Source organism: Schistocerca piceifrons, chromosome 1 (assembly GCF_021461385.2).
Source record: "Schistocerca piceifrons isolate TAMUIC-IGC-003096 chromosome 1, iqSchPice1.1, whole genome shotgun sequence".
NCBI lineage: Eukaryota > Metazoa > Arthropoda > Insecta > Orthoptera > Acrididae > Schistocerca > Schistocerca piceifrons.
In genome coordinates, this window is record NC_060138.1 from 367,046,608 (window position 1) to 367,334,965 (window position 288,358).

A 288,358-nucleotide genomic window follows, 5' to 3' on the forward strand; every position below is an offset into this window, starting at 1 on the left:
ATTTTGCGACCACAACTGCTGAGGTGTGTGCTGGTCCATTGTCGTGATGGAAAAGGACTTTTTTGCGGTCCAATTGTCGGCGTTTTTCTTGCAGTTCGATTTCAGACTGTCCAATAACGATGAATAATATACACCAGTAACAGTTTTACACTTTTCCAGATAGTCAATGAGGATTACCCCTTGCGAATCCCTAAAGACAGTCGCCATAACCTTTCCGGCCGAAGGACTGGTCTTCGCTTTTTTTTGTTCCGATTCTCTCTTGGTAACCCTTTGTTTAGATTGTTGTTTGGTCTCAGGAGTGTAGTAATGTATCCATGTTTCATCCACAGTGACGAAACGACACTTAAAAGTCCAGTGGATTCTTCCTGAAAGCTGCAAACCATGCTTGCAACATTTCACATGATTCCGTTTTTGGTCAAGCGTGAGCAATCGCGGAACTCATCTTGCGGATAGCTTTCTCATGTTCAAATGTTTATGCAAAATATTATGTACCCGTTCATCGAGAGGCCCACAGCACCAGCAATCTCACGCACCTTAACTCTTCTGTCATCCATCACCATATCATGGATTTTATCAGTGATTACTGCAGTCGTAACCTCCACAGGGCGTCCAGAACGTTAAGTATCACTTGTGCCCATATGGCCAACTTGTGCCCATATGGCCACTCCGAAAATTTTGAAGCCACTTATAAACCGTTCTAATCGATGGTGCAGAGTCACCATAATGTTTATCAAGCTTCTCTTTAGTCTCCTGAGGCGTTTTGCCTTTCATAAAGTAATGTTTAATCACCACACGAAATTCTTCTTCGTCCATTTTTTGACAATCACTCGACTTCCTTGATTCACACGAATGCCAGACACAAAGAAATAAACCAATATGGTTGAAACTTGGTGTGTGTTCTTTCCAAAGATGCTACTAATTAAACATGACCTCGATACGCGCCGGTGGTGCCCCCTCTCGGACTTTGCACGGACTTTTCAAACGCCCCTCGTATGTGTATTGTTGTAACTCAATACTTGTATGAATTTTCTTTGGAAACCAAACTCTATATGAAGAAATTAACTTCAAAGACAAGCAATTTACAAAATGTTTTGGACGGTTATATGTGTCTTTCAACAAGTGCACGGTCAAGGGTGGTGACATGAACATGCGTGTGCAACGAAATAACTTATGAATATTGTGGCTCACAACGTTTGACTCATGGACAAGTGAACTATAGTTGTTCGAGCAGTTACTCACCTCATCGACAGATGCTGTTGGTCAGGGTTCTCTCCACTGAAAATGCAGGTAGGCGGGTAGTAATGACGCCCGGGCCGTAAAAATGGAGATCTTCCACAGCGTCGGATTTTGCAACAATAAGCACTCACTGCACTCAGAATGAAGACAAACGCCACAACAATTCGATACGTGGCACTCAAGTGAAAGTGTGACACTCAATGTGACATCAACACCAAAAGAACGAGTGCACGCACGTGCAACGCTAGCATATATCATGTTGACCGTTGGCACCTAGTTCTTGCCGCCGAATCAGCCAGTGCGCCAGCGCGAAACCCGGCAGCGAGAATGGAGCAAACTGGACATTATTGTTAACGCCCTAAATTTAAATATGTAATGGACTCACATATTATGTATATAATATTTTTATATTGTAAGCTGACATATCCATTCCATCAAATAAAAAAGGTGACAATAAAGGACATCGACCCCTATCGGCAATTGTAAATACAAACAACCAAATAAATAAATAAGTAAATAAAAATAGAAACACCGTACGTCCCCATACCACCATGTCAACGTACATTGTGGGGGCAATTGTGTGGATGCATGATGAAGGACCTCCAGCATACCGTAAAGTTAATATTTATTTAAGAAGAAAATAAAAATGAAACACCGATTGAACGTGAGTTGTCAGAGACGTTAATTGTGAATGCGCGGTGGGGCGCAGACAAATGAAGGGACTTTCATCAATTATTTGTATATGATTTTGTTTTTTAGGCAGTTCTCATTTGGCTCTCTCGTATGTAGAAGTTTTGTTAGGCTGTACTGCTCGGAGTACGACAGGCTACGAGTCTTTTGTATCTTATCTGTTTCTGAATAAGAGAAGACTTAATAACAGTGTTAAGCATTTTTATTAAAGTGAAATAGAACCAAGTCAAGAAAAATTCCTTCATATTTTGCATCATCTTGAGAGTCACTGGTGTTTCCTGGAGTCGGCTGCCTGCATCTACAATTGAAATGGAGAAAAAGAAGTCCATGGTCATATTTTCATAAGATTAACAGAAGGAGAAGCTTTCAGAAGATCGACACAGAAAAATAAACGACGCAAGGTAAAGTGAATGAACAACAGCACTTTTTTGTACATGCAGAACATTTCATAATAATGCATTTGTACTAATATTCTCTCTTCATTGCAAGCAAAAGGACAATTACCAATCAATTTCTTTGATTGTTTTCCTTTAAATTTTTAAAAATTTTTTATTACATTACACAGCGTATGATGTGTATACCAAATAAGTTTGTCTGCAGCTTCAAATTGAATGCATACACACCAAGTGTCTGTATCAGGATCTCTCCAGTACGACAATATGTCATTGTGCAAGGCTTAATATTGCTTCAAACTGTGGTCTTCTGTTTTAACTGTATTCTCATCTTGTGCCTATGTGGATTTGCTTCATGTAATTCTTTCATGTTTCTGCATATGTCAATGTAGTATTGCCTGCAGTGTTTGTCTTTCATGAGTAAAATGCGACTGCTCTTGTGTTTCTGCATTTTCAGTTACACCTTGTGGTAGTCTGAATAATGCGCCAGCTACAATGTTCTGCTTTCCTACTATATGATTTACTTCAAATGTAAGGCTAATGCCTAACGTGTTAAGTGCGGGTGTAACAATTTGCATGACATCAAAAAACTGTAAACTTGGTGATCAGTATATACTTTTACGTTTTTATCATAAATGTAGTAACTGAACTTTTTGAATGTCCACACATTCGCTAGTGTTTCTAATTCTGTCGCTGAATAAGAATGCTTGTATTCCTTGAGTGTTCTACTTGCAAAGGTAAACACTTTTACTTCATACTTATCATGTTCTTCATCGATCTGAAACAGACATAAGCCCAAATCTATGTTTGAAGCACCTGTAGCGACACAAAAATCTTTGCTCATACCACGATGACACAACATCCCTGAAAAAAATAACGCTTCTTTGATTGCTTTAAAATCATTAGTAGATTCCTTTATTCAAAGGCATGGAGGGGTCTTTTTACGTAAATCTAGTAATGCTGTACTGTTTAATAATGGATCTGGAATCAAATGTCGAGAGTAAGAGCCGAGTCCAAAAAATGCCTGTAACTGCTCCTTTGTATCTGGGTATGGGAAATTCTTGATTGCGCTATTTTATCAGAATCTAGTCATATTCCTTGTGAGAATATTATATGTCCTATAAATATCATCTCCTCTCTTTTAAACTTAGATTTTTGTAAATTTGCTGTGACATCTCTCTGCAAAAATTTCTCTTGGTGTTCTTTCTGTGTATACTTTGTAGATTCTGGTGCTAATTTAACCTCCTAGTATGAACTTCTTAAATCAGAACTTGTGAGGTATTCGACATCATGGAATTTCTGCAATTGCTCATCAAGATTTTCAGGACTTGTGCATACAGGTACAATTATTTTATTTAGGGTTCTTACGCTTAACATGAGACAAATACTTCCATTAGGTTTGGTTACCACTAACAGCGAACTGTAGTATGATGTTACAGACGGTTCAATAATATTCCATTGTGGTATTTGCCTGATTTCATCTCTTATTGCTACTGTCTTTGACCAGGGGATCATACAGGTATTGAGGCAAAATACATCATGTGAGCAAACTTCCATTCTGTAAACAGCGGTTTTAATGACATGCGGTTTTCATGTAAATACCGCAAGAAGTGTAGTAGTAAATCATATAACTTACCTTGATGTTTCCTTCTAATTGTGATAGAGTCAAACATTTAATTGGCTACAAGAAGATTTAGCTACACTGAGGCGCCAAAGAAACTGGTATAGGGATGCCTATTCTAATACAAAGACATGCAAACAGGCAGAATACGGCGCTGCGGTCGCCAACGCCTATATAAGACCATAAGTGTCTGGCGCAGTTGTTAGATCGGTTACTGCTGCTACAATGACAGTTCATCAAGATCTAAGTGAGTTTCAGGAACCCGATAACACATCAAATCTCCGACATCGCTCCGGCAGGAAAAAGATCCTGCAAGAACGGGTCCAAAGACGACTGAAGAGAATCGTTCCCCAAATTGCTGCAGATTTCAATCCTGGGCCATCAACAAGTGTTAGCGTGCGAATTATTCAACGAAACATCATCGATATGGGCTTTCGGAGCCGAAGTCCGACTCGTTTACCCTTGATGACTGCACGACGCAAAGTTTTACGCCTCACCTGGGCCCCTCAACTCCGACATTGGACTATTTATGACTGGAAACATGTTGTCTGGTCGGACGAGTCTCGTTTCAAATTGTATCGAGCAAATGGACGTGTAAGGGTAACGAGATAACCTCATGAATCAATGGACCCTGCACGTCAGCAGGGACTATTCAAGTTGGTGGAGGCTCTGTAATGGTGTGGTCCGTGTGCTGTCGGAGTGATGTGGGAACCCTGATACGTCTAGATACGACTCTTACAGGTGCATCCTGTCTGATCACCTGCTTCCATTCATATCCATTGTGCATTCCGACGGACTTGGGCAATTCCAGCAAGACAATGCGACACCCCACACATCCAGAATGGCTCCAGGACACTCTTCTGAGTTTAAACACTTCCGCTGCCCACCAAACTCCCCAGACATGAACATTATTGAGCACATCTGGGTTGCCTTGCAACGTTCTGTTCAGAAGAGATCTCCATTCCCTCGCACTCTTACGGATTTACGAACAGCCCTGCAGGATTCGTGGTGTCAGTTCCCTTCAGCACTACTTCAGACATTAGTTGAGTACATGCCACGTCGTGTTGCGGCACTTCTGCGTGCTCGCGGGGACGCTACACGACATTAGGTTGGTGTATAAGTTTCTTTGGGTCTTCAGTGTATTTTGTCTTTTTTCCGGCTGCCATCATTGCCTAAAAATAGTATACGATAGCTCCAGCAGTATTTGCTATGATTTAACTTTTATCTATGAAGATTTACTTCAATCTTATAGCCGATGAGCGTCAAGAAACAATTTCCTAAGGTTAAATCAATTTTTGCATCTTTTTCTCTCAGAGAATATACACTTATCAGGCAGTCAGTAACTAAATGATCAATGGGCTTCTATTGCTCCATTACCCAGCTCAGTTGTCACAAAAATCTCCATCCCATCCCCGTTTGACTTAACGCCAACAGTACTCACGATTAGGCATTTCTAGACAGGAAAGTGTAAAATAGGCCTCATTCCCTCTTTGTTTTAATCGTTTCCAACCCACATCCTGTATCATGTCCGTGACATTCTCTTTCCTATTTCGCGATAATACTGGACGTTTTGCTCTTGGTTGAACTTTCTCGACGTACTCCGTTAATCCTATCTGGTAATGATCCCAGACTGCGCAGCAGTACTCCAAATACGGACGGACAAGCATAGTGTAGGCAATCTCTTTAGTAGATCTGTTATATTTTCTAAGTGTTCTGCCAGTAAAACTCAGTCTTTGGTTTGCCTTCCCCACAACATTTTCTACGTGTTCTCTCCAGTTTAAATTCTTCGTAATTGTAATCCCTAGGTAGTTAATCGAATTTACGGCCTTTAGATTAGGCTGATTTACCGTGTAACCAAAGTTAATGGATTCTGTTTAGCAATCATGTGGATGACCTCACATTTTTCATTATTTAGGGTCAGTTGCCAATTTTTGCACCATTCAGATATCTTTTCAAAAATCGTTTGGCAGTTTTTTTGATCTTCTGATTACTTTACTAGATGGCTGCTCAGACTGTCTCTTAAATCATTTATATAGATAAGGAACAGCGGAGGTCTTATGACACTGCCTTGGGGTACGCCAGAAATCACTTCTGTTTTACTCGATGACTTTCTGTTAGTTACTACGAACTGTGACCTCTCTGATACGAAATCACTAATCCAGTCACATGACTGAGACGATATTTCATTAACAGGCAATTTCATTAAAAGCCGCTTGTGTGATACAGTGTCAAAAGCCTTTTGGAAATCTAGAAATACGGAATCAATTTGAAATCCCTTGTTAATAGCACTCAACATTAAACGTATGCAAATAGTTTCACAAGAACGATGTTTTCTCGATCCGTGTTGAACGTGTGGCAATAGATCGTTCTCTTTGAGGTAACTGATTGGTTGATTTGGGGGGAGGGGACCAAAAAGCGAGATCATCGGGAAAAATGGGGAAGGAAGTCGGTCGTGCCCTTTCAAAGGAACCATCCCGGCATTTGCCTGAAGCGATTTAGGGAAATCACGGAAAACCTAAATGATGATGGCCGGACGCGACTTTGAACCGTCGTCCACCCGAATGCGAGTCCAGTGTGCTAACCACTGCGCCACTTCGCTCGATTTCGAGGTAATTCATAATGTTCGAACACAATATATGTTCCAGAATCCTCCTGCATATGGACGTTAATGATATGGGCCTGTAATTTATTGGATTACTTCTAATACCTTTCTTGGATATTGGTGTGACCTGTGAAGCTTCCAGTCTTTGGGTACAGATCTTTCGTCGAGCGATCAATTGTGTTGTTAAGTATGGAGCTATTGCATCAGTATACTCTGAAAGGAACCTTATTGGTATACAGTCTGGACCAGGAGGCTGGCTTTTATTAAGTGATTTAAGTTGTTCCACTATTCCAAGGATATCTACTTCTAAGTTACTCATGTTGGCAGCTGTTCTTGATTAGAATTTTAGAATGGAATGGAAGGAGTATATAGAGGGTCTATACAAGGGCGATGTACTTGAGGACAATATTATGGAAATGGAAGAGGATGTAGATGAAGATGAAATGGGAGATATGATACTGCGTGAAGAGTTTGACAGAGCACTGAAAGACCTGAGTCGAAACAAGGCCCCCGGAGTAGACAACATTCCATTAGAACTACTGACAGCCTTGGCAGAGCCAGTCCTGATAAAACCCTACCATCTGGTGAGCAAGATGTATGAGACAGGCGAAATACCCTCAGACTTCAAGAAGAATATAATAATTCCAATCCCAAAGAAAGCAGGTGTTGACAGATGTGAAAATTACAGAACTATCAGTTTAATAAGTCACAGCTGCAAAATTCTAATGCGAATTCTTTACAGACGAATGGAAAAACTGATAGAAGCCGACCTCGGGGAAGATCAGTTTGGATTCCGTAGAAATGTTGAAACATGTGAGGCAATACTGACCCTTCGACTTATCTTAGAAGCTAGATTAAGGAAAGGCAAGCCTACGTTTTTACCATTTGTAGACTTAGAGAAAGCTTTTGACAATGTTGATTGGAATACTCTCTTTCAAATTCTGAAGGTGGCAGGGGTAAAATACAGGGAGCGAAAGGCTATTTACAATTTGTACAGAAACCAGATGGCAGTCATACGAGTCGAGGGGTATGAAAGGGAATCAGTGGTAGGGGAAGGGAGTGAGACAGGGTTGTAGCCTATCCCTGATGTTATTCAATCTGTATATTGAGCAAGCAATAAAGGAAACAAAAGAAAAGTTCGGAGTAGGTATTAAAATCCATGGAGAAGAAATAAAAACTTAGAGGTTCGCCGATGACATTGTAATTCTGTCAGAGACAGCAAAGGACTTGGAAGAGCAGTTGAACGGAATGGGCAGTGGCTTGAAAGGAGGGTATAAGATGAACATCAACAAAAGCAAAACGAGGATAATGGAATGTAGTCGAATTAATTCGGGTGATGCTGAGGGAATTAGGTTAGGAAATGAGACACTTAAAGTAGTAAAGGAGTTTTGCTATTTGAGGAGCAAAATAACTGATGATGGTCGAAGAGGAGAGGATATAAAATGTAGACTGGCAATGGCAAGGAAAACGTTTCTGAAGACGAAAAATTTGTTAACATCGAGCATAGATTTAAATGTCAGGAAGTCGTTTCTGAAAGTATTTGTATGGAGTGTAGCCATGTATAGAAGTAAAGTACCTAGCGACTGGAAGAAAGCGCAGGTCGTTCCCATTTTCAAGAAGGGTCATAAATCAGATGCGAATAATTATAGGCCTATTTCGCTTACGTCAATCTGTTGTAGAATAATGGAACATGTTTTGTGTTCTCGTATTATGACGTTCTTAGATAATACAAATCTCCTTCATCATAACCAACATGGATTCCGCAAACAGAGATCATGTGAAACTCAGCTCGCCCTATTTGCCCAAGAAATTCACAGTGCCGTAGACACTGGCGAGCAGATTGATGCCGTATTCCTGGACTTCAGGAAGGCATTTGATACGGTTCCGCACTTACGTTTAGTGAAAAAAATACGAGCTTACGGAATATCGGACCAGGTTTGTGATTGGATTCAGGATTTCCTAGAAGAAAGAACACAACATGTCATTCTTAACGGTTCAAAATCTGCAGATGTAGAGGTAATTTCGGGAGTACCGCAGGGAAGCGTGATAGGACCTTTATTGTTTACAATATACATAAATGACTTAGTTGACAACATCGGTAGCTCCGTGAGGCTATTTGCAGATGACACGGTTGTCTACAAGAAAGTAGCAACATCAGAAGACTCGTACGTACTCCAGGAGGACCTGCAGAGGATTAATGCATGGTGCGACAGCTGGCAGCTTTCCCTAAACGTAGATAAATGTAATATAATGCGCATACATAGGGGCAGAAATCCATTCCAGTACGATTATGCCATAGGTGGAAAATCATTGGAAGCGGTAACGACCGTAAAATACTTAGGAGTTACTATCCGGAGCGATCTGAAGTGGAATGATCACATAAAACAAATAGTGGGAAAAGCTGGCGCCAGGTTGAGATTCATAGGAAGAATTCTAAGAAAATGTGACTCATCGACGAAAGAAGTAGCTTACAAAACGCTTGTTCGTCCGATTCTTGAGTATTGCTCATCAGTATGGGACCCTTACCAGGTTGGATTAATAGAAGAGATAGACATGATCCAGCGAAAAGCAGCGCGATTCGTCATGGGGACATTTAGTCAGCGCGAGAGCGTTACGGAGATGCTGAACAAGCTCCAGTGGCGGACACTTCAAGAAAGGCGTTACGCAATACGGAGAGGTTTATTATCGAAATTACGAGAGAGCACATTCCGGGAAGAGATGGGCAACATATTACTACCGCCCACATATATCTCGCGTAATGATCACAACGAAAAGATCCGAGAAATTAGAGCAAATACGGAGACTTACAAGCAGTCGTTCTTCCCACGCACAATTCGTGAATGGAACAGGGAAGGGGGGATCAGATAGTGGTACAATAAGTACCCTCCGCCACACACCGTAAGGTGGCTCGCGGAGTATAGATGTAGATGTAGATGTAGAAACGTGGACAATAAATAGTTCAGACAAGAAGAGAATAGAAGCATTCGAAATGTGGTGCTACAGAAGAATGCTGAAGATTAGATGGGTAGATCACATAACCAATGAGGAGATATTGAATAGAATTGGGGAGGAGAGGAGCTTGTGGCACAACTTGACTAGAAGAAGGGATCGGTTGGTAGGACATGTTTTAAGGCATCAAGGGATCACAAATTTAGCATTGGAGGGCGGCGTGGAGGGTAAAAATCGTAGAGGGAGACCAAGAGCTGAATACACTAAGGAGATTCAGAAGGATGTAGGCGGCTGTAGGTACTGGGAGATGAAGAATCTTGCACAGGACAGAGTAGCATGGAGAGCTGCATCAAACCAGTCTCACGACTGAAGACCACAACAACAACAACAACAACTTCATCTCCTTTGGTAAGAATGGACATCTCAAATTAATAATGAAATCACGCCAATGCCGAACTAGTGTTACATGGAAGCGTTGCGTCTTCCCTGACAGAAATGTGGAAAAATGAAACTTGTACTACAATGAATAATGAAATTAAACTTTTTGACTGGGCGATTAATAATAGAACTATTAAGTAACTCAAAATAAGTTAGCATATTGTGCAATCACTACAACTACAGCTCACAATGCTTACATTACGTAGGTTGAAAGCAGAAAGACAAGTGCTTCTCTTAGTTACTCTAAAAAAATTAAAAAAAATTGGCTGTACCTTCTTTTATTACTTTGATAGGCTAACAACTATTAACAACGACACTAAAGGGTTATTACAGTAAGAAGACAGGCATTTTTTTCATTTGCTCGCCATATGTTCAATGAAGATGAATTTCTCCCATCCTCTGTTACTGTTAGGCCTGTACATAAAAGACTGGAAACAGACAAAGCATCTCACAAAGTCCTTATACCTGAAACTGAGGTTTGACATCCATCAAATTTTGATAGTCAAACACTATGTACGATGACGAGTTCTTCACCACCATAAGAAAGATCTGCATCTTAGCTCTCTCCAGGGGGTATACGAGGTTCCAAAAGGCTAAACGAAGAAAAACTTAGACTCATCATGACCTAAAAGAAAAATAAGGATTGCAACAGGGATGCTATGAAGGAATGGAATACAAATGAAACGAAAACCAAAGGGCATTAAGAGACCTAAACCAAAATGAGCATTATTCCTAGATGGTGACAATGATTCTGACGAAAGTGAATGAGTTTTTCAAGATTCGTAAGTGCTGAGAACTGTAATTTGTAATACCTGTTTCCAGAGCCAGAATTTGTTAACTCTGAATACTTAGGGTGCTCATCCATGTCAGATGATTTTGTTTTAGTAGAGTTAGAGGAAAAAGAAAATATACATATTGTAGGAAAAATCCTTGCAATTGTAGGAGTGTTGTCTGAGTGTGAAGTGACATTTACCAGGAAAAATTTATTTACTCAGTCGAGCTGATAAACACACACTCTATGGTCCATGAGATTATTAGATAGGACTGACGGTGGTTGTAATGCTGAATTCAATTGCAGCTAGATACATGCTGTTGCTTGAGGTGGAGAAGATGAGCATTTGTTTTTGGTCAGGCAGGGGAGTCCAGGAGGAGGGCGCCGTGGCTTATTCTCCCTGAAGCAAGGTCAAGAAAATAAAAAAAGAAGCAGTTCTCACAATTTATTTCGCAGAGTTCCATAGGAATGTGAGAGCGGCGATTGTTGCTGGATGAGTCGAAGCACAGCTCACTGTTTCGGCAGGAGACGTCATATTCTATCCTGCTGCCTCTCAGATCAGTATCAATTTGACCAACGAAAACATTTCGTGAAAGTTTTGTTAGTGGGCAGACACTGGCTGGCAGAGAATGGTGTAGCATTTCTTCTAGGTCACTTGGATGCTCTGGATCACGCGGCTTCCCTCACATCCAAAAGAACAGTGTGTTAATTGGATTGGGGCCTGAGACGTCGGAAATGTCACAGTGGATGCCTGTTGATGTACTGGGATTGGAGAAACGGTTTTTTCCTATCTCTGATGGAGGGAGGAAAGTCACAATTAAAGTCGAGTCATCACCCTTGGTTCAACAGTTTCAACCGCCAATCAGATCTTTTTACCCTAGGAGCGAGTGTGTGTGTGAAATCTTATGGGACTTAAATGCTAAGTTGACTCGCACCTCCGCTGGGACCAGCCGCGCAGGCCATGACTGCAGCGCCCTAGACCGCTCGGCTAATCCCGCGCAGCTTTTTACTCTATGAATATAAAATAGAATATAAGTAATGTATTATATTGACGGATATACCATTTGACTCATGTTTTTATGAATAAATCTGTCGTGATATTCACATCCCAAGGTTCCATCATCACCTTTTATTTATGTTAATTACTTACGTGGAAGATAATAGGAGTAGTTTTACAATTAGGAATGCAATGTGCCGTCTCCAGTTTCTCTACACAGGGCCACATTTTACTGTCACTTGCTTGAAAATTCATGAGTATAATTTTGATAGCAGTGTCACTGATATGGTGGCTCTGTGTCTTTGAGTTACTGACACAGGCTCATTAGAGGCATCCAAATGCCTGTCCACCGGAGAGACATGTTGTAAGTGGCACGCCAAAAAGTGAAACCAAATGCACCAGAAATAATTTAATTGTTTGTGGAAAGAAGCTAAGCTGAACTTCAAACAATAATGCTCTTAGCGATCATATAAATGAAGAGACTGAAGTGCTACATAATCATAGGGTTCAAAGGAAGGCACCAAGAATGTTGTCTTTCAAATGCAGAGTAAGCAAAGTTTTAATGATATTTAATGTACCGTTATATAATATACAGGGTGTTTCACATAAATTTTTCATTGGCAATATTTCTGGAATGACAATAGATGTTGACAAACGACTTTCATGGGTATGATTGTATAGCAGGGGCTCACGTGCTCCATACGCAATCAATAACACTGGAAGTCACAATGATAATGGTGGTGGTCGCATCGCAATACGTCAACTTCATCCCGAGAAATTGGAACATAAAAAGACGCGTGAAATGGATGGAACGCGCCACTATTGCACTTCCCGCAATGCAAGCATGATCTGCACTTTGCTCGTAATTGTGAAGTGATTGATGTACATATTCTTACTTTCACTCTTATAACGAGAGCTGGAAAAAAGGATTCCCACCACAAACGTTGGTATGTACATAACAGGGTTCCTCATATTATGTTGCATTTGTATACATACAGACTACGGAGCAGTACCGGCCAGTGTAGCCTCCCCGTTCAACCCTTTTTACAGGAACGGGCTGCAATCGGTGCTATGTGTAGGACCAGCTCACTACGAAGCAGGTTGTTCTGTGTGGAATTACATACTGGCACATGACACCGGTGTACTGTACACCATAATTGGTATCATTGCTGTAATTGTGATATTAATTCGCCTTTCCATCCATTCTAGGCATTCGACGTGGTATTCACAAATGAGGAAATGGTTAACATGATATTACTGTATGGAGAATATCACCAAAATGGCACATGTGTGTACCCAGTAGTAGCCTAACAGACTCATCCGACCTGCCATACCTGTATGAATACTGTTAGAAATCTTCGCACGACTGGGCGGTTGTGTCCAGGAATGTGGATCCGGAGCAGAGATGTAAAATATAAAGTAGCAGAGATAGCTATTCTGGCACCCACTGCAATACACCTCATGCAGGTATTTGTGAAATGGAGAGAGAGACGGAAATCTCTCGAACAAGTGTGATGCGTATTCTGCACAGGAATAGATACCACCCATGTCACATGGTGCTCCATCAAGGCCTCCATGGCAACGACATTCACATTTGCATGGAGTATGTCAGTGGGTTCTGCAGCAATGCCATGATTTTATGCACAGGGTACTGTTTATCAGTGAGGCCATGCTTACAAACGATGGGAATGTCAACTTACACAATATGCTCTACTGATCACCAGGAAACCCACAGTGGATTCGCCGGATTGAACATCAACGTCAGTGGAGTGTCAGTGTATCATGTGATATTGTAGGACACCACATCATTGGCCCATATTTCATTGATGGCACTTTTAATGAGCGAGAGTATGAGCGTTTCCTGCGGTGTTCCTTACCTGAACTGATGGACGACCTACTCCTTCATCTGTGTCAAATAATTTGGTATCAACATGATGGATGCCCTGCGTATAATGCCATGGTGGTACAACAGCTGCTAAACCAATTCCTACATCAATGGATTCGAAGGGGCAGTCCTATTCATGGATTTCCAGAATGGATGACGGACCTCATCCCCATAGACGTTTTTCTCGGGGGCATGTTAAAGACGTGTTGTATCAGCACGTCCCAACAACAATGGCCAACATTAATGACCATATTACTGCTGCTTGCGTTGCAATAACAGCACAGACGCTGACTGCCATGAGCGGATCTTTGCTGGAGCATACACAGCAGTATTGCCAACCAAATGGTGATCTCTTTGAACATATGTTGTAGCGTTTCGGGTGTGAGACATGTGATTATATATCGGCATACATTCTGTGTCTTTTGAAGAGGATGTATGTTTGATTTTTTAGTACTACTCTATGTTTATGTATGTGTTGCACCATCTGCAACAGTTCAATTGTGTCGCAGTCATTAAAGATGTTCAGTGACATGTCTTGTATGTGGCATGTACCACTGTGTAACTGATGTACAACTACAATCAGATAGCATGTATCCTTCTGTGCGAAGCTTTGCCAGCCATTAATTTTGTTCTTTCTGGTCGGTGGTTATATATCGTTACCGTCTATTTTAGTACAGGCGAAAAGTTCAAAAAGCACGTACCAGTAAACTGAGTCCTTGTTTTCATTGTAGTTGACTGGACATATTCGTATGTTTCGCAGGCCGCGTACTATCAGTGTACACAACAATTTGTAAGATCAGCATTTTTTGCGACGTAGTACGACAATCACATCGCAATTACGCGGAATGTGCGTTCATGCTTGCACTACGGGAAGAGCACTATCGGTGCGTTTCATTCTTTCACGCATTCCAATTTCTTGGGATGTAATTGATGTATTGCAATGCAACCAACGTCATTATTATTGTGATTTGTCATGTTACTCATTGCGTATGCAATAATCGGGGGTGTCCATTAAAAAAAGCGTTAAAACGAATATTTGCATACGTTTTAGAATGTCTCATAGTATTTACTTTCGTGAGCCCCTGCCGTACATTCATACCCGTGAAAACGGTTTGTCAATATCTATTGTGGTTCCAGAGATATTGACAATGAAAAGTTTAGATGGGACACACTGTATAAAAGGTCAATTTGTTTAGAGATCGATCATAACAGTTAATACTATTTTCACGAAGCCTTTTAGTCTTTCTTGTTCAGTCCAAATACTGCTCAGGGTGGTTTAAAACAAGGTGTTTTTAATCACAGGTTAAGAACGCTGTTTAATGTACTTTCTAAATCTATATACCATGTTTTTTCTGTGAAATCAAAGATGGAAATGATAACTACCATTAAGGTGCACTATTAACAGGTTAATTAAATTAATTGTCTTGAAAGTCCCTCAAAGGAAGAGAATATTCGTTATTATAATGGATCTCGGTTTCAGTAATCAGGTTGTTTAAGAAGGGCGGGTGACAGGTCCACCCCTTCCGATTGCCTAGGTGGAGCTGCCACCTTATTGCCCAGGCACTGACGATTTTCCAGATGTTCGGCATATGGGCTTGGCATTTCCTCCTCACCCCTACACGTGGTTTAAACGCCAGCATCGGTTAAATGGGGGAAATGGGAAGGAAAAGAAAAAGGGTGGGCTAGGGATAGGAAAAGGATAAGAGACAGGTTTTCGATAGGTCGTTGTGGGACATACTTGGTCTGGCTCCTCCCCTACGGGCTGTCCGGCATGGGTGACCCTTCGGTTAGCCACGCTACTGCCGGCATAGCCCTCCAACACTTTGTGTTACAAAAGCAGTCTCACATATTTTTTTTTTTTTTTAGAGAAAGAAGATGCTATAAAATATAATTAAACCACTATGCACATACTTAAGCAAATTATATGTTATTGCCATAGAACAACAAGCTAACAAACTTTTATTTTCTAAAATGAAAGATGATGATATAAAATATAAATGTATCACTTTGCACGAATTTAAGCACATTATACGTTTTTAAAGAATATTACTCTCACTTTTTTTAAGTCATATTTTAAGTCATATTTGTTTCTCAGGCTTTGTGTCTCACTGTTTCCATTTCTGCCCTAGTGTTTGTCACATTCCATTAAATGCGGTTCTATTGACGATATGTATTATGCAATCATCTCTTATTTTAACATAATGAATGTATCTGAATTAATTTTCAGTGACATTCTTGTAATTAACTCATAATTCGAATTACAGTACTTCAATCAGCGCAAATTTAATTGTGCAGGAGACTTTTCTCTTGAATAACATTTTTAAATCCTTAACTTCTATACCACTTTCATAAATTTCAAATATTATTCATGTTTGAGATATTTATTCGTCTGTCTTTCTTTCCAAATGTTTCGATTTGAATTACTTCCCCAATGACAAGTTCGGTATATCCTATCGAGTTCGTTAATGAAGCAATCCATAGATGGCGTTGAATCGAAGCACATGGTTCAACTGCCAGTTAAAGTATGTGCTCTGGATCTGTTTCCATGCCAACTATAAGACGCGCTGAAATTTAAATATTACTTTCAAAACCATAAAATATCTATAGAAGTCAATGAATTAGTCATCTGAACGACTTGTTACGTCTTGGAAAAGAAAAGCGTTTGTGGACATCGACATGTTTGCGACTGTTCTAGATTGGAAGACAACGCAGAAATTACGGATTTCTTTTGATTAGAGGACCAAGTTTCGGAACTGGAAACTATTTTATATGACCTAAGTACCAATTTCTATGCATATATTGGGTGCAACATTTAAAACTTTGGGAGTTGCATCCCTTTTTCCGAGAAGGACGTAAAAGTAGAAACACTGCACTGCTAATCACAGAATGCGCTCATAAGATATTTTACCCTCTTATTGCTCCTTTTTTGGAAGTAATATAAACAGAGAGTTATATGTGTCACGACAATTTTCGATGCAGTTTGCGAAATAACCGTGTTGACAGTTCATTGCGCGCTGCGGCAGAAACGCCATCGCACGCAAATGTGAGACAAAGGACAGAAACATTAAGCTTACCTTTGTTTGTTCTTCTTCTGTCGTCTTGAACAGGGGCACTAATGAAGAAAAGTATGATCCGTTATTATTTCGCAAATAATTTGTTGACAAAAATTCCGTCGGACTGTGCAGTGTGACGTCATAGGTCGGTGGTGGAAGAGAGGTAGGAGAGGAAAATGGCGAGTTGTTGCTGTGGGTTGTCCAGTGATCCGTTGTAGTAACTGCGTGAACAGAGACATAGACAAAGTGTGTGTTAAATGTAGTTGTCGAAGATAGTGATCTGAAGTGCTGAAGACGACACCATGACAGCAAATATGTATAGAGTTGGAGGTAGGCATGTATATATATAATGTTTTAAATAGCTAGGCCGGCTACACACTAGACTGCTGGGCGCGCGCATTGATATTGTAGTGCTTTACTCGATTGTTTAAAATGCGTTTCTTGGAGTGAAAATAAACATTCGACTTTTATGTGCACGTTTCACATGTTTGTATTTAACAGTATTCCATTCCATATCAGAAATCTTGCTCATTGTTAATTGTTTGGCAAACAAATTTGCACTATTTTTTTCGGATGAGCACATGAATGCTTGGTGTTAGTTTGGAAGGCGTCTAAACATTAATTTGGAAAAATAATTAGGTGCATATATAATAATTGGAAAATCTGCTTAATTTGTAGCTGTTGTACTACGATTGTAGACGGCTAGAGACCACGCCATAATATTTGTTTACATGTCGGGATGTGTTTGTTTTGATTTGTAATATAATGTGAAGTACTGACAACTAGTAGTGGCTTTGTTATTAGGTATACAGTTATATTAATCGGCTCGTTCCTTTTGCAAAATGGGTTTTGTATCTTTCGACCAGCTTTATTTAAGTGTTCGTCACTTCACCATGTTGTTTGTCAATGAATGCAATGTTGGTTTCCAGTAGTGAGAGATTAATTACAGTTACATGTAGTTATCCAAAATATTAGAACATAAGCTTTCTCCCTTATGAGTTGAATATGAACAGCTTGTTTGATATAGAATTTGTACAAAATTTTAGCCGACCTCTCCTATTAATATTGAACGCCGCACTTTACACTGATTTACATTTGATATTTATGAAGAGCTGTAAGAAGAATGGAAATTCTCTTAGGGATAGAGAAGTAATTTGTGAGTCCCTGGTTCAGTCTATCCAGACCATTACTAGAACCACAGATTCGCTTATGTGAAGTAACCATGCTGCACAAGATCATGAATATCATTACACTTGATTTGTATTGTAATAACAATGATATTACTTAAGTGGATCATTGTGCAAACATAACAGTTTTGAAATTATGGTGGATGTATCTTTTGCAAGGGCTCCCCAGATCACCAGTAACTGCCATTTTCGAGATGCCAGAGGCTGTTGCAGCATTATTTTGGAATCAATGGTTTTTTTTTTTAATTGCATGAGAGGTTTATCATAGACAAATCCTATGGTTAGAAGTAAGGTACTAGCTGTGTAGGGCCCACTCATTTTCTTCACTTCGTCACACTTTTATCAAACCCCGATTTCCTTCTTGTACAACAGTCTATCTTCTCGAGATATAAATGAAGAACACAAACAAATTCTACATTGTAAAGAGCTCTGCAATCTATCCAGTAGTTCATAAGGATGTTTTAATTAAGATTTCCAAAGATATGATGAAAAGTTGCTCTCAGTAAAAGTGTTTGGTGTCATTTATAGTTACAGTACTAGGTTTGGTGAAATAGTAGAAGTTCATAGCATTCGTATTGACTCTGGCAGAGGTGAGATGTCTCTATTAAATGAATTTAAATAAGGAGAATCATGTAATGTCAATCTGTTGTGCCAAGGAGTGGAAATCAACATGACATGAGGACTTCATGCGTTCTGTGGCAAGGAGAAAAAGAATTGTTTACTTGTTGAGAACAAAGCATGGTTACAGTAAACAGGTTCCAAATGACATAGGTTGCCATGGTTACACAGAGATAAAGAAGATTCCACATGAGAGACTAGCAGCAGCAACAACAACAACAACTTGATATGGCATTTCAGCAGTTGACTTGTGTTTCTTACCACATGTGAGGGCTGAACGTGCCCTTGTTACGTATATAACGTCTAGCATATCACCCACTGTTGTCTCACAGTCAGGTGCAAGCTTATTAGCATTAATTTTACATCAGAACTGGAGTCCATAGCTGAAATTCACATTAAAACAAAAGAAACTATCCCATTCCAATGCTTTCTTGCTGGGATTAAACAGATTTCAGTTGCAATCAAACGGGATGCGTGGATGGTTTGTATATTTTACTTAGGTCACTTAGATTCCAAATTAAAATCTTACTTACTTGGAAGCTGAGATTTTCTTTGAAAACTTTCCAGTGGAGATAATAATGATAATTTTGATGACTAACTGTAGGACTGACCAGCAATATCAATGTATTTACTCGTCAACTGTTTCAAGTTGTTTTGCCATGTACATAAAATTGTTGGTGCCTCAGTTTCTTTTAAATATTTTATTTAACTTGGAGCCCATTATTACTGCAATTGTTTAGTGAGGGTTCATTTTATTACTGTGGTTTGACATAGTGATCAGATAACAAGCAGGCGTATTCCAGAGCACATCACACTGTTTGTATTTTAAGTTACTATTAATTTCGATAGGAGGATTTAATTTTATCTTGGAATTGGTATTGTTCCTGCTATGCACGGCCAACCTAGGATGAGGGTTTTTTAAGTATTTTTCTGAAGTGAATGATAGGTTTTATCCGTTAAAGTAATTAGGGCTGTGAACAATACAAGAAAAATGAGAAATTACTACCCAACATAAATATAAAATGTTGAGTTGCAGACAGGCCGAAAGCTAAATGTGTAACGGTCTTTTTGTTGCGCCTGTCTGCAACTTAGCGCATCATGTTTACAGTGAGTAGCAATCTGTCTTCTTCCTTGTTGTTATTAGGGCATGGAGTTTCCAATGTAATTATGAGCTTTATTAAACCCTTTTATCAGAGAGGAACTGTGTAAAACAGTTCCCATTAAAGGAAATAAGTGTTCATTGAAGGTGTACTGTGATTAAGATGGTTACATGATAGTCCATAATGGGACCATAGTGTAATTTGTTGATACTTCTGGACAATGAGCACATCATTACTATTTAAAGTGTTTTCTCTTACAGTATTCTTTTTGGTTCCAGAGGAGTCCAAGTAGGGAAACAAATTTGTTGCTCAACACAGAAGAGGAACAACAATGGCCCACGTTGATTTTAAAAGCTGTAGACGTGACTTAGTTTTGTCTTCTTAGATGCACATTAAAACATTTACATCCCCACCTTAGGCCTAAACACTTGTGGCATAATTTGCATTCATAGTGTAAGGGTAGAGACAATTTCCAGAAAAATAATTAATAACTTTTTTAGAAATTTAGTACCCCATTTGAAATTTTGATGATATTTGTCATCTTCAGAAAGTCTGTAGGAACCATTTGGTCAAACATTTTGCATTTCTGCCATTGTTGTCTTAGCTAGTCGATGTCCTCTTTCCTCAGTTAATTTCGTTATTTTAAACTTTTCTTTACTCCATTAACGTCATAAAACTATATTTTTATATTGTAACAGTGTTCAGTTAAATAGCACTGTGAGCGAATATGTCAATCCATTTGTATCAGATTTCATAATATTAGCTCTGTAGATGTATATGTAAATTTTGATTGCTTCGTAATTTCCATGGCTAAATTAGTGATATATGCGTGGTGCTTTTTGTAGAAAATTCCTTTTATGGGCAACAAATCTTGCTAAAGGAAGGGACTGTATAAAATGTTGTATTATGCAAATGTGTCCTGAATGTTTGGTGGTTCATTAGGTTCATATCAGTGCATGATCAGTCTCCATGTACTCAAAAACTAATTTTATGGTGCCATGAGGTATAGTGTGTGTCTGGGTGGTAAAGCTTTAGGCTTCAGATTGTTGGCAAATGAGGGAAAACTGTTTCATAAAAGAATTTTGTAGCATATATGTCTTTTAATTAAAATGTCTACTGCACTTGTGAAACGTTATCACACTGCTCTTGTTCATGGTTTTGTCAAACTAACCCATTGGTAAGTTCATATTAAGTGTAGAAGCAACAATTTGGAGTCGATTAAGTTAACATTTTCATATCACAGCCGTTGAATGAGGAGATGGATGTTTCTGACTGCCTCTTACACTTGCCTATACTTGAATTTCAAGTAAATGGATGTCCACAAGTCAGACTTATAATCATTGGTAATGGGTGATTTGTTGGAGAGATGAAGTTCTCTCTGTGATAATTTGGAATGTAACAGGGCAGTTTTCCAATCAGCTGCTCTACAGCAATTTGGTTGTACACATTGTCATTTAGAACAGTTAAAGTAGTCATGGCCTGTTTAGTTTGACAGTGAAAACATAAAATGTTGTGGAAGTAGTGAAATCAATTAATTGAGTACACATAAAAGAGTGGGTAGTCAGGGAATCAAAGATTATGTGATTAGCAGCAATGAAACTTTTAAGGTTTTGTGTAGCCGCTGCCCGACATACAAAGCTTAAAAATCTTTACAAGATTTTGTCTGCTGTGTGCGATCAACCCTTGACTATGCTACAGCGAACAAGTAGTGTTAAGATGTATAGATTTGTAAAATTGTTATTGTAGTGTGCATTTTCGCTGCACACTAAGGCTGTGCTTTCTTTTCCTGTGTATATGTTGTGCAGGTATCATTTTAGAAATTCTTTTGTCTCTTCCAGATTATGTATATTTCGAGACATCATCTACTTCGCCATATCAAATTAGGAGGATAGAGGAATTAAACAAGGTAAGTTTTGTAAATGATCACTTACTTATAATTTAGGCGTGGAAAAAATTCATGTCAATGTGCTTACGCATGCACATGTGCACACCCCCCCTCATTGACACACACACACACACACACACACACACACACACACACACAAAGTATATGTAATCTCCAGCATATGAAGTATGACTCATCATGTATCATCATTAAACATTGTTCATGTTTCATTGCTGTGGCACCGTTTGTATGTTGTTAGGCTAACATTTATTTGCCAATAGTGAAAGATGGGTACACCATTACGAATGTGCAGTACGTTCAGCCTCCAACAAAATGTGATTGCAAACTCATGTTGTTTGAGATACCAACTGTTTTCTCACTTCACCTGTTATATTAACTGCAAATATACTTGCAGTTCTGTTGTACGACCACCCCAGCAATGCAGGATCGGTTTTTGTCCACCAGTTGTTGTTAGCTAATAGCGAGTGTATAATTCCCACCCAGCGTTCTCTCATGCAATAACTTTACTAGGGTCACAAATTAAAAGCTTTGTACTAATAATCAGTGCTCTGTTTTTGGGTTTGTTATGTTCGAGAGCATAATTCGAATTACCACATATTTAACTTTTTCTTCTTGAATCTTTTCTTATTCCTTGCCCTCTTCCTCTCTGCCTGTGTCTACTTACATTACTACCCCCATATCATCATTACATTATCTATGTATCAGAATTTAAATCATCATCCTAATTTTCCTTCTACGTATTATTTTGGTGATGCATATACTGAGTGATGTATAGTTTTGTGTGGCAGTTCAGTCCTTAACTTTGTGTACCAGCTCTTTAATTTCTAAATCTGCCTGGTGCTTTTGATTTTGTTTTAATTCAAATGATTTTGATGCTTCGGGACAGACTGTACTGCATTAGCTGCTGCTGAATTATTAAGCATGCTCCCTTTGTTTATAATTTAAGTTTCACTTGTGTGTTCTAAAATAACCACAAAAATGAGCTGGGGGGGAGGGGGGGGGGGGTTAAATTCTGAGGAATGATACAGAACAGGAAACAGGCTCCAGACACTGACAAAAGCCTCAAATTTTTGTATTAAACCATGTTATGCCTACATATATTTAGCTCTTACAGGTTAGCTGAAACTGTGCTGCTATTTCCTGTATGAAACTTGTCACCCCAAGTGCAATGGAAGAAAAGTGCCCTTGTGACAATGCTCTTATTCTTATCACTTTCAGTTACAGTGAGACCTGCAAACATAGTTGGCGTTCAAGTCAGATTTCTTGAGTAGCTTTTAAGATTGTGTCAGTTCAAGAAATGCACCATATCTCCGTTTTTCATTATCTGTCTTTTTATTATTCCATATTTATGATGTCTGGTGTGGTGGTGTGTATGCTTGTGGATAAGTAGTATATGTAACAAGCGGGTGGTGTGTGTGTGTGTGTGTGTGTGTGTGTGTGTGTGTGTGTGTGTGTGTGTGTGAAGCTGTAATGTCTCGTGATTATGTTCCTGACAATGAGATACGTACGAAAGAAGTGAAACCTGCCAATGACATACAGCCTCCCATCACTGATGCTCCAATGCTTAATGGTCTCTTTCAAGTGACATTGCTCTTGGCAGCTCCTCATATTCTCATTCCGTCAGGCACAGCAGAGAACTTTGTAATCTAGTACTGCACATGTTGTACGCAGCTGTTTCTCCTCTTCTTGCGAGCCTGATGTTCAACAGTTAAGTGCCACTGCACAGTCATGCATTAGCAATTTCATCTACACAAATATGTGTGGTGTTTTATTGAAGAAGGAAGGAAAATCTTTAGAAAGTGGAGTACAAGGGACACTTGAGAGTTTCTCTTGATGTAAAGGAAATGCTAAACTTGCAGTCTTATGTAAAAGAGATGAGAGGAATGGTGAAGCATGACCAATGATAGTTTGCAGCATTTGCTACTTTCTGTTTGCTACAAGCTCTAAGGTTGTTAGGCTGCTATAAAGTTGTTAGTTCTAGTTAGATAATGAAAGATCACATGTTAAAAAAAAAAAAAAAAATATTTAGAACACGCCAACAGTAAGAATGATAGGTCTGCATAGGGTAGTTCATCTGACAAAATACAGTTTTTTTTAATATAATTGTCACCTGATACACTACTTTATTGATAGAGAAATCTGTTTATTATTGTGTTTTATGCACCAGATAGTTATTGGAGAAATGAAAGATGGGGTCATTATGTGAACTATAATTCAGTGGCAGTGAATGTGGACAAGTAATGGTGTTATGATCCGCAGAAAAAAGAACTGGAAGAAACAAAAATGTGCTGTACAACTTTTATACAAAATGGTGCAAAAACTCTGGCTGGTAATGACATGCAGCAAAGCTAAACTCTGCTCAGTGTTATTTAGATGTTCTGTAGTCAATCCAGATCACTTCATAGGGTTGCAATGTTGGTTCCATGTACAGCAGCTGGTTCTTTCTCGCAAACTCTCAGATTTGAGCTGGTGCACCAGCTTTAATGAATTAAGTGTGCATAGGGTATTTCCCACCAACTTACATTGCACTGCCCTTCACCCCTCCCCAACAATGAAACTCTGTGAAACTACTAAGGTACAAATATTTTTGAATGTTATTTCCTTCTGCATCAGTGCAGAGTCCAGAACGTTTGTCACCAATGGGCACCATCTTGTGGAGAATTGGATACCGTACAGGCACCACATCGCCAGTATTATGTATCTGGTTATACATGTGCCAACTGTAGCTCTCTCCATGTGTCATAAACTAGTTATACAGTGACTAGAGAGAATGAGGTAGGTCAGATCCTTCCCTATTCTAATGCGTCATCTCTCTGCCAAGAAGCCAATAATAGTATTATGTTGTGAGGGTGAATGAGATGTTTGGCAAGATTCTTACCAGTTTGTGACACACATGATGGCTTTAAAATAAGTAAGAGGATTTGTAAATGTCAACATGTATGTATACTTATATGTAGTACTTTTGGTGGCTTGCTGACCTTGTTGCTAACACTCTGATGAAAAAAACTTTGCTACCGCCATAGTGAACAAATGTTGTAAAGTTGGAAACTTGTTATTATTTTGGGGATGTACCGTCATAATTATACTATCTGCCAAAAATGTAGCATATGAAACAAACATATAAGAACATATAGTGTATTTAAATAGGGGTATTATGAATAGATCTTTCCAGAAGGTGGCAGTGTGGAGTGTAGCATTGTATGGAACAGGAACTTGAAGAATAAGAACGACATGCAAGAAGAGAACAGAAGCTTTTGAAATGCACTGTTGCAGAATACGGAAGATTAAGTGGCAGATCATATAACTAATGAAGAGATACTGAGTCTGATTAGAGAGAGAATAAATTTATGGCACAACTTGACTAATAGTCAGGATGCTGAGGCACCAAGAAATCATCAATTTGGTAATGGATGGAAGTGTGGAGGGTAAAAATTGTAGAGGGAGACCAAGTCTTGACTGCAATAAGCAGTTTCAAATGCATATTCTATGGTCGCACAGAGCGATTTCCCTGTGAGAGGGATGAGAGGCACGGAAAGAAGAAACTGTCCAATATACGTGCCCAATACTAGTGTTAAAAGTCTTGTACTGATTAGAATTATTATGTGGTTGACGTTTCAGTGAGTAAATTGGGAGGGTCCTGTGTACAACCAATTGTAGTTCTCTCTTGAGCCCCACGTGGCTGCCGTGTCACCTGTTTTGTGGGTATGGAGAGCCTTGTGAAGCGTGGCTGCTTGCTGCTGGCAACACTTCCCCATGCCACTGCACTCTGTCAATTCCAAAGTAATTTTAATTGGAGGGAAGTGATAAGTATCCTCTATCTCATTGTCATTGTGGTAAGGGACCATTGTTGGTAGTTCAGGCTATAAGGTCGTCACCAGCTGATATCTTCTGCAAGCTACTATGACTTGTCTTCATGTGAGGATAGTAGGTTGCAGGATTACACAAAGATGAAGAGTTTTGCACAGAATGGACTAGTGTGAACAGCTGCATCAGACCAGTTTTCAGACTGAAGACCACAAAAATGGGCATAACATATTAATGGTTGGAGTTACAGGGAAATTGCGCATTCCTGGGCCGACCAACACTTTCTGAATGGCCATTTCAAGTGCACATATAGACAATATGATAGTGTTGAACGTTGTGTGTTGTCTGCAGTAAACTGAACTTTCCAAAGTGTGCATGTGGACAAGTTACGGAGTTTAAGGTGACTTATTTACTTATTTTTAATTTCTTTTTATTTTTGGAGGGGATGTGTTGCAGTTTTGGCAATGTGTGCATTTGCGATATTGTGTAATTGTGCAACTGCATTCCATAGGAGAAAGGGAGATGCATTACTGATGATATTTGCACTTAAAGATGTAGGGCGGTGAGAATTGGCCCTATGTGTATTCAACTAAATGATAGAAACTTGTTCTGCGAGTCAGTGGAGGAATGTGGAATTTCATTTCTAGTCTTCGCACAATATGGGGACACTGCTACCTGTTTGAAGATGTTTCTTCACTGTGGCTTTTGTACACAAGTAATATTTGGTTCATGGAGACTATGGAACGTGAAAGTATACCTGTTCAGTGTGTTACTAGGACTATAATCCAGTAGAATACTGCCCATTCCAGGTTTCAATAAATTTTTCAGACTTTTTGTCTGAATTGTAAGTGCTTCCTTCTTGGTCTGTCCTTGGTGAAATTTTTACTTTGACAAAACACAGAGAATGGCTCACTTCAGAGACACATTTTCTCAGTGGATAGTTTTATTTGTTAATTCTGTCATTTTTTGTGGACAAAATTTAATTCATTACTGATCATTCCTTCACTATGTTGTGATCTGCACAAGTCTTAACATAGTTAAGGATATCATTGATAAAGAGAAAGTCCCGCAGTGGGCAAGTAATTCAGGTGTACATATGATTAGCGTGTTTGCTTATTCTAAGTTGATGACATTGTAGATATATTTATTCGTGTTACTGTTAGCAAGAAATTGTTCAGATAGTAGAATTATTGAAACCCAGTTCAAAAGTGAAATAGTTGTTGTAACTGACGGCTGCAGTACCGGATTTTGACGTTTTAGGCATAAATTGTTGGGCTATGTACCAGTAGTCTTTTCCGTTTGGATAAAACAATATTTAGATAGATTTTAAGTTTTTCCGTATCGCCCTTCGTTACATTGTGGGAACTGCTACAGAAGTTTGAGTTACAGTCCAGAAATTGAAGGATCAAATGTGGCTAAATTTTAAGAACAATTTAGTGCAGTTTAATTGTATATGAAATGTGTTTGATTTCTAAAAGTGTAGTGCACAAGTAGTTTCATCAAAAAGTAATGTTAGAGTTTGATACAATACTTCCTAATTCCGGAAATCAGTGTTATTAATCTGACAATTTAATTCATGCTTCCAAGATTATAAACAGTGCAGAATTGAATTCTTGTTCAGGAAAGGCTCGGCTGTATCTAGTTTACGGATACAATGTCAGAATGTCTTGTGTTTCATCTCGTATGTTATTATCCACTATGGATGATGAAGAGAAACGGTAATTTTAATTGGCATTCATTTGGGTATGAATCTGCAACCAGTCCCTGTTTTGGACATTTTGATACCGTTTATTTTCTGTACCTTAGCTGGACAAAGTTCAGTTAGACGCTATCGCTGTGCTGGCGGAAATAGCAGAAATTTAGTTATTGGTTACAAAACTTTCATGAAACAAAAAGGTTGTTAGATTTTGGGCACTTACAGTGCTCTGTCTTGCGGTATGTGTGGCTACCATAAGGTATCCATAAAAAATCAGGAGTATGAAGCCGTTTTATTCATAGGCATATGATTCTTTAAAAAACTGGGGATTTATGAATATCAAAATTTAGTCTTTTGCACTATAATAAAGTTTTATTTGGATCACATGCATTTCACTTTACTTAAAATATTTTCAGTGGTCAGTTTTTACTTGTGCATACATACATAGTGTATTAGAGGTAAATGTAGATGTATTCAAACATGCAAATGAGAAAATATTTGATGTCAGTGTAGTGCGGTGTACTAAAAGTCGAATGCCAGTGTGTACAAAAGTAAGTGGAAATAAGTAAAAGGGGAAAGAGTAACCACTGAAGCTACTTTGAATAAAATGAAATGCCTGTGATCCAAATAAGACTTTATTGCAGTGCAAAAGGCATTCCTATGTTACTTTTTTATGTAGTTTTGAGTGGTTTTACGTATTTAATTTTTTCCCGTCATCCTCTTGCTGTTTGTCCTGTGCTCCTCACACGAAGCTGTCTCAGATTTTGTAGCAGATTGCGATAAAATTGTGGGAAATGCCGGCAGTCATTTCTTTTTGGTTTGAAAGCCAAACTCCATTAACAAGAATATTATGAGAAGGATAGATTGCTACTCACCACAAAGAGAAGGTACTGAGTTGCAGGTTGGGGCAATCAGAATACTACTAAATATTTAATCTTTTGGCCAAAAGGCCATCTTTGGAAGTAGGAAGCACATAGCCAATTCCTCAAAAAGGGGGGGGGGGGAGAGGGGCAACACACACACACACACACACACACACACACACACAGCTACTGTCCACTGTCTCCAGCTGCTGTGGGCAGACTGTAGGCTGCAATTGGGCCTGACATGAGCATGCATCGAAGATGGGTGATGGGAGCAAGGAGGCGGAGGGATAGCAGGGATGTGGTGTGAATACCATAATGCTGCTGTTACAGAGTTGGGTCACTGTGCTTGGGCAGAGGGGGCAATAGAGCATAAAAGAGAGGGGGGAGAAATAGAGAAGGGGACAGGGCATGTTGGCGGAATGGAAGGTGTATGTAGTGCTGGAGTAGGAAGAGGGAAAGAGTGTTAAGTAGGTGGAGGACTGAGACTAACGAAGGTTGGTACCAGGAGGATTATGAGAATGAAGGATATGTTGTAGGGAGAGTTCCCACCTGCACGATTCAGAAGAGCTGGTGTTTGTAGGAAGGATGCAGACAGTGGAGCATGTGAAACAATCACTGAAGTGAAGCCCACGATGTTGGGCACCAGCAGGTGTTCCAGCTGTGCCGTGGTCACAGTTTGACAGTGGCCATTCATGTGGGCAGATGACTTGTTGTTAGTTGTCATGCCTATGTAGAAAGCAGCACACTGGTTGCTGCTTTGTTTGTAGATCACATGGCTGATTTCACAAGTAACCCTGCCTCTGATAGTATTGAAGATGCCTGTGACAGGTCTTGCATCTATGTCTTTTGAAGGTATATGGGCCATGAGACAAGGGGTAGCATAGGGACGGACAAAGATATTGCCTAGGTTCAGTGCGTGGCAGAATACTGCAGTGAGAGGGTTGGGGAGGATAGTGGGTAGGATATTCCTCGTGTGAGTGGACACAATGAGAGGTAGTCAAACCCCTGGCAGATACTGTGATTCAGTTGTTCCAGTCCTGGATGGAGTGATATTGAGTCATGAGGAGTGTGCTCCATTGTGGACTGATGGTCTGATGGTGGGTATATTAGAGGTGGTAGGCAACTGGATAGACAAGATAAGGGAAATCTGTCCCTTGGTGTATTAGGAAAGGAACTGCTTGTCACTACAGATGCGTTGATCTCAGGTGACTAGTGTGTATAGAAGGGTCTTCTTGGTATGGAATAGATGGCAGCTGTCAAAGTGTAGAGGTATTGTTAGTGGTTGGTGGTTGTTGGATTTGATGTGGCCAAAGGTACTGATGTAGCCATTCTTGAAGTGGAGATCAGCATTGAGGAATGTGGCTTGTTGGGTTGAAGAGGACTCGATGAAGCGACTGGGGAAGAAAATATTGAGGTTCTGGAGGAATGTTGATAAGATGTCAATACCCTTGGTCCAGATCACAAAGATCTGATGAATCTGAACCAGGTGAGGGGTTGGAATTGTGGGTGGCTAGGAAGGATTCCTCTAGATGGCTGATGAATAGTTGGCATAGGATAGTGCCACATGGGTGTCCATTGCAGTACCATGGATGATCCCTTCACAGGAGAAGTAATTGTGGATGAGTATATATAGTTGATCATGGTGATGAGGAAGGGTGGCTTGGAGTCAGGAAAGGTAATGTTCAACAGTGCCAAGGGCATGGGCATTGGGGATGTTAATGTAGACACTGGGGAGGCATCAACAGTGACAAGCAGGGTAACAGGTGGTAAAGGACTAAGAACTATGAAGGGTCAGTGAAGCAGATGGTTGGTGTCTATTATATAGGAGGATAGGGTATGGATAGTATGCTGAAAGTGTTGGTCCACAGCAGCAGACATTCTCTCTTTGGGATAATAGTAACCAGGCTAATGGGCATCCTGGGTGGTTCGGTTTATGGACATTAGGGAGCGTATAGAAGGTGTGAGTGTGGGGAGTGGTGGTGGTGGGGGGAGGGGTGGAGAGAGAGAGAGAGAGAGAGAGAGAGAGAGAGAGAGAGAGAGAGAGAGAGAGAGAGACCCAGGGATTCCACAACTCTTTTGTGGAGACGTGAATGGCGAGCACGGGATCCCAAGCCCAAGCTTGTGCAGCTCTCTGTCCTCTCTTGGCTGCATATCTTCCCTTTCCACGTCCCTCCCTGTCCCCAATTCTCCTCCCCCCCTCCCTTCCAACTCTCTTTGGGAGTATGCTTTGCAGCTACATCCGGAGACGGATGCTTGTGAATGAATGAAGTGGTTTCTCTTCCTTTCTCTCAACAATGTAAAGTATCTGTCCTTACTTTGTCCTTATTCTTCTCTTTACCTTCTTCTCCGCTTGGTATTTGAGAATTCTCTTCTTTCCTTTTCTTTGTTCCTCCCTTTTTATTTCTTTCCTCCCTGTGCATGTCTGAAGGCCAACCCATACTTTCCCACTACAACTTCAGCCCACAAGAGAAGGCTAGATCAGTCTCGGCCACAGAAAATCCTTCCATCAGTGTCAAAGTTCCTAGTTGTTCCGTGGTTGGACAAAGGTCAAGACTTCTCAACAGTCAACCCTTTCATTATTCAGAAACGTGTCAACGCAATTGCAGGTTGTGTAAAGTCTTGTTCCTGCTTATGAAACGGCACCTAGTCAGAAACAGTGCCATCCAGGCACAAAAATTGCTTCGAATTACACTGCTACACACTTTCCCTCATCGGGTGGAAACACACTGTACTTTAAACTCATCGCGTGGGTTTGTTTATACAAGATCACTTGACAAATTATCAAATGAGGACGTTCAAAATTACCTGTCTGATTAGGAAGTAACGGCCGTACTTCGAGTAATGAAAAGGGTTGAAAAGGAATTGGTACTGACCCGCACTCTCTTCTAGACGTTTGACACAGTTCAACTTTCATCAAACATTAAAATGGGATATGAGATAATTTCAGTTCGCCCTTACACCCCCAACCCTACGTGATGCTATCAGTGTCAGGTTTAATCATACTAGCCAGTTGTGTTCCAATATGGCCAAATGCGTTACCTGTGGCAGGGATGTCCATGAGGGTGATCGCCCACCCCCAACTCTTCGTTGGGCAACCACGCTGCTTCCTCCAGAGATTACCCTATATTTAAAGATGAACGAATTATTCAGAAAATTTGTTCGTAAGTTATTCGCCAGTAGAAAGCCCACTGCGCTCCCAGTGGGTAAATATAGCACTGTCCTAACCTCTCCTCGACCTACTAAGGCGGTAGCCATGCAGACTTGCGATCTCACCTTTAGCACTACGGTCATCAGACTAGCCAGCCCAAAGATCGCCTGTCCAGCCTCTCCACTATCACCTGCTCACTCTAAGGCTCAACCTTCACCGACTCGTGCTAAATCACAGGCCACAATATCGGACTCCTGGACTTCCGAAAAGAGCCTACTCGTGAAGATTTTTTAGCTGCCCCCGAACAACCTGTGGATCAGGATCTTGCAACTCTGGCTGATTGCCATTCCACGCTGTCGGCCACCAGCTCTCAGCGGTTGCTGAGTTGATGGCAACTGTGGTGAGATTTTTCCGTTTTTCTTCCACCTTACGTCGGTTATCCAATGGAATGTCTGCGGAATTTGCTCCAATTGGGATGAACCGCTGATCCTCTTATGATCCTTCTCTCTGATTACTTGCTGTCTTCTGGAAGCAAAGCTACGTCCCAATGATTGCTTTGTTTTCTCTCACTTCCAGTCAGTCTGGTTGGATCTCCCCGCTGTTGCTGGCATTTTGGCACATGGGGGACTTGTGAGTCTTCTCCATGGCACCATCCATTATCACCCAATCCACTTAACCAGTTCCTCCCAAGCTGTCGCTGTACATCTTTCCCATCCTGAATTCACCTTCTCTCTTTGTACCATATACATTCCGTCGTCCACACCAATGGCAAGAGCGATCTCCTTCATCTCCTTGGTCAGCTCCCATCCCCTATTTTCTTGTTGGGGACTTCAATGCCCACTACCCGCTTTGGAGATCTCTGCGTCCTTGACCTCTTGCACCAAGCAGATCTTGATTGCCTGAACACTGGGGAACCCAAATTTTTGTCTGCCTCCACATCAACCTACTCTCATTTGGACCTTTCGGTCAGCACTGTTTGGGTAACCCGATGATTTGAATGGTTCGCTCTTGCTGATACACACTCGAGTGACCATTTTCCATGTGTCCTTCGATTACAGCCACAGCTTCTATGTGCTTCTATGTGCCCAAGATGCTGGAAGTTTTCTCAAGCCAATTGAACACTTTTCTCCTCTCTAGCAACATTTGATGACCGCCAATTTCCTAGCATTCACGATCAGGTCACTCGTGTTAACGGAAGTTATTCTTACAGCCACAGAACATTCAATATCTCGTACCTCTGCTTTGCCCCGGCGTCCTCCAGTTCCTTGGTGGAACAACGCCTGCCGTGATGCAATATGCTAGCAGAGACACGCTCTTCGCATTTTCCACCATCATCCTACGTTGGCCAACTGTATCCGCTATAGGCAGTTACGTGCGTGTTGCCGTCTCATCGTATGCGATAACAAGAAGGCAAGCTGGGATTTCTTTACCAGCTCCTTTAATACCTTCACTCCCTCTTCAGTTGTTTAGAGTTTAATCTGACGGATATCTGGCACGTCCAGTTTTTCCCTGACCTCTGGCCTAACTATTGCGCAGGATACCTTAGTGGATGCAGTTGCAATCTCTAACTCATTTTGTCGACACCTTGCTGAGATTTTGAGCTCTTCTAATTACTCACCAGCCTTACTCGTGAAGAAACAGGTGGCAGAAGAGCTACCTCTTGCTTTTTCCTCTCAAAATCGTGAAAGCTATAATGCTGTTTTTTCTGTGGGGAACTTAGACATGCATCCTCCTCCTCTCACTCTTCTGCTCCGGGACCGGATGGTATCCATGTCCAAATGATGCAGTATCTTACATATCCTAGTCTGTGCTACCTCCTTCATCTTTATAATCGACTTTGGTTTGACAGTACCTTTCCCAGAAGATGGTGGGAAGCTATCGTTATTCCTATTCTGAAACCTGGAAAGGACAAACATCTCCCCTCCAGCTGTCGCCCAATCTCTCTCATGGCTAGTGTTTGTAAGGTTTTGGAGCGTATGGTAAATTGCCAATTAGGCTGGTTGCTGGAGTCCTGACACCTTTTAGCAACTGCCCAATGCAGTTTCTGAAAGCATCATTCCGCAGTTGACTATCTTGTTGCTCTCTCCACTTATATCATGAACAATTTTCTGAGGAAATGCCACACGGTAGCCACATTTTTTGATCTGGAGAGAGCATACAATACCTGTTGGAAGACAGGCATCCTCTGCAAACTGTTCTCTTGGGGCTTTAGAGGTTGGCTACCCCTTTTCATCGGTCAGTTTATGACAGAGCGCACATTTAAGGTGCGGTTGAACACTACTCTATCCGATACTTTTTTACCAAGAAAATGGAGTGCTCCAGGGCTCCATGCTAAGTGTTATACTGTTTTCCATTGCCATAAATTCAATTATGGATTGTCTCCTTCACAATGTCTCGGGCTCCCTCTTTGTCAACAATTTTGCAGTCTACTACAGCACTCAATGAACCAGGCTTCTTGAACGACATCTTCAAGGATGTCTCGATCACCTCCACTCATGGAACATCAAAACTGGCTTCAGATTTTCTCCCAGTAAGACCATCTGTGTAAATTTTTGGCATCATACAGAGTTTTATTGGCCTTCCCTACATCTAGGCCCTGTTGAACTTCTGTTTGCAAACATCGAAATCTGAGGTGGGTACCGTGGTTGCTAATAATCTACCAAAAGTGCATCTGGCACAACATTTCAACACAATGTCTGATGATGTTTAATTGTTTTCTGCAAGACAAATTAGTCCATTTGTGTCTGTTCATGAAATGTGGATTTGTCATTACAATATTCAGAACTGTAACAAAGGCTGGTGAAACTGCACCGAAGAAGGTTAAGACAATTTTGTTGGCTAGACATATGAAGGCAACTGTTTTGGGACTTCCAAGGAATAACCTTATACACTACTTGGAAAAAGGCAGAATAATAACAGGCCCGTATTTTGCTTCATTGTTGAATCATGTGAAAGTTGCATTGGCTGAAAAAAGACCAAGGTTGGCACACCAAAGAAAGTATCTTTTGCCAGGATAATGCACCATCCCACACATCACCAATAAGCGCGTTAATCGGGCTTTGAATTGGTGCTTCAGCCACCCCATTTACCAGACATAGCCCCAAATGGCTACTTTTTATTTCCTAAATTGAAATTTTGGCTTGTTGGGAAGAAATTTTCATCAAAAGAGGAAGTGATAGTTGCGGTCAATGAGTATTTTGCAGAGCTTGACAGAACTTATTTTTCTGATGGGATGAAAAAGCAGGAGGGTTGCTGGACCAAGTGTGTATCCTTCAAAGGAGACTATGCCGAGAAGTAACGTGAGTTGTTTAAGAAACAAACATTTTTTTCTTGCCTTTTTACCAGTCTTATCAAACCACCCTTGTACTTCTGTGGGACTGAGGCTTCGGAGGACAGGTTCATGACTGCGTTCCGGGTCTGATTAGGTTATGGATTCTGAGATGTAAATGCATTAGGTGTGGAAGGCAAGGTCTGTTGGCTTTGTAAGGATGCATATGGGAGGTTTGGAGGTTCTTGTATAGGTGGTGGATAGGACATTTAAGCTTTTGGCTGAAAGGCCTTCTTCAGAAATAGAACCACCCTTCCCACAAACGCAACTTACACACATATGGCCACTACCTCCAGCCGCTGTATCCCCACCTGTGGGCTGCTACTATGTCTGGCATGAGCAGCAATCTGAGATGGGTGGTGGAGGGAATGACATGGCATGGGGTGGGGAGGGGAAGGGATAGAAGGTTAGGAGTGAGGGAAGTTGTTAATGCTGCAACTAAACTCAAAATTTTGCCTGTCTGGAAGTCATATAAAGACAACATAATATAAATAATTCTAACATTTGGATTAAAAGTATGTGACATAGGTAATTGAAAAATTAAGGCAAATGTTTAAAAGTTTCACATTTGTGTGAGTGGTTATTGAGTCTCATCGAATGGACAGATAAAACGTCTAGTGTGTGCATACTGTATATAACATACAATTAAAAAGTAGCACCCTTTGTGGTCTGTATAAAGGCACCCACAAGGAATTGTGTGACCATTGTTTATTTTCTGGTAAAGACGATCCACAGCTATAGTAAAGAACCCTGGTTGTATTGGACATGACAGCAGATACTGTGTTATGCAATCGTTTGTTTATTTGCTGTCAAATGCCCGTAGAAGGGATTGATTTGGTGCAGTGCTGCGTCAAAGATACAATAAGAAAAAGGAGCGTAAGTGTGGATTGGGTAAGTGTGGGTAAGAAGTTGATCTTGTCTATTGCAAAGGAACCGTGTCAGCTTTTACTGCGACTAATTTAGGGCAGTCATGGAAAATTTAAATTCGGGATGGCTGTAAGGGGATTTGTAGTTTGCTTCTCCCAAATGCAAGTATGGTGCTGTAACAACTAAACCATTTGAACCATTCAGCATTATAATGCCTGCAGTTTGTTGCTGTGTCATCTGGGTATCATTAATAACTGTCAGCACTGAGTGAGTCATGTACTTTATCTCCTTACCCCGTGGTATCAAATCTGTTGTTGTCCAATAATAGTCAGGTAGAGCTATGTCGCTGTATGCTACCAGACTTCTTGATGATGGTCAACACCAATAATATTGACTAGGAATGTGTAGTGCAAAATGATGTGACTTCATGAGAAAATGCCTTAGCCTATCCGTCACTGGGGCATGAGAACTACTGTTTGCCCCCAGGGACCAGTTAAAAGTTCCATGTTACATACTGTTAACAGAGATTCGAGCATATGGAATATGTTCTCAGATACGTGAACGGCTTGAAGATGTTTCAAGTGATAGAACTCGGAATGCTGTCCTGGATAACATGTGTTGTTATGAGACAAAAGTTATGTGGAGAATGCCCCAGGGAAGTGTGATAAGGTCACTTTTAATCTATATACACATAAAGGATCTGACAGATAGGGTCCACGGCAATCTGCTGCTATTTGCTGATGAAACTGTAGCATACAGCGAAGTGTTGTCTTAGAGTGGGTGTAGAAGGATACAGATTGATGTGAATAGAATTTTCGTTTGGTGTGATGAATGACGACTTGCTATTAAATGTGGGATAACGTAAGTTAATGTTGATGAATAGGAAAAGCGATCCTGTAATATTCAAATACAGTACTAGTGGTGTGCTGCTTTAGACGTTCATATCAATTAAATATCTAGGCATAATGTAGCAAAGTGACATGAAATTGAACAAGCACGTAAGGTCAGTTGTAGGGAAGATGAATGGTTGAGTTGGTTTATTGGGAGAATATTAAGAAAGTGTTTCTCATCTATAAAGGAGATCTTGTACAAAACCCTTCTACGCCCATTCTTGAGTATTGCTCATATGTTTGGAATCCCTGTGAGGTCAGATTAAAAGAAGACATTGAAGTCGTTTGAATCTAACTGCTTAAGTGATACATGTAGGTTTGATCAACACTCAGTTTTATGGAAAAGCTCCGTGAACTCAACGTTAATCCTTTTCGCAAAATACATTTGAGAAAGTTTATAGAAGCGGCATTTCTGACAAAAAACAGAATGCTCCTACTACTGCCAACATAAAACTTGTGTGATGACCACAAAGACAAGATAGGAGAATCAGGGCTCGTATGAAATTGTATAGACAGTCCTTTTTCCATGGCTGCATTTATGAGTGGAAGTGGGAAGGTAATGACTGTATAGCAACAGTACAAGGGACATTCTACCATTGTGTCATAGGTGTTCAGAAGTCTGTCACTCAGCCTTTGGCACCATTCTGGAGCTGGCACCTGATTGCACTGGGGATTGGAACAGTTGTATGTAGTGATATTTATCTGGAGAGACATTTCTGCGGAGCCGGGGGTGCCTGTTGGGTTAATCCGCTTATTGCAAGTAGCATATAGGCACACTAAGACTTTGTTTGCTATCTAGCAGTGTACCACAGCTTGCTGTTGTCTTATGACATGAGTTACTAGAAATAAGTTTTAATTTGTGTTCGGTGTTTGAAAAAACTAGGAATTAGTTTTAATATATGTTGAAAGGTTGAAAAAAGTGTGACCAATCACTTTTTTATGATAATTTATTTTGCCTTTACCAGTTCATCAACATCTACATCATACTTCGCAAGCCACCTAAAGGTGTGTGTTGGAGGGTACTTAAGGTACCACTATCTGATCCCTCCAACCCTGTTCCTTTTGCGAATAGTGTATGGGAAGAATGGTTGTCAGTAATCCTCTGTATTGACTATAATTTCTCGAATTTTCTCCTCATGGTCGATATGTGAGATGTTTGTGTTGGGAAGTAATAAGTTGTCTGACTCCTCCTGAAAAGTGCTGTCCCGAAATTCCAATAGTAAATCTCTCCGTGATGCACAACGCCTCTCTTGTAATATATGCCAGCTGAATTTATTGTGCATCTCCTTAACGCTCTCTCACCAGCTAAACGATTCCATGACGAAACACGCCACTCTCATTGGATGTTATCTCTCTCTTCTATCAGTCCTACCTGATAGGGATCTCAGGTAGATGAACAGTACTCAAGAATCGGGCGAACAAGTGTCTTATAAGCCACTTCTTTCGTGGATGAGTTTAATTTCCTTAAGATTCTTCTGATTAATTTGAGTCTCATGTCTGCTTTTCTCACTATCTGTTTTATATGGGCAATCCACTTAAGGTCGCTCCGGATAGTTACGCCTGGATATTTTACGGCAGACGCGTCTCCAGCTATTTCTCATCAATAGTGTATCTGTACAGTAGTGGATTTCTTTTCGTATGTATGCGCAATATGTTACATTTATTCAAGATCAGGGTCAACTGCCAGAGTCGGCACCATTCGTTAATTATCTGCAGGTCGTTCTGCAAATTCTTACTATCTTCTGGAGTTGCTACTTTGGTGAAACATCCGCATCATCTGCAAATAGCCTTAAAAGAACATCCGACGCCGTCCACTAGATCATTTATATATAGCCTATTGTGAACAGTGCCAGTCCTATCCCATTTCCCTGTTGTGCTCCTGATATTACCTTTACATCTGCCGATTTAGTTCCGTTACTAGCGACTTGTTGAATTCTATCTGCAAGAAAGTTTTGCATCCAATTGCAGGTCTGCTCCGATACTCCGTAAGCTCGTATTTTTTTCATTAAACGGCAATGCAGGACAGTGTCAAAAGCCTTACTGAAATCAAGGAACAAGGCATCAACCGGAGCGCTGTTGTGCACTGTGCTGTGGATCTCGTGGAGGAACAGAGTGAGCTGAGTTTCGCAGGATCTCTGTTTTGTGGAATTCATGTTGATTTTTATGGACAAGATGCTCATTTTCCAAGAAAGTCATAATTCTTGAGCATAAAACATGTTCCATAATTCTACAACAGATTGACGTCAACGTTGTAGGTCTATAATTGTGTGGAACTGTCTTACGGCTTTTCTTAAAAACGAGAATGACCTGCACTTTTTTCCAGTCGTTAGGTACATTTTGTTGCTTAATCGATCTACGACAAATCAATGCTAGAAGGAGAGCAAGTTTTTTCGCACAATCTTTATAGAATCTTATAGGTATCTCATCTGGGCATGAAGCCTTTCAACTATTAAACGATTGTAGCTGCTTTTCAATTTCGCGATTGCTTATCTCAATATCTCCCATTTTGACGTTCGGACGGCGAATGAAAGGAGGGACAGTGTTATGATCTTCCGCGATGAAACAACTTCAGAAGACCGAATTCAGTATTTTGGCTTTCTCTCTGTTATCTTCCTTTTCGGTGCCAGTGTAGTCATTGAGAGAATGAATAGACGATTTTGACCCACTTACATACAGCAAAATCTCTTAGGGTTTTTACTCAGGTCGATTGACAACTTCTTACTTTCAAAATCAGTGGACACTTCTCTCATTGCTCTCCTTATCCCCATTTTCACTTGTTCAGCTTTTGTTTGTCAGATAGGTTTTTACTCCCCTTGAATTTGAGATGAAGTGAAGTTCCGTGCAGGTTTGTCCATATGGAGATGGTGGTGCAGGTTTGTGCGTATGGAGATGGTGGTTACTTATGTATATATAAAGATATCAATGTTGCATAAATTATTGCTATCAGTATGTAATAACAAAGTTCATAAGGGAAATAGCAAAAAAAAAAATTATCATAAAAAAGTGACTGGTTGCTGTTTTTTTTATCTTAAAGGATATTAACAGTCACATCCACCATGGGGAAGCTTCCACAAAAATTTAAAAATCTTAAGAGTAATCCTCATTCATTACAGTCTAAAGTGAAGAATTTCCTCATGTCTCACTCTTTCCATTTTGTTACAAAGCTTCCAGTAAAAAATTGAGCTAATTCCTGTGTTACATTGATGATTATTCTAATATATACGCAGCAACTTGCCATCTGCATAAGATCCGTGTAAATTTTGCTTTATCTGTATTAATTTTTTTAACGTTGATTTCCTGTACTCTCTCATTCCGTGACCTTCAGGATTTACTCTTCAGTTTTGTCTTGTGGAACCAAATGTATAAAATAAAAATAAAAAATTGGTAAAATTATATTTAATAGATGTGTGCTTTATTTGGCAAAACAAGATTTATTTTTGAGAGAGAGAATGAGTGAAAGTAGTTGCATGTGATTTGTCTGTGATTCTGTTGCAACAATTTTGTGTTGTGTGTCCACCCACACAGATTTTGATTTTAAGACTGTCTCGAGCGGGATGTTGCAGTGATTTCCAAGAAAAGGCATGGCCTTGAGATAGCATTGTCTGTCCTTGTTAGCAAATATTTTACAAAATGTAATTGACATTGTAGACTTCTTATCGTTTACAGAGAATGCCATGAGCAGTAGTCTCTCTTCGTCTCCCGTTAAATTTAATTACAGTGTCTGCAAGGTTGCCAGTGCACTAAACTTCTTTTCAGTTTCTACATAATACCCAATGGTTGTGACATTTTAATCTTTACTGTAATTTCCGTGCTTAGGGCACAAAATTTAGAAAAAATTTAAAATCATTGCAATAATCTCATCATTCTTAATCGCTAACTTCTTTCTTCTATTCCCATTGAAATTTAGAACTGATCAGCCAAGTTGGTGGCTATAGTACTCTGCATCTTCTCCAAGATTTTTTACCAGTGAGTAAACATTTCGGTGAATTTTTAATAGTAATATATTTATCAAACTTCCTGGCAGATTAAAACTGTGTGCCCGACCGAGACTCGAACTCGGGACCTTTGCCTTTCGCGGGCAAGCGCTCTACCATCTGAGCTACCGAAGCACGACTCACGCCCGGTACCCACAGCTTTACTTCTGCCAGTATCTCGTCTCCTACCTTCCAAACTTTACAGAAGCTCTCCTGCGAACCTTGCAGAACTAGCACTCCTGAAAGAAAGGATACTGCGGAGACATGGCTTAGCCACAGCCTGGGGGATGTTTCCAGAATGAGATTTTCACTCTGCAGTGGAGTGTGCGCTGAAATGAAACTTCCTGGTAGATTAAAACTGTGTGCCCGACCGAGACTCGAACTCGGGACCTTTGCCTTTCGCGGGCAAGCGCTCTACCATCTGAGGTACCGAAGCACGACTCACGCCCGGTACTCACAGCTTCTCATTCTGGAAACATCCCCCAGGCTGTGGCTAAGCCATGTCTCCGCAGTATCCTTTCTTTCAGGAGTGCTAGTTCTGCAAGGTTCGCAGGAGAGCTTCTGTAAAGTTTGGAAGGTAGGAGACGAGATACTGGCAGAAGTAAAGCAGTAGGTACCGGGCGTGAGTCGTGCTTCGGTAGCTCAGATGGTAGAGCGCTTGCCCGCGAAAGGCAAAGGTCCCGAGTTCGAGTCTCGGTCGGGCACACAGTTTTAATCTGCCAGGAAGTTTCATATCAGCGCACACTCCGCTGCAGAGTGAAAATCTCATTCTGAATATATTTATCCTTTGGTTTCATCTTCGGAGACATTGAAGTGCAGCGGCGTAAACCCAACCCAGTTCCACATATCTCTTGCCATATGCTCATTATTGAGCCACTGGTCCACAAAACAGTCATAGAAGACCACGGACTTTTGGTTTTCAGGTATATTCCCCTGAATACACTACCAACCATCATCCAACATTCCTGGGGAAAGATGTATTAGATCAGAACAGGCAGGAGCAAGGCCACAACATTGAACTTATTTCCACAAACACTGATTAAAATTATAATTGCAACTCTTAATATCTGTGACAGAAAACCATATTCTAGCTAGTTGGATATAATCTTTCCCAGTGGTATGTGTCGCAGATAATGGCAAACAGGGTGGTGTATCCCACTTCTGGAACAACCTGCTCTGAGGGCCACTACTTGAAGTGTCGTGGGCTCCTTAGAAATTGCGACACTTCCATCTTCACACAACTGTCACAAACTCTACGCAGTGCACCCTTGGGTAGGACCACCTCTGCTGTTGATTATCCCACCTCAGCAACTGCCACCACATTAACAGTAACTTTGAGCATTGATTTCTTTGTCCATTTTCTCCTTGCACAGTTGGACATTTTGATGTACATATAATTCAGTTCTGTCTGTGATGTCCTTCCAGCTCTTTATAAGTAATACATGTATATTGTTTAACGAAAACTGCTTACGTAGATGGAATTTCAGTCTTGCAAAGTTTCCAAAATTTCTTACCTTTTTTCATTCCTCTGTTTCTAAAATTTAAATTTCACGTTTAGTCATATGATCAACACTTCCTGAAATATTTAGTTTAAATGTGATGGAAGATAGGAAAGTAATGCAATTTAATTTTATACAAAAAAGGTTAATAAGTAACAAAACAAAAAAGAATCACAAATGAACTCCATCATTTACCTGCTGTTCTACGTAGTCACCAACTTTATCAACACATTTCTCCCATTATGGTTCCAGTTTCAATATGTCCTGTTTGTGGAAATCTGTTTGGTTGGAGTATAGCCATCTGCGGACTGCCGATTTCACTTTCACATCTGTCACAAAGTGTTGGCCAGCCAGAAATTTCTTTGTGGGATCAAATAGATGAAAGTCAAACAGTGCGAGGTCAGTCTGTGTGGTGAATGCAGGAGCACCTCCCACCAAAATTTAGCCATTTCCTCATAAACAGGAGCAGTAACATGGGGCAAGCATAATCAGGAAGGAGTTTGACTCTGTCAACATTAATGTTGTGCCGTTTCTCACGAAGGCCACAATGCAGCTTAAGCAAAGTTTTAATATAGGCTGCAGCATTCACAGTGGTCCCATAATTGGCAAAGTTCATCAATAACACACCGTGGATATCCCACAACACTGTCACAAGCAGTTTCCTAGCAAGTTGAGTCACTTTGAATATTTTTTGTACTAGGGAACCAGCATGTTTCCAGTCCATAGAGGCCTGCTTGTTTTCGGGCATATTGTGGTATGCCCACAATCACCAGTGATGATTCTTTTCACAATGTCATGCCCTTCTGTGGCGTAATGCGTTTAGTGATCCAAGCTTGTCACTATTCTCTGACACTTGTAGTTTTCTGTCAGGTTCTTAGGTAACCAGCCAGCACTAACATTAAGAAATTTCAACATGTTATGAACAATATTGTACACTACCCATAGGAAATGTCGAACTGCTGTGATAAGCTTCACGGTTGCACACACCGGTCATTTAAAATTGCTGCCTCAGTGGCTGCAACAATCTGTGGAGTTGCAGCTGTTACAGCCCGTCTGGAGCGTGGAGAATCAGAAAGTTTCACACGGCCCTCTTGGAAGAATGCATACCACCTGGAACATTTCTATTCTCCATATAGTCATCCCCATAGACACCATGGATATCCCTGTGAATTTCACTTGTTTTATGCGCTTTGGCTCACAAATAGTGAACTACACTTCGTGGCTCTTTACAAGTTGACTGTGACATGCGCGCCATATTTCTTTTGTAGTTCAGACTTCTCTCACTAGAGCTGCATGTGAAAACAAAATACCTTCTGTAATGCCAACTTCAAACTATATTGTCATGACATTTCAACATTCAAGCTGCAGTACCAGAAAAAAAAAAAATAATTATTGTGCGTTACTTTCTGTCCTCCCTTGTATGAATGGCTGTGAGACACATTGTATTCTTAACAATCTGGAATGCTGCTGGAGGTATTGGTTTTGTGCTGGGAAAGGCATAAAATTGATTTTGTCATGATCGTTTTAGAAATTGGTATTAACTTCCATTTTCATGATTTCAGAAATTTTACCAAATAACTTATGTAAATCATTAGAAGACATTTCATTGATGCATGTATATTGTGATTCCATCATTGGAGACCACATTATGAATTTCTGTTAATATGAGGATGAGTTCAATAATCAAATGTTTCTACACTTGGCCGTCTATTTACATATGATTTTGCATGCGAATTACTGAAATCGAATATCTTGATGCACTTGATGAAGGAACCTCTCATAGTGACAACATCCACCAGTGTTATTTTAGCTTGAAATGGTAGTTTTCGAAGCTAGCATATTACTTACTTTCTGATGAAAGTTTTCACCTTTAGATCAACATACAAAAATTATATTTCTTTCATAGTACCAATTGGTCTCCACAAAGAAATTTCCTAGCAGGTTAAAACTGTGTGACTGGGAGTCGAACCAAGAACACAGCCTTTCACATGCAATCGTTGTACCTACTGAGCTATTCAGGCACAGCTCGTGACCCTTCATCACAACCCTGTGGGGTTTCTGTCATATCCTTTTCCAAAAGACATTTTAATCTTGTATGGCTCTCCAAAGAGCCTTCATACTGTGTCAAAAGTTGTGAAGAGTTATTAAAAGATGAAAGAGTTACATCGGGCACTGAACTGTGTTCTAAATTCTCAGTGGCGAAAACAGAAGTTGTACGCAAGATTGGCTAAATGCTCTCAGCGTACTAGGAACTCATCAGGCTTCAAAGTGTCTGTGGCTGGTGCTAAACAGCAATGTACCAGTCAGTTCAAATGGTGTTTACTGAGAGCAGTTTTACCATCAGGCCATATACTCTGTGTGTAGTACATTGTACTTAGTAAATTACTAACTAAAAGAAGAATGTAATTGAACAGGTGTAACTACAAAGCTAATCCAGATCCCGTTCTTGCAAGTGGCAACTTGCAACTTGCAGTGTCTCCACACAGAGCAATATGATGATTTTGTTACTTTCCGGTTGAAATGACTAACCTGGAACTCTTGTCTTTCTCAGTGCCACGATCTTATGTTGAAGGCAAGGTAAAGAGAAATCGAAGGAGGATGAAAGAAGGTGGGTATTCTCTTTGAATAAAGTGGATTAAAATGTATTTTTTCACTAGTTTTGACAACAGAAAATTCCATTTCTTTCCCCTTCGTGAAGTCCCCATCGCTCTGTTTTCATGTAGTGCCCTGTGTGGTGCATTCATAGCAGCAGTTTCATTACTAGATGACACAATCCTCTTTTTATGCCCCCTCTGTTTCGAAACAATGCGTTTAGTTTTTTCTTTAACTATTTTTGCCAATAGACGGTTGTTTTGCTTGAACTCTGTAATCTCTCGTGGCACTAAAAACAGGCACTCTCATCTTTTTTAAAGATTTGAATGTATTACCAAGGATGCTCTAAGAAGTGAACATTAGAAAATTTTCCTGTGTTGTAATTGACTGGATTCGTGATTTCCTGTCTGAGAGGTCACACCTCAAGTAAAACAGAAGTGATTTCTGGTGTTGCCCGAGGTAATGTTGTGAGCCCTGTGTTGTTCCTTATCTACATAAACTATTTAGGAGACAATCCAAGTAGTCGTCTTAGGTTGTTTCCAGTTGATGCTGTCGTTTATTGTCTAGTAGAGTCATTAGAAGATCAAAACCAATTTCAAAATGATTTGGGTAAGATACCTGTATGGTGCGAAAATCGGCAATTGACTCTAAATAATGGAAAGTGAGCGTTGATACAGATGAATGTTAGAAGGAACTTCAGTCAAATTTAAAGGCCGTAAATTTAACTAAATCCTGGGTGTTACAGTTACAAACAACTTAAATTAGAAAGAACACACAGAAAATGTTGTGAGGAAAGGTGAATCAAATAGAGCGGTTTATCGGCAGAACACTTAGAAGATGCAATAGATCTACTAAAAAGAGTGCCTGCTCTACGCTTGTCCATCTTCTGCTGTGCGTGTGGGATCCTTACAGCACATTTTGTGTTATCAAGAAATAGGGAAGAGAGTGTCACAAACATAATACAGGATTTGAGTTGGGAACCATTAAAACAAAGGTTTTTTTTTGTTGCGGCGGAATATGCTCACGGAAATTTCAATCGCCACCTTTCCCCTCCGAATGCGAAAATATTTTGTTGACGACGACTTACATTATCATAAAATAATGGAAATCAGAGCTCGCACGGAAAGATATCGGTATTCGTTTTTTCCTCGCGCTGCTCGAGAGTGGAAATAATGGAGAATTACTGTGAAGGTGGTTCGATGAACCCTCTGCCAAGTACTTAATGCGATTTGCAGAGTAACCATGTAAATGTAAGCAAACCTAGCGTAATGCTGGATAAACACACCACCACCATAATGTAAGTTTGCTGGCGGCTCCAAACAGCTGCAGAAATGTCACAGTGCAAGAGATAACAGAAAAGAGTGTGAGTGAATGACAAGTCAGAAAACTGTCCGAAAGTGAGACATTTATACTAGAGTGTTGACATTACTTTGTCCATCACTTGTTCTCACAATGGTCATCTCCATCTCACGATCATATGGTTTCAATGCCTTACCTCAATTAAAATCAGAGTACTCAATCAGGAGAAGAACTAATTGCAGCACAATTTCGACCAAGGGTAGTTACAGCTCTCTGCTCAGTTTGTTCGTGCTGGAAACCTGTCAGCTTGAGGGGAGAGCAGTAACTATGAGACAATAAGTTTCGTTTGTCCATGCTCTCTGTCACCTCATCATATCTTGCAGCGTATGTAGCAACAGGTAATAAAATTAGGAATATGTAGAACTTTTTTCTGGGCTCAAAGAGGAAACAGAAGGGAGTATCGTTTTGTGTACACGCTGCAAAGGGAATGGTTGAAGATGTTCTAGATGGTAAAGCAATCAGAGATCGTGTAGCCTCAATGCCAAGTGCTCTGATTGCATACTACTACCTCGCTGGTAAGAGAAAGACGCGTGACAGAAGACAACGCATGAAGATGGAGAGTTACACCTTTTCGAGTATGAATTCAACTATTAAATATGCAGTGAAACTCTTTTCAGGTCCTGTGATGGAAAGAAATTACTATTAATGGGCTAAGAACAAGTCATCATTTCCTGATCCATCCAGGCTGACTTGACTAATCTGTGATTCTCTATCGTTCCACTCCAGAGAAACGCACGGAAAAGTTGACGATTGAAATAACTTGTAAAGAACATGTTGTAACGGAAAATACCTTTGTATTAGTTATTGCCACCCTAATTCGCATGTCAATCCATATCTTGCGGTAATACAGGGTGTACATAAAGTCGGGGAACACTTTCAATTATTTATTGCACAAGAACTAAACATTGTACATATGTCATACATATTGCATTTTGAAGAGAAACTCTGAAAGTTTTTTTTACAAACATTCGATATGCGAATCATGAGTAACCCGGCAGACGTTAGTATGGTAATCGAATTCTTGCCATACCCGTCCCAGCATGGATCCGTCGACTGTGGCAGTCGCTTCCTATTCTCTCCCTGAGCTCTGCTACATCACGTGGCAGAGGCGGTGCATACACCAGACCACACAGAAAGCTCGCTCCGCACCTGAACTCGCCATGTTTGCGACTAGCGCTATCGGCAAATCACCAAACTACGCTGTGGCGGTATACGTGAAAAAAAAAAAAAAAAAAAAAACTTCCAGGGTTTCTCTTCAAAATGACACGTGTATGATATTTGTACAATGTTTGGTTCTTGTGCAAAAAATAATGGAAAGTGTTCCTGGACTTAATGTACACCATGTTCAATAAGGATCTCATATCGCGCAACAATACTTCAGAAGAGGACGGACAAGCGTAGTGTAGGAAGTTTCTTTAGTAGATCAGTTGCATATTTTAAGTTTCCCCCAATAAAACCCAGTGTTTGGTTCGCCTGCCTCACAACTTTTTTCTGTGCGTGATCGTTCAAACTTGTTTGCAGTTGTAATCTGTAGGTATTTAGTTGAATTGACAGCCCTTGAGTTGTGCGATTTATCGTGTCATCTAAATTTAACGGATTCCTTTTAATAGTCATGCGCGTGACCTCACACTTTTCGTTATCTAGAGTCAGTTGACACTTTTCGCATCATAAAGTTATCTAAATCATTTTCCAAATGGTTTTGATCTTTTGATGACTTTACTAGACGGTAAATGACAGCATCATCTGCAAACCATCTAAGAGAGCTTTTCAGTTTCTCTTAAACTGCTTATATAGAGTAAGAACAGTAGAGGGCCTATAACACTTGCTTGGAGAACGTCAGGTATCACTTCTATTTTATTTGATGACTTTCCATCAGTTATTACGAACTGTTATCTTTCTGACAGGAAATCACGAATCCAATTGCACAACTGAAACGATGATACTCCATAGGTATGCAGTTTGATTAGATGCAGCTTGTGAGGAACTGTGTCAAAAGCCCTCTGGAAAACCAGAAGTATGGAATTCATTTGAGGTCCACTGTCGATAGCATTCATTACTTGAATATTTTCTGAACCCGTGCTGACTGTGTCAGTGGATGGTTTTCTTCGAGGTAATTCATAATGTTCGAACATAATATATGTTCCAAAATCCTAGTGCAAATCTACATCAGTGATATGGTTTTTAATTCAGTGGATTACTCCTATTTTTCTTCTATGAATATTGATGTGCACCTTCCTAGTCTTCAGGTACGGATCTTCCTCTCTTTGGGGCAAAGACGATTTGCCTGTTAAATCATGCCACAGCGACCTCAGAGAATCTTGATCCTTGCAGATCAGAGATAGAAAAGATTAATATTTACTAAACTGCAGGAGCATCCAAGGAAAGGTCCCAGAATTAGTATCGCTTATGAAGGTTAGATGCACATAAAGTATTGGGAACAGAAAGCTGGTTGAAGCCATGCGTCAGTGGCAACGAAATACTAAGTTCAGACTGGAATGTTTATCGTAAGGATAGGTTAGTCTCCAATGGTGGCGGTGTGTTTATTACAGAAAAAATTCGATAATCTATTGAGGTTATCACGGATTCGGAATGTGAATTAATCTCGGTGAAATTGAGTATCAAAGAACGGTCAAAAAAGGTGATCGGATGATTTTACAGACCACCTGGGTCAGGATCTTTAGTTGTAGAGCGCTTCAGACAGAACTTGCAGAGTATCATTAGTAATTTTCCTGATCATGCCGTTGTAATAGAGAATGACATCAATTTGCCAGGTGTAGATTGGGAGTGTTATGCCATCAAAACTGGTGCCAGAGACTGGGAATCGTGTGGTACTGTTCTGGATGTCTTGTCCGAAAATTACCTTGAGCAGATAGTTTGAGAACCAACTCGTGAGGGTAACGTCTTACATCTCCTGGCAACAAACCGTCCTGAACTTAACGTAGAGGCAGATATCAGTGGTCATAAGGCTGTGACAGCATCTATGACGTGTCCTGCAAGGGATGTTAAGAGAAGCAGGAAGATATATTTGCTCAGGAAGGGTGACAGGATACAAATGTCAGGATATCTGAGCAACCAGTATCAAATATTCGGTGATGATGACGAAGATGTGGAGAACAAAGGGAAAAAATTCAATGGCATCGTTCAATATGACCTAGACAAGTATGTTCCGAGTAAGGTTTTAAGACATGGGAAAGATCTACCAAGGCTGTTTAATAGCCGTGTAAGAAAAGCGCTACGTAAACAAAGAGCACTTAATCTCAGATTCAAGAGAAGTAAAATCCTAGCTGACAAACAAAAGCTGAACGAAGCGAAAATGAGCGTAAGGAGAGCAATGAGAGAAGCGTTCAGTGATTTTGAAAGTAAGACGTTGTCAGTCACCCTAAGAGATTTTGGTCGTATGTAACATCAGTAAGTGGGTCAAAATCATTCTCTCAACGACCACACTGGCACCGAAAAGGAAGATAACAGAGAGAAGGCCGAAATACTGAATTCGGTCTTCTGAAGTTGTTTCATCGCGGAAGATCGTAACACTGTCCCTCCTTTCATTCGCCGTCCGAACGTCGAAATGGGAGATATTGAGATAAGCGATCGCGAAATTGAAAAGCAGCTACAATCATTTAATAGTGGAAAGGCTTCATGCCCAGACGAGATACCTATAAGATTCTATAAAGATTGTGCGAAAAAACTTGCTCTCCTTCTAGCATTGATTTGTCGTAGATCGATTAAGCAACAAAATGTACCTAACGACTGGAAAAAAGTGCAGGTCATTCTCATTTTTAAGAAAAGCCGTAAGATAGATCCACACAATTATAGACCTACAACGTTGACGTCAATCTGTTGTAGAATTATGGAACATGTTTTATGCTCAAGAATTATGACTTTCTTGGAAAATGAACATGTCTTCTATAAAAATCAACTTGGATTCCGCAAACAGAGATCCTGCGAAACTAAGCTCCCTCTGTTCCTCCACGAGATCCACAGCGCAATGCACAACGGCGCTCAGGTTGATGCCGTGTTCCTTGATTTCAGTAAGGCTTTTGAGACCGTCCCGCACTGCCGTTTAATGACAAAAATATGAGCTTACGAATATCGGAGCAGACCTGCAATTGGATGCAAAACTTTCTTGCAGATAGAATTCAACAAGTCGCTCTTAACGGAACTAAATCGGCAGATGTAAAGGTAATATCAGGAGCACGACAGGGAAATGTGATTGGACCGGCACTGTTCACAATGGGCTATATATAAACGATCTAGTAGAAGGCGTCGGATGCTCTTTAAGGCAATTCGCAGATGATGCGGTTGTTTATACCAATTTTGCAACGCCAGAAGATAGTAAGAATTTGCAGAACGACCTGCAGATAATTAACGAATGGCGCCGACTCTGGCAGTTGACCCTGATCTTGAATAAATGTAACATATTGCGCATACATACGAAAAGAAATCCACTACTGTACAGATACACTATTGATGAGAAATCGCTGGAGACGCGTCTGCCGTAAAATATCCAGGCGTAACTATCCGGAGCGACCTTAAGTGGATTGCCCATATAAAACAGATAGTGAGAAAAGCAGACACGAGACTCAGGTTAATCGGAAGAATCTTAAGGAAATGAAACTCATCCACGAAAGAAGTGGCTTATAAGACGCTTGTTCGCCCGATTCTTGAGTATTGTTTATCTATCTGGAATCCCTATCAGACAGGACTGATAATGGAGATACAGAAGATCCAACGAAGAGCTGCGCGTTTCGTCACGGGATAGTTTAGCTGCCGAGAGAACGTTATGGAGGTGCTGAACTAACTCCATTGTCAGACGTTACAAGAGAGACGTTGTGCATCACGGAGAGATTTACTATTGAAATTTCGGGACAGCACTTTTGAGGCGGAGTCAGACAACTTACTACTTCCCACCACATACATCTCACGTATTGGCCACGAGGAGAAAATTCGAGAAATTAGTGAATATAAAGGCGTACCCATAGTCATTCTTCCCACGCACTATTCGCGAGTGGAACAGGGTTGGAGTGAACAGATAGTGATACCGTAAGTACCCTCCGCGACGCACCATTAGGTGGCTTGCGGAGTATGATGTAGATGTATAGTAGTAGAAGATGTAGAGTAGTAGTATGTGATTGCTTTTATGGGGCTATTATATCGGCATCCTCTGCAAGGAACGTAATTGGTTTACAATCTGGACCGGGAGGCTTGTTTTTAGTAAATTGTTTATTTCGTTTTGCGACGCCGAGGATATCGACATGTAAATTTCTCATGTTTAATATTGATTACGTGTTCTTTGAAGAGGGAACGAGTTTCGGAAAACCGTGATTAGTAACTTAAGTGACACTGTCATCGGTAGCATTACCATTGCTATTGTGCAGTGAAGGTAGTGATTGTGTCTTGTCGCTGGTGTACTCTATATACGACCAGAATATTTTTGGGTTTTCTGCCATATTTCGAGACAGACTGGTCCTCTTCTTTGCGCTGTTAACGGCTAGCTATACAGGTTTCTAAATATTAAAAAGGAAAAAAAAATTGATGTTCTGCAAAATTCTCTGTCGTTAACGAGATCATTATACCAATCCCAAAAGTTTAGAACAGAGGATTAATAAACATTAGAGCAAAATTAAGATGATGATTTCTAATAGTTTCGGTGTTCTACATAGTCTCCCCTCAGTTGAATATGGTGCACAGAACGTTCGTAGAATTTCTTGTAACTGACAGGAATGTCCTTCTTTGAGATGTTGTTCAACTCCTGCGTCACATTGGCTTGAAAGTTGGGTATGTCGTCAAAGCGCAGACTCTTCATCTGAATTTCTGCATTTTGTCATTTTGTGGTACGTTCATATTGATGACTCTTTTAAGTTTCGTCAGCCGTGGTGTGGTTGGCCCTTTTTTTTCCCAGAAATAATTATCCGCCTTTTGGATTTCAACCATCTCGAGGCAGGCGTCTATGTGTTGTTTTTGTTAGGGAGTCGTGGACACACTTTGCACAAACCTTTCTCTTTTTCTTGATTTAGAGTTTTTTCCATTCCGCTTTGTGAAACAACATTGACAGACTAGCCGCACGTCCCCTACTTTACACTGCCTGCTCACTACTGATAACTAGTCCAGGTGTGGGGGAATAGCGGTGACACGACACTGCTGCGCGACGCGCTTGTTCCGCACTTGTCGCGCAGGTCCAACGCATATTGAGACGCGTCACATACTTCACACGCGCAGGTTGGCGACGCTCTGCGCTGACAAACGAAGCGAGCACACAATGTAATTTTTCTCAAACGATTTTACAGGAACTATTCATTTAAAATATTTCATTTGTACGTTACTTATAGCGTTATATGTCAGCTTCGTGGCGAAGTGCCCATCGTCTCGCTAATGGTCATACTTATTGTGGTATACACATTTTAGTAAGACGATGCGCAAAATTCGGAAAGTTTGCAATGAAAAATAGGGGTAGCTATGATTTTGCATTTTGTGCGTATTACACCATATGTTGCTGCGTATGAAATTTAACTGACATGTTGAATTTTTCTTTTGACTTGGGAGAAGGTCTATATCTGCTTCCGATCTCGAGAAAATGGATCCTATGTAGCGCGCACACTTCAAAAAAAAAAATGGCTCTGAGCACTATGGGACTCAACTGCTGAGGTCATTAGTCCCCTAGAACTTAGAACTAGTTAAACCTAACTAACCTAAGGACATCACAAACATCCATGCCCGAGGCAGGATTCGAACCTGCGACCGTAGCGGTCTTGCGGTTCCAGACTGCAGCGCCTTTAACCGCACGGCCACTTCGGCCGGCGCGCACACTTCCGATCTCACCCCATCGAGAATGATATAGTCGCAACATCCCTCATATCTCCTAAACCGCTCGAGAAATCGAAACGAAATTTTGGCAAATGATAGCACGCAAGGAGGAGAGTATTTTGACAAATCGTAAACACGCGGAACTTCCTTATCTATGACAATACAGATCTGTAGTTATACTTCCTTTCCTATTTTTTTCATTCCAGTGACTAATTTTTTTAAGAGCTATCGACAGCTAGTAAAACAAGAGTTTCCTAGTATGAAAATAAACATGAAATTTCTTCTCGTATGTTACTGCAAACAGACACTATGAGGTTTTTCGTAAGTTATTGAGCGCTCTGATTGCCAGTTACTTGTTTAATGAGGCACTCTTTCAGAATTCTGTCGCAATAGCTGCTGTTAGATGAGTTTGTGCAAATTCCATTTTTTTTTTCTTCGAAGGAAATACAATTAAACCTGTCAACAAGAGAAATGTGGCCGTTACTCATAAATGGTGGTGCTTCTTCGAATGAGAAAAGGTTAACAATTCACACAAAATTAATTGCCAGTTCTGTTGGCATTTTGGTTGAATCCCTGTAACCCATCGTATTTTTAACACTGAACGACTGGAATGGAAACTTATCAAAGGATTTTAATCCTTATCTTGATCAGAGCAGTATTAAAATAATGACGAGTGTTCCCTTCGGTTGGAATGATAGGCACATGCCAGATGCTAGTTACTCACCGACGGCTTGCCGAACTTACAATGTGTGATTCGCGAATAAAATAGTTGTTATTGAGAAAAATAAACAATTGATCTGCCGCACAACACAATGGTCAGTGCACTGTCAGCAGCTGAGAATAATGCGCACGACAGGATTGCGGAAGCTATACTTGTGTGGCTTGTGAGCGGGAGTTCCCGTCGTTCGAAAAACATTGTTATGAAAGTAGATCTGCCTTTTGTCAGCAATACATTTCAACAAATTAAATAATCTAATTACCACACTCTGTCAGGATACTCATACTTTCGTAATAATATCGACCGTCTTTTTGATTTGTGTAGCCTGTTGTATAATTTGTTTATTGATGCTGATAATGCAACCATTGAAATACTTTTTCTTGTCACGGCGAACCAATTAAAACATTGTCATTTGTGAGACCTTTTCAATTTTTTCTAGCTTGCAGTGGAAATGCGATGTCCACATGTACATAGAATAATGTCTCTTATTGCATACATATCCAAATAATGATTGTGAAACTTATGTACTTCATATGTCGGACGCTTTTCACCAGGAGCATAAAGGGATCATGCCTGTGGAAATTACGCCTTTCCTACTTTTTGTAACAGATATTAGAGATACCATAATAGGCAGCAGCAGGTAGATAACTTCGTTTTACTTTTCTTTACTGCCTTATTCACTACCCTCCGATGAATAGTGTGACCCTTCTTACGATCTGAAAACATTGTAGAGGCAGATGTAATCCCAGTGGCTAATGGTTCACCAGTTACTGAACTGTGCATCGTTCTTGTCAAAAGAAGAAACAAAACAAAAGAACTGTACAGATATATGTAACTGAAAACTATCATGTACTAACGAAAAGAGATGTAGAGCTTAAACGGCGAAAAACGAAACCCTATTCAGTAATAAAATCCAGTATACAGTAAGGCCGTATCTTTCGGATGGGCAACACTTCCACTGCCCATATGCTCCATGGCGAAGTGAGCATACGGCAGGACTGCCTTCCCGCTTCCTGCCTCCCCCCTACCGCAGTGCTCGCGCGGCGCGAGAAACTGTGGAGCAACCACAACGCCGCGCGACCTAGCGCAGGCGCGTGCCGCGTCCCAGTCGCATCGCGTCACAATTTGCGCGGTCTCATTTGAACCTGTGTAGTTCCAAAAATGTGCGCTGTGCTCCGCTCCGCCGCGCCACTCTCACTTTACGTGTCTCAGTTTGCGCCTAGCCGTCTAGTAGCGAAACTCTGTGGGGCAAAAAGTGCAACCTTTTGACAGCTGCAGCGATGGTAGCGTTCCAAGCGGCTAGCCTGTAGTAACACAAGAAAAGCACGATACAAACGGAGAACTTACGTTTGATGCTGTTACTTTGTATTTCCCTGTCACTAAAGGTGGTAGTGCTGGATTTTTTCCAATACGGATAGCAAAATGCAATTAAAGTAATATCCTATCTCCTGTTAATATCAGCCTATAGTAATGACAATGCAATGTAATACATACGGTTTACAGTAGCAGTGTCGTAATCGTTCAGCTGGAAAAGCGTGTTAAGAGGAGACATGGATTGTAACTGGATGTGTATAAGTTCAAGAAGAACTGAGTATGATAATATCCGCTGCTTGGCGCGTGCTTTCTGATGCTTTGCGCAGATTGTCGATCGTTCCATGAGGTTTTTTTTTTTTAAAGCGGATTTCGGGGGACTCATTTTAATACATTCAAAATTAGACATGATTTTTACATTCTTGGAGTTTAAGTTCTACTTCTCCTTATAAACGCCCTTTTCGCCTTGTCCTTGATTCTATGCCTTACGTTTTACCTATCATGGTTATCTTCCCTGCTTCCCAGGTATCACAGTGACCACCTGTGAGACTTTCTTCTTATTTATGTGCATATCTTAAATTAATGCTTATCCTTCTTCATCAGATCGACCCTTCTCGTTTTTATAAGCTACAACTTGCTCCTGGGGAGTGAAAATAAGCGATTACTTTATCAAAAAAACCATGACGCATGCATATTGGCTCACAATACATTTTACGCCTTCCGTAAAATATTATAAGTATCAATTTTTTTGTAACCTAACAGTGTAACCTAATGCTATCCAGAACGTTTCCTTTCTGTCATGAACTTCTTTATAGTAATTATTTGCAACTAAGCATTTCCGTGTTCTAATAAAAGACCGCAAAAATAAATAGGTATGTATATTTCTGTGAAATTGAAGTAGGAAACTAAGTAGGCCCCACTGAAAAAGTTGTCAATCGCCTATCTGCAACGTGGAAACTTCCAAATATTTTCACACAGTAGTAACATTATGAAATGGAGATTAAGATTTTGCTGTCCTCATTAAGAGCCGAAGTTCTGAAGACACTACGAGTGAATGGAAATGTTTAACATTTTCTCGCATTGACGAAAATATAACTTACCATCCCAAAAATGAGCATTTGTTATCGTGAGATTATTGACTTACTTCTCAGCATCCTGTGGAAATCGAAAACTATCGCGTTTGGTTGAGGTAAGCGCGAGAAGATGATGCGCCAAAGCCACTGCAACTTAATTGACTCGACTATGGTCGAATCCACATTGGTTGTTTTCAATTATTAGAGCAAGCTGGCACCGTAGTTACTGAGCTGATGTCGCTTGTTGTTGTTGTTGTTGTTGTTGTTGTTTTCAGTCCTGAGACTGGTTTGATGCAGCTCTCCATGCTACTCTATCCTGTGCAAGCTTCTTCATCTCCCAGTACTTACTGCAACCTACATCCTTCTGAATCTGCTTAGTGTATTCATCTCTTGGTCTCCCTCTACGATTTTTACCCCCCTACGCTGCCCTCCAATGCTAAATTTGTGATCCCTTGATGCCCTAAAACATGTCCTACCAACCGATCCCTTCTTCTAGTCAAGTTGTGCCACAAACTTCTCTTCTCCCCAATCCTATTCAATACCTCCTCATTAGTTACGTGATCTACCCACCTTATCTTCAGCATTCTTCTGTAGCACCACATTTCGAAAGCTTCTATTCTCTTCTTGTCCAAATTAGTTATCGTCCATGTTTCACTTCCATACATGGCTACACTCCATACAAATACTTTCAGAAACGACTTCCTGACACTTAAATCCATACTCGATGTTAACAAATTTCTCTTCTTCAGAAACGATTTCCTTGCCATTGCCAGTCTACATTTTATATCCTCTCTACTTCGACCATCATCGGTTATTTTACTCCCTAAATAGCAAAACTCCTTTCTACTTTAAGTGTCATATTTCCTAATCTAATTCCCTCAGGATCACCCGATTTAATTTGACTACATTCCATTATCCTCGTTTTGCTTTTGTTGATGTTCATCTTATATCCTCCTTTCAAGACACTGTCCATTCCGTTCAACTGCTCTTCCAAGTCCTTTGCTGTCTCTGACAGTATTACAATGTCATCGGCGAACCTCAAAGTTTTTACTTCTTCTCCATGAATTTTAATACCTACTCCGAATTTTTCTTTTGTTTCCTTTACTGCTTGCTCAATATAGAGATTGAATAACATCGGGGAGAGGCTACAACCCTGTCTCACTCCTTTCCCAACCACTGCTTCCCTTTCATGCCCCTCAATTCTTATAACTGCCATCTGGTTTCTGTACAAATTGTAAATAGCCTTTCGCTCCCTGTATTTTACCCCTGCCACCTTCAGAATTTGAAAGAGAGTATTCCAGTTAACATTGTCAAAAGCTTTCTCTAAGTCTACAAATGCTAGAAACGTACGTTTGCCTTTTCTTAATCTTTCTTCTAAGATAAGTCGTAAGGTTAGTATTGCCTCACGTGTTCCAACATTTCTACAGAATCCAAACTGATCTTCCCCGAGGTCCGCTTCTACCAGTTTTTCCATTCGTCTGTAAAGAATTCGCGTTAGTATTTTGCAGCTGCTTGCTTATATGCCAGAAATAAAAACAGCGTCGAATTTTTTTGGACTGACGGTGTATGTGGATTTTGTATAGAGTTATATAGATTTTTGGAAATGATCAATACACCAAGCAGAATCTGTAGTACATTTTTGCACTTTCCCATGTTTTAACAAGGCTCGCTAACGCACACGTTTCGTCTGTAATGTTTCTAGGAACTGATTTGTGCCATTATTTCTGTGTTGGAGCAAAAAATAATATTAGAACGTTATACGGCCTAGCACCAGCACAGACTACAAAACAAAAACTCAAGTTTTGGACTGGAATCTCGTAATGATAATCCATATCCAAGCCCTTGTTTCCCTATTTTGTCAAAAATACATCCACTAATACATTATTTCCACTCTGCAATCTTCGAAAATTTGTTGGGGAACATGAAGGTTTTGTTTCAGGAAATTAGTGAGATGCATTATATTTGTTTAGAAAACAGGTATTTATCGTGGAACAAACTTTGCCTTACACGGATGTATGCATTTGTTTTCAGAAAATTTCTGTCGTATAGTTTGTGTTTTAAATAAAGATGAGAGGCAGTTACTAAGCTGATGCACATATTCGTTGTTACAGTAACGTGAGCGACATAGTCGTTAAAATGAGTATGAAAGGCACACCAGCTTTGTCTTCCCCTTTTCTAGTTAACTAGGATCGGCTTTCCTAATCATGCGACGCCATATACTTCCCGCAAGTAGGCATCTCCACTAACAAGGAGAAGGCTCGAGAGACGGCCAACCGATTCCTCTCATTTTTGGCAGGTTGCGTGTGAACAGCCTAAAAGGAAAGGCTCTTACGATATTTTGAGTCAAAACTCCTGATTTTGAGAAACGATCCCTTAAGTTCATGAGGCGCAATCTTAAAATTGACGGTAACTGTAGATAACTCACAATGGAGCACTTTTCATCATCATATGTGGGGTCCGCAAAAGGCATTATTTATCGAGAAATCGAGGAAAGGAACTTTAACGACCTGCGCTTATCAGATGGGGAGCAGAAAACCTACGTTAGATACCGACATGTTCTTTCCCTTTTCGAAATTGGTAGCTATAGGAAGCTTAACAAGGTAAGTAAATCAGTAAGGCATAATAACAATGGAAGCAAATAAATTCCTCAACTGACTTGAATTAGTAAAGAATTAAACATTTAATCCTGTTCGCTCTACACCGAGGTGACAAAAGTCATGGGATAACGGTAAGCACATAAACAGATGGCGATAGTATCGCGTACACAAGACATAAAACGACAGTGCATTGGCAGAGCTGTCATTTGTACGCAGGTTATTCATGTAAAAAGTTTTCCGACGTGGTTATGGTAGCATGAAGAGTGTGCGCGCAGACCACATGTAGCCGTGGACCCATGTTCTCTACAAGGCGCTGTGCAATCATGGTGGCTCCATAACGGTGTGGGCTGTGTTTACACGGAGTGGACTGGGTTCTCTGGTCCAACTGAACCGATCATTGACTTGAAATGGTTATGTTCAGCTACTTGGAGACAATTTGCAGCCAATCATAGACTTCATGTTCCCAAACAACGACGGAATTTTTATGGATGACAGTGAGCCATCTCACCGGGCCACAATTGTTTGAGATTGGTTTGAAGAACATTCTGGACAGTTCGATTGAATGATTTGGTCACCCAAATCGGCCGACATGAATCCCATCGAACATTTATGAGACATAATCCGAGAGGTTATTTCGTGCACAAAATCCTGCACCGGCAGTACTTTCACAATTATGGGCGGCTATAGAGGCAGCATGGCTCAGCATGTCTGCAGGGGACTCCCAACGACTTGGTGAGTCCATGTCACATAGATTTGTTGCGCTACGCCGGGTAGCAGTAGGAGATATCCCATGACATTTGTCACCTCAGTGGAGTGGCTCTTTTATTCACTCCGTTACATGTCTTCAGTTTCCTTCCAACAACTAGATGGTTGGTACTTGTCATAATGTAAACATTTAGGTAAATATACTCGAACCACCAAGAACATCGAATGAATGCAGTCCTCGCGCAACTACATCACTCTTTCCAAAGATTCGGCGGAAAACACACTTAATTTACATTTAAAAACATTTCTTTTTCGGGAATTAATTTTGATGCCTATCATGCATACGGTAATACTGCTTGAAAAATCGGTGCTAAAAGTTGAACATGAAATGTACTTTGAATTGTTATTGCGGCCGCATTGTCGTATAATTCCTGCTTGATTTCCAGAAACAAATTGCAATTTTAAGGCTTCAAAAGTAAAGTTTTTAACGTGGCAGTAGAAGTAAACACCACTAGCCGGCACACACGTTTCCAGTGGTATTACTGCTATCGCGCAAGTCGGTTGATTCATGTCATCTGTAAACGTGCTGTCATAACTGACCGTATTATTGTTTGTCCACCCCAGGAATCCAATACCAGACAAAACTTATCAGCAATGTATGGTTTTAAAATATTGCCAATATATGTTTTGTAAATTGAATTTGTCAATTTCCTGGATTTTTTGCAAGTGTCGTAAACAGTTTTTAATGAATAGCTTTAACGATTGATATCTTCTATGCTGAGAGGACCAAATTAATCATTAGTTACTTAAAAGCACAGGAAAACTTTAGGCAACTATTTTCCAAACGTGGAATATAGCGCCATATAGGAACGTGTTACTGTATGTATTCTACCAGATGCGACAAGGTTTATTTTTTCTGCCTTGTGCTATATCGTCCGTCGAATTGTTTTCATACAACGGGACATAATATTTTAATTATGTACTTACCCAAGTCCTTTGAGAAACTTATTTGCTTGTCTCGTTATTATTCCTTTTTGATTTACTTCCCTTGTTAACCCGGGTGTTCCTACCAATTTCGATGCGGAAAAGATGCAACTGAAATACAATCTACTGAATACATCTGAGAATCGAACACAGATTCTCTGCTACGCAAGCCTGCCGCCATTCTCGATATTTCAGCAGCTCTTTCGTTGAACAGCTTTTACCATATGGGTACATAAGCGACAGTCGAAAAAGTTTATTTCCTCATTTCTTAGTGTTCTGTACCCCCCGCCCCTCCCCCCTCCCCATCGGTAAAAACCAAGCCATTGTAGGATCGCTTTATTGTCTGTATGTCTGTCTGTCTGTCCGTCCGTCCGTCCGTCTGTCATGACCCCTTTTTTCTCAAGGGCGGCTAGAGGTATGAAGTTGAAATTCGTGTCACATATTGAAATCCACGGTCCCCCTGCGGTGTAAAAAATTTAAGCTTCTAAGTCAATGCAATCAAAAGATATGGCCATTAATGTCACATATTTTGGTTTCTTGCAAGTGTCAATACTGATAACGGGCAAAAATCGTCGCAGTTCTCGATTTCCTCGGTGGATGAACTCTCCGTATACACCATCGGTGTGCGAATCCTACTCGCACTTATTCCGATTTTTCTAGAGAAATATGCGTTTTGACCCCATATATGATGATGAAAATTGCTCAGTTATGAGTTATCTGTCGACCTCGTCAATTCTGAATCGATTGCGTGTCTTGAACTTAAGGGATGGTTTTCTCAGCAAGGGGTGTGTTTTAGTTTGTACGAAAGCAAACTGCCAAAAATGAGCCAAGTAGGATGGCCTTGTCTGAGGGATTCCTCTTGTAAGGCTCAGTCTCTTCATATCACTTTGAATATTCATCAACCAACTGGTTGCATATCTCCCTCTCCCCCACCTGCCTCCCTCACTAATAATGTAAAAAATGTAAAACAGAGAATATTAGTTTCAAAGATTTTCTTCTCATACTTCTACATGTATTAAGCTTACCTCAATTTTAAAATCCTCCATACTGATACTCCTCGTCCTCCAGGTTTCTCTTCTCTCCCCTTCGAATCAGCTTGGCATGTATTTGCAGGTAAGACACTGATTTGTTAACTTTATTGACCCTGCTCTCGTCGATGGTGTAAAATGCTTCTCTTGTAAACACACCAGGATCTATACCAACTCTCTTCAGTTCTGCCATTATTTCCGTTATTGTTAACATAAAACTGCATCATGGACACCTATTTTGAGTACTTAAAGTCCACAGAATGTCCTTTTTGAACATCTAATCCAAATTAAATTATTGAGGCTTTCATTTGCATTTTGTCTCTCTCCGTGAAGACACTTCCTCAATAAAACAGGGCTTGCAATAAATCTGAATGTGGGCTTAATTGCATTCATAACAGGTTCTGGTAATGGGTTTTTATGTGAAAACGTGTGATTTTTGTTGTTGAACGTACACCAATCGTCTTTTGGACACAGATTGTGCATTGGTGTTTGGCCAGTGGATAGTTTGTGGAAAAAAATTGCCCTCACAGCACGCCTCATCGCTTCTAAATTATGTACTGATGGCTCTCCCATAAACTAACTGAAGATAATCACTTTCTTTCAGAGTAAACTCGCCTTTTTCTCCTAGTGGTTTTCCATCTTCAAGTACCTTTTCTTCTCTTTCAGCTATTGATGAAGCCTACCACGAAGCCTCTTTTGCATGTGGCCAACACATTCCAAATTTTCTATTGTTGTATTTTACAGATTTTTATCTGTTACAGCATTGAACGGAGAGGAGTCCCCATCACCAAGTTATTTAGTGTATCTAACACCATATTGGTCCTCAGATCTGGAGAACATCCTCGCTACTGCAGCAGCCTACATGCCCCCACTTGAGCCACTATAATTTTTAGAGCATTCAACTGCATGCTTCTCTTGCCACAGTTTCTCACTACCTTCATTGTTGGACATTTTACTTGTTGCACACTGGGGCAGTATTTAGACATAATTTCTACGTCTAAAACTTTACCTGAGTCAATACCAATAACATATGCAACTCCATACAGAGTTGTGTGACCCCTTTTCATCCAGGTCCCATATACAGGCACACACATGTCAGTAACATTTGTAGGGGATTCACTGTCATGAATATCTACCCCAAGATCTATTTTTTTATTTCCACCAATTCCTCCACTGCTTCCTTCATAGAAACTTTGGCAGTTCGCATACAACATCAGACATTTCTTTATTTATTTTTTCAAACCTTGCACAAGGTGGAGGCATGTTCAGAAAACTATACAATAAGTTACCTCCTTCCATGCCCTGTTCAAGGCATCTCAGACCTAACCTAGAATTGCTTTCATTGGTACCAATGTCAGTTTTTTTGGAGGAGGAAAATGTAAATTCATAGCCACACGAATTGCAAATTAATTTAAAATCACAAGCTATTCCCACTCTTCTTTCTCCAACAACAATCGTGCATTCCGTATTTTTACAGCTAACACATGAACATGAAAATTTTATAGCCTGGCAGAGAAGCTTTAAATCAATAAGTCTGCATCCAGTGGAATCCATATCAACATCATTCAAGCACTTCTACAATTCTCCTGTCCTAAGTTTCGATGCTGAAGCTTGAGAGCTTATGTTCTTCATTTCGAGCTGCTTCCTCCTTTTTGTTGGTAAACCGATTTCCGTGAAACCTCCATTTCCTAAACACAGTTTTTCTACCACCCATTATGCATAAATCTTAACTTCACACGAAAAGGTTTGCGAATTCAACCTTCCACCTTCTAATATATGTTAGTATTTTCAAAACGTAGACAAACCACGTGACAGAAAGTTTTCAGGCAAAGATATTGATGTCAGCCAAAGATACCGAAAGAAAATAGCCTTCACACTGACAAAAATTCCGCTGAAGCAAGCAGATTCCCAAATGTCGGAAACGTGGGAGTGGCCGCCAATGCAGAGTTAATCAGTTTAACAATTTAAAGGTATTTCTAAAACTGCTGTCACGATGAAATTTACTCACAACGTAGATTAAACTGTGTAGATCAAGGAAATATTTTTGAAAAATCAAATTATTTGACCAAAATCCATTACATCCCTCAACCGTGTATGTTGCTGCGTTTAGCATAATTTGTTTTTGAATCATTAAACGTTACAGACTTAATAGGTGTATGTACCAGGTTTATTTCTCACCGAGCAGATTCCCAGTGAAAGTAGTGCAGAACTCTTGAGGAGCATAAAATAATTTTTATTTATCAACAAATTTGAAGGACTGGAGCAAACTTGGCTGTTACTCTAGCTTGTATGATTCACCTGTCAGGTCAATCCATGTCAAATCAACAAATAAAAATGTTTTTCTACCTGACCCTCTTGGATTTATTTGAAATTAAATATGCAAGTACTGTTCATTAATAGTTATACAGAACAGGTTTTTCACATTTTTCTGACCGGTGGTTAGGGAGTAAATGGGTGCTCAAAAATGTAAAAAAAAAAAATTGAACTTACGATGTGCAATGTTATAGTGATTTGTTCATAACGTGTGTTCTAATTAATCTAGAATAATGAAGTTGAGTTCATTTGAAGTTCTTCCTGAACATCGAGAATCACTAATGTCAAAACCATTCTCCTGAAAACGAGAAAACAACTTTCTGACCGTGCTCTCCAATGGCATCATCCCTACACACAGCGCAAATGTTTCTGGTTGCCTGCGCTGCTGTCGCCCCGCTGTTGAACTTAAACAGAAGAATATGTCGGAAATGTTCAAATTTCTCCCTGTTGTACTCCATTTTCTAGCTCTACAGCTCCATTCACTATCTCCAAATGACAAAATACGTTAACTCAAACACACTGAGGCGATAAGTCAAGGGATACCTCCTAATATCGTGGCGGACCTCATTTTGTCCGGGGCGATGCAGCAGCTCGACGTGGCATGGACTGAATAAGTCGTTGAAGTTCCCTGTGTAGAAATATTGAGCCATGCTGCCTCTATAGCCGTCCTTAATTGTGAAAGTGTTGCTAGTGCAGGACTTTGTGCACGAACTGATCTGTCGGACTATGTCCCATAAAAGTTCGATGGGTGGCCAGACCATTCGTTCGAATTGTCCAAAATGTTCTTCAAACTAATCGCGAACAATTGCGGCCCGGTAACATAGCGAATTGTCATTCATAAAAATTCCATCATTGCTTGGGAATGAAAAGTCTATGAATGGCTGTAGATAGTCTCCAAGTAGCCGAACATGACCATTTCCAGTCAATGTTCGGTGTAGTTGGACCAGAGGACCCAGTCCATTCCATGTAAACACAGCCCTCACATTATGGAGCCACTACCAGCTTTCATAATCTCTTGTTGACAACGTGGGTCCATGGCTTTGTGGAGTCTGCGCCACACTCGAAATACACCATCAACTCTTACTAACTGAAAATGGGACTCATCTGACCAGTCCACGGCTGTCCAGTCGTCTAGGATCCAACCTATATAGTCAGGAGCCCAGGAGTGACGCTACAGGCGATACCGTGGTGTTAGCAAAGGTACTCGTGCCAGTCGCCTGCTGGCATAGCCCATGAACGTCAAATTTCACTGCCCTGCCCTAACGGATATGTCCGTCGTAAGCCCCGCATTGATTTCTGCGGTTATTTGATGCAGTGTTGCTTTTCTGTTAGCATTGACAACTCTACTTCAATGCCGCTGCTCTCTATCGATAAGTGATGGCCGCTGGCACAGCATTGCCTGTGGTGAAAGGTAATGTATCAAATTTGGTATTCTCGGCACACTCTTGACACGATGGATTCGGAATACTGAATTCCCTAACGAGTTCCGAAATGGAATGTCCCATGCGTCTATCTTCAACATTGTTAATTCCCATTGAGAAGCCATAATCGCGTTGCAGACCTTTTCACACGTATCACCTGAGAACAAATGACAGCCCCGTCAATTTACTGCCCTTTTGTACCTCGAGTACGCGATACTACTGCCATCTGTATTTGTGCATGTCGCTATCCCATGACTTGTCACCTGAGTGCAGCAAATAAGAAATAACAATCGATCAATAAACCCATTGCAACCATTATACGAACATGCAAAACAAGAAGGCAACAAACTTAAGCACCAAACAAATATTCTGTACAAAATGTATCAGACATGAAGTGGAATCAAGCTTGAAGAGGAGGCACATGTGTCGGAAGATGGAAATGGGTACAGTATCTTGGAAGAAGAAGTAGAATAGGCGCTGAAGGAGATAAAGAATCGGAAGGCATGTGGAATCGATAAAGTACCAGCAGAGGTGATGGTGGGAAAAGGCTAGGAAGGAAATAGTCTGCATCTGTGATGAGATATACGACAAAGGAGAACGGCCCCTGATGGCTTGCACCGAGTGATACTTTCGTATCACCATTGCTATGATGGGTCTCTTAGACCCAATTCGATTTTTTCCTCAATTTGTAATGATTCGGAGTACTGGAAGGAATGACATTGATTTGTAAAGTAAGCAAATACGTTTTGCTTTAGATTTCAATAAATTTTTGTTTTACTACTTGGTTGTTGGTCTTTCAAAAATGACAGTACAGGGCCAGCTCGTAGCTCGTAAACCAGGTATCCATGCTTAAGTTCCGTAATGTTTTGGAAATCGGATTATACAACTATCTCACGGCATCAGTTTCGGTTACTCAGCTTATAAGGTCCCCATTTGGTTACTGCCCTCAATAAACTTCCAGATTTGAGATGTAAGCTGTTCTTGAACCAACTAGACTGAACACTTTTCATCCCATATTTGAGAGGTTTGGAAGAAATGTACATTCGAAAACATCTCCTCGAAATTTTACAAGCATTTCACTTACAGTTATATATTCCCCATGAGAATAGTGCGCCATGCAGTTTTTTGTGAGCGCATCCGAGATATTTCGTGTAACAGCCTTCTTATCAAATACTCCTCCGTCTGAACTAGTTGACTTATTATCAAACCTTAGACACTATACCAGAAACCTAAACCCGTGTAGAGTCATTGCAGAATAGAATATTTCTAATCCTTTACCATCTCTGCCCCCGGGGTTCATTTAAATTTATCCTAAGCAACCGTGTATAGTCCACCCGAATACATCACACCAATAAAGCTTTCAATTTCAGCTCTGCCGGTCTAGAGAATAAAGGACTGAGAACAAGAATATCTAGAATTAGTAGACATGATGTATAGCTTATTATCAGTTAAATACAAACGCCATATGTCTGTTTCTGTTTTTTTTCCATAATTCCCCTCTCTCCTGTAACATCTAATTTAGCATGATTATCCATGCCAAAAGAGTGTTAATTATTATTCTGATTTGTGTCAATATAGTCTCCACTTTCTCTCTATATAGTCTGGAGTCTGAGTCTACACCTTCTTCACCTGATTATTTGCTAGCCATTTTGTTCAGTAATGCATATTTAACACAGACCTTTCTCTCATCCATTTAACCCTCCTGAGTCTACAGCTTCTTCACGTGATTCTTTGCTAGCCATTTTATTCAGCAGTGTGTAGTTAAACAGATTTTCTCTCTCATCCATTTTAGTCCTTCTTTGAAATAAACAACGTGATTCAGCCTACTGAATGTGTGCGAAAATCGTATTTGTGTTACAAAAAAAAGATGTCACAAGTGCTACTGTGGCTCCTGCAGACCCAAACAGTACTTACCTGCTTGCTTCCGGAGGTTTTGGCAGATCCAGATACGTCAAACTCACTCGTAGACAATGCACTTCAACCCACATTCAACAATCAAATTTCACAACAGTAAAAGATAAGATGTTACACGAAATGCGGCGCGGGTATAGTGTCCTAGACTTAATAAAAACTAGTCACCAACATAGACCCTGGGTCTGAGAGACCTGACAGTATCAATGAAAGGTTTTAAGAATCATCGGGGAAAGATGTACTGAGAAAGATAGAGAAATCTATCCTGTTTTTATTGATTTGGAAAAATCTTTCGACAGATTTCAGTGGAACATCTATATAGATATTTTGAAGAGAACAGGAGTAGATTGGTAGAATAGAATACCGGAACACAATCTATGTTTACAACAGAAAGTTATAACAAGAATTGGAAATTAAATGTCGGGAAGAATCAGCATTGGAATGGGCGTTAGAAAAGATTGCTGCTTGAGCCCTTTGTTGTTTAACTTACCTGGAAGAAATTATTGCAAAAGACTTAGATGGAAAAAGAATAATATGTTTTGGTGGGAAGAGAATAGAATGCTTAAAATTTGCTGATGACATGCTATTAGTGGCAAAAAGTGAACGAACTGTAAATAAAACTACGAAATATCTGAATTAAGCAAGTGTGGAATATAGGGTGAGAATCAATACAGCAGAAAGGAGGAGTATGATGATGATTGGCACAGGAAGGAGACTGCTAAATATTGAAATAGGACAAGTTGTTATTACCAAGTAAGAACATACCTTGAACATGCGATCACTGATTTGAGGTGTCATAAGGAGGCGCAAACTCGCATTGCTATAGTAAAGGAGGCATTCAATAGAGATAGGAGATTAATATGTGGCAAACTAGATAAAAATTTGAGGAATAGCTTGGCAATTTTTCTTTTTGTCAGAAGTGTGGCACTCGATGGGGCAGACGAGAGGATGAAAAAAGTCTAAAAGCATTTGAGATGTGAATGTGGGGCGGAGAAGGGGAAAGATAAGCTGGATGGAAAGATTGAGTAACTAAAGAGTGTTGGATAGGATTGGTGAGAGGAGAAACTGCTGCAGGTTATAAGAGAAGGGACGAACAACTGTATGGAAAATTTGTTTAAACAAGAGTGCTACCTACTAGACGCTTTGGAAGGACTAGTTTGTGGGAGGAGATTGAGAGGAAGAAAGAGATACAAGATGATAAACGACATTAAAGGGAAGCGGAAATTGCAAGGACCTGAAGATATGGCAGAAGACAGGAGAGCTGGAGAGTTACCATGTGAAAACTTGGGCAGAACACAAATGCTGCTGATCTTGCCTTTTTTATTATCTGTTCCTTTATTATAATAAACAATGACGGACGCTGTGAAAAGAAGTAACAGTAAGGGTTCAGTTATGGCGTGTGTTTACTTGTAGTTCTGTCGGATCATACCTCTTTCAAAAGCAACAATGAGTTCCGTAGCTAAAACGTGGGTTCATTATTATTGTAAATTTATATTTCTTTCAGTTTTCATTACGCTGTTGTCGTGGAACTAGTAACATATCGAAATTCAGTGTTCCTTTATTCAGTAAATTGCAAAGTTACCTTAATACTTTCAGATTCGACTTATTTTGTACTGACGGTAAAATATTCCTGGGCCAAATATGTGCGTAGTCGGCGAACTACAGAAAAAAAATCATTCCTTAACATTACATATCTGAACAACCAAACACAAAAATGCAGTTTTCAGAGCTTCTGGGAGGAAGATTTCTTCGCTGCCAGCTGCAGCTGCGACATCGATTCAAAAATCGCGGTGTGCATTCCACTTACGTAAAGCTTTTATTCATACCGGAGTCCCTTTACAGAAATTTCAGAATCCTGCATTAAGACACTGTTTGGGGATGGGTATTTACGATTATTTAGAAGGAGGACAAATGAAAACATTCCTCCTAGTTTACAATAGTGTGTCTAGAAAAAGTTAACAGTTCAACTACCGCATAGTTATATACTAATTCGTTAAAGTCCCTGTGACCTGAAGAAATTCGGCTATGTATTACTCTTCATCTCAGAGGCTGCACCATACGCAAAAGAAGCTATTAAAGTTTTGAAAGTTCTATTTCCAAACGTGCTTCACGTGATCGGCATAGCACATGGTTTTCACAGGGTGTCAGGAGACGTACGAAGGTTGTTTTCGGATGGCGACAAATTAATTTCCAGTATTAAGATCATCGATCGAGCCTGAAGCTGCTTCAGTTGTAGCCTGAAGCTGCTTCAGTTGTAAGAGCAAAGGAACTTCCGAAGATTTCGTAAGTGAGAAATGACTTAACTTTCATTGTGGCCGTGCTCGATTTCCTGCCTCAAGAGGCCCACCAACTTCAAGAAGCAGGACAGCCTTTGACGAAGTCGGTGAAAATTGTGGATGATGCAGTACAAATGTTGGAGTGCTAAGGAAATGGGGTTCATTGGTTAGGGAAAAGTGTACAGTGACTGTGAACACTTTAGAAACATTCCAAAAATTCTACAAGGTGACAATTCTGTTGCAGTAGAAATTGACCCCACAGTGGTTTAGTGTTTTAAGATTTGCTGCAATTGTAATACAACACGATGTTAACATAATATGTCGATTGTGTCAATAATGCAGTCTTGTTAATAAATTGGCGCAATGTAAGATTTTTCTGTATTGCCTTTTATTGCGTATTTTAATTTTTTGTAATGTCTTAAGTTCCGGTGTCTGACCGTTGCACTTGATAATGACGCAAGACATTACTAGGACGGAATTTTACGCGTTTTTTTTTATGTGATAGTACGACGACGTAGCCCCAATAGATTCTTGACGCATCTACGTAGTGTTCGCCGGAATGCGGCTTTCAAATGTATATCGCAGAAAGAAGCAACCCGACGCCATCTGTGTTTAGCCGACAACACACCAAAGAATCGATTTTGCATATGGCTTTTTTCACAGATGCTGAAAATAAGGGAAAAGTGTATCTTTCACGAGATACCAATCTCACCCATGGCCAGAAGTCATTGAATATGAACGGAACGATCGTTACACGTTCCCCAAGATAACCGTATGCGATAATATATTCGGGAAGCAGTAGTCAATTGAGACAGAAATCTGACAGAAATTTTAAACTGAGATCATGAATAGATATGTAGAAGTCTGATGAAACATTATCGCTTAACGTTTGAGATAAAATTGCTTAGCAAGATTCATAGCATGTTTAGTAACGAATTTGCGTCTGGGAATATTTTCACCTACTACTAGTCTTACTGCTACTAGAGTCAAATTAAAATTACTTGATAGTTAGCACTTCACGCGCTGGAGCTAGTTCCCTCCACTCAGAGCACACACCTTCACGCCCGAACCGTTTGCCGTTACTACACTGCGACAACAATTTTTTCTGGTTTTGTGTGCGTGTGTGTGTGTGTGTGTGTGTGTGTGTGTGTGTGTGTGTTTGTTTGTTTGTGTCTCGAATCCTGGATCTGGCCCCCTTACTTTGTATTTCATCACACATAACTACCATTCATAACACACACACACACACACACACACACACACACACACACACACACACACACACGATGCTAACGATATACACGTCTTTCATACACAGCCCTAACCAAACATCCTTACGCCTAACCAAACACCTTTACGCACTAAACGCGATGCAGCGCCACATATAACGTTATTACTATCGCAGAGATCGGCTTACATTTGATAAGTTTTGCATGACATTACGTGAAGCCGAATTTTTGAAGGCCGCAGTTCATACTTACAATTGGGGTGGGGTACCAGAGACGCAAAACTTGACTCAGCGTAGTGTCTTAACGCATTGGTTAGCGCATTAACCTCTCCTGTAGAAGGTTGTAGTTTCGAACCTCGTGAAATAAAGCAAATCAAAATATTACAGTTATTTTTAATTAGTTAACTGCTTAAAATGTAATTTTTTAAATTTCTAATACTTTGCCGCGTCAATTTCATTATGGTACTGATTCTTTTATTTGCTATTATTTTTCTTTCTCTCATTCATTTTCCGGTGGGAATCTGTCTTTATCATCTATAATCTACAAACAAGTGCCAACCAGGACTGCTCTCAGCGGTTGGTAACGCGACAGCTTGTGTAGCCACTGTGAGGGTAGTTTCAGGTAACCAGTGATAGCGAGAAATTACAGTTTGCTTTTAACGCTGAAAATGAATTTTTTATACCTTTCAGTTGGCTCAAAGAGGTTAGCTTTAATCTCCTTGAACAAAGCGGTAGTGAGTTTAGTTCTTCCGCTGATTGTTGACTTGTTTTCTCGGATATATTGCCCGAGGCTGTGGTTAGGATAAGACATCATTTAAAGTCAGGGCTACAAAGCGCGTCGTCTGCCGCTGTTCAGTCATTGGTCACTTAAAATCAGCTGTCGACAGAGCATGCCGCATTTTCGGCGTCGCCGTCGACCGTTGGTCCCAGATCATGTAGCTTATCCCTGCATGAAAAAAAAAAACCCATAATGTGGATTTTCGGGAATTGCGTCAGTTACATTATTAACAGGAAAGCAGATGCCAGCCTACGGGAGTTACAAGCGAGTATTTTCGCACACTCTCATTAAAAGATCGCAAACTTCAATTTGGAAGTATGCTAAACATCCATTTCCAAAAGTCGTTTGTAGGATAAGCAGCATGTAACTGCTCAATTTATTGCTGTTGAGCGTGTAGGAGTGATGGAAACTAGTAGGGGATGATAGCTGCTGAGGGCGATGTATGGTGGGAACTTGTTGGACCTCGAGGCCAGTACGGTAGCCGTGAAGGCCTCGGCAGAACCCTGAAATGCCATCCCTCGCACGCTGGTCAGGTGACACTGCAAGTAATTACAAACGAAAATGACAAAGTACTTAGAAAGAAAATAAAACTCGAACGAAGACTTGAATTTAGATGGGTGTGGACTATAGGTGCTCCGTAAGCAGAAATGCATAGGTCGCCACTTCGAATCCGGCCCGGAGGAAACATTTTTACAACAATAGCTCGGAAGGACAACTGATAAACAAGCTAACGATTGTTCTTCGCGCAAAATTCTCCATCACTGTATTGAATCTTCACTTGGGCCACGGGTAACGCAAGGTGTAGCCTGAAGTGAAGCCTTTACGTGCCATGAGACGACTATGATTATTCATAGAGACCATATGAGTAATATATGAATGATTGATATTAAAAAAAAGTGGGTAAGGCAAGGAACTGCAGTGTCAAAGGCCGTAGTTTCGCATACTGCTGGATACGAAAATATTTTTTCCTCTTTGTGTTTGTAACACATTCTGAGACTTCGTTAATTGTCAAAGTTAAGCACTTTTCTGAAATATTCATAGTTATTTACACGTAAGAGCGCGTTTTCTCAGTAATGGGTATCTTCGATTTCGTGACTTCCGTATGTTTAGAAATGAAAGATGAAATTGCTGCGCGTGAAACAATTGACAGTGACATTTATATTTTTTCTTGTCACAAATAGTTCACCTTTTTTTTTTGAATACGTAGCGGTTTCCGACTGTGTGATCAGACAGGACTCTTTAAGAGCACAACTTAAATTACTGCGATTGAAACTTTATACTCTAGTTTGCCGCAAGTATTTAGCTGCGACCGAATCCCTTAACAACAGTAGACAGAGATGAAAGATTCCCGCCACAATATTTTTAGGCTATACCACAATATGTGTAACATTTTGATTTCTCAGATGCATGTTAATAAACTACAACGAACTTGTATAGTCCACAATATAGTCCATATATATCCACAAAGGTGGACGGTACCGATATATCCGGACGGATGGCAATCCTAGTTGCCCTTCACCGACCACATGCTATATTCGTTCTTGAGAAGGGTTTAACAAGACTCTCAACACTATATTTTAAATTACTGTATCGATGCCTAAGAAATATTACGATACTACTATGAGTATTGCATTGTCGAAGCGTCCTGTAGCTTTTGGACATGCATAATGTTGTTCTTCAATGGAAACGTGATACGTATACTGGAAACGCTTTACATCTGCTAATACAGTCGAATCTTCTCAGTGTCTTTTTCAGAAATGATTATTTTCACATTTACAAGTCTGTGCATTGACAGTCAGTAACACGATCTTAGACACTTCAGGATGTGGCTTTACCTTCATTGCCCTCATGCTTTCTGACTGTAACACGTATTGCTACGTAGTTCCGCCAGTGTTCCGAATTCTTCCTATTAAATTCACACGTAGGACATGCAAATACGTTCTACACAAATAGTATGACATTCATTTGAAATTTTCGTGCTCGTAATAGATTGCGGCATGTATCCAATCGTGTTAGTTTAGAATATTTTGTACTCCCTGAGAAAATCCTAGTGGACTGGCAGAGACCGTTTGTTTTACTTTAGGTTTGGCCGACTTCCTCACAAAAGACAATTATTGCAGTTGTTTGTTCATCCATGAAGGCCAATTGAAGGTCTTAAAGATGCAGAGACACATTTGGAAAATAGTCTGACGCTATTTTATTTGTTTCAGACGCCGAACGGAAACGTAGAAGCTAAAGTGATGTGCTTCTTCAGGAGACGAGATCTGCCAAATACTCTAATCATGCTGGCTGACAAACACCAATGTGAGTATATTGTTTTATAAAAACATGCATAGCATGCACCATTTGCACTTCATAGCTGACGTAGAGTATGTTGCCAGTTAAAATGTCTTTGCAAATTGCCCAAGTATGCCGTGAGGTACAGTGAACGTTTCTATGAAGAATAATAGTTGTTTACTTTCGTCCAGCACTATAAATCTTTTGCAGTAAAACTCACTTTCAATGCATGTGATCTTACAAGGCTATTTATTACTGACGATTCGAGTAGGTATTCAAGAATTCAGGTCCCGTAACTTATTTTTCAGTCTTACTGCGATGCGCTTGTCGTGGACGGTGATGGAGGTCTAAGAACAGGATTCAGTTTTTAGCGTAGATGATCACAAATTGATATTGATGAAGATGATGATGATGATGATGATGATGATGATGACGACAGTGAATCGTAATCAATGCTTAAGAGTGAAGATGGTATGATCTTGCCGACTGATCTTCATGACTGGCGTGTCATTATTGTCGAGTTCGGGCATTTCTGTTGAATGTTATCGAGGAAAAAAAATTGGCTCTGAGCACTATGAGACTTAAAATCGGTGGTCATCAGTCCCCTAGAACTTAGAACTACTTAAACCTAACTAACCCAAGGACATCACACACATCCATGCCCGAGGCAGGATTCGAACCTGCGACCGTAGCAGTCACGCGGTTCCGGACTGAGCGCCTAGAACCGCACGGCCACCGCGGCCGGCTTGTTATTGAGAAATATTGGTTCAGAATCGAATATCTGGGAATAAAACTGTACACAACTTGTATATTTATACTCACACAGGGAAGACAAAGAACACCACTGGACACATCAGTATGTTGGCAATATGAATCTGAGAAAGCAACAAGTGACGTCGTGCGGTGCTTAGCTCATTCCACTCTTAAAAGATTAGCAAAGTACTCATCCTCATCCGATCATACACGTTTAGTTTTGCTCTGGTGTCTCGAAATAACGATGTTTTCCTAGAAACGTCACTCCTATATCCTACCCCCATTCTAGTCCTGTCCTAGCTTATCTTCTTCTTGTTGGTCGAGCGATGAACCATAAACTTCCTTCTTCAGAGGTTCTTAACGCGTTTCATCTAGCTCTGCGTTGGATTGTTTATGCCTGTGGAACATATAAATAATTTATAGCTTTTGCTTACGTCATCCAGTATATGACCGAGTATAAAAATCTACATCAAACAGGTAGTTTGAAAGCCGTTCAGTTACCAGATATTGGTGGAAATATATTTTGAACATACGGTATTGAAAATGGTGTTTGATACATATGTGGTGGCACAGAACTTCGCATTTGCCTTCCAGAAGTAGTGCCCCGACACATGGACGACAAAGTATGCGTCAAGTCTTATTAATTTTAATATTTAATTGCAGGCAGGATTATTTTGTGGAGGAGTTTCACTAATAGACGATCTTTTAACGCCAGCGTTAGTCTCATGTAGCCTCACGTGGCCTGAATCGTTCGTGATACTGAGCTCCGCTGTACACGGAAATAATGTCATCGCGCGGGCGTGACTAGACTAGATACACCTAAATAAAAGGCGTATTTTTCATCCTTGTTAGGATCCGGACTTTGTGCTGGCACTGAAATTTACGTATTTCTGGTGATAAGTATTGACTTCATAAATTGTTGCATGTTATTATTTTTCACCCGAAATACAGAATTAATTTTACATCACACACACGACTACATGTTAGCAAATCTACGTTCTGAAAGGGAACATCCATCTATGCCCGACAATAAAAATTCTTCACTTCATGGAGCAGGATTACAGCCTTTGACGTCTTCACTGAGGCTATCTATTTCTCGGTCGTTGTACGTATAAATTTCCTCGTGGTTATGTGTTAAACTAATTTTTATCACCCCCCAATTGTATTGACACGTTGCTTTCATTTTGTACACTTTTGCTCGTATTTTTCTTTTACGTAGTATATCGTAAATTCTATTATAATATTGTTTCGATTTGTTCTCTGAGGGTGTATCTTTTAATTTTCCCCAAAAAAAATTATTTCAGCCGACTGTATCCCTTTTTGTCCTTCATTAGTTACTACCGAGATTCACTTCCATATATTGTATTAGGATAGCCATTACTTTATAAAATTATAGCTTTCTATTCGTCCTTGTCATTTCATGCATTGTGCTGTGTGTTGTGCCATATATCACTTGAAACTCATTTTACTAATTAGTGACTTTTTTTATATTCATAGTCAACATCATGGATAAATAGGTAAAACAGCAATGCCTGTTCCATTGATTGATCACCTAGTATTATTTTGGAATGTACTGGATGTCTTCCTTTCATGGCCAGCACTTCAGTGTTTTCTTTACTGCAATTTGTAGGTGGCACAGTAGTTCTTAAAATGTGGTTTAGGTGATGTGTTGCAAAGTAGAAGTCATGTTCTGCCCTCTGAATAATTACTCGGTCATCAGAAAAGAGCAGAGTATTTACGTATGTATTTTTCCATATTACAAGATGGCTACTTTATTGACTGTTTCTTCCTTCGTTACTGTTGGTTTTCGAATTTATTATTCATTACCAATTTGGAGTCTAGGAAACAAGAGGAAAAATAAACGGTAAAATAAGCGAAATTGATAATTTCAGTAGAAGTATGCTTATACTGAGTGTTCAAAGAGGAGTGGTCAACATTCAGGAATATGACGGGAACGACCAATCGACGCAAAACAGTCGTGAGCATTTCTTCACTTTCGATACAGTGAAACACTCCCTTCTACTGCATGCGCTTTGTTTTTAGTATTTTGGGAGGTTGTAGTATGGAGCAAAAATCGACGCGCAAGTTGCCGAAGTGGCGTCAAATCGAAAGACTTGCACCAGGCGAGCGGTCTACCCGACGGGAGGCCCTCGTCACACGCCATTATTATTATTATTAATTATTATTAAAACAAAAAATACTGTTTATAGCGGCCATCATCAAAATAGACATGTCAAGGTCATACACGCCGCGAAACGCTGTGATTGGCCGCTTCCTTCACAGATGTGTTGCCCGCCAGCTGTAAGTGTAGTTTCCCATGCGATGTCGTGTGTTCATGTGCGGCTTAAAGACGATTGACGTGTTTTGTGATGAATGTAAAGCAGGGGCAAGCGCCTACACCGGTCGGCGTGCGAAAAGAGCGACAAGATACTCAAAAACAAGCTAAAATTGTCGTATTGAACATATTGCAGGTTTTTTAAAATTACTAATTAGGCCAACAGCGAAGAAGCCAGGAATAATATAAATTTTGCGCAGACTCATATCTGACAGCAAAATATACTGTGATATTTCCGAATGGAAATCCCTTATTAACAGTGCATCGAGACATCGGCAGCATCTACAGATGTGAGCACGTATTCTTATTCTCCAAGAAAGGCATATAAACGAAAACAGAAAGCTACGGAAATTGGTTGTTAGACGTAGAACTGTGCTTGGTAACTACGACAGAGGAGCGTATCGGACGGGCAGAAAAACGGCTGATTTCGGGGGGGGGGGGGGGGGGGGAATTATTCGGGCTCAGAGATCTTCTTCTTCTTCGCTCACTTGGTTTTCGATTCAGAAAGTGTAATGATGGACGAACATTTTTAATGGAATGTAGAATGCAACAGCAAGAGCAAAGCTTTGGTGTGCAATTCTCATATTCCGTGCTGAGGACAGTCTTGTAGCCACTTCGATAAAACGTGAGTTTCACAAAAACTCACGAAGAAATATATTTTGCGTGACTTCAACGGAAATGATGGCCTGAAAGTACCTACAGTTACATTCAAATAGCGTATATCGGCATTTTGGGTGATGGGAGAAGTGATGATTGGTCTGTAACAGTAGCGAATAAAAAATTGCCCTGAGGTAGGACGTATTCTCGATCCTATTACGAGGAGTCGTTTGAGCAAAAATCCTGGCTGCGCCATCCAAGTATACGCGCACTGTCGGGCAGTAAGTGTCTCGTATATACACTCCTGGAAATGGAAAAAAGAACACATTGACACCGGTGTGTCAGACCCACCATACTTGCTCCGGACACTGCGAGAGGGCTGTACAAGCAATGATCACACGCACGGCACAGCGGACACACCAGGAACCGCGGTGTCGGCCGTCGAATGGCGCTAGCTGCGCAGCATTTATGCACCGCCGCCGTCAGTGTCAGCCAGTTTGCCGTGGCATACGGGGCTCCATCGCAGTCTTTAACACTGGTAGCATGCCGCGACAGCGTGGACGTGAACCGTATGTGCAGTTGACGGACTTTGAGCGAGGGCGTATAGTGGGCATGCGGGAGGCCGGGTAGACGTACCGCCGAATTGCTCAACACGTGGGGCGTGAGGTCTCCACAGTACATCGATGTTGTCGCCAGTGGTCGGCGGAAGGTGCACGTGCCCGTCGACCTGGGACCGGACCGCAGCGACGCACGGATGCACGCCAAGACCGTAGGATCCTACGCAGTGCCGTAGGGGACCGCACCGCCACTTCCCAGCAAATTAGGGACACTGCTGCTCCTGGGGTATCGGCGAGGACCATTCGCAACCGTCTCCATGAAGCTGGGCTACGGTCCCGCACACCGTTAGGCCGTCTATCGCTCACGCCCCAACATCGTGCAGCCCGCCTCCAGTGGTGTCGCGACAGGCGTGAATGGAAGGACGAATGGAGACGTGTCGTCTTCAGCGATGAGAGTCGCTTCTGCCTTGGTGCCAATGATGGTCGTATGCGTGTTTGGCGCCGTGCAGGTGAGCGCCACAATCAGGACTGCATACGACCGAGGCACACAGGGCCAACACCCGGCATCATGGTGTGGGGAGCGATCTCCTACACTGGCCGTACACCACTGGTGATCGTCGAGGGGACACTGAATAGTGCACGGTACATCCAAACCGTCATCGAACCCATCGTTCTACCATTCCTAGACCGGCAAGGGAACTTGCTGTTCCAACAGGACAATGCACGTCCGCATGTATCCCGTGCCACCCAACGTGCTCTAGAAGGTGTAAGTCAACTACCCTGGCCAGCAAGATCTCCGGATCTGTCCCCCATTGAGCATGTTTGGGACTGGATGAAGCGTCGTCTCACGCGGTCTGCACGTCCAGCACGAACGCTGGTCCAACTGAGGCGCCAGGTGGAAATGGCATGGCAAGCCGTTCCACAGGACTACATCCAGCATCTCTACGATCGTCTCCATGGGAGAATAGCAGCCTGCATTGCTGCGAAAGGTGGATATACACTGTACTAGTGCCGACATTGTGCATGCTCTGTTGCCTGTGTCTATGTGCCTGTGGTTCTGTCAGTGTGATCATGTGATGTATCTGACCCCAGGAATGTGTCAATAAAGTTTCCCCTTCCTGGGACAATGAATTCACGGTGTTCTTATTTCAATTTCCAGGAGTGTAAATTGGGTTCTCACGTGACACGATACAATAATTATGTTCAGATGTTTCGCTGGACCTTTTTACGAGATCCAACAGAACGCAAATTCATCATCGACGACATTTTTCGTAACACAGGTGAAACAGTTTCACACCTCCTGCAGATTTTATTTTTTATCTCGTAATACTTTTACGTTTACACTACGAAATTGTATTACATACATTTATAAACGTTGAAAATGTTCACGTATTTTATCATCCCAAGTATGTTAGTGTTTCTGTCATTTTCCAAACGTTGATGTAAAAAAAAAAGTTTTTCTTGAAAATGACGTGTAACTTTAAGATCTTATTTTTTCCCATAACGACTGGCAATATTTTTCTTTAAAATACTTCATGTTATTGTAGACTTGAAAAAAGAGGTATATGACAGTTTTCAGAATTTTTACTAACATTTGAAAATATTTACTAACTGGACACACTTTAAGAAGGTGTGACACTTTGATCTGTCTATTTTGCTGAGGGTCACTATAGTAAACTTGGACTCCAAAATGCTTAGCTTAAGAGCTGTGAGCGCTTGTTCAGTACAAGAAATGTTTCCCAGTAGCGAAGATGAAATTCCCATAGCTCTTATGGTACGCATTGTAGAGTCCATGTTATGATCGTTCCTTGATGATCCTGATTAGTTAAACATTTTTATTTCGCCATGTAGTTTTGAACACGCTTTCATTGGTCCTTTACAAATCGAGTCTCTTAATGAAGACACAATCTTCTTGGCGTGTCACTTATGTGTGTCTCGTGTTAAATGGTTAAAGACTGTTTTTGAATCGGCAACTTCATCAGTTGAAGCACGCGTCGGAATAATGCAACGTGTGTAGAACATTGTATTAGCATTAAACGTACAGACTCGTGGATTAGAACTCGACCTCCTCATGAGCCAACATTCTTGGTTTTGGAGATAGGAAGCCAGGAGTCGAGCCCTGCCTTGGGCATAGGCGAGAATTTTGATTCTGTTGTTATCATATTAATCGCGTGGATACTCAATTGACAACAATAAACGAATCTGTGTTCGTGGTGAGTATATTCAAAGGTAATAAGGTTGCAATGTGGATGGCGAAATGAGCGCCGTAAACTTGGGAGGAAATAACGATCACTGATTGAGTACAACAAAACATCATTTTAAATATTAAAGATGCGCATTGGTTGTTCTATGAACTTGTTTCCTGGTCATTTACTGGTAATAGGACATCACGCGGTAGCTATGGGAGCCGTGCTTATTCAGGGATAGCTGTCTACTGCTTTGATAGTCTTGAAAGTTTGCAGACCACATAATAATGCTGTCCTATGTATTAAACACTGTAGCGTGTTTGGCTTCAAGTATGTCACCGACGTTTCTCTCGTCTATACCTCTTATTGTCTCCAGATCCTTTTTATGCTGTGCGTACAAATTTTCGGTCTGTTTCTTGAAGTTTTGGTTATTATTATTATCATCATTATTATCATTATTATCATCATCATCATCATCACCACCAAATTTAATAATATCCCCGACACACTTCCGAAAATGGAATACTTTTCAGTCATTTGCACGTCGTTGCACTTGAACGTTGGCGTCACCTTGTTTTATTTTGATGACAGCGTCACTATTCTCAGGCCTTTTGCGCTCGTCCCAAGCGATCATCAAACCAGTGAAATACAGTAAACGTCTAATTCCGTTAGTCACTGGCATAAATCTGTCAAGACGTTCCCTTGTTGTCGTGGCTCGGAGTCAACGGCGAAAATAGGCGCCTGTACACGAAAAGCGCGAAGACTGCTGGGGCGCGAGCAGTAGCTCACATCGAAAGTCTACCGCGGAAGATAATCAACGGCTGCTGCCATAAATTAGTCATAGACGATGTTATTTTCAGAAATTGGGCGCATTCTAAGTGGAGGAATAAATGTTAGCAGTTCTGGTAGTATCTTTCTACGCGCGTCAATGACCAACGAAGCAGTCAAACAATTTGTTCGACGTTTTGTTCTTTGATGAGACTATTTTAATAAGGAATTATATATGTCAAGTAAAACTTAATAGGCGGTGACTTATAAATTAAAACATAACAACCGAAGCACGTACTTCTAACTTAACCAGTGCTGGTTCAAAGTCCAGATCCAAAACAAGAATGTGAAATTATATTAATTAATTACCGTAGAAAATATTTTATACTGTTGGCACTTGATATAAAGCTTAGTGGTTTTGCTGCTTGCACTTTTGGCAGCATTTGTCGTGAACAACACTCGGAAATCATTAACTTACAGTGAACCACGGAAGCATTTGAATCGGGCGGTAACGGGTAGAGCTAATCTGCTTTAGTCCAAATACCAATCAAGCGTCTTAACCGCTGCACCACCACAACCCGCAACGTAATTTACAGTTTACTAGAAATAAACACAAAAGCGACGCTTCATCTTTTCAGTTGTCAGGTGTTTCTTGATGTGACTTAGTAGATAGCAAGTGCCACATACGCCAGGGCTCGAAGACAAGACAGCGAAATAAAAAACATTGACAGTTACAATGTTGAAGATACAATATTAGATCAATTGTCAAAGGTAGGAGAATCATTATTCCTAGCACTGTTAGAGTAACCGTTCAAGCACTCGCAAGAAGTGTTTTAGGGAACGATGAAAAATCTAAAGCAGGTTGGCAGCCCGTAATACTCAAAGCAGAGTCAAGAATAATTTCTTTTCCCTATTAGAAATGTTCGATGAAAGCCTGCGAATATAAAAAGAATAATTTTGCTTATGAAATAACTTTTCCTGCTACGAGTGACGTTTTTGATGAAATGGTTGAGCAGAGCGAAAGCAAGTCCTAGTGTTTACGCAGTGGATTTTTGTCTGAATTTTCATATCCCAATTTATCAAATGTGTTTGGCCAACAAATTGACAAGCGCGAGGCCACGTTTTTCAGAAACAAAAAAATGTTTTCGCTACTTGATAATCTGAATAATTAAGAAAAACTTAAATTAATGGTTTGAGGGAAAATTTTTATCCGAATTTTTATGGTCTAAACGAAGACTGGGAAATGGGCAGATGGGGCGTCACATTAAACAGCGTGAATTCCAGATTGACAAAAAAGTAAATAAATAAATAAAATATATTGCATTACATCTACACTCCGCAAGTGGCGGAGGGTGCTCTGTGTACCACCGTCACTTTCCGCCCGCCCCCCTTTTTTCCTGTTCCAGTTGCGAATAGTTCGCGGGAAGAAAGATTGCCATGCCTGTGCGTGAGATCGAATCTCTGAAATTGATTGTCATTTCGCGAGATATACGAAGAAGGAAGCAGTATATTGGTTGACTCTTCTAGGAACGTACGCTCTCGGAACTTTTAACAACTAACCATACCGTGATGCAGAACACCTCTCTTGCAGGTCTACGACTGGAGTTGTTTGTTTGTCTCTGTGATGCTGTCGTCCTTAATAAATGTACCCATAACACAGGATGCTGCTCTTCTTTGGGTGTTCTCTATTTCCTCTATCAGTCTTTTCTGGCACGAATCCCATAAAGAAGAGCAATAATCAAGAAGAAGTCGAACGAAGGTTTTGTAAAGTGCCTACTTTGCTGATGGATTGCATTTCCTGAGTAGCCCTCCAATGAATCTCTGTCTGGCACATGCCTGTTTTGCTAATTATGTGGTCGTTACACTTTTAAGTCGCCCTGGACGCATACTCAGAGATACTAAAATAATAGCTTGCAGTGCTTTTTATGCAGTCGTGTCATCAACAATAATGGATCTTTGCCTGTATACACAGTACTCTACAATAGTGTACGTTGAGGGTCAGTTGCCATTCTCTGCACCAAGGGTCGATCCTCTGCAGATCTTACTGCATTTCGTTAGCGTTTCGACTTCTCTGTATATAACAGCATCACCCGCAGAAAGCCTCGTGGAACTGTTTCGATGTTGCCCACTATTTTGTTTACATATATTGTGAATAATAATGGGCCTACAGTACTCTCTTGGGGGGGGGGGGGGGGGGGTACGTCCGAAGTCACTTCTACGTCTGAAGACTTCTAGCCGTTCAGAATGACATATCGTGTTCTGTTAACTAGAAACTCTTCAGATCAGTCACACAGTTAGTGTGATGTTCTGCACACTCGTATTTTATTTGGCGGTTGTGCGGAAGTGTATAGAATGTCTTAAGAAAATCAAGGAACACGGCATCTATGTGGGCCTCGATAACTATCGCTATCTGGGTGTCTTGGACGAACAGAGCGAGCAGTGTTTCACGGGATCGTTGCTTTCGGAACCGATGTTGGTTTCTACAGAGAAGGTGTTCGCTCTCCAGAAATATCTTTGTACGGGGGCATAAAACATGTTCCAAAATTTTATAATTGAACGATTCTAGAGATACAAACCTATAGTTTTGTGCGTCTGCCGACGACCTTTCTTGAAAACGGGTATGTCGTCCTTTTTTCCAACCGTCCGAAACTCTTGACTCCTTAAAAGACATACTGTACATTGCTGGTAGGAGAGGGGCAAGTTCTTTCGTATACTGCATGTAGAATCGAATTGGTGCCTCGCAAGGCCCAGTCGCTTTTCGTCTGTTGAGCAATTTCTGTTCGTTTCCTGTCTTCTTGGTCACTTTAGATATCAGCCATCGATTTTAAGGAGACACTACAGTGTGATCTCTCCCTGTCAAGCAATTTAGGAAATTGCGATATTTGACGAACAGCTGCTGTTAGCTATGTAAGTGAAGTGTCAGAAAGTTCATGTATTGAAAACATAACTATTTTGTGCATATAAAGTTCGATTGGTGTAGAACTGGTGGAATACTTTAATGTTGAAAAAAATAAATATTTACTTACAGCATAAACAGAATCTTTGTAGCAGCAGCAGCAGCTTACCGGTCCGTATTGAAATATATATTTCATGCTTTCGGAATTGAAATTAAGAAAAAAGTCAAATGTTTAGTGAAGTCTCTTGTTTAACAGTAAGAAATAAAATAGGTTAGAGAAAAATTTGACATGTCTCATTTGTTGAACATGATTTTGAGCATCATCCAAACGCTTGTCAAATGTTTCTCTTTTCTGTTTTATTTCTTATTGCTACACAAATAATTTCACAAAACAGTTCACTTTTTTCAAGAAAATTATACTCTTTCATTTATTTCTTTCATTACGCGTTGTGATAAATGATTCCCATTTTCAAGTGTATTTTTACGTTGTAGCGTTTGTGTCTATATAAGGCAGGGGGTAACAACCAGCGTGTGGAAAGAAATACAGACCAGATGTAACTGCTACGCAAGAAATCTGGTGGGAAGATTCAGGCAGCTTCGATATTGAGGATTATACAGTCTTCTTCAGAGCCTGTGATCGAGGTCATAAACGAGGTACAGGTTTTTGTGTGAACATGGTGTTGGCCCCTAATGTTTCAGAGTTTGTGTGTTAACCCAAGAAAATTTGTGTTAATGTTAAATGGAAAGCGTAACAAGACGTATTTCGTGAACTGTAATGCTCTCAAAGAAGAAAGTATCACTGAAGTGAAAGAAGAGTTCTGTGCACAGATTGAAGCAGTGGTTGATACTGCCTCAAATGAGCAATTGATGATCCTCATCAGCGATATTAATGCTAAAGTTTGGAAAGAACAAGTTAACTGAGACACAATAGAAAGAGACTGCCTGGGCTACTCAACGATGAGATTCATTTGCTTCGCCAGTTCAACAGATCTGTTCATCTCCAGCACTGACTTCCACTGTAAAGTTGTATGTAATGGAACCTGAGATGGGAGGACAATAAACCACATAGACCACATGGCCATGTATGTAAGTGTGAAATGATGGTGGGGAGTCTGAAGTGTGGAAATAACAATTTTTGGGTCAGAGGCCCAGTACAAGTGCTGTGTATAGGAAAGACCAGGGATAAGCTGCTGAGGCCTGGGGGATACCATGTTAAAAGGCTAAAAGATGATGAATAAACAACCAATACGAGCTGCCACTTCACAACCATTTCGACACACTCAGCGAACGGTATGGTAGTGAAGATCCTGAACAAATATAGACATCCGCATCTCAGTTACTGATGCAGCAAAATATACTATCAAGGCAGACCCCGTTGGCGAGGAGATCTTGTTTGGATGCTTTGGGACAGAGACACGAAGCTAGGAGCAAGTAGTTGAGGAAGACAGATCTGATGCAGGGTAAAGCACGATCTAAGGAGCTTCAAAGAGATGCACGAACAAAAATGGTTCAAATGGCTCTGAGCACTATGGGACTCAACTGCTGTGGTCATTAGTCCCCTAGAACTTAGAACTACTTAAACCTAACTAACCTAAAGACATCACACACATCCATGCCCGAGGCAGGATTCGAACCTGCGACCGTAGCAGTCGCACGGTTCCCGACTGCGCGCCTAGAACAGCGAGACCACCGCGGCTGGCGATGCACGAACAACTCGGAGAACAGCAAATAGGTAATATGTTCAGGACATCATCGTTGAGGCGATAGTGATCATAAAAGAGACCAGGGAAATGCACCAAAGGGTGAAGTGTTTTAGCAAAGGTAACAGGCTAGCAGAAATTTGTCAAAGACGTGGATGATAAAATCCTGACCAGTGGTAGTGACATCGCCGAAAGATGTGAATACTTCGACCAGCTTCTCAACTTTGGTGAGCTTGAAGTGCGTTTCAGTTTCCAGTATCTAGCCACAGATGACCCTGATTGCGCCCCCCTTCCCCCCCCCCCCCCCCCCCCCCTCTCCACCTACCCACATTGGTGAGATCAAAACGCACATCAAATGGCGTAAGAAGAAAAGAGCGCCGGTGAAGGTAGGATACAGGCCAAGATGATCCAGCCAGCAGGCAATAAACTTGCAGTAAGACTGCATCAGCTGATAACAACTAACCTGGATCAAAGAAAAACTACCAACAGAATGGAAAATGGCTCAGACCTGTTCAGTCAATAACAAGGGTGACAAATTTAAATGTGACAACTATCGAGAAATCGCCCTATGTTAAGAGATCTTGTCCAGTTGCCTCATACATGGAATTCAGATATTGACAGAATCAATAATATTAGTGAATTCCAAGGAGATTTTCGGCAGGGCAGTCGAAAGTAGAGTGCTCTGTGCCGGCTCGGTGAGAAACTTACATAATGTGGTACAGAACTGTACATTTTGTTTGTTGATTTCAGGGGGGCGTATGATTACATGTGCCGCAAGAGCCTGTTGAGTTCAGGATGCCACAGAAACTCATAACCCTCGTGAAGATCGGGGTGAGTGAAACAAGCAGTAAGGTGAAGATAGAAAATCGAATAATAGACGACTTGGAAATTGCGACAGGTGTGAGGCAAGGAGACAGTTTCTCCTCGTCTGTTCTGTTTTGCCATAAGGAGATCATAGTGAGACTTTTAAAGAGAATTTCGAAGGAATCCAAGTCAAAGGAAAGAATTTGGTCTATCTAGCCTACGCAGATGATATCTGCTTATTCAGCAGGTCTGTAGAGGAAATCAAACAAATGACAGGGCACTGGAAATGGTCACTGGCAAATTTGGGCTCGTCATAAATGAAGCAAAAGTGGATTGTCGTGTTTTAACTCGTCAACAAGGTCAAGTTACTAAGACTACATTCACAGCGGGTGGGAGACCGGTTCTACAAGTGTGACCACGAATGTAATTCCTAGGAGCGCATTTAATGGAGAACTCGTCACACGAAGTAGAGATCAACGACAGGATTCAGGCAGGAAACCTATCCTCCTACAGCCTAACACAACTGCTTCGGTTCAGATGTGTCTCGAGATGGTTCAAGATTCGACTGTATGAAACCCTGATCCAACCCGTGGTATTATGTGGCTGTGAAACATGGCGTATCCGAAAGCAGGGTGTGGGGCGGCGACTGGAATAATAGAATAAATGTTTTGTATTTATGCTATATGCCGTTCACAACACTGGCTCTCTAACTACAATATTGGCAACCAGAAAGTGATTAGCAAAACGTGAAACCTGTAATTAGAATTCCTAGTGCCCACTTTATCTGAGAAATACATTTATAGCTACAGCTTATAGCTCTGTGGAATTAGGAGATTGTCTGGGATTCATAATCAAAAACCATTCTCTCTAAAATATTCACTATATTCTGAAAGTCACAGACCAAAAAGAATCCACACAATCCAACTACCAGAGCAGTTCAGAGTCTAATGCGCTGATGCCACTATAACTGTTCAAATTAATTGTTTAAGTGAATACTCCCCATAATTTGATGATAATGTTCATCAAACGCCACCCTAAATAATGGTAGAATGTCTGTCCTGCGGCGGCACGTGAAAATACGACATATGCAAACTAAAGTTAGATCATTAACGTCATCCCAAAATTAACACTTCACTCGAAAACGATTTCATGGTTACGCGTATCCCCAGTAACTTATTACGGCATCCGAGGCTGTTTATAGCAATGATACCGACGCTACGCGGCGCGACTCCCGGCACAGGTGGTGCGCTAATCAGCGTCTGGAGAGAACTGGGGCCTTCTTTCTTCTCGCGCAGCGTTCTTACATATAAAACCGCGGTGCGGACGGCAAAGGGAACGGCTGATCAAATCTGCTCTCCCGACTAGCCGCTGGGCTAGTAATGTACCACTTTAAGTTATCATTGCTTCCTTGGCTGATGAAGCTTTCAATTTAATTGTGCAATCAGCACACAAGTAAGTAATCATAATAAAAGGCTGACGTGGCTAAGTCAAATATTTTGGGCGAGAGAATTAATTTAATTACACCACACGCAGTAGACGAGCTCTGAACTTGCCCTTTGGAGATACGCTATCGCTATAGTTTTATAGTTATTCTGTTGAAACTTCTCACATCTTTATGATTATAGCGGATCTCCCTTCTATTTAAATTTAAACATCCTAGCTTTATTTATTCGCCTACTTAATCTATCTTGCTTCCTTAATTTCTAAGACAAAAACCAGAAAATCGTGAATTTCAACTAAAATTTTAATTTGTGAGATGCAGAATACTGTTTCTACTAAATTATTATGCAAAAGGAATCTAAATATAAATTTTTAAGTTTCTAGCTCTTTTCTGTTGCGCCAATGATTTTTACAGAAAAACATCCAAATTTCGAAAATGGTTAAAGTTATTGAACTGATATCCAACACACATTGATTTTGTATTACTCCTGACATGCTAGAAACGTTTCATGTTATTTTCTTGATTTTTAAAGTATTGCGCAACATTTATGACGTCAGAGCTAGTTACAGCGGACTGGCTGGCACACAATGGAAAGACTGATGTGAATTTTATAAGGCGTGAGTAGGCTGCTTCCCTACAAGGGCTTTCGTAAACCTACCGTATTTGAAAGAAAATTGATGCGGAAGGTCGTTGGCCCGATGTTAGGCTGAAAATAGTGAACAGATGGTCGAGCTAGATGAAATGCACCGAGGTGGTATCATCAGAAGTAAGGCTCGGATGGAAGACAACACATGGCACAGAAACTCCGGATTTCATCCCTTCAGATAGGAGACCCCCCAGAAAAGCGAAGGAAGATATGGAGGGATGGCGTCGATGAAGACCTGCAACAGTCGGCGGTAGATATGGACGGGGGCAAATGGCAACCCTGGATAGAAGGCTGTGGAGAAGGAAACTTTAGGCAGTGCACTCTCCGTTATGCCTGATCACGTAAAAGGAAACCATGGAAATTCCAGGATGGAATAGTAATAATATGGAAAGGATAGGTTGCTACTCTACATAGAGAGTTGGCATTGAGTCGCTGGTAGACACAGTGGAAAAGACTACAGAAAGCGCCATATGTGAGTTGTGATTGTGTGCATGTGTTTGTGTTTTCTACTGCTGGAGGACGACTTCGTCCGAAAAGTTTAATATTTTAGTAGCCTTTTTCATTATGCCTCTCGGCGAGTCAATATGAAGATTTAAAGCAAGTACACTGGTCGAAAGAAGTTGCGAGACGTAAACGAAAGTTGGTGGGCGTGTTTTTATATCTGAAAGATGATGGCTATTCAAATTTCGCGCCAGTCGCATAAGACTGGTGCAAGAATGTAAATGACGTTTGCTTTAAATGTACGCTGTTGTGCGTGCCATTCGAATACTGTATGGCCAAGAGTTTGTAGAGTTTTGTAACATTTCATTTAGAACGCATCACGAAATCCTGACACGGCATTACCGCCAAGGTGGTCCCACGGCTTATGAGTCAAGACCAGAAAGACGTTCGCCTCGCAATCTGTGAATAGCTTTTGGATCGCGCAAATGAGAAGAACGAGGTGTCCCTTAAGAGAATCATAACTGGTGATGAAACATGGATCTACAGTTGTGATGTTGAGACCAAGTTTCAGTCTTCACAGTGGGTCGGGGAAAGTTTTCCAAGACCAAAAAAGACTTGTCAGGTCAGGTCAAATGTCAAAGCCATAGTGATAGTTTTCTTTGATTATGAAGGATTATTTCGTAATGAATTCGTACTACAGGGACAACCTGTCAATCGATGGTACTAACGGATCGTGTTGCAACGATTGTGAGAAAATATGACGAGACAATTCATGGCTCTTGCATCACGATGCACTCGCACACTCATCACTATTCGTGCGTAACTATTGCGCAAAAACGAAATTACTGTACTGCTTCATCCTCCTTACTCTCTAGACTTGGCCCCTGTGGACTTATTTTTCTTTCCGAAGTTGAAAATCCCGTTGAAAGGACGAAGACTTGCAACGATGGACGAGATAAAGAAAATTCGCAGAGGCGCTTCGCGCAGTACAGTAAAGAGGCGTACTATGACTTCTTCCGAAAGTGGAAATTGCGTTGGGAGCGTTGAATCGATTGTGAAGGAGAATTATTTCGAAGGAGACCATGCGCAATAAGGAAAAGGTAAGCGTAGAAAAATTTTGAGGACAAAATTCTGGAATTTTTTGAACACATATTGATTGCTGACAGCAGTGGTCATGGTCGCAAAAAGACAGGGCTCCGGACGGCCACGTGGCACTACAGAGAGGGAACACCATCGTGTCCGGCGTTTGCTTTTGACGCATCGTAATGTATTTGCAGCAGCAGCTTGAGCAGCAATTGGCACCACAGTTGCACAACGAACTAATACAAATCGATTACTTCGACAGCTCCGAGGTAGACGCCGTGTAGCGTGCATGCATTCCACTGACCCCAAACCACCACGTTTTGTTGCTTTAGTGGTGTCAAAGGAGACCTCAGTGGAGGACAGGACAGGTGTTATCTGATGAAAGCTGGGACCGCAGCTCGTGGTCTAGTGGCTAGCGTTGCTACCTCTGGATTACGGGGTCCCGGGTTCGATTCCCGGCCGGGTTGGGGATTTTCTCTGCCCGGGGACTGGGTGTTTGTGTTGTCCTCATTATTTCACCACCACCACCACCACCATTCGTGACAGTGGCTGGACTGGACTGTGAAAAATGGGACTTTGTACGGGCGCTGATGACTGCATTTGAGCTCCCCACAAAACAATCATCATCATCTGATGAAAGCTGGTCCAGAGTAGGTGCCAATGATGGCCACGTGTTGGTTTGGAGGAGGCCAGGTGAGCTACTGCCACCAGCTTGTCAGTAGCCTAGACACCCTGGAGCTGTACTGTGATTTATGGTATGGCGTGCGATTTCGTATGACAGCAGGAGCACTATCCCACGCACCCTGACTGCAAATTTGTACGTTAAACTGGTGATTGGGCCTGTGTGCTGTCATTCAAGATCACCATTACAGAGGGTGTTTTCCAACAGGATAATGCTCGCCCACATGTCGCAGTTGCAATCCAACTGCTCTACGGTCATTCGACATATTGCCTTGGTCTGCTCGATCACCAGATCTGCCTCCAATCATCGGACATCTCCATCGTCAGCCATAACCAGCATAACCGTCCCTGTATTGACTGACCAAGCGCAATAGGCATTGAACTCCATCCCTCAAACTGACATTTGGCTCCTGTACACATCTTGCATTCAACATTCTGGCGATTGACTGGTTATTAATGTACCAGCATTCCACATTTGCATTGATGTGCCTCGCGCTTACATTAACCTGTGATCTTGCCATGTCAATCACTTAAGTGTATTACCCAGACAGATGTTCTCCCGAAAATTCATTACGATACATTAATTATTCTTTGATCCTGCAATTTTTTTTCCATTAGCGGCATTACAAAATTTATGCGTGTTGGACGTCACACATCGAAAACATCTTGAATAAGTGCCGTAATATACGAAAAACGTACTTGAAAAATCATTGCCTGAGATGCGTCGTGGAAGAAATAGGTACATAAAAGAAAAACTTAACTAGCAACACAAAAGGCTATTAACACACAAACTTATTAAGAATCCAAAGTTAACTCTTCCGCCTCTGTCGCAGCTGCACTATGTCAGCTACGCGCGCGCGCACACGCGCGCACACACGCGCGCGCGCACACACACACACACACACACACACACACACACACACACACACCGAGCGTTTTAGTGCCATGAAAAAGGGCACTTAAATGACAATCTTGAGCAGCTAGTTCAAAACCCCACTCTGACCATTCGCAAAGATTTATGCTAAGGAATGCAATATTCCGCCTCTAGGATAGCCCGTGGAAAAAGTTTGCTTCAGGTACTGTGCAGCAGGCGCATCTGAATATCTTATTCGCTGGTCTTCCGTAATTTGAAAAACGTTATGTGGACCGTATGTTAGTGTTGCTGTAGCTGCTGGCCCGAGCAGCCAGATGAAAGTTGTGCCGCTCCTATCGATTAGCAGGAGTTTCTCATGCACAGTAAATTGCGGGACAGAGAAAGAGGGGGTGGGCTGGCTAGGGTTATCCGTGGATGGGCGCAGCACAGGTCCTGGGCCGACAGGCTCCATGTACGCATACTAAATCGTGATCTGCCGCTTAGAGACGTCCCAGATGCTGCAGATTATTACACCTTGATGATTTTCGACAATCAATGTAACACAGTGCTTGATAAAATTCAACATTTGGTTTATGGCCTTAACATTTATATTGATGTAGTTTCAACGACGTTTCCCAGGATAGATGCATTGTTTCTTATGGACGGCGATATTCCTCACGAAAGCAGTGAGCGTGCGATCGTCCCTAGTTGTCGACCGTGCTTTGAACCGTTGGTTGTGGATTCAAGAAGGACTATCCAATTAAAATTGCATTGTGGGTAACACGTTTATCATATCTATTCACCAAGTTTGCCTATGTTTTTTTTTAATTATAACAAAAGTCACAGTAACGTTCGGTAAATTATTTTAAGACGCGGAAAGTCACCAAACGGTCTTTCATGAAGGCATTTTCCTTTGGACTTCGTCCAGTCGTTCGCGGAATATGTAATTCAGCACTAAAACATTGAAAATGGGGGAGAGGGAATTGTTTCTTGGAGTCTCAACCTTAATTATGCTGTTGATGATTGAGAATAGATCATATTTGTTTAGTTATTGCAATGTATTTGAAATACCGCCCCGCTTCAGCATTTCGTCATTATTACTGTTCGTTCGGACATTTCATTCCACTTCAGTACAGCAATAATAACAATAATAATAATAATCATTTCGTATGGTACAAGTCTTCCAATTGGGCGCCACTTCTACGACTTGTGTGCCTTAACCTAATTAGTAATCCGTCCTGCCGAGTCCTACACATCATTGAGAGGTGAAGGCTACGTTAAGGGCAAACTGAAAATTCCGTGTTCCGAACAGTATTTGATTCGGCGACGTTTCGGTTTCCAGGCTCGCATCCTACACCAGACCACTAGGCAAGACTGTTCAGTTCAATGTTTACTGCTCCTGTGGACACATCCTGTGGTTGCCAATCGGAGTTGGCATCTGCGTCTCCTTTTAATGTGCGCACAGTCAAATAAACAAGAGGAAGTATTTCCTATGTTGATTGCAGTTTCTATTTTTACACATTTTATTTTTAACATACCCACAAAAAATAATGTAGTGAGGAAATATTGTGGTGATACTGATGCTTAAGCAACAAAGCCACCACTAACGGCCCAATCGTAAAATAGATACCATTGATACATGGCGCCACTTTCGTGTGGGGACTTATCAGGTATTCCATTCAGTTGGGAGTATTTCCTGATCTTAATTCCAAAGGAACATCCTACGATTACGTCAACAGCAAGTTGAGGGAGGGTACTGAACTCTATGCAGACCATTGACCACAGTAACTAGACTTAGTTATTTACTACTGGCAGCAGTGCTAGGATTTTCACCCGCCCATGTGTGCGAGAGTAGGCAAATAGTTATTTATTTGAAAGTATACAAAATCTTGTCATCAGCAAACTCAATCTACGTAATAATTACATATTTTATTGGCAGCTACCCGTTTACAATTTGCCGTCGTGCATTAGGAGTATAATCATCCTGCGCAAGTGATATACAGGATGTTCAAACAAATTTCGGGCTTCAGCTGGTCGTCGTTCAATACTTCGCACGATATTTCAACTGGGCACCTGCCAGTCTCTTCAGACTGCAACGGCTCACCTGAAGGTGACTGGCAGGTGCCCAGTTGAAATATCGTGCGAAGTACTGAACGACGACCGACTGCAAGCCCGAAATTTGTTTGAACAGTCAATTCGCCGGGAAATTTTAAATTCACGATATACGGGATGATTATAATTAAACTTTCAAACCGCTGTAGAAATAACACCATTGGTCGGACGTCAAATTGCAACGAAAAGGGGGAAAATGTATGCAGAAGAAAGAAGCATTACTAACCGAATTGAAGAAAAAAATAATGGCACATCATGTCTAGAATGAGGATCGCTTGACGGGACACATCTTGGGGAATCAAGTAATTGTCAGTTTGATAATGGAGGGAAGTGTTGGCGATAAAAATTGTGTAGGGAGATCCAGACACAATAAGCAGGTTCAAATGGATGTAGGTCGCAGCAGCTATTCATACGTGAAGAGGCTTGCACAGGATAGATAGAGTAGCGTGTATAGCTGTATCAAACTAAATGTTAAAAATCAGGATGTGGGTTGGAAGTTGTATAGGAAAGCTGGGCCGCGTGGTACTTCGAAGAATTGAAGTTCCCTATTCGGCAGTATAAAACAGTGGTACGACAATAAACAGAAGCGTTTATTTTACTTGTAGTAGTTTCGAAGTTGACGGGTATCGGACCAGTTTCCAAATGAGCATTCATGATTTTTTTCTTCTAACGTTTATCGCAGTACACACATAAGATCACCAGAGGTAGGAATGCTCCAGTAGGAACACAAAAAAGACGAAAATCCGGCTGTTCAAAAGGCTCTAACAGGGAAATGTACTAGCTGCCTCGTTCTACCTTCTTTAGCAACTTGTAAAAAAGATCCAAATATTTTCGCATGCGAACATATCTGCGCTCATTTTAACGCGTATTGTATATTTCGGCGGATAAGAAGACCTTCAGATAAGATGAAGTATAAATTTCCGTCAAAGATACATAGTTTACCGTATGCCTGCCCTATAACACGATCAACAGCCTGTAAATTTACTTTAGAACAGTCATCATGTGGATAATAATACGCGCTCTGATTCGTATAGTGACCGCGAGTATTTATAAAAGCGCCATATTGGCTATTCACTTTTTCGGACATATAACCGTTTTGTAGTACAAAACAATTGATACGGATTAACGTCATAAAGCAAAAGCCTCCTTCAGCATATGTTATGGTTTTGCCTGTAGGAGCACGTGCCGAATAACGAACTCGTAAGTGCATTCTAACAAGAATTGTTGTAGGTTGTGTTGTTTGGTCAAACCGTTTATACTGTAAGTTTAATCGGCGGAAATGTGATGTGTGTGCCCTGCTGATGGAACCAACAAAAAAGAAGGAAATAAGAAGCAAGAGCCAAGTTAAAAGTCATTAACGGGCTAAAGAATCGAACAGCTGTGCTGCACAAGAGCTTTCTATATAAGAGAGAAGATCGTAAGAGATTGGCGAAGAATGAAGATGCTGTTAAAAAAATACCAATGAAAAAGTGCTCTATGAGGAGAAAATAGCCTGCTGGCCAGATTTAGAAAATAGCGTTGCAGAATGGGTGGAACAGAGGCAGAATTGATATGTTGTTACAAGAAATAGGGCTTATGCATTGAGTGAGCACGAGCCAGTCCAGCGTACGGGCAAAGAATTTAAAGCTACAGTAGGTTGGTGCAATCGTTTTCTGAACAGAAAAAAATCTGGTAATATGGCAGAAAACAAAAGTTGTGCAGAAATTACCGAAAGATCTTGCCCATAAAGTTAAGAGATCTCACAAGTTTGTTACTCATAAGAGGCAAAATGCAACTTTCCACTACTTCATATTGAAATATGGGTAAAACACCGATAACTTCGGTATGATAAACTATAGAAATTTTGGAAACAAAAGGCATAAAACTGTTCAAGTCATAATTATAGGCCGTGAAAAGACAAGGTTTTCCAGTAGTATTAGCATGAATGGCAAACGAAACAAAGTTTAAAAAAATGTGTGTGAATTCCTAAGGGACCAAACCGCTGAGGTCATCTGTCCCTAGACTTACACACTACCTAGCTTATGCTAAAACAAAACAAACACACACACCACACACACACACACACACACACACACGCCCGAGGGAGACTCGAACCTCCAGCGGGAGGGGCCCGCGCAGTCCTAGACATACACCGCGCGCGAACGAAGTTAAAACTTATCATTTTCAAGCGTAAAAAACCATCTCTAAAGTAAAATTTCCACCAGGTATTTTTGTATGTTTTCACGAAAAGGGACGGATGGACGAGAATGGTGTAAAATTGTTTATGGAAAATGTGTGGCATGGGCGACCAGGTGCTTTACGAAATCAACAAAGATTTTTTGGTGTCTGATATGTTTCATAGCCACATAACTGAGAATACCAAAAACCACATGGCACGAAGAAATAATAATATTGCCGTTATACGGGTGGTTTGACTTCGATGCTACAACCTTTAGGCGTCTCTCCGAATAAACCTTGAATGGTTTATTCGGAGAGACCACATGCGTGAACAATGAAACAATTGGATAGTGAGTGGCGAAAAGTCATATAGGAAAGGCGGAGCTGTGCGGGTTGCATCACTTGAGATTTGTGATTTCGTGATCAAATCATGGGAAAAAGTGAAAGTGGGAACAGTGATCAAATCCTTCAAGAAACGGGGGATTTCCAGTGCTATGGATAGCACTGAGGACAATTTGTTGTGGTACACCGATAAGGAAGCGGAAATCGATTCACGAGCTGCAGAATGGGACTCGTATGACGAGCTTCTCAACAACGAAAAGGAGGATGTGTACTAGAGCAGACGTTCCCAAACTGGTGGGCGCGCCCCCCGGGGGGTGGGGGGTGATGATGTTGCAAGGGGGGCGCGGGTGGCGTTAGCGGTATAAACCTAATATTTCTTTTTAATATCGATATTATAATAAAAATGAATGTGCAGGTATTAATGATAGATTATGGTGCTAAATGCAATCGTTTGGCGTCCCACTTCCCGCAGTCCTATCTCAATAACCTATCCTAGAATATACAGCTTTTGAAGATAACGTTTAGAATGTCACACACAGAAACTCTCAAAATTACGAAGGCTATATGCGTTAATTCTAATATCTCAGATTTCTAAACAAATTACTTCTGACAATTGGAAAACAGAAAAGTCAGGTATTAACTATCCCGTACATTTGTACACATGAACTGAACGTAATTGTGTTATAACTTTTAGCCGCAGTAGGCAATGTTCATCAGAGTAATAATCACTTATACTGCGTAACTGCAAAAATACCGTTTTATTACCCTGTCAACCCGCGGATCCCCATGTGATGCGATTACAGTGACTTTAACAAGACTGTATACGCTTCAGATGAACTGGCGGGTTCGTAATTTGGACGCCAGGGTTATGCCCTTTGTCACCAGAAAAATGTGCACGACGTGAATGCGAAACTAGTACAAGTGTTCGTTCTGAGCGGAGTACTTCACGCCATTCTGGAAACATTGTCGTGAGTGCTAACAATGAAACATAACCCATCTAGGTAGACAATGAAGTCCATTAATGAAGGTTTTTTTTTCGGTCAGTACTACAGTTCTTTCATTCGGATTACTTATCTGACAAAACAGTTATTTTTCTTCTGCCTTTTTGAAATACGGCATGATTTCGTTTGAAATTAGTGTACGTTCTTTGCTGCGACAATGGCTTCTTTTGGTACGAGTACAGAGATAACTGCTTGGCAGTGTGCACAGTTTCCAGCGATGTGTGAGGTGTATCCATGACCTTATTTAATTACTGTGAAATTTGACAACCAATTCATTGATGTTATCTCAAAACTTATAACGTTTCGTTTATAAGTAATGAGTGATAGGGGCACGGAAACGATTTTCGCATAAAACCCCAGGCTGCACTGCTCAGAACAGCCCCGCAGAACAGGTAGCAAATTCTTAGGGTGCCTGTGGGCTGTTTCCGCCCTAATCCGGGAAAAGCCCGTTTCTCCCAGCAAGAGACCTGCTCGGCCACCAGGTCGCAGACAGTGCAATGACTACCTGCGCTGCAGCTGGGCTTCCCCGTTCTTCGCCCCACTCCTCACAGCCAGTCATCTGAGGTGCCGACAGATGACAGTAGCTTTCCTTTATTTCAGTTGGTTGCTTGCAGTTGTTGACACATCTGATGTATTGGATTTTGCTGAAATCGCGTTGAATCTTTCACAGTTGTGCCTCAGTAAAATCAGTGTTAGTGCGAAATTATACTGTTGACTTCTTGTTTTCTTTTTACTTCACCATGAGTGTCGTGAAAAAACGTAAATATAATGACGATTATATCAAATGCGGTTTTGCTTCTATACAAAAAAATGGCGTTGACCAGCCGCAATGTGTTATTTGCTATGAGGTATTGAGCAATGATTCCATGAGACCACCTCGTCTGGAACGCCATTTGTAGGCAAAGCATGGTGCATTGAAAGAGAAGCCGAAGGAATTTTTTGCTGCGAAATGTGATAATTTGAAACGGATGATCCTTCGCTCAGACATCAGAAAAGGTACTGGAAGCCTCTTATGAGTTATCGCTACTTATTTCAAGGACCAAGAAAAGTCATATTATCGGAGAGACACTAGTCAAACGCTGTTTGTTGAAACCTGCTGATATCATTCTTGGGTCAGAAAGTAAACAAAAAGTTTCACAAATACCGCTTTCTGACAATACTGTGAAACGTCGGATTGATGATATGGCCGAAGACATACAAAATCAATTAGCTACGGCCGTCAAACAATCGCAGTTTTTCGCAATACAGTTAAGACGAGAGTACCGACGTTGCGAATTGTTGCCAACTGCTAGGTTTCGTTCGCTATATAGAAAATGAAGCAATTAAAGAAGAGTTGCTGTTTTCTATAGAGTTAAAGACAACTTCAAAAGCAAATCATATAATGGTTCAAATGGCTCTGAGCACTATGGGACTTAACATCTATGGTCATCAGTCCCCTAGAACTTAGAACTACTTAAACCTAACTAACCTAAGGACGTCACACAACACCCAGTCATCAATTCATATAATGGCAGCCATCTCTGAATTCTTTTGTAAAAATGAGTTATCATGGCAGAAACTGATGGGCGTATGCACAGACGGCGCCCCATCAATGCTTGAATGTCGCTCAGGATTCGTGCAGATGGTCAGAGAAAAAAACCCTAGTGTTACTGCTATCCACTGTGTAATACACCTTCAAGCATTGGCAGTTAAGACACTTCCAAAGGAACTCAATGATGTCTTCAAATTATGCATCAAAATCGTGAATCATATTAAAAAGAGTGCGTTAAATTCCGGGTTATTTACGGCTCTTTATGAAGACTTGGGAGCAGAGTATAAAACACTTTCATTTCATACAGAAGTACGCTGGCTCTCAAAAGGAAGCTCTCTAAGAAGATTATTTGAACTTAGAGACGAAGTGATACAGTTTTGGAAAATAACATGAACAAATTGTATTCTATGTGGAATTTGGAAAGCCTGGTGTTCATGTTGCATTGGCTTTTGTTGCATTGGATTATCTGTCAGATACTTTCGAATCTTTAAACACATTGAATTTGAAATTACAAGGTGGAGAGTCAAACATAGTTTTCCATCGGGATGCCATCAAAGTGTTTACTGATAAGTTGCAACAATGGAAACGTAAAATTTTACCCTGCAATTATTCCTGCTTTCCCAGATTGTTTGGAATCCTCCGAAGCCCGATTTCACAACGATTTTAAGGATACTGATACTAAGAGTAAAATATCGAACCATTTGCAGCACGTCATTGATGAATTCGAAAGATACTTTCGTAACAGTTGTGATGATAAAATTTATTATAGGTTAGCGACGGGTCCATTTCACGTTGACGTGGATGTGTTGCCAGACTGACTACAAGAGGAAGTCTTAGAAATTAAAAATGATTCTGCAGCGAAGTATGACTTTGAGAAGATGGATAATCCTTTATTTCGGCTGAAATATCTCACGGTGTATCCCAGCACAGCAGAACAAGCACTGAAACTGTATTTACCATTTTCAAGCACTTATTTGTGCGAAGAGCATTTTCAGCGGTAGTGGCGATAAAAAAATAAGCTTAGATGCAAACTCAGTATTGCCAATGAGTTACGTTGCGTAGTTTATACTATTCAGCCAAGAATTCAAAATCTTGTAAAAAAAATATGCAAGCTCATCCTTCACATTGATTTATTTCTTGTCATATGTGTGTGGAAATAATATTTTTATAATATATACGTCACATTATAAGAGAACTTGTTATTTTTCTCCTAACTATCCTTACATGTAGGTAATACTGTAAAATTATAAAAAACTATTTCGAAGAAACAATATAAAATAAAAATAGCGAATCTGATTTAAATATAAATACTGCGTGTGATCCTTATGGATTCTGATGTTACGTGTGGTATGTCATTTCAATTAATAATAGTATTTCTTCTGGATGAAGACACAGAGAAAGTTTATCCTAGATATGGCAAACGAAGAGTAGTCCTAAAATCGTATACTGGTGAAGAAATGATGTGCAGCAAGGGAATGTAATCAAGGTAAGGAAGTTGTTTTATTCATATTTTTTAAAGTTCTGTGTAGTCTGCAAAATTATTTCGTAAAACTTATTTTTTATTTTTTGTCTGGTTATAAGAACTGGGCGTTTGTCGCCGTTCGGTAACTGTCGTCGTTGACATAAATGCCAACCTATGCGCAATGACAATGGGGACCGCTATAGGCGTACAAATCAGTGATGTTCGTTAACACCGTGACTGAGTGACTATGTTTGGCAATGAGTGAAAGTAATAAGCTACACTCAACTTAAAATAATGGCCGGCATCCACTAATCTGCAAATGTCGCAAATATTTTTCCTTGTTTACCAAGGACTTTCTTTACTTTAGGAGTGGCTTATAATCACTAGACTAGACTGGTGACGTAATAACTGCGACTCGATACATTAACAGCCCACCATGGGTTACATGATGTCACCATCACAAATTTTTCAATAGTTTCTTGATAATTAATAAAAATCTCTATATTTTGGGGGGGGGGGGGGGGGCACGGAAGTTTTCTTTTCGGCAGAAGGGGGGCGTGACAAACAAAAGTTTGGGAACCTCTGTACTAGAGGAACTGCTTTTCTTAGCTGATGAGTGTGAGGATTTTGCTGTGTTTCAAATGCGTTGGTGATTAATTTTGTAAAGGCTTTAATTTATATGTCTTATTCTGTTTGTATCTGTTATACAAGATGACCCCAGTTTAGATGCGTTTTTATGATTCAGCTATCGTCTTACGTGCTGAACATGAGGTGAATTATCACCTCTCACTTCCACAAATTCCCCTAGCTGTAACTCGCTCACACCCACTAGTCCATTGCTGGGAGTCGCTCGCACCCGTCCATTCGTATTTGCCCATTCTCACTCGCTCACTCACTCACTCACTCACTCATTCAGTTCAGCTCATTGTCATTACCTCTTTGTCACTGTCTCCTTGCTCACAGCCATAGTCTTCTTCGTTGTCCTACTAATACGGTCTCCTTACACTCTCACTGCCTGCCTCTTGCTCTCTAGTGTTGTTACTATCTCATCCATTCATTGCTTTCCAGTGTTGCTCTCTCTCTCCCTCCCTCCCTCCCTCCCCCTCTCTCCCTCTCTCTCCCTCTCTCTCTCTCCCTCCCTCTCCCTCTCCCTCTCCCCCCCCCCCCCCTCACCGTCAATGTCTCTCTCTTCCCCATTGTCATAGTCTATCACGGGCTCTCAACCACTTCCACTTTCTCCTTTTTCCTTGTTCCTCTCTTACTATCATTGTCACCTTCACTGCTTTCTTTGTCACTGTTCTTCCACTGTCATTTATGTTACAATGACCCTTTGACCCTCTCTTTCACACTGCCATTGTCTCCGCTCTTTCTGTACCACAATCAGTCTCCTATCTTCCAGAATGCATTAACTTCTCCGTCTCTTTCCGACTGCCACTGTTTTCTCTCCCAACATAAAAAGGCGCGAATATGTTCGCAACCCACAATTTTTGGGAAAATTGTTAAAGGTGCTGAGGAAGGACTAGGAGAAGGCAGCTGGTATCCCACATTTCAGTCAGCCTGTTAAATAGACGTATAATCGCCTGTTTGTGATCCACTAGAAGCATTTTTGAGCTGGTTCCCTTCTTTTACCTGCCACAGTAGGGCATGTCGCTTGTGTGAAAAGAACTTTATGGATCAGTAAAATTTTGATAGTCTACGTATATGAAACTCAAGTAACGAAAACAAATTTTACAACTCTGATCGGATTTTACGCGCAGAAAAATTTTTGCGTGTCAGCACTAGAACATACTAACTTTTCGCCTCGCAGCGGATTTTACCCGTACAAGTAGTGTAACTTCGAATTTATGGATCTCGGAAAAGGATAAAGGTAGCAGGAAAATTTTAGAGATTGTTAGAGATCCGGATCGAATATATATATGGTAAAAATTTCAGCCATTTGCCATGCGTAGTGCTCTTTGAACCCGCGGCTCGGTTTTGGTACAAAAAAAAACATGTTTTCCTGGTTTTCTCAGGAATCGGCCATGAACTAAATGGTGCTGCAGAAGCCTCTTAAGGCGCGCTGTAGACCACATCTAATTTGCAAGAAGAATCAACCTATTCTCCTCATTTGCCTAACCTGGAGGAAGTGTGTAATATTCAAAAATGGTTCAAATGGCTCTGAGCACTATGAGACTTAACATCTGAAGTTATGAGTCCCCTAGAACTTTAGAACCACTTAAACCGAATTAAGGGGAGCCGGAGGTGCCTATGCCGCCCTTGTTAAAATCACCAAGTTTGAGGAACATTTATGAATAAACTACCAAATAGAAAAATTTGAATTTTTTTTTTTTACATATAGAGTGGTTTAGTATTGCAGTTATGACAGAGGGATTTTGGAGTATCTTTCCTAGTTTCCTTCCATTTATCTTTTTTATTAATGACCCAAATTTTTTACAAATAATTGCTTTATAATTAAACTGAAATGAAACTACCGAATATATTGCTAAATGGCTGTGTTACAATGTAAGTTTGACCACTAGGAGTGCTGTATAAAAATTTCGTCTCCGTAGCTTGAGTGGATTTTGAGAAAATGTTCCTTATATTCGAAAAATTCTAATTTACGGGAAATGGCTATCAAAGTTTCTCAATACATTCCTGTTAGGAATCTACTGCGAAAGCAAAGAGAGCTTCACTCCAAGTTTAAACGCAGCCAAAACCTCTCAGACAAACAGAAGCTAAACGATGTCAAAGTTAGCGTAAGGAGGGCTATGCGTGAAGCGTTCAGTGAATTCGAAAGTAAAATTCTATGTACCGACTTGACAGAAAATACTCGGAAGTTCTGGTCTTACGTTAAATCAGTAAGTGGCTCGAAACAGCATATCCAGACACTCCGGTATGATGATGGCATTGAAACAGAGGATGACACGCGTAAAGCTGAAATACTAAACACCTTTTTCCAAAGCTGTTTCACAGAGGAAGACTCCACTGCAGTTCCTTCTCTAAATCCTTGCACAAACGAAAAAATGGCTGACATCGAAATAAGTGTCCAAGGAATAGAAAACCAACTGGAATCACTCAACAGAGGAAAGTCCACTGGATCTGACTGGATACCAATTCGATTCTACACAGAGTACGCGAAAGAACTTGCCCCCCTTCTAACAGCCGTGTACCGCAAGTCTCTAGAGGAACGGAAGGTTCCAAGTGATTGGAAAAGAGCACAGGTAGTCCCAGTCTTCAAGAAGGGTCGTCGAGCATATTCGCAAAACTATAGACCTATATCTCTGACGTCGATCTGTTGTAGAATTTTAGAACATGTTTTTTGCTCGAGTATCATGTCGTTTCTGGAAACCCAGAATCTACTATGTAGGAATCAACATGGATTCCGGAAACAGCGATCGTGTTAGGCCCAACTCGCTTTATTTGTTCATGAGACCCAGAAAATATTAGATACAGGCTCCAAGGTAGATGCTATTTTTCTTGACTTCCGGAAGGCGTTCGATACAGTTCCGCACTGTCGCCTGATAAACAAAGTAAGAGCCTACGGAATATCAGACCAGCTGTGTGGCTGGATTGAAGAGTTTTTAGCAAACAGAACACAGCATGTTGTTATCAATGGAGAGACGTCTACAGACGTTAAAGTAACCTCTGGCGTGCCACAGGGGAGTGTTATGGGACCATTGCTTTTCACAATATATATAAATGACCTAGTAGTGTCGGAAGTCCCATGCGGCTTTTGGCGGATGATGCTGTAGTATACAGAGAAGTTGCAGCATTAGAAAATTGTAGCGAAATGCTGGAAGATCTGCAGCGGATAGGCACTTGGTGCAGGGAGTGGCAACTGACCCTTAACATGGACAAATGTAATGTATTGCGAATACATAGAAAGAAGGATCCTTTATTGTATGATTATATGATAGCGGAACAAACACTAGTAGCAGTAACTTCTGTAAAATATCTGGGAGTATGCGTGCGGAACGATTTGAAGTGGAATGATCATATAAAATTAATTGTTGGTAAGGCGGGTACCAGGTTGAGATTCATTGGGAGAGTCCTTAGAAAATGTAGTCCATCAACAAAGGAGGTGGCTTACAAAACACTCGTTCGACCTATACTTGAGTATTGCTCATCAGTGTGGGATCCGTACCAGATCGGGTTGACGTAAAGTGCCCTCCGCCACACACCGTTGGGTGGCTTGCGGAGAATAAATGTAGATGTAGATGCACTATAGGATGGATTATCAGGGTCTTCTTCTTCATCCTCCAAAAGCTTCCTCTTCTGTCTTCTTTTCTGGTCTGTTGTTCCATCATACTTCATATGCCTTTCTCTTCTTTCTGCTCCTCTTATCCTTTCTCTGTCAATATTTCTTAGTGCTCGTACAGTGTTCACCCCAGCCGAAAATCCTAATACCTTCAGAACTTCACACTTCACACTGTTCCCTTGGTTGTAGGTTGCTATTGCATCATAAATGCCAAAGTGCAGTGTTTTTATGCTTACAAACACCCTTTTAGGAATCACTTTCCAAATCAAATTGTTTACGCTCTCATTAGGATTCTGCGTCTTTCCGTGTAGACATTTGTGTAACAATTCTGGCTGTGCTAAGTCATGAAAAATTGGTTTTATTGCATTTATCACAGCTGCTGGTAAACCATGTTTGTGATCATAGTCTTTTTTTTTGCATTATATTTGCACCAGGAATCTTTTGGGCACAGGCTGTGTTGAGGGTATTCATTGGAAGAGGCAGTATGAAGGAACAATGCCCACACTGCTTTTCGCATGTCACTAACATTACTAGTATTTTGCCTTATAGCATACCCATAGTATCTCTGTAGACGTTCAATCACCTCATCAGTAAGCCTGCCTCTCCCTCCAATTGTCTTTCCATCACTGAGCTTACTTGAACCCAAAGTTTGTTTGATCCTTCGAAGCCGTGCACCCATAAGCTCTTAGCGCTTCATTTGTCACTGAAAACAATGTAGCCAACCCTTGCAAACTCGCTGTATGCGTAACATAAGGCGCTGTATGCGTAACAGGCCGAGAAAATCCCAAGCAGTTCGCCAAGAAGTCACGAGAGGGTGTTAGATGCATTCAGCGGCCGCCCATTTCCTCTGCAGGCGTGGAGGAAAATGGTAATAACTCCACTTCTAGGGCGAGTAGAACAATAATTCAAAGTTTACATTAAAGAGGAATGTTCTAATTAATTTTCGGTAGCAAAAAAAATCTTAATTTTTTGGATTTGACCACCTCCGGCTCCCCTTAAGTTAAGGACATCACACACATCCATGCCCGAGGCAGGATTCGAACCTGCGACCGTAGCGGTTGCGCGGTTCCAGACTGAAGCGCCTAGAACCGCTCGGCCACACAGGCCGGCCGTAATATTCAAATTTGGCCCTGTACTGTAGGGTATTTACAGTAAGACAATCCTCGTCTTGGGTGTGCAAATGGTCGCTAGTCAAAGGGCTAGCCAATACACTTTGCCCTGCCCTTCAGTCACGAATAGAACCCGAGGAAAGAGCCGCGTAAAAATCCCGTTTTTATCAAAGGTGTTTTCGAACATATTGATAACGCATGCTATCGCGTGCATATCGATTATCAGCATAATTGTTTTATTTCGGTTGCAACAGAAGTTACATTACAGAATACGTAGAAAACAGCACAAGTACACGATAAATTATGCAGTTGTCTTGTTAGTTTGTAATTAGTTATTGTGGTTTAATAATCTATTCTGGCATGAAGAACCCCGGTCCATTGAAATATTCACAAATAGATTCTCGGACTTTCTTCGCTCTCCCTGCATAATTTTATGCTTGAGTTTTGCAAGGCAAGCAACTCAATGACACTTCATCCAAGTTGCATTTCGTCAATAGGCGACATGTGCGCAGTGAAGGCGGAGTTCTTATTGGCGCGTCCCAGTCATAGATAATTGCACAGTAATATTGTCATTTTTCTTGACCTCGAACTTACGCACAGTATTGACACGGTATTATTGCGACAACAATATTGGGTGTGGGATAGCCACTAGATACTCTCTATAACCCCGAAATGGAGTCCATGGGGATGTTACACGGAGCATTAACAAGGTGTCGTTTTCACAAGCAGTGTGGCGGTATCGACCGAACCATTCTCAGTGGCTAGGCATGTAGGGTGAGCCTGCGGGGCCGGTTTCCACCGTTGACTTGACTGTGGCGTCCTGGCGCCGCTTTCTCCTGGCGGAGCTGTTGCGTAACAGAGCTGCTCGCGAGCCGCCGCGTAATTGCCGCACAAGTCACTCACCCGGGGTTCCACTGCTCCTGGTTCCCACGCACATGTACGATCACAGTAGGAATGGAACGGAGATGCTTTTATCGCAACCGGGGTCGAGGGTCGAATGCTGCACAACTTTTATGTCGGAGTCGATCAGGGACCGAGGCGGAGGTGGTTTTTACATAATTATTATTTCTGAATAAAAACAGCCCTGTGTAAAATTGTCATTTTATATTTTCGTGCAACAAAATTTGTTTTATCAATAATTAGGTAATCAGCGATTACAAAATACAATTGAAGCACGCATTCTGAATGAAAAAATCACACTAATATTGGAAAAAAGAGTTACATCAAAGATATTACAAAACTGGTAAATTTTGTGTAGCAACTAACCTTATATCCTTCTGATCTGTTCTTTAAAAGAATATTACGTTAGTCCCGTTCCAGTAAAAGTGGTTCTTTTACCATGGAGCCCGGCAAGAAAGCCAAATTGTATCCTACTAGGAGAGGGAATATTTGTGTTCTCGTTTTTTTTTATTTCTTTATTGTACGCGAAGATATTCGCATGTGAACGATCGACATCACTCCTCATTGAAATACGTGATAACAAAGACTTTGACGTTGCTCTTACCTTTTGCCACAGTTTATGCTAGTGGTAGGTTCAGTAGCTTCTCCAGTATTAACTGTCGACGACTGTACGTTTTGTCGTTTTTAACAGCGCCAAAACGTTTGATTCGATTTAATCATGTAGTGTACTATCATACAAACATATTCGTATTATACGGTATTTGAGGCTTTGAGTTTTGTAGTTAAAACTTTGAACCTTCACGTTTTCAGTGTTAGTTTCAAAACTCCCTCATCTTGGGGCGGATGATATGTCAATTTTCAGCTGGAAGTTCCGATCTTAGAGAATCGGAGGAGAAACTCTGTAATTCACAATTCGAGAAGTGTCTCTTCCTCTTGTTTCTGCGCGACCTTGTAAAAGTTATCTACTACTTCATGTTCATCTTGAATTTTAGAAGACATCTACTTCCTTAAATACTGCAGATTGTTCAAGTAGACTACTACCAGTCCTTTATGGGTCAGAATAAGATCACCTTCGACGGCTGCTAATTCCACATTGGTGCCAAATATTATCTGATCGGGATTGAATGTGCTGAATTCGACGAGAGTACAGCCCATTAATTTGTACATTTTCGCAGATTACGTTAACGGAAATAACTAGAGCTTGCTTCTGACGGGATCCTGTTGCAGTAATCACATTGAGAAACTGCATTTTTTCCCTTGGAACTTTTTCAATAGTATGCCAAAACCATACTGCATAGAGCTAGGTGTAGCTTAGTTCTGTATAACACAAGCCGTAATTTTTACCGTAAATATAACTCTTTGGTTCCTCTGTTGAACAGTCGTTTTACTCCGGAAACGATTGAATACGCGCAGAAATTCTACTTCATGCACGGGCGATCATTGTTTTCACGAAAGCGCTCACAGCAGATGTACACTGGTAAAATTACCAGCGAAATAGTTTTAAAGGAATTCGTTGTGCATGTGACTGCCTGAGATCATATTATTAAGGAAAAACAATGGCTTTAAAATCGCATTTTCTACAGATTTTAAAATTATATCTGGAAAATAATGTTATTGCTATGTAATTCAGTTGTGTTTGATATGACCCAGATACTAAAATACATAAAACTCTAGGAGCAGCATGACGGGGAAGGTATAAGTGGCTCGATGTCCTTACGTCCAGTGTGACACGTAGCCAGTTGACGGTAACGGCGCCCTCCATTCCATTGAGGTACAGTGTGAATCGGCCTTAATGCTTGCAGCCCTATGAGGGTCGCACACGACACAGTTGTGTGTAGAAATGGAAGCGACATGGTTAGTGTCATGCAAGCTTTAATGTTTCATTTAAAGTTTAATCCGCGTAAGACGTACTCTCACGGGACGGGAAAACACACACAGACGAGGAGCTGGTGACTTCACAGCGTGGGAATTTGCGTACAAGGCGATATACAGGCCTTGTAACGAACTTGAAAGTCACAATAGTGAGCTTGCCCACCACACTTCGCGAACGCTAGGCTCCGTGCATGATCCACAGAAAATCAATATTTAATCGAAAAGGTTCCCACTGTTGGTCTTAATTTTGCCGTGTGCTGTTGACATTTTGCATTTAAACGCGTAGCTAATAATTATTAAACTTGTCTGAATAGTTACTCGTTCGCCGCCTGAGGCGGCTGCTGGCACTCGCATGCAGTGTCGTGTGCTGTGACGTACGCACCACGGCCTGGCTTTCTGGTAGGTCTCGGTGGAATTCCACTTTCCGCTACGCTGCTCGAGCAGGAGATAAAGAATCTGGCATGTCAGATTTTTGGTACGTGGAGAGGAACGTGGCGAATGAGATGCGACTTCGTTTTACTATCCCCCAATCCCCCCGCCGGAGGTCCGAGTCCTCCCTATGGCTTTGTGTGTGTGTGTGTTGTTGTTGTTGTTGTTGTTGTTCTTAGCGCAACTCAGTTTAATTAGTGTGGAAGCCTAGGAACTGATGACCTCAAGTGTTTGGTCCCATAGAACCTTACCAAAAATTTCCAAATTTCGTTTTACTATCAAGAGGAACGCGATAACCGCCGTATTGCATGACGTTAAACATCGTATTTGGTAGAGTTTCTTTATCATAGAGTACGTCTTATGGATGTTAGGTGTTCCAGAGTATAAGCAAATTGAGGATCTCTCGGAAACTCTATAGTTTTAGGTACGATTTGTTATTAAAAATGACAGGAGCCTACGTATCAGTAGGTAGAATCCTGTAGTTGGTGTTTTTAGCGTTATAACTTTTGTGCTAAGAACGTATACCGGTTCAATGTTACCGCATAATGGTGATCTATGAAAAGCGCGTCTTTTTGGTACAGTTTCCTTAGTAAACATCAAATAATGACATTTATAGATAGGGGCATTTGCGATGTCGAACTCCGAGGTGTAATGTGGAAGTTCACAGTTACGCGCCCACTTCCAATTTTTTTTCACATTTTGTTTTCTAAAAGTTCTGGGTTCTTTCGTATTCATTTAATACAAGTGTTATCCCAAAATTACATGTTATTTATTACAAATAATATATTTTCTGCCATTCTTATTGCAAAGGGCAACGACTGGAATGTTTACGCAATGGTCAGAAATCTTGACGTGACTGCCAGTCTGTCTGAAAATAAACACAAGGTCCACCTGGAAGGTGTTGCTGTTACGAAACTTCCTGTAAATACACGGTGAACATAAAGTACGGGAACACTTTTAATTTGTTATTGCGCAAGAACCAAACATTGTACAGATATCATACGTATGTCATTTTGAATAGAAACCCTGAAAGGTTTTTTTTTTTTTTAATGTATACCGATGGTCAGCGTTAGTCGCAAACATGGCGAGTTCAGGTGCGCAGCGAGCTTTCTGTGTGTTGGAGTTCGATAAAAACACCAGATCTCACTCCGTGTGACTATTCTGTGGGGGACACATTAAAGATCTGGTGTATGTACCACGCCTCTACCACGTGATGTAGCAAAGCTCCGGGAGAGAATACAGGAAGCGAATGTCACACGGTTCACACATCGAATGTTAGTAAAAAGAACCTTCAGTGTTTCTCTTCAAAATGCAATATGTATGACATCTGTACAGTTTTTAGTTCTTGAGCAATAAATAATTGAAAGTGTTCCCGGGCTTTATGTACACCCTGTATATAGATCTGTCTCCGGGTTTATGGACTCTCTAATGTTTGTATTTTGTCGGTAAATGCCTTTTTCAGTGATGCTGAGCGGCTGCGATAAAATCTCCTCTTCAGTTAGAATCAAATTACGAAACCAATCTCGATCTTGAAATCTGTGTGATGAAGTATGTTATTTCAGAGTCTCAGCAGACAATGGAACATCAGGAATATACATATTATGCGTGCGCGAATTGACGTTACGGTATACGTTAACTATATTCAGTTTAAATCGGAAAGTGAGACGGAGATTCAGTCAAGAAATAACTTCTACTAGTATGTATCCCAGATCATCGTACAACATTGTGCATTTTTACTCTACCAGCAGTTCGCTGTTTAACCCGTGGTCGGTCGCGTGTATTGTTGTCACGCGATTATTCTCGTGTTAGATTTTTTCTAACAATGAGATCTTGCACCTTTTTTATCTCTTTATGCCAGACAAAGACACGTTTATACAATAAATTATTTCTTTATTATTACCAAAGCATTATAAATTAGTATAAACATGGTATGGAACATGTAATTTGCTGAACTTAAAAATATTTCAACATGCAAAGATTTCACAAACTTTTTTTTTATTACAATTACTACACCTTGCGCGAATAGCAGTTTGTAATATTTATAGCAAGTGATGAATTAAGGTTAACCACACTCCTTTTTACTCGTCAGATTCAGTTGTGGCTTCCTGTGACACACTCCTGGCAAAAAAGAACACTCGATTGTGTATGTTGTTTACAGATAGGACTGGAACGATGATAGCAGCGATGCTGTGTGAATCTGTTTTTCCTTTTAGGGCAGTAGTGACATCTTGTTTTTTCTCTTGATTCATTTTCTTCTTTAGCTGTCGGTAGTTTGCAAATGTCACCTTTTACTTTCTTCTTCAAGCGAAGTGCTATTCTCTGAATCCACATACGTTTGATCAAGTGGGCTTTTGTAAGCATCATACTCAATTCTGTGATGAATCTTTTCCGTGGAATTAAGTAATTTATGTTTATCTTATAAATTATTTGAGCATTTATTGCTACGATGTTCAACAAACTGAAGAACAGTGTAAGAGGGCAGCGGTTGCTTAGTCTTGAAACAGAAAATTCCGTAGAGTACCTACTACTGTGAGTCGATGATTGGCGTACATTTTGTTAGCCAGTGGTATAGATATAAAATAATTGTCCATCGTCACGTTTCTGCCTGTTTTGCCAATCGGTCGAATCAATCGTGACACCACATTGTCTACATCATTGGGCACTTGATATGGCTCAGTAGGCTGTTTGCCTGCATATACTTCCATATTTAGCCTACAAAACGTTCTGGCATCACAGAGCGCATATACTTCGAGGCCATATTTTGCAGGCTTGTTTACTATATACTGCCTGAATTTGCAACGTCAACGGAGTGGTTCTAACTTCTCGTCTGTCGTCAGTGTACCGGCGCTATAACTCTTCCTGCAAACATCCAAAATTCGTCAAATATTTCACTAATAGGTGCCAGATTATCTGTCTCCTTTTTCTGAGCTCTCGTAGATTTGTCATCAAAATGTATAGCTTGGAGAAGTGTGTGGAACCTTCGTTTGATCATCGACGCAATGAAGAAATCCGGTACAGTCCCATCAGTGGCCCATAGATGCTGTGCCTCTTTCACTCCTACGAGATATAATACAGCAAAGAAAGCAGATAACTCTTCAAAATCTGTCTTCGGGCAGCCTCGAGCACTCCGTGAATAAGATGATGTAATTCAGTCAAGTTCTTAGTTCGTGTATTCCACAATGCGACCAATAATTTCCAAAATTCCAAAATTGTTTTCTAATTTTTTGCAACACCCTTAACACCTGGAAGTTGTGTTACGATATTCTGACGGGCAGTTTTTGATGGAGGATCGTGTTGCTTCAACCATTCTGTTATTCCATCATTACCAAGAAAAGTTTCACGATCTGCATATTGAGAAACAGCTGGAGCAGAAGTATCATATTCGCTGTCTGACTGATTTGTTGCTGTATTGATTTCTTCATGCTCAGAGCGTGCGTCAGTATCTAATGACAGACCCTCTATGTAAGTATCCTCGTCTAGTGGTGCATCTAGCCACATCAATATCTGTTCCTCTGACATGAATTCTTCCCTGAAAAGTTTTATATGTTTTGATATCCGACAGAGAATGTCATGTACTCTTATAAACAACTCAGTTCGTAAAGCCCAATAAGAATACTTAAGTTTTCTTATAAAAGACGTAACATACGCTGAACAGTTTTAGGAGAAAACAAACGAACACAGCCGCATGTTTACAAGAGACAGACTAAAAGTGAAGCAAGGCGATATTACGAAAGGAGAAGTAATTGTTACGTAAAGAATCTAACACTGCGCACCACTTCAAATAATGGCACAACTAGCAAGCTATTGTTGAAATTTGACTGTCCAGTCACAGATTAATTGAAGCACGGTATATGAAAGAAAGCATTTCTAGATCGTCAGTTCATTAGCTTTGAAATGTGCTGGAATATTAAATTAAAATCATAACAACGCGAGTGATCACGGGTGAAACCATCGACGAATCCAGAACCGTCTTCACTATATTTCCGCTCTTCTTTGACATTTGCTAACAGAGTTAACGCAGCTGTTTCACGGGTGTCGATTGACGCTAACAAATTGTACGGTTTGGGAGCCATATGAAGCCGACAACTGCCGTTGGAGAGCGCTATCACGTTAAGTAGCTCGCCATGTGTGCCGACGGCGCTGCCTCTCATGAGATCGGATGTTCCGTCAGCGTCCACGTCAGCGTTAGCTGCCTCGTCCCGTGTGAGGACGGCTTCCGACTGAGAACGAGGAGTCGTGCAGCCGGCGTGACGACGGCGAGCGACGCGTAGCCGTAGGCGGCGCGATATCGATAACGGTCGCGTGTGGCCGCGCCGGCCCCGGTGCGTGTCGCTCCCCAAGGACAAGCCGGGCCGTCCCCCGCGCTACCAGCTGCCGCTTACGCCGGTGCCCCGCGCGCTGCCGCCTGTGATCGGCCATCCGGCTGTCGTCGGTGGCGTACTTACCATGTTTCACAGAGTAAGCGAGAAATGTAAGAAGCCGTGACGTAGGCAGTTTTGAGTACCCCAGTTTGTCAGGGATTGAAGCGGTATGACCACGTTCGTGTTAAAGTGTGTGGGTCTCATACCAAACAGGAACAAGGCATATCTAATATATACGAGATGTGAACAGAAAGTAACGCCAGTTTCTCTTTTTGAATCTTCAGGCTTCTAACTGGTTTGATAGGGTCCGCCACGAATTTCTCTCCTGTGCCAACCACTTCGTCTCAGAGTAGCTTTGCAACCTACGTCCTCAATTACTTGGGGTGGATGTTTTCCAATCTTTGTCTTCCTCTACAGTTTTCGCTCTCTCTACAGTTCCCTCTAGTGCCATTGCAGTTATTCCCTGACTGCGCAGAATCTCCTCATTCCTTACCTTATCAGTCCACCTAATTTTCAACATTCGTCTGTAGCACCACACCTCAAATGCTTCGATTCTCTTCTGTTCTGGTTTTCCCACAGTCTACGTTTCACATCCATAGAATGCTGTGCTCCAGACGTACATTCTCAGAAATTTCTTCCTCAAATGATGGCCTATGTTTGATACTAGTAAGACTTCTCTTGGCCAGGAATGCCCTTTTTGCTAGTGCTAGTCTGTTTTTGATGCCCCCCTTACTCCGTTCGTCATTGGTTATTTTGCTGCTTAGGTAGCAGAATTTCTTAACTTCACCTACTCCTTGACCGTCAATCCTGATGTTAAGTTTCTCGCCGTTCTCATTTCTACTGCTTCTCATTACTTTCGCCTTTCTTCGATTTACTGTCAATCCATATTGTGTACTCATTTGACTGTCCATTTAATTCAACAGATCCACTGTCCATTCCATTCAACAGATCCTGTAATTTTTCTTTAGTTTCACTCAGTATAGCAATTTCATCAGCGAATCGAATCATTGATATCCTTTCGCATTGAATTTTGATTCCACTCCCGAACCTTTCTTTTATTTCCATCATTGCCTCTTCGATGTACAAATTGAACTGTAGGGGCGAAAGACTATATCTATGTCTTACACCCTTTTTCATCCGAGCACTTCGTTCTTGGTTATTCCCTTTTGAGTCTTGTACATACTGTATATTACCCGCCTCTTCCTATAGCTTACCCCTGTTTTTCTCGGAATTTCGAACATCTTGCACCATTTTTATTGTCGGTCAAACGCGTTTTCCAGGTCGATAAATCCTATGAACGTGTCTTGATTACCGAGCGAGGTGGCGCAGTGGTTAGCACACTGGACTCGCATTCGGGAGGACGACGGTTCAATCCCGTCTCCAGCCATCCTGATTTAGGTTTTCCGTGATTTCCCTAAATCGTTGCAGGCAAATGCCGGGATGGTTCCTTTGAAAGGGCACGGCCGATTTCCTTCCCAATCCTTCCCTAACCCGAGCTTGCGCTCCGTCTCTAATGACCTCGTTGTCGACGGGACGTGTCTTGATTTTTCTTTAGTCTTGCTTCCATTATCAACCGCAACGTCAGAATTGCTTCCCTCGTGCCGTTACCTTTCCTAAAGCCAAACTGATTGTCATATAACACAGTCAATTTTCTTTTGCATTCTTCTGTGTATTATTCTTCTAAGCAACTTGTATGCATGAGCTGCTGATTGTGTAACTCCCGCACTTGTCAGCTCTTGCAGTTTTCGAAATTGTGTGGATGATATTTTTCCAAAAGTCTGATGGTATGTCGCCAGACTCATACGTTCGACACACCAACGTGAATAGTCGTTTTGTTACTACTTCCCTCAGTGATTTATGAGATTCTGACGGAATGTTATCTATCCCTTCTGTCTTACTTGTTCTTAAGTTCTCCAAAGCTCTCGTAAATTCTGATTCTAATACTGGATCTCTTATCCCTTCTAAACAGACTCCTGTTTCTTCTTCTATCGCATTAGACAAATCTTCCTCCTCGTAGAGCCCTTCAGTGTACTCTTTCCACATACCAGCTCCCTTCGCTGCATTTAACAGTGGAACATCCGTTGCACTCTTAATGTTACCACCGTTGCTTTTAATTTCACCGAAGGTGGTTTTGATTTTCCTATATGCTGAGTCAGTACTTCCCACAGTCATTTCTTCACATTTTCTATGCCGCCTTTTCGGCTTAGCTTCCCTGCAATTGCTATTTATTTCATTCCTCGGCGACTTATGTTCTCTGTATTCCTGAATTTCACTCCTGAATTTCACTAAACATTTTTGCTGATTTCATCGATCAACTGAAGTATTTCTTCTGTTACCCATGGTTTCTTCGCCGTTACGTACTTTGTACTTACGTTTATCTTTCCAACTTCTGCGATTGCCCTTTTTAGAGATGTCCATTCCTCTTCAACTGCACCGCCTACTGAGCTATTCCTTATTGTTATATCTTTAGCCGTAGAGAACTTCAAACGTGTCTCGCCATCGCTTAGTATTTCTGTATACCACTTCTTTGCGTATTGATTCTTATTGACAAATTCTTGAACTTCAGCCTACTGTTCATAACTAATATGTTGTGAGCTGAGTCTATATCTGCTCCTGGGTATGCCCTACAATCCAGTATCTAGTTTCTGAATCTCTGTCTGGCCATGATGTAATGTAATTGAAATGTTCCCGTAACACCCATCTTTTCCAAGTATACCTCCTCTTGCTATTCCTGAATAGAGTATTCGCTATTATTAGCTGCAGTTTATTACAAAACTCAATTAGTCTTTCTCCTTTCTCATTCCTCGTCCCAAGCCTATATTCTCCTGTAAAATTTTGTTCTGCTTCCTCCCCTACAACTGCATTCCAGTCCCTTCCGTTTTTACCTCATCTGTGGTGGAAAAACGAGTCCTTTCATGGTTCTCTTCAGCTTCATGAAAAAGTAGGAGGGGGGAGGGGGCATGTGCGGCGAATACGGTGGTTGAGGCGACGTAACGGTTCTGTTTTTTGCCAAAAAAATTCACAAACAAGCGTTGAGGTGCGGGTGGGAGCATTATCGTGAAACAATTCAAAGTTTGGTTTTGGCACAATTCTGACAGTTTTCATCGGATTGCTTCGCGCAAACGGCGCCTAGCTTCCAGGTAGTATTCCTTATTGACAGTACGACCTTAAGGTAGGAACTCATATGCACTATCCCATTGTAGTCGAAGAAAAAAGTGAGGAGGAGAACCTTCACACGTGGTCGAATTCGTAGATTCTATTTCGGTGGTCGTTCTGTAGGCAGTTTCTATTGGGACAATTGCAGTCTGATGTTTCGCCACCTGTTATAACCTTCTTTAGAAGTTGTGGAGCGTTGTAGACTTAATTCAGCAGTTCCTGTGTGATGTCTTTGCGACGTTTTTTGGTCGAAATTCAACAGTTCCGGAACAAACTTTTGTTGCTACACGCTTCACGCCCAGGACGTTGCATGGCTATTGTCGACATCGTCAGCCACCTATCCTATGGTGATTTGCCATTATCTTTACTTCTTCCACACTGTCGTAAGTAATTGATGTGCCAAGACGGTCGTCGTCGTCTTCAACATCTTCTCAACCCTCTTTGAAACGTTTATACCACTCGTAAAAGCCATACTCAACATTTCTAATGTAGTGCTACATTTTATTCTATTTTTCATGCGAAATTTATGCGTGTTGTTTGATCGAGCTTTTTCGAAAGTAAAAATTAGCCGAACATTCGACTATCAGCAATAAAATAAATATCCAAACCTGCTGAAAATGCAAACATACGCCAGGAAAAGGAGCCAACAAAATAAAAAAAATTGAAAATCTGATGCATAAAACGAGCGAAATTAAAAAATTCCCGTTGCTTTTTGATCACACCTCGTACAAAAATCTGCGGCACGAATGGCCACAGGTTTGTTCGAGCCACTGGATGGTGTCACGAAGGTGCTAAAAACCTAAACCGGCAGAAGCTTTCTATCCCGCGAAACCCGTGTTTCGAAGCTTCAAGAACCAGTGTTATTTATTTATTGCCAAATTACAAACCTGTTACCTGATGGTTTAAAACAGGTCGTACATCTTACAATTGTCGTTTTTCATCTTTTTACAGAGAGTTTTGGGAACAATCCGCAGTCTGTCCTTGGAGATAGTAGAGGTATTGCCAAAGCTGTTCATGCGTGTTAGCGGAAAGATCTATCATGGGTCGTAAACCGCAGCTTTGATTTCACCGCAACGCATAGTTTTACTGTTGCTGATGTTGGATCTCGCTTTCTCATAACATGAAGAGGAAACTCGGTAAAAAGAACGATAGCTGCCTGGAATATCGCATTTAAAATGTTCAATTTCTGCCTTGTTTTGATTCGATGCTGCAGTTCCAGGGTTCTTTATAACTTCGAAACAAGATGTACTCTGCGCTTGCAATATTACTGAAATATACTTGAAAGGAGAGACAGCATTGGTCGTATATTTTTGTTTATTATCGCAAAATCGATTTTCTGTCACTTAGTGACCATCTTCAGTGCTGTAATATATAACTTAAATTAGTAAGTACTGGTGTCAATAAGCTTACGGCGATCACACAGAGTGACAGAAAATCGATTTTGCGATAATAAACAAAAATATACGACCAATGCTGTCTCTCCTTTCAAGTATACCCATTATCTGGTCGTAGTGCACAGGACACTATGGAGTCGCCAATCAATATAATTACTGAAATAATTCTGCTTAATTAAGAGCGGCAGTAGTTATTTTTACTTTCGCCACATTTTCGCTGTAACCTTTGTGCCTTTCAAAGCTTTGTAACACTGTACTCTTAGCAGTTGGGGGAAAGATATGACGGCCGTAGGTCTACGCACGCACAAAAATTCGCTCCCATCAAACCTTCAAAACCCGAATTCCTACATGTTACGCCACCGATTGGAAGTGGGGAAAAAGGGGGAGAGAGAGAGAGAGAGAGAGAGAGAGAGAGAGAGAGAGAGAGAGAGTGGAAGAAATCATTGCCGGAACATTTCTGTTTGAACTCCGTAGGAGCCAAATGCAAAGTAATTTGAATGTTTCAGTCTTTGTTCATATAGTGAGTGATTGCTGCATGGAAAATTTGGAAAGTAGAAGCATCGAAATGTCAGAATGCTTTTTGTAGTTTACTTCATGAACTGCGGTTGCTATGCAGTCTATCCATATACCTTGGGGTACACTGAAGGACGTTTTCATTGAGGCCTGTAAAATAGGTTAATCTGCATGTGAGGTACACTATGTGATCAAAAGTATCCGGATACCTCCGGAAACAACGTTTTTTCATATTAGGTGCATTCTGCTGCCACCAACTGCTAGGCACTCCAAATCAGCGACCTCAGTAGTCATTAGACATCGTGAGAGAGCACAAAGGGGCGCTCCGCCGAAGTCACGGACTTTGAAAATGGTCAGATGATTGGGTGTCACTTGTGTCATACGTCTATACACGAGATTTCCACACTCCTAAACATCCGTAGGTACACCGTTTACGATGTGAAGTGGAAACGTGACGAAACACGTACAGCACAAAAGCGTACAGGCCGACTTCGTCTGTTGACTGACAGAGACCGCCGACAGTTGGAAAGGGTTGTAATGTGTAATAGGCAGACATCTGTCCAGACCATCACATCGGAATTCCAAACTGCGTCAGGATCCACTGCAAGTACTACGACAGTTAGACAGGAGGTGAGAAAACTTCGATTTCATGGTCGTGCGGCTGCTCATAAGCCACACATCACACCGGTAAATACCAAACAACGCCTCGCTTGGTGTAAGGAGCGTAAACATTGGACGATTGATCAGTGGAAAAACGTTGTGTGGAGTGACGAATCAAGGTACACAATGTGGCGATCCGAAGGCAGGGTGTGGGTGTGGCGAATGCCCGTTTAATGTCATCTGCCAGCGTGTTTAGTACCAACAGTAAAATTCGGAGCCGGTGGTGTTATGTGGTCGTGTTTTTCATGGCGGGGGCTTGGACCCCTTGCTGTTTTGCGTGGCACTATCACAGCACAGGCCAACATTGATATTTTAAGCACCTTCTTGCTTGAAGAGCAATTCGAGGATGGCGATTGCGTCTTTCAGCACGATCGAGCACCTGTTAATAATACACGACCTGTGGCAGAGTGGTTACACGACAATAACATCCCTGTAATGGACTGGCCTGCACAGTGTCCTGACCTTGATTCCTATACAACACCTTTGGGATGTTTTGGAACGCCGACTTAGTGACAGGCCTCTCTGGCCAACATCGATACCTTTCCTCAGTGCAGCGCTCTGTGAAGAATGGGCTTCCATTCCCCAGGAACCTTCCAGCACCTGATTGAACGTATGCCTGCGAGAGAAGGGAGCCGTCATCAAGGCGAAGGTGGACCAGCACCATATTGAATTCCAGCATTACCGATGGATGACGCCACGAACGTGTAAGTTAGTTTTAGCCAGGTGTCCGGATACTTTTGATCACATAGTGTATCAACACACAGTCGAACACCCCATATTTCTGGGTGATTTTATAATAGTCCTGTGAAATGGTGTAACTATTCTCAATTTCTACTTGCCCTAGTCAGTCACGGAGCTGCGTAATACAGTTTACAATGCAGCCACACTGGAAGATGTTGATGTTGACGATATCTACCAAGTATATCCTCTATCCATAACTTACACTGTTCTCTCTATAATGATGGACATTCGAAAGAATAGATGCTTAACTTATCTGGAGGTCCGCAGTTGGAACCATTACAGAGCTAAGCTGTTCTTAATTTTCCCAATTTTTTCGAAGTCAGTATTGCATCTGTTGTTGTAAATGATAGATGCGAATCCTAGCGCTGGTACATGCAGCGTTTGCTCCTCTAGAATGTCAACGATGGGGCAAGATAGCACAGTGGGTGAGGCGCTACTTTGACACGCGGGAAGAGCTAGGTTCAGATCCACGCCCGATCATTGAGACATAGATTTTCAAGATTTCCCTGAAGCGATTAATGGTAATCGCGTTGTGGTTTACTTTTGAAACACTATGCAGATTTATCGGGTTAACTTCAGCGACTTCAGCGACTCAGCGACTGTGATATACATAAATTATAGAGCGCAGCAATCAGTCGTCCTTTTTTTTTATAGGTTTTATTTGGCAAATCCAGATTTCGGCTAGTGCGAAGCCATTATCAATGCACTATTTTCTACTGAGTAGCATTCAAGGAACTGTGACTGACACCCGAACAACAGGGAACTGACATGTATCGAGACTAGAATATAGTACATTGATAATGGCTAGGCACTAGCCGAAATCTGGGTTTGCCAAATAAAACATACAAAAAAGACTAATTGCTGCTGCGCTCTATAACTTATAAACTAATCAGATTTATCTTCTCTTTTATCTTCTCTCAGAGTTTGTGTCCCGCCTCGAATGACATAATCATCGAACGAACATCAAACTCTAATCTTGTTTTCGTCATCTTTTAAAACAAAGCATGGTCCACTGGGGTGACGGTGGGATGAGTGGACTGCTATAGCCTGTTGTGGGTTTGTAAACCACTGAGGGTTATGGCTGGGACGAAGCCTCTCCGTCGTTTCTTAGTCTCCAGTTCCATACAATATAATACAATGGGGTATGTACACGATGAGACCTAGGGCGCCCATGCGATTGATTGTGTGTGGCGGGGGGTGGTGGGGGGGGGGGGGGGGGAACCAAGACCTGAGGTATGGAGTTGTTTTAATATTTTGGAAGGCGCATGGCAACTTGAAAGTAGCCATGAAAAACTTACGTAACTCCGACTTTTAAATCACAGCGAACTGTGTAGATTTAATGAGTTGTTAATATGTGACTATGTTGTAAATGTTCGTGTTTATTTATTTATTGCGGCATAACGTAAAAACTGTGCTTTATTCTAAAATTTTCTTGTATTTGAAGAAGGATCATCTATTTTCTCTCTGTTTTATCCGTTCTAAATTCATATTCATTTAATTTTCGTGCCTATTTCTGTAAATTGTATTAGGAAAATGATACTGCTGCCTTTTTCTGTTAACACTGTAACAATATAGACTGTCCACCACCATCACCTTCAGTATTGTAGGAGCCTAAATTAACCGCTACTGTTAGTACTATTACTGCTATTAAGGGTACTAGGCTTATAGTACATTCCTATAACAATTGTTTGTACTTTAGTAACGAGAATTTTGTTTTTGACATTGGCTTGGTCTCGAACCTCGAAAGTACAATCCAGTACGGATAGAGTTAACATCGCTAAACTCGTTTTCTATTCAATTTAATATTTACTGTTTTAGGAACGTGACTGTTTTTCTTGTGCGTTTGTATCATACTGGCCACTTTGTCGCCTCCAGGATAATTTTGCTGCCAACAGATCTCAAGCCGTGTGTCAGTTTGGGGGATGGAGTCCCATGCCTGTTGCACCTGATCTGTCAATAACGGGACGGTTAATGATGTTTGTGGATGATGCTGGAGTTATCGTCCAATGACGTCCCATATATTTTTGACTGTAGACAGATCTGATTATCGAGCAGGCAAAAGCAACATATCGGCCATAGTAAAGCATGTTGGGTTACAACAGCGGTATGTGGGCGAGCGTTATCCGTTTGGAAAACACCACCTGGAGTGCTGTTCATAACGGCAGCACAGCAGGTCAAGTCACCAGTTTAACGCACCGATTTGCAGTCAGGGTGATGGGATAATCGCGAGAGAGTATCTGCTGTCATACGAGATGCACCCTTGACCATAAATTCAGGTGTAGGTTCAGAGTGTCTAGCATGCCGATAGGTTGAAACTTCCTGGCAGATTAAAACTGTGTGCCGGACCGAGACTCGAACTCGGGACTTTGACTTTCGCGGGCAAGTGCTCTACCAACTTGCCCGCGAAAGGCAAAGGTCCCGAGTTCCAGTCTCGGTCCGGCACACAGTTTTAATCTGCCAGAAAGTTTCATGTCAGCGCACACTACTCTGCAGAGTGATAATCTCAATATGCCGACAGGGTGGTTGCATGCCCTCAACTGGCTTCCTCCTAACCAACACACGGCCATCACTGACATCGAAGCAGAACAAGCTCCATCAGAAAACAACAGACCTCCGCCATGCCCTCCAATGAGCTTTCGTTTGACACCAGTGAAGTCACGAATGGCGGTGGTTTGGAGTCAGTGGAATGCATGCTACAGGGCGTTTGGCTCGGAGCTGCCCTTGAATTAACCGATTTTTAACAGTTAGTTGTGCACTGTGGTGCTAACTGCTGCTCAAATTGCTGCTGCAAATGCAGTACCATGCACCAGGGCCATACGCCGAACACAATGGTCTTTCCTCTCGGTAGTGCCACGTGGCCGTTCCTATCTTATTGCGACCGTACATCCTCGTGACCTCCGTTGCCGGCAATCGTATATAGTGATGACTACATTCCTGTCAAGTCTTTCTGCAGTATCGTAGGAAGAACAGCCCGCTTCTTGTTACACGATCTCGTTCAAACTCATTGAGGTGTAGAGAATGGCGTCTTTGTCGCCTTAAAGGCATTCTTGCACCGCATGCTCACGACCGTTACTTCCTGAATTTAAAGGAAGCCTTATTTACATCGTCATAGTGGCGCAACTAGCGCCACTCTTATGTGACTGGAGCGAAAAGTGAATAGACACCATATTTCAGATGTAGAAACACGGTTAACAATTTTCGTTTATGTCGCATAACTCCTTAGTGTTGCGATTTTTTCCCGTCAGTGTTATATCCTTACAGTTTTTAAAGTTGATACCCCGTTACTCGAACTAGCCGAGTTTCCTGGCACTTATCAGTTTTTTATCAGAGAAGCATGTGTGCAGTAAAGCTAGTGTTCTGCAGTTATCGGCTGCCACCTTGCAAATGGGCGCTTGATACCACGGAGTCAGTTCGGGTCGTCCTCTAGGACTTCACAAAAGTGTTGTTTTGCTTCACTGTACATGACTGACTGAAATGTATGTGCACTGTCATTAAGAAATGAGACCTGATTACATTTCTCCATCTACGTTAACTCGCAAATCGCTTATTCACTTTTAAGTGGTTGGTGACTGATACATAGACACTCGATGTGTCGCATACTTGACGCAGTGTACCATAGAAGAGGGATACAGTCATCAGTCGATTGGACGGTCATACTGAGTTACTTAAGGCCGTCCAGAATGACTTGTCACACGTCAAAGCTCATCAAGAGGATATAATCCTTTTTTAAGGCAGTCGACCACACTTTTCACTATGATACATACTGAAAAGGTAAGTGTTACAATCTCCCTCGCGAGCGAGTTAGTGAAGCGGAAACTGGAAGTGAAAACGGCTGCTATAGCTGTACCTAATGGATGCCTGCGGCTTTCACTATTGCCTGCAATGCACCATCAACACAGTGACGTACGTGATGGGTGTCGTCATCTTTTTTTTCATCATCTTTTTTCCATCATCCTTTTTTTCCTTATTTTCCCTTCTTTAGTTCCCATTTTTTTGGCGCGAGCGCTTTGAGACACCGCCGCGAAGATTTTCTTGTGGTCGTGGGTAACCTGATGAGTAGTAGTTTGCACCGAAACGTGCACTGTAGCCTGCGTTCACTGCCATTGTGTGTTTCCTGTATTTCTCCTACCACATTTGGTGTTTAAGTAAAGGTCAGTCATTCTTGTCGTAGACGAGCCGAGAATACGCCGTCACTCGAACTCCGCAACTTGTACATGCCCAGCACACGATCTCCGCAACTTGCCCTAAACGGCCTTCACCGCCAGCAGTGCCAACATGTGATCTTTCTTGGTCACTCCCCGCAACACAAGAGGAAGCCGTATTGCAGACAAACAGCAATGTTAAGCTAAAGAATACTATTACATTTTTATTAGAAAGGTATTTTTATGCTAACGACTAATTTAAGTTTTTTACAAAACTCGTTTGAGAAAGCACCATACACAATTAGACAAGTAATCATCCAGCAAAAAATTGTTCTTCTTTCGATTTCCTGCCAGCTTTTGGTACAGTACGAGAGCAAACACTGTTTAGTTGAATATGAATCTGTACTTTTTCAAATACCAACAATGTAAATGCCAGTATAAGCAGATTCAGATGAAGTATTAAAATGAAAACTCTCGCACACATTCCTCGTTCTTCGGAGCGCAGGGGCCATGTGCTTCTTCCTGAGGGGGAGTATCGAAATTGGAGTATGGGGTTAGTAGACATAGACCTTTCTACGACCTTCTCTGAATGGTGGAATTCGTGTTCGCCCGTTGTCACGATCGTACATACGAGGAGTGATCAAAAAGGAACGGGTTTGTTCTTTAATTTCGCTGTCTTTATATAGGCTACCTGCTTTTTTTAAAATGCTGTTGGTACGCATGTTCCTGATGCATGTTTGCATTTTCAGCTGTTTGAATGTTTCGTTTATTTTTGAAAGTCGCAATGGTTATTTGTGTTTTCGAATGCTCGGCGAATTTTTACGTTCGAAAAAGTCGGATCAAAGAATATGTGTACATTTGCTTGATAATGGAATAAAGTGCAGCACAGCATTAGAAATGTTGACTGTGGCTTTTGGCGCATCTACTATGAGCAAGCCAAGAGTTTACGAGTGGTATAAACGTTTCAAAGAGGGGTGAGAAGACGCTGAAGACGACTACCTCTCTGGACGCCCTAGCACATCAGTTACTGACGACAGTTTGGAAGTAGTGAAGGAAATGTTTCTCTAAAATGGTCGAATCACCATCAGTGAATTTGCTGATGATGACGTATCCTTTGGCTCATGCCAAGCAATTATTTCAGATGTTTTGGGCATGAGCGTGTAGCAACAAAGTTTGTTCCGAAATTGTTGAATTTCCACCAAAAGCGACGTCGCATAGATTTTTCGCTCGGGAATTGCCGAATGAAGTCTACAACGCACGGAAACACATAAGAAAGGTTATAACGCGTGACGAAACCTGGGTGTACGGGTACGATGTCGAAACCAAGGTCCAATCGTCCCAATAGAAACTGCCCGAAGAGTCAAACCTTAAAAAAAAAAAAAAAAAAAAAAAAAAAAAAAAAAAAAAAAAAAAAAAAAGAGTTCGATGACGTGTGAAGATTTTTCTCACTGAAACTTCCTGTCTCCGCAATATCCTTTCTTTCAGGAGTGCTAGTTCTGCAAGGTTTCGCAGGAGAGCTTCTGTAAAGTTTGGAAGGTAGGAGGCGAGGTACTGGCAGAAGTAAAGCTGTGAGGACGGAGCGTGAGTCGTGCTTGGGTAGCTCAGTTGGTAGAGCACTTGCCCGCGAAAGGCAAAGGTCCCGAGTTCGAGTCTCGGTCGGGCACACAGTTTTAATCTGCCAGGCAGTTTCATATCAGCGCACACTCCGCTGCAGAGTGAAAATCTCATTCTGGTTTCTCTCATTGTTTTCTTCGACTACAGCCTTACGGTCGTATGGTCAATAAGGAATACTACCTAGAAGGTGTGGGTCATTTGCTTGAATAAATCCGAAGAAAACGACCAGAATTGTGGCAGAACAGTCGTGGAAATTACATAACTATAATACATCCCCTCACACCTCAGTGCTTATTCGTTAGTTTGAACATGCACCCCTGCGACTTCTTTCTATTTGCGAGGCTGAAGAGAACCATGTAAGGACGTCGTTGCTCCACCACTGGTGAGATAAAACGGAATCGCTGAAGGAACCGAAAACCATAAGGAAAAGTGAGTTCCAGAAGTGCTTCCAAGATAGGAAAAAGCGCTGGTATAAGTGAATTATATCTGAAGGTGATTGCTTTGGAGCGGACAAAGTGAATGTTGATAAATAAAAAGAAATTCTTTAAGAAAAACAAAAAACTCCCGATAGTTTTGGTCACAAATCGTATATGAACCTTCGATAACCATCAGGACTAAGTTACGGAAACCAATAGGACTACCACTAGAAAGTCTTTTCCCTCCTCTACAATATTGTTTCAAGTAAGCAGTAAAAAGGTTAGTGTGGATGGGGAGCTAATTGTGCAGATGTTTGCTGAAACCTTCTATGTGAGTGGCGTCAACGTTGCTCCGGATGTTTAAAAGCGTGCCGCAGACGGCATCAAGATCTGCCGGTAAGAAGATACGGTGTAGTACGTCGGAAATAAGCCGTCAGGTACAGTCGATGTATGTGGGAGAGGGTAGGATCGGCCAGGCGGCGTATGGATGCGCCGGCCGCACCGCCCGGATGGGTCCGACTGTGACGTGAGCATCCGGCCGGCCGGAGTGCGGCCATGAGCCGGCGGCGGCGGCGGCGGCGGCGGCGGCGGCCACCCATCGATCGGCCACGGCTGCGGCCGGCGTGTGAGCAGACCCCGCCGCCGTTATTTTGGCGGGACGGCGCACACAGCTCTGTTCGCCGTAAATATTTTAATTACAATCAATTTTACCTGATAGTAGCACGAAACTTTTTTTCTACGTGTCTACTTCCATGTCAGTATCCGATATTGAGCAAGCAGTAAAGGAAATCACGGAGAAACTTGGATAGGGAAGTATACTTCAGGAAGAAAAAATAAAAACTTGAAGATTGCCGACGACGACGTAATTTTGCCACAGGCGACAAACGACTTGGAAGAGCAGTTGAATAGGATTGAAAGTATCTTGAAAAGATGTTATTAGATAAACTTCAACAAAAGTAATGCTAAGGTCGCAGGTTCGAATCGTGCGTCGGGCATGGATGTGTGTGATGTCCTTAGGTTAGTTAGGTTTAAGTAGTTCTAAGTTCTAGGGGACTGATGACCACAGATGTTAAGTCCCATAGTGCTCAGAGCCATTTGAACCATTTTTGAACAAAAGTAAAACAACGGCAATGAAAAGCTTTGTAATTAAATCAGGCAATTATGAGACAATTAGATTACTAAATATGACTTTGAAAGAAGCAGATGAGTTCAGCTGCTGGGACAACAAAGCAACCGATGACGGCCAAAGTAGAGAGGATGTAAAATGCAACTTGGCGATAGAAAGAAAAGCGGTTCTGAAAAAGATGGAGTTGTTAAGGGGATACGGAATCGGATTTTGGGTTAAAAAATCGAATTTTTTTTTATTGGCGTATTATATTCTGCCATGTTTCCTCTTTAAAATGACGTATCATACATAGCTCTACTACAATTATAACTATTTTATTTTTATATATTTGTGAGATCGGGTATTGCGCTTTAGTGATACACGTCTCTCGTGGCTGACCATGAACTTTTTGGCAGTACCTTTAAAGTGACATGAATTCAAATATCCCGGTTTCCAGCGACTATTTATACACTAGTTGCCCGAAAATGTTTCTCTCTGGTTTCCTCAAGTTACTCTTTGACTTTGTGGCGGGACTGTTTTGTAAACAGTGTGATATAAGAAAGTAGTTGTTGTTGAGTTATTTCGTATTTAGTGCTTCATTTTTCGCAGTGAAAATGCCTAGAGCTAAAGCAAAAGTATTTAAAAAGCGTGTGAACTGGCAAAAGAAAAGAAATAATGATTCATTAGCAAAGCAAAGCAGTTCATCATCATCACTGTTGGAAAATGTGAATCCACTTATTACTGATTTGCCGAACGAACTTACACCAAATGAAAACAGTGCTTCTCATAAAAAACTAAGAGATTTGGAAGAGAAATATAATTTACTTGATAGAGGGAATGAAGTTTTTGAACTCATTGATACGAATATATTGTGTGAAGCTCTTGAAAACAGTTTGTGCTGCAAAAAATGTCATGGAAACGTTTCTCTGAAAGTAGAATCCCATGTTGGCCTGGCTGCCCAGTTTAATTTAATATGCAGTGTTTGTAAATACAGCTGTAAGTTTCCCAGTTCGGTTTCAGTAACTGTAAATAATGGATACAAGAAAACTGAACTTTATAGTGTAAATATTAGGTTAGTTTATGGATTGCGAGCAATTGGTAAGGGCAAAGCAGCTGGTGATATGCTATGTGGTGTTCTAAATCTTCCAAGTGCACCTTCAAAGTTTGAAGCTTACAATTATGTACTAGGATCTGCAGTTGAAGATGTAGCACAGAAGTCAATGCAGGTTGCTGTGGAAGAAGCAGTGGAAGAAAATGACGGCAGTCGTGACCTCACAGTGGCGTTTGATGGCACGTGGCAGAAAAGGGGCCACACCTCCAACAATGGTGTTGTAACAGCAACTAGTGTTGATACTGGCAAGGTTATTGATGTTGCAATAATGTCTAAATACTGTAGGTGCACAGGCAGGCTGAAAAATGAACACAGTGATGACTGTATTGCTAATTATTATGGTAGTAGTGGTGGCATGGAGGTTGCTGGGGTGAAGAAAATTTTTCATCGCTCTTCACAGTGGTATAATGTTCGCTATGTCAAATATCTGGGAGATGGTGACTCTAAAGCATTCAAAGAAGTTTTGGAAAGCAAACCATATGGGAACAGTGTAAATATAAGCAAACTTGAATGTATAGGACATGTGCAGAAGAGAATGGGTGCCAGGCTGAGAAGGTTAAAATCAGTTATGAAAGGGAAAAAACTAGATGATGGGAAAACCTTGGATGGCAGAGGAAGATTGACTGATTCCATAATAGACCACATTCAGAACTGCTATGGCCTTGCAATCAGGCAAAATACAGGCAATCTTGAAGAAATGAGGAGAGCTATATGGGCTTTATATTTCCACACCGCATCCACGGATGAGCATCCACAACATGGTTTGTGCCCCAAAGGTGAAAACAGCTGGTGTAAATACAATAGGGGACTAACAACAGGAGAGAAATACATTCACCACCACAGTCTACCATCAGCCATCATGGCAGAAATAAAGCCCATTTTCAGAGATCTGGCTGACAGAAATCTTCTGATGAAATGTCTTCACGGAAAAACGCAGAACCCCAACGAGTGCTTGAATAGTGTGATATGGCATCGTCTCCCAAAAACAGTGTTTGTCGGAATTAATACACTACATTTTGGTGTGTATGATGCTGTGGCAACCTTCAATCTTGGAAATATAACTAAATGCCAGGTCCTTCAAAAGTTGGGTATGTGTGTTGGTTCCCGTACGGTACGTGCTATGTTCTTTTTAGATCAGCACAGACTAAGGCATGCTAATAATATAATCAAGACATTAGTGAAAAAAGCAAGACAGGTGCAGAGGGGTGCCAAAAGAAGACTTGAAGATGATTATGAAGACTGTGAAGGGGGTATTAGCTACGGATCAGGAATGTTTTAATCTTCTTTCTCCGTTTCCCGTAAGTTTACTTTTTACTTCATCTAGGAACATTATCTCAGGTACTGGTCAACCTAGAAGTCTGAAATTTTTATGACGTAGTGACATAGGTCCCTATTACATACTGAAACAACGATTTTTTAATTACTTGATTTACAAAAGACTTAGGGGTGATAGTCTAGTAAAAAGCGATGGAAAAAATTTACTTAAAAATAAATGTACAATATCTCTGTAAGAAAATACTTTGACAATAAACTGTTGTTTCAGTATTGTTGTAACATATGAATGCACATACAGTAAAAATTTTACCTCTCTGTCTCCAGTAGTTTGTGAGAAAATGTTCCCTATAGTAGGCATATATTAACATTGCGGGGATAGGTGATTCCGTATCCCCTTAATATAAAATATAGTCTGGAGTGTAGCCTTTCCCGCAAGTGAACGTGGCAGGTGAACATTTCAGACGAGAAGAGAATAGAAACTTTTGAAATGCGGTGCTCTAGAATGCCGAACAAAACAATAGATGGGTAAATCCAATGACTAATGAGGATGTTCTGAATCGATTTGTAAGGGCAGAAATTTTGGCATAGCTTAACTATAAAAAGAGAGATCGGCAATAGGACTCACCCAGAGACATCAAGGAAGTCAGTTTGGTAATGGGATTTTGGAGGGTAAAGCTTGTTGAGGGAGACCATGGCTTGACTAGAGTAAGCAGGTACAAATAGATGTGTAGTTTTGCTGAAGCTTGCGCAGGATAGACTAGCGTAGATTGGTGCATCAAACCCATCTTCTGGCACCCCGTATTTTTTTCCAACAGGAAATACGTTTTTGATCTCTTGCGTAGGCCATTCGTGTACTGCTTCGTTGGTGCACTGAAACTTTGCCGTTAATGTTGTTGTGTTCGAAGGCTGGTTTACTGCAGCTTTCCATACTAGTCTATCCTTGGTCGCCCTCTAAACACCCGCCTCCTCTCTTCGATACTGCACACTTCCGTTACCGCGCTGAACATTCTTACATGCCGTAGAATGCGTCCTTTCAGCCAACTTTTGCCATACATTTTTCTTCCCCAGTTCGGTTCAGTACCTCCTTAATATTTATTCTATCCACCCCTCAAATCTCCAGGATTCTTCTGTACATTTGAAAAGCTTTTTTCCACTTCGTGTCTTAACTGTTCGTAATGTTTTACTTTCATACAAGGTTACACTCAACACAATACCTTCAGAAACGACTTTCTAACACTTAAATGTATATTTTATGTTCACAAATTTCTCGTTTCGTATGTTTTTCTTGCTATTGGAAGTCTGATTTTTTTATCCTGTCTACTTCGCCCATCCTCAAGCTATTTTATTACCAAAATAGCAAACCTTATCATCCACTGATTTCCTGATCTCATTCCTTCGCCATCGCCTCATTTAATTAGACGTGTTTTATTTTTATTGATTTTTCATCTTGTAACCTATTTTCAGAAGACTAGTCATTCCTTCCAACTGTTTTTTAAAGTTCTGCCGTCTTTGATAGAATTACTGTGTCATCAGAAAACGTCAAAGATTTTGTTCAGTATTTTATACCAATTGTACACAAGAATACTTGCCGCAATTATTATCTTTACCCACCATAACTGGTGCTTGGACTGCTTGGTGGGATGTGTTCATGCATGTCTTGTACATCGTGAAAATGACATAATAACCGAAATTGGTCAACAGTGGAAAATAAACAGTAATAACACTCCAAGATTGAAAATTTTGTCGTTTGAAACATTGATACTGTGTAGCTGCCATTATAGTGTGTTAGTGCTGGGTGTTGACCGTACACTTCAAGCCGAAACCCAGCAATTCGAAGAGTTTTAAGACAACCGAGTCCCAGGAATCGTCGCAATAAATATGAAAGACATATAATAAAGACGTATAATAATCCTTAAAAACTGTTTTTTGACTTCGACGCATATCATGATTCCGAACAGTGTTGTTGCGGGGCGCTAAGCATTTAATTACTTTCGATGATTTTTGATGCCCGGATTGTATATTGTTAAGATTCGTGGTTCACTTACAGATTATTGCACTTTAATTTTCGAAACTTCATGTACATCTTGTAGCAAAAGTGTCATTGTTAATAATCATGGTCGTTTATTATTTATTTTTCGTTGCCGGTGTGTATTAAGCTATATCCAGACTAAAATTTCCCAAATTATTTACCTAACTCAGGTAACTAGTACCTAATATCATTGATTCCGCTAAAGTTGCCACCAGAACACAGACATTTTGGTTTAAATACTTGTTTAGCTTAACCGAAACATGTCACCAAGAATGAATAAAAGGCAACTTGGCCTGCTTAAAGATGAGTTTTTGATTTTCACTGTGGTACCATAGATGTGATGTCCAAAATTGTCACTTGATAATGATTCGGAGCTATTTTAAACATCACTGCGTAGAATAATATAGGCTTAAATAATAAAACTTCTTAATTTTATCTTAATTAACAGCACTCTGATTTATACTGAATTTGTATTTATTGCACCCCTCTCGAGTGAACTGAATATTTCCCAGATTGATGCTGACAGTGAAAATAAATTCCTTGTGTTTTTGTACGGAGTCATTTGCAGGTGCACAGCACTGCAACTTAGTTTGTAATAGTTCGTGAAATAAAGTGGACTAGATGTACCGAAATTACAAGGCAGCAAACTGGCACTAAATTGTCAACACGTGGCCATTAGAGCTCTCTTTCAAAGTCCCTAAGCATTTTTTATGGATTATACTTTTTTATTTATCGCATGATAAGTGTTGTTACGCGTTTCACGAAGCTTGTTGGCTGGGTTCCGACGCTACGTAGATGCGATCATAGCCGTTGGACGTGGTGCTGACCGTTTTCACGACGGTGCCTCGGCGAGTGAAACACCCTCCCGAAATCGAAAGATCTGTCCCGGACATCTGTAGCGTAATACTCGAAAATTGGTACTTTGTTAAAATTTAGCACATTTGCCATCGCAGAGGAGGGAAGCGATTGATTGCTCGATTGACACGTTAATGTAATTAAGGTCGCGAACAAAAGGGGAAATTAGAGTTTAACTTTCAACCGACGTCTCCATTATTGCAGAGTTTCGAGACCTCCCTGGTTTTTGAAACATCTAATTTAGAATAACGAAAAACATCAATCAGAAAGTCTGTCCGGATTGGAATTTGAACCATACTTCTCCCGAATAAGAATCCAGCGGCCTTTAATCACGGACGTGTCGCCTCGATAATTTTAAAACATTCGGTTCCGACCGTTGTTGACTTGGTTTTGCTTGCTGAAAAATCTTTGAGATTTGATTGTTAATCGCGACTGATTTGTATCGTGAAAACCCGCTTTGTGAAAAATGAGTGCCTCACTTTGAAGCCACGGTGCACAATTATCGCTCGTGAATCTGCCCCTGCAGTTCAAAATTCAGATGGTTCTGAGCACTATGGGACTTAACATATGTGGTCATCAGTCCCCTAGAACTTAGAACTGCTTAAACCTAACTAACCTAAGGACATCACACACATCCATGCCCGAGGCAGGATTCGAACCTGCGACCGTAGCAGTCGCGCGGTTCCGGACTGAGCGCCTAGAACCGCTAGACCACCGCGGCCGGCCCCTGTAGTTGTACACAGTTTCCGCGGATTAGCATTGTTCAGCATTTCCCGCTTTATTTATTTATTTCTATTATGTAACAGACAGTACGTATGAAACACACAAAAGTATTGGCACTATCAAAAAATCCAGTATACTAACACTCAGGCATGACAGGTACCACTGTTCTCAAGGTTGCATGTCTGATGTGTGCTTTGAAATGAATGCACGATAGATAGATAATTCGTTGTAAAGAGCCCCCGAATTCTGTCTGACATTGTATTCGAAGCCGGACTTGAGTTTCATGTAACGGTTCAACGTATCGTCCCTTCTTAATTGCTTGCCTTCACTGCACGGTAAAGAGAAAAAGTGCAGGAAGTAGCTGTTGATATATGTATTTTGTCAAATTTTCTTGTGTAACTGCACTTCACGTTCTTTTGGTGTTAGAGTTCGTGTACTTCATGGATCATGAGCGCGAGCTTTCACCTGGTTTCACCTGATCAGATAGACGAGGTGAAATATGCGTTCTTTGAACTGACGTGGTGTGAAAAGATGTTGTATGTCAATGAATGCAGCATGTTTTCTTCATTGCCTGGCTTTGTACCAAAAATTTTGATCGTTCACGAAATACTCACCAACGCTTACTCTTGCGTGAAGCAGTAAATGTGAAGACGATCCTCTTCCACTGCTCGGAAGACTGAGGTTGCAGTGCATAGACCTTTATGTTCTATCCATTTAAAAAGATATGACGAGACGAAGTTTGCCAAATGTACGTACACACCTGTTTCTTGAGCCAGTTTAGAGAGTTGTGTGGACTGCAAAGGACGCAAGCTCCGTCTCGCATGTTGAGTGCTGTGGAGGAGTAGGCTCAACCTCGTATGTTCTGTGAACAAGGAGAAAGATGTGCAGAGGTAACTCTGGCGAAGCCCGTAACGCCAGCAATAGTTCCCATTTGGCCACGAGTTCGTAACCGTAGTCCAGTTGACGATGTGGCGTAACTGCACGGAACATTCGACTTAACAGATAACTGGTGGGCTGCATGCAGCAACCATTTGCTGGCTCCGGCTAAGGCAGCCGGAGGATCACCTCATAACTATAAGCGCATTGTTAACTGCAATGAACCTTAGCATATGATCCATACACTGCTGTGTATATACTGAGATACCGGAAAGCGCCCAACACTTTCGCATCCAGCAGAGACATGCTCATGGGGCTGTTCCTGGAACATCTGATCAAATACCAGGTTAGGAGAGTATTTTTAGAGCGCATTGTGTGTTTATATAAAATGTAGTGCTATCGTTTCCAACTTTTAACAACTGTCAACAAAAGTGAAGTGCCTGGAATGACGACATCCGTCGTCGTTCAGGCCAAAGAAGGTGGCAGAGTCGTGTCCTGTGGTTGAAAACGCCGATTTGGTCTTCTTTGATATTAAAGTAAAAATGCCGGTCGAACAACAGTCAACGTTCGACCCTGTTGCAACTCTTCACAGAACTATTTAAATAAAATGGCTGGGCAAAGTCGTCACAAGGTGGAGTTAAGCTTCACGATGAGGCAATGCTGCACATTGCCAATGGAATACAGAATACTTTGCATTCTTTCGGATGGGAGGAGTTATATTACCCGCCCAACAGTCCGAAGTTATCACCTTGCTATTACCACGCGTTCGTTCTTCATAACAATGTAGTTAATGTAATGATTAATCTTTGAGGAAGGCTAACATGATGCACGAAAGATTGAACGATGGCCTAGTGTAGACTGCAGCTGGGTTGTACACTGATCAGTCAGAATATTATGACTATCTACCTAATGGCCAGTATGTCTACTTTTGGCACGGGTAACAGCGGCGAAGCGTCGTGGCATGGAAGCAACGAGGTCTTGATAGGTCACTGGTGGGAGTTGGTACCATATCTGCACACACAAGTAATCTAATTCCCGTGAATTTCGGGGAGGGGGCGATGAGCTCTGATGCCTCGTTCAATCAAATCCCAGACGAGTTCGGGGTTCAAATCTGGAGAGTTGGAGGGCCAGCACACTGTTGGAACTCGCCACTGTGTTCATCGAACCACTCATTCACGCTCCTGGCCTTGTGACATGGCGCATTATCTTGTTGAAAAATGCCAGTGCCGCCGGGAGACGTGGCCGTCACAAAGGGGATTATGTGGACTGCAACCAGTGTACGATACTTCCTGACCGTCATGGTGCTTTGCACGAGCTCCACTGGACCCATGGATGCCAACGTGAATGTTTTCCTCGCGCCCTCCCATCGGCATGATGATGATGAAGAAGGTATCTGATGGGCACGTGCCCATTTCAGTCGTAGTTGCCGATGTCGTGGTGTCAACACTGGCACATGCATGTGTCCTCGGCTGCAGAGGCCCATCGTTACGAGTGTTCGATGCATTGTGTGTTCAGACGCACTTGTTCTCTGTCCAGCGTTAAAGTCTGCTGTTATTTCCGCCACAGTTCGCCGCCTGTCCCGCTTTACCATTCTACCCAGGCTACGACGTTCGACATATGTAATAATGGGTGGCCGCCCAACCCCACAGCGTCTGGACGTGGTTTCACCACATGTTGAAGACACTCACAACAACACTCCTCGAAACCCGACGAATCGTGCAGTTTCCGAAAAGCTCATGGCTAGCCCCGGGGCCATCCCAATCTGCCCCCGGTCTAACTCGGATAAATCGCGCGCCCTCCCATTCTACACACAGACAGCACACTCACTGGTACTACATGCACTGCGCGTGTGTCTGACTAGCAGTCACTCCTCGCCATGTGACGCTGCTATCGCCTGGACGGGTTTGTGTCGGTACTAGGTCGGTGGTCATAACGTTCTGATCAGTGTATATCTGACGTGCGAACGGGCCAATGGGTACGCTGATCCTTCTAACGCTTTCGCAGCTGTTGGTCAATTTATTTGCCGGGTATATTGCCTAGTTGCCGGGTAGACTCTTCTCTGCGTTATTTGCCATGGGCGTAATAATTTCCTTGACGATGAAATTTTAAACTCTTGACATTCTTCCGACATGGTTTATATCTGTGCTTCGCAAGCAGTCATTACTGATACATATTTTCGCATACCAGCGACTGTGTATTGGCTTCGTTTCTTGCACATCTTTCGTTGACGGTGCCTACTAAATACGACGGCTGAGAGGCAGCCAGTACTATAATGTGCTACCTACTCCCCGAGGAGATAATTATTTTTAAGTATTGTTCACGGGGTAGATACCTAGTGTCAGTGATAAGGATGCGTTTCCGTTTGGGAAACTTCCCAGGTTACCTTCTCAGAATAGGCGCTAGATTCCCCAGCTTGATCTTGTGCTTAAACACCCGGAAAGTGATTTAAATGACCATCTTTTCCTGTAAATGGTATAGTGATAAGCGAGTAACTTAGTGTAAGAGACTAAAAAAATTTCCCACTAATATCTTCACTACCCTTTCATCATAAAATGAAAAACTTCCTAAATAAGCGTAGCATTTTGAAGAAAGTGTAGCCTACGTATTTTTTCAACAAGAATGTGATCTGTACATATACACATTAATTTGCGATTAATGTAATATGGTGCTGGCAACATGCCTCAAATGCCATTCAAATTGAGTGACAAAACTTGCGACTGTTTAAGCGATGACGAATGATTCACCAATGCAGCTTCCCACTTGGCCAGTGATTCCTATATTGCCCCGTTGTAGCAGCTCATAGCTCATCCGCGTGTTGCGGGCCGTTATTGATAGCCGTGGACTGGGCCGGGTCTCTCGCCCTCCCGTGTCCTCTTCGTAGCGGCATCGTAAACAAAATGTTGCATCAGCGCTGTGTAACCTGTTGATTTGCCGCCAACTATCTCGCCACTGGCGGTGTTTGCAGTTAGCATGTAAGTTGTCAAGCACTTAATCCAGTCCTAACAGGCATAATTAATTCTCACAACAGCATTCTGTCATCAGTTGCTGATCTATTATCCGTGAATGTTCGATACCAGCTTCTTTTATGTCACGATATACTGTCAGCTTTCGTAACCGTGGGATTTGGTTTGTTGTTGGCAGCAGGCGCTAAAAAAGCTCCTTTGATAGTTTTTTTTATAAGTGCGCTGCTGCACTCGTATTCCATTAAACATTTCGTTAACTTTTTTTGCGCGGTGTTTTGTCACTACTGTTTCGACGATAACGCAGTCATTTACTTTCTTCTTTATGTGAAAGTGAGGGTGTCCTTGAACCTTGTGATTAAATTTCAAAACTAATTCAAAATAACTCAGTAATATCCCGAAAATGTAATAACTGCCTGTGTAAGTTATAAGAATTATTTCTGGGTCGCCACCCTAGACGAATTCAGGTGCAGGTGGCAAAGTAGCACATTGACTATGAGAGCATCTTCCCCTTATTACGGGAGAAAAAACTTTACTATTAGCGATTTAGTGCATCCTAATTCAGTAGTGAGATAAAGGCGCGGACAACTACTAATTGATTCCATGTATAGGAGTGATGTAGAGTGTTGGAGAATATTTTTGTTATATTTATTCGTCTATATAAAGCTAAACTGCAGACTGTTTTCGCATTGCTCCTCGTAAACTCCGGCTTCAGAGAGCAGTCTCCTCCCCCTCCTGTTTTTATTGGTCTATACTCGCAATAAACAGGGGTGAAGCAGGCGCCAAGGAGGACTGCTTCTACCGCATTCATTGTGACGTATGAACCTTTGGATGTAGAGTATGCAACGACTTTACGATTAGCGGCAAAAAATATAAAGTAAGTAACTTTATGTTCACAAACTCTAGTAATCGACCAGAACTGCTCATTCACATAAATTTTATCGGAGTAACAGCGTAGGAGGTCCACAACTCTTGTGAGTACTTGCTTTGTGAGCATGGGGTCCCAACCATTGCCGTATTTCTTCCTCTCCTGTGCGGCATTCGTGCTCTGACTGTAACTATTCTGACTTAAGTTTGACTACAACTTTCCTGACTTACTGTGTAGGACAGATTTCCCTCAGAAGTTTCTGCAGATGTATAGCCGTGCAGGGAAAGGTCGCCTAAAGCACAGCATGTCAGGTACACATAAGGTGATAGCTTCATGACAACGCATGGAACGCACTATTGCTGCCAGAGCTGGTACCTCCCCGCTTATGCGGAGGACTAGCTGCCAATACTTTTGGAAGCACTGGGACTCCCCAGCAGTGGCTATCGCGCCAGGTCGTCATTGCACTGGCTGTGCGGCGCCCGTGGGAAGAGCCCTCGTTCAAAATAGATATCGTGGCTAATATCTCGCGCAGTGAAAAGACCAAAGTTCTAGTGATTGGACAATCGACAGTTTTTAACAATCGATTGGTCAGTCGATTGTTTTTTCGTTCAGTCGGTTTTTTCAGTCGAATGAAACTAGTGTCTGCAGCCATGTCAGCTGTATGAATGTCACCGCATTTGAGTGGTTTTCCTCAGTGTGAGACAGCCGATTGAAACAAGTCACCGTAGGTTACGGCCGTTAAATGAATGTTTTCACTCACTCCTCGTGTTTGAATGATTTTACTTACATCTTACGTCTTTCCGATTGTACATGAACCACGACTAGGACGTTTTTAGAGACGAATGAAGTGTTATCTTATTTGAATTAAAACTGAATGAAAAGTATATTTCTAAAAATAAAGTATAAAATTCACGTATTTACCTACAGAAGTACGAATTTTCGTACTTGTGGTATTAAATATCAATTTTTTGTTGGTTTTAAAAGTTTATTATCTGGTGCTGCATTGTAGACTTTTATATATGAATATGAAAAATCACTTTTTAGTGTTTTTATTAAGTAGATTTCTTTTTCTTTTTTTTGTACGAATTTTGCAATTGATTTTCAACTAACTTCTCGATACGCTATATACTTGAAACTTTGAACTTAACTGAGAACTGGACGACAATCCGTATTAACTCGCCTTCTCTTCTGGTGTGTGGCGGACAGTAGGTACTCGGTGTACCACTGCTATTTCCCGGTTTTGTTGTTCCGGTCGCGAATGTTTCACAGTCAAGAATGAGTGTGCCAAGCTTCCCTGTGAGCTCGATTGTGTCTCATTTTTACAGTTGCGGTCTTATCGTGGGATATGCGAATGGGAAAGCAATTTATTGGTCGACTCAGTTGAAGAGAAACTGAAATAAACCTGATGTTTACCCCATGTCTCTGTTTGTAATCTCATCAAAATATTTTAAATCAGTTGAAAAACTTCACCACACAAGATTAAAAAGCAGTCAAAGTATTTAAATAGAGAAACTTTTTAATATAAAACGGACTAAGAAATATTAAATAATATCTCTTAGCCCCAGACAGACTTCTAACGTCAAACAGATAGTCCTGAAAATTTGTGCTTGCGAATTTTTGTTACCTGTGACGCTACCTGTAGAACTGAAAACGACGGGGACACGTATGTGGCTTGTGTCGTAATTTCCTGTACAAAATATCCATCTTCCACACAAATAAATCGCTGAATATTCAAATGATTTTGCATTTTTGGACATTATTACACATTGCCTATAAAACGGAAGGCTAACTGTCACTAAAGCTAGGCAAGATTCTAAGAGTTCTTCATATGTCATTAAGGGAACCATTGTGCTCATCTTTGCATTCCCAATAGGGCAGCAATACGTCGGATTTCCCCCGATTGGTTCTGATTGAAATTAGATTGATCGGAAATAGAAAGTAATAAGCTTCAGTTAAAATTCATTAAAAGATAAGCATAGATAGTTTCTTCGTTTTAGTTTATTTAAAACGCAGAGGCAAGCTCTCCTATACGCATACAGTATGTGCCAAAATGATCTTTACAACTTTACAAATTGGAATACATAGAAAGGTGCGATTTACAGCATAATGTTCACACACACATAAATCTGATTTTTTTTTCTTGGCAGAGAGTGTGGAATGGTTGGCACAGACCAGATCTGACACTTTTTTCTTTCTTCGGGTGGAACTTCGACGAACAACAATAGCACACTTCAATGGATGACATCCTAGGCCGGACGTGGAACTGGAATATCGTTTAAATAACCTGTGTGCTACAGATGTCGCGCACATTTGAGGGGACAATGTCCCTCCTCCTCCTCCTCCTCCTCCTCCTCCTCCTCCCCCCCCCCCCCCCCCTGATTTTGGTGGCAATCAAGATTTTCCTAGGTCTGTCCCGAAATATTTCGAAATTATTTCGGGAAGAGTATTGGTCCTGGATTTAACAGTCATGAAACTATTATCCCGAATTATATGTTCATTTCATCTGTGTCTGTGTGCTGTTACTGAAAGGGTGTTTTCCCAAATGAGTGATGTACGGAGCAGCGACATAACAGTTTGTTGTAGAAACTATGAAAGGAGTGATAGTTACTATAGTGAATAATGATAAAACTTGAGTTGAATGTTTTCATAATGCTGTTGAAGAGTAGATATGCCGAAGAAATTTTACAGCACTGTTGAATACTGTATTTATGTACGCACTCCTTCATCTTAGGAGGTACTAATAAAATATAAATTAACGTACTTTTTGTAAATAATTAAAGCGATAGTTTGCGTTTATTACATTCAATTAAGACATTTTTGGCAACATCAAAAAAATTCCATGTGTCAGGAATTTGACTCTAGAAAATATAGTCACCTTAACACAATGAACTCTGTTACGCGGCTACTAGAACCTTAGGTATGTATGAACATTATGCCGCAAGTCGCGCTTTTTTACCTATCCCCATTCCTGAAATATATGTGATCAAAGCTGTAAAGACAATTTCGGAACGCCCTGTAGTTTCCATACTTCATTATTGAGAGAATGAGAAGCCGCCGACAACGGGTGATCGCGTATAGGGTTAAATCTAAAAATTAGACAAATCGGAAATAATTTCTACGAAAGGTTTTATTGTTTTAATGGCTTCATTTGTGGCCCATTATGACTATCCTAGGTTTTCCCCCTCGGCGGAGTTGTGGTAAAGTGGTGGGGGCAAAAATGTACCCGAAAAAGGGGTATTTTTTCGGTTTTGTGATTATATCCCGCAAATGACACACAAATCGAAAACATAGTGGAATTAAAAATTGTAGGGCATGAAATTCTGCATTGAATGAGACCATCCACATATTTTTTGAACCACCCGTTTCCATACTAGTGCTCTTCAAAATTGGACCAATTTTACATGTTCATGAAAAATTTTCGTTTTAACCTCTGTTTTTTGGTAATATCGTTGAAAGTAACCCATCGAAAATGTTACCCTATTTTCATGCCAGTGGACATTTTCTGTGTGCTAATTCTGTACAGCTGTATTTACAAGACATGAAGGGCCTTGAAAAGAAAATATCAGAAGACTAGACACAGTTTGCACTCAAAGGCTGGTTTACTATCAGGTGGTCTGATACGTTTTGGAGTGGGATATGGTCTGACATGACGATTGAGCAAACTAATGCGCTCGTTGAAAAGTACCGGAGGGCTCAGTCATGGTCGCGGCATTTCAGACAGTACTCTGAGTAGATGGATTCTGACGATGCCAACTGTTACAACAGTGAATCAGCAGGTTGAAGATTTTTGTGGGGTATCGCTCACTACCTCAGAGCAACATGTTGATGCGAGGGATGCTAGAGTTCAGCGTGACAATGCAGACCTTCAGAAATTTATTGAGTGGTTTTAATCCCATGATCCTTTTCCTGTTACTAAATTTGCTATGTCCATCACCACAGGAATCGTCGGAGATGACTCAATCAACTGTCACAGAGGCTTTGAAATGGACAATTACTCAATGCTCGCCCTAGTTGGTCAAGCCTTTGACAACATCAAGTTTGTCCTAAAGAAAAGAATGATGAATATACAGGGATTTAAATCTAAGGTGACCATTCATTGGGAGGATGTACCAGTGAACCCGGAAACCATATTCCACCGGATAGCACTTCTCAAGAAATCTGACGAACAGCTTAAAGAATTCTTCCGATATGAGCTGGGACCCTATCCTGTCTCTCTGTTCGATGCATCTGGAATGAGGAAGACTCCCAAGTCAGTGTTATATGACTTGTTCACACCACTGGATGATGTAAACTTGGAAGAAGCAGCATTTGTTATCGATGGTGGATTTCTTCTCCACCGGGTTGTATGGAAGAATGGTAAAACATTCCAGTTAATGCTAACCAAATACGTTGAATATTTAAAAAGACACTACAGCGGAAGTGCGACAAGTGTGGTGGTCGATGGCTACCCAGAAGACCTGCCCACGAACATCAAATATACTGAGCGCCTCCGCCGAAGCAAAAGACACAGTACTTCTGAGGTCATCTTTACCGAGTTAATGATGGTGACTATGACTCAGGACCAATTCCTTTCCAACGACAAAAATAAAGCACGTCTCATTAGCTTGCTTATTTCGAGGCTTGAAGATGAAGGCTTCTCAGTAAAGCAAACTAATGAAGACGCAGACTACCTAATTGTTGCCACAGCGCTGGAGGTATCACAGGAACACGAGAAGGCTGTGGTTGTTGGTGAGGATACGAACCTTCTCATCATGCTCAATGCCCTAGCCAAACCATCAGCAAATATATATTTCTTGAAACCTGGAAAAGGAAAGACCTCATCAAAAGTATTCGGTTCCAGCAGTTTCAAACTGGCAAACATCAGGCCACTCATATTTCTCCACGCCAAGTCAGGGCAAGAAGAAGATGGTAAATCTACTGGTCAAAAATAAATGTCTTCTGGAAGATATCAGACCTTTCTTAGAGCATGACACTCAAGCTGAAGCTATAGTCGAAGCTGGCCTCCGATTTTTAACTACCCTCTAAGGAGGTCCGGTAGGAGACACTTCAGACAAATTGCGATTCGACCTGTTTTCCAAAGCGATTGTGAAATCCATATTCACCCTAGCATCCCTACCACCAACGTCGGAAGCAGCCCGCCAGCATTGCTTGAGGACCTACTTACAAGTACAAATGTGGATAGCTCACCAGATTGATCCGCTCCTCTGGGGATGGCAGGCTTCAGAGTTTGGTCATGGCCCCGTTCCTACCTCCAAAGAACCAGGTCCACAGTCTCTTCTCTCAACAATTTCCTGCAAATGCAACAAGGGCTGTGCAGGTAGTTGTGGATGTCGGAAGGTTGGTATTAAGTGCTCATTAAGTTGTGTCAACTGCAAGGGGAACTCATGCACTAACTCCCTCCAACCAGATGAAACTGACAAACCAGATGTTGACGAAGACCTGGACTATATAAATGAGGTGACGAAAATTACTGACTTGAGGAGCCGAGTGACGGGGCGTCGGACTATGAAATTACAGGCTTTGAGGAGCCAAGTGGTGCAATGACAGTCAAACGTCGACGTATGTGAAATTTGTGTACATACCTACTTTTACCCTTTTCATCTCATACATTTATGTAAAATTTTGTAATTACGAAATATAATAACGACTACTTAATTTCAAGGAGTGTCTCTCTCTTCCTGCCTCCTTCATATCAGTTGAATGGGTATCACTATATTATATCGAGGGTTAAGAACGGAAACCACGTATCTGTCAAAAGACAATTTTTACAGGGGAGTTAAAAAACATAACTTTTTAATACAAAATTTGATTGCTTTGATTTTTTTATTTAGAGCATAATCATTTATTACTCTCAGGTTTTGCATTGTCTTCTTGCATCATTTTGTTATAACATATATTTTTTCACTTACAAGTTTTTTTTGAGCTAGGACTTTTTCTGACGTCTGTCAGATACGAGGTCTCAGTTCTTAACCCTCGATATATGAAAAATTTTTTAATATTATTTTCCAAATTTTACAAAAATTTAATATTTTATTCTATTACTACATTAAATAAGTACAAGACAGTGGGTTGCTATAGTTCTGTATTTAAAAGTGTGTACACAAGAATTACTGAAGAACTACCTTTGAAATTGTCTTCATTGATGATTAGAAATGGTCCAACTTTAATGACGAGCTGTACGCAAATGGGTGGTCCAATAAATTCACTTTTGGTTTCATTGAATGCAGAATTTATCTCTCCGTATCTTTTTTATGAACGACATTATTGGTAGGTGGGTTAGTTTCAACGATATTACGAAAAAACAGAGGTAAAAACGAAAATTTTTCATGAACACGTAAAATTGGTCCAGTTTTGAAGAGCACTAGTATGGAAACGGGTGGTCCAAAAAATATGCGGTTGGTCTTATTCAATGCACAATTTCATGTCCTGCAATTTTTAGTTCCACTATCTTTTCGATATTGTTAGTCATTTACGAGATATAATCACAAAACCGAAAAAATACCACTTTTCCACAACTCCGCCGAGGGGGAAAACCTAGGATAGTCATACTGGAACACAAACGAAGCCATTAAAACAATAAAACCTTTTGTAGCAATTATTTCAGATTTGAATGCTAGTTCTACTGGACCAATAGGCCTACACCGCGACGCTGCTCTGCCCGCCGGACAACTGAATACACCTGCCTTAAAATATCATTTGCGTTCATATTCGTTACTGCAAAATAGTACTACTACGTCTGAACATGAATGTCTCTGTAATGCGCTTTCACAAATCCTTGTCACTGTCACGTGTAATTTATAGAGGCTGATGGGATGGAGGCGCACGCTCGCTGGCATTGTCGGCACTGAAGCGCAAGCGAGAAAACATTCTCCCTCTCCTGGCCCCCTTCCCCGCGCAACATCGTGGCCATCGACCAACTTATCGTGTACCGACTGTTTGTGTCTGAAAAAAGAAAAATCATCCTAGTTGACATCCTAGTTGTCTGGGGTTTTCGAAGTTTTCTCTGGGGTCGGCAATGTAATGATGACAGGCTTACCCCAGCGATACTTCAGGTTAATTATTTACGCGTTAATGGTACGTGGAACAATTTAATTCACAACAGTACACGAATCCGTTCTGAATGATGACGTTGCAGGATGGTTTCAGTCAGAAGAATGAATGGATAGCTCGGTCATCTAAAACACTAAAGATTGATTTTAGTTAAACGGATTGTTTTCATTTGAAAAGAAAGAATGAATGATTCAGTCAACATGCAAAGTTACAACGGTGTCGAATCTTTTCATTCGATTGCTACCACTTACCTCTCAAAGAAAGTAAATGAATAATAATCCAAACGACAGGTAAAACTACAACCGATTGACATGATTGCTCCTACCTGCTGGTTTCAGTCAAAAGAGTGAATGAGTAGTCCGACCAACTGAACGCTATTCACATTCGGTTGCAGACTGATTTCACTCAACGGTATAAATGAGTAGTCCAACCGACTGAACCGATTGATTTCATTCGGTTTTTCCCATCACTACAAAGCTCCCATAGGGTGGTAGTAAGGCTCCCGCCGTCTCTTCAGAGAGATGTGAATGCTTCAGTGCCGATTTTGAATGTTTTGGTTGAGCAGAGGAGGTCTGTTTATTAGTTGGCAGCTTTTTATACGCTTCTTTGACTAACACGCACTGTAAACGGACAAGCCAGTAAGGCGTGCCTGCTTAGGTACTTTGCAATGTTACACACTGAGGTGACTGAAGTCATGGGATACCTCCTAATATCTTGTCGGACCTCCTTTTGCCCAGCGTAGTGCAGCAACTCGACGTGGCATTGACTCAAGTCGTTGGAAGTCGCTTGCAAAAATACTGAAACATGCTGCCCCTATAGCTGGACGGGCCTTGCAGGATTTTGTGCACGAACTAACATCCAAAATGCTCTTCAAACCAGTCGCGAACAGTTACGGCCCTAAGACGTTACGCATTGTCACCCATAAAAATCCCATCGTTGTTTGAGCACATGAAGCCGACGAATGGCTGTCAATGGTCTGAAGTAGCCGAATAGAACAAAGTCCAGTCAGTGATCGGTTTAGTTGGACCAGAGGACCCATTCCATTTTATGTAAACACAGCCCACACCATTATGGAGTCGCCACCAGCTTGCATAGTGCCTTGCTGACAACTTGGGTCCATGGCTTCGTGGGATCTGCACCACGCCCGAACCCTTACATCGGCTGTTATAAACTGAAATCGGGTCTCATCTGACCAGGCCACGATTTTGCAGTCGTCTAGGATCCAACAGATTTGGTCACGAGCCCAGGAGATGCACTGTAGGCGATGTCGTACTGTTAGCAAAGGCACTCGCGTCGGTCGTATGCTGCAATAGCCCATTAACGCCATGTTTCTCCGCTCTGTCCTAAGGGATACCTTCGTCATACTTCCCACGTTGATTTCTGCGGTTATTTCACGCAGTGTTGCTTGTGCCTTAGCACTGATAACTACGGAAACGCTGCTGCTCTCGGTCGTTTTGCGTAAGCCAAAATGTGGTGTTCTCGGCACACTCTTGACAGTATGAATTTCGGAATATTAAATTCCCTAACGATTTCCGAAACGGAATGTCCCATGCGGCTAGCTCCAACTACCCTACCCCGTTCAAAATCGTAATTCCCGTCGTGTGGCCATAATCACATCCTACCCGTTTGACATGAACCACCGGAGTACAAATGACAGCTCCGCCAATGCACTGCCATTTTATATCTTGTATACACGGTACTAACGCTATCTGTCTGTGTGCATGTATGTTGGTGGCAAAAAGCAAACGGATGTAGCGCGAGAATGTGTGACGAAGAAAGAGCCTAGGTGACAGAGAATTACGTGGTTTCCCATGCAGTCACGCTTTCGGTTCGTCTTGTTCGGTCCTCTAGAACGCTTACTTGATAATGGCACTTAACATTTAATGTATATGCACTTATCGGTGTAGTTGAAAATAAAGGGAAACTCGTTTGGAAAAGCACCTTTCGCTGCTAATCCGCTTGCGTTATTTGTATTAGTTGATATCTAAGCTCGTATGATTGATGTTCTAGCGTCATCTCATGGTATCAGTTTGGACGTTGTATTGAACCAAACTACAGCCGTTATGGTATGATTACCGTTGAGTATCATCTTTGAACAAGATGCATTGATAGGGCTATTTTCGCCGTTTGTGACTGTGCAGTTTACCCTTTGGTTTATCTATGCCCTAATTCATCATGATCAGTTTGCTTCATTATTACATTGTAAAGTGATTTCAAAAGAGCCATGGCGATTCCACTTCCACTCCCCCTTCCTCCTATACCTTCAATCCTCCGTCCCCAAGTTTGAATCTTGTTGATAGAATACACAGTAACTGAAACTCTTGACAATTAAAAGGCATGACGAAACTTAAACTCCTTCCAGTATATTATCTACTTTTCTAGCTCCATAGAAGGTTTCCTGCACATCTTGTCAGACTAGCGCCCTGGGAAACAGTAAATCGTTGTATGGTTTAGTTCCTTTTAGAAATTTATGCAGCATTGATGTTGACTTAAAATAGGAAAATACGTATGTGAAGTACGGCAGTCTCTGTTTGGGGCGGAAAACAACGTAACTTTTTGTTCTCTCACAAACGACTTTTTTTCAGTGTCGATGTGCACATGAGACGTTACGATGAAATCGTAGGTGTATTTAAAACAAACCGCGAATAACAGTCTGGTACTCCTCCAGAGCGTTGTGGAAGCAGAGTCACGAACGTGCTAGAAGTTAATTCTTAATTTTTAGTTGTGGAACGTCTAGTATGACGTTATGATACCATCGATTAGACCTAATGCTACTATATTTAAACATTCTCATTATCTGCTTTGAACTAGCATACTTGTTTTTCGTTGACTGAAAGCTGCACGCTAATTTGGGCCCAATCAATCAAAAACTATTAGAAAATTCTAATTTATTGCACAGTAACTGAAGATTTGCCGGAGCTGTTGCAGCAATATTTCATTGAAATGATTAAAACGAAATCCATTGTTTCTCTCTCTCTTTAATCTTTATTTTCTGTTCGAAAAGCACAATGTGTTACTTCATTCATAGCTTTCACGACGTGATTGCACAGCTGTGTTAGTGAAGGATTGAAATAAGTAAGTGCGAAAACGAGGTTGGTGTTTTTCTTTTCTCTTCGTATTAATTGCAGTTGTTTTGCGAGCCGCTCTTTTAATATAGCATTCTGACAAAGCCGCGTGGGGATTGGGCCTGACGCGCACCCTCTGGCGATCGATCGACTAAGATGGACCCCCGGACACACTGTGTTCCTACGTGACCGAAGCAGCGCCGATTCAACCCCAGTTGGAGTTCACTATTCATTCCATCATATTTATGAAACCGCAGTAACTAAGTCTGTCTTTTCCTCTCTATGTACAATTCCTCATGAACCTTCGCAGTTTGAAAGCTATCTCGTTCGTCCAGTGTGCGATTGAGAATTAGTGGTACGCATTAATACTTGCAAATAAACGTTTCTGTAGTTTCGTCATTTACTCATGTAGAATTACCGTCTGTAATTCCACCTGTGCGCTTATGTGATTAAATATCCAACAACATGTGTGTGCAATACTGCTTTCTCTTTAAGGACGTTGTACGGTATTTTATTTACTTACATGTGAGCAGAAAATTGTTGTACGACATATGTGGGAACACAGTACTTCGTTCTGCGTTCAGTAAGTAAATACTTGGATTTCATGCATTTAAAAGTATAGTGAACTTAGAGGCAGGATTTACGTGAGAAAAATGTATGTGCTTTACTATTAAAGAATCTAGGGGGGTTGTAATTAAAAATGTAAATTCTGTTTTGGCGGGAAGACGTAGGGAAACAAGTTATAATGATTAAACATGCTGTTCAATGTCATTTGATAAAGTGCTTAGTGAAACGAAGGGGCAGAGGCTGTTTATGTTCCATTCAGTGACTTTTATTTGCACAAGATGAGAAGCGATGTCACATTACCATCGGCAGAACCATTGCCAGTTAAACATGGTTTTCTCTGCTAGAGGAAACATTAGTGAAACACACAGGTAACTAATAGTTGGAAGGCGTTCAAAGACTTAACGTTTTGATGATTTGCCTTGTAGTCATGTCAACTCCTTGTGATTCAGCGTAAATTCTTTTACATCGCTTTCGTATGATCGAGTCAGATGAGGATAAATGTTGACTGGTGTGTGTGTGTGTGTGTGTGTGTGTGTGTGTGTGTGTGTGTGTGTGTTTTGAGTAGGTAATTATAGACCATTTGGCTGTGGTCCTGTCATTCTGTACATGGACAGACGATTATTGTTGCTTATTTTCAGTTTTCTGTACAGTAGTTGCGGTTTGGTGTTTTAAGCCGCTTGGTTGATCACTGATTATTCCGAACAAACATAAACACAACACAATAACGCTGCATACAGTTGACTATTTGGACATGCTCATAGGGTATCTGTATCTGACGTTGGTAGATCACTTTTCAGGTCTTATGATATTTTAGGTTGTTAGGAGGAGGGGAGAGAGATTATTTGGCTCTGCTGGGACCGGTTCTCTGACGCCAAATACTATTGTCAGCACCCCCATTCCTAGCACCGAGCGAAATTTCAAAGTGATTAAGATGTTAAGATGCTATACTCATTTGTTGGAAATGGACGGAAGACAGTTGATCGTCCCGGTGACGTCATTAGAGGCGCAACACAGAATCAGATTGGGAAAGGATTGGGAACGAAAACGGCCATGTCCCTTCAAAGGAACTATTCCGGCACTCGCCCTCAGATTTACTAAAATCACGGAAAAACTAAATCTGGATGACCGAATAGAAATTTGAACCACCACCCACCCGAATCGAGGCACAGTGCCTTACCACAGTACCGTGTAGCTCGACCGTGCATTGGAAGACACGGATTCAAATTTTGCCCTGAAATAAATTCCTCAAACCTCCTTTGACAGTTGCACATGTTGTTTTTTTAAACTAGGGGACAGCTAGCTCTTTTACCTCATATTTGTTCCATCCGGACTAGTACTCCGTTATGACTTCGATTTTCGTGGCTAGCTAAACTCTAACCTTCACTACCTTCGAACCAAGAGTCGGAGGAAAGGTTTCAGCATAACAGGATACTTATTGTATACTTGAAAGGAAATACTCAAGGCATTTTGGAAATAATATTTGAGGGATTCGTGCTAGTCACTTGCTCATTAGTTGCTGGTACAACGCGCCGATTCTCCAAAGCCAAAGCTTACGCTTTGAAACAGCGGTGGCGCCACGGGCTCGGCTCAGCGCGACCAGTAATGACTGTGCTGTCCCCCCCACCACGGCTCTCGGCGTGGCTGTGTGGTGTTGGCGGCGTCGGACGCGGCCGGACGCTCCGCTAGCACTATTTGCCGCTGCGGATGCGGACGTGGACGCGCACCTGCACCTCGCGGCCATTACGCGTCGCCCTTGGGGCGCGCTCTCTTCACAACATGGCTTCGCAGAGCGTTGCCACTTATGTGCCCGCATGCTGTAGGCGCTGTTTGACCTGGCCACTTGATATTTGTGGTTTTACCTAAGGATAAGGCTTATTCAGATCTATGGCCAAACATAAAGATCGAGAGTAACAATCACGTGTAGACAACACACAAATTTAAGGTGTATTGACCCGTCGTGAGTCCAAAATGAGTTAAGTTCATCGCAACTATTCCGTAATTAACATTATTGGAATTTACTTCGACCAAAGGATCATATGACGCAAACTAAGACGTACATAATTTACATTCATAAAACAGGAGAATTGAGTTATTAGCAAAAAACTTCTTGCGTACAAAATATTCTTTCATCAGTTTGGAAGGTGTGCGTGATTTGTAAATGCAGCATGGTTAATAAAGAGAACATCCAAATTAGAGTTGGGCTTCACCAAAACTACGGTTTGGTAGTTTTGGTACACTACGTAAATGACGCAATAAATAGTAGGATTACCGTTAGCATTGGTAGAATTAATATGGATTGAAACATTAATGGACGTGAAAGAGAGAAAATGGAAGCAGACTACTTCTCTTTGATTTTTTGTTTGGGTGTGTTTTTTGCACGTAATTAGAACCGCACGTCGTTCGGCCTTCGTTCATTGTGTGTTTTATATCCTTACAGGATACAAATTGCCTGTTGTAACTAATAAAAATTAGTTGATCATGTAACTTCTGCACTTTTATCTAACTAAAACAGTTGCATTTGATGAAAACAGTATATATATATATATATATATATATATATATATATATATGTACTGTTATTTTGTACTCAGTATAATGTTCATCATCATGATCAATTGGAAGTGATTCCTGTTATTATTGACAAATGCGAAACTTGTTTATGAGCAACAGAATTATGTTTAATATAAGTTCAACGAAGTAGTGAAGCGATGTTTGATGAATTTTTCTATTGCGATTTTTATTTATTTTATCTTTCTGTTGAGGAAATTGCCTTTCTAACGCTGTGCAATAACATCTATATTGTTTATTTTTGTTACAACATCCCTCTGTTTGACGTTACAAATCAATAATTTTCGAATAAAACTTAATTTAAACATTGACTATTTAAATTTTTCTATAAATACTCTCTTTCAAATTCTAAAGGTGGCACGGGTAAATTACAGGGAGCGAAAGGCTATTTACAATTTGTGCAGAAACCAGATGGCAGTTATAAGAGTCGAGGGGCATGAAAGGGAAGCAGTGGTTGGGAAGGGAGTGAGACAGGGTTGTAGCCTCTCCCCAATGTTATGCAGTCTGTATATTGAGCAAGCAGTAAAGGAAACAAAATAAAAGTTCGGTGTAGGTATTAAAATCCAGGGAGAAGAAATAAAAACTTTGAGGTTCGCCGATGACATTGTAATTCTGTCAGAGACAGCACAGGACTTGGAAGAGCTGTCGAACGGAATGGACAGTGTCTTGAAAATAGGGTATAAGATGAACATCAACAAAAGCAAAACGAGGATAATGGAATGTAGTCGAATTAAGTCGGTTGATGCTGAGGGAATTTGATTAGGAAATGAGGCACTTAAAGTACTAAAGGAGTTTTGCTATTTGGGGAGCAAAATAACTGATGATGGTCGAAGTAGAGAGGATATAAAATGTGGACTGGCAATGGCAAGGAAAGCGTTTCTGAAGAAGAGAAGTCTGTTAACATCGAGTATAGATTTGTCAGGAAGTCGTTTCTGAAAGTATTTGTATGGAGTGTAGCCATGTATGGAAGTGAAACATGGACAATAAATAGTTTGGACAAGAAGAGAATAGAAGATTTCGAAATGTGGTGCTACAGAAGAATATTGAAGATTAGTTGGGTAGATCACATAACTAATGAGGAGGTATTGAATAGGATTGGGGAGAAGAGAAGTTTGTGGCACAACTTGACTAGAAGAAGGGATCGGTTGGTAGGACATGTCCTGAGGCATCAAGGGATCACAAATTTAGCATTGGAGGGCAGCGTGGAGGGTAAAAATCGTAGAGGGAGACCAAGAGATGAATACACTAAGCAGATTCAGAAGGATGTAGGTTGCAGTACGTACTGGGAGATGAAGGAGCTTGCACAGGATAGAGTAGCATGGAGAGCTGCATCAAACCAGTCTCAGGACTGAAGACCCCAACAACAACAACCGTTTATTCTTAAGTGATGGATGAGAAGATAACTATGTAGAACAAAAATTTCCATAGGTTACCCGGCGCATTATATATATATCCTTACTCAGTTCCTAGACGGTTCACCGCTTCCGCTTTTTTGGGAGAATCTAGTAAGACATCTGATCGGATACGTAAAAAAAGCCCATGATAGGCATGAAACACGCCCATCATTCAGGTAACGCGCCTGTAACCTTAACTGACCAAAGCCACTAGGAAATATGGCGTAGTCTACGCTTGCTTAGGCGTCTACGATAGTTTAACAGCCCTAGTCCAGATTGATAGAAAAAAATATTTCGGTCCTCTAAAGGTTTTTTGCTACAACTCAGCTCTTATGTTTTGTCTACGAAACTACATACGTCAAAGTAGCTTTATGTGATTGTTTCATCTCAGTAAAATGCAACAATCTCAACTATAGAATAATTACGGGTAATGCATATCCATATAATTTACTTTCCAGAATTTGCATGTTGCTTTTGCATTACTGTTGTTCTCTATATTTATGCTAGGCTGTAGCGTAGATTCCCCTTGGCCTCAACTAAAATCAGTCGTATATCATTATGGTCAGTCAAATAGCGAGGTTAGAGTTAGACAGAGCGACTGTGACGTGGCTATTAGAATTTGGTGCGTCAGTGGTGCGGATTTGCAATCATTACTATTTCATATTTAAAGTTGGCAAGTATAAAGTATCGACAAAATAGGACGGATAAAGTTATATATTTGAGCCTCGCTTATATTGTTTCGCCTTTTCTAACCTTTTAACTCCTGCTTTCATCGTATACAGTGCGTCAAGGAAGGTGAGATGTTAGACTCTTCCATAAACAGGACAGCTAGAACGAGACGTAAAACATAGGCATACGGGTAGTCTTTTCTAACGCTTTAAGTTGATCAGTGTTATACGAGGGAACTTGGCAGACCAATCAACTATTATTGAAATGTTGTACTACACACCAGTGTGACCCAGAAACAAGGCAATACTTATCAACATAGTTACCATGTCTCTCTAAGCAGCGGTCGCAACGTTCTACCAATCGTTCAATTCCTCAGATCCGCTCCTTGACCAAGGATCTATTCGAAAATCGCTGGCGGCACGGGGTTAGCCGAGCGGTCTTAGGCGCGGTCCCGGCGGAGGCTCGAGTCCTCCCTCGGGCATGGGTGTGTGTGTTTGTCCTTAGGATAATTAAGGTTAAGTAGCATGTAAGCTTAGAGACTCATGACCGTAGCACTTAAGTCCCATAAGATTTCACACACATTTGAACATTTTTTTTGAAAATCGCTGTGTGGGCGTCCTCGTCATTGGAAAAATCTCCCCCTCCCGGATATTCAGTTTGCCTAAAAGATGGAAATCACATGATACAAGATCTGGCGTTACCAAAGTTTGTGCGGCCATGGTGAAATTGTTGTGCTCCCGTTCACTATGAGAGGACAAGACATCGCGTGCGTTTGGTCCATACATCCCAAGAATTTCACGGTTTATCTGTGCGGTCCAATTTAGACCTTTTACCCACAATAATTGTACTGTCCCACGTCCTTCTACTATGGAGTACGCTTCGAGTTACCATGCCGTTTCACTCCCACACTGTGATGCACTTGGTATCCGTAACGCAGCAGAATTCCCTCTGCAGAAAACCTGGAACGTTTCTTGTGACAATGCGTCACTTTTGTTGCACAATGGTCTTGGTATGGGACGACGTGGGTAACTTACTTTCTGAAGTCCCCACGTATGTGATCCTTCGTAATTCTAATTTTAGACGTAACTGAAAACGATTTGCATTGAACAGTAACATACGGTGCTTCTTTAAGCAATACCTCCTCTCCCTGTAATTTTATTATACCTGTCTTGATGCTCTACTCATTTCGTTTTCTTCTAGAAACTTCCGCAGAGTCATTTTTGTTCCATTTATTTTCATACAACCTACTGCACACAAGTGATTGGTTTTCGTACTTTGGTTCTACACAGATTATTGGAGGTTTTCTCCATCATCAAAATGCTTCAGGTTTCAGAACGACGTCTTTCAGTGCAGTCCTCGATCCTGGTTCGAGTTTCGTCCAGCGTAGTTTGTGTTACACACATATTCACGTAATCCGAGTCGATAGCAAATGTTATATTTCTTATCATTGCCAAACCGAACCAATACTGTCTGGAAAGAAATAAACCAATTGACATGGTTCACACTGTATCTTTTTATCAAAAACCTAGAGTATTTGTGACTTATGCAAAATGCTTGACTGTGTGTTCACTTCATTGCATCGCATATTGAGATTTTTTTCTGTGCCATTAACGAATGGAGCACGATAAGAATGACTGATTCTGGAGCCATGTTCCAGCTGCTATTACTTGTAGTACAAACAGTGACTTCCCTTCCAGAAAACGGTTTTTTAATTTCAAGGTGTAGATTTTCCTGAAATATTAGTCGTGCTTTTTAGGATATCGTGCCTATCTAGAACCGTAATCATGCAATTATTTTATCAGACATTATATTACTTCCCTAATTGATAAATTCTTCTTTAATATCCAACAAGCACAATATTGGGAAAGATTAACTATGCTGACAATTGTCTTAACCTTGATCTTACGTTAATTTAGGTTATTCCATCTTAGTGAACATATTATGCAGCTGATCTTCATTTACAGCCAAGCCTACAAAAGTAACGTATCTGTATTTATCTTCTTTCATGCTATTATGCAGCTGATCTTCATTTACAGCCAAGCCTACAAAAGTAACATACCTGTATTTATCTTATTTCATACTTTCTCTTAAGTTTTTCCCTTGATTCACCTAACGTTTGTTGTATGCATTATTATGCAATTCTTTTCAATCGTATTTTAATTTCTGTCTACAATAATGTTGGTCAATATTGTAGGTGTACGTGAGGCAAGGCTCTATGTGTTTTATGCATCGATGTGTGAGCTGAAAATTGGCGATAACATAGTATTCCCTGCTAAAATATTTCAGTGCTTAAGCGAACCGGTAATGACATTTTTAAGGAAGAAGTCCATAGAATGTAGGCTTCGGAAAGTAGAAACTGCATTTGTTAACAAAAACTATTTGCAACAAAAATTTCCTTTTCTGGAACATCATACAGTAGTCACCGAACTACAAGAACTCTACGTTTTAGAGACGCTTCCTTTCTAACACGTCAATTAAAAGAGAAATTAGCAGTAAGTTTACGCATAATTATGGAAAAAATCTTAGGTCTGAATAAAATACGGAATACTTCACCCAAAACATAGTGCAGGAATCCACGGGCTAATCCCTTAATTAGGTTACAATGCAGCTCCAAATAGGCTAACCTATTAGTGTCAGGAGACCAACTGGTGCAATAAAACAGAAAAATACTTTGTCGATTTAGTATCACCATAACTACAGTACTGATGTGCAACTAGGAAAATCTCACAACACGAGATTTAGAGGAGGATGAAGAAAGGACGAAAGAACATGCATGGTGGGAACAACGGAAGAATATTTAGTAGTTACGCTTGAAAGAACACTGAAAAAATGGGGACCCCAATAAATTTTGATTGCAGTGGCCCTATGCGATCCATTCGCGATTGAAGCAAGAAGAAAACAAAATAATAAGGATGCACTTAATTGCTGCTAAACTCGTCCATGCCATGTGTTCTTATCGTTATTACATCATTATTCAGGAACTTTGATAAGGTTTAAGATGCCTGGTAAAAGAAAATAGTGTGTCACGAGTTTCTCCGACACACGTAGATTCTTAGATGATTCACAATACTGCGAAAGTAATTTCCTTTACATAACTGTTGTTGATGCGCCGCTTGTCTGACAACTTTATTTCCCGGTGTCTGACCTTGCGTGCAATGGAAATGTGTCAATAAGCTTTAAAAGCAAACAGCTCGCCTTCTGCTATTATTCTGTTTGATAGCGTGTGGTATGTATTCTAGGGATGGATGAATGACACTCCGGTCTTCAGTCTTTGTTTGCGACTTGGAAACATCCACAGATGCGTCAGGTTTGCTTGGAAGTACAGTACAGCCAAGAGTGTTGTTGGGTGCATTGCGTTTACTGCCACTTTGTAAATCGGGCCCAGGTGTTAACATTCGTCGATGATGCTGTTTATCTACTCGTACATCGTTTATGTAATTATTTTGCAACTAATCATATGGATCGTCATAATTTGTTGCGTTGGAACACCCACAACGTCCAAGGTAACTTATTTGTAATCCAAGCGTCCTACAGTGAGTAATACACTCCTGGAAATGGAAAACAGAACACATTGACACCGGTGTGTCAGACCCACCATACTTGCTCCGGACACTGCGAGAGGGCTGTACAAGCAATGATCACACGCACGGCACAGCGGACACACCAGGAACCGCGGTGTTGGCCGTCGAATGGCGCTAGCTGCGCAGCATTTGTGCACCGCCGCCGTCAGTGTCAGCCAGTTTGTCGTGGCATACGGAGCTCCATCGCAGTCTTTAACACTGGTAGCATGCCGCGACAGCGTGGACGTGAACCGTATGTGCAGTTGACGGACTTTGAGCGAGGGCGTATAGTGGGCATGCGGGAGGCTGGGTGGACGTACCGCCGAATTGCTCAACACGTGGGGCGCGAGGTCTCCACAGTACATCGATGTTGTCGCCAGTGGTCGGCGGAAGGTGCACGTGCCCGTCGACCTGGGACCGGACCGCAGCGACGCACGGATGCACGCCAAGACCGTAGGATCCTACGCAGTGCCGTAGGGGACCGCACCGCCACTTCCCAGCAAATTAGGGACACTGTTGCTCCTGGGGTATCGGCGAGGACCATTCGCAACCGTCTCCATGAAGCTGGGCCACGGTCCCGCACACTGTTAGGCCGTCTTCCGCTCACGCCCCAACATCGTGCAGCCCGCCTCCAGTGGTGTCGCGACAGGCGTGAATGGAGGGACGAATGGAGACGTGTCGTCTTCAGCGATGAGAGTCGCTTCTGCCTTGGTGCCAATGATGGTCGTATGCGTGTTTGGCGCCGTGCAGGTGAGCGCCACAATCAGGACTGCATACGACCGAGGCACACAGGGCCAACACCCGGCATCATGGTGTGGGGAGCGATCTCCTACACTGGCCGTACACCACTGGTGATCGTCGAGGGGACACTGAATAGTGCACGGTACATCCAAACCGTCATCGAACCCATCGTTCTACCATTCCTAGACCGGCAAGGGAACTTGCTGTTCCAACTGGACAATGCACGTCCGCATGTATCCCGTGCCACCCAACGTGCTCTAGAAGGTGTAAGTCAACTACCCTGGCCAGCAAGATCTCCGGATCTGTCCCCCATTGAGCATGTTTGGGACTGGATGAAGCGTCGTCTCACGCGTTCTGCACGTCCAGCACGAACGCTGGTCCAACTGAGGCGCCAGGTGGAAATGGCATGGCAAGCCGTTCCACAGGACTACATCCAGCATCTCTACGATCGTCTCCATGGGAGAGTAGCAGCCTGCATTGCTGCGAAAGGTGGATATACACTGTACTAGTGCCGACATTGTGCATGCTCTGTTGCCTGTGTCTATGTGCCTGTGGTTCTGTCAGTGTGATCATGTGATGTATCTGACCCCAGGAACGTGTCAATAAAGTTTCCCCTTCCTGGGACAATGAATTCACGGTGTTCTTATTTCAATTTCCAGTAGTGTATAATGATTGAACCGCTCGTAATGACACAGTCTCTAGGGTCGTTGGCGAACCGCTCTGCTGAAACAGGGGAAAGCCAAATTTATACGTCACATTAAACCTCAGAGAGCATATCTTCCGACACGTGTCTTGTAGCTTCAGTTCGGAATCTATCATTTGGTTTTGGAAGGGAAACGCTGATATTCCTGCTTAAGTGGTTCTGCTGGCCTACAGTTGAATTTTTTGTTTATGCTAACAGTAGAGAAATTTATCACTGGAAAAATTTGGATTCTGAAAACGCATTGAAAACACTACTAAGTGCTGCAAGTCTAATGCCCACCCTAGGAATGCAGTTGATGCTCGTATAGACTTATGTGTAACTTATTTATTGCTTCTACTCAAAATGTCACTGACGAATAAAAAACCAAACTCGTTTTAAGAAACTTAGGGAGAGATTAGGTTATTTTTGAAGAGCTGTACAAAATTTACACCATGTCGTTAGGTCCATCAGAAAATTTCAACGAAGTGACCCGTGTGCATCGTGGTATAAATTGACTGATTTTTTGACGCCTGTCTGGTGACAATTTTTCCAAAGAAATAATTCACGAAGTGAAATCAATTGCGTGTTTACAGCACACCGAATTACCACGAACTGCCATCAGTTCAGTCTTTCAAAAAGTCAAATTTACAATCACCACCGATAACACACTGAAATATCGCTTCTTTTCGCGAAATATCAATATTCAGTTGTTATGGAAACATGTGACAGCACAACTGTCGAAACGACGGTCACATTTCTTTCGTTGAGATTTTTATACAAAATACCATCCAAATTTCAGACTTTTCTCGTGCATTTTCCAAGACAACTACAAAAACAACAACAAAAGCCAAATCGGTCGAGCCGTTATCAAGTGATGATCTTTCATACATGTGGCAATTTATTTTTATTTATGTAAATAAAGAAGAAACATTGTTACCAAAAATCTCACAGCACTCGACCAATTTCCTTCAAATTTTTGCTGTATGGGCAAATACAGGTTTCATAATTTGTAATATATATATATTATTACTATATGGACAGAGAGGGGGGGGGGGCGGCGGGAGAAATGGACAGCAAAAGGTGGGGAGGTGATGGACAGAGAGGGCACAGGAGGAGATGGAGATAGAAAGAGGGGGGATAGGAGAATATGGACAGAGGTAATGGAGCGGAAGATAGAGACAAGGGGGAGAAGGAGATTAGGACGTGTATTCAGTTCCCGTATATATTAGAAGTCCGCAACTCGTGTACTTGCGGTAGCACGGGGTCCCGGGTTCGATTCCCGGCGGGGTCGGCGATTTTCCCTGCCTCGAGATGACTGGGTGTTGTTGCGCCGTCATCATCATCATTCATCCCCATTACGGTAGGAGGAAGGCAATGGCAAACCACCATCGCTAAGACCTTGCCTAGCCTGCGGTGCGGGTCTCACGCATCGTCCCCTACGCTCCTCGGATTATGGGACGTCATCGTCATGACATATTAGAAACGTGTGCTTTCTCTCTCTCTCTCTCGCTTTTTTTTTTTTTTTTTTTTTTTTTTTAAAAAAAAAAAGCTCTGAACCACGGTAACGCGATGGCCAGGAACAGCTAGCATTCAATAATTAAATTGGCGTCAGTTAATTGTTACTAATTCAGTTAGTAAACGCTAGTTGAAACCCAAAACTGTGTTACATTTATCACAAAAGGAAGAGAAAATCGCATCTTTAACGTGGCAGCGTTAATAATTCGTGTTGTGTGTAGTGGAATTTGTTATTTAGTGCATTAGTTGAATACAGTGTAATAAAGTAATGGACGTGTTACCTTTCTGCACGGTTAAAGATTATGTGACTCACATGGGAAATAATGTCCGGTATTTAGTCAATTTTGTCGACTTTTATCTCATTGGAATGGGTAGACTTGATTGAATGGATCTAGAAGAGAGTAAGGAATTAGCCGTCAAATTAAGAAATCAAGGAACTAACGAAGTTTATAAATAAGTATGGTCGGACAGGCTTTTGAAACACGTTATTACCGAATGAGTGTTCACCTCCTCGATTGATGAGCTCTTCAATTAAAGTGCGTTTCAACGAAAACACAGAATGTGCTACAACAAATTTTCCAAATTTTTAATTTTATACACGGTTAGACTAACAATGTACAAAACAGTAATGCGATCCGTTCTCAAATAATGCTTAACTGTGTGGAGCCCGTACCAGATAGGACTAACAAGGGATATTGAACGTTTACGGAAGAGGACGGCACAAAATGCCAAAGATTTGTATGTAATGGAGATGCTGGAAAGATTAATAGGGCAGCTTGAAGATGGACGCAATCAATCTCGAGAAAGCTTGCTATCTGGGTTTCAATAACCAGCACTAAGTTAGAAATCTTGAAATCTACTACCATCCTCCGCGTATCAGTGTTTTATGGATTGAAAAGACAAGCTTTGACTAGTTACATCTTGCACAGAGGCGTAGATAACTGGAACGAGAAAAAGCCCAAATAATAGGTACGAAGGAAGTGCACCACTTCATTGGTTTGTATAGTGCGGAAATATCAACAACCCGTGGCAAACACATTATTCACTCTTGACGACAGACAGTGTCTCAGAGAATTTGTCATTACTCTGTGGATCATTTTGTCTTAAATGTCGTCAAAAGTAAACAAAGAATGATGGCATAGAAATCAGCATAATACTATGTTTTTTTTAGAACAGTGAATAAAGACAGGCTCTCTAAGCATCTGACAGAGACGAGACGAGGAATTCAGCTGTCGAAATATTGATCATAAAAATTGAGTCATCAGTTTGATTGGTCGGCAGAAAATGTGCTTCATGTTGAATTTAGAAAAGCGTTTGTATCTTAGAGCACTTTATATTTCAACGAGATACGCAAGTATTGTAATGTGATTAGAAACTGAAAACGACCGCAAAAGGGGGAAACGTCTTATTGTCTGTAACCCGTTTAGCGAGGCAGTAATTCAAATCCTGTTTTTCCTGTGGTTTATTAAACCACTTCAAGCGAATACTGGGATGGTTGTTTAAAGAGGCCAGCAAACTATTCGTGCTTATTCTGGTACCCTCTGAACTTAATGCTCCATCATTAATGGCATCGATGATTTTTGAACACAATTTGTGAAAATTATTTGTTGTCAATTTATTATTATTCCGCAAGTATAAATTTGAATTTTCTAGTTTGGGGATATCCTACGTAGAGTATAATACGGAATGAATCGTGGCCTGTTTTTACTACACTGTGAGCCTTCGTAATGTTTATTTTTATGGCGCCTTCTTGACATAATTTAGATTGAGATCTTATGAAGAGAGAAATATTGGGTCTCAACGTCCTGCCAACGACGAGGTCATTATACAGATAGAGAAGGAAGGAGTCCATGTACTATCAAAGAAACCATCTCGACAGTCGCCTTGAGCCGTTTAAGAAATCACAGAAAACCTAAATCAGAATGGTGGGACGGGAATATGAAGCATCTTTCTCGCGAGTACCCCAATATCTTACCACTTTATAACGATGTACTTTGTTTACGTTTGTGGAAATTAGAAATTTGGAGCCGTGCGGACCGTGACAAGGCGTCTGTGGTTTATTAGTGTACGGATGTGTATACTAATATCATTGTGTTGTTTACTGATGATATTGTGTTTGCCTAAATTGTTTGTCCATGATCGTTTTCGATGATGTCAATAAAGTTATCGATGTAGTTTCTGTGTCTTAATTCAGTTTGTTCATTTTGGATTTTGTTCGGGTAGTTGCGCATATGAGTGTGAATTTCTATTTCTTCCAGAAAATATAGTTTCTTGCCGCTTTGCATTCTCACTCGGTTGTTGCGGTTGTTGTGACGAGGTGGAATTATCTTGTTCCTGTGCTATATCATGAAGTCTTACCCAGAGGGTTTGACGTTATCTTGGTACAAACTGTTAAACGCTCTGAGATAAGTAGCGTACTACGGACACAGCGCCGGAAACTATAATCTGTCATCCTGGCTATCGTGCAAGAAGACATGGCTGCTATTCTATGTGAAGCTGAAATAAAGAATTTCGATAAATCAATATGTACTGTAAATTAAATGTGAGGTTGGTTTAGCCGTGCGTGGCACTGTTGACTCCTCAACTAACCCGCGCAGCCCCATGGGTTTATGTGGTATGGTAGCCCTTCTCCTCCATCTCCACAGGGGGTTTCGATCTGGTACCGCAGTCATTTGGAGGGAAAAAAGCACCACACCAGTGGACTTGTTCGTATGGGATGTTGATCATGCGTCTGTGAATAGCGTGTGGAAGCGGTGGAGACTGGCCAGAACGTACCTTCGACAGTGTAAAATGTTCCAGGATGTTCTACAGCATTCTCTTACCCTGTTGTTGTGGGGTTACGTACCAGTTCAGAAGGTTATGTATAGGGCAAGTCACCTAAAACGTGAAATCCAAATATTGCGAAAATGGAAAGTGCTGTTGGTGTTTGTTTTTTTGCAGAACGGATTTGTAGTCAGGGGCTCGTATTGCTAGCCGTCAACAGATTGTAATAATAATGAGAAAGTGTATTTTTTGTGCAAATATATACTTTTAAACGGGACAATGCGTATTGACATTAAGAAACTTAAACTAGGGTACATTAGAATATGTTGCAGGATTCTAGTATGATATCGTATTTTGAAAGGTTTCTACAGCGACACTTGTTGCGTAGTTGGTAGGTACGATGTTGTTAACTTCGCTTACATCGTACTTGTGTTTCCCTTAAGTGCACTACAACTTGTTGGTCAGTCAGCTTGTGACATTCCAAGCTGTAGATCATGAGTGGACGACGGGATTTACCAATGCAGAAAAAGCCGACATGACCATGGTGTATGGAGAGTGTAGGATGACTGCAGTTCGTTCTTGCACGGTGTATGTGGCAAGATATCGCAATAGACGTCAGCTACCGTGGTAATTATTTATCGGCTTCTTAAACACCTAGACAAAGTTACAGAAGGAAACAAGTGGCGACAGAAGAGGGGAAGATGAATGTTCTGCACCCGCACGTTAGATCCTGCACAATAGGGCTAGGCGTTCTCCATCGACTTAGATTCCATTCCTAGCACATCTCTCTCCAAGACCTACATGGAAACGATTATGAGAATTGTGTTAACTTTCGTGGATGGGTATTAATACAGGATACTCCAGATGTATCATGTACCTTGTTGAGTAAGCAGTAAGGAAGCCACATCTACCATCATGTCGAAACATGCGCTATTGGTCTGTTGACAGTCCGCGTTGGCTTCGTCAAGGGGAACGTCAGCATTGAAGCAATGTAAACGTTTGGCGTGGGATTGTGAACCATCAGCTCATAGGCACGTTTTCCATAGACGGAACAGCGAACGCGCACAAGCATTGGGGCCTCCTAACAACCATCTTCCACAGATGCTAGGAGACGTTCCTCTACAGACTAGGAGAAACCTATGGTACCAACATGGAGCTTATCCACCCCATAGTGGCTGAAGTACTACCGTGTGTCTTCAAGAATTGTTTACAAGTCGTTGGATTGGACACAGAGGACCTTTACCTTGACCGGCTCGTTCCCTGGATTTGACACCTGTACTCTTTTTTTGTGTGGGGAAAGCTGAAAGACGTTATCTACTGCGACATATTAGCTACACCCGATGATAGGCGACGACATATTACTGCAGCTTGCTCGGATATCTCCGCTGAAATGCTAGCATGTCTGCAGAAGTCGTTCCATTTCAGATGGGAAGCGTATATTGCCGCTGCCGATGATCGTTTTGAACATAACCTGTGATGGTCAATTGTCTGCTTTTTGGTCAGAATCCACATAACTAGTGTATGTACGTTGTTCTTTAGTGTGTGTTACCACAAGTACTGTACAAGTGTCGGTATGGGAACTTTTCAAAATACGATATGTTGTAAACGACTCGCACTAGAGTTTTGCAACAAACACCACTGACATTCTGATTTAACCTACTTTTAATTTGTTATTTTTAATAGCCATTGTTCCATTTAAAAAAAGTGTGTGTTTGCACAAAAATACACTTTCTGATTATTATTATTATTATTATTATTATTATTATTACAATCCGTTGCTTGGCTAACAGTACGAGCCCCTGACCACCAACCCATTCTGTTAAACACGCACGTCAATAGCACTTTCCATTTCCGCAATATTTGTGTTGTATGTTTTAGGTGATTCAACCTGTATAGCTGGGGGCGAGACGCTTGCGTCAGATGCGTTAGGAAATCGATTACAGCGGATAAAGAAAAAGTGAAATAAATTTAAGTGGGGATGAACTGCTTAAAGTAATGATTGGTGTAGTGTAGTTTTGTGCGGTAAGCGATATTAACATTTAACAGGGTCCCGAAACGTAAAAGAGGAGATTTTCTCAGTGTTGAAATATTAACATCTTACGGTTTCTTTGAATATTCATTTTTGCTATTTTCTCTGAAGTTCTCGGGTAATCTGGAATGTTCTCAGCTTGCAGATTAAAACTGTGCGCCGGACCGAACTTGGACTCCTAATCTTAGCCTTTCGCGGGCGAGTGCTCTACCAATTGAGCTACTCACTAATCGACCCCACAGCTTTATCTCTGCCAGTATCTCATCTCCTACCTTTAAAATTTCACAGAAGCTCCTGGAAGAAAAGATATTGTGGAGACCTGGCTTCACCACAGCCTGGGTAATTTTTCCAGAATAAGATTTTCACTCTGCAACCGAGTGTTCGCTGGTAGGAAACTTCCGTGAAGATCGAAATTGGCGGCGTGAGACTCGAACGCGAGACCTTGTCCTTCGCGGGCAAGTGCTCTACCAACTGAGCTACCCAAGCACGACCCACGGCCTGTCCTTAAAGCTTTACCTCCGCCAGTACCTCATCTCCTACCTGCCTTCGAGGAAGGGTCGTGATCGTGCTTGAGTAGCTCAGTTGGTAGAGCACTTGCCCGCGAAAGGCAGACATCCAGAGTTCGAGTCGCGGCCTGTCACACAGTTTTAATCTGCCTGGAAGTTTCTTAATACGCACGTTATTGATATATTACTGGGACAATAAACTTAACGTAAAATTTGAATGTCAGTATAACTGTCTGCTGTCTCAGTAGAGCTGGAGTGATTCCACGTTTTCGAAGAATATTTGGAGTACAGCGGTTGTGATCATGGTGGAGGCACTAATGCACTATTTGCGATCTGACTCTGGGAAGTTACTGCTGGCAGGAATGAGATTGGCCGGGCCCTAAATTGAACCCGGTTTCCCGCCTTTGAATGTAATGCTTCAGTACTGCGCCAACTTGCGCGATTCTCCTTTTTCCCCCCCCCCTTTCCTGTTTAATCCTCTTATCGCTATTAAGTATTCTTGGTACATATTGCTTGTGATAATAGTCTTTTCTTTCCTGCCGTAGACTGTTAGAGAAGGTCCGTAACTTTGCATGCCATATTGGACAAAGTACCATTGGCTCGTGAGTCATTGCTCGATATTGACGTCTGTCCCGAACCGAAGTAATAGTGTTGGTAGTTCGCTGTGCCGTCCATAGGGCGGGAGGACGTATCGCTGGGAAGAGGCGCATCCGTGGGTGGCGGTCTCGGTGGTAGCCGGGCCGGGCCATTCGTATGTAAGGTGCTCGATCGATAGGTGTGTGCAGTGGCCGCCTCCCCTCTCAGGCACTCTATCAGCAGCCGGCCGGTAATTGCTTACGGCGGCTCTGGCCCCGCCGAGCTGCTCCACAACCCTTTCGCGCCCGCAGTCGCTCTGGGCACGCGCTTCCTGTGTATTTCCCACTACTTTTGTCTCGTGTGTAATTCAGCGTCTGCTGTGCGACACACTTCTTTCGTCTCCTCAATGGAGGTTTTGAAATGCGTCGTGTCTCACTTAAAGCTACAAGGAATGCCTATTTTATGAAGCAAGCACACCATAAATAATCTTGTTGTTACAAAAAAAAAAAAAAAATCTGTACTTGGTTTCGAACTATGGATCTCCATACTACTGTGGACCTTGGTATATAACGTTGGTTCGTGTAGTTAAAGTGTAAAAACGCCCCGCGCCGAATTCGGCCCAGAGTTGTAGTACGCTTTATATCGTCCTACACTAGGATTTACAATGAGGTGACAAAAATCATGGGATAGCGATATGCACATATACAGATGGCGGTAGTATCGCGTACACAAGATAGAAAAGGGCAATGCGTTGGCACAGCTGTCATGTGTGTCATTAGTGCAAAGAGATTTTCGACGTGGTTATGGCCGCACGACTAAAATTAATAATTTTGAACGCGGAGTGTTAGTTGGAGCTAGACGCATGGGTATGCCATTCCGGAAATCATTAGAGAATTCAATTTTCCGAGAGCCATAGTTCAAGAGTGTGCCGAGAATACCAATTTCAAGCATTACTTCATATCGCGGACAACGCAGTTGCAGACAGCTTCACGTAACGATCGAGAGCAGCGGTGTTTGCGTAGAGTTGTCTGTGCTAACAGACAAGCAACACTACGTGAAATAACAGCAGAAATCAATGTGGGACGTACGGCGAACATATCCCTTAGGACAGTGCGGCTAAATTTGATGTTAATGGGCTATGGCAGCTGACGACCGAGTGTCTTTTCTTAACAGCACGACATCATCTGCAGTGCCTCTCCTGGTCTCGTGACCATATTTGTTGGACCCTAGACGACTAGAAAACTGTGGCATGGTCAGGCAACCACCGATTTCAGTTAGTAAGAGCTGGTAATAGTGCCGCAGACCCCACGAAGCCAGCGGCCTAAGTTGTTCGCAAGGCACTGTGCAAGCTGGTGGTGGCTCCATAAGTGTGTCCTGTGTTTTCGTGGAATTGACTGGGCCCTCTGGTCCAACTGAACCGATCTTTGACTGGAAATGGTTATGTTCGGCCACTTGGAGACTATTCACAACCATTCTTGGATTCATGTTGCCAAATAAGGATGGAATTTTTGTGGATGACAGTGCACCATGTCACCGAACAGCAGTTGTTTGCGGTTGGTTTGAAGAACATTGTAGAGAACGATTTGGCCACCCATATAGCCCGACACTAAATCCCATCGAACATCTATGGGACGTAATCGAGAGGTCAGTCGTGCGCAGAATCCTGCACCAGCAACACTTTCGCAATTGTGGACGGATTTAGTGGCAACATGGCTCAATATTTCTGCAGGGTATTTCCAACGACTTGTCGACTCCATGCCACATCGAGTTGATGCACAACGCCGTGCGAAGGAGGCCCGACACTATATTAGGAAGTATCTACATCTACGTAGATACGCGGCAAGCCACCGTACGGTGCATGGCGGAGGGAACCCTGTACCACTACTTGTCATTTTCTTTCCTGTTCCTCTCGTAAATACAGCAAGGGAAAAACGACTATCTGTATGCTTCCGTGTGAGCCCTAATTTCTCGTATCTTATCTTCGTGGTCCTTATGCGCAACGTATGTTGGCGGCAGCCATTCGACTTTTAGCTTCAAATGGCGATTCCCTAAATTTTCTCATTAGTGTTTCCCGAAAAGTTTGTCGCCTTTCCTCCAGGGATTTCTATTTGATTTCCCGAAGCATCCACGTAACACTTACGTGTTGTTCGAACCTACCGCTAACAAATCTAGCAGCCCTCCTCTGAATTGCTTCGATGTCTTCCCTCAATCCGACCTGGTACGGACCCCAAACACTCGAGAGTACTCTATAATACATCGCACCAGCGTCCTATGTGCGGATTCCTTTACAAGTGAACCACTCTTTCCAAAAATATTGCCAATAAAGCGAAGTCGACCATTCGCCTTTCCTACCACGGTTCTCACATGCTTGTTCCATCTCATATCACTTTTCAACATTACGCCCAGATATTTTAACGACAGTATCCCATGAATTTTTTCACCTCAGTGTTCGCAAGTGTCACTTCACGTTGTGTAGCACAGGGTACTTGTGTGTACCAGTCTCACTTCCCACATTTTCTGTTCCAGGCGCGTGTGGTTTGCGAGAGGAAGAATTGCTGTTAGGCCTCCTTGTGGGCTCCAATCTGTCTGATTCTATCTTTATGACCTTTCCGCAAGATATATGTGAGAGGAAGCAATATGTAGCTTGAATCTTCTAGGAATGTACGATCTCGCAACTTCAAAGAGTAGATTAGGTGCAAAATGCATCTCTTGCAGCATCTGCCACTGGAGTTGGGTGGACATCAGCGTGATGATTTCGCGCATACTGAATGAACCTGTAGCGAATCTTGCTGCTGCTCTTTGGATCTTCTCTGTCTTTTCTGTCAATTCAACTTGGCATGGATCCCAGACTCACGAGCGGTATTCAAGTATTGGTCGACCGAGTGTTTTAAGCTGCATACTGCATTTGTTGAACTACGTGGCCTGAGGATTCTTCCGACGAATCTCGGTCCGACATCTTTCGTACTCGTGATTGATTTTGTGTGGTCATTTCACTTCAAATCGCTCCGTACGCATACTCATAGATGTTGTAAGTAACTGCTTCCAATGATTGTTCTGCAGTCGTGCAGTAAACCGAATTTCTGTCTATCCATTCGCAATACGTTACATTTATTTGTGTTGCAGGGCTGTTGCCATTCCATGCACCAAACGTCGATCCTCTGCATGTCTTCCCGCATTTTGCCAAATTGTCTAGCGTTGCGACTTCTCTTTATATAACAGCACAACCGCGAAAAGGTTCATTGAGCTTCCGACTTAATCTACTAGGTCACTGATAAACATTTATGTTTAACAGGTATTTCATGTTACCTTGTGTGAGAGGCGTAATGTTCTTTTTTCAAGTAATGTTTATGTTATATGAATCGATGTAGTATGCACCACATTATAATGATTAACGTTACTGATGGCTGTTCGAAATCATAAAGTTTCAATCCCAGTCACTGCGAAGAATTAGGAAAAGTTTCATATTTCACAACCCTTAGTAAACTTCCTGCCAACTATTTCTCACAAACTGCCAACTATTTCTCACAAAAGAGCACGGGAGACTAACGTGGACGGCCAGAGTGGCCGAGCGATTAAAGGCGCTACAGTCTGGAACCGCACGACCGCTACGGTCGCAGGTTCGAATCCTGCCTCGGGCACGGATGTGTGTGATGTCCTTAGGTTAGTTAGGTTTAAGTAGTTCTAAGTTCTGGGGGACTGATGACCACAGCAGTTAAGTCCCATAGTGCTCAGAGCCATTTGAACCATTTAGAAAATTTAGACTAACGTGAACGTGTCAACAAGGAATGGCAGTTTAAGCATTGGGAAGCCATTGCTATTAAGAACAATTGATCCACCAAACGGAACTACACTGTAAGCACAATCTCCTGAATTTTTGTGATATTCAGCTAGGGAAAATGGGTCGACGGTGCAGGTGGAAGTAACTTAGTTGTGACATCAAAGATTAGAATAAGGGCTATTGACGAAGGATTATTTGTGAGGTAAGTCAAGCTCTTGCCCTCCGAGTGGAGTGTGACAAATTTAAATGTTGGAGGGAAGCTGGAAAGTATGAAGATCTACAGAAAATGTAATGAGTAAATGTTACGGAAATGAAGGGACGGCTTTGGTTCTAAGCAAAGAACTGAAGAATGATGACCATGCTATCAGCTACTAGTGTAACAGATTTTCAGATAATTGTGAATAAGAAAAAGTCTTACTGTAAGACAGAACAGAATTATTTTTGTCAGACTTGGAACGAAACCAGAACTGTCATTGTGCAATACTTGCATGCTACCGTCAAAAGTTGATGGCAAAGTAGAGAAAATATGGTGATAAATACAGTAATTAATAAAGTACATTGGAGGACAGCTGAGCAGTACTATTGCTTCACAGTCTGATTGGAGCACGCCTATAATCAGAGCTTTCAAAACCCACCGAATGGAGACTGAATATCATGAAAATCGTATGAAATATGTATATAAAATATGCATAATTCCATCACATGGTAACAGATTTTACCGGTAGCGCTTTTATCATGTGACGACATGATGCATATTTTCTAGATAAAGTTTATACCTTTTTCGTAATGTTCAATTTGCGTATAACTAGAGATTACACATCATGATGATGAAACTATTTGTGGATTATCATCACATGTGAAGATATGCTGAAACAGGTAATCTGAATCTTATGGTAATTGGGTGATGTTGACAGGATAAATTATTAAATGAATATTTTTAAGGTCCCCTACTACCATTTGACAATATTTCTATTGTTAATCAAGAATTAGCTTGTCAGTTTTGGCATAGTTTTACTGAAGTGATTGAGACGGTGCGTTACAGTGCAGTTCAGTATGAAACTTGAGACGTAAACAGAATGAAGTTTTGTAAGGAAGAAAATTAGAATATATGTTACGTGAGCCAGTAAAAAAAAATTTTAAAACTTGAAATAAACAGTTAAATTGATGACTCGAAGTGCTTATTAGACAGAATTACGAGAGAAAGTATATTGCACATTTGTCGCGGCAGGGGAAAACTGAGATGGCCAATATATATTATATATTGAAGGCATAGCATGCTGGATGAGGGATTGAAATTGACAACATTAAACCAACCGAATTGCTGATGATTTAAAAAGAGTCCTTGTAAATTTCCACTGACCATGACCTGATAGCAGGCCAAACAATAAATACTTTACTTTTCTGGGCCGTAAGGTGAGACTGTGTAATTCCTATGTGAGCAGCAGAAATGTAAACCTTTTTTTGGTAGCTTTCACTGCGGATACGATTATCAAAATGTTTACGCCGTCATAACGCTACTTAAAAACAGCCTGCTGTGTAAGAGAGATTCATGTGACTGCGGTGTACCTACTGTATGTAGAGAGAATGTGACTTGTGTAATGAATGTAGAAATCGATAGCGTGCGGGTTAAGATGGTCCCAGTGTTTCGTGGCCTGGGGTAAAGAATGCCATTTCAACAGTATCTACTTTGGTATACATTTTCCCCTGAAATGTAATAATAAAGCTGTAATTTGTACAGAAATTGATTTTAAATCCATCTTTTGTATCTGTTGGATATGGTAATTATACACTGAGTGGCCAAAAGTCTGGGATCGAACGGGGCATGAGTCGGTCGTCAGCTGCAGAAACCTGTGAGGTGTCGTCAGCTGCAGAAACCTGTGAGGTGTGTTTCTCCATACGGTGTATTCCTGACGCTCAGCACGGCTATGATCTGATTGACTTGAGACAGCCGATGGACCCGTACAGCTAGGCTCGTCAAACACTTGTGGTCGTCCAGTGTGGGCGTTTTATGCGTGTGTGAACACTGTCTCTCGTAAACTGAAGATCCACCAAAGCTACTGTTGTCTTCGAAAACCGGAAATCTTGCCCAGTATGAGATACGCAATGACCCAAGCTCCTTGCATCTATTGTCCACTCGCGACGTGGTGCCTTGCACACTACACTCGTACCTCTATCAGCCCGCTTACAAAGTATATTCCATCTACATTTGCGCTGTACTGCGCATCAACCCGCATCATTCGGGTGTCGTATGTGGCACTTCTTCAAATGCGACAACACTCCCCGTGTTATTTGGCTAAGCCGCCTTTTAAGTTTTCTACTAAAACAATTTTTTGTGCAAATAGTTTTGGTTCTTAAATTTCCGCCTTTAAATTTTACACACTTCCATGATTTCGAAACAATTCTGGAAATATTTTCCCCAGTCTGTCGTTCTAACCTTCCAAAAGTGGAAGAATAGCTTACGTAATGTGATAAAAATTGCTCTCCAGGCAGTTTTTATTTGACATATGGAAACAAAAGGAAGTCATTATGCGATAAATAGGTCAGTACTTTATTTAATGGAGAGTAACATCCAATCAGTTGACATGTTGTGTGGCATTGTCTTGATAAAGAACGATTCACCATTTTCTGTTGTTTTTCTTCATTTCATAGGTATCTTGTGGCAAATTAATTTTGTATAGCATTCAGCATTTATTGTTCTAACAACCGGTGAAGCTGTGTTCGCGACGTATCCATTTTAACCAAAGAAACGAGCTACCTTTCCTTGGAAGTGCTCTGCGGATGAACTAATTCGTTTTTCTCAGTTCAACTCGTAACAGTTGCCTTCTGATTATATTAATGCGTTATCACAGGTACTGCTGTCTTCGGTACGCCTAAGGATGCCATTATCTGACGGTAGGCCACATGCCGAACTCCTTCAACTACACTGGGTGATCAAAAGTATTCGGACACCTATGAGTGGACGTGAATGTAGGTTTTGACCATCCTTTGTCTTTATGACGCTCGAAAAGTGCTGCGGAAACTTTCAGCTAGTTGTCTGAAAGCCTTTGGAGAAATTGCAGCCCATTCTTCCTCATTAGCTAAAATCAGAGAAGGCACGGATGTTGGACGTTGCGGTCCGGTGCGAAGTCGGTGGCCTTATTCATCCCAAAAGTGTTCCCTTGGGTCATGTCGGGACTAAGAGCAGGTCAGTCCTTTTCGGGAATGTTATTTTCGGCAAACCATTGCCACATACTGTAGACACTGCTTTTGATATAGTGCATTGTTATGCTGATATAATCAGTCATCGTCTCCGAACTGTTTCTCCATTGTACGCGGTACACAGTGCTGTAAAAATGTGTTAAATCCTTTCGCATTTTTAGCTTTTTGCTAAGTGCATTAAGGATACAATACCCTAATGCAAACAACCTCTTCCGTACTTCACTTTCGCTACTAAACATATGGCAGGTGACGTTCTGCATGCATTCGCCAAACCCAGACCCTTCCATCGGATTGCCAGGGTGTGTAGTTTTATTCATCTCCCCAAATCACTCGTCGTCACTCATGTACCGTCCAGCATCCGCAACGCTCGACGGCCTTGTCCGTTAGTACAAAGAGGTTCGCGTGGTCTTGGTTTAGCTCTGGTTGTTCTTGCCACTTAAATCCCATCAACAACGGTCGAGTTGGGCAGCTTGAGAAGGGTTGAAGTGTCCCTGATAGATTGTTACTCAGCTGACATCTTATGACTAGCCGAACTATTCTGCCGTTACTGCTTCTCTGCTAACACAGTACTGACCGCCAACTTTTATGCTGGGTGGTCCACCTTTCGTGACATCTAACACAGTACTGACCGCCAACTTTTATACTGGCTGGTCCACCTTTCGTGACATCTAATGGTCAGTTCAACATTACATACGGCTGTCTGGATACTTTTGATCAGGTAGTGTACGTTGTGCACAGTATCATTTTTAACAACAATTTCTGAACTGTCCTCCTAAAAATAACAACTGACGAAAAGGTAGCGATCTCACATCCTAGTAACGCCCTCTAGTGGCCGGTTTTGCGGCCCCCATATTACTGATATTCAAACGTTTCACAAAAACGGAATATAGTTGTGATGAGTGACAAGTCCGAGTTTGCCGACAGAGCAGAGTACCGCCCCAGTCGTAATAACATCGAATAATGTGACTAAAGCTGCACTTTGCCGGCATACATGCAGCGTCATATTCAATACATTTCGCGTAATCTTTTGCGAAACGTTAACAAGTGTTGACAGTGTAGTCCTCATTTCACGAGTTACCGGACGCCGTTTATACATCGTTGCATTAAAAGAACAGAACAGATAAATATCTCCAAATATATAATGGAGTGTTTATTGTGATGTTATTACATACCACTTACACTGCAAATCCAAAAAAGGTGTTTAAAGAGTCTGAAGCGTTTCCAGTACAGTGTATTAGTAATTTCCACGGTCGCCCTGTACATATTCTAGTTTTGATCTTTAATAACGTCCACGACTGTTTAACTCACTTAAGCCAATTTAACATTTATTGTACAGTGATAGAGTGTAAATGTGGTTCAGATCTTCAACTATGAAGATACTTGCATTATTTCGTTCCGCTGCATAGCGAAGCGCGAAAGCAAGAATCTACAAAGTCAGATTTTTTACTTGGGGGGAGGAACGTGGCCAATGAAGTGCAACATCGGTTTTACGTCACAAGCAGGACTTAGAACACTTCATAATGGATTAAGTCATACGTAGTCGATCTCTGTAGTTTCTGGTTTTTAAATTATAATGTACGCGCGTGTGTGTATATGTGCTACTTCAAAGCGCTGGTACACGATGGCTCTCCTAAAAACTAGTTGTTTTCGCACCACTTGTTACAATAAAATGATGGGAAACTACGTACCGGTAGGTGAAGGCGTCTCGTATTTGACGCTATTGCATTGAAACTTGCTGACTATGGAACTACATCCATTTTACGCCACGGCGCAATGATGATTTTTCAAAAGCGCGTTGTTTTTGGCGCAATTGGTTATAGTTAAACATTAAATAATGTCTACGGTTGCAGTCTGTAAACATCAGACATCTGCGCAGGGGCGGCGTGGTTGGTAATGGATTTAGCATGCTTAAGTTAAGGAGAGGCGGAGTGCCCTCTCTATTGCCACCCCGTTATCGCCGAGACGGGAAGTGTGCGCCTCAGCTGTCTGTGTGTAGTTCTATTTATTTGTTAGTGAGTGAAAGTTTTTTAATGTTTGCGAGTCTTGTAACTGAGGCGGTACTTGGGGAACCGGTCCGGTATTCACCTAGTCAGATGTGGGAAACCACCCACTTCCGGACGGGGAAGTACATCAACCTTCATCGTTAATCCGCTGGGTGGACTCGAAAGTAGCGCTTTTAACACGCACAGCTATCCGGGCAGGTTACCTTAGTACATTGTGAACTGCCAGTGCAAAGGGAGCAAGTTGGCGTCTTGGTAAATGCATAATTTCTTTCGCCTTATTTTTGCTGAAAGATAGGGCTTTCTTATTAGTGTAGTAGAAGTGTGATCAGCAGAACTCAGTTTTATAAATAAGAGCGCTCTGCCCGCCCAGGAGAGAGTTTGTTAGATTTTTAATGGGCTCAAGGAATATTGAACAGAGAATTACGTGACTGCAGCCCATGTCACTGGCTGATTTTCACCACCTTCGACGATCGCAAACAGAATTAACCCAGACGATTTACGCGCGTCCATTTTCGTAAACAGACTATGTGCTGGTAATTTGCACGACAAATGCAGACGACAACCGACCGCCGCTGGAGAGGGTTGCGGTCACGTTCGACGAGGGGCACGTTCCTTGAGATGTAGGAGGTCGTTTCAGAGCGTGTAGTAACCACGACGGATACCTCGTCTGGCGTTCTTTGCGATGAGAAACACGTCCCTCTGAGGACGGCGAAGTCGTTTCCAAAAAATTCCCCGTCTTATCTAGTACTCTTCAATTAGTGGCGAATAGAAACTTGTTTTCCACACTTCATTACGACCGAGATACCTCTTTTAAATAAAAGGGTCATTTTTGAAAGGGTAGCAGCCAATAATCATAGATGCTGTAGTGAATTATCCCCATTGTAATGTATATGGAGTCTGAGGAGTTCCAGTATACTTGTTAACTGTATAATAGGGTCGACAGACTTCTGAAGTGCAAGACTTGGGGTTACATTCCTTCATTTGAAACAATTATTCTTGATCAGCTGAGATAAGTGGTGGTTAGTGATTTCGTTAGTAAACGACCGCACTAGTAACGCATGATACAGCATTGGGGAACTGAAGTCGTTGATGCAAAGGAAGAATCCTGTATCATAGTGTATGTTATCTAACTCGCTCTGTTTTACGTGCTTATGTTTCTATGTATTTTGGTTCATTTTTAATTTTCTTCATGAATGTATTTTTTTCAGCTGAGCTTGAGACGCTTCTGTCAGATTTCTGAAAGTATTGCAAAAATCATCTGCAAAAGACAGACAGTTTACATTAGCCCATTTGTTGCTTTTCTGAATTATTGGTTCAATTTTGTGTTAGTTCCAAATACTTACATTTTTATAAAACGCAGTTGAGCAGGAAAGGTGATATGCCACGCCTTGTCTAATATCCGTTTTTAACTTAAATGGTTAAGATACCTCTGCTTTGAATTTAACTTAACTGCTTGGTAAGAGTTTCCCGAATTATGTTTGCTGATTTTGCTTTAAAATTGTTTTTTGAAATCAATAAAAGATACTATTATAGGTTTGCTGTTTAACATTGTGGCAAATCATTGACTTTGAGTTAAAAATCCATCCTGTGCAAGATCGTGCTTTTCGAGAACAACTCTGATACTTTCCCAGTTGTTTTTCTAAAGCTTCGTCGATTTTATTGAGGTAATTTTTTGATAATATTTTATGTGACACTGACAGAAATGACATTCCCCTGTAATTGTTGACATTTTTGTCTCCCTTTTAATGAAGCGGGTGCATTAACACTGTTTTCCACTTCCCAGGAAGATTTCTGTTTTCCGGATGTTCTTAGAAAGCAAGTGTAGATCACTTATAACAGTTCCTTCTGAACATTTCCATAATTCTGCTACAATTGAGTCCTTACTACTTGCTTTGTTAACCGGCCAAAGTGGCCGTGCGGTTAAAGGCGCTGCAGTCTGGAACCGCAAGACCGCTACGGTCGCAGGTTCGAATCCTGCCTCGGGCATGGATGTTTGTGATGTCCTTAGGTTAGTTAGGTTTAACTAGTTCTAAGTTCTAGGGGACTAATGACCTCAGCAGTTGAGTCCCATAGTGCTCAGAGCCATTTGAACCATACTTGCTTTGTTGTTTTTGACTGTTTTTGATAGCACATGAATTTCTAGCTCTGTTGATGGGAAATGTTTCTTAAAATTTTCTGCTATTGGTATTCTGATTTGACTATTTGGTCTAGACAGTCTAAGAGCCTGTCAAACTTTTTGCTAATATTTCGCAATTTTCTTTGAAATTGTAATAATATTTTTGTGATTTTCATCTTTGAAACAAATCGTCGTGCTTGATCGACCTTTGAGTAAGTGTTCAAAATTTTCATAGCCGGCCGGGGTGGCCGAACGGTTCTAGACGCTACAGTCTGGAACCGCGCTACCGCTACGGTCGCAGGTTCGAATCCTGCCTCGGGCATGGATTTGTGTGATGTCTTGCGGTTAGTTACGTTTAAGTAGTTCTAAGTTCTAAGGGACTGATGACCTCAGAAGTTAAGTCCCATAGTGCTCAGAGCCATTTCAACCCTTTTAAAATTTTCATAAACAATGCTACGTTTATTTTAGTGAAACTTCGTTGTATTTCTGTAAGCTGATATTTTTCTAATTTTCTTTAGACTTTTCAATATAATATTCGATGTTTCTTCTGTTGTCTGAAATGTTGTGGGTGCTGTTGTTTTTTGAATTTCTCCGCTTTTGAGCGCTTTTGTTCCAGTGCTACATCACAATTCTTGTTCCATCATGTCTTTTTATTCTACACCTTTAATATATGTACGTGTTGTTCATGCCAGTCACCTTTTTTAGTTGTCTCAATTCCTTCTTCTCTAACTTTTTCCGCATTTTCTGTTGTAATATTGGCTCTGCCGGACTTGTGTCTGATTACTTTCTGGGTTATCTTCTTTGTTTTGGATGGGAGAAATCGTATTTTAAACTTAGAGAGGTAATGATTAGAATCAAATTTATCTCCGACCACTTTAACATTCATAATTTTCTTGGTACTCCTTTTGCACACGGCAGTGTGATCCAGTTGAAATTCTCGTAGTTTGTACTTAGTGACATCAAAGTTTTGGCTTTTCGTGGTAGTTTGCGAAAATGTGTAGACATCGTTTTTAACTGGAACGTTTTACACACATTAATCAGTCTTTCTCCGTTTGTGTTTAAGTGTGCTGGATATTCGCCTAAACATTCTTAAACTTCTTTTCCTTCCCAACTTAGCCAAGAACTGTTTTAAGCGTTTTTAGATATATTGCAGATATCAGATTATAAAATATCCCAAAAGTTATTTACTTTCTGTAGAATTCTTGCCTTGCCCCTTTTAGGTGCATGACATGTTCTTGTGGTTGTGGTGGTGGTGTAATTTTAGATTGAATGGTTCAAACATGTTTCACTGGAGCAGCATTTTATTCATTGACTGCTGTTTATTCATTGATTGGAAATTGTATCAGAGAATTGTTGGTGAAACGAAAACGTACATATTTCGGTTTAAAAATAAAATGCTGTTTTAATTCTCAACTTTCTCTGCTATATTTGTGAGGCACTCCGTTGTGACTGCGCTCGATGTTACAAGAGAATTTTACAACAGAGGAATATTACTGCACATCATGCCGCGTGTAACATATACGATAAAATGTTTTACTTACGAACTGATGGTATGTTAAGGGAAATTAGCAGGCTGTTATATGCTGCAGCCAACATATACCCATGTTATCCATGATTAAAACTAAAGCTTGAAACTGACGACAGTGCTGATTCATACCAGAAATGTGCCAGTGCACACAGGTAAAGAAAACTTACAACTTAGGCGCCTTCAACTCCACGGAATCTCTCAGCCAAGAACGTCATCTTCGTTGTGCAGAGCTTCCGCGGTCACTGTAAGGAATACGGCAGTAGATCTACATCCACATCATACTCCGCAAGCCACCTAATGTTGTGTGGTGGAGGGTACTGTTTGTACCACTAACTGAGCTCTCCAACCCTGTCCCACTCGCTAATATCGCGCGGCAGGAATGATTGTCGGAAAGCCTCCGTATTGGCTCTAATTTCTCGAATTTTCTCCTCATGGTCATTACGCGAGATGTATGTGGAGAGAAGTAATATGTTGCCCGACTCTCCCCGGAAGGTGTTCTCGCGAAATTTCAGTAGTAAATCTCTCTGTGACGCACAACGCCTCTCTTGTAACGTCTCCCAATGAACTTTGTTTTCGCATCTCCGTAACGCTCTAATGCCAACTAAACGATCCAGTGACGAAACGTGCCGCTTTTCGTTGGATCTTCTCTCTCTCTTCTATCAGTCCTATGAGATACGGATCTCAAGTAGATGGACAAGACTCAAGAATAGGTCGAACAAGCGCCTTATAAGTCACTTTCTTCGTGGATGAGTTAAATTTCCTTAAGATTCTTCCCATGAATGTGAGTCTGGAATCTGCTTTTCCCACTATTAGTTTTATATGGTCATTCGCCTTAAAGTCGCTCCAGATAGTTACTCCTAGGTGTTTTACGGCAAATCTTGTTCCCAGCGGTTTGTCAGCAATAGTGTAGCTTCGAAAGAAATAACATAGAAAGACTAATTGGAAAATCAAAGCTGAGGTAAGGCTGCGATGAAATACAAGAACATGTCAAAGAAATAATAGACTAACTGAAATATTTCTCTCTATGAGCGACGGTAAATACCCTTGGTGATGCCCTCCACCTAATATGGTTGTAACATTTGTTTTCCGTAAAATACAATTAGAAAACACTGTTTTGCAAGTTCATTCAATATATAATAAAATTTGTTATTACTTATTGAATCTATTTACACTGAGCGGACTGTTGTACTAAACGGACATGCCGCTTGTAATGTGTGAGCAGGGCAGTTGCCCTGTGTCTGCCACAACTTTAACGCGGTCTGTCATAACTTACGCGATTCTGGCTACAAACCGTAAAATTGTAGATAAATGGAGAACGTAGCGTGACCGACGGGCAGCCTGGAACGAGAGCGAGCAGGAGCTAACTATAGCTCGAATCGTGCTCGCTACGATGAGCGGATTCGTCCTAGCCAGTGATCTCCGCGTAACACGAATGCCCAGCAGAGGTTGTCTAGGTGTGCTGGGAGGCTTTCGTCGCCACCATGTTGTTACAGTCTGAAATCTTTCACGTAACTTCGTACTACTATTTCCACAGGAATACAAGCAACCAAGCATACATTAAACGAGTACAGCGACAGATACGTTTTATATTTATGACCACGTAAATAAGATTTGGAATCATTTCATTTACAAGTTGATCGATTAAATTGACTGTGGCTCGTTATGTGCTTAGAATCTTGCCTACCTACTTACTTTGTTTTACAGTATCAATATTTGATCTTATGCAGCAAAAATGAGAATACTTGTTCTGCTAACAGAAAAGGTATGGTTGTGTGAAGTCAGTGATTTAAACATCCTGCAAAAGACTATTAAAATAGTTTTTAAATCGAAATGCCACTTAGTTTTCTTTTATGCTGTCACAAGAAGTTTAATTTAACGAACACATTTACACATTGCTGACCGAATAATAAACATTCCGAAGGGATATATTAATTTGCAGACTGAATCTAAATTAGTGTGTAATTCTCACATGCAGCCAAAGACAAACAGTTTACCTGGAGTTTAATACTCCACAAATAAACGACGACTCAGTTTTAAGACATAACGATCGTTTTCTTGAACTTTCGCAAGGTCGAAGACGTATGGAACAGTAAATGAATCTAAAGCAGTCAATCAGTTGCAGCTTGGTTAGCTGCTTTGGATTCATTTAATGATCTGTAACCGTTGCTGAAGCGCATCCATGTTCAAATTATTGAACGTGTGGAACACTTCAGCGTGTTTTGCGCGCACGCCAGTATTTGCCACCTTTCATTGATGCTAAAATACAGGGTATTCGGTAATTCTCGTTACAAACTTCTGGACTGGTAGAGGAGAATGAATACATAATATTTTTAACAGGAACTCGAGTCCGGTAATGTACCATTTCTGTTCTACGACGGTTTCATTTCAGATGTGTAATGCGTTCACGCCTGTTTCCGCACAAGACAACTTGTCATGCATACTTGGTCTTCCTACAAAACGTATTTGACCCGTTCTTGAAAGCTGTGCCACTGCATTTACGACAGGAAATTAACTCAAGCAGAAGTGGATAAGTTAAACATCTGAACTGAAACCGTTGTAGGACAGAAACGGTGAGTTTCCAGACATGGGTCCCTATTCAGTATATTACGTACTCACTCCCCTCTACAAGTCCTAGAAGTTTGTAAAGGGAATTTACGAGGACTATGCGTTATTTACAGTTTATGTTGTAATATTGCTATAAACGAAGACTGAATGTAATGCTAGCATCATAAGGTCAAGAAATCGAGCAATAGGAAGAGAGGAAAAAAATGTAAACTAGGGTAAAGAAGAGAGAAACACTTGTAGGAAAGTGACCTCAGTGACATTGGCGTTCGTGAAGAGAAAGCAAACCAATACCGAATACGAAGAAAAAATAGTGAATCACTGATTGTTTGAAAAAGAACCGTAAATATTTGAAAATGTGATAAGAATAAAGTTAGCATCGTTTTCTTCAGCTCGTCCTCGCCAGCTTGTGATGAATGGTTCTATAGTTGTAGCCAATTTACAATTTTTGACGAACAGCAGCTCTTTGTTGGGTATCATACTCACCTCCTTGAAATGGATAAGTATAAAATTAAACAAGTCAGTCACTTCGAGCTAGCTTTTGACAGTGCAGTGTTTCACTAGGTATGGCCCTATTGGAAGTGATATACCTAGGGTTGCCATACGCCACGGATTTCACGGACAGTCCGCGATTTTAGGGTAAATGAAAACGTCCGGGCCGTAAAGGCAAATGTCCGCGATATTTGCTGGATTTGAAGTCAACTTCCGGTAACTTCAAAAATTGCTGTCAAAGAAGCATCAATATGTTATCACATTATATAAAATCCAAACAGAACAGAACAGCTTTCAAGATATGGAAGCAATGGGCAGTCAGGCTCAGGCGTACGGTACATCCTCTTCGATTTGCGACATTGCGAGTTGTCGATACAGTGGGCGGTCAGTCATCTCTGGTAATGAAGAGTATTATCGTCTTGATTAGCTTGTTGAATGTTCGCATGGTTTGTTGTGCTTGCGATTTCGTTGTGTTATATTGTATTAAATAGTTATTATTTTCCTGGTGGTTTAATAATGTCGACTAGACGGAAGGTTAAGTACAGGGAGGAATATACTGAACAGTTTCCAAGTATAAAGCTAGGAAGAACTGAATACGAAGCTTTCTGCAAAATTTGCGGGTGAGTAACATTACGATTATACATAGACCGATTGAAATCGTTGTTTTCCTAGAAAAATTATTCTATTATACGTTTTTCCTCTTCACAGTTCCTACATTTCAATCAGTAATGGACAGAAGAAAGGAATAGGTTAACAGTAAAATCAGTTAATGCAACGATGCAAATACAGTACAATATGAAAAATGTAAGTTGCAGTGAATTTCATAAACTGATTGAGAAACAGATTAAGTTCCTTTCATCTATTCAAGATTCTGAGAAATACGATTGGTATAAGAAAAGCTCAAATGATGACAATAGAACTTCGTGTACTGAATAATGTAATGCATATTTTTATTTTTTGTAATAAATGCTTTCTTAATGAAGCAGTCCTTCCTAAACTCTGGATCATTAACTAAATGCACATTTCCCTTAGCTTATGGGCATGAGGACTCCTTATTCCGAGATTATGGCAACCGTAGATATGCCGTAATGTTTTTCTTACTTGTAAATTTTGGTACAACTTGACACTTCTCATGCTAGATAATCATTGATTAAAAAAATGGTCTAGAAACCTTTAAAAGTTTGGCTTGGCGATTATTCGTTCAGCCACACAAATATCTTGACGGTTAGATTGTTAACTGGGGTACAGTCCCAAGAACTGATCACTACCGTCTCAAATTCAAATTGCTGGTGCTGGATGCGGACGAATGACATGCCGTTGGAATTTTCACGGCGGATAAGTAGCATATTCCCGGTTCAAAAAGGACAGCTCAGACCTGACTTGAAAGATTTCATAGATTTATGCCGAAACTCATGTGCCAAGAAGTAAACATGGTGTTTCAGGTGGTCGCTCTGTGGTCGGAAAAACTCTCCTGCTCAGAAGAAGAGTCCATTAAATGTATTGGAAATGTCTCTTTCTCTGAGGGTATTTCTTAATGCCTGCTAAAGGAGGCTAATCAAAGTTGATCGGCCAAGGTTTAACTAAACTTGGCGCAGTGCTGTTTACTGAATCGTCGTTAATATTCAGTGACCGCTCTTTTAATTGTCAAGTAAAGTGTTTGCAGGGATAGGAGATAATTCTGTCATTGGCAGCGAAATGATGGAACATAAATATAGTTAATGGGTAGTGACTATGGTTTGCTGTACTTTTCGTATATGGGCTGAAAGGACGGGCTCACACGTTACAAAGCAGGAGCGGGGGAGGATGTATAGTCAGAACTCCCTAGTGGAGATTAAGTAAGGTGCAGCGTGCAGCTTTATACATCGCCACGTATTTCAATCTGTGAATTACCCCAAGAGCCATCATAAAAAACTGAGCAACTCTTACGCAGTCCGTTAGCAGGTACCCAGAATGTTTTTAATTCCAAAGAGTGGTGACAGTGAAAGATTCTTCTTGGCTTGGAGGAGATTTCAGTTCCACATCGCTCGAGGCGCTGAAGAAAGGGAAAAGCGTTTTCATTTTGATCTTCACGTAAGGCGTAAACCTATGATATATTTCAGAAAAAGATTTATGCGAGAGAAATGCCTCGTTTCTGTGCTGGCTTAAAAAGAAAGAATTTGTGTGTCGGTATATAGAACTGACACACAAGACATTCTCGTTTAGGTATTCTCTCTGTCTCTCTTCCAGTTGTTTGGTATAATCTAAGTTTGAAATAAATGGAACCTTACTTGGGACTTTGCGTTAATTTACAGGGTAATACAAATATCTTGACTCCGTGTACGTCGCTTTTGGGGAAAATATAAACACATTGCGCGTGTGGTACTTAGCATGCCTTCCGTAACCGACCGTCTCAGACAAAAAAGTAATAGCAATATAACACGCAGGCTACAAAACACTTGCGGCAAAGGAATAAATAAAAAGATGAGGCGAATTACACAAATAGGTACTAATAATTCAAAACTCTCACATTTATGAATGACTCTTGTGCAGTCGTCCTTTCTGTGGAGTTCTTACTCGTCTGTAAGTGAGCATATGCTGCGAAAGATTATCTACCACATAGTTGAAACTTTCAAATTTGGAATTATCTGTTTTTACAAGTTCATCTACTATAGTAGATGAAATAAATGGAGCAGTAGATGAACTTGTAAAAACAGATAATTCCACCTTTGAAAGTTTCAACTATGTGGTAGATAATCTTTTGCAGCATATGCTCACTTACAGACGAGTAAGAACGCCACAGAAAGGACGACTACACAAGAGTCATTCGTAAATGTGAGAGTTTTGAATTATTAGTACCGTACCCATTTGTGTAATTCGCCTCATCTGTTTATTGAATCCTTTGCCGTGAGTGTTGTAGCCTGCTTGTTATATTTCTATTGCTTTTTTGTCTGAGACGGTCGGTTATGATTATCATTTCTGTTGATAAAAAAGTGCGAAGTTTGGCTTGCTGTTTTCTGGCTGTATGAGTTACTTTCATTTGGTAAGTAATTATTGTTGTTGTTATTATATGCTGTAACTTGCTGCAACGCTGCTGTATAAATTTTATAGAGTAAAGTTACTTCGCTACTTTATAATTTACCATTACTGTGGAATTGGTGGGCGGTTAGAAAATTTTACTACTAACACATCTACAAAAGTAGACCATAGGTATAAAATATTGACTACCCCTGCTGTAAGATATAGGTTAAATCATTTTGCACAGACTTGCAAATTGCTCAATTGGAACTTTTTCGTATAGGACATTCAGTTTTATTGGGCGTGTCATTTGAGTATATGAAACATGCAAAATTTCACGGTCGTTCGGAGACTTTTAAGTTCAACCGTTGCGCCCCCTTCCCCGACCCCCTAGCTAACTGACGGGAGAAATAGCTCGAAGACCGGAGGAAAACCAGAACATGCAATCTCTAATAGGATTGTGCCTAGTGACGCACTGCATCGTTTCAAAATTTTTGGGTTGGGCATAGGTTTATCTTCTATTTGACATTCACAGTTTCAGTTTAACTGAGAACGAAGCATTTCCGAGAGGCATCCACTGCTCCAGCCATGAAGAAAGTCCTATTTTATTAATTATTTTATTGTTCTTGAAAGCGTGGCTTCATTTTACTTTCAGCGAAGGACTCTGCACATTCTGATTTTCAGCTTACACAAGTGTCGGAATGGTACGTACCATTGCACCGACGAATGAAGCCTTTGTTTCATTGATAATTTTTTTGAAATCTCCTTACGACTTAACCAAGTTATCATCTCGGAAGCCGTTACAAGCATATGTCATTACCATAGTTTTCCATCGGCGTATCCCAATCGCTGCGTCACAGTATTCCAGGCGTTCACACAATGTCAGGTGCCAAGGAACGACGTAAATAACGGAGAGCGGAGTGTCACAAAGAGGACGGACTACGAACGAGTACTCATTTTCTCGCCGCTGTACAGCGGCAACCATGGCAGCAGCAGCAGCGGCGGCGGCCCCTCGCCTTATTGACGCTGTTTTGTCGACACAGGGTGACTCGAAAGTAACGTAGGTTTCCCCAATGCATGTTAACCAGAGACTCACCACTGGCGAGCCGCCCAGCCAGTTAGTTGTCTTGCGAAGAAAATTATTAAATTTAACATTAAAAATATTACGGAGTAAAATAAAAGCATTTCACGAAGCTTTATTAAGTAAATGAAAGAAAATTACGAATTAACTCATATAGTTGGTATATTTATGGAGAAGAGAATTAAAACGGGTGCGTGGCTGCAAGCGAGTAATTAATGTTGTGAGGCAACTATTCAGCCATTTACGCCAAAGACCCAAAAGTAATACGAAACCTTTATAGGATATAAAACTTATTAGTCTATGTGCTCATTGAATATCATTCAAAAGTATGCTCCCAAAATAATAATTGCCGTGTGTTTTAATTTCCGTCTTGGCGAGACTGGCTTAGTGTTGCATCCACCTCCCCATCACCTCACCAACCCACGGATCAGCCCATATCAAATCAACCAATGTATGTGCCCCATAGAGTTAATAAAGAACAATATTTCACAATCTTTCGTTGCATCCCACACAGTTCATTTATGCTTGAAATTACAAGTTTGCTAATTTTTTGAAGGTACAATGAAACAGAACTGCTCGAACTTTAAAACCATCCCTGCTAGGAACATGGAAGTGGTGTCAGTGTAAAGGTCTTAGTGTAAGCCATGGTTTGTCATGAATGTAGTAATATAATGCTAGTTGTTTAAATGTGTTCTTGAGAAATAAAAATAGTAATATTGTTTTTCTGTAATACAACCAATGCTTTTCTTCAAAAAACAAGTTTAGGTATTTGGCTTACTACGAAATTAAATGTCAGTTCATTGTGTAGTAAATACCTGGTAAGGTATGTAAGTAATAAGAGTTATATAAAATAGAAAAACTGCTGCACAGAAATGACTTTAATCATCATCTGCATTTTTATTAGAAGAGCTGCCAATTTTCTGATTCTGAGGATAAAAATAAATGAAATAAAAATGCTACACAAAGCCACTTTGAAGTATTTTACTTGGAACCTTTCCTGTATGTTGCCTTCCATTTATATGTATTTTTTAATAAGAAGCGTTCTTATCATCTCATCTGAGATCAGTATGTAGAATCTTCCAGTAGACATCCTTTCTTTGAATGTGATTAGCTGGCACATCCGAGTTTCCAGGCTGTAGGTAAGGAATAGAAAAATGAAATACCAGATTCTTGTAGACGAAAAGCTGTAACTTCGAATTTCTTAGATTGATGGTACTTTTCAAGAATGCAAACAACTTCCCACCAACTTTGAGAACTGCCACTATTGGTTAAGGCAATTGTAAACAATCAAGCTTCAGTGGAATTCAAATCCTCTAAGCATGTATGCTGTTCAGAAATGGTTTGCATACTTGATTAACCAGTAGATGATGGCTTAATCGCAGCTTGAAATTCAAATACCTGAATGAGAGAGTCCCTTAGATGGTTTTTAAAGTATTCAACTGGGGCAATAATCTTATTTAATTTTTCCAGCATTCCTCTTGTAAAATTGCTTTAGAAGCTCATCTTTTGACAGCGCCCCAAAGTCCATCAAAGCACCTTAACCATATGAAGTGTCAAAATAGTGCCATTCTGCATCAAAATTGTAATAGGTCGTGTGTGTTGAGCATTGTTTCAGTTTTTGTTGTGCAGCACTACCATCGGAGTAGTGGATTATCTTTTTCGTGCTGGGCAATTTTTCTTTTGATATTGAGCTCAGTTTTGATGTTAACATTGTGTTCCAAGTAGTCAGAACTGAAGACATTATTTAGACATTTGAATTCATTGTAGTATGCAACAAAAGGAAACAGAATGTTGTGGCTAGTGGTCTAGTGATAGAGCTTAATTTTATATCGGAGCACTAATATGCAATTACCTTCAAAATAACACTTTATTATGGCTTTTACCTCTTGTAAGTTATTTTGTACAAACAAAAAACTACCACTTTCTTCACCAAACATTAACCAACATCAGAAGCTCAGGTCAGTTATTTTCAAAAGCAGCTTCATTGATGACTAATTCAGTACTAGAACAGCAGACAAAGTGGCAGTCTTAGAACAGTGGGAAGGGGTCCCCTAATGAGACACTTTAAAAATCAACAAAATGATAAAAAGTTAAACCTATATGTTTTCCTTTCAGCTACTCAGAAATGTGGTACATTTCTAAAGATCGTAACATTCTTCATTTATTTCACTTGTTTGTTTTGAAATACTGAAATTAATACTTACCAGCAGAAGAATAAACACCTTCCTTTCAGATTATTTTTGACTATTTGATTGTAGTTGATCCACTCATTTATTACTGCCATATCTTGGATATTATAAAAGACATGAATCAGCTATGTCCTGCTGGCAACTTTAGTTGAATAATTGAGAATTATTTGCTATACAATGTCCAGACCATGCTGTATAACATTATAAAAGGTAACAGCTTTGAGTTTCTTCTTTCCCTCTTTGTTCACTGTTACTTTGAGATGTAGTTTTATGAGAATTATGACTTTCATCATGAGATGCGACATAGTTGGAGCAGAATTTGCCAGTGATATAGTAAGATATTTATATATTTTTTATTCCAGTTATGTGCCCTGAAAATATTTATGAATCTATTTATTACTTTCAATTAGTAATGATCATCTTAAGGCCTGTGCAGACACAGTATGTCTGTCTGCTGATATTTGAAGAAGATGAAGATGATCAGTACCAACCAAAATTAATACTGTGATTTATAAATATTTTTGTGGTCTGAAACTAGAATAAGAAGTATATAAATAACATTAGTACCTTTTTCACTTGGTACGCTGTCAAGGTGCACTCGTGTCTCATCAGTCTTCTTCACATAGTTTGGGAGATTTCGGTGAATCTTCTTCATTGTTCCCACTAATGATGTTTTCTTATGTTGAAGTTTCTTGGCAACCTGAAGGGATGAAAAGGAGTTACCTGTTGTCACATTCCTTCTTGGTTTAGAGATGACTCCATGAGGCAAGGAACACCATACTCTCCCAATTCTTACCGAGGTATAGAAAGGTTTTACAAATGTTCTTGGATGCTACATTTGCAACCGTCAAAAATTTGTGATCGTATTTGTAAAGTTATATTTGTCATAAACTGGGTAGACCTGCATCTTGCTTTACTTGGAAGTAAGTGCACATCGGCTGTAATATTTTCACCAGAGTGGTAACAGCAGAGGCAGTTTTGTCTGAAGTTATTCCGCATTTCAGAAATAAGAGTGACTATTTCATAAGGAATGTATTGTGATCAGGATGACTTGCCATAAAAGTGGAGAAATCTTTCTGTTGTCTTTTTGTCCTGATAAAATTAGGACCCCAGTAACATGACCAAAAGTCTCAAACAAAATCCTGTAGCACAAGAAGTACCTCCGGCATACATGATAATAGTCACTGCCTTCAAGTCCTCCAGTGTTACTGTCAAAGTAACATTTTTTGTTTCATTCCAAGTATTCGATTTTGTGTGTTTTAGAGCACTTATTAATCAAAAAGAAGTAGGGAGGCACTGATGTTTGAGTCATCCCTTTGTGGCAGGCATATGCAGTGGAGCATCCTGTCTCCCTCAATACATTCAAAGCAGCTCTTCTTCTAGGTTAATAATCAGTTGCCTCTGGTAGACAGTCATCAACTGAATTCGATAAGCCACCTTCTGATTCAGTACCCAAGTTATCGAGAATATACAATCTCCTCTCTTGTAAGACTGCACTGACTCAACGTAATTATAAGAAAAAAAAAAGTAAAACCACACTCACTGATGTGGTGAGTAACGAGCTACACATGAAACATTTCTGAAAAGTTATGTTACAATTTCTAGCATGAAAAGCTTTCCGACAAGATGTACATTACCATTAGAGCCAGAGTTCATTGACCAAAACAATACGCAATGCATGTACCTTTGCAGTAATGAGGACACCAGTATTCTAACAAAGAGTTACACAAGGGATCGATTGACTTCTCCCACTGTTCTAGGTGTACTTCATGAAATTTCCATGAAATCATGAAAATTTATAAAATTGCAGTGCACTATTGCCGAAAGTAGAAGAAACGAGGAAAAGTCAATAGGTTGGGTGGAAGGATATTAAAAACTGATTTCATTATTTTGGAAGTAAAAATTGAAAGGTGTCTTTTGACTCCTTTTGCTGTCCTACTGTTAGTAACACCAGTAAGTACCGAATTATATTAACTCACACTCTTCTATATCTCTACTTCAATACTTCCTGTTTTTGTATTAGTGAGCAATAGATCAAATGTCATTTGAAAGATTTAATCAGTTTGTAATGGGAAGAAATGTAGGCAAGTAGGCAAAATGTTGACAACATAATGTGTCTGGATTTCACTTCAATATTTCTTAGACATGAAAGAGTTCCAGCTTTTTTTTCCCTTCTGTATGTATGTATTAAGCCATTGATAGGTAATGAATTTTTATTGTGGATGAATCTAGTCATCATTCTAATTTTTGTCTGTCACTTTTATCACACTTTAAGTTCTTCCGGTATCTTAATATTGTAATGAGAAGATAGATACTTCTGTACTCGGTTGTATGGGAACTCCTGTACTCAGTTGTATGGGAACACATGATGAAAGCTTCTTCACACTCCTCTGCCTTTTGATTTGCATCAGAAATAATTATTTTGGTTGTAATTTTTTTTTGGATTTGACACTGAGTGAAGCATTTGTGTTTGGCAGTTGTCTAAATTTATTGTTTTTGTGTTTTGCAGGTGCCTTAGAAGAGGAATGTGACAGCCGTGACAAGGACCACCAGCTGTTGAATGGAAAACAGCGTCATCAGCTAAAGCATAGAGAATTATTCCTGTCACGTCAGGTTGAAACGCTACCAGCCACACACATTAGGGGGAAATGTTCTGTTACCTTACTAAATGAGACTGAGTCTTTGCTCAGCTATCTCAATAAAGACGTAAGTCTCCATATGTACTTCAAATTCAAAGGACTTTTTTCTATAAAATAAGTTTTGTGAAACAATTTTTACAGGCTAATGCATATCTAACGAAATATATCACAAAATACGTGAATGGGACATAATTTTTGGTCTGGAAAAATGTAAATGGTTTAAACAAAAAATATATGATGCGTCTTTGTCATAGTTTGGGTAGCCACAGAAATTGTTCTTCAGTGATGAAAAAGAGCCAAATTATCTTAAACATTGAAGAGCTACCATCAGTATTAGTAATCTACTTAAGAAGCAAAGTTTTCTCATTTCCATTCGCCTGCATAAGTTGTGTCATAATTGTTTTACATTAATGAACATAGAAATTAATAGCCTTTCTGTGTTAAGTCTTCTACTTGGTGAGCAGTATGTGTCAATTTGGAGCTGTAGGGGTGCCTTTGTTAAGTAGGAGATATTGCACTGATTACTGTACTGATACAGTATCACTTGGTTGTAAAATAAATATGTTTTTAGTTTCAAATGCTGAATTTCTAATCAGGTTTTTATTTATCAAAAGTAGCCAAATTTTAATTATGCCTTTTAATCCCAAATAGGCTATTGTTTCATTCCATTATGGATCTAACAATTTTTTGAGACAATGTATTGATCAAGAAATATGTTACTTTTACAAAGCCAGCACTACACCAGGAAAAATGAGATACAGGCATGTCATTCATTATTAGTAAAGTAAATGCAAAATGGAATAAATAAATTGACAAGAGGGTTGAATTCATTTAGATTCTAAAGTTTTGTGCTTGCTATCCTGTTTTGTGCTTGCTATCCTTGACAGTACACCATTCCTAGACTTCTCTTATTTCTTATGTGCCTAACAAGAGTAACTTGTGATTCTGAAAGATTGTGGAAATATAATTAACACGATCATTTAGTCATTAAAGTTGTATGTCTATATTTTTGGTTGTTTTGTCAATACTCTTTTATAGTATTTTAACAATAAAAAAATAAATGTTTCAAATTGTGTTTCTTTGTCTCTTCTTTCCAGGATACTTTCTTCTATTGTCTGGTATTTGATCCAACACACAAAACACTTCTTGCAGACAAGGGGGAGATAAGAGTCGGTAGCAGATACCAAGCAGAACCAACACCTCTGCTTAGAGAAGGTTAGATGTCTAGCTTAATCCAGTAGTTAGTCAGCTACAGCAGTATTTAAAAATGGATCCCTTAAAACAAATACAGCATTTTGTGAAGCTTGATATGCAATGTACAGACTACATTAAGCTATATATTACCCTGGCAGGTACAGCTGTGCATTGAAATGATTAAAATTCTATTTTATTGTAGTTTTTCAACTAAATAAAAAATTTTAAGTTGGTCACTATATTGCATTTTGATATGTGACACGAACATTTGTCACAGATTAAAACTATGAGAGACAGCAATTAGCTGAAGTGTCTGCAAAGTCAACAGCCCCAGTGCCCTGCGTCCAACCTAAAGGTTCATTGATACGAGAGGTGTTTTTCAGTAGTAGTTCTTCTGTGCAGAAAAAGAGTCCTGTTGATTGCCCTATTATGAATTCTTATTTGCACAGTTGTATGCAAAGAAGATTATGGAAAAGTATATGTAGAGGTATATATAGAACTAACAATGTTCAGTGAAAGTATTTCTTCTGTGGAGATGCAGCTTTTCTGTCTTTTGGATTCAGAACTAGTAATGTACACGTTGTATTTAGGGAAGAGGGATGCCTGTTAAATGTAAGTTACAGGTCTGTATGCACTGCTGCTGTTATTCTATGAATAAATTCTTTTAAATTTTAGTCTGGCATTTATTTTCTGCGCAAATATACCTTTTCTTAGTTTTAAGTTTCTGTAATGAATTCAGTGGTATTAAGTATCAAAGAAAGTCAGTTATGTGCCACACTTTTGTAAAGAACTAATAAAACTCTTAAATGAAGTGGTTGTTTAATGAAGCAGTTTGATCTGCTCCGCGAGCCATCATATGTTGTATAGCAGAGGTTACCATGTACTGTTGCTGTTCATTTCAGGTTCTGTTCCACTCGCAAACGGAGGTGGAGAGGGGGGAGGAGAGAAAAGAAAACCATCTATATGTTGGTGGCACTGGAATTGTTTTGCAGTAGCACCAAATGCCCATTCTCTAAATTTTCTCAAGTGTTTTGTGAAAAGAAAGTTTTCCTTCTAGGGGTTCACATTTGAGTTTATGAAGCATCCACACGAGTTGATCGAACATACTGGTAACAAACCTAGCAGCATGCTTCTGAATTGCTTCGATTTCTTCCTTAAATCCAATCTAGTGAGTACCCCAAACACTTCATCGGTATTCACTAATCAGTCACACTAGTGTTCTATACCCGGTCTCCTCCTCTGTACATGAGCGGCACTTCCTTAAAACTCTCTCAATAAACAGAAGTCAACTATTTGCCTTCTCTACTACCGTCCTCCCTCAGCAAGTGGCTGAAAGTGAAAACAGTAACCATCTGTAGACCTATGACAGCACTGAGGTATCGCCATAAAGACATTTACAAAATCATATTATGGTACTGCAGCTGTCAGGAATCAACTCACGCCAACTCGACTACAGCCCGTTCCATATTGTATCACTTTCCAGCATTACACCTAGGTATTTAACTGATGCTACTTTGTTAAGCAGCAACTCCTCGCTGCTCTATTTGGACAGTACAGAGTGTTATTCCTACTCATTTGCTTTAACTTACATCTTTCTACATTTAGAACAAGCTGCCATTCATCACTTCAAATAGACATTCTGTCCAAGGCATCCTGTATCTTTCTACAGCCACTAAACCGCAGTACTTCCCCATATACTACAGTGTCATCAGCAAACATTCACAGATTGCTGGTCACCATATCCATGAGATCATTTATGTATTTAGAGAGCAAGAAGTAGTCCTACCACACTTCCCTGGGGCACTCTTGAAAATACACTGGCCATTAAGGACAATGTACTGAGTTTTATTGCTTCAGAAGTCTTCAAGCCACTCACATATCTGAGAACCTGGTCCATATATTTGGACATTCTTTAAGTCATCCATTGAGGACAAGAAGAAGAATTTGTTATATTCAAATTCTACAGCTAAATGATGTTATAATATTGGTCAGTAATTTTGTGAGTCTGTTCTTCTGCCCTTCTTATATGCGCTTTTTTTTCCAGTCACTTGATACTTTGCACTGGGCTATATATTCGTAATAAATACAAGCTAAGTAAGGTGCGAGTGCTGCAAAGAAAGTACTCTCTGTAGAACCAAATTGGGATCCCATGCGAGCTGATGACTTATTTGTTTCCATCTCTTTTCAGTTGCTTCTTAATGCTACAGATGCCTGTTTCTATGCCCTCATACGGGGGTCTGGGCATTGGTCAAATTATGGTATATCTGTATGATTCCTTATGTGAATGATATTTTAAACATGAAATTTAAAACTTCAGCTTTCCTTTTTCAGTCTTCTATTACCACACCAGACTGGTCAGTGAGTGACTGGATACAAACATTTGTTTGACGTAGGATCAGAGTTTTCTTGAGTTCTCTGCAAAATGGTCATTAAGGTATGGCAGCGAAAGTTTTTGTATGATCCACATTCTAATCTTTTTATACATGTTGTCATCTTTAATCTGAAGACTGGTTTAATGCAGTTCTCTGCTCTATCCTATCATGTGCAAGTCTCTTCTATTAACTTTTTCCTTTCGACATTTCCACATTGGTTTTTGACCTCTGCTTCCTCAGCATTTTCCAAATTTTTTTTTTATTAAACCATGCTGGGTCTTTTCCGTTCTTAATCTGCTTACTCAGCCCATACTTCTCCACAGCATGATTAATAATCAGTGTAAACTTTAACATGAAGATCACAGAAACAGTGAGGGACTGCAGGGAACAGGGGAATGAGCTTCATAGTGCAGTAGGTTAAGACAAATCATATAGGTCCACAATGATTTGATAACTATTTGGAGTTTTTGCTATGAATTAATTTATTCAAATTGTTCACCATTTGCAACATTGACAGAGCTTGCTGAATTTAGGATGTTTCATGTGCTACAGAGTTCGCACCAACTGCGATACCATTTTGTTCAGTGGTGCAATCTTGGGGTGTATGATAACAAATAAGTTGCAGCTGTCAAACAGCGTTCGTGCCAACCACCAGGGACGCTGTGTTTCATAATACGCTTTTACATTATCTTGTGTTGTTTATTCTTTGCCATCCGAATTTTTATGATTTTGTGAATTTTTATATGATTTTGTATGTTCCATCCTTGATTCAGTCACTCAGGGATGCAGCGCCAACGACTGTTTTTCTGACTTGCCCCATTCTGAGTTATATGCACCCCCACAGAATGTTTCGCCTGTGAGTTAAATGTTTTGTTTCCTACTGAATTTAAAGAGTAACCACTTGTCCAATCTGTTTGGCAGACATTGTTACCACAATAAAGAATCTTGTTCCATTGAAACCTCCAAACTGTTTTATTCACGCCAAGAAAAGGTCAGTTAGCCCATATGATGCTAATCTTGACAAGGATAAATTCTATATTTTTTTGTAAGTTGATATATTTTGTCCATATGCTCAAGTACTGGTCCAAGAAAATAGAGTTTCTGCAAACACAAACTTAAGTCACAATGCAGGAAGAATTCTCTTCCTGTTGTATCCTGAGAAGTTGTGGACTGCATTGCACTTTTGCCTTTTATTGAATGAAAAATTTTCAAACCATGCACATTTCTGGTCAATATTACAAAATATATGTATTTGTTTCCGCTCTTAAGTTCACTCTTATTTGATGTATGCAATTCCTAGAAAAGTCACACACTCATTACTTACCAAGATTTATTTATTCGCCTACAAAATATGATGCATACACTACTTATATTACTTGTAAATATAAGATCTTGCAGATGTCATTGTCAGACATAATAATTAGGAAGCAATAGTCAGTGTCATTTCACATTTGTTCATAAATTGCAGATGAAGAGGATACAAGGAATCTAGAAGAATTAGAAACATTGGTATGGACACCAAATCACCATCTGAATGATAGGCAAATTGACCAATTTCTTGTAATATCGAGATCAGTTGGAACCTTTGCACGGGCACTCGACTGTTCAAGTTCTGTGAAGCAGCCTAGTCTTCACATGAGTGCAGCCGCAGCGTCAAGAGATATCACATTGGTAAGAATCTGCATGGGCTGAAACTTATTTTAAGCTGAGTTGTGTGTTTAATACATTATGGTTGAATTGGTATACATTACTTCATTTCAGTTCCATGCAATGGATACACTACACAAACATTCATACAATTTAGCAGAAGCTATTAGTTCACTGATTCCATCTACCGGTCCTGTACTATGTCGTGATGAAATGGAAGAATGGTCTGCATCTGAGGCAAATCTTTTTGAAGAGGCTCTTGAAAAATATGGAAAAGACTTCAATGATATTCGGCAAGATTTTGTGAGTTACTTGAAAATGAATTCCTGTTTTCCCATCTTATGTTACTCAGCAAGTCGCAAACTAATTTTTATGTACGTTTTGTTTGGCTTATTGTGAACACTTCTGTTCCAGCTTCCGTGGAAGACTTTGAAAAATATTATAGAGTATTATTATATGTGGAAAACCACAGATCGTTACGTGCAGCAGAAGCGGGTGAAAGCTGTCGAAGCAGAATCTAAACTGAAACAGGTTTACATTCCAAACTAGTGAGTATTAGTCCCACATAATACTTCAAAACTGTCAAGGACACCTTTACTACTCTTTATTTTGTACCTTCTCCAAAATTTTAATTTATTATTTTATTGTGTTTGCAGCAACAAACCCAATCCAGCTGTAATTAACAACAATAAGAATGTTGTTAATGGTAGCAGTAATGGTGAAGCTGCTGTTGGTGGGAAAGCCTGTGAATCCTGCAGTGGTACTGTCAATTATATGTGTTTGTTTTGCATTTAAATATAAAATTTTTGCATCTGTTACTGTAAAACAAACTGAAATACAGTTTCTGTAGAGATACTCATGTTTAGTATAACTTACCTTTATACCAATGTAATGGAAGGAAACATTCCACGTGGGAAAAATTATATATAAAAACAAAGATGAGGTGACTTACCGAACAAAAGCGCTGGCAGGTCGATAGACACACAAACAAACACAAACATACACACAAAATTCAAGCTTTCGCAACAAACTGTTGCCTCATCAGGAAAGAGGGAAGGAGAGGGGAAGACGAAAGGAAGTGGGTTTTAAGGGAGAGGGTAAGGAGTCATTCCAATCCCGGGAGCGGAAAGACTTACCTTAGGGGGAAAAAAGGACAGGTATACACTCGCACACACGCACATATCCATCCACACATACAGACACAAGCAGACATATTTAAATATGTCTGCTTGTGTCTGTATGTGTGGATGGATATGTGCGTGTGTGCGAGTGTATACCTGTCCTTTTTTCCCCCTAAGGTAAGTCTTTCCGCTCCCGGGATTGGAATGACTCCTTACCCTCTCCCTTAAAACCCACTTCCTTTCGTCTTCCCCTCTCCTTCCCTCTTTCCTGATGAGGCAACAGTTTGTTGCGAAAGCTTGAATTTTGTGTGTATGTTTGTGTTTGTTTGTGTGTCTATCGACCTGCCAGCGCTTTTGTTCGGTAAGTCACCTCATCTTTGTTTTTATATATAATTTTTACCTTTATACCATATTTATGTGAAGTATGCAGAAGAAATGAGGAATTTGTATCTGTCGTTGTCAGTGTTGCATGACATTTTACTTTACTGGAGGGTGGTTTCTTTCTAATAGGAAGTGTACCCTTATATTTAGGTACTGTCTCAAGCCAGTGGTATGCCTGGGGACCATCGCACATGCAGTGTAAACTGTGTCACAACTGTTGGCTGTATTGGAAGAAGTATGGTGGACTCAAAGTACCATCAAGAATTGGTAAGGCATCCTTAATTTTGGATATAGTGAATTTTGAATCACATTGTAAAGAAAATAAATTTAAATTTTTGTTTTTAAATACAATAAAACCAAAAGAGTAAACTTTGAGGGGAAGATAGTGATGCACAAAAACATGTATGCAACTGAAGAAGTGTTGCTTGGAAATCATTCTAGATTTATACACAGTATTCTAAAGTAACATTGCAGTTTCATCAAGCTGTTGGTTGACAAAACAACCAAATTATTTTCTGGCAGGTACATGTAGAAAAATATTAACGGTACAAGTAGTTCAATATTGGCCTTAGTAAATTATTTTAATATTTTGTAGTTGCTTTCAATTTATTACTAGATGCACTAGGTACGTAATTGGTAAGAGTTCTTTAAAAACAAAACTTGTGTTGATAAATTATTGTCTAATGAACAGTCAGATTTGGTAAGAAATTAAATAAAGCTCTACAAACAAATATTTGTGTAAAATAAATCTTCAGAATTTGAATAGCTAAAGGTTTCAGGAATGCATGTCTGTGTGATGATGAGATTGAGAAATCTCCCATTACTAATTCCTGTTACTACAGTTAATGGCAAGCAAGGAGGAAAGGATGAAATAAGGCTTCATTAAAGGGAAACTACTCCACAACCCTCCACCCACACATTTGAATAAGTTTAGATAAAGGATGAAAAGAGTTTACGCGACGACTCTAGGTTTCGTGAAGTGTGCTTCCAGGCCACTGAACAGGCGCAGCATGTAGTGGCACAAGTTGTTGGTGAAACAAAGCAGTTCCAGCTTGTCTGAACTTCGATGACATGGAACTTTTAGTTGCACATGTTTTTGAGGCTAGATGGCATATCAGCAGCATAGGAACAATATGAAGTTGGGAACAGAAGAAATCTTTCCATTCTTGAGTATCTTAGTCTGCTCATAAGGAGATGAATAATTTCTGTGGGAAGTGGAGGAAGCAAGGTCTGCTCACTGGCTCCCAGCATACAGGCATAGCGTGGGGCGGGTGGTTGGGGTGGGGGGACTCTAGCCATGCTTATGTCACAAACTGCTGGCACCACATGTCTGTTCACATATTGATTTATGCTTCAAGTGGCATTGACAAGTGTCTTCTATTGGCCATCTTACCAACTGCCAGCAGCTGCATGTAACACCTCCGTGAAAGTAAAAGTTGACACAGGAGCCTAACAAAAGCATACAGGATTCATGAAATCAAGATTGATAGTTTAGTCTTGAATGGTGATGCTTGTTGCTACTAATTCCCCATCAGTTCCCATGGCACAGAAAAGAATGATTAAAATTTTCAACATTTATTGCCATATGTAATTCTGAATTGTAAGCAAACTTAAAGCTTTTAGAATCAGTCTTGTTATATTTCTCATCTGTGCATAATTCATTATTATCATTACTTTTATGTGATTCCACAGTTTCAATAATGATTTTGTTTATTATGGGTTCAACAGCACCTTTGTGACTCTAGTATAGTCCTCTTCCAGTTGTTGGACCTTCCTTCAGCACCCTTCCCAGTCATCAGCCGTTACTAAAAGAATTCCTTGGCAATCTTAAACAGAGTGTCATTGGACGTGCTTCATGAAATGTTGAGCTTTCTAAACTACCATTTCATTGTTGCCCATGCCAGTTCCACCGCATTTCAACATAGGGTAGCTAGTAGTCAACTGTGTGGCCTTTCTCTTCATATCACGTTTGTCCACTTGTCCATATGGAGTGTTGTTCATCACAATGTCTGTCTTTCCAGGAAGATTCACATTGCATCAGCCATGAATTGAATTAAAATAATGATGACAGTCATTTCTATAAAGATATTTAAAAAGTGACACGCGGCAGTATACCAGCCAAAAAAGTTAACTACTATACAAAAGAGGGGGTTCAGATATTGGTGTTGTTATTGCAGCTTTAGTCATTTAGTGGATCACAGGAAATGCAATGTTTCTTATTACTTGCAAATAACAGGTAAATAATTGCAGAGTGTGATATAATGCCTGGGACCATAATCTGCTCAACTGCATAGGTGGTTTCAAAAATTCCATCCCACCTATGGGTTCTTCTCCTTGTAAGGCAAACAGTACCAGTAGTTCCTACGGCAAATAATAGTGCTTTTACTCACAAACAAAATGACAATTTTGAAGTAATTCAGACAATGGGGAAGACAATTTCCAATCACTGTTGAACTGAAAAATTTGAATTACCGGGAGTCCTGGTGATTTCACAGGATTATCTTTGCAAAAATTCTGAATTCTTCTCAAAGTGTTCCTGTGTACTTTAATGTTTGCCTCGCCAGCTTATCAAGAGATGTATTAATTTGCGACACAACGGAACATGGCACAACAGTCACTTTGGCTACGGATGCAAGGTTCTGTATTAGGTCACTTACTTTGGCAGTGGCCAGACACAAAACATGAGCAGACCGGAGTTAGCAGACTTTTGTCGATCCAGAAGTGGGGAGTATTCCATGTGGGCAAGTGTTAACTCAACCATTACTCATGCAGTTGTCAAAACTTTCATTTCAGACATGAGTAAGATACAACACGACTTTTAACTGAACTGTACAGTGGTGTCACTGTGCCTACAGATCAGTTTCGAAAAAGTATTTTCATGAAGTGAGTTTTGGAACCTAGTGTCTTCTTGTAAATTAGCCTTTATTTACCCATAATCTTCATTTATAGCTTATTGTGGGTGCTTGTCCCTACAAATGGTTTGTTAATTTGTGATCCACAGCAACTTCTTACTATTTCCTTCTGTTCTATTTAATTATTAAGATCAATAATTTTTGAAAGAGCTTATAACTAAATTCCACAGTATAAGTTTTTGTTTCTTGTTGCACTCTTTTGAAGTTCCATTCAGAGCGCTGTTTTAGTGTAACATTGAACATTGGAGTAGAATGTTGATTTCTATAAAATATCTCTGGAAATTAGACCTATGACACATGCTTGTTCTACGTTAAGCATGCACTGAAGTTTTAATATTCCATTCTAACCTTATATCATCACTAGAAAAGTTTTTAGTGCATTATTTCATTTTTTGATATTGTGTCTCCTTTTTGTGTCTGCAGGAGAAAATGACCCTGACAGTAAAAAGAAGTCTGGAAACATGTCTGATGATGGTAATCATTTATAATATTCATTAGTGTACTGCTTATAATTGAAAAGATAGCAATTTTACTTATTGTTCAGGAAACATGAAGCTGATGAGCATCCACATCAACACATTGGGGACAGACCAGTTTCTGCAATTTTTTGGGTCATTAGTCTTTTTTTCTGCTGAATTTTTATCTCTAAATTGTTGTAAGATCTGTCTGTCTCTGTTTTTGTGTTCTTCAGCAGTTCTTACGACATTCAGATTGTAGTTTTGATATTGACTGAGATAAATCATAGCAGCTAAGTAGTTGTGTCACTGAAGTTAGTCCACTAAATTCTGAAATGTGAATCAGACATAAATTATATTTGACAGTGTATCTCACTGTTAATAGACTTGAGATTACTGGGCTTGCTCATCTCGCTCTTATTATTTATAAAGCTGTTATCGTGGGAATCAGTTGCAACACTGTTACCTGAAAGATATTGTGTGAGCAGAAGAAAATAACTTATAAATGTCGGGTGCTCGTACAACTTGTGTGTTAATAATAATTTATTAACTGTAAGTTTTTGTGAATATTTAATCTCATATCTGGAGAAAGAGAGATAAACTAAATTGTGAAAAGGCGATATTCTATGCAGGCTAGCTATTTTGTAATCACAAAATCTATCATTTTGTTACAGAGAGGGCTCCATCAAACTTGACTTCTCATCGACCACACAGGTGTAGTTTAGTGAATTGTGGAAAAGTAAGTCCTTTATATTTTTCGTTTTTTCACTAATAATTTTTGGCGTGATATTGAGTAAAAACAAGATAAAAAAATCTCTAAAATTATGCTAAATATGGGGAAAAGAGAGTAACTGCAGAAATATTCTAGAAATCCTTGCATGTATTTAAGAAAATCACTTCTTTGTATGGGGAAGATCTTTAATTAAAAATCTCTATATTCTAAGAACAATTGAATGCCTGTGTCGACATGTGATCCAAACAGAATACTGTTAATTAAAAAAAGCTTTCCTTTTTTTCCCAGTTTACCAAAAGATGTGCTTTTGTGATTTCAGGAGTTCAAACTGAAGGCACACTTGGCAAGGCACTATGCCACAGCTCACGGTTTGGCAATACGTTCTGGTTCACCGAGGCCCATCATGAAAACCCGCACAGCATTTTACCTTTGCACGACTCCATTGACGAGACTCTCTCGTCGCCTTTGCAGGCACATTATACAACCTCGCCATGCAGCCAGAGCGCCTTTCTGGCCTATCAATGTTGCACACGTCAAGCAGGAATGTAAGCAGTATTATTTTAAGAGTATGTTCTTTACATAACTTGGGTATTTGCGAGTTCCTTTTTGACCAATGATATAAAAACCTGAAATAATATGGTTTTAACTAGATGTGATATTGTCATCTTTGGCATGCTAGTGTAAAAGGGAGGACAGAGTCAGCTGCATGACAAAATCCATGCAATTCGCACATTTGTTTACTTACATATATAAGCAGACTCCCAGCATTTCCTTTGTCTTGGAATAGAATCATGTGCATTACCTGAATTCATTTCAAAAACTTAGGTACAAAAGCTTGACGTAAGATTTAAACATTTTCTTTTTTGCGCTGTTGCCATAATAGAGACCACGTTTTTGGTTATAAATTACTTAAATTCCAAAAGGCTGCAGATAATATTTCAGGGTGTATACGATCCGGGAGATCCGGGAATTTTTTCGTCCGGGTGAAAACCGGGATAAACCCGGGAATTTTTTAGGATTGCGGGAACTTTTCCTTGTTTTAGTCACCAATTAAATTTTTGTGATTTTGACTGGTAAGAACCAATACTCTAACGAAGGATATTATTGTATCCCGCTTCTGCTGAACAGTGCTGCAGCAAAAAAACATGAACGAGATAAAAAAAAAAGACGAAAATGAAACTGAAGTTGCAAAGGAAATACGCCATCTACAACAACAAAACACAGTGCTCATACAAGCGTCTGCCAGCCAAAGTGTGTCAAAGGCTTTAGGAAGAATATGCAGTGCTTCCTAACAACAAATTGCCTCTGATGAGCGTGACATGACAGCTGTTTGCATTTGATTCATTTGAGCAGTTGCGGGCAGGCTCTTGCGCATGCGCAGTTGAGTCGCCTGTGAGTAGTACGTTCTCCCGCTTCTCGCTACAGATGTGTGGCTGGGTGCCACTATCTAGTTGCTCCGGTTCGGAAACATTGTAGATCCAGGGCTGATGCATAGAGCAGTCTTGAGTTGTAGTGGGGAGGTTGGTAGTCTCCACGTGACCTGTGTTTACGTTTAGTGGTTTTGCTGTTTCCTCTTCGTTTATTGCTCTCACATTAAATGAAAACAAAAATCGGATTTCTGTGGCCGGGAGCCACCAGATGAATTAAAATACGTTCGCATAGTTACGGAAGGCCAAAATATGTTACTAGTTTCACCTTTCTGACAGTCAAGCGTTAATCACATTGCAGAACAATGAAGTTATTTTTGTCGGTTTGCTAAAGAGATTTGTCTTTTATTAATATTTTGCACTGAGGCAGTCAATTTATTTGAAACGAAGTGTTTAATTTCACACTGTTGGCTAGTTTCAACTGTTCGCTTCATTTCAAGTGCACGTTTTCCATCTTCTGGCTCGTATGGCGTTATGCCATAATAAAGAACCAAACACGAGATAATACAGTACTGGTACTCAAGAAAATTTACATCCGAATCTGGACAAACGATTGTGCACTTTAAGCCAAATTATGCATTATAGTATAGTTCACGAATTTCCAATGCTCCTGAAGTATCCTTTGATGTCTTGTTTCTTTTATGACATAATGCAAGAACTTTTTAATGTTTTACACGTACGAACGTGCGGGCTTCCTGCATCATCGTAGCTGCGCAAGCGCAGTGACGCCTGTTATCTGGCGCTCTCTGGCAACTGCTGAAACGAACCAATTTCTAGCAGGTCATGGAAAAATATTATGAATGGTGGTTTGAAAAGTGTTACTTTCAAAGTAAATTTTCTTTTATGCAAGATGAACTATGTGCGAGAATGTACGATGAATTTCTTAAATCACAGAGCGTTTAACTCTCATCTAAAAATCAACTCTTTGAGAATGACCATGTAGAAGAATTTCGAGCCCAGAAGATCAGACCTTTACGTCGTTATTAAAAATTTTACTGGTACATTTGTGTGATGTATCTTAAAGTGTAACACGCGCAAAATGATCAGCATTATATGTGGAAGCTTAGCTTCTCTTGTAGCTTATTAATCTTCGAGACCAATATTATTTGTGAAAGCTTTGTTTTTCTTCTAACAAAACTATGTATATTAATTTAAACCATTAACTTTTCTTTTTGTGTGTTCGTCCTACTTAAGAGGGATCTTGCTATTGGTTGACTACCCTATGTGTCCTGTGCTGTCATCAGCTGCCGAGGTCACGTGACATGAGCTATGACTGGCTTACAAAAGCGCGTCGCAATCTCGATTTCATTGCTTCGGAAAGTAACATGCAGTGTTTGGTGGAATTCAAATTTATACCTCCGTAAAACGAAGAAATGCAGCCTACATGTTGCTGCACATCAAAGATCTTTCCAAAACGTGTTTTTTTTCCCCCTGGGTTTCATTTCCTAAAGTGCCGGCAAATTCTACGTCTCTGTATAAAACCATAAACATTCTAACGATTGATGAGTTTTAGAGTGCCGAGGAAAAGTATACTCTCATTTAACATGGAAAATGTGTATTTTCACCCGGGAGAAAGTGTATTTTCAACCAGGAAATCCGGGAAAAATCCGGGAATTTTTTTTTTCCTTGTCCACGTATACACCCTGTATTTGTAACATATCAAACTCATAAAGTAAAAGAAAATCAGCAAGGTCAGTATAAAGTTATTTGTTTGCTACTCAGTAAAATACTGCACCAGGCATAAATTGTTTAGTTTTCTGTAAAACATTACACCAGGTGTTATGCAGCTCTACTGCTGTTTTCAGTCAGCTGGAAATCACCCGGACATCTGTCAAACAATTGGAAGTGGCTGTGAATGGATGTGTTGGGAGAGCTACCAAGAGTTGTGTACCAGAGGTACTAAGGATACCTTAAGTTCTATCCTCTCCTGCAGACAGTGTCTCTCCGGCAGGAAAGAAAAGTCCCATCATTACCCATCCACTTGATGTGAGTGGTGCATCAATGTTGGGTCTCCTCATCATATACAGGGGAGACAGCGCCGGGGGGGGGGGGGGGGGGGGGGGGGGGAGACTCAGGGTGTTATACCAATGCCTCTCGGAAAAAAGTGGAGTGTGCTGCCTTAACTGAAACTGAAACTGAGCCAGTGGGAATCACTCAATGTGTTCCAGGGAAACCAGCTTTGTCCTGTGTCAAGAGGAGCCAAACACAAATGAGTAGGGGGTCTATTAATCATTGGCAGTTCGAACATATGGGAAATAACTTGACTACTTAAGTAAGTGGCAGCAGGGGATGGGAAGGAACATTACGTACACTCAGTATGTTGAAGAGGCTACTGTGCCAGCTATTGAGGGAACCGAATGCAACCAACAACAGATTGTGGTGTATGTTGGAACAGATGATGCCTGTCATCTGGATTCCTAGGTCATACTTGAGTTATTATGGCAACTAGCAGAGAGAGTTGAGAATACCAGCTTTTTCACAGTGTTTCAGTGAAGCTCGCAATCTGCAACATTTTCCCCAGAACAGATCATGGCTCCCTGGTTCTGCAGCAAGAGAAAGGCTTCAACAGAGACTCTGAGGGTTCTGGGATGAGCTAGAAGACTCAGTGTGAGGTACAAGGAAATGCCTTCTGCAGGTGAGAGTATTAAAATCCTAGTGATTAACTGCCAAAGCGTTCACAACAAAATGCGTTTGAAGTGCTCCTAAAAAACACTGAATCTCATACAACATTATGCACAGAAAGCTGGTTAATACCTAAAGTTAACAGTAGTGGGACCTTTGTGGAAAATTTAAGTGTATACCAAAAGGATAGGGAAATGGAAAATGGAAGTGGTGTATTTGCCGCAGTAGGCAAGAAATTCAGTTCCACCAACATAGAAACAAAGCAGCCTGTTAGGTTGTAAGGGCAAGAGCCAGTGCCAAGGGCGGGCAAAAAATCAGGATAACATCTGTCATTCGACCTTCAGATTCTCCTCCTGATGTAACTGAAATAACTTATAGAGGAAACTCAATTTATTTGTACATACGTTCCCTAATGATGCTGTACTCATTGGATGAGACTTTAATCATCCAGCAATCAACTGGGATAGTTATAGTTCCGTTACTGATGAGTGTGAGAAGATATACTGTGAGACATTACTAAATATCTTCTCTAAAAACTACCCAGAACAGATGTTCAGTACCCCACCTGTGGTATATTAGACCTAATGGCAACAAACATAACTGACCTCTTTGAGGAAGTCCATATTGAAACTGGTGTCAGTGACCATGAAGCACTTATAGTAACAATGAACGCCAAAACACAAAGGGCATCTGAAACAAGCAGAAAGATTGATATATTCAGCAAACTAGACAGAGAAACAATAGTATCATTGCTCAGTGAGGAAGTTGAAACTTTTGACTCAGGGTAGCAGCACATAGAGCAACTATGACATCTAGTCATATGGAAAGCCTGTTAGCGGCTTCGAAGCTAGTGTCCAGACACTCATGGATGAGTCAGGAACTGAAACTGTAAATAGTGAAACAAAAACAGAAATGCTTAACTACATTTTCAAATGTTACTTTACAAAGAAAAACCCAGTAGTATTGTCCCAATTTAATTCTCGTGCCACTGAGAAGATGAGTAAAATAGGTTTTGGTGTCAGTGGCATGGAGAACATCTGAAACTGTTAAAATTGAATGGAGCCCCAGGGCCTGACAGAATCCCTGTCAGATTTTATACTCAATTCGCCAGTGACTTATCCCCTTTGTTAACTGCAATTTATCGTAGACCCTCGAACAAGAAACTGTACCCAGTAACTGGAAGGAAGTAAGCACAGCTTGCACATGCATATGAGGAGGGCAGTAGAAGTGATCCACAAAACTACCGTTTAATATCCCTGACATCTTTTTCTTGTAGAATCTTAGACCATATTCTGACTTCAAACATAATGAGATACAAGGCCTGTTAGAAAAGTATTTGACCTTACTTTTTTTTGGCACAAACCTGATGGATTTGAACCTAGCACGCTTGCTGACTCAAGCTTGAACCTTTGTGTGCTTGCGTGAATTTTTCCCACTCCTCAGCAGCATCAGTTGCTGGCAAGCAACAGTTGAGTGAGGTAGTGTGTAGTGCTTGCATCAGTTTTTCATTGAAGTGGAAATGATGGGACGACTGAAGCAGTGCTATTGGATTAAGTTTTACAAGAAACTGGGTGACAGTCAAGTGGAAACCATTTGGAAAACTCAAACAGCTTTCAGTGACAATGCTGTGGGCATCACACAGATTAAGGAGTGGTACAGTTGGTTTAAAGACAGCTGCACTCCAGTGGAGAGCGAGTCACACATGATTGGGTATCAGAATGACCATGTCATTCCCAAAGTGAACGCTGTGTGGTGAGGTGAAACCATTGTGTGATTATCAGAGAAATTGTGGAAGAGATGGGCATCACCAGTTTCTGACACATCCATTGTAACCAAACATTTGGCCATGAAGAGAGTGTTGGCGAAATTTGTGCTGAAATTACTGTTCGTGGAGCTAAAGCAACTTCATGTTGAAGTCTCACAGGACATGCTGGACTCCACAGTGATTCCAACTTTGTGAACACCATAATCATGACATGGAAACCAAATCAGTCGTCACAGTGGAAGCATTCCTCATCACCAAGGCCAAAGAGGGCCCGCCAAGTGTACAACAACAAAGTGATGCTGACTCTTTCCTTTAACTCCCGCAGTATGGTACACCACAAGTATGCACCACAGGGTAAATCAATCATCAAAGACTACTACAGGGATGTACTCCACCACCTATGCGACACTGTGCAGCACAAGAGACTGGACTTGCGGTCAACAGGAAATTGGTGCCTCCACCACGACAATGTTTGAGCACGTTATCGCATTTGATTCAGACTCTTTTGGCAAAATACCAGATTCCTGTGCTTCATCAGGCTCCTTACTCTTCTAATGTGGCCCCTTGTGACTTCTGGCTATTCCCCAAACTCTCATGGTCATTGGAAGGGGCGCAATTTCAGGCAAGAGACTTCATTGAGGGTGATTAGGCATCCAATGTAGCAGGTAAGCCAGTTTTTCTTTTTTCCTGGCCAAAGGTCGGATACTTTTCTAACGGACCTTGTAGCTCGTACAGAAGACCTCCTTCAAGCCAGTCAGTTTTTATTTCGAAAACATAGATAATATGGGACACAACTCACACTTTTCTCACATGAAATACTGAAAGCCATTTACCAGGGCAGATAGATCTTCATCTACACCAACATGGATACTCCATGAATCCCACTTAAGTGCCTGGCAGAGGGTTCATTGAACCACCTTCGCAATAATTCTGTATTATTCAACTCTTAAACAGCACGTGGGGAAAAAACAAACAGCTGTATCTTTCCTTGCAAGCTGTGATTTCCCTTATTTTATTATGACGATCATTTCTCCGTATGTAGTGTGGCATCGACAAAATATTTTCGCGTTTGGAAGAGAAAGTTGGTGATTGAAATTTCATGAGACGATCCCGTTGCGATGAGAAACACCTTTCTTGTAGTGATGTCCTCGCCAAATTTTGTATTGTCTCTGTGACACTCTCTCCCCTATTTCTCGATAAGCTAAAACATGCTCCCTTCTTTGAACACTCCTGATGTACTCCGTTAGGCTAGGATCCCACACCATGCAGCTGTACTCCAAAAGAGGATGGACGCTCTAAGTGTTCTGCCAATAAAATGAAGTCTTTGGTTTGCCTTCCCAACAACATTTTCTATGTGTTCTTTCCAGTTTAAGTTGTTTATAGGTATTTAGTTGGATTTACAGCCTTTAGATTTGATTGATTTATTGTGTAACTGAAGATAAACGGATTCCTTTTAGCACTCCTGTGGATGTCCCCACACATTTCATTATGTAGGATCAGTTGCCAATTTTCGCACCATACAGATATCTTATCTAAATCACTTTGCAATTTGTTCTGATTTTCTGGTGACTTTAATAGATGATAAATGACAGCATCATCTGCAAACAACGTAAGGCAGCTGCTCAGATTGTCTCCTAAATTGTATATATAGATAAGGAACGCTACCGTGGGGAAAACCAGAAATCACTTCTGTTGTTCATAATGACTTTCTGTCAGTTACTATGAGCTGTGAACACACTAACAGGAAATGAGGATTACATCACCTTGTGTGAGTAAAGAGTTGGTTGTGTTTCACAAGAACGATGTTTTTTAAATCCATGTTGATTGTGTGTCAATACACCATTCTCTTTGAGGTAATTCATAATGTACAAACACAATATATATATTCCAAAACCCTGTTGCATACTGTTGTTAACGACATGGGCCTGTAATTTAGTGGATTACCCCTATTGCCTTTGCTGAATATTGGTGTGACCCGTGCAACTTTCCAGTCTTTGGGTATTAATCTTTTGTCGAGCAAGTGGTTGTATATGATTCTTAAGTGTGGAGCTATTCTATAAGCATACTCTATAAGGAACCTAATCGGTATACAGTGTGGACAAGAAGTCTTGCTTTTATTCAGCGACTTAAGTTGATTCACTGCTCTGAGGATATCTGCTTCTGAGTTACTCATGTTGGCAGCTGTTCTTGATTCTAATTCTGGATTATATACTTTGTCTTCTTTGGTCAAGGAATTTCGGAAGGCTGTGTTTAGTAAATCTGTCATTTATTGTATTTCCATTGCTGTCATCCAGAGAAGGTTTTGAGTGTGTCTCAACACTAGCATACTTTGCATGTGACCAGAATCTCTGTGGATTTTCTGCCAGGTTTTGAGACTAAATGTTGTTTTAGAAACCATTATAAGCATCTCGCATTGAAGTCAATGCTAAATTTGAGTTTCTGTAAAAGATCACAAATTTCGGGGATTTTACGTTCGTTTCAATTTTGCATGTGGTGGTGGTGGTGGTGGTGGTGGTGGTTTTTTTAGTGTACCATAGGGGATCAGCTCAATCATTTGTTCACTTATTTGGTATAAATCTCTCCCTTTTTTCCCTTTTTTAAAAGCAGTTGATTTATTATTTATTATTTATCCACTACTAGAAATCCTAACAGCAAGTATCAGATGCAATTGGAGATCATAAAATGAAAGCAGTGCTTTTTGCCGATGGCCTGATGTTATGGGGAAATTGCGAGAAGGAGGTGCAAGAGCAGTTAGATGCATGGGAGGCAACGGCAGCACAATATGGAATGCATTTCTCTGCAAAGAAAAGTGAAATAATTGTCACAACAAGGAAGAAGAATAGGCCAAATGTGGATATAACTTGTGGAGGGGAAAAACTACAAGTGGTAGAGAACTTAAAGTACCTGGGAAGCGTGATTGAAAGTAAGGGGGGAAACGCAATGGAAATAAATGAAAGGTGCAGAAAAGCAGGGCAGTTCTATAAATGCATCAGGGGGCTTATTTGGAGCAAGGAGGTGCCACAGAAATCCAAGGGAATTATATACCGAACCTACTTTGTCCCCATATTGGCATACGGAAGTGAGACATGGGTAATGCACAAAAGCGACAAAAGTAGAATACGGGCTAGTGAAATGAAGTTCCAGAGGAGCAGGTTGGGTGTAACAAGACGAGACAGATTGCGAAATGTGTATGTGAGGGAAAGACTAAAGGAGGAACCAGTACAGGACAGGATAGAAAAATCAAGACTGCAGTGGTATGGACACATGAAGAGAATGGATGAGGGAAGAATTCCAAAGAGGATGTTTGATCTGCAACTGGAGGGGAAGAGGCCCAGAGGAAGACCAAGAGATAGATGGGTGAAGGGAGTGAAGGAATGTGTGATGAGAAGAGGAGAGAACTGGACGAAGGTGGAAGAGGGGGAATGGTGGAAAGACAGAACACGATGGAGACGCTTGTGTTCCCGACAGACCCAGCCAGTGGCTGGAAACTGTCCAAGATGATGATGATGATGATGATGATGATGATGATGATGATGGTATAAATCTCTCAATTGCTGTTGATACTGTTTCTTTCAACTCAAGCAGCATCTGGTCTACACTTACATTGTTAAGTTGGAAGGAATGGAGATTGTCTCTCAGAAAGACGTCAAGCAAAACTTTTTTCTGCTTTTTTGAACAAGTGTATTTTTCATTTATTTTTGGTGGATTTGGGAGTTTTGGTATTCAGTCTTGCTATGACAGCCCTGTATTCACTAATCCCTGTATCTGTTTTGATGCTTCTTATTAGCTCGGGATTATTTGTTGCTAGTAGGTCATGTGCCTTCTCGCAACTATTACTCTTCGAGTGGGCTCATGAACTAAGTGCTCGAAATAATCTTCAAGAAATGCGTTTAGCACAATTTTGGATGACACTTTGTGCGTACCTCAGGATCTAAATATATATTTTCATCATCGTATCTAAGGTAAATTGCAATCGCCACCAACTATGAATGTTTGAAATTACACTTAAGTTTTCTTTGAACCTTTCAGCAATTGTATCATCTGAGTTACGAGATTAGTAGAAGGATACAATTATTATTTTATTCCAGTTGCCAAGAATGACCTCTACTCATACTAACTCACAGATACTGCATACTTCAATTTCGCTGGAAAATAAAGCCACTTCTAACAGCACCAACCGGGCCACCACCAGCTGCATTTAGCTTATCCATTGTTAGGTCGCGAACAAAAACTTTGGCTGAACTTATCTCCAAATTTAGTAAGCTTTCAGTGCCTATAACAATTTGAGCAGCAGTGCTTTCTTTTAGGCCGTGGAGCTCTGTTATTTTCCCAGCACAACTATGATATACCGATAATTCCTAGATGTATGTTCTTCCTGTGTTTGACCTGCATCCTTTGAAACTGAAGCACTTCTTGTGTTTCCCCTAGACCCTCTAACCTAAAAACTTGCCCAGCCCACACCACACAGCCCTCTCTACCTGTTTCGTAACCTCCTGCATGTAATAAACTCCTAACCTGCTTAGCGGAACACAAAAGCCAATCATCCTATGGCACAAGTTAAGGAATCTGCAGTGCACATGGTCACAGAACCTTCTGAGCCTCTGATTCAGATGCTCTTCAGCTCTGTACCAGAGGTCCGCAATCGGTCCTGTCAACTACACTGCAAAAGGTGAGCTCTGTTTTCATCTCACAAGCAAGACTGGCAGCCTTTACCACTTTCGATAGCTGCTCGAAACCAGAGAGACTCTTTTACAATCCAAAGCAACACACATCATTGATAGCAGTGTGAGCCACCACCTGCAGTTGGATGCACCCTGTGCTCTTCATGGCACCCAGAATGTCCTGTTTCACATCTGCAGTGACTCCACCCAGTATGCACATGGAGTGCACACTGGCTTTCTTCCTCTCCTTGGGAGCCATGTCCCTAACGGTCCCCATAGTGCGCCTATCATTGGAGCTCCCAACTACCAATGATCCCATCCTCTGTGAGTGCCCAGATCATGCAGGCTGAGTGCTTTCCTCGGAGACAAGTGACTGCATCTGACTGAGGGACAGTGTCAGCCACAGACAGCACCTGGAAACTGTTTGTCAGATTAATTGGAGAGGCCTTACATTTGACCCCCTGCGAAGTCTTTTCTGGCCTGCCATTTCTCGAGGTGACCACCCACTCAAATACGGGTGAGGGTCAACCTGATTGAGGGAAGTAACTGGGCTGGCCATTGGTGTAGACTAATCGGCGGGCTCATGGGTCATGCTGGACATCCATTGGATTCCCACAGCTGGCCCACAACAATGATGTCAATCCACTGCAGCCTCAAGCTGTGTAACCGGGGTCAACACAGTGTGGAGCTGAGAGCGATGTGTCACTGACACGGCTAGCGTCCATACACAGCAGTCAAAGTCCCTATCGTGGAAAACTACCATACACAGACAAACAAAGGACTATCAACACATACTGCAGACTTCTACTGTAGACACTGAGGAAAACGCAAAAACTGTGTCTAATAAATTAGAGTAACTCACAGAGATTAAAAAACTAAAGAACCAAAGCACACAGGTAAGACTAAATAACTCGCTCGTGGTTAGGAACTCTTAAAATGCCTCAGTATTTCTAGATTTCCAAAAAGCATGTCACACAGTACCACACCTACACTTATTATCAAAAGTACAGTTGTATGGGGTATCAGATGAAATATGTGAGAGGATTGAGGATTCCTGGTAGGGAAGATGTAGCATATTGTTTTGGATGAGGAGTCATTGACAGATGCAGAAGTACTTCAGGTGTACCTCAGGGAAGCGTGTTGAGTCCCTTGCTGTTCATGTTGTATGTTAATGATCCTGTGGACAGTATTAATAGAAACCTCAGACTTTTAACGCATGATGCAGTTATCTACAGTCAAGTACGGTCTGAATGAAGCGCAAGAAATATGTCTGAATGAAACTCAACCAGTAGAAGGAAGGATTGAAAAGAAACACACAAGAATGTTATTACCATTAAGTCAAATGGTTAAAAAAAATTGAACGAATTTATATATTTTACCCACTTTCTGCATAGTCATCAACATTCTCAACTCATTTTTCTTATCATGGATGCCAATTTCAACATTCCCTGTTCATATAAGTCTGGTTGGATGATGTAAAGTCATCTGCGGACTGCTGATTTCACTTCCTAACTGTTGCAAACCATTGGCTGGCCACGAATTTCTTCGTGGGACCAAATGGATAAAAGTCCAATGGTGCAAGGTCCGGAGTGTACAGTGGGCGTTAGACACCTCACACCCAAATTAGACGTATTCTCGTGAAGAGGAGCAGCAACATGGGGGCGAGCATTGTCATAAAGAAGTTTGACACGATCAGCACTGATGTTGTGGAGTTTGCCATGAAGTGCATGATGCAAAGTAACCAAAGTTTTAATGTAGACTGCAGCATTCACATTGGTCGTGTGTTCAGCAGAGTCCACCATGCATATTTCAGAACAATGTCATGAGTATTTTTGTAGCAGATTGAGTCACTTTGACTTTTTACTGGGGAACCAGCATAATTCCCCTCCATAGAGGCCTGTTTGGTTTTGGGCATCTAGTGAAATGCCCACGACTCATCACCAGTGATGGTTCCTTTCAGAAAGTCACACCCTTCTGTGGCATAGTGCATTAATTGATCCAAGCTTGTAATCACTCGCTGGCCCTTGTAGTTGTTTGTCAGGTTCTTAGGCACCCAAGGAGCACTAATTTTACAAAATTTCAGTGTCACGAACAATATCATACATTGTACCAAAGGAAATGTTGAACTGCTGCTATAAGGTTGACAATTGCACATGCTGGTTGCTCAAAATTGGTGCCTCAATGACTCTGTCATTCTGTGGGGATGCTGCTGTTACCTGCCATATGGAGCCTTGTGAATCACTAAGGTTCACACAGCCCTCTCGAAGGAATGTACATAACTTGTAGGCATTGCTATGGTCCATACAGTCATCCCCACACACGCCTCACATACCCCTGTGAAATTTTGCTCTGTTTGTGCCCTTTGGCCCACAGATATTGAACTACATGTCACGAGTTGACGACAGTGACATGCGTGCCGTGTTTGTTTCATAGTTCAGGCTTCTCTCGCTAGTGCTGCACATGAAAACAAAATACCCCCTATAGTCATTGACCAAAGGAACTTTTAAGTATCCAGTAATGATGATTTCATGTGATGAGCGGGCAACATATTGTCATCAGAATTTCTTTTTTCTTTGCTGCCAAGTGAAAGGTGGTATTGAGATCCATGTATGTTTATTTTCTGGCACATTTAATTAAATCATCCTAGCTTATACCCAAATCTATAACTCTTGTGTATATACATCTTTGTTGTTGTTGTTTTGACCATGCCTGCATTTAATGTTTGAGGTAATTTTGAGGTTTTGAAAACAAAAATTTCAGTCATGCTGATAATGGTGGTGAATGCTTGTAAATGAATTTTTGATGCTAAGTGAATAGTCCTATAGCTTCTCATCAGTGTTCTTCATACCCTTTTTACTGTTAGGATGAAACTTTGAGGAAGTAATACATACACCATACATATGAAATAATTTTGCACAAAAAGTCTCTGGCCGTGCAAAACATTCCATTCCTCGTTTTCTATATCTAATAACAATATTAATGAACTTGAAATTTGGCAGTGACAGTTAATTTTTCCAGTCAGCTCAAATGTTTGTAGTGAGGAGCTGTAATGTATGCTAACTATTGTTAAATTTCTTTGAAAGTGGTACACCATAATTGCTTTTAGTGGCAATTGATAGTGTCATTACTTGTAACAGATGTTTGAATATAATTTAAGTATGTAGATATGTTGCAATTATTTTTTAATTTTGAAATTCCTCTTTTGTAATTTCAGGCCAGCTACATATGGGAGGGAAGACAATGCTGGAACTGAAAGAGTTAATGAGATATCGGAAAAAAGAGAGAGGTAGTGTAACATACATTGCAAACAGGTTGGGACAATCAAATCTTGTCACTCCTGATTGGCTAATCCTCACAGCCAAAGATATGCTGCCAAAACCTGATCATGTTTCTTTTCCAAAACCTCCAAAAGCACCAGGTTTGTAATTATTATGTTTCATGTGTTGTAGAAATAGAATATCTATTGATATTTAGGGCTTAGAGTGTTGTGTGATATCCAGAAAGATGGTGTAGAAAAACAGAACTGTACAAGAACGTCCTGTGAGCGGAAAAGAGGATATAATAGCTCTATCTTCTATTACACATAAAATTTTAATGTATAGGTATGTGTCATTAAAGGAACATATGGTGAGAAAAACAAGCGAAATAAATTTGCGGTACTCTCTCTCTCTCTCTCTCTCTCTCTCTCTCTCTCTCTCTCTCTCTCTCTCTCTCTCTCTCTGTGTGTGTGTGTGTGTGTGTGTGTGTGTGTGTGTGTCTAAGAGTTGCTTATTTTGGTGTTATTTTGTTTGCCAATTTTTGTTTGTTTTTTATGTATTTATTTTCTGTGCATATAACAAAAAGTTTTTGGACATTGTCAGGAAGATTTAGCTTACATTACACATATACAGTAAAATACTTACATTTTTTTCATAACATCATATGGATCAGACACATGTCTGTACACACTATTTTTCAAAAGGGCACTAAAAGTAGAGTCCACTATAGTGTAACACAATTTAGCTTATATTTATAATAGTACAGTACACATAATACTGTGTGTAATTACATTCTTTCATACCACTGATAGATTGGAGACATTGTCTATATACACTGTTTTCCAAGATGGCACTACAACTTAAAGTCCTCTATAGAGTAACAACACTTCTCTATTAATACTTGCTTCAGTCTACTTTTTAGCATATTTAGATTTGCTTTCTGGAGTTCACAGGGTAGTGCATTGTAGTAAATTGCTTCCATTCTATGTGGGCTGTGGTCCGTTGCCTTTTTATTGGTCACAATTCTATGAAAATTTTCCCTTCCCCTTGTATCATAGCTGTGTACATTACTGTTTGTCATATTAAATTCAGGATTTTGTTTCACGAACATGACTGTCTGCAGTATATAGATGAAGTACACCGTAAGAATTTTATATAGTCTTAAGATGTCTCTACAAGGCTCTCGCTTCTTTACGGTGGCTACCATTCTTACTGCTTTTTTTTGTAATCTAAAAAGTCTATCTGTATGAACTGCTGAAGCCCCACCCCATATCTCAGTACCATACTGAAGGTGCGGATGAATCAACCCAAAATAAATTTGCCTTAAAGTATCATGGTCCAAGAAGGCTGAGACCCATTTCAGTAGATACAAATTTCTACTGATTTTCTTGCAAATATTATCTACATGTTCTTTCCATGAAAAGTGTTCATAAACGACAATGCCCAAAAATTTATGTGAATTTGCATATGCAAGACCCAATGGGGATGTAAATACAGTATCAGTTATGGCAGCATTGTAACTGAGGATGAACTTCATTATTACCATTTTGTCTTTATTTACAAGGAGCTTGTTTGCTGTGAGGTATGCGGACAGAGTATTGAAACTGATCTCGGTACTGTTAGCTGCAGACTGCATATCACTGCCACAGCTGATGTAGGATATGTCATCGGCATAGCTTACAACCATGCAATTTTGGGGTTCAGATAAGTTATTTACATGTACAAGGAACAGGAAATTCAGTGTAATATTTTGTTTTGTCAGTTTCAGTGGACTTTTCTGTTCGTTTCAGTTTTTGTGTTTTTCCTAGCAGCTTATTTTTTAAGTTGTACTGCATATTCATTCTTTTTGCTTTATTTTGCTGCGTTACATACTGATCAATTACATTACATTAATTGACATGACACATCACATTTATTTACTTTAATAAAGGAGAAACCTACTAAATCTGATCATTCAGCCTTGAGAAAAAGTAAAAATCTAAATTCAGCATTGAATAAGTCAGTTACCAATATTTGTAAACTAATATCCTCAAATTTTGTCATGTCCTGAGACGGAGTGAGTTAGACACGTTGCTACAACTCAGGGGTCTTACCTCAGCCGACCTTCTCGATGCGAGGAAGCAGGCGTGGGCAGCTTCTGAAACTCCAACGGCTGGAAGAATCAGGCTGTGAGGCGGTGCAGAGTACGGAACTCGATGAGGATAGGTTAGGGAAGCACGGTTATAAGTCAAAAGTTTCTTGTCGTCTGAAAAATGAAGAGCCCGTACTGGCACTGCTACTTATTCCCACTATCAGTCTAGTTCCCATCTGCTGAATCTATCTCCATGAGTGCTACAGAGCCAAGGCTAGCAATTAGTGCTAAGCCCCGTGTCTGGCACAAAGTGACAGAGTCTGTGTCGCTATACACCGCAGATCTCAGCTCCCTACTGAGTCCTCATGTGCTCTTATTTATACGGCTCATATGGCGTCACAGGGCGGCTTCTAGAATATTCTGTGATGCACTAGACAAGGCTAGTCACATATTCAATATTTCTCCTGGTGTGGCCTGTCTCCTGAGGCACAGCTAAGCATGTAATCCTGTTTGTTTTCCGGCGCCACTTGGTCAGCACTATCCATTATCGCTTCTCAGATATTGAGACAACACTTCCTCCCTGAGGCTGGCTCATAGGTGCTCCAGTGGAATAATTCATAAGTGTTCTAATTCATATGATTTGTGGAATTGAGATTCGCAACAATTTCACTTTGTAAATAAGAACATGGAAAATACTAAGTTTCATAAAATTTAGTAAATATTTCCATGTTTTGCTTTATGTAGTTAAAAACTGATTTTCCATTTTAAAAACGTCATTTATACGTAATTTTTGTGCCTCTCCTCACCATAGAAAAGTCCTTAAACATTAAAATTGCTTGTCAGTTGACATTTTACATGTTGGAGCTCGTTTCCTCTATTCCGAGCACTCAGTGTCACACCAAAATGTTCACCGTTACGATATTGTCACAAGGAACAGTCAGTTCACTTTCAACTCCTTGTCCTGCTTTCTTTCTTGATGTGTTTGGATCCTGAATTCTGGATCTGGCCCTTTCATTTCACATGTCATCAGACATAATAACCACACCAAAAACAACACAGACACAACAGTGGTAATGAAATATGCACATTTCACACACATCACTAACCTTCACTACTGGATCATTTAGCAGAAAACACAATTCAGTGTCACATAATCAGTTATCATCATAGAGGTCAGCCTACAATAGATAAGCTTCATGCAACATTGTGTGTGGCCGAACTTGAAGGCACCAAATCATCATTGTGACTGGATCTGTAAAGGACTAAATACAGAACTGTAACAATATGTGGTGCTGTAATGTAGTGGATAAGTAACTGTCTACTCATTCAGAAGGTTGTGGGTTTGAATCTCAACAGGTGATAATTTTCTTTATTTTTAAATATTTATCCAAATGACTTTGATTATTATTTTTATTCAGTTAATTTTTTTATTCTTTGCCACATCATTTTCATAATTGTATTGGGTTTTTTAGTTCACTCATGTTTATTTCTTCCTATCATTCTCTTTTCGTTTGCAATCTGCATGTATTGCCTACAACCTGTAACAGAGTGCCAACAAGGATGCTTATCATTTGGTATTGCTTCAGCTCATGTAGTCAGTGTGAGGACAGTTTCAGGCAACCAATGAAAGTACGAAATTGCAGTTTGCTTTCAGTTCTGAAACTGAAATTTTTCTGTCTTGAATTTGCATGTAGTGGTTATCTTTATTCACAGGAAAAAAGTGAGTGTGATTAATAGTTCTGTCACAGGTTGTTGACCACAGTTTCCTCAGATATATTGCACATCACAAGATTGTTCTTAGATTAGGACATCAATGTAAATTCTGGGTTAGAAAACGTGGCATCTGATATGGTTAAGTCGTTGGTAACTTAAAATTAGCTGTGGACAGCTGGCATTGCCATCATACCTGACGACAGCGGTTTCCAGCGTTGCCCTGCATTACATGTAACAGCACTTCAACACTTGTGAACTGACCTGGCATGTTTCTGCGTCGCCTTTAAGCGAGCGGCAGCTGATGCAACAGCAAGTGATTGACATCAACTGGCAAGTAATTTTAATTCAACTATAATCTTTCTTGCTGTTGGTCTGTTGTCAATGCTAAACACACTATATATAGAGGAGAAAGTCTCCAGTGCTATGCAAAATTTGACTTCAGTATCGCTTCGAAAACAATATTGATGACTTCACCATATTTGCATCAACACAGGACATGCAAATCATTAAGCAGCCAAGAAAATTTTCTCTCTCTCTCTAAAAACACACACACACACACACACACACACACACACACACACACACACACACACCTGCACTGTTGTGCTGAATAATACAATAGGCTCTGACGACATGTCTCAGCATTGTGAATAGAACTATTTGCTGCTCTTCACAACTTGGCCACACAGTCGTCTAGTCATTGTGTCCTTTAATGTAGGAGAGGTGTGACATTCCATTCTACTATCATTGACATATTTGCTCTCTTAAGAGACATGTGTGGGCAGATATTGAGGCCGGAAATCATTTAATTTGCTGATAGGCAGATCTCGACTGAACTATAAGATCAGTCTGGAACAGTTTCTCTGCAGAATAGTATATGAATGTTACATTGCCATTGCAACAACTTGAGATATCACACTGATTACATCATCTCAGCATTACTTGCCATTATTCTTGTGTTAACTCCATTTCACCACAGGGAATAGATTTTCTGGTGAACTTTTTTAAAAAAAGTGTGTTCGTACAGGGTTTCCAAGAATGTGGAAACTCATTCAAATCCCTTTCACAATTACAGACAGAGTATATTTTATTTTGATGATCAATACTATACTGTTTGTGATGAGATTGGCTTCTTCATAACATGAAGGATACGTCAGATTTCATGTCATGTCAGTTTTTGTGATTTCTTGTGTACTTACGTTTCTAATGTAGCCAATTGCTGTTCATAGTAATAATTCCTTTAGTGTTCCACAAAGGGTGCACTCATATTGAGCTTTCCACTCAACACTCTAAGACAATTCAAACAAAATAAAATATTTCCACACATAAGAATTACAGTGGATAGGGGTATATTCATTTCAGTGTGGCTAGCTCTAATTTAGGATTGCTGTTGTGATACTGCAACTTGATACATAATTTTCTGCAGTTCAGTATAGTGGAAACGGAGAAGGGTATGTCTTTAGGACTATTAACATTACATATACTTCCACTCTTGGAAAGTGATTGGTTGTGAAGAAGGTGCCATGTTTGATTTGAATTTTATTACCTATCTGAACATGGCACCTGTTTCGTAACACGTTAAGATTGTAACAGGAAACAACACCTGATGGAATAGACGATTTATAAGAGAGGCAAATCGTCAGGTAAAATAAGCCACAAACCGTTGCTATGAAATTAATAGATTTTTATTGTTGTATGTTATCAACAGCATTGTTTTAATAGCAGCTGTTGTTGGCAGATTTAGTGTAGTATCATTCATAAATTGTCCTTCAGGATACTGTTCTTATAATTGCAGACGGCACTCTCCTGTATGAACGTGTCCCAAATAAACCAGAAGCTGAAAAAGCTGCCCTCAATAATGTACCTGCACCTCTTCTGAAGCGGCGAGCTTACGAAGAAGTGAATGGTATGGATGGTAAGAGACTTTTTCTTCTTATTTGCTGATGTATTAACTTTAGTGATATTTGCAGTAAAGATAATGATACCATCAGGTATAACAATATTTGAGTCTTGTAAAAAGATAAAACTAAATAATAATCAAAGTAAGTTCATCAGTTTAGTGAGTAATTCGTAAATGAAAGAGGTGTCAAGAAAGGAGATTCCACAGCACCGTAACTGGTCTCAGCAGTGTAAGACAAAGTCTTCAGATCCTTGAACTGAGAAATTGAAGGAGTATTTGTTGATGGAACATACCTCAGTTATCTTTGTTTTGCTGACAGACTGCAACTATAAGTGGAAGAACTTAAAGACCTTAAAATCAGTTAATGTAAGACTTAAAAACATTTATAACATATACATCAAAAATAAATCAGTTAAATTTCATAATGTAGTTGGAGAACCAGTTGTTCAGTTTTTGTAACTAGGGCAGTTGAAGATAGTTGGATTGACAGGGAAAGAAATAAAAAGAAGAGTAAAGCTCACCTGGACTACTTACAGTAAACTAAATACATTTTTCAAAAAGCGTCTGAACTGTCTGGAAGTGAAAGTTTACAGTCAGTGTGTTGTACCAGCTTGTATTGTGGCAACGAGAAAATGTAAAAACCATACTAAAACTGAGGGTTTCCTCGCAGTGAGCAGTGGAGAAGTATATTTTGGGAATGACTAACACAGACAGGAAAGCAAGCAGACTGAAAGTGCCCCACTGGAGGAGGTATGTAATTATTACTTGCAAACAGGAAACTAAGTAGAGTGGGGTAGCGTTCTCGCTTCCCACGCCCAGGTTCCCGGGTTCGATTCCCGGCGGGGGTCAGGGATTTTTCTCTGCCTCGTGATGACTGGGTGTTGTGTGATGTCCTTAGGTTAGTTAGGTTTAAGTAGTTCTAAGTTCTAGGGGACTGATGACCATAGATGTTAAGTCCCATAGTGCTCAGAGCCATTTGAACCATTTTGAAGTAGAGTGGAACATGTAGCCAAGCAATTACATTGTAGATCAACCCAGAAAGTTCTTGACTGGATTCCAAGAGATAACAGAAGACTGAGATAGTGACCTAACTGAAGGTGTCAATATAACGTTACAAAATACATGTAGGAGCCACATGGATGCATGGTATCAGAATATATGCTGGAGCCACATGGATGCATTAACTAAAAACAATGCATATAATGGCCCAGAAAAGACCTTGATCCAGGAGTAGATGTCAGATGAAGTTGTGGTTGTGGTGGTGGGCGTTAGGTGGAGGAGGAGGATTCATGAGTGACCAAGAAACTGAAAATATTTGTAATACAGAGAGAAAAATCTGCTCACAAAGCAACAACGACAGCACAACAAAACACATGAGAAGTTGTTAACTTTTTTAAGTTTTGGGACAAAGAGCACATTCATCTGGCAGAAGGAAAGGTTTTGAAGCAAAAGAGTTCCTTATTGGCATGAATGTAAGGTACATCTGTAATTTTGAGGGGGAGGTACATAGTAGAGAAAAATTTGTCATCTTATCAATTTACAAAAACTTTTCACAGTATGGTCACTATTAACAATTTTTAAAATGTTGTTATGTAAGTAAATTAAATAGAAATATTAGCCATCTTGTCAGTCTTCTCTGATGTTAATATTAATTTTACCTCTGGTATTGTTTCATCTCTCTGAATATTTTGCCACTATCTTGACTAAATACATTGTCCTCCCACTAGACATGCAGTACTGCTTGAACTCTTTGACGATATTAACTAGTGATACTGTATGCCATGAAGAGGGAATCCACACACACACACTTTCAGCTGACTGATGGCTTTTTAATATTGGCCCTTCTAAAAGCTAATTGCATTAGTGTTTTCAGAGGTGATGTTTAAATGTCTTGTTTACCATGACATCAAGCTCTTGCAGCTTCGAAGTGATACCTCCAAGCATAACAACTAGGTCTGCCTACATTGCAGCAACTTTATTCTTTACTTAAGGTGTGAGATGATGCTTAAAGACGTCCAACACAAGCAACACACTCATACTGAACAGTACACAAAGACTGCGATTTTAAACTGCAGCTGGCTAGTCCATCATTAATTTTGTCATGAAGCATATTTCTTGGCGACAAATCGCAATCCTCTAAGTGAAATTTTCCTTGCTCAAAATTTTACACTTCAGAATAACATAGAGGGACTTGTCCACACTCTTGCCCTCTTGAGTAACTGCTAACATCACAGTAATTCTTTGTTTTTCATTTCCAGGTATTTGTAATGAGGCACCTGTTTCCTTCTTGTAGGCCATTCTCATATTGCTCGGCATTTCCCAAAGGACCAGCATCTCATCAATATTGTTGTGATCTTCAGTCCAAAGACTGGTTTGATGCAGCTCTCCATGCTACTCTATCCTGTGCAAGCTTCTTCATCTCGCAGTAACTGTTGCAATCTACATCCTTCTGAATCTGCTTACCGTATTCATCCCTTGGTCTCCCCCTATGATCTTTTACTGCCCACGTTCCCTCCAACACTAAACAAATGATACCTTGATGCCTCAGAATGCGTCCCACCAACCAATCCCTCTTCTAGTCGGGTTGTACAACAAATTCATCTTCTCCCCAATTATATTCAGTACCTCCTCACTAATCACATGATCTGCCCATGTAATCCTCAGAATTCTTCTGTAGCACCACATTTTAAAAGCTTCTATTCTATTTTCTTCTTGTCCAAACTGTTTATTGTCCGTGTTCCACTTAAATACATGGCTACACTCCATACAGATACTTTCAGAAAGGACTTCCTGACATTTAATTTATACTCAATGTTAACAAATTTCTCTTCTTCAGAAACACTTTTCTTGTCTTTGCCTATCTACATTTTATGTCCTCCATACTTCAACCATCACCAGTTAGTTTGCTTTCCAAATAACAGAAATCATCTACCACTTTAAGTGTTTAATTTCCTAATCAAATTCCCTCAGCATCACCTAATTTAGTTAGATGATATTCCATTATTCTCGTTTCGCTTTTGTTAATGTTAATCTTATATTCTGCTTTCAAGACACTGTTCATTGCTCTTCAAAGTCCATTGCTGTCTGTGACAGAATTACGATGTCATCCGCAATCTTCCATGGTTTTTATTTCTTCTCCCTGGATTTTAATTCCTACTCCAAATTTTTCTTTTGTTTCCTTCACTCCTTGCTCAATATACAGATCGAATAACATCAGGGATAGACTACAACCCTGTCTTACTCCCTTCTCAACCACTGCTTCCCTTTCGTGCCTCGTGTCTATCTTAGCTGCCATCAAATTGTAAATAGCCTTTCACTCCCTGTATTTTACCCCTGCCACCTTTAGAATTTGAAAGAGTATTCCAGTCAACATTGTCTGTCTCTAGATCATGGGGTCCTGGGTTTGATTTCCAGCTGGGTTGGGAATCTTGTCTGCCCAGGGACTGAGTGTTTGTGTGTCATCATCGTCATCATCATCATCATTGATGACAGTGGCTTGACTGGATTGTGTAAAAATTGGAAAGCGTCAAAATTGGGACTTTGTACAGGTGCTGATGACCGTGCACTTGAGCTCCCCACAAACCAAACCAAATCATCATCATCATCATCATCATCATCATCATCATCATCATCCTTTCAACATTATCAAAAGCTTTCTCTAATCTACAAATGCTCTAAACTAGGTTTGTCTTTCGTTAACCTATCTTCTAAGATAAGCCATAGGGTCAATATTGCCTCCCATGTTCCTACACTTCTCCAGAATCCAAACTGATCTTCTCCGAGGTTGGCTTCTACCAGTTTTTCCATTCTTCTGTGAAAGATTCTTGTCAGCATTTTGCATCTGTATCTGTAACTCATTAAACTGATAGCTCGATAATTAACACGCCTCTCAACACCCCTATTGTTTCTGAGACTTTTTTGCTTCTAGTATCATGTACTCTCAACTGTATGCATTTCTATCTATATCTGAATCCCGCTCCAGCTACTGCTGGGTCTGGGTGCTGATGATGAGTCCTCTCCATTTGGTTCGGTCATCCCACCACTTTTCTTCCTCCACTTGCTGCCAGGTCACACCTCTCCTTTCTACAGATATTCTCACTCCCATTTTCCTCCGTGTTCTTGGGCGCCCTCTAGATCTTTTCCCATCCATCTTTAGTTCTTCCATAATTTTGGGGAGTCTCGGCCCATGCATCCTCTTAACATGCCCATACCATTTTAATCTTTTCTTTCAATATCTTCTCTCATACTTTCTTGTTTAAGGTCCTTTCTAACCTCTACATTCCTTACTCTGTCCATTCTTGTTTTACCCTTAACTGCTCTGAGAAATTTCATTTCCCCTGCTTGCAGTCCCTTTCTGTCATTGTCCATGTTTCTCCACCATAGGTGACAATAGGGATGTAATAATTCTTATACAAAAGGAGTTTTGCTCTTTCTGAAACTTCATTATTCCAAATCAGGTGTTTTATTGTTTGGTAGAAATTGCCTCCCTTCTGTAACCTCCTATTAATTTCGTTAGTTATTCTTCCATCCCTAGATATTTCACTGTATGCATTTACGCTATTAATTATGATTGCCATGTGTACTCCTGCCATCTTTCTGCTTTCCCTTCTTTGCTTGGTACTGGTTTTCCACCTGAGCTCTTGATATTCATACAGGTGGTTCCCTTTTCTCCAAAGGTCTCTTTAATTTTCCTGTAGGCAGTATCCATCTTACCCCTAGTGATACATGCTTCTAAATCCTTACATTTGCACTCTAGCCATCCCTGCTTTGTCATTTTACACTTCCTGTTGATCTCATTTTTGAGACATTGCTATTCCCTTTCACCAGTTCATTTATTGCATTTTTATACTTCCTTCTTTCATTGATAAAATACAGTATCTCCTGTGTTATCCAAGGATTTTTACTAGTCCTTGTCTTTTTACCTACTTGATCCTATGCTGCTTTCACTATTTCATCTCTCAAAGCTACACATTCTTCTTATATTTTATTTCTTTCCCCCGTTCTTGTCAATCATTCCCTAATGCTCTTTCTGGAACTCTATACAACCTCTTTCAGTTCATCTACATCCCATGGTCTTAAATTCCTGCCTTTACGCAGTTTCTTCAGTTTTATTCTGCAGTTTATAACCAATAAATTGTGGTCAGAGTACACATCTGTCCCTGGAAATGCCTTAACAATTTAAAATCTGGTTCCTAAATCTCCACCTTACCATTATATAATCATCCTGAAACCTTCCAATTTTTTCAGGTCTCATCCATGTATACAACCTTCTTTCAAGATTCTTAAACCAAGTGTTAGCTATGAAGAAATTAAACTGTGTGGAAAATTCTAGCAGGCAACTTCCTCTTTCATTCCTGTCCCCCTGTCCACATTCTTCCACTACTTTTCCTTCTCCTCCTTTCCCTCGAGTTCCAGTCCCCCATGACTTAAATTTCCAGTTCCCTTAACTATCTGAATAATTTCTTTTCTCTCATCATACATGTCCTCAATCTCCTCCTCCATCTGTGAGCTAGTTGGCATATATACACTGTGGTGGGTGTGGGCTTCATGTCTGTTAGCTACAATAATGCATTTGTTGTGCTGTTCATAGTACCTTATCTGTATTCCTATTATTATTCCCCCCCCCCCCCCCCACCTAATCCTGTCTTACCCCTATTTGATTATATATATGGAATATTTTACCCAAGAGGACTCCCATCATCATTTAACCATACAGGTGAGCTGCATGCCCTTGGGAAAAATTACAGCTTTAATCTCCCCTTACTTTTAGCCATGTACAGTACCAACACAAGAGGCTGTTTTGGTTGATATTATAAGCCCAGACCAGTCAATCATCCAGACTGTTGCCCCTGCAACTACTGAAAAGGCTGCTGCCCCTCTTAAGGAACCAACCGTTTGTCTGGCCTCTCCACAGGTACTCCTCTGTTGTGGTTGCACCTATGGTACAGCTATACATATCGCTGAGGCATGCAAGCCTCCCTACTAACAGCAAGGTCCATGGTTCACCTCATCAATAGGGACAGAAAAAAATCATTTTATTTTACAGCCAAATTCAATGTTATTTTTGTGCAAATTTGGTGTTTTTTGCCACATTCTGTATGTTTCTTAGCCAAATTCGGTATTGTTTTTCGCAAGTTTAAAAGTAGTTTTTTGACAAATTCGCCGTATTTTGGCCAAATTCCATTCTTGTTTTTAGATGTTGTTGTATACCAAGTTGGTTTTTTTAAAAAATATATATTTGGTGTTTTTTTGTCTATTTGGTCTTTTTCCGCCAAATTTGATGTAGTTTGCTGCCAAATATGGTGTATTTTTCAAATTCAGCGTAGTTTTTTTGTAGAGTTTGGTGGTGTTTTTGCCCAATTCAGTGTTGGTTCTGTATTTTTTCTAAATCTACTATTTTTGCCAAATTCAGTGTTGTTGTACCTGATCTGGCATTGTTTTGGCCAAATTTGTTGGTCCCTTGCAAAACTCTCTGCATTTATTTGCCAAATTCGCCATTGACTTTTGCTGAATTCGGCATTTTCTCTAAATTCTGTGCTGTTTTTGTCATCACATCAAAGTTCATTACACGGTAACTGAACTGTTGTTTAAGATTGTATATGACCTTCAGTCCTGAGAAGATAAGAAGTCAAAATGCACTTTTAACATTCAGTAACTATCAGTTATGAATAGTAAACTGGCATCCTCAGATTTATAAAATTGTTATGTAATGAAATAACAAATTTTTGTAAAATCTCATAAAAATCACTGATTTTGCCTTATTTTGCTAAAAGCTACTAATTTCGCATTATTTTTCGTGTTATTGTTTTTGCAAAATTTTCCTGTTCGTACTCATCGCTGGTGCCGATTTTGTATAGAGGGTACGTACAAGTGACTACCATACTTTATTACCTGTCTCTAGACAACGACCAATTTGCTATACATAATGCAAGAGATATTTAATCGTAGAGATTTAAATCGTATGATTTTTCACTTCTGATCCGAGTGATGCTAGTCTTACACCCATAAATGAGACTCTGCTATCACAACAGAAAGTACTTGGAAAGTAGTAACTGAATTAAACTTTACTTCTGACAGAGTCTGTGCTAGTGAAGTGCTTCCCCAGATATAGAGGTCATTTCTGTGTATAAAACTGCAGCACCAGCTGATTCTCCCATGGAATTCAGTCTGTGGTATGCTTGAGGTCTTCACTTATTTCCAAAGCCTTTAACTGGATTATTTATAAAGATATTTTTATTCCATCTGTCCTTTTAACTAGTACAAAAAAATATGAACCCTAGCTTCAAGTGCAGAATGTTTTCCACCAGGTTTTTGTTAGCTTCTCTATTAGATGTGCTCTTTGTGTAACAAATAATGTAGAGTTTGGAATTTGCATCATAACAGTGCTGACAATTTTCTTTTGACATTACCACCCAATAGTGAAGACTTTTTTTTGCTTGTTAGTTAGAGGAAAAGCTGTGCATACCCTGTCTTTAAGAGTAACAGAACTGTGAACATGATGAGAGTCCGTTATTAAAAGAAATTTCAACAATGTAATATGGTGACATTGTTACCTCATATACAACAATTAATTTCCAAACACTAATGATATTGTTGCTCCCTTCCAAATTAAAAAACCATCACTAGTCAAATTTTTGGGAAAAAAGTATGGGTTACATTTGGGTCAGCACAGCTTCAAGATACAGAAAAAGTGTTGTCAGGTTCATTTCCTTTTATTTGACATTTTTATTTGTCTGGTGAGAAAGGAGCCCCTGGTTCCAAAAGCTGACATGTATAAAATTCTTTCCTTGTGTGCGTCCCATTTGTTGCTGCCAATAAGTAGTTTTTTTCCCTATAAATATTATAAATATATAGTAGACAAAACTCTTCAGAATGAAATGTTGAGATAGTTTTAAACTTATTATTTATGCAACGTAGCACAAGTAGCAGTTTGGTATGCCTATGTGTTAATCTGCTGTCAGAACTGACAGAAAACAGAAGATGTAAAACACAACAGATATCTCTTTTTATGTGAGTAGTCTTGTATGCTATTTACAGCGCCATTGATATCGGTGTAACGTATGCATATGTACTTGCATAGATGTAACCATTGCAACAGTTTGACTTCTTAAGTTTCAGAACAGTTTGTTATTGTCTAGTAATTATGTATACATAATTGTTTTTGTTGAGAGTATAATTTATTTGACCATAACATTTATTTTCTTTCTGTTGGTGGCTTCAAATCAGATCTGGAATGGGATGAAGGTATGTTCTTAAAGCTTTTAATTTACGTAACTCAGGTCTTAACTTTCGTATTCACTGATAGCTGAACCTGCAATGGTAGAAATGGACAGTTATAAAAAGTAGAAAATGTATCTGTAATATTTCGTAAACAGTATTCTGAAGTGATCATGAGTGACAGGGAAGATTTCTCAAGTCGTATACAAAAGTTATGCTGCGGAGGAAAACGAGAAAGACGTATCTGTATTGCCTTGAATTGTCACATATTGATTAAATAATCATTGAGTCATAACTGCTTTTAAATTCTATAAATGTTGTCATCTTGCTATCTTTGTTTTATATTGATATGGTTATTGTCTCATAAATACGCTGCAATGTGTGTACTTACGAAACATCAACTTTTTCAGGTATTGTTGTACCACAACCGGGCCCTCCTGCGAAACGACCCAACAAAGAAATAGCACCTTCCCGAGGACCAGAAAACTTCCCACCTGTGGTGGGGCGATCTGTCATCAATCACCTGAATGGAAAACCCAAAATGGCAACAATGATCCGTTCTGGTAGTGGTCGAAAGCAAGTAACATCTTGGACAGATGCACCAGATGATGTGTACTTTAGATCCACAGAGGGTACCAAGTGAGTGAACTCTTCGGTACATTAGAAGACATGCACATCAAAAAACCCTTAGGTGATACATATGCAAGTGAGATATGCAATTGCTTCAGTTGGTACTCTATGCCATCTTGGCAAAACACTACACATTAATAAGAAAAATAAAATTCCATGCTTTTGTTTCATTACTATTGTTTTTATAGGCTGTGAAGTGGGGGTGAGTGGTTCAGTTTCTATAGTAATAGATTCAGAAGTGTAAACATGACAGGAACAACAAAATATTGGCTTTTCAATGTGTGTGTGTGTGTGTGTGTGTGTGTGTGTGAGAGAGAGAGAGAGAGAGAGAGAGAGAGAGTGTCCATTTCTATTTCTAGAGTGTTTCTACATCCCCCCACCCCCCTACACACACACACACACACACACACACACACACACACACACACACACACACACACACACCTGTTTAAACAGTTTTCCGTCCCCTATCTCTCATCCAGGACATTTCACTTAGTTTTTTCTTAGTGAGTATCATTTTTGTTTCATGTAGAAACTATGATGCGTAAGAATAAAAGTGCGGTGCAAGTAGAGAATAAAAAGTCTGTAATTATTACATAAAGAAATGAACAGGTGACTATGTTGACACAAGACAGTGGAAATTTTGTCTTTGCATTCTGTAAGCTCCTTCCCCAGATTTAACACAGAAAAGAGAAAGGGAAGATCGGTATGGTCAGTTTCACAGGGGAATAAACAGAAGCTGTAATAGAATATGACAGCAGATTGTGTTCACATTCCAAAAATGTTCACTGTATTCGAGGAAGCAGACCGTGGTAATCCTAGTCAGTTGTGGTAAAGCAAAAAAGAGCACACGTGCTTGATGTTGTTGCTGCTGTTTTTATTGTTATTCTTGTATTGTGCTAAACACCTTTATTACACAGAGAAATTGTTGTTGGGGTGGTGGCGTGCTACTAAACATTGTTTTATCTAGTTTGGGCGTCCTGTGGACCACATAAATAACTATGTCTAATGCAACTTCCGGTTTTGCCATTCGTTTTTCCTTGGATCAGAGTTGTTTATGAAATTCTGATGATTTTTCTCCAGTTTTCTTTTTTGGTTTTCTCTGGATGCTGGTATCTAAAGTCAGAGTTTAGTATCTCAATTCAGAATTTGATGTTAAATTTTCACCTCATTCAGATTGCTTCTGATTGCTTGGAAACACTTGCGCCATGGAGATTTTTTCTGGTCAGCATGTTCAGAATTTCTCTTGTATAACCTGTTTTCATTCATCTAAACCAGATGGCTGTAAAACATGAAGAGTTTTCTCAAAGTTACATTTAGTTGTTAAATTTTTGTGTAGAAGTCTTCATTATTTCTATTCTGAAATTCATCTTTTTTTTCCCATAATTTTTCTTAAGATTTCCCTGTCTTTCTTCTCCATGGTTTCTATTTCTTCCCACCTCAGTCAAATTGGGCATTTGGCAGTGTGTAAACCTTTTATTTTATTTTAACATAGTACTGTAATTTTTCTTGAGAGGAGGCAGTCATTTTATTATAGTTTGTTTTAACAACTGCAAAGTTGTTTTCAATATCCTTGTTCTGAATTTGTTAGCTCTCTTGTCACAGCCATTCTTTTTTTATCATCTCACCAAGCTACTTAAATTTATTGATACTATTAATTTTTCTGTAATCAGTGTTCTTGTACTTTGGAGCATCTTTTATAGTCGTTGTATCTTTTGTTTATGCATAAGATACTTGAAAGACATGATTTTTCTGCTATGTTCATTGCAATGGGGCTCTTGACGGTATTGTAAGATCATCAGTAAAAACGAAACAGCGAATTATGAGATTTTTGTTTTTATAGTCTGCCAGTTCACTTACCCCACTTCTTCCAAGTTGTTCTTCCCATTCTTCAATCGCTTTTTTGAGGACACAATTGCACAAAATAGGGGATAGACCATCTCCTTGTCTAACGCATGTTCACACCTCGAAAGCTTCCAATATCTCGCCTAAAGATTTAATTTTAGATGTTGTGTTTATTAGTTTTTGTCAAATCTTTTTCTTGTTTTCTCATCCATACTCGACTCTCCCACTGTTTCAGAGACATTTTGACAACAGAGCCGCACAGCTTTTTGAAGTCCACAAACACAGCAACGTAGGGCATGCACCTCGTTATTCTTTCATGGGTTATGAGCTCATGATGCAGGATCTGCTCTGCATAATTACGTTTCTTTCCAAAATTCACCTTGATACTCCCCAATCTTTGCATCTACCTACTTCTCTAACCTATCATGTAGGGCCCTGGGAAAGGACCCTGTATATAACTGTTAAGAATGATATTCATCTGTTTTATTGTTTGCCATCGATTTCCATTAGTCAGTTCCAGAATCCTGTGGCAATTTTTTCTTCATCTGCTGCTTTGTTGTTTTTCATGTCTTGAATTAGTTCTATGAATATCTTTCAGGAATGAAAGTGGGAAATGTCTCTTTGGTTCATTGCAGTTTAATAGTTTGTCAAAAAAAATCTTGCTAAGTTTTACGTAGTGGTCCCTTATGGTATTTGTCTTTTCCTCAACTTTCACATTCACGATTTCCTTCTGATTTTTCTTGGATATTGCTAATGGTTTATTTGGAATTCTCCAGTGCATCTATTTTGTGAGCTCTACGTATTCTATTTTGAGGGCAAACATCTTTATTATACAGTGAGTAGTTTTCTTCACTCATTAACCCTTTGGCAAAATATCATAATTTTGTATAAAACTGAGAACAGAACAATATCTCATTTTGTTTTAGAGTTACCTGTCTTTATATCCAGTGGACTGTCACTTGTGGTGTGCCCAATTGCATTCCTGTACATCGGAAATTGTGTTCATAGCAATTATCATATTTCATAAATGGTTGAAGATATCAAAACGAGGTTTCTGTCAAATGATAGGTTGCAAAAAGTCATGTATGTTGTTTGATAACTACAAACTGTAGTGACTTGGCAAGACAGCCAAGCCACTCGGAGGTAGCTGAAAGGCACGCGTTTAAGCTCACGCAGACTGGCGTGAGGTCTGGAACAGGACAATGTCTTGAGAATTGCAAATAAAGTACGAAGATCTTGGAATACTTAACTTTAATCCATAATTGGTGTACATTGCTCTTGTTGATACGTTAATAACAATCTCAATATAAACTGGTAATGGCGCCTTGCTAGGTCGTAGCAAATGACGTAGCTGAAGGCTATGCTAACTATCGTCTCGCAAATGAGAGCGTAATTGTCAGTGTAGCATCGCTAGCAAAGTCGGCTGTACAACTGGGGCGAGTGCTAGGACGTCTCACTAGACCTGCCGTGTGGTGGCGCTCGGTCTGCAATCACTGACAGTGGCGACACGCAGGTCCGACGTATACTACCGGACCGTGGCCGATTTAAGGGCTACCACCTAGCCAGTGTGGCGTCTGGCAGTGTCACCACATTACTCCCCCGCAAATCGGCGTACAGTTGTGTGATAAGGCTTCCGCCTGCCGTGGGGAGGACCCCATGTTGACGTATGCGACGAGGTGGGGAGCCTAACAACAGGCGAAGCTGTGCCACGCGCACCCTGCCATTCGGTCCGAGGGGAGCTAGCAAACGCCTGAAAACCTAGTCCAGGGTGCAAGCCAACATGCGGTGTATGCGCTCGTAGAGAGACAGGAGGGGCCGAAGAGTCGACCTCCATCGGGGCGAGGCACCCGACGGGCGAAGACGACATCTGGTCCGGAGCGGGCAAGAGTTCCATGTCGGAGGACAGCTGGTTACGGGAAGCAATCGGCGGCGCGTGACCCAGGGAGGCGCTTGGCGGCTGAAGCGAAGCGTCCACTGCGGGCGTCGTCGGCGGGAGAACAGGCGGCGGCGGCGCGTCGCCATGGGGCAAAATGGAAGGCATCGTCGGTAGCCAGTAGATGGGTCCCCAGGGCGCTGACCGGACGGCACCGTCGCTGAAAGCAGACGGGGAGCGGCTGAACCCGTGCGACGACAGAGGCGCAGCTGATTGAGATGCCGACGCATCTCACCAGAGGCCCCCAAAACCAAATACATAGCACGGCCGAGGCAGCGAAGAATGTGCCCTGCGAGCCAACGCCGTGAACCGCGATAGTTGCGATAATATACAACGTCGCCTGGGGCAAAAGCAGGTGTCTGCCGCTGCACAGAAACCTGATGCGGCGGATGTAGCAAAGACATCAAGGTTCGATGAGGGCGACCGTGAAGCAACTCAGCCGGCAAGCGACCATCTCGGGGCTGAGAGCGATACGAGGACAAAAAGAACAACAACGCGTCCTCCCGAGAATGCGACTCTTTTAACTTCAACATCTGTGACTTGAAAGTCCGGACCAATCGTTCAGCGGCACCATTTGACTGAGGCGAAAACGGCGCGGATGTCAGATGTTGAATACCATTGGCCTTGCAGAATGACTGAAATTCTGCAGACATGAATTGTGGGCCATTGTCGGAAACAATAGTCTGTGGAAGACCTTCAATACAAAAGATAGCGGATAACACTTGGATGGTGGCAGATGACGTCGTGGAAGACATCCGGACACAAAAGGAAAATTACTGAATGAATCTACCACAACCAACCATCGAGCATTCCAGAATGGACCAGCAAAATCGATGTGTAAGTGTTGCCAAGGGGAAGTGGCTTTTGGCCATGCAAAGAATTTCCGCGGTGGTGCGGATTGTTGTTCGGCACACGCCATGCAAGAAGAGCACATATTCGTAATCGCAGCATCGATTCCGAACCAAGTACAGTGCTGATGAGCAAGTTGTTTCGTGCGCACTATACCCCAATGTCCTCGGTGTAGAAGCCGTAAGACAGAGGACTGTAACGAATGTGGGACCACAACCCTGGACTGATCATTATCAGAATGCAACAGCAAAACACCACGTCGAACCAAAAGTGTCTCCTTGTGAGCAAAAAATCGGCGAACCAATGGATCCTCGATCCGTGACTTTGACAAGGGCCATCGAGCAGCAACAAAACGCAAAACGGTAGCAAGGACAGGGTCAGCAGCCGTGGCTGTAGCTTCACGACGAAAATCAATCGGAAACGATTCGACCACGTCATCAGTTTCCGCATCAATGAACATGCAAGCAAGTTTGGAAGAATCGAATGCTCTATCCACAGCAACAGGCAAATGGGACAACGCATCGGCGTTGCCGTGCTTAGCAGTGGACCGATACAAGATATCGTAGCTGTACTGCGAGAGGAAAATAGACCAGCGAATGAATTTCTGCACTGTACGTGGAGGTACAGGCTTGTTCGGATGAAAAAGTGACGTCAAAGGTTTGTGGTCTGTGATGATGGTAAAGTGACGACCATACAAGAAATCATGAAACTTAGTAACACCAAATACGAGAGCCAAAGCTTCTTTCTCTATCTGGGAATAATTGCTTCGCGCAGACGAGAGCAATTTGGATGCAGAGGCAATAGGGCGATCATGTGATCCATCTTTGTGCGCAAGCACAGCACCGATCCCGAAATCCGATGCATCTACTATCAACAAAAGGGGTTTCTGGGGATCGAAAGGCGTAAGGCAAATATTAGAAAGCAACGCCGATTTCAACTGGCGAAAGGCGCGTTCGCATTCCGTCGTCCTGACGAACAGAACACCTTTACGGCGTAAGCGATGAAGCGGAGCTGAAATGGAAGAGGCGTGGCCCACATATCTGTTATAGTAATTTATTTTTCCCAGCACACTCTGTAGCTGCTTCAAATTCTGCGGCGAAGGCAAGTCTTGTATGGCACGGAGGTGCTCGGGACTGGGATGTATGCCTTGGGCATTGATTACATGTCCCAAATAGGGTAAGTCACGAGCAAAAAACACACATTTGTCCTTCCGTAGGCGAAGACCATTTTGTCGCAAGACCTGAAATAATGTTCTGAGATTGGCTAAATGTTCTTCTTCCGTCTTTCCGGAGATCACAATATCGTCCAGATAGTTTGCTGCAGTAGGGACCGAGGCGCAAACAGTTTGCAGATATTGCTGAAACAATGCAGGGGCGGATGCACACCCGAATGGCAGTCTTTTGAATCGGTACAAACCAAGATGCGTGTTAACCACCAAGACGCGCTGGGATTCTTCGTCCACCGGTATTTGCAAGTACGCATCTGCGAGGTCCAACTTCGAAAAATATTTACCCGGGCACAGTTTGTCAAAAGGATCTTCCGGGCGGGGTAAAGGAAAATTGGCAATCACTAGTTGTGGATTCACTGTTGCCTTGAAGTCCACACACAGTCTCAATTTTCCGGAAGGTTTTGGCAAAATTACTAAGGGTGATGCCCAGAGGGAAGCCTGCACACGTTCAATCACACCTTGTGATTCCAAATCGTGTAATGTTCTTGCGACCTCATCACGCAATGCGTGGGGAACATTGCACGCCCTGAAAAATTTCGGTTGCGCGTTTACTTTCAGTTCCAAATGCGCTTTATAGTTCTTAGCGCAACCAAGGCCCGGTGCAAAAATGTCTGCAAATTCTTCACATAGATGAGAAACACTGAAGGCACAGTCTGGTTCACTGATAGGACCTGATTGACTATAGACAAGTTAAACAACTGAAATAAATCTAAACCAAACAAGTTCACTGCAGAAGAAGAACGAAGAACGTAAAATGACACAAGTTTTGTTTTTTTCTTGTATGTTGCAAGAAGGCTGCACTGTCCTAACACAGGGATATCCTGACCGGAATAGCTAGTTAACTTAACATTTGCGGCATGCAACGGAGGTGTGCCCAGTTGTTTGTACGTGTCTTTATTGATCAATGAAACTGCAGCTCCGGTATCGAGCTGGAATGGTATCCCATCCTCGTCGCCAACTGTAGTGACTTGGCAAGACAGCCAAGCCACTCAGAGGTAGCCGAAAGGCACGCGTTTAAGCTCACGCAGACTGGCGTGAGGTCTGGAACAGGACAATGTCTTGAGAATTGCAAATAAAGTACGAAGATCTTGGAATACTTAACTTTAATCCATAATTGGTGTACATCGCTCTTGTTGATACGTTAATAACAATCTCAATATAAACTGGTAATGGCGCCTTGCTAGGTCGTAGCAAATGACGTAGCTGAAGGCTATGCTAACTATCGTCTCGGCAAATGAGAGCATAATTGTCAGTGTAGCATCGCTAGCAAAGTCTGCTGTACAACTGGGGCAAGTGCTAGGACGTCTCACTAGACCTGCCGTGTGGTGGCGCTCGGTCTGCAACCACTGACAGTGGCGACACACGGGTCCGACGTATACTACCGGACCGTGGCCGATTTAAAGGCTACCACTTAACAAGTGTGGTGTCTGGCGGTGACACCACACAAACTTCTTTATTCACTGAGGTATGGAAGTAACTCATCTTCAGCAGTGAGAGGGTTAGTGGAAGGGAACAACTAAACACGTCAATAGTGCTTAAAGAAAACACACAGGCTGTTTTTAAACACGTGCCCAGCACCTGGGGAAGAGTGGAGTATGACAGTTTAACTCGTCCAAAGCAGTCAGTGTGTTAGTTGTTTATATCCCACATAGAATTTTACACTATGATAGTGTAAAATTACTGTGTTATCTGTTTGTTTTTATCACAATTCCATTATTTATGAGCACACGCATAAAACTGTCTTATTGAAGTTTTTGACCACATTTCAAGTCAAATCTCTTTTTTTTCCCATTACAATAACCATTAGCAGTATTTGATTATCAATTTTGTCCTTTAATAGCTGTAATGTGTTTTATTTGACTTGACAAACTGGAAAAAGCTATGTGGTTATCTAGTATAAACAGATTGTTAGTTTAATCTATATGTATATCTCTTGTGAAATGATTTCTTGAAAGTGATTTCTCTGGTGATAAAGAGTTTTACATCATTCCCCCTTTTCTTTAAAAAATATGGGGGGTGGGGGATTCTGTATGTTGTTTAGTAATGTGTAGTTTTTACATTTTGAAGCTCATAATCTGTTGCTAGTACACAGCTTAAAAAAAATAAAATAAAAAATAAAAAAAAAACTACTGTCTCGAATTATGTTTCCCATTGCTACCATTTAACATGACGTTACAATGTTTTAGTTCTGTGCAGTTGGCTTTGGTATAAACTCTGAAGATATATTATATGGAATGAACTAATATTCCACAACATAATGAGAACAGTGCCTTCACTTTAAAGGTGTAGTTCAGGAAAGGAACATCTTCAAATTAAAAAAAAAAAAAAAATTGCAGAAATTATGGGAATATGGTAAAATTTCTTGGAGACTTGTGAAAAACTAAAAATAGTTTTCTATTTAGTCATAACACAAAGCAAAACAGTTATTGTAACACAAAATGAGTTTTTCTACACTTATTACTCAAGTTTACTCAAGTTATTTAGCTGCTCAGTGACAGTTTCTTTCACTGCACCACTGCTTTGTAAGTTTCAGCATAGGAAAGAGGCCACCATCACTCGGTAATTAGGATTATGTTGCTAGTGGCACATGCTCAAACATTCCGTACTCGAAATGTTTAAAGTAGTCAGGGAGGATTGTCTGCCGAAGAACACCGTCTTAAATGAGAACAACTCGGGTACACATGCATGCAATGTCACCAATCCCACCACCACAAAAAAAATTTTATATATATATCTCACAGAAAACAAAGATGATGTGACTTACCAAACGAAAGTGCTGGCAGGTCGAAAGACACACAAACATACACACAAAATTCAAGCTTTCGCAACAAACTGTTGCCTCAGCAGGAAAGAGGGAAGGAGAGGGAAAGACGAAAGGATGTGGGTTTTAAGGGAGAGGGTAAGGAGTCATTCCAATCCTGGGAGCGGAAAGGCTTACATTGGGGGAAAAAGGGACAGGTATACGTGTGTGTGTGTGTTTCCGCTCCCAGGTTTGGAATGACTCCTTACCCTCTCCCTTAAAACCCATATCCTTTCGTCTTTCCCTCTCCTTCCCTCTTTCCTGATGAAGCAACTGTGGGTTGTGAAAGCTTGAAATTTGTGTGTGTGTTTGTGTTTGTTATTGTCTCTATCAACGTACCAACACTTTCGTTTGGTAAGTACAGAATCTTTGTTTTTAGATATATTTTTCCCACGTGGAATATATAAAATTGCTAATAATTGTCATAAACGCCGTTTGAACATTGGTGATACTTGCTTTCTAGTGTTTCGTTGTCTTATCTTTGCCTACAATGTAATAAAAAAGACTCATCTCTGCCATCCATAGTTATTTATTCACTCATCGGGTTTGTAAATTAATCATTGAGAAATGTCTTCCCCCTTAACACTGAATGTTTTTGACCAAATAAGGTTAATGGTGAAGATACTGAACTTGTATTCAAGGGGTGGGGAGTTTCAATTGCAACACTACCAATTCAGTTTAGTTCTGCTGTGGCTTTTCTAAATTGTTTAAGGATCAAAATGTATGTTTCAAATTTGTAAATTTGAAGCTGCCCACTCATTATGTTTGCAAGGTTCATCCTTTACTTAATCGATTTGTATGCAGGGTAATACGAAAAAAGATGGTGGTTGTGGGCACTACTACTGTGCCCATCGAGCACAAATGTTTTCATCTTTCTAGACAACTGTTCTTGAGTAATTGTGGAGGAGTAATAGTATTTTGTTTTGCTAAAAGCAGATGTGCAAAAATATAAAGAAATTATTATACTTTTCAGGAAAATGAGAAGACAGTTGACGGGTACGGAACTGAGGCGGGCAGCCAGGAAACCGTGGAGAAAACTCAACTTCAAGGGGACAGATGAAATGGTGGTTATTCTTGACTGACAAAATGATCCACAGACTCTCTGTTGTTAAAATAATTTATACTTTTGAGATGGGAGCCTGCTCTGCGATTCAAGATGGATCTCGTGTTTGCTGCTGTAATGCAGATTTGTGTGCATGATTAGTTCATTCATGTGTACATGCATGAATTTTGTGCTGTGAACTTCTGAAGACATTTAAGTGAAGTGAAGTCCTGAAGATAGTAACTTTCGCTGTACCAAAATGTTCAGTTATTATTTACAAAAACTGCTGCACAAATACTTGCCCACTGCCTACCTAGCAAGTGGTAGAACTGTATGTGCTGAAACAGATGGTGATTTCTTGTACACATTTTTCAGTGTGAAATTGTCAAAACAGGTGCTATTATCGGACACCTTATAATTGGAATATGTGTAGCACAAAAGTGGTGTTTGTGTTTCCATGCAGCCTTTCTCTGTTACAAACAGGCTGTCCAGAAGAGTGTTCTTTGTAAAGTGAAGGGTATCAACGATTTACCATTCCTCTTACTACTCATTACAATAAGTTGCCACCTGAATGTGATAATTTTTTTATGTAAGTAACATTTGATGGTGGAAAATTGTTAAATTTTGCTCATGATTCACATTTATAACTTGAAGCACAAATAAAATTTATACGTAATTACTCTTCCGCGATTATTACATCCAGAGTGAATTTTACTGGTGCTTATTGGTATGAAAAACTGACAAGTTTATTGTGTCCTGTTAACTGCCGCTGTATTACCTGTGTATCTGGAAGCAGGTCATTAATCACTTCAAGAACAGTTTTGTCATGCTGTTTGAGTGATTGTGGATTTTTTGAATGTGTGTGCCAAGAAATTCTTTTTCGGGGGGGAGGGGGGGGGGGGGGGGAGTGACTGGAGTTGTATGTACTGCTCACCTATGACAAGAAATTGATACATAACTCAAATGGGATTGCTAGTTACAAGAAAGCTTTTGGCCCTCACATAGTGCACTGTTCGGTGAATCTGAATGTGTATGTAATGAGACCTTTGCCATGTGAGAATTGGTTTGGGAAAGGAAGCAGTAATAGACTTTTTTCTTTCCTGTTCTGCATTATTGTACATATATGTATATTACATCCCAAGATCTGTATCCTATTTAAGATATGTCTGTTTCTTCCTGTTGTTGACTGTTATTGCCATATTTAAAGACATTAATGCAAGTGGCAATGTGGTGATGTGCAGACAAGTTTGTAATTCCATATCTAATAAAATACCACATCTGTGCTAGCATTATATTTGCAAGACATTCACACATACAGTTCCATTTTTCAGTAAATGATATTGACTTGGGAAACCTTGTCTGTAAGGAATGTTTCTTTTTAGCCATGTTTTCATCATTAAACACTTTCTCTTTCTATGAAGTATTGTAGGTAAGTTGGAAGTGAATATCACAATTTGTGTGTATGCTCATGTCACATAGAATGTCAGTATTACAGCAAATAGGAAGAAAGGATTTTTTTATACCCAAAGTTTATTCATTTTGTCATTTGGCTTGTTTTTAATGTGGATTAGGGTAAATATGACACCCTGTACAAATATATCAATTTTGTAGTTGCAGCATATAGTGTTATGTTTCAGAGTGGATTTTTGTTAATTCTTCTTTTGTTAATTTTCCTGTAACTTCATCTTTAAATAGAAGTTTAGTTCATTTTGCAATGTGGAACACTATTATGACCCACTTTGGATCTACAACATGTGTAAATAACACTGAAACCTACAGCCCAATTTTCAATTGAAAAATAGAAATCAACTGTTCGTGAACATAGAAAGCAGATCCATTTAATTAATAAAAGCTATATTAAAATATTTTCTATAATATTTGATGTAGCTTATGAGCTTTTTGATGGAACTGTTCTGCAGCAGAGACAAATTTTACCTGTGTTTTAATTGTAACCTTGTTGGTACTTAGTCAGTGCTAATTGACAAGTTTACATAAAGAACTAGGTTGAATGTTTCTCGAATTTGATTGTAATATATTTTTAAATTGAAGGTATGTTGTCTGACTCATAGGATCAAGAATCTTGATCGTCACAGTGGATGGAAAATTTATGAAGTACAGTTCACACAATATATATATTTCATATTTAATGTGTATTTCTAAAGTGTTGTTTTCCCCATACAAGCAATAAAATATTTTTTCTGCTGTAAAACAGTTATGAATAATCAGACATCACTTGTGTTAATTGCTCTAGTTCTATTTATTTGAATATGTTAGGCTTTTCATTTTATATTTTAACAAATATGCCGATGCTACGTAAAATTCACAATGCTCTATGTTTTAGCAGATTTATGTGTTGAAGAGTCGACCATGATTCATTTCCATTCAGACTGAGAACAAGATGATATAAAACTAAAATACAATTTTAGTGAGTTATTTGAAAGTATTTACTTTTAAGAGTTACGTTTATAGTGAATGATACGGATAATATTTCCAGTGACATTTGTTGTGTATTCTACTTAACTGTACGCATTACTTTTCATCTGTGAGTACAAACGACTTCTACATATATTTATAACAGGTTTTACATCTCTTTTGAGACAAAATTATTACCTTAAAAATTATGAGGTAATCAACCACTGTCTTCAGAATTACTTAAACAATCTTATTTTCCTATTTAGACTATAAGTAAAATGCTGTCAGTATATATGGAAATGCAGAACAAATATTAAATTCACTGGGCTTTGGGGTGGGTAGGTGTGGGTGGGGTGTTTCTCGAATTTACCCATGCTTGGGAAATTACGATTTATGAGGCCTCGCGAGGCAGTGGTGGCAGAGAAGGGAATAGCTTGGCATGACATACAGCCATATGACTCTGGGTCTTCTTCTGGGTTTGAGGTATAGAATACATTGTACTACATGAGTGGATAAACTGCAGGGCATAAAAGTTGCACGGATACAGAAAAGCTGTGTTGAAATATGCACAGCAAAGGAAAGAATGGTATGATGTACCACCTGGTACAAATGCATCGAAAAGAACACACAGGCAGGGTCCCATCTTGCCAGTAGGATGCAGTTCATTTCAGTGTTTGCACCCCACATTTACATAATATGAAACAGAAAATCTGGTATACATGATGTGTGTCATAAGTGAACAATACAAAACTTTAGACAGCATCTGTTTGCTGCAAGCATTTCAGTGTGTAACTGAAGATTCAGCAGTACAAAATACAAACCCATCGCTTCCTGAGTTGGTATTTCTCACGAAAACGCTGTGGCTGGCAGATATTTGCCTTACTTCCAATGCATCAGCTCATTTCACATCTGAACATATCTGCAGATGTCGGTGGTCAGGACCCCTAATGTCTTTGACATCTTTTGGAATTCATCCCATAAACTGCCATTGTCTTGGCGAAACGGGACTGTCCATCTTGCAATGAAGATGGATGACACTGTGTGTTATGAGCACTGTAGGTACAGAAGATATGTATCTAATTTAATGATTGTTAATGTTGCTTGTTCTATTGAATATGTCTGGAATGCTGTCACGAGGGATGTAACATCACTAGGAATTCAATCCATAAACTGCCACTGTCATAGTATGACCTTCTAAAGCACTGCTATATTTTCATTACACCAAATATATGTCTCCTCTGATTTTTCTGAGCTAGGAAGTTAAGCAGTGGCTTCATCATGATTCATCTACTGACAATAATGGCAGGATGGATTGACGATACATTGATTACATGAATCACAATCATGGATCATGCCTTGTATGCAGCAGTCGACCAGTCAGAAGAGACTTACGGACTAATCCCCGAGTCCTGTTTGTACTAAATGTATGTATGGAGTGATATGCTATGTCACAGTGAAGATGATAATGTTTCAACTTTTTTGACTGCTGCAACCACAAGATTAAATATTGTTGATTTACACAATCTGTGTCAAGCCAGAGGTCTGGGCCTGAAAAGTCAGCTGTATCATATTAGCAGCAAAACCCATCAATAATAGCTATTGTCAAGCAATGTTAAGTCAAAATAATGACAAAGCTTCTGACTATATTGGAATTTTATGTTCTGAAGTGAAGTGATGAAAGATGGTTAAATTCTAACAATGGAAAATTGTCTGGGTTTGTATCATGATGCAGCACTCGTGTAGTTTGCAAAACATTTAAACTCTGCCTGACTAAACCAAATATACATGCCGTACATTCACTGTGGTAGACAGAGTACCTATGGACATTAGTTTGAAAAGTTTTCTTCTGCGTATGATGTGTTTAATAGAGTATTCAAGTGCAGTGCTTACTTGATAGTACTGTCTTGAGTCACCTTTTATCAGTCAATGAATAAAGGCATATTGCCGGACATAAATATGCTGTAGTCACACACACACACTCTGATTATACTATAAGATGAAGTTTTTCCCAAATTCGTCATTATAAAAATACAGGATCATCTTACATTCGCGGATTAAACTATTGCCACTGAGATCAATATCACAGCCTGGCTGTGAACTGGGATGGATGTAAGGTGGGAAGTCGTAAGTGGGTACTAAATTTTGTTGTGCTGCTAACCATGGGAATGTATACTGCATACCATGGCTTTTTATGAAGATCTACCACATTTAAACCAGAGTTTGCCTGAATCCATTTGCAGTTAGAATTTACTGACTTCAAAGTTTGCCAAATACTCAGCAACATATACATTTATGCAGGAGATAGGGGCCAGTGGCATACTTGTTTCTTTCAGCAATATTGTGAATGGTTACTACGATGTATAACGGGAAAGAAAGGTGTGGTAGCTGCTGGTTTTACACAATGAGAGAGCGGTGGCTGGATGACATGTTTGGATGCAAGAGACTAATCAGTTTTATTACATTCTCAAGTATGTAGATGCAAAATCTGCTAGTTGGAACTATTGTCCTATTGGCTATACATGGCTGACGCATTGCCTGTCTGTAAGCATTCGAGATACACAGCCTTGACTGGCAGTGACCCTTACTATTCTTGGCCCAGGAGACAAATTAATGCTAAGTTCACACAGTATACTTTAGACATAGCAGAGCAAATGAAGCATGAGCTTCAGCAATGGGCCTAAAGCTGTGACTGCTGTACAGCACTGTTGATTTTGAAGATGGGCTACAGTGTTAGTCTGATGTTGTTAGATTTCTGCCAATTAAGTTGTAGTGAATCAAGAGGACATCAGGCTGTAATTTAGTTTGCTTATGTTGACAGTGCTGTAATAGCTGTAAATTGTAACGATCAATAACGGCTACCAATTACAGCCGCAGCTGTTGAGAAATATGGTTCTACAAGTTTGCAGTTCGCAACTGGTTCATGCAGACAGTATGATGCTACTTTGAAGTTAATAGTGGTTTATAAAGCAGAGGCTACAAACAACTATAGAGCAGGAAGAAAATTTGGTGTCGCAGAAGAGTATGTTCGGAGGCAGCATGAGATGAAGAAGAAATTAAAGGAACACCACTTCTACATGCCAAACTTTCAGGGGACCAAACCAGGGAAGGTTTCACAAATTAGAGCAGTAGGTTGTTTAGTAAGTGTAAGAGAAAGTCAATGAAAGTTTCCTGATTATTCTGCAAATTATTCGAATAAAGGCTTCTATGGAAAGAGCATGCCTATTTGTTGGGTCATATGGACAACACAGATTGGATGCCTTTTAATTTGATATGACATCAAATGTTAACTCTTGATGTGAAGTGCATAAGTGTTCCTATAAGAAGTTCAAGCAGTTAGGAGGCCAGTATAACACTGATGTTGGATGCAAAAGCAAATGGATGGATTCTGCCCCCATATGCAATTCTTTGCAAGAAAATGATACCGAAAGAAAAACTGCCTGCAGGACTTATCTTTAGGTGCCACAAAAAGGAATGAATGACAAATGACTTGATGGTAGATTGGTTGAAGGTTGTTTCGAGCAGAATAAGAGACTCTGCTTAACTCTTTCAGGGGCAGTGGTTATCAATGTTAATGACACATTTTTTGACTCTTTGAGGGGCAGGAAATTTTTTAAAATGAAAACGTGATTTGTCAAAATTATAAAATTTCTTACCAAACAAAACAATTTATTTTAATACTATTTTATAATATTCCTTACTTTTTTAAATACAGTGAATTAAATTGTGGTTACCTCTGTTAACCACCGCACATAATACTCATTAGTCACTTATTTGTTGAGAAATTTTGAACAGTTTTCTTAGGAAATTATTTACACAAACAACTCAAAAGTACATCATTATTGAGAATGAAATGTTTGAAAGAAAGATTTGCATTTTCGTAGACAAAGAGGCACATTACATGAAGAACACATCCACACCGTTCTAACAGGAACAGCACGTGTGCTGCATACTGCACATCATCTTGATGTGGCCTGTTTTGGCTGATGTGCCTTACCTTCCAGTCTGATTTGTTTGTCCACATGTGGTTTATGTTTATTGAGAGTTATGCTCTTTCCTTTTTGACTTAGGCCACTGCGATGGACAATTACCTTGGCAAGCAGTCCTTCGTACGCTTTCCTTCGGAAGTATTTATTTGTGAATTGTTCCATTTCAGTTTCTTTGTGTGTGATAAATGCATTCACTACACACATATCAATAAAATGGGAAAAAAGCCTATGCCATCATTTTTTACTTTTGCGATCACAATCATAGTCTCTTATAGACGATCAAAATTGTCAACAAAATTCTTCCTCCTGATATAGTCACTCAATACACGGGGACATACCACTACAGTAGTTGATCCATCTTTTTCCTACCTATTTACACTTATGGTGTCACTTGGACCATGCATAGTAGAGATCAAACTCATAGCTCGTTTGTCCATCCACTTGTAAAATGCTACGCCATGATTGCTGACTTAGCTGTCAAAGTCCCCTCATTTCATCTTTTTATCTTCCTTCAGTTTTGGGAGGAATTTATATGTAGGGTTCACCGTTCAAACTGAAAATGTTTTAGTAGGACAAAAAGATCATAAGATGTGAAGAAATTATCCACAAAAACGATATGATTTTTGCCATAAAGTTCTTCACATAAATCTGTTACTTCCCGTCCACCCAGTCCCAGTTCAGACTTCTCTGTAGCTAATCTTCCAGTATAAATTTGGAACTCGAAATTATATGCAGATTCATCACATAGCATCCATATTTTGTAGCCTCTTTTCACAGGCTTGTCCCTCATGTACTGCTTCATTGAGCTCCTGCCTTTGAATTTCACCATTGACTCATCAATTGCTACTTTTTGATGAGGCTGATAGCACTGTGCATACCTTTTATTCAACATTTCAACAAGAGGCCTTATTTTAAAAAGCTTGTCAAAATCGGCATGTCCCCTTTTAGGCATCATCGGGTTGCCATTTTGAATGAATATGACTGAGGAGAAAACTGAATCGTTTTACAGTCATCGAGTCACATATATACGACTCATTTGAATCTGGAGATGAAGACCAAGAATCTCGATAACTTTGTAATTTTTTGACACTCATAAGTAAATAAATTGATGCCTAAGAAAACCCTTATCTCTCCTTCGGTAGTTAAGATGAAAGGCTTTCCGTTTTGTGTGGCGTACAAATTGGTGTGAAATGTAATATGTTTTACCCTTTCATCAGTAAAAAATTCACAAAATATTTTATGTGGTGATGGATTTGACATCTCTGTAAAAACAGCTATAGGGCCAATTTTTTCCACAAAATTAGGCAGTGCTTCAACTCTGAAATTTGGCTCCATTGTGGAGGATCATCCTGAACAATGCGTACACTTCCAGATCCACCAGAGGTACCAGAATGATTTGGGATGTTTGGCTGTATATGTGAAGAACTAACTGTCACAGATGTTGTTGCTTTAACCAGTGGTGGTCTCGAACGTCTAGCCATGAACAGAGAAAGTGATTCATCATTTGATGGAATTTTAGCCACGCAAGGTTGTTTATTATCGCACAAGTGATGATTAATTTCAGGTAAATTATCATCTGCTTCATTGCTACCCTCTTCAGCACATAACACAATATTATCACAGTCAGGTTCATATGTAGGATCAGTGTCAGAGTCTTTAAACAAACTTATTTTACTATCTTAGTCTGATGGAAGGTCCTCGAAAAGTAGCTTTTGTATTTCATCATCACTAAGACACCTCCTAGCCATACTGAATGAAAGCTGTATCCCAGTTGCATGGTGCTTAGCAGTGCTAACCTAGATTAAATTAGCAAAAATATGAAATAAATAAACTTATTTCTCGTAACTATTGCACTGAAGGTCATGGCATAAACTAAATTTACATATGGAAATACATACTTGAAATGAAAGTAGTATATATGTGCCAAATTTGTTCTTCAAAATGTACACCAACTAAACGGCACAAAACTGCTGCAAGGCAACAAACGAATTGTGCTGTATCAACAACAGGAAAGCAAAATGCATGATATCCAATGCCATGCCATCTAGGGAGAACTCCCTCAACTGTGTAAAATAGGTGGTTAACATTTATAACTGCCGCCATTGAAAGAGAGAGTGCCTGGAGATAACCATTGCCCCTGAAAGAGTTAATAGAAGGAAAATGTTATGGTGGATTTCTTCAGGGGGGTACCTCACTTAAGAAGTTGATCAAAGAACGGCGCAGACCTGGTGGTAATTCCTGATAGCCTGATCTCAGAACTTCAGGTGTGACTGGCTTCCTGATTCCAGGGTGGACGTTAAAGAAACTCTCAAGACCAGTGCTGGGTCAGTGTATCATTACTGTCTAGGGCAGAATCTCAAGTGAACTTGCTGTGAAAGGATTCAAAAAGTGCTGCATATCCAGTGCTATGGGTGGTTCAAAAGGTGGCTTAAAGTGGGAAGCATATAAGGATAGAAGTACTAGTAGGCTTAGAAATGAATACCTGTGGTGGCAGTGGTGATTAAATGGAGTTATAGCATGGAGGACTGGCTTTTAGTAAGCACAAAATGAAGTGAAGATAAAAACTAATTTAAACCATTTTGTTTCTGATTTATTGATTAAGTATTATCAAAAAGTGGACAATCAATAAATGGCATGAGTTTCGAATAGGTATAATGTTAACCTTTTTTGGGCAGATGCATTGTGGTACTAAAACAATTTGCAATTTTGATTAGTTCACACTTTTGTGGGCACATTTTTCTGAGCTTATTAGAGGTGACAGTTTGTAGTTCCGTGACTTGTTATGAACCAACTATGCCATACCATGCAAAAACAAAAAAAAAATTTAAGCACCCATTGTTTTGAAAATTTATGTGGGAAGATGGCTTCCCACGGACCGCAGGATGATACTATCAAATTTGTAGGAATTTCCTTATTGTAAATATTGACACTGCAAAACAAAATAAAAAATATACATCATCACTAGATTATATTTCACTCACAAAATATTAACAAAAATTCAATTACTGGATGTTAGGGAACAGTTTGAAACATGAATCTATAGACACGAAGCAACATTGCAATTTGAGCATATTATTCTCACTCTTTTTTTTATTCTTTTCTTGTACTGCACGTATGATGACATCTGTACTTTACAATTTTCTTTGGCAGATGTTCACCCACATTTGAAAGTTTGAGTTCATCAGGATCACCAATGCTGTCTGTCTTTTTTTTAATAATGAATACAGGTGGACGTCCACATCATTTCCTTGATGAGAATCATGACAGTAATTCTCTTGCCAACTGTAGACAGACTGCTAGCTGGTCTCCATTTCCTGTGACTGCTGTATGCATTATAAATGTATTCACATCAACTAGAAAAAAAATAAATTCTGTGCCACCATTTTAGTAATCGCCATGCAACTTCATATCGTTTTCGCTTCTGGTCAAAGAGATCCACACTGCCCATTACACTGTTGTACTAACTTACGGCACATGGAAGCAGTGCCACATATGGAACCATCTCACCCTTTCCTGGAAATGAATGTTACATCCTTGGGAGATGTTGCTGTAGACAAAACTGTTACTGTCCTTGTGTCTTGCCACTTTACCACGACAACTGGATCTTTTATCTGCGCCTTGAAGTCGCCTTGTTATTTTTCTTCACCATTTATGGAAGACCTTTTCTTTTGACTCTAACGGTACACACAGAAGATATTCCATTATCTAGAAGTGTTTTCATTAGGGCGTACAAAGTGAAATAGTTGTCAGATGCAACAATACATTTACTGAACACAATTCAAGTACAAATCTTTCACCAATATTAGCACCTTTGTCTACCCCTTTTCCACCATAGATCTGGGACTTCAGTAGATAGCCTGTCTTAGCATCAGCCAGCCACCAGACCTTGTACCCTCTTTTTTATTGGCTTTATTGGTGTATATTATTTTATGTTTGATCTTCCCTTGAAAGGTATCACAGCTTCATCAACAGATAATTTGCCTGAATGATTATATGCCTCTAAGAAATTAGCATTTACGGCATCAGTCAGGGCACACTTTATATAGTTTATCATATCCATGAGCACCCTTCCCCATTGCCTTCGAATTATCATTCAGATGAAGGTTTTCTAAAATGTTTTTGAACTGTTTTGGTGTCATCACGTTCGACACTGATTCAAGATGCAGAACGGTATCTGAAATCCAGTAATTTGATAAATGTGGCAATTTGTGGATGCCCATAATGATAAGCAATCCAATAAATGCTTTTATTTCAGAGTATGTTGTGTCCACCCAATTCTTCGTTCTTGCTGGTGTTTCAGAGCTCAATCGAAAATTGTGTCGCTCTTGGGATCATACGAGTTTGTGTGTTCGACAATATTCTGAATGATATTTTGTTGAAGATCTCAAGAAAATACTCATATGGATGATTCATTTTAGAGAATGCTTTCTTTGGTAATGCTAAACTTTCCCTAACAGAATCTGTCTAATCACGGAGGTAGTGTCTCATTCCAATCAGTTTCATTCAGCACACTCATCACTATCACTCACTCAAAGCTGGAATTTTGGGAGAACCTGCGGAGACTGAACACAGTCCTTGGACTGAAACATTCTCTCATACTGAAGGCACTTGTTGTTAAAAAGTAGCTGGAGATTGTGGGTGGATGCTCATCAATTGAAACATTGTCTGATCCAATGTCAGAAACTGACTCATTCTCAGGAAGCGAGGAGAGAGATTCTAGCACGTCTTCACCTGGTTAAGTAATTCTGCAATGGGAAATACCTAAGCTAAGTGAATATGCCTAATAAAACATCATGTCTGTTGTCTGCACTAAAAGTTTGAAATAGTGCCAGACATATGGCCAACTTGGGCTGTGGGAGCAAATATTCCCACATGTTTACAACATATTTTTAATGTGTTACAATTGACTAGAAAATTTCTTTCATGCATTAACATGTAGAAAATTGCATAAAATATAAAGTAAGTACAACGGAGTTATTTCCAAATGTCATTGTCTGCAGATATAGAAACAAAATCATGAAATTACATCAAAACGATGACTACTTTCCACAAGGTTGTGCCCAAAAGACACACAATACTTTGTCAATTGTTGCCAGAGTGACTGCTGGCAGCGGTGGGAATTTTCACATGTTCCTAATTCTAGTCTACAGATGACAGCAGCAGCTAGATGTGGGAATGTCAAGTCCTTTGGCCCTGGAGGACATTCAAGTTTGTGGGAAGATATCTCCCCATTACCCGTGAAAGGGTCATCTTATACTTGGGCAAATACAGTATATAAAGGTTAGCCAAAAATGAAGGTCACATTGTCAAATTGCTCTACAATAGTGAAACTAAACACAGAATAGGTGAACATAAAATACAAAGCACTGTACAGCTCAGTACTGGATCCACTCTTTTTAACACCATGGATGACCTTCCAGTAACTTTAAATGATGGTTCAAAAATTGTATTTTTACTGATGATAGAACCATCATCATACCTAAACACATTTGCTACTGGTACGCAGCAGATAGTTTGTCATACTAAATGAAATTTTATGTATAAAAGTCCTTAGTGTCCAGCTAAAATGGAGTCCACATAAAAATTATCAAGAAGCTTAGATCACAATGTTTTATATTTGGTGAGTGCTTACTTATTTCACACACTTTTTTCACTGCTGTTGTGTAGAATTATCTAATCAGGGCAATGGAACTTAAGTAAAACAAGGCAAGGAATAAGAATATTCTGTAAAAGCAGATAACGTATCTTAATGAATCCTTGTCATATACCTTGGCATAAACGTATTTTCCAGTACATGTATTTGTCATACTTATCTCTCTCTCTCTCTCTCTCTCTCTCTCTCTCTCTCTCTCTCTCTCACACACACACACACACACACACACACACACACAAAGGTCACCCACAAGAGATACCGTGGTAGCACTGTATGTTACTGCATTTTGTTTTCACAGTGGTTTCAGTTCAGAGAGTAGGAAAGTCCACAAGTTTCTTCAGGTACACCTTATCCAGCTGAAACTGCTTGTTCGTGATTAGATACCATAGATTGTGGACATGTTAAAGACGTGTTTCATCAATTGTTTCAAGCAGTCAAAGGCAGTTTGTATGGGACTAAGATCAGTTGATTTAGCAAGCCAGATGAGATGAATAGGGGGCCGGAGGATTTTTAAAATCAGGAATGTATGGGTGCAACCATGTGAACGTGATTATTGTCATCTTGGAAGATGGGAATGACCTCAGCATACTCATCATGAACGTACAGAAGAAATAGCTGCATTTGCTCAACAAGAACATTGAAATAAACATCCTCCCCAAAACATCACAGTTGTACCTCCATCCTAAACTAAACCCTCCCGCACTGTAGATTAGCCACCTTACTGGGCCAACCTTGCAGTCAGTGCCCTGCATTATTGGAAAGAGGCAAATCACTACTTGTCAGACCATACCACATGCATTCAGTCAGCTATTGTCCAGTTTCCATGTTGTTTGATAAAGATTTGCCGCGGTGAACAATGCCCTTTCGCATGTTACACGACTCCAAATGTCAATTGTATGCAGTTCCCTGTGCAAAATTTGAAACTGGACGAGGTGGATCTGCATTTACTGCCAGCAGTAATTCCTGTCAGGATTAAAACTGATTATCAATGACAAGGTGTGAGACTAGTCTCTAGCCTCATTAGGATTATTTTAAAATTGTTCTCACACCGTTTTACATGGCTGCAAGAGGTATATCATTCCTTGTGGACATGTTATATAGTCTGCTTTGATATACCAACAGATTGAGTAACTTCATTCATGGTGTGGTCATGAGCACTTCCAAACTCAATGGCTCCCTTCTGTGATTCTGTCATATCGATCTCTCTTATGTGTTCTGATTCCATACAACCAGCTAACACATACACACCCCACCTCACTGCCATGACTTAAGTCAGTGATGGAAGATCACATTACAGCCTGGCATCAGCTCTACATTGTCTGCAGTAATCCCCAAACAACCAATTTGCTCTTTTAAGAGGTACACAGATGACTAACAATAACACAGGGGAACAAAACAAATTTTTTTGTGCAGCATAAATTTACAGAGTCTGTTTAGATATATATGATGATGAAGTAGTTAGCCTATAAATTATTTTGTTGGAATTGGTTCCCATGATAAATGTTCTATAAAAAATAACATGTTTTACTAACCTACCCTCATTAACATGCCTTTTTCGAAGTAAGGTAACTGTATTCAATATGGCCTAGTGCCTTTGTATTGGTAACTATGACAGGAATCTGACAGATGGCACCTCATGTGCTTTTGCCAGACTACGTTAACTATCCCTGCTTCTCACAGAGAGTGCCATGACTGTCAGTCATTTCACAGGTGAGCTTCTATTGTTTGCCATTTAGTCATTATTATTTTGTGCAAGTAAGCTTCTTGCATTACAATTTTTCTGCGAACGTGACTGTATCAATTACTTCATACAACTGTTCTGTTTGGGCGCTATTGTTACAGAAAGTACGAGTTCTTTATGGAAATCTTGTGTTAATAACTCTGACCATTTCTGCTACATATATGGTAAATATTATTAAGAAAAGCAACGATGGAATATAAATGATTTTGCAAAAGAAAGCTATTGGGCATATTTTGAAAAACAACTTGGCCAACAAGATAAATGTTGGGCCCCACACAATGTTTGTATAACTTGTGTAGGGTCACTTCGATACTGGAGTCATGGAGGATGAAAAGGGCTTCAGTTTGTAAACCGATGACATGGACAGAGCACGAAGAAACCACCTTGATGATAGCTACTTTTGTGCTGTGAATGTAAAAGGTATAAATCGACACAGAAACTGTTGTTGAGTTTATCCCAACGTACAGTCTGGTAAGCCACCAACCTTGCACAGTGAAGATTTGCCAATAGTGGTATTAATGTCCTTATCAGATGATTTCTGTGATGATGTCGAAATGTTAGATAGTCAGAGTAAAAGGAATAGTGAAAGTGAATGCGAAGAATGAAGTCCTACACTGCGAGGCTTTTCTCAGGGTGGACTAAACCACTTGCTTCAAGATTTAAATTTATCTAAGAAATAAGCTGAGCTTCTTGCGTCAAGACCAAAAGAAAAACTGCCTTCAGCCTGCCATACCAGTAACATCCTATAGAATTAGGGAGCGTGACATTCTTCCATATTTTAATGAGATGAATGATATCATGTATTGTAGTGATATTTCTGGGCTTTTAAATGTAATGGGTCTTCCAATATATCAACCAAAAGACTGCCGACTTTTCCCATATAGCTAAAAAAAAGTTTTAAATTTGTGTTACTGCATAATGGAAATAAATTAGCTTTGATCCTGATAGCTCATTCAACTATTTTTACAGAAGAAAATGTTAAACTTGTTTTAGAGGCAGTTTCATTTCATAAACATTAGTGGTCAGGGTGTGTAGCTTTAAAAATGGTGAATTTTTTATTGGATCAGCACAGTGGATACACTAAATACCCATTTTCTTTGTCTGTGGGATAGTCATGCGGAAAATGAACATTGGAGTAGGGAAGACTTGCCACTGAGAATGAACCTGACTGTAGGGAAAGATAACATCATTCATGAACTGTTGGCCAGTCGGGATAAAATCTTTCGTCCGCCACTACATATTAAACTTGGGCTTATAAAACAGTTTGTTAAAGCTAGATAATAATAGTGAGTGATTCAAATACATTTGTCAATTATTTTCTGGTCTCAGTATAGAAAAGTTAAAAGCAGGAATATTTTATGGGCCATAAATTTGTACTCTTATAAACAACGATGATTTCACAAATGACATGCTTCAAGTAGAACTAGAAGCATAGATACGCTTGTATCAGCTGTCAAAAATTTTTTGATGAATAACCTAGCTGAAGAATATTTTTAATGTCGTGCCCACTTGTTCACCGAGCCAAAACACTGTCTGACTCAGACAGCTTGGCAGCAGAATTAGAACACCTACAGTAAGTGTTTGCAGACAACAGATTCTCAACAAGGGACATTTGGCAAGGTGCTACATGCCTCCAGACGGCCTGATACTGAGGGAGAAGAACAGACCAGGAGGGAGCCTTTCTACCGTATGCAGGACTTATATCTGCGAAGATCAGCAGAATACTGAAAAAGCACAATATCAAGAGTGTGTTCTGCCCACCAAACAAGATCAGGGCGCTTCTTGGAATGGTTAAGGATGATATGGGATTGAGAAAACCTGGTATCTACCTAAGACATCGTGAATGCAGTATGTCTTAGATTGGCCAGACCACCAGCACCATTGATATAAGATGTAAAGAGCACCAAAGGCATACCAGGCTATGACAAGCCACTAAAACCTCAATAGCAGAACATTGCTTGGAACTTGAGCACACCACGAATTATGATAAAACCAGGATCTTATCTCAGACCCCCAAATTTTGGGATAGCATCATCACTGAATTGATCGAAATCAAGATGACAGAGAACTTGATAAACCGGAAAGCTGGATACCAACTCAGCACGGCGTGGAACCCAGCTTTGGACGTATTACAAAAACAATGGAAGAAAATACAAGACCAGGAGAATGACAGGGGCGCTGGAGAAAGTTGGAGCGGTCACCAACAGCAAACAGAGCTTGTCGACAGTGTGAGGAACGCGCCTGGTGGGCACAGACCTAGTAGGGAACGCCATGAAATGGCCGCCACCGGGGAAAACAGTGTAAGCGGGTGCGGGCGGAAGACGGAACATCTGGCGACCAACTGACATGGTCGCAGCAGGAGCGGACGGCATAGGGAACGACAGACACAGTCCAGACATAAATAAGGGACACAGTCAGCCTGTCGTTCAGTTCCACTTGGGCAGCTGTAGCATGCGCATCGCTGTACAGAGTGCTCACTACAACAAGAGGACGTGAAGTGCTATTGTCTGATGTTGCATGCACGCCAGCAAATTGTCGCATTGCTGTTTTAATGGCGAAGGCAAAAATTGTCGTGAAGGCACACACACAACATTATTGGCAACAAAGGGTAAAGAAAAAGGATGAATAGAGAGATCAAGAAGCCACGAATGTCAAGCATGCTGAACATTCCAAGCCTACAGACCCGGAATAAACGGTAAAACAGACCAATGAGCAAATAGAACCCAACTCCGCAGACCGAAAGCTCAGCAGCCCCGACAGTCAGCACCTGACAATGGACACCAAACACAAAAAAGACGAGTAGACTCCACGAATGGACGATCCCACCAGCGCAGACACCAGAACCAACGAGAGATGCTGCCAAGCAGACGCATCGACACACCCAATCTACATTCGGTACCAGGTTAAAGATTGGGCAGAGTTAGTCGACCGACTGGAACAAGCCATGGTGACAGCACAATGCTGTCAAACGCCGAAGAGAAGAAGCCGCCACAGTGACAGTGGACGACAACTTGCTACTTGCAATATTAGCAAAATGTGAGTGCAACGCTAAGAAACTCGCCCCACACCTCACGCTGTACATTGTCGACACACTGACGATCAACGCTGAACCATGGAGGGAGGTGGTGAAGAAGAGGAAGGGCACAGTCAGAGCACTTGTGAGAGGACTGCCCTGGCTGTGCAACGAAGAAACAGTCAAGAAAGGCCTGCTGCTGCAGGGATACGAGAATGTGGCAGTGAAACTCCACAACCGGACCAACAAACAGAGACTACCGCTCTTCATCCTGACTGTAGAAATGGCCAGAGGTGAGCAGAAGCGGCCTGCAGCGGAAATCTTGAGATGAAGAAGCTCATGGGCTTCTCAGTAACGGTGACACCTCTCCCAGCAGAGCTAGACACGAAGCCCCAATGCTTCAAATGTCAGCAAGAAGGGCATCCAGCAAAATACTGCCACAACCAAGCCAAATGCGTGAAGTGCGGAGACAGCCACGACAGACGCAGCTGCACACGCAGAAGAGGAGACCATCGAACTTGTGCCCGCTCTGGCAGGCCACACGTCGAAAGCTCGCACGGCTGTTAAATGTTTGCTGGCCGCAACACCACCCAGGAGACACCAGGACAAACCAGCCACAAGAAAAGAGGAATGAAGAGGCGGAAGCGTGGCAAGAAAGCCGTAACATCACCACCAGAGATGAGCAAAGGTGCTCTGACGTCAGCCCCCTCCCGCCCGCGCGGGCGCCCACTGCAGCCTGTGAGAGTGGCAGAGGGGGTAGGCGTCCACCAGGACCTGGGCGACAGCACAATGCTGTCAAACGCCGAAGAGAAGAAGCCACCACAGTGACAGTGGGCAATGCAACGAACGTGGATATCGGGACCGCCATCCAGGAAGCAGAATCCCACTTCCGAATGGCTCTCCACATTGAAATGGAGGCAGCCTGCCTGAGGCTGAAGGAGGCCCTCTCCACAGCCACATATGGAAATGCGGGTGACACAGGACACCGCCCAGACAAAGATTGAAGCTGCCACCCAGACTGCCACAATACTGGAAACGAATACCAAACAGAAGAAAAGGCTACTCGTAAACCGAGCAATTCAAATCGATTTTTCCAAGCTCGATGCAGTGCAACAGAGAAGTGCAGACGCTAACGCCAGGAACTGGCTAGAGATCAGAAAAAAAATCCAAAGACGAAGAAAGACCTCCGAGAAGACACAACCAACAACCGCAAAAACCATACCCCTAACATACCCTCACAATTATAATAAAGTAAACCCTTAAATTGTAATAAATAAAGTGAAATAAATAAATATGTTTAACACTAAGGCTGAAAAGAGCATGAAGAAGCTGTATAGCGGCCCACCCTATCCCCTTCAGGGAAGGGAATAAAAAGTCTAAAAAAAGAAATTAAATAAAAAAAAAGTCTGTCGTTCAGTCACAGGAAGCACCTGATGAAGATGCCGATGCACGACGTCGAAATATTGTCTTAGACAAACCCAGACCACCAGCAGTACACCCAATTCAATGAGATGTCACAAAATCACCAGGAAAGTCTAAAAATTACCTAACATTAATCATGTTTAATTTTCCTGCCAGGACAATGAAAAGTAATTTCCTATCACACTCTCACTCTACGATGATATAGGTTCATCTTCATTGCGACCTAGAACTCTATCTCTGTCTTCATTGAAAGATAAATACTCCACCTCCGAGACTGCATCATCACTTCTAAGTATTCTAGTTGTCTTTTGTCACACATTTTCAGTTACCGTATCTTGTGATATCACTGAATCTACTGATAGTATATTAGTGTTAACATTATCAGTTTTAAAGAAATGAGTAATTAATCACTTTTTATACGTTTCATGGCGTCCATTTTTAGTGCTCTCTCCTTTGTTTCAATAGGTAGACTGACAAGAATCATTTACATTTTCTACAGCTGCTCAATGCTCAGTTGCCAAGCATATAATCTCAACTGCCGCACTGTATAACTGTACCACAGCAAATTCGGAATTTCCAATCATTGCTGATATTTAAAAAAGTTAATTGTTATTCATAAAGTCCAATGCACTGTTATTAGTTATCCAATGAAAAATTATTCTTGAAGTGAAAATATTTTGTCACTGGATGTTTTGAAGTTTGTCTCGTTATAACTAACTGCCTCCAGGATATTAGAGGATATTAGAGTAGGAGTTAATTCTTGTTATGTAATCATTAATCGTGCACAAATCCTACACCCCCCCCCAATGGATTTCGCATGCTGATCAGCACTACTGGGGGCTTTATAACGTAGCTCTATGAGGAGCAGAAATATGAGCAAAAACAAGCTGTGTAGGGTGCTCTGCTACACAAGTTTTTGTGTGGGAGAAGTATCGGCCTATCTCAGCGACCTGCTTTGGAGGGCAGCCTACACGTCAATGGCAAGAAACAGTTTTCCAGATGACCCCAAAGCATAGGCAGTTGTGTAAGAAGTATCAGTGTGGTTTATTGAATTGTTTTGCAGGGACTGTGTGTGCGACTGGGGAAGGTTGAGACACACAGGTAAGTGAAAGGACAGAGAAAGAGGGCATGAGTGGTAGGTAGGAGAGATGGGTGGGCAGGAGGAAATTCATAGATAGAGGGGGAAGAGTAGAGTGATAGGGAAGAGGAGATGGTAAGGGGAGAGGGAAGGAGGAGATGAATAGGAAGAGGTCAGAGGGAGGAGATGGACAGGGAGAGGAGTAAGAGGAGATGGAGAGAGAGAGGAGGGAATGGATGGACAAGAAGCTAGAGGAGTTGATAGACACAGAGTGTGGAGGAAGGTTTGACAAAGTGTGAGAGAAGGATCTGATGGACACAGAGTGGGGAGAAGGAGAGGAGTTATGATGTGCATGTAGTAGCAATATACCCTGCAGGGGCTATGCATTTGGATGAAGCAGAGGAGGAAGGAGGAGATGGATGGTGAAGTGAGAATTAAGTGGACAGATGGATGGAAGAGGACAATATGGGCAGAAAGAAATGTGAGGGGGGATGGACAGAGAGAGGTTGAGGAGGAGATGTCTAGGAGGAAGGAAAATAGGAGACATATTGAGAGGGGAGGAGTAGGAGATGATCAGAAACAAGGGTAGGAGGAGATGTACAGAGGGGAAGGAGGGTAAAATGCAAGGCATGAGGAACAGACTGACAGAAGGAGGGGAAAGAGGATATGCACAGAGGGACAGGGAAGCAAGAGGTGGTAATAGAGAAGGGGTGGTGGGGATGGACAAATAGAGCAGGGGGAAAGAGATGAAGAAACAGAGAGAGTGGGAGGAAGATGTGAAAACATAGATGCGTGATGATGAGGTGGACGGAGAGAAGGGAGAGGAAGAGGTGGAGTCAGAATGGCAGAAGGATGAGATGTTTGAAATATGTGTGTTGAACTTGCGTATGGGAGAAGATCCTAGAAGAAGGCTAGTACATCTATAAAAAAGGCTGCATGTATGTGTGTATGTCCTGTATCTTCTCCTATGCCACTGAATTGATTTCAACCAAATTGGGACACATGTTGCTTGCTCTGTGAGAATCAGCATCCATAGGAGTGTAAAAAAAGGCGAAAAAGGATTTTCTACACCTGACCTATAGACTGCTTTGCCCTGCAGGTGTGTTATGCAGGTAGTATCAGCATACCTTGTAGGGACTACATTTCTGGGTGGGCACAGCTGAGCAGAGAGAGGGGGCAGGAGATGAAAAGTGACAAAAGGGGCGACAACGAGATGGTCATAGAAAGACGAGAGAAGGAAATGGGCAGACAGACAGCAGGTAGGAGGACAATGACACACACAGAGAGAGGGGGATGGGAGGGACACATAGAGATGGGGGGAGAATGTGGTATACAGAGATCTGGGAGGAGGAGATTGCCAGAGAGAGAGGAAGAGGAGAAATTGGTCTAAAGGGAAGGAGGTAAGTTGCAGACAGTAGGTAGAAGGTGTAGAGGGAAAGTGGGCAGGTGGAAAAGCAACAAGGAGAGGACATAGAGGGGTGGAGAAGGGGATGCACATTAGGAAGTTGAACAGTGTACGGTGCAGTGAGCAGGTGGAAAACAACAGGGGGACCAGGTGGACACAGAACTTGAGGAGGGGTTGGACAGACACAGAAGGGAGGAGTTGGTTGACAGAGAGAAGGGGTAGGAGATGGTGGATAGAGAGAGGAGGAAGAGGGGATACACAGAGAGGAGGGGGAGATGAGAGTGACTGACAGAATGGAAAGGAGGATATGGACAGACAAAGGAGAGGAGGACATGGAAAGAGCGAGGGATGAGGAGAGAGTGATTCAGGGGGCAAATGAGAGGTGTAAACGGTTAGTAGGCAGTTGGAAAATAAAGAGGGAGAGCAGGAGATGGAAAGCGAGAGGAAGTGGAGATATAGACGCGGGCAGGGGAGGAGGTAATGGAAGAGGGAAGTTTGGGAAGATATTATTAGGGAGAGGAAGTACAGTAGATGATGCAGAAAGAAAAGTGGGAGGAAAATGAAGAGACAGAGAGAGAGAGTGGGGAGGAGAAGATAGGCAGATAGAATTGTGAGTATGAGGTGGTCATAGAAATGAGGTGAGGAATAGGCGGACACACAAGGAGAGGGAGGAGAAGGGGATGCAATATATTTGTCTAACAAATAAGTGAGCAAAGCCACAGGGAAAAGGCTAGTCTATATATGAGTACATGGGCTTGGATGGACACACACACACACACACACACACACACACACACTGGCATGTGTAGCCCTTGCAATACAATTCGATAAAGCAGGCTGATACTACTCCCACAACATGTCTGTCATGCAGGGCAGGAAACACATGAGGGGCTTGAAAATCATTTATACTACTGCAGTTACTCCAACACAACATGCTTGCCACACAGGGTGGCCTACATGTTGGGACCTGGAAAACTGTTTCTTGCTTGTGACATGTAGGCTGGCCCTGCAAAGCAGGCTGGTTTGGCAGGCCAAGGAAGATAGGCTAGAGTCAGGGGATGGGGAAAATGGACAAAGAAAGGGAGAGGAAGAGATGGAGAAAATGGGGAGAAGAAGTGGCTAGTTATGTGTGTAGATTTTCCTGTCTTTTTCTAGCAGCATATTTTATAAATTTGTCTGTTGTTGCATTTAAGAGACTTTTGTAACTGTAAGTGTAGACTCACGAAGTCTTTTGGGGCAGTAGTTGCTCATTTGTTTTGTTTTGGAGACAAGCATTCGTTCATTTCAGACTAGGCCCCAGGCCCCAGCTATCATCTGTTACACATCTTCAGAGCTGCGAGTACGTATTTAACTTTTCCTGTGTTTTCCTAGTAGCATATTTCTAAAATTTAAGAGGTTTTTCTCGTGTTTTATAATTGTAAGTGTAAATTAAAGCAGTCTTTAGCACAGTAGTTGTTCATTTGTTTTGTTTTCAAGGTAAGTGTCCGGAGGTTTCAGCCTAGCAAGTCAGTCAGTTAGGCCCCAGATGTCAACTGTTACACATCTCTACAATGGCAAGTTAAATATTTAAGTTTTCCCTAGTACCATATTTCTTAAATTTCCTGTTTAAAAGATTTATTCTCGCATTTTGTAACTGCAACTTTAAATTCAGACAAACTGCAACACATTTCTTTTGAACAGCTAGCTACACAGCTCATTAAAACATCAACATCCTTTGCTGACATGTTAGGAGGGTAGCAAGTTGCGATTCCAGGTTGCTGCATGCTTTCATGCGAGTAGTTTACTACTTCAGTTAGTCTTGTTAGGATGTGTAAGATATTTGCATGCTATGTGCGGGGGCAGAGAATCTGGGACATCACATGGGACACCTCACATATCGCTTGTTTTGCCCACTGCTCTTCTGCCAAGGCACATCATAGTGCACCCAATGTCGTGGATCTGCCCTTAGAGCATGACGACCGACAAGTCGTAATGCATTTGCGTCACTTGAGGCAAAGTTCAAATGTGAAGACTGGCTGTCTGACCTCGCCTATTGACACTCTGAGTGAGCATGTGGCTATTCATTCAGCTGTGTCCGAGCAGGCACACATGGGCAAGGGAATGCTAGTTACTGGGAGCTCCAAAGTTAGGCACTTAATGAAGCCCCTTAGGGAGATAGCGCTCAGGGCTGGAAAGGAAGCCAAGGCACATTCGGTATATGTGATAGTGGTCCTCATTCAATATGTGAAGGCAGAATAGCCTGGAGCCACCGAGCGTTCAGGCTGCAGTCATCTGGAAGTTGTGGTTCATGTCAGTACAAATGACACCTGTCGCATGGGTTCTGAGACCATTGTCAGTTCATATAGGTTGCTGGTGGAAGTAGTGGAGGCCGCTGGCCTTGTGCATGGTGTGTAATAGAGCTTGCAATTTGCAGCTTTGTTCCCAGGGGAACTGAGTATGCAGTCTTAGTCAAAGGCTTCATTTATGACCGTGTTGGCAGCAGATTCTGGACCTGCATAGTCGGGTGGGGAATTGTAGGAACCTCCCTGATAGGTCAATGCTGCACTACATAAAGGAAGTAGCTACTTGAGTAGCAGAGTACTTGTGGAGTGCACATGGGAGGTTTTTAGGCTAGGTAGGTATTTGAGATACTCTCATGGACACTCGCCAGACAATACAAAATTTTATTAGTAAATTGTTGAAGTATTCTTCAGAGAGTTCCCAAATTTACTGCCCTCCACTTAAATTATTCTTGGGATCCACAGCTAGCTGAAACCTAAAGTAGAAAGCTCTGAGATACGTATCATAAAATGTGTATTGGAAAGACATATCAGACACCTTAGGAGGGAGAGTGTTTATTACAATTGACAAAAATATTGTCTCTATTGAGGACGAAACTGAATGTGACAGTGAAGTTATATGGTCGTTTGCAACAGTTCTAGGTGTAATCAAGTTAATCGTTGGATGTTTTTACCGGCCACCCAATTCATTTTAGAATCATTCGAAGAAAGTCTACCGTCTGTAGCACGTAAATACCGAAATCATGTGATACTAGATACAGGCGACTTTAATCTACCGAGCATAGTCTGGGACGACTATGGATTCATTGCGGGGGTTAGAGACAGACAGTCTTGCAAAGTATTTTTGAAAACATTTTCCGAAAGCTGTCTTGAGCAGCTAGTCCGGTAGCCCGCACACAACTGAAATATTTTAGACGTTGTAGCTACAAACATGCTGACCTTATCGACGGCGTCAGTGTAGAGATGGGGGCGTCAGTGTAGAGATGGGAATTAGTGATCATGGTGTCATCATAGCGACTATGGTTGCTAGAATTAATAAATCAGTCAAGAAGGCTAGGAGAGAATTTTTGCTAGAAAGGACAGATATGTAGTTGTTTGCATCTCACTTAGACAATTAACTGATGTCATTTAGTTCGAGTATAATGGATGTAAAGACATTGGTACAAATAGACTGTAAATCGTGCTTTGAAGGAGTGTGCCTAGTAAATGGATTAAGGACGGAAAAGACCCACCGCGGTTTAATGACGAAATTCGGAAAATACTGAGAAGGTAAATTCTGTTGCAACCTCAGTTCAAAAGAATGCACAAATGACGACATGAAAAGACTAATGGAATTCGTGCATCTGTAGAAAGATCTATGCGCGAAGCATAGCTATCATCGTCATACTTGAGCAAAAGATCTGGTGGAGAATCCGGGAAAATTCTGTTCCTATGTAAAATAACCAAGAGGGGCTAAGGCTTCCGTCCAGTCACTTGTTGACCAGTCTGGTGTGGCAGTAGAAGACACCAGAAGGAAAGCCAATGTTTTAAATTAAAGAAATTTAAGAAATCATTCATGCAGCAGAAGCATACAAACATACCCCGTTTCAGCATCCTGTATGGATGACATAGTAGTAGAGATCACTGGCATAGAAAAACAACTGAAAGATTTTAAAGTAGATAACTCGCCAGGTCCGGATGGAATCCCATTTCGGTTTTACAGAGAGGCTTAGACCTTTTACTTAGCGTGTATTTATCGTGAATCTCTCGCCCAATACGAAGTCCTAGTCGACTGAAAAAATAAAAAGTGTAGATGACTCCTGTATATAAGAGGGATAAAAGAACGGACCCTCAGAATTATGGAACAACGTCCTTATCATCTGTTTGCTGTAGAACTCTTGAAAATATTCTGAGTTCGAATATAGTAAACTTCCTTGAGACAGAAAAACTTCTGTTCATGAATCATCACGTTTTAGAAAGCACCGCTTAAGCCAAACTCAGCCTGCTATTTTCTCGCATAACATCCTACAGGCTATGGATGCAGGGCAAGCAGCAGATTCAATATTCATGGATTTTCAAAAAGCGTTTGACACGGTGCACCACTGCAGACTGTTAGCGGAGGTATGAGCATGCCGAATACTTCAAGTAACAGGACTCAGTACGTTGTCCTCAATGGCAATCTGTCTTTGGCGATAACAGTATAATCAGGAGTGCTCCAGGCAAGTATGATAGGAAAGCTATTGTTCTCTATATACATAAATGATCTGACAGACAGGATGAGCAGGTGCTGATTTTGGCAATGATGCTGTGGTGTACGGGAAGGTGTCGTTGTTGAGAAGCGACTGTGGGAGGATCCAAGACGACTTAGACAGGATTTTTAGTTAGTGTAATGAATGGCAACTAGCTCTAAAGGTAGAAAAATCTAAGTTCATTCAGATGAAAAACAAACTCATAATCTTCAAGTACAGCATCAGTAGTGTCCTGCTGAATACAGTCATGTCATTTATAATCTGTGCCTAACACTGCAAAGCGATATGAAATGGAACGAGCATGTGAGGACTGTGGTAGGGAAAGTGAATGGTTGCCTTCGTTTTACTGGGAGAATTTTGGGAAAGTGTGGATCATCTGTAAAGGAGACCGCATATATAACGCTAGTTTGGGATCAAAATTAGGTAGGATTAAAGGAAGACATGGAAGCATTTCAGATGCAGGAGGCTAGATTTGTTACCGGTAGATCCGAGCAACATACAAGCAGGGAGGTGCTTCAGGAAGTCAGATGGAAATCCCTGGATGGAGGACAACATTCTTTTCTAAGAACACTGTTGAGATAATTTAGAGAACTGGTACTTGAAGCTGACTGCAGAACGATTCTACTGCCACCGATACACACTTGCGTAAGAACCGCAGAGATGAGATGTGATAAATTAGGGCTCATATGGAGGAATATAGATAGCCATTTTTCCTTTTTCTGTTTGCGAGTGGAACAGGAAAGGAAATGACTAGTAGTAGTACAGGGTACCCTCTGACATGCATCGTAAGTGGCTTGTGGAATATGTTTGCAGATGCAGATGTATATAGACAGATAGTAGTGGGAGGATGAAGTGGATACAGAGACGTGTGTTCAATATATATGTGAAACATGTAACCTTGTGAAGCCATGAGGAAAAGGCTAGTATATATACAAAGCAGCCTGTGTCTATGTATGTAAGTCTAGGATCTCCTCCCAAATGCTTCAGCGATTTCAACCAAATATGGAATACACACAGCAAACTTCACGAGTAACGGCAGGACAAGTACATGTTTTTTCAACCTGTACTCTATAGGTCCCTGCATGACAGATGGTTTGAATGGGAATAGTATCAGCCTACTTTAATGATCAATTCTGCAGGGACCACACATGCAGATGGGAATGGCAGGAAGAAGGTTGAGATGGGTAGAGGAGGGAATGGATAGAGAAAAAGGGCGCGATGGGTGGATAGGGAGATACAGGGCAGGAGATAATTGATGCAGGGGAAGGAGGGGAGGGACAGAAAGCAACGAGGCAGGAAGGGATGGATAGGTAGCGAGAGGGGGAAGAGTAAGTGAATAGTATAGGAAGTAGGACCAGATGAATAGGCAGAGGTAGGGTGGAAATGATAGCGAGTGTGGGGAGGAGGAAGTGGACATGTATGAGGGGAGGAGGCCTGTTGTGTGGGTGCTAATGGTAAGCCTTGTGGGATCTACATATGCTGAGTGTCAGAACTGTCCAGAGGGGGGAGGAGGATAGTTTTAGTGAGAGAGAGATGATGTATAATGGACAGATAGATGGGGGAGGAGAATATGAACGGAGACAGGAGTGAGGAGAAGATATACAGAGAGAGGAGTAGGCACAGGTCGACAGGGGTGGAGGAAGAGGATGTGGATACAACGATATGGTGGAAGGTATGGTCATAGAGAAGGGGTGGCTGACTTGGACAAATAGAGAGTGGAGGAGGTGATGAAGTGTCAGAGAGAGTTGGGGGGAGGGGGAGACACTGACACAGAGAGGTGTGAGGATGATGTGGACAGAGGAGATATTTGCAATATATGTGTTCAGGTAGGTGAACAGTGGGGGGGAAGGGTAGTGTATATGTAAGATATGTGGTGTGTATGTACTTATGTACGGCATCTCCTCCTAAACCATTGGATCGATTTCGGCCAAATTTGGAACACATACTGCTTGGTATATGAGAAAACAGTGAGGGGGGGGGGGGGGGGGGGGAGAGGACTGAGGCAGACACAGTACAAGGAGGAGGATATGGACAGAGAGAGAGGAGTGGAGGGGACTGACACAGAGAGGTAGGAGCAGATGCAGATGACATGTAGGAGGTGTAGAAGGGTAGGGGGTGAGCAGGAGGAAAAGGAAATGAGGTGGACACAGAGCAGGTGAGGAAGATACAGACACAGAAAAAAGGGAGTAAAATATTGTTAGAGTGACAAGGCACAGTAGACAAAGAATGGAGAGGAGGAGGTGAAGAGACTGAAGAGAGAGGTGGAGGAGACAGACTGGTAAAGATGGGAGGATGAAATGTACAGAGAGGTAGGGGAAGAAAGAGATGGTCAAAGAGAAGGGGATGAGGAGATGTGTGCAATATCTGTTTCAAACACATATGCGAACAAAGCCATGGGGAAAGGCAACTTTGTGCACGTGTGTTGGTTGGTTTGTTTCTAGGATTGAAGGGACCAGACTACTAGGACCATTGGTCCCTTTTTTCCATGAACTTGAAACATCCTTAAAGAATAAAAACAAACAATGTGGATGACAAGAGACGACATGGGACAAGAAAGACACAGAGACCAGAAGAAAGGAATTAAAATCTCACCGAGCGTGACAGTGGTTGGCCAACGATAGAAACAAAAAAGGAAAAGCCAACCACTAAGAAATGCACTAAAAACCCCGTCTAAAATCGTAGGTCAAAGGCCAGACTCAACACAAAAATAAGGACAAACACTTAGATCAAGCGATAAAAACCTCCTGCACGAATAAAACTCAAAACTAAATCTGCCATCGCAATGTCGTCTGATAAAAGTGCAGGAAGCATATCAGGCAGTGCAAACGTGTGCCTGAGCGGAGTTAAAAGCGAGCAGTCCAACAAGATGTGGACCACCATCAAAGTTGACCCACAACAACATAAAGGTGGGTCCTCGCAGCGCAATAAATAGCTGTGTGTTATCCTGGTGTGGCCAATGCGCAGCCGGCAGAGGACAACAGAGTCCTTGCGAGAGACCCGCAAGGAGGAGCGTCACGCACCGGTAGCCTCCTTGATAGCCCGAAGTTTGTTGGGTAAAGGAAGGGTGTGCCATTCTTCACCCGAGGTTTGAAGTACCTTCTGCCGCAAAACTGACCTCACGTCACTCTCCGAAAGGCCAATCTCCAAGGCCGGTGCACCGACAGCCTGTTCGGCCAGTGTGTCAACACATTCATTTCCAGGGATGCCGACATGACCTGGGGTCCACACAAAGACCACAGAGCGGCCGTAACGAGCAAGAGTATGGAGGGACTCCTGGATACCCACACCAGACGAGAGCAAGGGAAACACTGGTCGATGGCTTGTAAACTGCTCACGGAGTCACTGCAGATAATGAAAGACTCACCTGAGCAGGAGCAGATATACTCAAGGGCGCGAGAGATGGCGACCAGCTTGGCAGTGAAAACACTGCAGCCAGCCGGCAATGAGTGTTGTTCATAATGATCCCCTAGGGTAAGAGGATAACCGACACGACTAGCAACCATTGAACCGTCAGAGACTTGAAACGTGGCAAGGCTTGAAAGAAAGCGACGGCAGAGGGGCCTCAGGACAGACTGAGTCCTTTGGGCCCTGTGCCAAATAGAGCCAAAGGCATGGGCAGGGAAAACACCAAGGGGATACACACAGAGGGGCCTGGAAAAGAGGTGGAAGAGGGAAAACTTCAAGCCCAGAGAGAAGAGCTCTGGCGCGAACTGCGATCATATGATCGTACACCCTAACCGAGGCCACCGTTCCGGAAGATGGACAACCGACTAAGGAAACAGGAGACGATAACTGGGATGCCTGGGCAAGCTACAAATGTGTGTAGTATAAGTGGCCAGTAATCATTGGCGCCAGAACCACAATGGAGGGACACCTGCCTCCACAAGTATGCTGTTGACAGGGCTTGTCCGGAAAGCTCCAGTGGTGAGTCGGATCCTGCTGTGAAGGATGGGGTCCAGCAACCGCAATGCAGAAGGGGATGCTGAACCATAAGCCAGGCTCCCATAATCTAGATGGGACTGGATTAATGCCTGGTACAGCCGTAGAAGTGTAGACCGATCGGCACCCCAGCTGGTGTGACTCAAGCAACGAAGGGCATTAAGATGCCACCAGCATGTCTGTTTAAGCTGCCAAATATGAGGGACCCAAGTCAACCGGGCATAAAAAACCAATCCCAAAAACCAATGCATCTCCACCACAGCAAGAAGCTCGCCATCAAGATAAAGCCATGGCTCAGGGTGAACAGTGTGTTGCCAGCAGAAATGCATAACGCAGGTCTTGGCAGCCGAAAATTGGAAGCCATGTGCTACAGCCCAAGACTCCACCTTGTGGATAGTGCCCTGCAGCTGCCGTTCAGCAGCTGCAATGCCAGTGGAGGAGCTAAAGTAGAGGCAGAATTTGTCAGCATACAAGGAAGATGAGACAGATGTTCCCACCGCTGCAGTGAGTCCATTAATAGCAATTAAAAAGAGGCAGACACTTAAGACAGATCCCTGCAGTACCCCATTCTCCTGAACTCTGGAGGAACTTTGGGAGACCGCAACTTGTATGCAGAAGGAACAAAGCGACAGAAAATTTTGTATGAAAATTGGGAGCAGACCCCAACGATGAAGCGTAGAGAGTATGTGATGTCGCCATGTCATATCGTTGCCTTCCGCATGTCAAAAAAGACGGTGGCCAGATGCCGACGGCGGGCAAAGGCTGTAAGGGTGGCAGACTCCAGGCACACCAGATTATCAGCGGCAGAGCGGTCCTCACAAAACCCACCCTGAGAGGGAGCCAGAAGGCCCCGAGACTCAAGCAGCCAACTCAACCTCAGACTCACCATGCGTTCGAGCAACTTGCAAAGAACGTTGGTGCGGCTAATAGGGCAGTAGGTGTCCACCTCCAGTGGGTTCTTGCCATGTTTCAACGTGGGGATTATGATGCTTTCCCGTCATTGTGACGGGAACTGACTCTCAACCCAGATATGGTTGAAAAGGTGTAGGAGGCATCGCTGGCAGTCCACCGAGAGGTGTTCAAGCATCTGACAGTGGATGCGATCTGGCCTGGGGACCGTATCAGGGCAAGTAGCTAGGGCACTTTGGAATTCCCATTCACTGAACAGAGCATTGTACAATTGCAGGTGTTGCATGTGAAATGAAAGGCTCCGACTTTCCAACAGCTCTTTCAGGAAGCAGAAGGCCATTGGGTAATTCGCAGAAGCGGAACTCTGAGCAAAATGCTCCGCGAAGTGATTTGCAATTGTGTTGGAGTCAGTACAGACTGCTCCATCCAGTGAAAGCGCAGGTACACTGGCGGGGATCCGACAGCCATTGAGTCGCCTAATCTTGGCCCAAACCTGTGATGGAGAGGTACGGAGGCCAATGGTGGAGACTTAACTTTCCCAGCACTGCTGCTTGCATTGGCGAATGACGCAGCAAGCTCGTGCATGGAGCCGTTTAAAGGCAATGACGAGTGCCAATGAGGAATGCCACTTGTGACGCTGGAATGCCCGCCTGCAATCTTTAATCGCCTCAGCGATCTCGAGCGACCACCAAGGCACAGTCCTCCATTGAGGGGACCCAGAAGAACAGGGAATGGCTGATTCTGTGGCAGTAACAATGCCGGTGGTGACCGAGTGAACCACCGCATCAATGGCGTCATTGGAAAGAGACTCAATAGTGGCAATGGACGTGAACAAGTCCCAGTCAGCCTTATTCATAACCCAACTGCAGGGGTGCCCAGAAGAGTGACGCTGCAGCAATGACAGAAAGATCGGAAAGTGGTTACTATGCACAAGTCGTCATGCACACTCCATTGGACAGATGGTAATAGGCTATGGCTGCAGATTGAAAGGTCGATGGCTGAGTATGTGCCATGCACCACACTGAAATGTGTTAAGGCACCATTATTTAAAAGAGAAAGGTCGAGCTGTGCTGATACTTGCTCAATGATGCTGCCTCGGCCTGCCCACAAATCCACCCCACAGAGGGTTATGCGCATTGAAGTCGCCCACTAACAGAAAAGGTGGCAGAAATTGGGCTATCAGCACAGCCAGGTCATGCTGCGGGACATCACCATGCAGTGGAAGATAGAGACTGCACACAGTAACAGCCTGAGGCGTCCACACCCGAACAGTGACAGCCTTAAAGGTGTTTGTAGAGGGACGGACATGCTGTAAAGGAAGTGAAGGACATAGACGCAGATGCCACCAGATACCCTCTCATAAGCAGCCTGGTTCTTATAATAACCCAGATATCCATGGAGGGTGGGGGTTCACATCGCTGGAAACCAAGTTTCCTGAAGAGCAATGCAGAGGAAAGGGTGAAGGCTGAGAAGTTATCGCAGCTCAGCAAGATGAAGGAAAAAGCCGCTGCAGTTCCACTGGAGGATGACATTGTCCATGGCTGAGAAAGGTGTGAAGGGACTGAGGAGGTAGATTATGCTGCTGGGTCACCTGCTGCCACCGATTGAGTACCTGTGCGAGTGACATCCATTGTGTCTGTGAGTCTGGCGAGATCTAGGTCCTCGGTGGACGCAAGAATCTCTACCGCGCCCTCAGACGCCGAGCTTGTAGGTTGCGGTGGGGTGGATGCCACTGCAAGTTCCCACTTCACTGGCTGAGAGGGCTTCACTGATTCTGTCTCTGGGACGGAGGAGGATCACGAAGCCCTACGACCAGCTGCTTGTGGGCACTTATGTCACTGCCGGGTGTCATTCTTCCCACTTGTGGAAACCTGGGAAGGGAGGGACCCAAGAGCCCCTTGTGAGCAAGAGGAGCCAAAGAAGTTGGATGCTTCTCCGCCTTAGAGAAGATGGGTGGGAGGGGGGGGGGGGGGGTTGCTCCCGAGGTAGGTGGCGCAGGAGCAACAGGGTGGGTAGTGCAACCCATGGGCAAGAGGGCATGTGGAGTCGGTGAGCCGACTGGAATTCGCTGAACTGATGGGGCTATCGCAGTTGTCGTAACAGCGGCATATGAGGAAATCATTCGCACAGGATGGAGTCGTTCATATTTCTGCTTAGCCTCAGTATAGGTCAGTCGGTCCAGGGTCTTATATTCCATGATTTTCTGCTCTTTCTGTAAGATCCTGCAGTCTGGCGAGCAAGGTGAATGATGCTCTCCGCAGTTGACACATATGGGAGGCGGGGCACATGGAGTATTGGGATGTGATGGGTGTCCGCAATCTCGACATGTAGGCTGGAAGTACAGCGGGAAGACATATGACTGAACTTCCAGCACTTAAAGCATCACATTGGGGGAGGGATATAGGGCTTGACACCACAGTGGTAGACCATCACCTTGACCTTTTCCGGTAATGTATCACCCTTGAAGGCCAAGATGAAGGCACCGGTAGCAATCTGATTATCCTTCAGACCCCGATGAATGCCCGGATGAAATGAACACCTCAATGCTCTAAATTGGTGTGCAGTTCGTCATCAGACTGCAAAAGAAGGTCCCTATGGAAAATAATACCCATATTTAAACTCTTATGAGGGGTGATGGTAACTGAAACATCCCCCAACTTGTCACAACCAAGTAACCTCCATGACTGGGCACAGGATTCCGTTTTTATCAATACTGACCCAGAGCTCATTTTGGACAAGCCCTCCACTTCCACAAACTTGTCCTCTAAATGTTCTACAAAGAATCGAGGCTTCGTTGACATGAAAGACTCCCCATCAGCTCTCATACAAACTAGGAACTGGAGCAAGTAAGTGTCCCTGCCATCCTGAGGCTTACGCTCCTCTGATGGTGTGGCCAGGGAGGGGAACGAATTGGGATTGTATTTATGAGTGTTGAATTGAGCCCAAGAACACTTAGAGATTGCTGGTGGCTGGCCACCAGCAAGTGATGATGTACCACGCTTCGTTGCGGATCATCCACCCTGATGTCACCCACTCTGACCAAGGGCCCTCCCCAGGGGCACCACCCAGCCACCTGGCAGGATGGCCATTGCCAGGAGTCACGATGCCCCAGGGAGATAGGCATCTACTCCTTGGCATACTTGGGGAGTTAACGGTGCAGGCATCACCAGAGCGATCCCTGTGTTGTCAGGGGGGTACAAACAACAGGGTACATGGTGGCCCTACCACAGCGGACTGGCTACTGTGCTGGATATTAGGTGCAAGTAAGTCCATGGTTGTCATCTCCGCAAAAAGCAACACTGCACAGTGCATGGTGGAAATCGCACCGAGGAATGTATCCTCGCCCAAGAGATGGAGAACGAGCGGGACGGCAATGCGACAACGAGAAAACTGGCTAAAGTTCTCAATGCACAATGGACACAATGCACCATGTAAGGCACCCTTCCCCAATTGGCTCACTCTTCGGAAGAATTTGGAAATATGGAGGTCAAACCCAGGTCTGCCATGTATGACAGGCATGAAGTGATGGACTGCTTTATGGACGTGCTATGCATGACAGTCTGTACATCAGGGCAAATAAATGATTCTCAAGCCTATGGCATGTAGCTTGCACTGCATGACAGCCTGCTTTGTTCAACTGTATTGCATGGGCTACACATGCAAATGTATAGCTGAGAAAGTATGTGATGGACAATGGAAGGATGAACATAGAGTAATGACAGGAGGAAATGGATATGGAGAAGGGGCAGGAAGGAATGGACAGAGAAAGGGGGCAGGTGGAAAGAGAAGACAGAGAGGGAGGAAGAGATGCATAGGAGAGTAGGAAGGAGGGCATAGATAGCGAGAAGTTGGTAGAAGGAGATAGAGATGGAGGAGGAGTATATGGGCAAAGAGGGTAGAAGGAGATGGATACAGTGAGAGAGGAGGACATCATGTACAGGTAGAGGGGGAGGAGGAGAAGCAGAGTTGAAAGGTGTGTACGAGTAGTGGGCAGATGGAATAAGGAGGGGGAGGAGGAGATGGACTGAGAGATATGGAGTAGGAGTACATGGACGGAGGTGAGAGGAGAGGGACAGAGAGAGGGGGCAGCGGTGAGGGACAGAGAAAGGGCTTACAAGGAGATGAAGAGACAGAGAGAGTGGGGGGTAGAAGATAGAAAGAGCGTAGTGGGTGGAAGAGTTGGACAGAGAGATCATGAGGAAAAGGTGGGCACAGAGAGGGTGAGTAGGAGATGTGTGCAATGTGTCAAATGTGTATGCAGGTGAAGCAGGGGGGAAAAGGCTAATCTGTTAGTGTGTGTGTGTGTGTGTGTGTGTGTGTGTGAGCTCTTTCCAAGCCCCTGGATATTCAGCCAAATTTGGCACAAAAACATTAGGCATCACCAAAATCAGCATTATGTGGTTTATAACCTCGCATCTCCAATAGTAGTGGAGATATGGGCAAAACGTGTTTTTTCAGCCCATGGAGTGTAGGCTACCCTGCACAACATGCATTTTGTGTGGGGAAACAGTACTGGAGTGCTAAGTCAACCTGCTTTACTGGGCAGCCAACGTATCTAGGGCAAGAAACGGTTTTCAAGTCGCTGACATGCAGGCTGCCCTGCTTGACAGGCATGTTGTTTTGGGACAGTGTCATCCTATTTTATCGACCTGTTTTGCGTGGTGGTCTGTATGTCAGGGGCAATTAATGATTTTGATGCCCCTGATGTGCAGCCTACCCTGTTTGGCAGACATGTTGTGGGAGTAGTACTGGCCATCTTTTTTGAACTGCATTTCAGGGACTATACTTATGATGAGCAAGGCAGGGACAGGTGAGATGGATAGAGGAGGGTTGAACAGAGCGACAACAGGGTGAAATCGACAGAGAGAGGAGTGTACAAGCAGAGAGAGGGGGAAGGGGAGAAAAAGGGGAGCAGGAGTTCATCACATGGAAGGGTGGGAGGAGATAGACAGGGGAGTGGGAAGAGGTTACAGATAGAAGGATTGTGAGGAAGATGGTTATAGAGAAGGGGCAGGGGAAATGGGCAAATACAGAGGGAAGGAGGAGCTGAAGAGACAAAGAGAGTAATTGGGAAGACACGAACACATAGACGTGTGAGAGTGAAGTGGATATGGAGGTGGGTTAGAAAGAGGGGGATTCGGTGAGGTGGATGTTGTAATATATGTGTTGATGTGCCTGCCATTTAAGTAGTTGCAAGAATGGTAGTATATAAATAAAATGGAATGTGTGTATGCACAGTATCTCCTTCTAAACCACACGATCAGTTTAGACCAAATACGGTACACATGTTGCCTGCTACATGAAAATCAGCAATATGGGGTTAGAACATCTAAGCTCCCATAGGAGCATTGATACATGCAAAAAAAGTTTTCTGCCTCTGATGTTCAGATGGCAGATAGAAGGTGTAGAGGGTTAGTGATCACTTACGAAAGGAAGAGATAGAGGAGATGACTGATGTAGAGCAGGGCACTAAGATACAGACATAGGAATGGGAGAGGAAAATATAGTCATAGACACAGGACGAAAGATAGAGAAAAGGAGGAGGAGAAGATGAAGAGAGAGAGAGTGGGGAGGAGGAGTTGGACAGATAGAGGTCGAGGACGAGGAGCACAGACAGATGGAGGAAGGAAAAGGTGCTCACAGTAAGGGAGGATTAGTAGATACATATATATAAAGCAGACTGTATAAGCATTTTATATCTATGCTCTCCTCCCAATCCCCTGGACAGTGGATAGATCTGAACTAAATTTGGCACACAAACAGCAAAATCCACAAGTTTCAACACTGCATAGTTTATAACGTCCAAGCCCCAATAGGAGTGAACGTATGGTCAGATAGCAGATATATTGTGTGGAACTAGTATCAGTCTGTCTTATGAAACTGCTTTGCAAGGAAGCCTACCCATCAGGGGCAGAAAACCGTTTTTCAGCCAACAACGCGTACGTTGCCCTTCACAATGGGTTTGTTGTGTTGAAGTAGTATTGGCCCTGTTTAGCAACCAGCTTCACATAGCAGCACATAGGTCAGATGTAAAAGCTTTGTTGCAGCCACTGAAGTGCCATCTGCCCTATAAGATAGGCTTGTTGTAGGGGTAATATCTATTTTCTTTATTGGCTTGCATGGTCTACATGGGCAGACTGGTGCAGTAAGAAGAAAGTTGAAATGGATAGAGCATTGAGAAACAGCTGAAATCATTAAAACTGAACAAAGCTCCAGGGCCTGATGGAATCCCCATCAGATTCTATACTGAATTTGAGCTTGAGTTAACTCCTCTTCTAACTGCAATCTATCATAGATCCCTCAAACAAAAAGCCATGTCCAGTTCTTGGAAAAAAGCATAGATCACACCCATCTACAAGGAGGGTAGAAGAAGTGTTTCACAAAACTACTGTCCAATATGCTTAACATCGATTTGTTGTAGAATCCTAGAACATATTCCGAGATCAAACACAATGACGTTTCTTGAACAGAATGACCTTTTCAGTGCCAACTAGCACAGATTTCGAAAACATCAGTCCTGTGAAACCCAACTCACACTTTTCTCACATGACTTATGGAAAGCTTTGGATTCAAAGGAGGCAGGTAGATGCAGTATTTCTTGATTCCCGAAAAGCATTTGACTCAGTACCGCATCTACGCTTGTTGTCAAACTATGATCATATGGGGCACTGACTGAAATTTGTGATGTATTAGGGACTTTTTGTTAAGGAGGACACCGCATATTATATTGGAAGGAAAGTCATTGTCAGATTTAGAAGTAACTTCAGGTGTGCCCCAGGGACCATTGCTGTTCATGTTGCACATTAATTAGCCTACAGGCAACATTAATAGTAACCTCAGACTTTTTGTAGATGTTGCAATTATCTATAATGAAGTACTAGCTGAAAGAAATTGCATAAATATTCAGTCAGGTCTCCATAATATTTTAAAGTCCTGTGAAACCCAACTCACACTTTTCTCACATGACTTATGGAAAGCTTTGGATTCAAAGGAGGCAGGTAGATGCAGTATTTCTTGATTCCCGAAAAGCATTTGACTCAGTACCGCATTTACGCTTGTTGTCAAACTATGATCATATGGGGCACTGACTGAAATTTGTGATGTATTAGGGACTTTTTGTTAAGGAGGACACCGCATATTATATTGGAAGGAAAGTCATTGTCAGATTTAGAAGTAACTTCAGGTGTGCCCCAGGGACCATTGCTGTTCATGTTGCATATTAATTAGCCTACAGGCAACATTAATAGTAACCTCAGACTTTTTGTAGATGTTGCAATTATCTATAATGAAGTACTAGCTGAAAGAAATTGCATAAATATTCAGTCAGGTCTCCATAATATTTTAAAGAATTGCAAAGATTGGCAACTTACTTTAAATGTTCAGAATTGTAAAACGTAGTATCCTATGACTATAATATCTGTGAGTCATTGTTGGATTCAGCTGACTTGCACAAATACCTGAGTCTAACAATTTGTAGACCATATGAAATGGAATGATCACATAGGCTCAGTCATGGATAAAGTAGGTGGTAGATTTTAGTTTATTGGTAGAATACTGGGGAAGTACAAGCAGTGTACAAAGGAGATTGTTTATAAATCATTTATGTGACTGGTTCTAGAAAATTACTCAGTACTGCAGAACCCATACAGTTAGGTCTGAGAAGGGATATTGAACGTATACAGAGAAGGGCAGCACAAATGGTCACAGGTTTGTTTGATCTGTGGGAGAGTGTCACAGAGATGCTGAAGGAACTGAACTGGATGAATCTTGAAGACAGACGTAAACTATCCTGAGAAAGTCTATTGACAATGTTTCAATAACCGGCTTTAAATGATGGTTCTTGCAATATACTGTACTCTCTTACATATTGCTCACATAGGGATTGTGAGGATATGATTGCAACAATTACTGCACACTCAGAGGCATTCAAATAATCATTCTTCCCATGCTCCACACACCAAAGGAATTAGAAGGAACCCTAATAACTGATACAGTGGGATGTACCCTCTGCCATGCACCTCAGTATGGTTTGCAGAGTGTAAATGTAGATGTAGAAGATGGGATGGACAGAGAGAGGTGGTGGGAAAGGATAAGGACAGAGTTGAGCAGGAGAAGGTTGACAGAGAGTGGGAAGGCAGTAGATATGGACAGAGAAAGGTGGGAATGGGGAGAAAGCTGGAAAGGGGAGCAGGAGGAAACGGAAATGATAAGACGCATGGGCAGAGAGAGGGGGAACGAAGAGATGGACATATGGAGGAGGGGGAAGAGATGGAGAGAGAAGAGGCAATGAGAGGTCACACTGATATAGAGGGGGAGGATGAGATGGACAGATACAGTGTCACAATGGGAGTTACAGCCGACTGCAATGTAAGACAAAGAAATGATGCGCCATGAAGGAACTGAATGATATGGAAACTGATAGATGGGATGTACATGTGCAGAAAAATGAATGATTACAGTTTCAGAAAAATTGATTGATTTATTGAAAAGAAAGAGCTTTACAATTGAGCAAGACAGTAATGCAATGGTCCACCTCTGACCCTTGTGCAAGCTGTTATTCGGCTTGTCATTGGTTGATAGAGTTGTTGGATGTCCTCCTGAGGGATATCGTGCCAAATTCTGTCCAGTTAGTGCGTTAGAGCGTCAAAATCCCGCGCTGGTTGGAGGGTCCTGCCTGTAATTCTCCAGACATTCTCGACTAGGGAGAGACCTGGTGACCTTGCTGGGCAAGGCAGGGTTTGGAAAGCACAAAGACAAGCAGTAGAAACTCTTGCTGGGTGCGGGCCAGCATTATGTTGCTGAAATATAAGCCCAGGATGTCTTGGCTTGAAGGGCAACAAAATGGAATGTAGAATATCTTCCTCATATACTGTCGCGTGCCACAGGTGACAACCAAAGGGGTCGTGCTAAAATGACACCCCAGGCCATCATTCCTGGTTGTTGGACTGTACTGTGGGTGACATTGAGGTTGATATCCCACCTGTCCTGGGCCTCTTCAACCATGTATTCACAGGTCACCAGGGCTCAATTCGATGCGGAACTCATCACTGAAGATAATTTTACCACAATGACATTCCAGGCCAAAGACGTATTTAGAGACGTCCCAGACAGCGGTGGGATACCAGTCTGACTGTTGCTCAACATATGGCCCAACAACCAGGAGATATGGTATGGGGTGCCATTTTTTTCATGGCAGACCCCTTTGGCTATCATTTGCTGCACCCTTACAGCACAATCATACATCGACGATATTCTGTGCCCCATTTTGTTGCCCTTCATAGCAAGCCATCCTGGGCTTACATTTCAGCAAGGTAATGCCTGCCTGTACATGGCGAGACTCTCTACTCCTTGTATTCGTGCTTGCCATACCCTATCTTGGTCAGCAGGGTCGGCAGAGCTCTCCCCAATTGAGAACGTTTAGAGAATTATGGACAGGGCCCCCAACCAGTGTAGGATTTTGACATTCTAATGCACTAAGTGGACAGAATTTGGCACAATATTGCTCAGGATGACATCCAACAACTCTATCAATCAATGGCATGCCAAAAAGTTGCTTACACAGGGATCAGAGGTGAACCACCACAAAATTTACTTGCTCAGTTCGTGGAGCTCTTTCTCTTGAATAAATACTCCATTTTTCTGAAATTTTAAATATTTATTTGCCTGTACACTTACATCATATCTACCAACTTCCGCTCCATTTGGGTAATTTCTTCATGGAGCTTTGCATTTGTTTTCTTTTGTCTTAGTGTTTAACTTTCATAAGGGTGGAGATAAGATGTTTTTGCATGCCTGATGTTTAGGGTGTCCTGAATGACAGGCATGTTGTGTATGAGCAGTATTGGAGTTTCTTATTGACCTCCTTTGCATGGCAATAGTAGTATTGACCTGTTTTACTGATAACTTTGCAGAAGCTGCACGTGCTGATCAGCATGGCTGAGGTAAGTTTCTGAAGATTAGAGGAGGGAATGTACATGGAGAGGGGGTAGGTGGGGATGGATAGGGACAGAGGGCCAGGAAGGGATGGACAGAGGAAGTAGATAGTGAGAGTTGGCAGGAGGAGATGGATATGAAAAGGAAGACAGAAGGGGCTGGAAAGACACACGAGGGCTGCGGGAAATGGCTGGAGAGTGCTGTGGAAGAGGTGATGGTCAAATAGAGATGTTGGTAGATAGATCTGTGTGGAACAGGTGTACTGAGAGATTGGGGGGGGGGGGGGGACTGTGGTGGACATAGAAAGGGGGAGGAAGAGATGTGTGCAATATAAGTGTCTAACTTGGGACCAAAGCTGCTGGGAAATGACAAGTTGGATACACCCTTAAAAAGAAGAAGGGGAGAGAGGTGGGCCAGTGTGTTGCTGACGTGCTCAGTTTGTGGATCTGTTTCTCTTGAATGAATCATCTAATTTTTCTGAATTTGTAATTTGTACTTGTGTGTACATGTATATCACTTATACAGATTTCTGTCTCATTCAAATAATTTCTTCATTGTGCATGTTTTTTTGTCTTAAAATATATATAAAACAGACTTTATGTTTACATGTATGACATCACATCTGAAACCTCTCAATCAATTTGAACTAAGTTTGGTACACAAATACAGGAGTGGGGATATGGGTTAAAAGATATTTTTCCAGCTTGTGCAATGTAGGCTGCCTCGCATGACAGGCACGGGATATGTATTGTCGGTCTGCTGTATTGAACTGTTTTGTAGAAGTTATCTTTGTGGATGAGTATGACTAGAAGAAAGTTGAGATGGATAAAGAAGGGGATGGACATAGAGAGTTTATAGATTGGGATGAACAGAAAGAAGAAAGGCATGAACGTATGGACACAGAGAGGTGGAGAAAGTGATGACAGATGGAGGGGAGCAGGAGGAGATGGATATGGAGAGGAGGAGGAGCAGATGGAAAGAGACCCAGGGACTGGAGCAGATGGACAGAGAGAGGGGAGAAGAGGAGATGGACAGAAGGCAGAGGAGGAGATTGGCAATAAATGGATGGATTGACAAAGAGGGGGAGGATGGGATTGATAGAGAGAGTGTGAAGGAAGATGGGAAAACAGAGATAGGGTCACTAAGGGAGCTTACTGGCTCCTAAAGGAATGGCGATTAGTGCTACACACTTGCTTTGAGCACCTGATGTTTAGGCTGTTCAGTGACACAGATATGTTGTGTTTGAATAGTGCCAGCCTGGTTTAGCAAGCAGCTTTGCATGGCAGCCTACACATCAGATGCATAAACAGTTTTCCAACTGCTGACATCTTTGCTGCCCTACATTACAGGCCTATTGTAGGAGTAGTACTGACCTCTTTTGATATCTTTACAGAAGCTACACGTTCTGGCAGACACAGCTGAGGGAAGATTCTGATGAATACAGGTAGGGATGGACAGAGAGAATAGGTAGGTGGTCATGGATACAGACAGAGTGGAGGAGAAGGTCAACAGTGAGAGGGGCAGTAACAGATGGATATAAAAACAGAGGCAGACCAAGAGGGAAAGACACACTGAGGCTGAAGAAAACAGACAGAGAAAAATATGGAGGAGGTGATAGACAGAGAGAGGGGGAGTAGGTGATGGACAGGCAGAGAGAATGGAGGAGATTATAGTTAGAGAAAGGGGAAGGAGGGGTTGGACAAATGAGAAGGAGAGTGGGGAGGAGGAGATAGACAGATAGAGCTGAGAGGATGGGATGGACAGAGAGATAGGGGAGGAAGAGGGGGACACAAGAATGAGGGAGGAGGAAATGTCTACAATATAACTGTCAAATGTGGGAATGAAGTCACTGGGCAATGGTTAGTCTCTATATATAAAGCAGCCAACAGTCTTGCCGCCATGGTAACACCGGTTCCCGTCAGATCACCGAAGTTAAGCACTATCGGGTAGGGATAGCACTTGGATGGGTGACCATCTGGTCTGGCTGTTGGCAAGCGGGGTGCACTCAGCCCTTGTTAGGCAAACTGAGGAGCTACTGGATTGAGAAGTAGTGGCTCTGGTCTCGTAAACTGACATATGGTTGCGAGAGCGGTGTGCTGACCACAAGCCCCTCCATATCCACATCCAGTGACGCCAGTTGTCTGATGATGACATGGCGGCCGGTCGGTACTGTTGGGCCTTCCAGGGCCTGTTTGGGTGTATATATAAAGCAGATTCTATTCTGTATGTCCAGGATCTCCTCTGAAATCCCTTGCTTGACTTCAACCAAATGTAGCCCACAAACAGTAAACTTCTCGAGTTTCAGCACTGTGTGATTTATAACCTCGTAGCTACAATAGTTGTGGACATATTGGCTAAAATGTGTTTTTTTTTTCAGCCAATTGAAGGCTGCACAGCATGGTAGGCATGTTGAGTAGTAACAGTATCTGCTTGCCTTATCGACCTGCTCTTTCTTGGTGGCCTACACATCAAGGCAAAAAAACTTTTTTCCATTCCTTATATATAGGATGCCCTGCATGACAGCTGTGATCTGATGGAGTAGTTTGGGCTTCCTTGTGGACCTGCTTGGTACGGACTACAAGTGCGAATGGGCATGGTTGGGGGAAGTATGTGATGGATAGATGAGGGGAGAACATAGAGAGAAGAGAATGGATATTGAGAGGGGCAGGAGGGGATGGACAGAGAAAAGAGGCAGGAAAGAAGGGCAGAGAGAAATGGAGACAGAGGCAGACAGACAGGGAGAGTGGGGACGAGGCCATGGATAGGTTGATGCACGTAGGAGGAAATGGATACAGAGGAGGGAAGGAGGAATATGTGGGCAAAGAGAGTAGAAGGAGATTGATGCAGTGACAGGGGAGGGCGAGATGGACAGGGAGAAGGGGAGGAGGAGAAGCAGATGCAGAAGGTGGTAGAAGGTGTAGAAGAGTAGTGGGCAGGTGGAAATAGAAGAGGGGGAGGAAGAGATGGACAGAGAGAGGGGGTGGAGGTGGGCAGAGAGGTGAGTCAAGAGAGAGATGCAGAAGGCAGGTGAAAGATGTGGAGGAGTAGTGGAAGGTGGAAAATGAAGACAAGGAGGAGTTGGGCAGAGTGAGGGGGCAGAGGCTGTGGACAGAGAATGGGAGTAGGAAGAGATGAAGAGGTAGAGAGAGTGGGGAGGAGGAGGTGGACAGAAAGTGGTGGGAGGATGAGGTGGCCAAAGAGATTGGAGTGGAAGAGGTGGACAAAGAGAGGAGGATTAGGGTATGGGTACAATGATATGTGTTGAATACATATGTAGGTGAAGCACTGGGCAGAGGGTCGAGACAGAAAGACAAAGTGTGGGGGAGGAGTTTAACAGATGGATGTGGGAGTATGAAAAGGACAGATGGCTGGGGGAGGACGATGTGGACATAGATAGATGTTATGGAATGTATATGCCAAACATTCTCATATGTATGGATGTCTGGTATGTCTTTCCAAACTCATGGACCAATTTCTACCAAACTGGCTCACAGATAGCAAAGTTCATGAGTGTCAGCAGTTTTGGGCTTATAACCTCCCAGTTCCAATCCTAGTGGAGATATGACAAGATGTGTGTTTTCAACCCTTGCCATATAGGTTGCCCTGCAGGACATGCACGATGCATGGGAATAGTATCAGCATCCCTTGTCGACCTGCTATAAAGAGCGGCCTTTACGTAAGGGCCAGAAATGGTCTTTCATCCTCCAAGGTGTAGCCTGTTGTGCACAACAGGCGTATTCTGTTTGAGTAGTATCTGGCTGCATTATCGACCAGCTTTGTTTGACACCCAGTGAGTCACTGCATAAAAATGCCTTTCAAGCTCTTCAGTTGTAGGCTGCCCTGCACAACAGGCATGTTGTGTGGAAGTAGTATAAGCTGTTTTATCAACATGTTTTGCAGGAACTACAACTGCTGATGGTCATGGCTGAGCAGATGGATAGAATGGGGGGAGGTGGATGAATGGGGCAGGGGTGAATAAATGGGGAAAGGAGCAGTGGAGTGGTTAGGGGGCATGGGACATGGATAGAGGATAAGGGGGTTGAGATGTCTAGGGAAGGGGGAGGGTTAGTGGACAATGAGTGAGGAGAAGGACGAGATCGGCAGACACTGGGGGGGGGGGGGGGAGGCAGGAGGAGACACACAGATAGAGAGAGAAGGAGGAGGGGGATAAACACAGAGTGTGTAGCATCAGATGGACATGAGTGTGGGAGATGGTGAGCAAAGAGAGGGGAGAGAGGAACGTAGCCTGTGAGGGTGGGAAGGGGGTATTGGCAGAATAAGAGGAAAGGAGGAAGATACAGACATGGGGATGAGGTGGGGATGGTGAGAGTGAAGAGGAAAAAGTGATGTTCCTGCAGAAGTGAGAGGTGGGGACTAGCAGATAGGTGGTGCAAGTTTGCCGGAGCCATGGGAGGAATAACATGGACATACACAATTTGGCGGATGGCATGAGTTGGACATGTGCAACAGAGGAAACAGACAGATAAAGGAAGGTGGACACGGTGATAGAGAAAGGGATAAGTTGGGGCAGATGCAGAATGCAGGTGGAAGGTCTAGAGGGATAGCAGACTGGTGGTAAACAAAAAGGGGGCATGTGGAGATGGACACAGAGAGAGGAGGAGGAAGATATAGTCAGAAGTAAGAGGGCAGGAAGAGAGGGAGCAGAGGAAATGGACAAACAGCGAGGAGAATAGGTGATGGAGAGACAAAGTAAGTGGGGAGGAGGATATTGACAGATAGATCTGGAGGACGAGGTGGAAAGAGAAATTGGGGTAGCAAAAGAGGGACACACAGAGGGTTGAGGAGGAGATATGTGCAATGTATGAGTCAAACATGTACAAGAGCAAAACCACAGGGAAAAGGAAGCAGGTTGTCTGTATGTGTGTATGACTGGAAGAAGGTTGAGATGGGTAGAGGAGGGGATGGACAGTGTGAGAGGAACGCAGAAAGGCATGGATAGGGAGAGGAGAGGAAGGGGGGCAGGAGAAGAGAGAGGGGAAAGGAAAGGAGGGTCAGAGAGAGGGAAGATGTGGACAGAGGGTGGGAGAAGGTGATGGACAAAGAAAGGAGAAGGAACATATGGTTGGAGAGAGGACATGGAGAAAACCGACAAAGAGAGAAGGAATAGAAGATAAGGTGACAGAGGGTGGGAAGGTGGAGCTAGACACTGTAATGAGTTGGACAGAGAGATGAAGGTTGGAAGTAATGGACAAAGAGATGGAAGCAGGAAATGTATTCAATATATGTGATGAATGCATATATTGGTTGAGCCATGTACGTCCGGGATCTCCTAAAGCCTTGTATTATAGCTTTCGGCACCTAGCATGGCACTTCCCCGCATAAAGGCAGAGCGGAAAGCAAGCAAGAACTGCGCATGCAGAGAGCAGGCAAAAAAAGTCCACGTTGCCGAACTGCATTGCTGCGGACAACAGTCAGGCTTGTTTGCCTGCGGTACATTATATTATACCTTCATATCTATGAGGGGAATAATAAATATTAAAACCAATTTCGATCAGTCGTCATGAAAGAAATATTAATTCACGTCTTGACGCCTTTGTGTCCACTGTTCCACAGATTTACTCTGCATGACGTCGGGAGGCGAGTACAGCTGACACAGCTTTGCGAAGTACAATTTTTCTCAAACTGACAATGTAATTGAAACTGCTTGCAATAACTACCATTTATTGCGATTTGAACTGTATTATAAGTAAAAATTTAATACACAATAAAATTAACTTCAAGCACAAACCGAAATCATTATATTTGCTTGACAACTGCTTCTGCTCAATAGAATTTTTAAAAATGTGTAAGGCGTGTGTGTGTGTGTGTGTGTGTGTGTGTGTGTGTGTGTGTGTGTGTGTGTGTTTGTGTTTGTTTGTTTTTTTTTTTTTTTACTATAGTTAAGTGTGATCACTGCATGTAAAAAAGAATTAGTGGTTTATTTATTTTTATTTAGCGTATAGCTATACATGCAACATTAATACATCAAGTGTTAGACATTAAAATCTTATAACAATCATAAATATAATTTATGTTTATATTGGTCAGTTAAAAGGTTATATTGAGGTTTGAGATCCATTCTAGCGCCGATGGGGATGCCTCCAGGAAGTCGGACCAGTTCCCTGCATATGCTCGCAAGGAGCATTCACCATGTATGTGTTGGATCGTCTGTCTAGGGGCACCGCAGCCGCATTCTGGTGACATCTCTCTTCCCCATTTGTGTAGTGAATCCGCACACCTGCCATGTCCAGTACGTATTCGATTTAATGCGGACCATGTTTTCCAAATTAGTGGTAGAAAAGACTAATGTAAAAGACTATTGTAAAAATGGTCAGTAAGTTGTCATATTTTTCATTGTTAACGGGCATTATGAGTGTAAACTAGCGCATTCGATATTACAGTGAGAGACCGCATTTATAATCCACTGAACAAGCAAACAATTAACAATTGTCTCCGAATAACTCCAGGGAACCTGACTAATAACATCGAAAACCACCGAAATCTCGACAAGTAACAGTTACTGTCATTTTAGGCCCTTATCCAGTTCGTGCCTTGAAAATGACAAGAGTTTTACAGCGTGGTGTGAGAAGCTTAACTTCTCCTTGGGCAACGTGTTGAACAATATAGTCTGCATAATTATAAGGATACAAAGTCCTAACCAAAAAGGCTAGGAAGTTCTCATTATTATGTATGCAACTGATATGTTGACAATCACATTTTTTAAATCACGAGTCTTTAAAACTAAGAAATATTATTACTTTGTTCCAAAGTCTACATCGTAATACCATTGTCACTTCTATTTGACTCTGTTTCTGAACAACCTGATTATAAGTTTACGATGATAGGTTCAAGGCTTATATCTGTCATCACTTCCCTGTCAAATTCTTCTTTCTGAAGCTTTTCAGCATGCCATACAGACTGTGCCCATGCTACAGGTGGGATGTTGTCTGTTACCTCATTGTGTATTGCCTCATGAACAAGCGATTCACTGTATGTTGTCTTGAATGTTTTGTTTCTTCTCCCACATAGCCTTAAAAAACTTTGCCAAAATTAATTCTATGGAGCTGCAATGACAGTGACATGCAAAACTGTGTGATCCCATTCACGTGCAAGGAAATCAAGTTCGTACATTCTGTCATGTGTCTTGCATAAATTAACGAGTCTGATTTATGCAGTGGTTAATAATTTTATTTTTAAGCTGGGTAAAGTATCCCCTTTTTTGATGTTTGTACTTTATGTTTTCTCTATAACAGTTGAATTATAACTGCCAATGACCGACTTTGAAGCAAGGCATGACAAGAATTGTGAATCGCTTCACGAAACTGACAGCGTTCATTTCCGAATAGTAATCACAGCTGTTTTTCTTACACGTAAATACAAGTTTACTCTCAGAAATAAAACCAGAAGAGTCTGCATGCAGAATTATTATCCGAGAGCCTATCCATATGAGAACTTTAAAACTGCCAGTACCATCCCTAATTTTCCAGCAGATCTTCTTGGAATGATTCTAACTGACCTATGTTTCATCAAGGTAATACGCTGTTGAACTACCTCCCTCTCTTGTATCATGAATCTGTATATAGAATATAGTTCATGCTGCAACTATGTCACTTATGTGAACTAAAAACTCTCTTCTTAACATATTTGGAACCAACATCTTTTAAAATTCTTTACCTTGATAAGAGGTTACCATTGAAGCCTGCATAACTGTAACATGTTTTTGTTATGTTGGGCTTTCATCATTCACATGGAGCACTTTAAAACATCGTTGTTAAAACCATCCATTTCTGTTACACGTTCCTTGCAATATTGATGCTTTTCAGGCAACATGAAACCAACTGTTTCTACGGTTCCTACAGCTCTGACACTTTCATTTACAATCCTCTTTACAGTTCTCTTGCTGACACCACATGGTTCTGGAATCCATTCTTGTGTTTTCCAATGTCAACAGTTGGAAACCTGCTTTTAAATTCACATTTGAAAAAGTTATAAATGCAGTGAATAATTCACCTCACCTGCATATGAAGCACTTCACATTTATTGCCGACACCTGACTTCTCTTTTAATCACACTTAAACATTTACAAGATACACATTCACAGCTATACTGCTGCAAGGGGAAAAGGAAAGAAAAAAAAACTGATAGTTGAATGAATAATTTGGTTGTCGTGAAGTACAGCAACAGTGCAGCACGTAGGAGCGAGATTCTCACTCTCCAACTGTAACTCTCTGCTACTCGCTCAGACAGAGTATGAATATTGTTGGCCGCCAGTGGCTAGTGGAGGGGGATGCACAGAAAGGTTGATAATTGGGCCGCCTTCTTACATGACGCCAACGTTAATTTCAACCAAGTTTGGCACAGAAACAGTAGGCCTCACAAGTATCAGCACTATGGGTTAATAACTCCTATATCCAATAGTGGCAGAGATATGGATATAAAAGGTTTTTTTGGAGGTCTTGGAATATAGGCTGTCCTACATGACAGGCACATTTCATGGGAAGTGTATTAGCCTGCCAAATCAATCTGATTTGCAAGGCAGCTTGCAGGTCAGGAGTAAGAAACTTATTTTCCAGGCCCCGACATGTAGGCTGCTGTAGATGACAGGCATTTGGTGTTGGAACAGTAGCAGCCTGCTTTATCGACATAACATGCATGGCAGCCTATATGTAATGGGCAAATAAATGACTTGTAAGCACCTGATACGTAGCCTTCCTGTATGACAAGTGTGTTGTAGGAGTAGCATTGGTCTGATTTGTTGAGTATTGCAGGGGCTACATGTGCTGACAAACATGCTGGAGACAGGTCGATGTGGATAGAGGAGGGGTTGCACTGAGTGAAAGAGAAAAGAAATGGACAGAGAGCCAAAAAGGGGGAATGCATGAACAGATGGACTGTGTAGAGGGGTGGTGGGCTGGTGGAAAAGGAGGATGTGAGGAGGATATGGTCAGACAGAGATGGTGGAAGATTGGCCAGAGACAGGGTGTGGAGGAAATGGACAAAAAGAGGACGAGGAGGAGATGGAGAGCTAGAGAAAGTGGGGAGGAGGCAACAGACAGATAAAGGTGGGCAGATGAGGTGTACGGACAAGGAGGAAGTGGTGGACACAAAGAGGGGTGGAAGGTGGTGTGGTCAATATATGTGTCAAACGCATATGCAGCTGAAGTAACAGTTAATATGCTGTACATAGCAGACTGTATATACATGTGTATGTCTGGCATCTTCTCCCAAACTCTTTGATTGAATGCATCAAAACTGACACACACCAGTAAACTTCAAAAGTATCAGCACTAGGGAGGTTATAATCCCCTAGCTCTAATAGGAGTGGAGCAACAGGAAAGAACGTGTTTTTTGGTACCTGCCATATAGGCTGCCATCATAACAGGTAGGTTAGAATAGTTTCATCCTGGCTTATCGATATGCTTTGCAGAGCAGCCTGCATATCATAGTAAGAAATGGTTTTCCAGCACTTGAAATGCATGCTTCCCTGTTTGACAAGTATTGGACTGCTTCACCAACTTTTTGGGCAGGGCTACATGTGCAGAATGTTACGGTTAGGTGGAAGGTTGAGATGGGATGAACAGAGAGAGGGAGCAGGAGGGGATAGGCAGGGAGATGCGACAGGAGCAGGTGTGCAGAGAGATGTGGGACTGGAGAGGTTGGACAGAGAGAGGGGTCATGAGGGGATAGACACAGAGAAGAGAGGCAAGAGGGGTACATAGAGGAGGAGGAGAAGGTTAGAGAGAGGGGTCAGAAGGAGATGGATAGGGAGATGGGGGCTAAAGGAGATGGATAGCAAGAGAGGGCAGAAGGAAATCAAGAGACAGTATAAAGAGATGGGCACTGAGACTGGGACAGGATTTATTTTATTGCATTCTCTCCATAGGCTTTCTGTAATAGGTTGTTAGAACCAATTTTCAGTTCTTTGTCCTCTGGCCTGTCAGTGAAATATTTCCACCAGGAAGGGATTGTGGGTTGGGGGTGGGAAAGGTATTTGTCTTTATGAGGTCTGCCTTCATCTTTCTTAGATTTAACATTACTACTTTTACCATTCCCTTCTTATTTCCTCTCTTGCGGTATCAATGCATCCTCCCTGTTCCCATATTCTATAGTTCCACTGTGTGAACCCTTCTTTTGTTTGTATGCTTAAACCTGTTTCCACAGGATTGCCACAGCTGTAGCAATACTAGCTTCTGGATGACATATTTTAACATCTTAGCATTTATAATGTACTTCACATTTTTCTGGATTTATTTTGAAATGATTAATTAATGGAATGACATACATGATGGATGATGACAATATAGTGTGGTGAAAGGCCAACAGACTACTTTGTTATAATAAGTAAAAGATTTTGATAGGTTAGTTGTGACAGATACCTCAAAGTAGGATCTAGTTACACTGGTATTCTTTAAGCTTCAATAATGAAGTAAGGATATTATTAAATGAATATACAGGGCTACACTGAATGATTCATTGGATTTCAAAACATTGCTTGTTCACCAGTACATGACATCCATAGATAGGAGATACATGAAAAAAAGAAAGAAAGATACTCTCACCAAGTGTAAAAAGCTTGCCTCAAGGCTGTGTGTGCACACTATGTGGCAGCCTGTGAAGGCACTCTACAACAGGGGTCTCCAAATTATTAGACCATGAGGGCCACATGTCAAGTTTCAAACCTCAGCAGGACAGGATATCAGATTTTCTCAGAAATTGAAGAAGAAAATTGTAACAAAAT

At 41.1% G+C, this 288,358-nt stretch overlaps 1 protein-coding gene across 3 annotated transcripts; it reads left to right on the forward strand.

Moving 5' to 3' along the window:
* The first annotated feature begins 16,786 nt into the window (after window positions 1–16,786).
* Window positions 16,787–238,301, forward strand: LOC124787791 (metastasis-associated protein MTA3). Of its 3 annotated transcripts, none has more exons than XM_047254701.1 (17): window positions 16,787–16,965; window positions 21,379–21,446; window positions 72,824–72,917; window positions 188,718–188,914; window positions 189,945–190,062; window positions 193,882–194,084; window positions 194,175–194,363; window positions 194,475–194,608; window positions 194,717–194,820; window positions 195,713–195,829; window positions 198,898–198,948; window positions 199,604–199,668; window positions 199,982–200,207; window positions 213,352–213,555; window positions 218,974–219,093; window positions 227,706–227,934; window positions 237,554–238,301. In XM_047254701.1, exons 1-17 carry the CDS (start codon window positions 16,938–16,940, stop codon window positions 237,660–237,662), a joined length of 2,256 nt encoding a protein of 751 aa, XP_047110657.1. In that variant the 5' UTR covers window positions 16,787–16,937; the 3' UTR covers window positions 237,663–238,301. The 3 variants fall into 3 exon arrangements, with proteins under 3 accessions (XP_047110657.1, XP_047110668.1, XP_047110675.1); XM_047254712.1 differs by having other exon boundaries at window positions 218,974–219,084; XM_047254719.1 differs by having other exon boundaries at window positions 227,706–227,986; window positions 237,554–237,680.
* Window positions 238,302–288,358: the final 50,057 nt, after the last annotated feature.

Coding starts and splice junctions, on each gene's coding strand:
- LOC124787791 (XM_047254701.1), top strand. CDS start 16,938: ATGACAGCAAATATGTATAGAGTTGGAG. Junction 21,447..72,823: donor GGATAGAGGAATTAAACAAG/GTAAGTTTTGTA, acceptor TATTTGTTTCAG/ACGCCGAACGGAAACGTAGA. Junction 190,063..193,881: donor AACACCTCTGCTTAGAGAAG/GTTAGATGTCTA, acceptor CATAAATTGCAG/ATGAAGAGGATACAAGGAAT.